Here is a 260,331-nt window from a genome sequence, read left to right as displayed (position 1 = left end):
ACGTGAAACAGAAACCCATTTCACGGTCGTATCTTTATCGCTCGCACTCTTGCCGTGTGCAGCTTGATCTGATATCCAAGACCACAGAAGGCAATCGGTTTATAAGCTTAAATTCTTCGCTTACCCCCTAAAAATTTTATTGTTTTCGTGAAAACACAACCGAAATCTAACTTCTTGTCGGTATACGCGCCGCATCTCCCACCGAATAGTATGTGGTACAATTCTCAAATAATAATTATAAGGTTACATAGCATAACGTCTTTTTTGCGTATGTTCGTGTTTAGAAAACTGATATGCGCCACATCAGCGTGTCATCGGCTCCGAAGCAACAGGTGCAAGGGTAGGAACGAAAAAATACTGGCTTTGTGATTGTTGCGTCGCAGCACTTATTCACGCGAATACAAACTGCAAAGGTAGAAATGGCAGATGTTAATCGCAGAAAGGACCAGGCTCTGAGATTAATCTAAGATGTTTCTAAGGCATGGGCGCTTCCTTGAATTCTCACACCCGTATTTCCCCCTTTATTTTCAGGACGTTCTAAAGAGAAATGTAGATCCGTTGATAAAATGTTTCTGATTTCAGCACGTTGGACAGTAACGATTGAAAGATGGAATGGAATTTTGTCGAGCGATTCCTTTAAGGGACAGCGTATTCGTTCGATGTAGTACAGTTTGCGGGTGCCCTTACTTCAAGAACGGCTGCTTTTCCTCGGCTTACTTGTTAGCATTAAATATTTAATTGTATTGACAATATACGTCACGGTATAACGAAAAGGAGCTTGTCAAGGCTCCTGAAAACAATATACAGGAGGGTGTTGTAATGGCCTTACGCAATACATTTTAATTTCCGTAATTGCGAAGGAGGTGGGGGAATCCCGACATAGTTGCGGTCACTAGATGCAGGTCCCCTCAACATACAGTGCAAAAAGAAATTGACATTGTTCTGGACTTAGTCGAAGGTCAGTGTATCGAACATTGTTAGATAAAATTACGATTGTTATAGACTGGTCTATAGGCAGTAGACTATCTATAGTGTACAGTCTATAGACGAAAGCAAATTGAGGTAGTTGTAGACTGTAGTCTGTAGAGAGTCTATAGACCGTCTATAGACGAAAGGAAATTGAAGCAGCTATAGACCGTAGTCTATAGAGAGTCTATAGACCGTCTATAGACGAAAGGAAATTGAAGCAGCTATAGACCGTAGTCTATAGAGAGTCTATAGACCGTCTATAGAGGAAAGTAAATTGTGACAGCTATAGACCTTAGTCTATAGACCGTCTACAGACGAAAGGAAATTGAAGCAGTTATAGACTTAAGTCTATAGACAGTCTATAGACAAAAGGAAATTGAGGCAGCTATAGACCTTAGTCTATAGCGAGTCTATAGACCGTCTATAGACGAAAGGAAATTGAAGCAGTTATAGACTTTAGTCTATAGACAGTCTATAGACAAAAGGAAATTGAGGCAGCTATACACCCTAGGCTATAGCGAGTCTATAGACCGTCTATAGACAAAAGTAAATAGAGGTAGTTATAGACTTCAGTCTATAGAGAGTCTATAGACCGTCCATAGACAAAAGGAAATTGAGTCAGCTATAGACTTTAGTCTATAAAGTGTCTATAGACAGTCTATAGACGAAAGGAAATTGAGGCAGCTATAGACCTTAGTCTATAGAGAGTCTATAGACGAAAGGAAATTCAGGCAGCTATAGACCTTAGTCTATAGAGGGTCTATAGACAGTCTATAGACGGAAGGAAATTGAGGCGGCTATAGACCTTAGTCTATAGAGGGTCTATAGACAGTCTATAGACGAAAGGAAATTGAGGCGGCTATAGACCTTAGTCTATAGAGAGTCTATAGACCGTCTATAGACAAAAGGAAATTGAAGCAGCTATAGTCTTTAGTCCATAGATTTTCTATAGACTGTCTATAGACAAAAGGAAAAGTCTATAGGATGGCTATAGAGTCTATAAAAAGTCTATAGAAAGTCTATAGACCATTTTTATAAGGGCCGTTTGAGTGTCAGCTTACGTACGCTCGGCCAAATCTTTAACTGGCTCAGGTGTTGCATCGCTAAATGCACCTTGTAAAAAGGTGCCTTTTGGCTACACTGCTGGCATATTCATGTTGTAATTTGACGCGTGAGATGGCATTTCATAGTTTCTTTTTGTTAATATAATGTTTGAGTGGAGTACGGGCATGTTTAGATCACAGTTATCAGAAATATTCATCGTCTGCCGCTATACGAAGAGCCGAAACAAGCGGAATACGAAGCAATGGTTCTGGTGGCGCATTTGCACTAATCTGGCTAAACGACTTGTCCGCCATGAAAGGAGTGGTACTTTACACAGAGAATGAGGCCATATGGACCAGATCCATTTCTGCGTATGCCGCTTGTTTCAGCTGTTCGTAGTGGCAGACGAATGTTTCTGATAACGTTGATCTAAACACGCAAGTACTGCACTCAAACATTATATGAACAAAAAGGAAGCACGAAATGACATTTCACTCGTTAAATTACAGCATGAATATGCCAGCAGTGTAGCCGAAAGGCACCTTTTTTACAAGGTGCATTTAGCGATACAACACCCGAGCCAGTTAAAAATTTGGCTGGGTGTACCAGGCTTCACGCAGGGTATTTTGAAGCGCTTCTTCTATAGCGGTTATAAGAATAAATGCTGCAATATTCTCCTTTTTGGATCCCTTTGTGAGGTGCACTGAATCTGTATATTATGGAGGTGGCATTCTTAACAGCTCCTTGCGAGTCAATGCAGATATGTGGCACAATTGTTCGAAGTCTTCTGTTACAAATAAAGTAAAAGGATTGCCATAAAGAGGTCAGTATTGGCTGTAACAGTATTGCCATACAGAAATCAGTATCAGTACTGGATTCAGAGTAGAGTGCTCCAGGGATTAGGGTTCTTTGTTACAATGTTTTATGACGACGCATATAATGTTTCGTGTATTTACTGATATGATTGAGCCGGCGTGATAGCTCAGTGGCTATCATGTTCGTATGGCGACCTGAAAGATGCAGGTTCGATTCCGGCCTAGGCGGTCGCATTTTAATAGAGGCAAAATGCTAAAGGCCTGTGTACTCTGCACAGGTGGCCGAAATTATTCCCCAGCCTTTCACTTCAGCGTCTCGTAGCCTGTGTCGCCTTGGGTTTTTCAACTCCATAAAACCAAACCAAAAGATCAAGATTGCCTTTCTAGAATGGCATAGCCAGGATATGCCTTGCATTGTAAAGCACATGTGTAGAGATGGAATGGGAATTTTTTTTTTCAGTTCCTCTTATATTATTTTTTCCTTTGTGCTGTACAGGTAAACGTGCCCGGACGATTTACTGCAGACAACAGGCCGCAAGAATGCTTCTGAGGAAACTAGCCGGACTGTTACTTTCAACTTTTATGTAACTGTGGTGCATTCTTATGGTGCATGTATTGCATATTCCCAGCCTGGATAGCTTGGAAATAAACTAAATTTGTAAGTATATTGATTGTTTCATGTGTGAACTCTGTCTGGTGACCTTTTTCAATGATTGTAGACAGTCTATATGCAGTCTATAGATAATGGTCTACTAACAGTTTAGTAGACAGAGGTCTATAGACTGTCTATAGACAAAGGTCTATAGCACTGCCAGGCCACACACCTATGGAATGTCTGTAGACAGTCTATAGACAGTCTATAGACATATGTCTACTGGACCAGTAGACTTTTGTCTGTAGACTGTCTATAGACGGTAATCTACAGGAAGTCTATGGCCATAAGTCTATAGGTCGTCTATAGTCCGTCTATAGACAAGTGTCTATAGACTGTCTATAGACACCTCTATAGGAAATGTATGACCATAAGTCTATAGATCGTCTATAGACTGTCTATAGACCTGTGTCTATAGACTTTCTATAGACCCATAGACTTTCAGTAGACATTTGTCTATAGACTGTCTATAGACAAAAGTCTACTAAAAGTGTATGGCCATAAATCTATAGACTGTCTATAGACCAGTCTAAAGGATTTGTCTATAGACAGTCTATAGACTTCATAGACTAAAGTCTATAGACAGTCTATGGACTGTCTATAGAAATTTTTATAAGGGCAGTCCATAAACGTACCGATGGAAAGCCACCGCAACATACTGAAGCATTTCTGGCAGTGACAAGGAGTCCTCCTTTGCCGAAGGAACTCCAATGAATGACCTCAAAGCAACATTATGTTTATTAATTTGAGGGGAGGGGGTGGCTGCGGCAGGGGCGCCGTTCACTTTTGGATTATCAGCTGAGTTCACGTGAGCTGCTAGCAGCACTAACTGTTGGAGTAATCGGAGCACTATAAGAACGCTACCTCAACGGATACTCTGCCTCTAAAGAATTAACCCCATGCACTCGAAACAGTGCGCACTAGCACCGGCTGGTGGAAAGGGTAACTGTAGGCTAAATACATGTGTCATTGGAATGCGGTTCAGGGTGAGAGCATAGGCGAGACCTTTCATCGGCCTTCCTTCATCCTGCGCCATTCCGGGCTGCAGGTGAGGTCGACTACGTGCAATTTTGGCGAGGTTAGTGAACAGGAGATTATTCCCTTGCGCCAGGACCGTATACTTGCGTCCTGCGTCAATCGGCAAGTCTTCGACTTAGGTCGCATGGTTCAGAGCCAACGGAAGATTCTTATGTTCCCTAGAATTGACAGATAAAGGTCTAAAAACCCATTGGCAAAGACGGTGAGCATTTCACGCGAAAGCATTAGAGCGAAGGAAGCGATGCAGTTGACAACCTCGTAATTTTAGTGACGTAAAACCGACATCCTTGTGGAATGTAGAGCACTAGCAAAGCTGCAAATGAAGTCATTCGATTTTGAATCGTAAACTAAAGTACTGCGCTGCTTCAGGTTCGCACAGAAACAACGCGGCGTGAAAAGGAAAGTAACAGGCAGACCACGACGCATCGGTTCAGTAAGGAGTTTAATCGCTCGAAAATACGAGCAGCCTGGGGGCTGGGGGCAGTCCGTACGAGGCTGCGTCCTTCGCCGTCTTCGTCACGACCACCGGAACGTTGACGCACACGACCACGAACACCACCGCTGCGACGTCCCAGACCATGCCCATCCTCCTTCCCATCCTAGATCGGTTCGTTGACCACGCCGTTGAAGATCTTGTTGACCATCTGGTTGACAACCCCGTTGACCCCTTTGACCCCGGCGACCACCCCGTTGACGCCGTTGACGCCATTGACCCCGTTGACTCCCCAGATCATCCCGTTGACCATCATGCTGGCTATCTGGACTTGGAGTCGGCGCTCGTACCTGCGTTCAACGACCAAGAATTGTAAAGAACACTCAGCGGTGGTTCAGTGGCTGCACGGAGTCAGGTTCTGGGTAGAAGGTCGAGAACTTCACCCCCGGTCACGGCAGCTGCATTTCTATGCAGGCGAAATGCGAGAACACTAGTTTAGCGAGAGTTTCTTTCGGGTTAAGGAACCTCACGAGGTCCAGAGTAAGAGGACATTCTGGAGAGCTTTGTCGGCGTTATCTTCTGAGTAAAATTGGATTATTTGGCTTTCTGTGGCCCTGCCTACGTTCTTTCGGCACCGAAATTCGTATTTATTGTTGAGAAATAGGGATTAAAAACATTGTGTGTTTTTTTTTCAGCTTTTAGTAACAGTAGCTTTCATTTTAAGAAAAGTGAATAAACCTGAGTTTTTTTTTTTCGCTTGTCTTAGCAATCTTTGTAAATCGGCCGTTGAGTGAGGGGCAAGCGAAGAGGTCATAGACGCTTAAGGGCTTTGAAGACGAGATCACGGGGCATGCGTTTTATTTTCTGTGCAGGGTTACTCTCTTCAGGTTTTCAACCTTCCGGAGTTTCAATGTCCTATGCAGTGAAGTTTTAGTTAAACTCCGGTGCTTCAAAGTTCTCAAGCATTTATGAGGGACATCCTCGCTTTCCTAACATTGCAGCGCGAGCGATGCTTAGGTTTATAGTAACAATTAGGGCAAATCGAACTATTGCTGGATTGATGAATTACCTCTTGTTAATGACATACTGTCTTCATAAAAAACGAAGCTCTTTCCAGCTAGAAAGGAATGGGAAATGAAATAAAACTGCTGCCATCACCGGCCGTTTCCGTACCAAAATGAAATATAGACATTGGAAACTAAGCGTAGAGAAACAGCGAAGCGCGACGTCATCGCCGACGTCACTTATTTCAGCCGGAGTGCTGTGGAAGAGTTTCTCAAATCTGCCTTCAAATTTCTCGGGACTGACTGCATTTTTTTTGTGCGACAGAACAAGGGTCATCAGAGAAAGAAGGTATTGAGGTATTAAATATCAACATTAACTTAAACGACGTGGAGTTGTCCTCGGTTTGCCTTGAAAAAATATTGGCACGCTCGATGGACAAAAATGGAGACGCAAGGTACTGTTTTTTTTTTGTCTGCACTCAGCGAACCCGCTGACATACACATAGAAAAATGAAGAAGCTTTTATCCACTAAACGCTCCAGCCGTATCCGGTAATTAAGATCACGTGATTTGGATCGAGTGCCACTGAAACTCACAGAAAAGACGCATTAAGATCGCAAGCATTCTATAAGGAAACACCGGTCGGCCTGCAGTTAACTGGAACCTTTATTGGGACACCACTCTTCGCCCCGCGAAATGCAGGAAAGCTAGCACTTTAGCTTGCCTCACTTTCGACACTTGCATTCAAGGTAGATTAGTTTGTAGTGAAGTTTAGGTTGGTTTGGTTTGTGGGGTTTAACGTCCCAAAGTGACTAAGGCTATGAGAGACGCCGTAGTGGAGGGCACCGGAAATTTCGACCACCTGGGGTTCTTTAACGTGCACTGACATCGCACAGTACACGGGCCTCGAATTTCTCCTCCAAAGAAATTCAGCCGCCGCGGCCGGGATCGAACCCGCGTCATTCGGGCCAGCAGCCGAGCACCATAGCCACTGAGCCACCGCGGCGGTGTGTAGTGAAGTTTAACACTTCTACGAACCCTAATTAAACGAGGGTGCACTGTTTTTTTACGATCGTTGTTTTCAGTTTTCGGCCTCATTCGGTTTTAAACCGCGGATGAAAGTTCGGGATTTTGTTTTCGATACACGTTTTCTTCGCAGCAAGTCTATAAAATATTCTGAGAGGGTCTGTATTTGTTTACATCAAGGTGAAACGAACTTGTATTTCTGAACTCTCATGGGGATATTTGCAGCGTCATTTTGATGCACTAAGGAAGTGATCCCAATAAATAAGTATTGAGTCTCTGATCTACGCTTTAAGACAGTTATCACTCCACGGGTCCTGCCGTATAATTCAGTCTTTGGTGACGTATATGGAGCCTGTTGCAGATATTTCAGTAGAAGTGCTAAGCTCAATCTTCTGCGAAGCAATGACATCCCCTCGGAAACTTACAGGAACTCGGTGAACCCATGTTAATATGAGGGCAATTTTTAAGTAAAAGTTGAGAGCAGGTTTTAAGTAAAAGTTGCGATCAAGTTTCAAGTAAAAGTTGAGAGAGGGTTAGAAGTAAATGTTGAGAGCTAGTTATAAGTAAAAATTGGGAGCAAGTTTTTAGTAAAAGTTGTGAGCAAGCTTTAACTAAAAGTTGAGAGCAAGTTATAAGCAAAATTTGAGAGCAAGTTGCAACTAAAAGTTGACAAGAAGTGTTAAGTAAAAGTTTAGTGCAAGTTTTGACGCGAAAGCGTTAAGGAAGCTTGTGAGGCGGAAAAGCCGGCGTCGTTGTCGCCGGCGTCGCCGAACTCTAAGCGATGCCGCGTCGTTCGTGGAGAAAAATACCAGGCGCGCCAGAGATAGAGGTCTTCCGCAGCTGCTCCTTGAATAAGAAAGCAAATTTCTCTTCTGTCATAAATGTTGCTTACTTACTACAGCTTTATTATTAATGGTCACTTATAGAAAGGCGCACTTCCACAATCGTCATCAACATTATCCTTTGCCAATCTGATCTCGCTGCTGGACAGAACCCTTTTCAATGATCTGCAAATATTCCCACGTTTTGTCAGCCACCGCCACGCTTTTTCAGAATATTTCTTGAGCTTTTTACTTGGACTGAACCTCAGGTGTCCCATATAAATTTGTACTTCGGTTCTTAGGCACTCTGATGCCCTATGAGCAACCGGTTCTTGTTAGTTCGGTGCGTGACACTCTTTCCTTGCCTGTGACCACTATGACTTCCGTTACTCCATTACCAAGAATTCTGGACAAACGCTTATAGTTCTCTGGCTGCTACAATCCGGCGCAAAACATTAAACATAAAAAAGAGTGCGTTGACATCTTCTGTGTCGTAAGAAAGAAAGAGAATGATCTGCCGGTAACAGTAGCTAGGATTGGCGGTACTGGCTGGACGCTGCCCAGAAATGATCGTAATGTTTCTTTCTGGGCTAAAATATCATCAACTCGCGTTCTCTTTCTGACCACCTCCGATTTCCTGTTTTTCTCTGACCTCAGGTTTATGTCTAGCCTTTTTGTTAACCTCCAAGTTGCTTTGCATCTATTGCCCTAAAATATCAACCACCGTATTTTTAAACCCGCCAGCCAAAGGGACACAAGACTTCTTAGTTCCGGCGCATTTGTCCTCTTGTCATTCTGGTACAGTTAAAGCGAAAAAAATCCATTTATTCACTCATTGCTGAAGATTTCTACGCTCTTTCACAAAATTTTGAACGTACAGTGAGAAAAACCACTGAGTCTCGTACTGATGTGCACTACATGCCTACCCACAATAAGTGCGAAAACAATAGGCTCGAAAAGAGTGGGCAGCTGCCGTTCTCACCTCAGACTTCTCTGTCTCCTCTGGGCTTGCTCGCGGATGCTGCGGAAGCGATGTGACTTCAGAAGGGTGGTTCCAGCGGCTTATAAGGAAGCTGTGCGGCGCGCCAAAACGAGAAAAAAGGATTATCGTTATCGTCGTGATACTAATTGCCCTCTGATATAAGACAATGCGCGAAGCGAAGCGCCGACAGCTGAAGCCCCTGTCTGGATGCCGGAGCCCTTTACGACAGGACCCGCGAATCGCAAGCCCTGGCTTCATGCACGGAGCTCACCTCAGCGGAAGTTGATGGAAAGATGTAATGAAAGAACCCTCCCAAAGCTTCGTTCTATTTTCGCAACGATATCTAATCCGCACCGCAGTGCTTTGTGGGTTGTTAGAAATTTTATCTTTATTATGCTGCTGGCCGCTAGGATTTGGTCCTAATTATTTTCTTGCCATTTGCAGCCTCATTCCCGTCTATATTGTTACACTTTTTTTTTAACCGAAGCTAGGTACTCGTGCCCATTCGGCCCCTGAAGTTTAAGAACCACACGAGTCGTGAGTTCAAACTTTCAACAATATCACTTTATTCGGTTCCAAACGCCTAGGAAATTGCTTTGGCGTAAGAACACTGCTACTCGCCCGTGCTTTTCGGGATGTGAACCAAGGCCGCGATCGCTATCGACAGCTATCGCTATCCTTGTCACTCCTTCATGCGTGGATAGAGCGAAGAATACAGGACTTCTTTTTTCTTGAATTCAAAGAAAAAAGTTACCAACTTCCCATCCATTATGCATCTTCGTTTTCTTATTCGCCTCCTTTTGGAGCGAAACGCTCTACATCTCGCATGCAAATCTGAAGGTGAAATGACGCTTGGATTTGACCTCAAACTGGAGGCTTGCCGAAGATGTGGCTGTGACGCCATACCACGTGACTTGTCGCAGTTGTTGCCGTTCATCCCGCCGCTTCGCCGACCATCACTCCGACCGCTCCTTCTCGCCACTTGTCTCACGTGACTGACCACGTGATTCACTCTTGCTGAATAAAGGGCAGCGCTCGCCGCCTAGACACGTCAGAGACATGGAGCCGGAACCGTTCACCAGGACGAGTTGCTCGACTGCGCATTGGAGGCGCCTGGCTGCTTCTAGCAATCCCTGCTGCAGAGAACATCACGAAGCCGCGTTGGCTGGCCATAAGTCGCGAAAGCGCGATCGTCTAGTTGATGAAACCGATGAAGGACGGGAGGTAGTACAACTGGAGAAGCAGCGGCGCAGGCAACAAGAGTATCTCAAGCGGAAAAAGGCAGCGGATGCTGCCAGCGTCGCCGCGTCGACATCGGCCACTGGTTCGGTTGCCTTTCGCTCCGTATAACCTGGCTCAGCCGAGTTGAGCCACAGCCATTTTTTACTATTATCAGGACTAATATGCCGTGAACATATCAGTATGCGTGCCCGAAAAACGGCATGGACTTTAAAAACCCACCCATATAAGAAGCACATATTTCTAGTTGAACGCCGCGGAGATACACGCTGGGCTATGAACGACTATAGCTGTCCCTATTACTCCCTCGCCCGGGGAGAGAGTGAAGAATTCAGGATTCCTTTCTTATTTTTTGATTTCAGAGCAGCAGAGTTAGTGATTTCGGATGCGTTAGGTGGATTCCATTTCTTGTTTGTGTTGTTTTTATTATCAAGATTCATCTACCTAAACACGCCAGTGTGTGTAGTACATCAAAAAGAGCACAGGCCGGCAAAATTCGCCGCAGCTGTGCTTGAGCAGACGAGGGAAGGGAAATGAGGGGCTTGTTACGACGTGGATATGACGGAAGACAACAGCCACCGAAACCTGGCAGTATTGGGGAGTGTGCCTTTTTTTAGAAATTTCTGGAGTTGATGATTTCAAATGCACTATTATTATTTATTACTCAAAGATAATTGATTTCAAAGAAGAAGGAAAAAGAACTGCGTGCCACGGTGGGATCCGACCCCACTACCTCCAAATTTCGCAGTCAGTGCTCTGGGCTCCGTTCGGACGCCCAATCCAAGGCCTCCGGTTCAAATCGCACCTGCGGCTGCCGCATTTCGTTGGAGGCTAAATGGAAGAAGACGTCCGTGTTCTCTGCGATATCAGTGCATGTTTATGAACCCCTGGTGGTCGAAATTCATCCACAGCTCTCGGTACGACGTCCTGCATATCCCGGGCTGCATCTTCGGGACGCTCAGCTAAACGTTACGTAACAGGCACATCTGTGTATTAAGGAAGCCGACAGTCACCGAAGCTGAGCAGCATTGGGGAATGTTTCTATCCTTTCTTTTTTCATATGTGGTGTTGATTAATGGGAAAATATGGTATCTGTATTTTATCACTGAATGATTATTGATAAAAACATTGCTCACTTGGTAGAGCACCGGGCGCGAAATTCGGATGCTGTAGGTGGCACCGTGGCACGTGGTTGTTTTTTCTTCTAATTGAAATCAATTATCTTTGAGTAATAGATAATCATTCTGCATTTGAATTTAATCAACTCCAAAAATTTCTAAAAAAAAAGGTACGAACACTCCCCAATGCTGCTTGGTTTCACTTACTGTTGTCTTCGTCATATGTATGTCGTAACGAGCCCCTCGTTTCCGTCTCCCTCGTCTGCTCAAGCACACCTGCAGAGAATTTTGCCGGCCCGTGCTCTTTATATACTACACACACTGGCGTGTTTAGGTAGATGAATCGTGATAATAAAAACGAGACAAACAACAAAAGAAATAAACATAACGCATCCGGAATCACTAACTCTACTGCTCTGAAATCAAAAAGAAAAAAGGAATCCTGAATCCTTCGCTCTTTCCCCAAACGAACAAATAACAGGGAAAGTGATAGTCGTTCATAGCCCAGTGTGCATCTCCGGGACGTTAAACTAGAAATATGTGCTTCTTATATGGGTGGGTTTTTCCAGTCTATGCCGTTTTTGGCGCACGCATACTGATACGTTCACAGCATATGAGTCCTTTTAGTCCTTAGAGCGTTTCGCTCCAAAAGGAGGCGAATAAGAAAACGAAGATGCATAACGGATCGGAAGTGCCTAACTTTTTTGTTTGAATTCAAGAAAAAAGAACTTCTGAACTGTTCGCTCTATCCACGCATGAAGGAGCGACATGGATAGCGATAGCTGTCGTGGCATCCGCAGAAAAAGAGCTACTTCCATCGCGCCCTCGGTTCGCATCCCGAAAAGCAAGGGCGAGCAACAGTGTTCTTACGGCAAAGCAATTTCGTAGGCGTTTGGAACCGAATAAAGTGATATTGTTGAAAGTTTTAACTCACGACTCGTGTGGTTCTGGAACTTCTGGGGCCGAATGGTCATGAGTACCTAGCTTCGGTTAAAAAAAGTATAACAAGATAGACGGCAATGACGCTGCAAATGGCAAGAAAATAATGAGGACCAAATCGTAGCGGCCAGCAGCATAATAAAGATAAAATTTCCAAAGACCCCCGAAGCACTGCGGTGCGGATTAGATAAGGTTGCGATAACAGAACTAAACTTTGGCAGGATTCTTCCATTACACCTTTCCACGAACTTCCGCTGAGGTCAGCTCCGTGCATGAAGCCAGGGCTTGCGATTCGCGGGTCCTCTCATAAAGGGCTTCGGCATGCAGACAGGGGCTTTGCCTGACGGCGCTTCGCTTCGCGCATTTTCTTCTATCGGAGGGCAATTAGTATCACGACGATAACGGTAATCCTCTTTCCTTCGTTTGGCGCGCCCCACAGCTTTATAAGCCGCTGGTAACCTCCTTCCGGAGTCACATCGCTTCCGCAGCATCCGCGAGCAAGCCCAGAGGAGACAGAGAAGCCTGAGGTGAGAACGGCAGCTGGCCACCCTTTTAGAGCTTATTATTTTCGCGCTTATTGTGCGTACCCATGCTGTGCACATCTCAATCACACTCAGTGGTTTTTCTCACTGGATGTTCAAAATTTTGTGAAAGCGCGTAGAAATCTTCAGCAATAAATGAATAAATGGATTTTTCGCTTTAACTGTACCAGAATGACTAGAGGACAAACGCGCCGGAACTAAGAAGTCTTGTGTTCATTTGGCTGGCAGGTTTAAAAATACGGTGGTTGATATTTTAGGGCATTAGATGCAAAGCGACTTGGAGGTTAACAAAGAGGCTAGACATAAACCTGAGGGCTGAGAAAAACAGGGAAGCGGTGGTGGTCGGGAAGTGAACGCGAGTTGATGATATTTTAGCCCAGAAAGAAACATTACGATGGTTTCGGGACAGCATCCAGCCAGTACCGCCAATCCTAGCTACTGATAGCAACATATCATTCTCTTTCTTACGACGCGGAAGATGTCAACGCACACTTTTGTTTTTGATGTTTAAAGTTGTGCGCCGCATTGTGGCAGCCAGAGAACTATAAGTGCTTGTCCACAATTCTTGGTAATGGAGTAATGGAAGACATAGTGGTCATGAACAATACCCGGTTGCTAAATAGGGCTTCAGAGTGCATAAGAACCGAAGTACAACTTTATATGGGACAGCTGAGATTCAGGTGAAGTAAAAAGCTCAACAAATATGCTGAAAAAACGTGGCGGTGGCTGGCAAAACGTGGGAATATTTGCAGGTGATTGAGAAGGGTTCTGTCCTGCAGCGAGATCAGATTGGCAAAGGATGATGTTGATGACGATTGTGGAAGTGCGCCTTTCTATACATGACCACTAATAATAAAGCAGTAGTAAGAAAGTGACATTTATGACACAAGAGAAACTTGCGATCTTACTCAAGGAGCACCTGCGGAAGACCTCTGTCTCTGGCGCGCCTCGTATTTTTCTCCACGAACGACGCGGCATCGCTTAGACTGCGGCTACGCGGGCGACAACGACAACGGCTTTTCCGCCTCACGAGCTTCCCCAACGCCTTCGCGTCAAAACTTCCTTTGAACTTTTACTTAAAACCTGCTCCCAACTTTTACTCAAAACTTGCTCTCAACTTTTACTAAACACCTGCTCTCAACTTTTACTTAAAACTTGCTCTCAACGTTTACTTAACACTTGCTCTCAACATTTACTTCAAACTTGCTCTCAAGTTTAACTTAAAACTTGCTCTCATATTAACTTGGGTTCACAGGGTTCCTGTAAGTTCCCGAGGGGATGTCAATGCTTCGCAGAAGATTTAGCTTATCTCGTCTTCTGAAATACCTGCAACAGACTCCATATACGTCCCCAAAGCCTGAATTATACGGCATAAAACGTGTAGTGATAACTGTCTGAAAGCGTAGATCAGAGACGCAATCATTATTTATTGGCATCACTTCCTTGGTGGATAAAAATGACGCTGCAAATATCCTTATGAGAGTTCAAAAATAGAACTGTGTTCCACCTTGATGTAAACAAATACAGACCCTCTCAGAATATTTATTCGACTTGCTGCGTAGAAAACGTGCATCGAAAACAAAATCTCCGAACTTTTTTCCGCGGTTTAAAACCGAATTAGGCCGAAAACTCAAAACAATGTTCGTAAAAAACAGTGCACACTCGTTTAATTAGGGTTCGTAGAAGTGCTAAACTTCACTATAAACTAATCTACCTCGAATGCAAGAGTCGAAACTGAGGCAAGCTAAAGTACTAGCTTTCCCGCATTTCGCAGGGCAGAGAGTGCTGTGCCAGTAAAGGTTTCACTTAACAGCAGGCGGACCGGTGTTTCCTTTTAGAAAACTTGCGATCTTAATGCGTCTTTTCTGTGAGTTTCGGTGGCATTCAATCCAAATCAACTGAGCTTAATTACCGGATACGGCTGGAGCATTTAGTGGATAAAAGCTTCTTCATTTTGCTATGTCATCGGGTTCGCTTAGTGCAGACAAAAAAAACAATACCTTGCTTTTCCATTATTGTCCGTCGACCGTGCCAATTTTTTTTAAGGCCTACCGGGGGAACTCCATCTCGTTTAAGTTAATGTTGATATTTAATATCTCAATACCTCCTTTTTCTGCGATGACCCTTGATCGGTCGCAAAAAAAAAATGCAGTCTGTGCCGAGAAATTTGAAGGCAGAATTGAGAAACTCTTTCACGGCACTCCGGCTGAAATAAGTAACGCTGGCGGTGACGTCACGCTTCGTTGTTTCTCTTCGCTTACTTTCCAATGTGTATTTTTCATTTTGGTACGGAAACGGCTGGCGATGGCGGCAGTTGTATTTCACTTCCTATTCCTTTCTGGCTGGAAAGAGCTTCGTTTTTTATGACGACAGTATGTCATTAACAAGAGGTAATTCATCAATCCAGGAGTAGTTCGATTTGCCCTAATTGTTACTGTAAACCTAAGCATCTCTCGCACTGCAATGTATGGAAAGCGAGAACGTCCCTCATAAATGCTTGAGAAGAAGCGCCATAGTTTAACTAAACTTCACTGCATAGGACATTGAAACTCCGGCAGGTTGAAAACCTTACGAGAGGACCCTACAAAGAAAATAAAAGGCATGCACCGTGATCTCGTCTTCAGAGTTCTTGGACTTCTATGACATCTTCGCTTGCCACTCACTCAACGCCCAATTTACAAAGATTGCTTAAGACAAGTGAAAAACCCTCACCTTTTATTTAGATTTTTTTAAATGAGAGCTACTGTTATTAAAAGCTGAGAAAAAACACAATGTTTCTAATCCCTATTTCTCAACAAAATAAATACGAATTTCGGTGCCGAAAGAATCCGATTTTACTCAAAAGATAATGCCGACTGAGCTGTACTGAGTGTTCCCTTAATCTGGATCTCGTGAGATTCTTTAACGTGACAGAAACTCTCGCTAAACTAGTGTTCCAGCATTTAGCTTGCATAGAAATGCAGCGGCCGTGACCGGGGGTCAACCTCGCGAAATTCAACCCAGAAACCAACCTCCGTGCAGCCACTGAACCACCGCTGAGTGTTCTTCAGAATTCTTGCTCGTTGAACGCAGGTACGAGTGTCGACTCCAAGTCCATAGTCAGCAGGATGGTCAACTGGATGATCTGGGGAGTCAACGGGGTCAATGGCGTCAACGGCGCCAACGGGGTGGTCGCCGGGGTCAAAGGGGTCAAGGGGGTTGTCAACCGGATGGTCAACAAGATAGTCAACGGCGTGGTCAACGAACCGATCTAGGATGGGAAGGAGGATGAGCATGGTCTGGGCCGTCGTAGCGGTGCTGTTCGTGGTACTGTGCGTCAACGTTGCGGTGGTCGTGGCGAAGACGACGAAGGACGCAGCCTCGTACGGACTACTCCAAGCCCCCAGGCTGCTCGTATTTTCGAGCGATTAAACTCCTTACTGAACTGATGCGTTGTGGTCTGCCTGTTACTTTCCTTTTCACACCCCGTTGTTTCTGTGCGAACCTTAAGCAGCGCAGTACTTTAGTTTCCCATTCAAAATCGAATAACGTCATTTTCAGCTTCTCTAGCACTCTACAATCCACAGGGATGTCGGTTATACGCCACTAAAATTACGAGGTTGTCAAGTGCATCGTTTCGTTCCCTGTAATGCTCACCGTCTTTCTCAATTTATTTTTCGACATTTTTTTGTCAATTCTAGGGAAGGTAAGAATCTTCTGTGGGCTCTGAACAATGCGACCTAAGTCGAAGACTTGCCGATTGACACAGGACGCAATTAGACGGTCGTAGCGCAACGGAATAATCTCCTGTTCACTAACCTCGCCATGGTTGCACGTGGTCGACCTCACCTGCGGCCCGGAATGGCGCAAGAGGAAGGAAGGCCGATGAAAAGTCCCGGCTGTGTTTTCACCCTCTACCGCATTCCAGTGACGTATGCATTTAGCCTACAGTTACCGTTTCCACCAGCCGGTGCTAGTGCGCGCTGTTTCGCGTGCATAGGCTTCATTCTTTAGAGACAGAGTACCCGTAGAGGTAGCGTTGTTATAGTGCTCCGATTACTCCAACAGTTAGTGCTGCTAGCAGCTCAGGTGAACTGAGCTGATAATCCAAAAGTGAATGGCGCCCCTGCCGCAGCCACCCCCCTACCCCCCCCCCCCCCCTTAAATTAATAAACATAATGCTGCTTTTAGATCATCCATTGGAGTCCCTTCGGCAAAGGAGGACTCCTTGTCACTGCCAGAAATGTTTCAGTGTCTTGCGGTGGTTTTCCATCGGTACTTTTATGAACTGATGTGCAAGTGTTTTCATTTTATGAATGGTTCACACGTGAGTAACTTTTGCAGCCCGAAATTTGTGTTGTTTTTGCTATATTTAACACAGGCCACAAGGCATTTGAAAGTAATGGGTAAACATTCTATTCAGATATAACTAAATGTCAAAACTGCAAAGAACACTCGTAGGACGCCCTCCAACCAGCTGCGTCGACCCATTGTCATGACGTCATGGTCAGACGTCTAACACCGGCAAGCGCCTGTAGCTGTACTACATCCCCCCCCCCCCCCCCCACCCCCCTTTCCATTACCAGCATAGTAAAAAAAAAGACATCCCCTTCCCAAAGCGAAGGTTTCGATTTGCCCACGCTGCAGTAGAGGAGGAGGAAGAGAAAACATTTATTGTTGCACTGTACAGAATTGGTAAAGGGAGGTGCGGATGGTCGTTGACCTGGGTGGCAGTCCCTATTCCGGGACGCCATTGGCTGCCGCCGCTGCCCGTGCTCTCTGGACCAGGGCCCGCTAGGCCTCCAGGTCCGAGCTGGACAGGGCCGCCTCCCAGCCCTGCCCAGTTGGCTGACTTATAACTGATATATTTGTATTTAACTGGCAGGCCCACACCATGTGGTATAGGTCAGGGGTGGTATTCTCCCGGTGTCGCCTTTTGCGACATGTCGCATTAGGGCGGGGCCTAAAAAAGTGCGTACAGTTGCTGGATTGCTCGAAGAAACGCAAAACGCCGCCGGCACTTTCGTCGGCGGTGCTTTCATTCACTCCGAGAAGCGACAATTTACCACTGCTGATTCACTAGCAGCAGTAGTTTCGTATTTTTGATAGTAAGAATATTTGCCATCACATGACGTCTAATGTTCAAAAAACATTTGCAAAATTAATATATACTCGCTTTACTTCATTTAAGTCTATAAAACACCGCGAAAAAGCTCTAAATCTACAGCAAAGCGGAAAGTTGGGCAAGTTGGATAACGTTCATGATGTAAAAAATAGCGCACAGGGAACACAAGGGACGGAAAGTAAACGACGCAGACAAGCGCTAACTCGCAACTGAGGTTTATTGCTGACGCGCGCAATATAAGTGCTACAGTTCTTAGACTTGTTCTTGTCCATGTGCAAGGATCACATTTGCTGGACTTACAGCCCCCGTTCTGCCAAGGCCCTTCTTAATTTTGCTTCGGGACACTCAAAAACCGTGAAGAATGGTATCGCGACGTCCTGCATTAAGGCAGCCATCACGAAATCTTGCATTCACTCCTTCCAAAAGAGCGTCTCTGCACAGGTGAACAGGCTCAAGGAATCAGGGTATCCCATGCATGTCATCTCGATGACGTGCGGCAAACTAGTGCGTTGGATTAAAAGGGCACACAAATCCCAAGACGTTGGAAGGGAGCGGCAGAAAGTCGGCGTGGTGCCCTACGTGCATAGAATGGCACATGGGTTAAAGAAGGTAGGGAGCCGCTACGGCGTCCAGGTGGTTTTTTCCGGGCCAAGCAAGCTGAGCAGTTTATGCTCTCAGATACGGAGCAGGCAGGAAGGTGTTGGTTTGCTTTTGGTTTTGTGGGGTTTAACGTCCCAAAGCGACTAAGGCTATGAGAGACGCCGTTGGGAAGGGCTCCGGAAATTTCGACCACCTCGGGTTCTTTAACGTGCACTGACATCGCACAGCACATGGGCCTCTAGAATTTCTCCTCCGAAGAAATTCTAGCCGCTGCGGCCGGGATCGAACCCGCGTCTTTTGGGCCAGCAGCCGAGCACCATAGCCACTGAGCCACCGCGGCGGCGAAGGTGTTGGAGATAAGCGAAAAAAGCGCGGATGCACCGTTAGGCACCGCGCCCCGTTTGTTCTATGCAGCTTGGGTGTAGTGTACAAACTACCGTTGTCTTGCGGAGCTATCTATGTAGGACAAACGGGGCGATGCCTCAACGTTAGGCTGGGTGAACACCGTAACTCCCTAAAAGATCATTATGGGAATCTTCCTGAGCATTGCCGGGAATGTAGCAAAAAAGAAGAGCAGAAGGGGAAAATTTGCAAACCGATTTTTTCTAGTACCGTCATACTTTTCAGACATCGTGATCAGCGTGTACGCGAGATAATGGAGGCATACCATATTAGGAAATGTCGGAATCCGTGTATCAGTGAGCCCTCTGTTAACTTGGCAGACTGTGAAATCGAGTTTTTAGCGCGTTGCATTGAATTCCTTTTTTGATAACGGTTTTTTAACTGATCTTCCACAGCGATGAGTGGCGCCTGATGCTTCAATTTCAATTTTTTCCTCTGACTTGGTCTTTCGAGGAGGGACTGTTTGTGGTTGTTTTTGTTTTATGTTTTTAAAGTGACTACCTTATATTGCGCGCGTCAGCAATAAACCTCAGTTGCGAGTTAGCGCTCGTCTGCGTCGTTTACTTTCCGTCCCTTGTGTTCCCTGTGCGCTATTTTTTACATCTCTAAATCTATTTTGTTTCGTTCCGGACGGTTGTGCTAGGTTTCGGCTGTGTTTCGGGCAGTTGCAGACGGTAGCAGTGTAGCTGGAGGTCCCATTAGGCTTGCGCGCTCCAGAATCCAGAGCGTATCTCAAAAACTAGGCTGAATTGCAGCTTAAACTTTATCGTCGAAGCAAGGTAAGTCATTGCGAAAAGCAACAACACCAGTAGTTGCCGGTAAACATGCCGACCGGAATCGCAAGGACTGCTGAATTGGCTGAAGCGGGCGGCTCTCGCTTGGAAGGACGCCGCCATGTTTTCACGCTCAGGGCGCGAAAGCCGCAACTGCCGATTGCATTCGTACGCTAACGCTATTTTCAAAAGCTCATCGGATATCTCTCAATCAATCATTAATTTAATGCCACCCGCCATGGTGGGCAGCATGGAGGAAAAAAAACTAGGAGAGAGTGCGCTTAGCCTCTGCAAGCCATCCTCCTCTGACGCCGCTGCCGAGGGCCCTTTTGCGCACTGACTCTTGGGAAATAGGCCCTCCACAGTTACCAGACTACCAACCAGCGGTGCTTTTTAGTGAACGCCCGTGCTCCGATGTAGCGCAGAAGCGCAGCGCCTGTGTTGCAGCGTTGGCGGAATGCGTACCGAGCTCGAAGTTGTCTGAAGGCTCCGCGCCTCAACACTTCTGTTGATTACACTCTCGAGTTTTTGGGTGCACTGTAGAAAACTGCAGGTAAACTTTTCATCAAAGGATGCGGCCGCGACCTCGTCACTGTTCAACTGTGGTTCATAAAGAGAATAGAGAGGAATTCCTTTCGTCGTTATAAACACATACGGAGCATTTATTTCAGCGCATGCTATAAGCGGAGAACTCGAGAGTAGGCGAAGAAAACGAGCCTCTAAAAAAGGGCGCAGTGGCTTCCAGAGCGCTCACAGCGCACGGACGTGCTTAACGAGCGCTCCAGTGCGCTGCGCAAGATTCTATTTCTCGGGCAGGCGGACTTCGGCCCGCCCATAGGCCCGGCGTTCTCCGCTATTCTCGAGCCAAAAGTCGCGCCGAGTACGCTCGCGCACATACGCAGTTCCGGCGTGAAATGCAGCAATGAAGTATTTCTCTCTCTCGCTGTCGAGAGAGAGTGCTGGCGGCTTTACGTTTGCCCCTGCGCGGGGTCTCCCGGCCACTGCGCACAATCACTTACAAAAAGAAGTAAACTGTATGTACTACGTAGCCGCGCGCACGCAGCGTCCTGTCTCGGACTAATCGCGTGCTCGGCACACTGCACTAGCGGCCGGGGTGGGGCGCCTAGCCGCGTATATCATCCGAGGTAGCACCCACGGAGCGTTCGTGTCACGCGTGCACTGGCTCACCATTGTACTGTCACGGGTGCGCGCACTGCCGCGCGGCCACAGGAGTGCTTCGAGACTGTCCGGTATGATTCCCAGCGCCCTTTAGGCCGCGGGCATCTCGCGACGCGGCACTGCAGAAGCGGCACAGCGAAGGAGCATGTGGTCTCTACTGCGCCGCAGTCATCGCACGTGTCGCTCGGGGGTGGTGGCCGCTGCGGCGAGAGAGCAGTTTGCGCTCACCACGGAGCCGTCAGTGAACACAAGTAGATGGTCGCGCAGTTAAGTTACAGCGAAACCGAAACCGAAATCCGGCTAAGAGCTACCGCTGCCTTGTCACGTGAGGGCCTATTTCCCATGATGCTTTCCATTATATTTTTTATGACTAGGCTTCAAGATTGTGACGTCGTGCTCCCTCCTAGTTTTTCTTCCTCCATGGTGGGCAGCGTGTGATGACGTCATAAAGTCACGTGACCTCTCTCGACCAATCAATGAATTTCGACTCGGACATCAGCGGGGTTTTGGTTTTACGAAAGCTGTAATACTGTCGCACTAAAAGTTATTTTTCTAGGTAAAGTTATTTTTCTAGGTCTGTGTTCCTCGCTCTCCATTTATCGGTAGTTGCCGGATCAGTGACAGAGACGATGATGATGATGCCCCAGGTGCGATTCGAACCGGAGGCCTCGGATTGAGCGTCCGAACGATTTAGCTTCTTACGCCATCGCGCAGAGGGGTTTACTCCAAAACTAACAGAGCATTCTGGGCAGCATACGCCTTTTTAGTCATTGAAAAATGAGCTTGCTTCCCCTGCGGCCTGATTTGGAACCCAGTACCCTTCGCGTAGGACATGGATGATCTTTCCGTATAATTCGTTTTGTTTTCGTTTGCATAACACATCATAAGCAAGCGCGAGCTGCTGGAAAATCAGCGCATCCGGCTTGCAACCAGTGCGAAAGACACTGCGAATGTTTTGCAGCTGAGGCTCATGCTACGCGGGAAGGGTACGGGTTTATCAAATGAAACTGTGAGCCCCCTCTTGTTTAAATTCGCGGTACAAACCTCAGGTGACGAAGAAAGTGTTGCCATCTGTGACGCCAAATGGAAAGGAGTAAAAATGGGAGTAATCGGTGAACTACAGGGCAGCTTACTCCCATATGTGTATTCGTGTCTAGAGTGTAGAGCATTGTGAATAATAGAAGTTTAAAACTTTAACGACCACATTATTAAGAAATGGAAGGAAAAATAATTGCCACATCATGCGAGCTTATATACCCGCTGTCAAAAGCTAATGTAAAAAAATGTTAATGCCGCTGAAATTTCAGGAATGAGTACGTCGAATTTGCGCAACAATGGAATTTGGTCCGTTTTGACTAATTAATCCCGTGTATTGAGCGAGATCAGCCGAGATGCCGGAATTTGTAGCAAAGATTTTGCAAACAGTTGTTCTTGCTTAAACAGCGGTGCAGATTGCGGTTACAGGAGAAATGCATCGGGTCGTATTAGATCAGTCGCTACTTTTTATTACTTGTCAATGTAACATTTCCGGGCCTGTCTGTGCACGTGAACCTCACATGCGTTCTTTTCCACTGTTAGTTTGTGTAACAAACTCAGAATCTCGTTGGGTTTTCCAACCGTTCTCTCCATAAGCACTGCACCTGTTACCCATATGCCTTTAACTATGCTGCAGCGCTGAGCCCATGTGTGGCTTTGTGACCATGTGTGACCTTTCGTCACACCAAAACCCCGCTGATGTCCGAGTCAAAACTCGCTGATTGGTCGAGAGAGGTCACGTGACCTTGTGACGTCATCACAAGCAGCCCAAAGCCCAGCAGCACTATGGCAGGTAGCATTAAATTAACGATTGTCGAGAGAGATCCGATGACGTTGTGACATCATCACAACGTGCTTACCGGGTTGTGAGCAAATCAAGTTTCCAGACATCAACCTAGGCAGAAAACTGAAATCAAGAATCAGTAAAAAAATGCGATATATGCTAGCATCGGCACCGTCACAGCATAGCGGATATTTACTGCTGTAGCTAGCGGTCCGAATGTGGCGGTCGATAGAACGACAATTGCAAAGAATCTGACGCAAACACATACAGAAGTGCAACAGATGCTGCTGCAGATGTGAAATCTATTGCTATCGCATACCACGTTTAGGATCCTCTTGCATGCACTGTTTCAGTTGCGGCATGTGTGCATCCTAAATGCACGCATAGATTTCGCACACAGCTGTGTACTGTCGACACAGCGAGGAACGAAGAACACGAAGGAAGAGAAGCAGAGTGTAGACGCTCTTCCTTCTCACTAGGAGAGGGAGACCGTGCATCATATTTTCAGCGCACGTATTCATAGCATCTATAAAGATGCCCAAGGATGAAGCGTAGAACCGTAGAGTGCTTCAAGCCAGGCTAACTTCGCCACCGAAGTTTAATCGAGAAACGGCCAACCTAGGTCGCCAGAAGACGCATGCGTATCAGACACACTAAACAAAACAAACAAATACATAAGTGGCAGATCACCGAGGAGTGGGTACACGTTCCAAAACTGGCAAACAACAAAATACAGATAATTTGCTCATCAATCTTGCACGCGCGCACTTCTGCTTAGAAAATTAACTTCCTTGCTAGTGAGATGCAAGGACGGTGCACTGACGCTTGTGTCCCTGCCTTGCAGCCTAATATGAAAGGCCTCAAGGATTTCCCTCTCCTCCCTGTTTTTTATCTTTCCGATTACTGAAATGTTGATAAAACCGGGATAGGATAGGATAGGAACACTTTTATTGTCCAACAGAAAGAGGGTAGCCAGAGGGCTACCCGCCTAGACGACGGCCGAAAGGTCTTGACTCTCGGCGGCGGCTTCGGCCAGTCGGACGAGTTGTAACTGAGTCGCCGGGTCGGAGCTCAGTAGCAAGGTCTCCCATTGATCTTTTGTGTTTATACCTCGTCCCTCCCGGGGAGCATGAGGACATTCCCATAGTATGTGGTCCAAGGTGGCCCTAAGTTCGCAGTTTGCGCATTTGTCTGAAAATTGCCCTGGGTATACATAAGACTCCAGAGGGCCGGGTTTGGAAAGGTGTAAGTTTGTAACCGGCGCCAGTTGATGGCTTGGTGTCTGGACAAGGATCTATCCGCTGGAGGAAGTCTAGCTCGTTGGAAACGATAGTGTTGTGTAATTTCTCTGTAGGTCACCATGCGATCCCTGGCTGTAAAGACCACCTCGCTCGGGTCCGCCCGGAAAGAAAAGCCTCGGGCGAACTCGTGGGCCGTCTCATTACCAGGCAGGGATGCATGTGCTGGTGTCCAGACTAGTGTAATTTTCCGGTCTATTACATGACGGCTTAGAATTGTGTTTGTTAGAGGGGAGACCCGGCCCCTGCCGAAATTTAGTATGGCGACTTTGGAGTCACTGATGATGTATCTCGCTTTTGTGCCTACACAGGCCAGCGCTATGGCAGCTTCCTCTGCAGTCTCTGGGTTACCCGAGATTATGGAGGCACTTATTTTGAGGAGTTGTTTATTATTGACGACCGCGACGGTCACCGTGTTCTTACCATACTCAGAGGCATCCACGTAGACCACGTCCTCGTCTTTGTAGGAGCAGAAGCGTTTCTCTAGCGCCTCTGCCCGCTTGGCCCGGCGCACTGAGTGATGAATAGGATGCATATTCCTGGGTAATGGGGGTACAACTATATTGTCTCGAATTTTTCCGAGCATGTCAACTTTGGCGGTTGTTCTGTTATCTCGGCTCAGATTGAGTTTTTCTAGAATGGCCCTGCCGGTTGTGGTCCCGGCTAAGCGTTCGATTTGGGACGTTCTCGCTGCTTCCGTAATTTCTTCCAGGGTATTATGCATTCCTAGCTCTAGGAGGCGGTGAGTGGATGTACGGATGGGCAATCCTAGAGCTTGTTTCGTGCATCGCCTGATAATTCCATTTATCTTTTCCTTTTCTGAAACTTTAAGATCAAGGAAGGGCGCAGCATACGAGATACGGCTTACTACGAATGCCTGTACCAGCCGTAGGAGATTCTGCTCTTTCATGCCGTGTTTTCTGTTGGCAATCCGCTGTATGAGCCGGATAGTTTGTTGCGCGCAGTTTTCCATCTTAGTTATTGCATCACAGTTATACCTGTTGCTTTGTATAATCATTCCTAAAATTCAGATTTTTTCAACATGAGGAATCTCCGCCCCTTGAGTTTGTAATTTGATGTTAGGGATGGTTCTAGTTTGTCTTTGATGCAGAGGTCGATAAAAAAGAAGTTCAGACTTCTGCGGCGAGCATTGCAAGCCCCTACGGCTGACATAGTTTTCGACCTCATTTATGGCCTTCTGTAGCGTACTTTCGATGTGCGCGGCGTGTCCACGGGTCATCCACATGGTGATATCGTCCGCATACATGCAGAAATTCAAGCCATCTATCCCCTCCAGTCTCTTCGGTAGCCGTATCATGGCCACGTTGAAGGACACAGTTTTTACAACTCCTGCAGTGACGTGGGAGAGTATGATCTGACGAATTTTTCAGGTAATTATTATGGTCGCGTGCCCGGTCATTAACGCATGTGCGAGTTTGGCCCGTGTACATCCTGCCAGATGACAGGGGTAACTTGTAAACGACACGAGTCGAACAAGCAACGAACTTGTTAGCATGCTTAACAGTGCAGCTCTTGGACTTCTTCCCCTCACTGTACATCTCATGTACATTTTGATGATAACTGTGCTTGTTAATTTGTTCTGCAGTTGTAGCATTAACCCGTCTGATTCTTTGAAGCCGACCAGTAGACCTTATTTAAGCGGAAGTGAATATATTTTTAATGTATTAAATATTTATTTTTAGTGTACTTCTAATGTAAGCTAATGTATTTAATGAATATTTTTGACATATTTTTAGTATATTTTTAATGCATTACAAATATGCTAAGCGGGCAAAAATGTACTTTTCACGTCATTTAAAGAACGTTCAAAATATTATTCCTAGCATACTTAGAAAGCATTCGTATTGCAGTTTAAGCATTGGGACAAAAAAGCGAAATAAATATGAAATTAGTACAATATGTTTGAAATGCATTTTAAGCACATCCCCTTTTTCGCTAAGGGATTCGTTTAACTAAGAATGCGTCATAAGACGCTGAACGTTTCCGAAGGCACAGAGGCGCGTAGTATAGTGCGTGAGTCATGCAGAGAGTACTCTGTTGGACTTGCGGCTGCAAAAGTTCTGTGTGCGTGTATGGGAAAAGCCAGATTTAAGGAGCATAGCTTTATTAACTCTGAGAAAGCTAACTCTCTCTGAGGTCTGAAGATATGCGCCGAGGATGTTCTGATCTAAGAGGTTTACCTGTACCTTTTCTTTGAGAACCATTGCGCGTTTCCGCTCTGTCTGGCATGGTAAATTTATCACGATTTTTTGCACATTTCCTAGAAAAATAAGTGCTGGGATAAAACCATCCGACATTAAGCGGGATTTGTCTTGAATGTCTTCTTCTCTGTATATTTCATAGTTCTGCCTTTCTGAGCATTCGTGATGTGTGGCAGCCACGTACGCTCAGAAGGGAAGAGAAAAAGAGTTGCGACCTTTTTTCTTTCCTTTATTTAAACAACGATTCAATTTTGGCTCGAAACCGGCTTGTAGAGCGGCTTCCGCTGCTTTAGTATACATCGTCTTCATGCGCCTTCATGTATGGGGTTAACGAATAGTTGAGTCACGAAGACTTAGCAGTCACTGCGCTCTTATACATGCAGTCTCGAGCGTTTGTCAAGTGGCATTTAAGCCTCGTTGACGACTTCGTCGGCGGGTTGCTGTACGTCCTCGACGGCCTGCCCAGCTTCGTCGGCCACTTCCTGTACTTCCTCTGCAGGCTGTTCGGCTTGGTCAGCGCAATCAGCATCGGTCTCCTGCTTGGCTTCCTCAGTGTCTTCAGCAGCGTCGGCTGGGGCGGGAGCAGTGGTGGCAAAAGCTGCGTAGAATGAATACACCGGTTTGTTGTATAGGCCTACAGCAGTGTAACAGCATCCAGCAAGGGCAAATCAAAACCTTCGCTTCGGGAAGGGAAGTGTTTTTTCTTTACTATACTCAGAATGAAAGGGGGGGGGGGGGGGGGGACATAGTACAGCTACAGGCGCTAGCCGGTGCAAGACATCTGACCGTGACGTCATGACAATGGGTCGACGCAGTTAATTGGAGGGCATCCTACGAGTGTTATTTGCAGTTTTGACATTGAGTTCTATCTGAGTAGAATGTTTACCCATTACTTTCAGATGCCTTGTTGGCTTGGCTCATTGTTACCGAAACAGCGCAATTTTCTCTTCCTGTCATGTCATGCCTGTCAACGCTGCCTGTCATGTAAGAGAAGTAGTGAGTGACTGCCTGCAAATTAACTAAACAAAGAAGTAAACACTGCTTTACCCAGCTAGGCATATTTAGACCGAAGATGTTTGTCTTGTAGTCCTGTTAGCAGCTATAGTAATAACCTAAACCCAGCTACACATGTTGCTGCACGAGTTCACGTACCAGGGTCGCATCCGGCCTTCTCTGGGGATGTGCAGGAGCCTTCGGCGGCGCTGAAGTGCTGTCCCAGGGGGCAGTCGAGCTTGAAGCCGAACATTGGCAGGCAGATGGAGTACTTGGTGCAGTCGTCGGGGTCGGCCACCTTAGCGGCGCCTCCGATACCCACCGCCACACCGTCGCAGTCCGAGCTGGGGGCTGGAGGCAGTCCGTACGAGGCTGGGCCCTTCGCCGTCTTCGCCACGACCACCGGAACGTTGACGCACACGACCACGAACACCACCGCTACGACGGCCCAGACCATGCTCATTCTCATTCCCATCCTCTGTACGTTGACCACGCCCTTGACGGTCTTGTTGACCTTCCTGTTGACAACCCCGTTGACCCCTTTGACCCCGGCGACCACCCCGTTGACGCCGTTGACGCCGTTGACTCCGGTAACCACCCCGTTCACCATCTTGCTGACTATCTGGACTTGGAGTCGGCACTCGTACCTGCGTTCAACGACCAGGAATTGTAAAGGACATTTAGCAGTGGTTAAGAGGCTGCACGGAGGTCAGCTTCTGAATGGAAGGTCGAGAACTTCACCCCCGGTCACGGCGACTGCATTTCTATGCAAGCGAAATGTCGGAACACTAGTTTAGCGAGATTTTCTGCCGCGTTAAAGAACCTCACGAGGTCCAGATTAAGTGAGCACTCAGGACAGCTCCGTCGGTGTTATCTTTTGAGAAAAACCGGATTATTTGGCTTTCTGTGGCTGTGCCGACGTTCTTTAGGCACCGAAATTCGCATTTAGTGTTGAGAAACTGGGATGAAAAAACATTTGTGTTCTTGCAGCTTTTAATAACAGTAGCCTTCATTTGAATAAACAAAAAAGAGAATAAAATCTGACTTTTTTTCTGCACTTGTATTGCGCAATCTTTGTAAATTGGGCGTTGAGTGAGTGGCAAGCGAAGAGGTTATAGAGGCCCAAGAGCTCTGAAGACGAGATCACGGTGCATGCGTTTCAGTTTCTGTGTAGGGTCCTCACTTGTTGGTTTTCTGTCCGCCGGGGTCTAAATGTGCTACGTAGCGAAGGTTTATTTAAACTCCAGCGCTTCAAATTTCTCAAGCATTTATGAGGGAAGTTCTTGCTTTCGAAAGATTGCAGTGCCAAGATGCTTTGTTTTACAGTAACAATCAGGGCAAATCGAACAATCCCTGGATAGATGATTACCTCTTCTTAATTACTGTGGGAATCCTGGCTTTCCGCCGTTGCCTTTGCGCGGCTGTGCCGGCTTCCTGCGTTGTTTCTCCTCTTTCCCTTGCTCCCGCCTCAGGCGGTGGAGAGGCGGCTAGGTGACTAATCACTGTCATTTGGCCACAGCTCCGCCCCGGCTCCCCAAGGGCCTTTGCCATTGGCGCCTTTTGGCGGGATTTTCGGGACCCGTTTGACCGGCCGCGCACCGCGCGACCGTCCGAGCTGGGCCCAGAGAGAGAGAACCCTCCGAGACAGCGTAAGGTGCGTACGTTACTGTTTGTCCGTGCCGGCCCTTGGCCGCTCGGACCAGTGCTTACTCGAGCTCGCCCGCACGTGTCCTCTGACCTGCAGCGGCTCGAGCCTGTCCAGCGGGGTCCAGCGACCTCCGACAGGCGCACCTTGCGTTGATTGCCCACTCTCTCTCGCAACCGGCCCAACGGTCGACACGAGAGAGAGATCACAGCACTGCCGCGGGGACATTCTCCTGCAGCGGCGTGCTAGCGGCGCGCATTGCTCGAGTCGCTTCGTGCGCGCAGCGGAGCCTTGCTCCTCGCGCGCCCCCGGGACGGGGTGACGATTGAGTGTGTGTGTACTGCTGAAGGACGACGTGAATAAACGTCTCCTTTGTGAACTTGGAGGCCTATTTCTTTGCGGCGAATCGCTCTCCTCCCAGCGGAGGTTGAGTGCGCCGCATCGGTGTCCCAGTGGTGTGTGGTGAAGGCTGATCGGGGCCCTTGGCTCGCGCGAAGCTCGAACCCGCGGTGGGTGGTGGCCTGTGTCCACTTAGAAACCCACATTACAAACTGCCTTGGTAAAAAACGAAGCTCTTTCCAGCTAGAAAAGAATGGGAAACTAAATACAGCTGCCGCCATCGCCGGCCGTTTTCATACCAAAAATGAAAGATACACATAGGAAACTAAGCGAAGAACCGGAGTGCCGTGAAAGAGTTTTTAAAATCTGCCTTAAAATGACTCAGCACTGACAGCATTTTTTTGCTACCGAACAAGCGTCATCAGAGTCAGAAGTGGTTGAGCTAGCAAATATCAACTTTAATTAAACAACATGGAGTTGTCCTCGGTATGCCTTAAAAAAATATTGGCATGCTCGATGGACAAAAATGGAGAAGCAAGGTACTGGTTTTTCGTTTGCACTAAGCGAACCCGGTGACATAGAAAAATGAAGAAGCTTTTGTCAACTAAACGCTCGAGTTGTATCCGGTAATTAAAGTGAATTGAATTGAATTGAACGCCACCGAAAGCTGCAGAAAAAGTGAATTAAGATTAAGATTTCTTTAAGGAAACACTGGTTGTCCTGGGGTTAACTGAAACATGCGGCAAAGCTAGTACTTTAGCTTACCTCACTTTCGACACTTGCATTCAAGGTAGATTAGTTTATAGCGAAATATGGCTCTTCTACGAACCTTAAATAAACGCAGGATGCACCGTTTTTCACTATCATGGTTTTGAGTTTTCAGCCTAATTTTCTTCAAAACGCGGACTAAAATACCGGAAAATGTTTTCGGTACACATTTTCTTCACATGAAGGCACAGCGGCCTTTTCGAGGGGATCCGCACTTTTTTACAGCAAGGCTGAGCAAGTGTTCTTTTCGATATTTTTTTGGGATATTTTCAACGTGATTTTATACGCCAAAAAAGCGATTCCACTAAGTAACTTCTGCCTCTCTGATTTACGCTTCTAGGAATTTCTCACTCCGCGAATCCTACCATATAACATGGAGGAAGAAAAACTAGGAGGGAGCATGACGTCACAATCTTGAAGCCTAGTCATAAAAAATATAATGGAAAGAATCATGGGAAATAGGCCCTCACGTGACAAGGCAGTGGTAGCTCTTAGCCGGATTTCGGTTTCGGTTTCGCTCTCTCGCTGTACGAGCAACTGCGCGACCATCTGCTTGTGTTAACTGACGGCTCCGTGGTGAGCGCAAACTGCTCGCTCGCCGCAGCGGCCACCGTCCCCGAGCGACGCGTGCGCTGACTGCGGCGCAGTGGAGATATTGGAGCACATGCTCCTTCGCTGTGCCGTTTCTGCAGTGCCGCGTCGCGAGATTCTCGCGGCCTGCAGGGCGCTGGGAATCATCCCGGACAGTCTCGAAGCGCTCCTGTGGCCGCGCGGCAGTGCGCGCACCCGTGACAGAACAATGGTGTGCCTCTGTGCGTTCATCGAGCAGGCGGGCTTGACTTCCCGCTTGCTCTTCGCCAGGTAGTGCACGCGTGACACGAACGCTCCGTGGGTGCTACCTCGGACGGTATACGCGGCCGGGCGCCCCACCCCGGCCGCTAGTGCAGTGTGCCGCGCGCGCGATTAGTCCGAGACAGGACGCTACGTACGCGCGGCTATGCACATACAGTTTACTTCTTTTTGTAAGTGATTGTGCGCAGTGGCCGGGAGACCCCGCGCAGGGGCAGACGTAAAGCCGCCGGCACTCTCTCTCGACAGCGAGAGAGAGAGAGAAATACTTCACTGCTGCATTTCACGTCGGAACCACGTATGTGCGCGAGCGTATTCGGCACGACTTGTGCCGGGCCCATGGGTGGGCCGAAGTCCGCCTGAGAAATAGAATCTTGCGCAGCGCGCCGGAGCGCTCGTTAAACACGTCCGTCCGCCGTGAGCGCTCTGAAAGCCGCTGCGCCCTTTTTTAGAGGCTCGTTTCTTCGTCTACTCTCGAGTTCTCCGCTTATAGCATGCGCTGAAATAAACGCTCCGTATGTGTGTATAACGACGAAAGGAATTCCTCTCCATTCTCTTTATGAACCACAGTTTAACAGTGACGAGGTCGCGGCCGCACCCTTTGATGAAAAGTTTACCTGCAGTTTTCTACAGTGCACCCAAAAACTCAAGAGTGTAATCAACAGAAGTGTTGAGACGCGGAGCCTTCAGACAACCTCGAGCTCGGTACGCATTCCGCCAAAGCTGCAACACAGGCGCTGCGCTTCTGCGCTACATCGGAGCACGGACGTTCATTAAAAAGCACCGCTGGTTGGCAGTCTGGTAACTGTGGAGGAGGGCCTATTTCCCATGAGTCAGTGCGCAAAAGGGCCCTCGGCAGCGGCGTCAGAGGAGGATGGCTTGCAGAGGCTGAGCGCACTCTCTCCTAGTTTTTTTTACCTCCATGCCATATAATTAATAAGGCTTTGCGAACGTCCATGGAACCTGTTGCAGATATCTCAGTAGACTTGCTGAGCCCAACAGACTTCGAAGCAATGACATCCTCTCGATACCTTACTCGAACCCAGTGAACCTAAGTTAATATTTATTTTGTAGCTGTAATGAGTCTTTAAAAGCAACGAGTGGTGTGGGTATCGTGGTGTGTCGTGACTGAAAACTACCGCTTACATTTGCTTACCAACGAGAATGTTTTCTGTATAGATCACGGGTCCCCACAGCGGCCTTTGAGGGCCACGTGGGCTAGGCATATATCGTTATCCACAGTTACCCATGGATATATGTGGTCTATGCCTACATGAGTTAGGCCTATACATCACGCAGCTATAGATGGAGCATAGATAGGTCAAGTGGGCTGATGCCTCTGATAGATAGGCCTAACAGCTGTAGTCCTAGGCCTAACTATGGAATATCCAGCCATGAATAGACCTAATTCATGTGGTCCGTAGGATGGGGGCTTTTTATAATAAGCGGGTAATTACTCATTGACATCCACCCAAGCGGAGCCATACGGCTGAGCTTTCTCAGAAGCGTCGTAGTCAAAGAAAAATTCGTCCTGGTCCGGGGGCTTTTGTAAAGCTTTTTGGGGGTGGGGACGGTAGGGCATGGTAACAATATCGTTATCAATGGTATTACCCCGAAGATTGAGAATAAGTTTCAAACTGTTTCCCTCTGTATGCCTGCTAGCATCCAACTTATCAGCGACTTAAGCCGGACGCATTCTTTTCAGAGCAAGAGCCGTCAAGGAGACTACGCTAGCGCGCCTGGACAATGAACGCATCAGTGCTGCCACCAAAAGGAGATCTTCTCGAGAGCTCTGTTAGACTTTTCCGGTTGGGTCGACATTTTGTGGTCACACCAAGGTTTCTGGAAATAAACTGATGTACTTTTACGTTTTTTTTTCTTAGTGATGTTAACCGTAATACCATTCCTTATGCTTTATAACAGAGGTGCCTTAGTAGCATAAGGGAGGTTTTGTTGACCTTTTTGACCTTAACAAAAGCGTTGCTCTATTATTTCAGCGCATCACTGCAGCGTAAATCTGCCTTGAGATGCCTTTCTGGACAAGTGCTTCTAGTTGCAATGGATTCTATGCAGCACGTGGCGCAGAGCTTTGAACATTCAAAAAGAGTGCGCTGACATCTTTCGTGGTGCAAGAAAGAACGTGTATCGGATGCTAGGATTAGCGTTTCGGAGGTAATATTTCTTTCTCAACTAAAATGTGCTCAACTCGCGTTCGCTGTCTGACCAGCACTGCTTTCTTTTTTTATTTTGTTTTGCTCTGCTCTCTGCCTTATGACTAGCCTTCTTGTTAACCTCCAAGTTGCTCCGCATCTAATGACCTAAATATCAACCGCCGTATTTTTAAATCTGCCGGCATAAAGAACATAAAACTTCTTTGTTCCCGCACGTTTCTCGTCTAGTCACTCTAGTGCAGTTAAACCGTAAAATTGGCTTCTTAATTCACCGGTGAAGATTTCTTCGCGTTTTTTTAAAAAAAATCCCCAACATACAGAGACAAAAACCACTGAGTGTCATTCTGATGGACACTACATGTCTACCCACAATAAGTGCGAAACGACTAAGCTCGAAAAGAGTGAACGGTTGCCGTTCTTACCTCAGGCTTCTCTATCTCCTCTGGGCTGGCTCGCGGATGCTGCCGAAGCGACGTGACTCCAGAAGGGTGGTACGCGCGGCTTATAAAGCAGCTGCGCGGAGCGCTTAAAAAGAAAAAAAAGAGAAAAGGATTATCTTTGTCGTCGCGATACTAATTACCCTCAGATAGAAGGAAATGCTCGAAGCGAAGCGCCCTCAGCCAAAACCCTTGTCTGCATGTGGGAGCCCTTTATGACACCGCATACGAATTGTCAGCTCTTGCTTGATGTACGGAGCTGACTTCAGCGGAAGTTGGTGGAAACATGTGATGAAAGAAACCTACCCAAGTTTCGTTTTATTTTCGCAGTCTTATCTAATCCGTATCGCAGTACTCCAGAGGTTGTTGGCAATTTCACCTTTATTATATACTGCTGGCTGCTGGAATTTGGTGTTGTTTTCTTGCCATTTCCTGCGTCATTGACGTCTATCTTGTTATACTTTATTTTTACCAAATCTAGGCACTCGGGCACATTCGGCGCCTGAAGTTTAAGGACCACGAAAGTCTTGAGATAAAGGTTTCATCAGTATCACTTTATTCGGTTTAAAACGCCTGGGAAATTGCTTTGGCGTAAGAACATTGGTCTTCGCCCGTACTTTTCGGGATGTGAACCGAGGGCGCGATGGAAGTAGCTCTTTTTCTGTGGATACCACGACAGCTATCGCTATCCATGTCGCTCTTTCATCCGCGGATAGAGCGAAGAGTTCAGGAGTCCTTTCAAATCCTTTCAAGGAGTTTTCTTTGATTTCAAACAACAAAGTTAGCCACTTCCGCTCCGCTATGCATCTTCGTTTTGTTATTCACCTCGAAGAGCTCGATTTCTCGCTTACAAATCTGAAGGTCGAATGACGCTTAGATTTGACCTTTAACTAGAGGCTCGCCGCAAATGTGGCTGCGACGGCATGCCTCGTGACTTGTCGCAGCTGTTACCGCTCGTTCCGCCAGTTGTGTCACGTGAACAACCACGTGATTCGCTCTTTCTGAATGAAGGCCAGCGCTCGCCTCCTAGACACCGCATAGACATGGGGCCAAAACTGTTCACCGGGACGAGTTCTTCGACAGGGCATTGGAGGCGCCGGGCAGCTTCTAGCGATCTCTGTGACAGACTGCGTCACGAAGCCGCGTTTGCAAGAGATAAGTCGCGAAAGCGGGCTCGTCAGGTTGATGAAGCCGATGAATAGCGAGAGGCACGTCTGGAAGAAGCAGCGGCACAGGCAACAAGAGTATCTCAAGAAGTAAAGGGCAGTGGATGCTGCCAACGTCTCCGCGTCGACATCGACTACTGATTCGGTTGCCTTGCGCTCCGTATAACCTGGCTCAGTCGAGTTGAGCCACAGCCATGCTTTACTATTATCAGGTCTAATCTACCTTCAACATATCAGTATGCGTGCGCCAAAAACGGCATAGACCGGGAAAACCCAATGCTATAAGAAGCACATATTTTGAGTTTACCGTCCCGGAGATAAACGCTGGGCTATGAACGACGTCGCAGTGAAGGGCTCTGTATTCCGGCCACCAGTGGTTCTTAAACGTCCACTTATATCGCGGGCGTCTTTTTGCATATCGCTTTCATGCCGCCGCCGCCGCTGCGATTCGAGCGCGTGACCTCGGGTTCAGCATTCGAACGCTTTAGCTCTTACGCCTCCGTTAGAGGGGAAAAACAGCATTTCGCCGTGGTACATCGGTGCACATCTTAAAGCGATAGTGTTAAAGGTCGGTTTGTTTATGGGATTTAACGTTTGAAAGCGACTCGGGCTATGAGAGAAGCTGTAGTGAAGGGCTCCGGAAATTTCGACCATCTCAGGTTCTTTAACGTACACTGACATCACACAGTACATGGGCCTCTAGAATTTCGCCTCCATCGAAATTCGATCACCGCGGCCGGGATCGAACCCACGTTTTTCGGGTAAGCAGCCGAATGTCATAACCACTGAGCCACCGCGGCGGCTTATAGCGTTAAAGACCCTGTTCCGTTCTCCCGAAAATCCGGTGTCAGTGTTGTGAGTGGAAAATCACGGCCATGTCTATGGCACGTGGTCCCCAGAGGGCAGCCTATGAGGCAGGTGGTCTACCAAGATCATGTTTGCGGCGTCATCAAAAGCTGCCCACCTTGGAGTGTCGCAGTTGAATTAATGAGTAGTCACTCGGGAATAGCGATCTGGGCCGCACCAGGTCCACCGCTAGGAGCACCTGCCATCGCAGGGCCGTGGCACGTCGCTTAACCGCTGTGCCACTGCGCCAAGAGGGGTATCAGGACTCCCAGGGATCTATGAATGTAAACAGAGATTGACCTTCTGCATATATAGGAATTAACCTATTACGCAATTGCGTCATGCCCTTAATGAGTGGCTTAAGTGTCCCCTCCAATTTAAAAGAAAATATATATAATCTTGATCCAGGAGGTGCCTGAATTCGAACCCAGTACCTGTGGGGAGGGATATGATGTGGACGATCTTTCTGTCATTTATTTGTTTACTTGTCTAACACATCATAACCGTCAAGCTGAAAGGCAGCAGAGCCAGCTTGTAGCCACTGGACTGTCGCTGCAGTCTCTGCCACAAAGCCAAGGCTATAGATAGGGTCTCGGTATAGAATATAAAGTGCCCTGAAGGATTGCTTCGCAATGACAGTAACGGATTAGCAGAGGGCGCTAGAATGTACAGCCAGAAGCTAACATTTAAGATGAAAAGGCTTCATTTTTCTTAATAAAGCTTCCAAAAAGCCTATGGTGACGGTGTTGAATTTCGACGGTTCAAGGGCAGTTCTGGCCAAACAGTGTCATGGCACAATGCATTTCCGTGTCCCCTCGATTGATCATGCAAAGGCGCCCGTGTGCTGTGCAATGTCAGTGCGCGTGAAAGATCTCCAGTTAGTCTAAATTACTCCGGTGCCCTCCACTACGGCGTTCCTCATAGCATCTTTGTTGCTACAAGACGTTAAACGCCACAATTTGCAGTGATCAACGCAATCAGCGAGCAGTGATCAGCGAGCCGACGACTCCGCAGCAAGCAACAGCTGTATTGTTTTGAGGTAGTTGTTCCAGCGTTCTGGTTTATAGGAGCTTTACGTCCCTAAGCGACTTCAACTATACGGTGTCCTTCACAGCCCATATGTCGCTTAAGGACGCTAAGCCCCACATACCATGCGTTACTATCACCACCACATTAAAAGACTGATGCATTTCTAAAACGCACATGCACCGTGAGTAATCATCATGTCTGCCCCTCGTGAAGCCATTACCGCTATTTCAAAAGGGAGGAGGATGGTCCTCGAAGCTGAAACTTCTACATTTGAGGCAACATCAATAACTTGAAGATGGGAGACAAGAGGGAGGTTTCAAGAAAAGATATTGTCATCGTGTGGGCAATATCCGCCATTGGTTTTAATTATATAGGCTCCTCCAACCGATGAAGAAAAGCGGATCCGCATAAGGGTGTGGGGAGGGTGCAGCAGCATAAGAGGGTGAAATGGTGGTGTACCGTGTTTTAAAGAGACACACAGAGAGATTGAAGAAATCGGAGATAGCCTGTACAGCAGGATAAGAGGGTGAAAGGGTGGTGTACCTTGTTTTAAAGAGACACGCAGAGATATTGAGGAAATTGGAGATAGCCTGTATCTATCTCTTACCGGGTTATAATAAAAAGCAGTCTAGTTACACCAGAGCCCCCAGCAGTGGTCTGTATTCACCGATTCCAAAGCAGCCTATCCATGCTCACAAGCCGCTCCACGCCGTGAAGCTCATGAACGACTGGTCGCGGAAATCCGACAACTACATCACTCTGCCATCAATAAAGGGCACGACTTTACCAATGGCTACCAGAACACAGCGGCATAGCAAGTCATCACCGCGCGGACGAGGTCGCGCGAACTGCTCACCATGACGGCGATTGCGTGTCAATCCCCATTTCGAGATCAGACGCAGCGGGCAGGCTTCACGCACTTCCGCTGGAGATCACGCTTGTCACGTGGAAGACCGGCCAATTTTCAAATTCCCGTTTATAATCCCTGGACCCTGCTCTGAAGATTAGGCTTCCACCCGGCCTACCACTACGTGAAGCAACTTTACTGTGTCGCCTGTGGTTTGGTGTAGCTTTCACCAACCATTACTCTTTCTTAATCGATGCAGCTGATAGCCCTGCATCTGCCATCTGCGGATGGGATGAGACGACAGACCACATTCATTGTGAATGTCCTGCATACAGTGCGGAAAAACAGTCAATTTATATTTCTTTGAACAGATACACCGTGGCTGAAATTCCCATTTTCGCGTCTTCGCGGCAATCCACTAATAAGCAAGCTTTTCACCCAGAACAAGCGTTTCACTAATCTGGTAACGACGCCGACAGTCGTCAAGGGTTCCGAGAGGGCAAATTTCGTATTCTTTGTGAAACAGCGCCGAGAAAATAAGGCAGTCGCGCATTCCCGAATACTTTTCATTCATACAGCTTCCACAAAGTAGTGCCAAATGCTTTCATAATACGGTTTGTTACTGATAAAGTATCAACATCAAAATTTGTATAAAAGCTGCATGGGGAAAAGAAAACACGGAGAAAATCCAGTATGTCGTGATTTCGCTACACTGGGCGGTAAAGGGCTAAAAGGACACCGAGGACAGCTGTATATAATATTTTTTAAAGACGTATTTATTTCTTAGACATGTGGACTAGAAAAATCTCGAATTTTCCCCTGGATAAAGCCGATTGAATTATGGACTCCGTGATGACTGGTGGGAAGTAGAGGGAGTCATAGTCAAGCCTCTGAGATCTGCGTTAAAAAGGAAAAGAATTTGCGTCATCGTATTTTGCACGTGAAAATGCCGTGTGCCGATGACAGCAGTATTGAATATTTTGCTAACTGTATAAAGGCTTCGTTTTCAATGAAGGCAGTCTCTTTAATTCTCGTTTGTGAAGGTACACGCAGTGAATGATGTCAGCATAGCTTTTTCTGCAGTCATCGCAGCAGCGTGGGGAGGTAGCTAGGCTCAGCTTGATGCCGCAACGACTGCGATAGGCGTGGGGCTTAGCACTGGAGGCAGGGTCAGCTGACTGCTGCGCCGCAGCAGACACGCAGTCGATAAGGACGCCGAAGCCTCCGCTCCTGAAGAGAAGTGAGAGAAAAAAGAAAAGGGCTGTAAAGCGGGTCCTTCCGTCGTGGCAATCCTTTCTTTTTCTTTTTGCAATGACGGGCGATATATAAGGCTTTCTGCAGGATAGACAGCGTGTGCGACGTAGCCTGTCTTGACACAAAATTCTCGCGTTCATCGTCTGCAATCTAGAACGATAGCTTAGAGGATTCAGAGGTGCGCAGAATGGCTAGAAGCAATGCATAATACGTGCACGGTGACCAGATGAAGGCCTTCTATAGCAACATTAACACTAAACCAAGTGAATTGAAAGGTAGTCATTTTACTCAATTGAACGCCGTACTATTATGGTTGCTTGCCATGTATAACGCCTTTCGAATGCGGAATTAAAGATGCAAGTAGCAGTTGAGCCCTTTCTAAAACAGACCACCTCGTAATTCACTCATGCACGTAAACGCACGCACACTCGCTTGGGCATGCTATCATGGTCAGAAACAACCGATCCAGCATACGGAATGTAAAAAAGTAATAGGTCACTGCGCTAATAGGGTGAGCGGTTGTGTCATTTGGTCGCTAAATACGCGCTTGTAAAAGTGGGAAAATGCAGAAACGTCCGAATGCAAAGGGTTACGTGCACGTTTAATCTCCGGTGGTCGAAATTACTTTTCTTTGCGTGTTGTCTCTACTCTGCCAATGTGATTTGCGAATTACTCATTTCTTCGGCCATTTTAGCACGAAATCAAATTCTGCTTTTGAATATGAAAAGGTCACGTCATGGTGGTAAGAGAATGTCCATTCCCAACATTCGCATTTAAGTCTACCTTTTGACATCTACTTTTCCAACTATATAGTAAACGGTGCACTACAGCCTTCGACGAATGTGCCATTATCGGAAAAGGGCAAGATAGAACCTCCGGATAGAAAGTCAAAGAAATGATCAGTGTGTCAGCGCGCTGTATATCAGTTTATCCAAGAAAGAGCTCGCGTTGTGAGTCCGGTCACTGGTCACTCGTAATGTCTTTTTGCCTTTAATTGCTCATACCATCATGCGTTAACAAAGCGTGTTACAAGCGTATAACTCTGGAACTAAACACGACAGGAGAAAACTAATTGCTGCTTCAGATAGAGGAGGAAAAAATGAACCTAGAGATAAGTTTGATGACTGTAGATTAATTAGTTAATTAATTATAGGCAAAAAGCACAGAGTTTCTTACTATTGCAAAAAGGTCGAAATTGCGTCGAAATAGCGCGGACGTCGATGTAGCCACGGGAACGGTGTGACGTTACATCCACCGGAAGTCGTCACGGCATAGTGAAAATGGTCACAGAATGGTCTGAAAAACGTAGGATTTGTGCCAAATTGATGAAAAATGTGTAATTAAGCGTAATTAACACTTAAGATCCCCGAAAGGTTGGGTATTTTGTTTTTTCTGATATTTTGTTGTTTCTGTTCCATTACTACCCCCCTACCCTCCCCCCCCCCCATTATGGCCCCGCTTTATTTATTCTTTCTGATTTTACTAGCTTGGGTGATTTTTTTCTGTGATGACCGTTTTAATCTTGAGGATTTTATTCCTTTCAACTTCATGTTTCATTTCTTTACATAACTACACGAAAATCTGGTGACTGCGCAAGATGTATCTCCTTTTTACCGACCGTATAAATGCTTGTGCTGTGAAATAAAATTCAGTTGGTAGTCGGCGCGCTCATGTGAATCTTCTGTGTTCTTATTGGTTCTTGTGCCTTGCGCAGTGTTTTCGCAATGGCTTCGTCACTTGGCGCTAGGAAAACTTCGAGGGACACTTAAGTTCACCTTGAGAGTGTTTACGTAATAGCGTCAGAGGTGACATTAATTAAATTAACATTAACTACGTTTTGCTGTACTGTAATCTATGTACAAGTGCTCCTTTAAACTAAGGTCTCCGTTTATCTTTCCGAACAAACATTTGTTGGGGATGTACAGTTGATGCAATATTCTACGTACATGGGCTATTTACAATGTCTTTAGCAAGCGTTATCAAAATTATCGCAAAGCCAAACGCTTCGAGGCCACAAATCGCTAGAAGTGAACCAAGGCTTAGCACGCCATCCAGAGGGAACGCCACTTTGGTTCGAAGTACATCTTGTTATACAGTGCTTGAAGATGAAAAATCATTTGGATGAAATGGAATTTCGTAGAAACAAGAGATTGGCAATGCCAGTTCATCATGCGTGTTTCCCATAGTCTGTGTAGTACAGTTAGAGAGAACATCTCAGGGAGTTATTACATATGGCAAAGCAGTAAGGTAGTTGAAGGCCGCGCGTCGTTTATTGCCTCATTAGTTGTGCTTGTTACTACGTTGAGAAACGAAATTCATTCGCTTCTTCAAGGACAGCTGTAGGATATCCCAAAGTAATATTTGCAACCAAAAAAAAACAGTGTTCATTTGTTGCTGGTAGTTGCAGAGACGGCAATTAACCGTCGTCACAAAAATCCTTTTTTTTTTTCTGTAGACTGTTGGGGCCCAGCTTGTAAAAATGAAGTCTTGGCGCACGCTGAAACTGACATTTCATGCATCCGTAAAAGCATACCATGTCCAGCCAATACACACTACACCCAATTGGGCTCTTAAACATCATTGGACATCCTTAGGACGTCCTTAGGCCGTCCCACACGTCCTTAGGACGTCCAAAGGAGCTTCAGTGCCCGTTGGGACCGTAAAGATGGAACGGTAAATTAGTAAAACAAAATTTGATTGGACACTGAAGCTCCGCCTTAAAGGGGTGGTGCGAACTCACAATGTGTTAATTTCCATATATGCAGAATTGGTCATTCTCTATTTTATAAATTCATAAATCCCTGGGAGTCCTCACACCCCTCCTGGCTCAGTGGTGCAGCGGCTAAATGATGCGCCACTGCCCCCTGCGATGGCAGGTGCTGCCACCGGGGGGCCTTGAGTGACCCAGGTTGCTCTTCCCGAGCGACAAATCATTAGTTTCAGGGTGCGCAGTTTGCTCACAATCCGGTGGGCAGGTTGTGATGACGCCACAACGCCACGTGACCTAGGTGTCCCACTTGCTACCTGCTACCTAGGTTGCTCTTCGGGGAATTTTCCGCGGATTTTTCTCTCAGGGCCAACTGCAACGATGCCGACGACTACGCCGGCTTTTCTGAAACACGGGATCCTTAAAGGGAAGCTGAAATGTTTTTTTGAGAATTCGAGGTTATTTAAGAATTTGAATCGATGAAGCTTCTAGGTTAAGCGTGCAAAGTATTTTTGCCCTAGCGCTTAAATTTGTCGAATAATCGTAGATTAAAATCGCGACGATGTTCACACTTCTCCTCATTGCGTTGGAGGATGCGGGAAAACTCATAGTGGCGTCATTATCGCCGAAATTTCAGATGTCCGCTACTTTCGCCTGCATCCTGCCGTGCGTCATTCGATGCCGCAAAACAATGCTTCGTGAGCTTCACCTTCGATGGCATTGATTTTCTTCCATGAAACCACTGTTTCTTCACTGGAAACGCAACACCGTCTTACGTGATGTCAATATCCGGGCCTCTGTCCGTCGTTGTGCACTGCAGAGAAGCCTGAACACTGAGGGCGCTTTATTCAGCGATTACGCCACCATTTCAAACCGTAGGGCCAAATGATTTCGTAGGTTTTACCTGTATGTTTCACACAATCGGCCATTTTAAACTCATCGAATTTTAAAACCACTTTAGTAGCCTTTTAATGCTTTCGCGTTAAAACGTGTTTCGTCTGCTAGTCCACAAGAAGCAAGCCAGGCATTCCTGAAGAGGACTGAGGATGGGGCAGAGGATTAGAGATGTTACTGAACATCGAGAGGACAGCAGAAGAGCCAGTGTGCAAGATCGGCACACACTTCAAGGCAGCTGGCACAGGAAGGGCTCAGAGTGGATAAAGCGGTGCAAAAAGGTCTTGCCGCTGTGATGATTGTGTTTGTCTAAATTTTACGAAGGGTATGAGCTTGCGAAAAAAGGAGAGGGGAGGGTGGGAGAGGGGCTGCGAGTTTGTTTTTGATCAAAAGGTTCTCGTCACAACCATCATTATCCATCGCCTACCATCGGTGAGAGTTGAGTGTCATCATGAAGCCAAGCTTGGTGAACGAGGAGGATGGCCTTCAGGTGTTCGAGGAGTATTTTAGCACACCCGATGTCGAAAATTTGTCATGTTGACGTCATGAAGATTCTATTTATTCATACTATTTAATAATGTGAAAGCATTAGGTGGGCCATCGACACGAAAACCCTCCGTCGCCAAAAGAGTGGCGGCGTTAGTAAATTCGCAATTGGTCGAAACGATGTGACGTCATCAAAGGCGGCAGAATACGAAATGTTAACCTGTAATAGCCAGTATTAGTACTTACAACTCCACCAATTACAAAGTAGTGTAATAGAATCAGAATAAAGTTGAATTAGAATCATAACAGCATTACACTGGAATTTGAACATAATTGGAATAATTACTCGCACGTAAGATCCTCAAGTGTTCCCGGTAATCTTTTTATACTGTTTCGCTCAATTATTTAAACATATTCTACGATGCGCTCGTGCGCCATGACACCACTGTGTCGTATTGTCATGCTTTAATAATGATGTAGTATACTTGGCCGTTAGTGACGCATTGTCTGCAGTACTTCTTCTCTTTCATCTGTTTTATGTTATTGTACGTCTATGTGCACCCATCTGCCATTGTCTTGTTTTTAAGGCCGCTGTGCAAATAAATAAATAAATAAATAAATAAAAAAAACCGAATCGTAAGTTCACATGATTAAATAAAATAGATAGGGAGGCCTGAAGACCACCTTAAAATAGTTTTGTTGTCGCGAAACTGTGTGAGATAGTATGAACTAAATGTTGCTCCGGAATAGAAGCTTAATCTAACTCGAGGAGCCTGCACCTGAATTTGAACCAAATCTAAAAAAAAAACTTTGCTTGGACAGGTGGAGCGTAGCTCCTGAGATCTGGTGGTCACAGCCGCAACAAGACTCTGCCTGTAGTGTAGCTCCAAAGCAGTAGATGGCAGCAGGCGCTCTGCAACGGCACTCGAAGGCAAATGAATAACCGGGGCCTCGACTAATTTTTGCAATTATAAGTGCACCGTTGCTATTCAGCGGTCTCGAGACGCAAAGAGCCTTCATGTGCTTGAGCAGCCTTTTACGATCATTCCAGAGCGCTTGTTACACCGTGATATCAGAATTTTTTTTAAAAAGAAGGTGTCTGCGCTTGCTGGCTCTGCTGCACCTGGTTGTTTCCGGTCGTGCACAGTTGTTTCATTGTTGTTGTTCGGTAACCTGTGTTGCTACAATTTAACTGACTAGCTTCGCTAGGTACACGTGTTCACGCCCGGTCTGAACGCAGACGACGACAGCTTGCAGAACGAAATAAAAAAAAAACGACTTACGGACATCAGGTCCTCGGCCGGACTAGGAACTGAACTGTTTGAAAGGTTGTCATTGACTTGAATTTGCATTTGTTCGTTGCGGTGAAGCCCGAGCGAGTGGCCGATACGTTTTCATATTAGCCGCGTTCGGAATCTGATCTTTCCAGTGAGCATAAAACGCACGCAAAGGCGGAGAGTAGACACCACGAACGCTGGACTTCAACTAGACTTTACTCCACAAAAAATAGGCCTTTATATTCAAAGGTCTAATTTATATAAAGGTCTACTTTTTATGAAGTAAAACTACTCTTCCTCTGTCCGTGAGTTGTATGTGCGCTGGCAAGATGAGTCCTTGTGTTACAAACCATCAACTAGCTCAGCTGTCTGCGCTTATTAGTACGCACAAAAGCTTTAAGCGCTCGCAAAATGCTTTGGAGAGGTTAGCGCGAGAGTACGCCGGCTTCAGCCGGGACGCATTTTCATGACGAAACAGGTGCGCTTGAAGACACCAACAGAACGAAGTAGACAACACAAGTTCTAACTTTCAACTGCTTTTAAGCACCAGATTAACTTTCAAAGCTGTGTAGCACGACTAGTCGTTTTAAATTGAAGAGACGTACAAAGCAAAGCACCAAAATAAACCTGTAGAATGTGTGGAAGGGTTATGTATTCCCTGCCATTGTAATGCGCCGAATTCTTTACGTCAGATCGGAAGGTGTTTTAATGAGAGGCTAAGAGAACATAATAAACGCACTGAACATAATTAAAGGAATTGTCACAGACTGTTTAGAGTGCAAGCCGGATGGGTGCCAGCCGGTTTTCAAGGAATGAAAAATTGTAAGCAGGAATGAAGGACAAGTAACGTGTACTATTGAGGAAGCCAGATAAACAAAATAAGCTGCAAGATAAGGGTGTGAGTGTTTCATCTCTATATATATGGCTGTCAAAGATAGAGATCGCATTTCTAGAAAATGGTAACAAAAATTAAACTGTTGTGAATGTTGTGGCGCCCTGTGATAACCTCCTGGAATTCAACTATGTTCATGCTACAGCAGGGTATAAAAAACCTGAACTTGCAATGAATGAAAATCAGTTGAAATTTAGCGCCTTGCATTCTTCATGCTGTCCATGTCTTCAAGCGCTACAAGTTTCTTCAAGACGAACCAACTCGCCGGGATTGCAATCGTGTTTTGATATTCATGCGAGTGCAACGGCTCGCATACTCTACCAGCCAATACGGAAATTTTCCAGGCGTGGACACATACCTCGTCTCAATGGGGTATGAGTGAAAAGATTGGTGCAGCGTTTGATAATGATTCAGACTTTACACATAAGAGGTGTACAGAATATGCGATATAAGGCAGAAACTCAGAAGACAATCCAGGGAATTCCAAGAGGCGCATCAGTTGCTGACTGCACAGCCGGTGGGTTCCGTATTTACGTTCCTAGGACCTTTGCATCGGGCGAGGGAGTTGTCGAAAAGCCTCCTCTCTGGTCTGTCGGAAACCGGTTCCGCCTCCGCTTCCACCGTGCTAGCGAGGGGTGCTCACGACAGTCCAGTGAACAATATGGCAGCGCCCAGGAAACCCTTACTGCAAAGGTCTTATAGACCTTTGCAGTAAGGGCTCCTTGCTCACTTCCGGACCGATATCCTGTCACCTTGTGCAATAACATCAGAAGTGTCACTTTCCAAAGTCTTGCGAGCATGTTCGGAGGGTTCTGAACGCGACACCTTTTAAGTGCCCTTCAGGTGTTTAGTCTGTTTGTTGCCTAGACATCATAACAAATGACGACACAGGTAGTATAAAGCAAATTCGAAGCAATATGCGAAAAGTTTCAATTTTGAGAATAATAAAGAGATTGACTTATTGGGCGCCACTTAAACATTATCTTAATCCTGTTTCAGCAATCCTTGCTGATTTGCTGAAATGTTGATGACGCGAATCGCGGAACTTGACCCTCTCGTCATACACGGAACTTGAGAACATACACGCTCAAAGATAACGGAATTGCTCCACATCGCGACACTCCTTTCAAGCAGCTTATCAGAAGATGACCGCGGTGTGTGCATTAGGAGGATGCAATCGTCTTCGTTTTCGTGACGTCTTCTTTGGACACTGGAGTCTTTTCAGTGTTTATTTGTCAGGCAGGCTCAGATTGTCATCTACAGCCCTTCAATGTGAAACTTTAAAGGGACGCTGATGATGACCCATCCAGTCATTGATGGCAGGAGACATTGATACCCTGGCCTTTGCTGGCTAGGACGGCATTTGTCCCGCAAAAAAAAAAAAACCGCATTACTCGCCAAGGAAACTGAATTTCCCAATCTTCCCGTTCAGTCGGTTCAGCTCAGGTTCAGTCGGTTCAGTTCATTGAGAGTGTCTCAATGAAAAGCGGTTTGCCACCATATTCAAAATAATCGCGGTGTATCGCAGCCTCCGAGATAAACGTCAGAAAATCAGTGTCTACGCATGAAGTTTACTTGCGAAATCGACCGGTGGTGGCGGCACATGTATTTTGTTTTTTTTTTGGTCATAGCTTATGAAGGCTGCGTTTTCGGAGAGAGCGGTCTCTTTGCTGTAAGAATGCCGTAGCCTTTCAAGATACAGGTCAAGTTCAATTTGCCCTCAGTGTTCCTAAAACATGGCAAAAAATATTGTTCTTGCTTTATTACTTGCTATAAAAAATTAACATGTACACGTTATGCGCTGCGGGAAACTGCCGCAGAAATGCAGCCTCAGGGGTCGTCCACAGAAACCTAGAGCGCGGTACTCGGGCTATATTTTTGCCCTTCATCAACTACTTCTTCCTTTTATTAATCTTCCCGAAGCTCACCTGAATAACACCGATAACAATAACCCATTACCTACGGTGCTATTAGTTCAGTGCACATTCGATGTGGCCTTATGCGCAGTGTACACGCCCAGACACAGGTGTTCTTCCTTGACATCCGGGTAACCTATGCAGTCTTGACGTGAAAGGGTGTAACAATCTGACGTGCAATCCATTGAATGCGATTCTTCTTTGAAAGAGACCTCCCGACTTTTCGTCCTTTCTTAGGGAGACGAAGTTGCCGTGGCAGCCTTAGCTGTGCTGCCTCTTATCGTCGCACGTAACTGCACTCATCTAGGTAACCTGATTACAGGTCGAACATTCTCAACATACCGGCGAACAGGATCTTTGTGTCAAAGGCATCACGTTTTCCTTGGCTAGAAGTAGAACGCGGATAGTTTTCGGTCAGTTGATTTTGGTCTGATACATATATAAAACTACCACAACTATTACACTAACTACACTTACTTCCTCTCCTACTGCTGCAACGACAGCTAATATTTATACTACTGCTACTAACTACGCACGATATGATTCTACTGCCACTACAACACGCCTGAATGGCGCAGTGACTTTGGCGTTCGGTTGCTGATACCAAGGTAGCAGTTTCGAATCCTGGCCGCTGCGGTCGCATTTAGATGGAGGTGAAACGCAGAAACTCCCGTGTGCATGCGTTGTCAGAGCAGGCTAAAGAACCTCAGGCGAGCTAAATTAATCAAGAGCCCAACACTCCGACGCCTTTCATTTTTCATGTGTCGCTTCGTGGCATTCAACCTCAAAACTTACAATTTTATACAACAACAACAACAACAACAACAACAACAACAACAACAACAACAACAACAACAACAACAACAACAACAACAACAACAACAACAACAACAACAACAACAACAACAACAACAACAACAACAACAACAACAGCAACAGCAACAACAACAACAACAACAGCAGCAACAACAACAACAACAACAACAACAACAACAACAACAACAACAACAACAACAACAACAACAACAACAACAACAACAACAGTGCCAAGGACTGCTACTGCTTTTCGACTACCTCTGATTCTACCAAGACAATGACGTTCTAGACATCAGCAAAAATAATGATAAACACCTGTCGTTGTGAAACAGAGGAAAGTAAAAAAAAAGCAGTATTATTTTATGAAGGCAGCTGTGGTCCAATTTTTTTTTAAATACATCCCACACATTTACATCAAGTTTGAATACCATGGCAAGGCCTGCAAACAACGAAGTGAGGGACGCACGAAAAGTGTTTTATTTACAAGAACTGTGATTAGTGACCTTTCTTTCAAGGCTACAAAAATTGATCGAAAAAGAGAACACAAATAAAAGGACCTTTTTTACCACTAAGTAGCCTGTGGACGAGTATGGGACTTAAGCTTGAATGCAGAATGACTTCGGAGGTTGCTTATGTGGAGACTGCAGCAATGTCTAAGCAGGGAGTCCCTCTAGCGGCCGTAAACGACGCTTCCTAATATTTAAATACGAACTGCGAGCAAGCCAAAGGAGCGGACAGAAACAAATGCAGCAGCGTCCCTGATGTAGAGAAGCCAATCCGAGTTTCATGTATTTGAAGTCCAGCTCATTACAATCATTGCGTAAATAGTTGTAAATTAACTGGTGCACAGTTGTCCCTCTTCGATATCGAGTGAAGTTCATTATATTTGACTTCGTTATAAGCATATAATACTTCCAAGCTCACTTGGATAATTTGCCCCGCCACCTACGTTGCCGTTAATGCAGTGTATAAGCTAGACGTGGTCATACATACGGTGTACGCTTATTACGTAGATCGGTGGCCTTTATAATTGGTGGTCTGTATTATTAGCCAGTTGTGCTCTGCAGTGCAGGCACAAGAGTGTTGCCGAGATTTGTGAACTGAGAATTGGGTTCTACTCATGTGTTGTAGGTGTTCAAGCTCTATAGTGCATCTCTGGGTTAGAAGAAAAGAAGAACGAAACTAGGATGGCTGAAAACGAAATTCGACGGTTACAGGACAACTGGGACGTTAGCGGAATTCTTCAGCCTAAAACCTATAGCATGTACCTACCGATGTGCATTCCAGGTGACCAAGAAAAATTGCACTTGATAGGCGGCTCCGAGACCTGTGGATGAGCTTGGGTGTCACAAAGAGTGTAAAGGATAACATAAGTGGCCGCGGAGCCCGCAGAATATTTTTAGCCTCGCTCATGCGTCGGCAACGTCACTGCTCCCTATTATGCTCGCGACAACTATGCATAGCGACCACTATACGTCGGCTGCTAAGGAAAACGGCAAAAAGTTCATTCGCGGAAAGCTCACTATCTGGCTGAAAGGGCTTGAACGCGTGACCTGCAGTCATAAAGCGCCATCTTGCAGCGTTTCGCAGGAATTCGGAATGCATTATCACCGGAAAGGCTCTCGGAATATCAGTTTTTTTTTTGTGTGTGCTAGCTTTATAGTGCTGCAGCGATACTGTAACTGCTCTACTAATAAAAGTACTACGCCGCGAACACAGCCATGAACTTCACACTTATGCCACTATGGCGCGCAATAGCTTATCTTTAAGTCTCATTCTGCTCTCACCAAAGGCAGCTAAATTTGTTTTTTTTTTCTCTTTTTTTTTAAAAGTAATATGGTAAGCTCCGGCTCTCCGTCATTTGCTTCGCTGATCGCGTGACGGAGGCATCCAGCCAGACAGCCAGCCATGTTTATGGCTTAACGATGGCGCCATTGCGTCTGTGTGAGCTTTCGTGCTCGCTACGTGTCTATGTATGAGAACTTGTGCGCAGTAGACCTGGATGGGCGTCATCGTCGCCTCGGAAGGCGTTATCTAGAACCGGAGATGGTCATAGGTGGCGGTCCAAGCGAAAACCACGAGCCAGTGGCGTTTGTCGTGGTAGCTCATAAAAACTGGGCTCAGGAGATCTGACCCAGTGGACGAGAACACGCCGTACCTCGAAGACGACCCAGAGCCTTCCCAGCACACTGCGTTCTGTTCATCACTGAAGGTAAGTGTGAGCTGTTTGTGACGCTTCCAAACATTCGTCTCTGTGAGTTGCAATAATTCATGTGATTTTGAGCGTGGTGAGTTTGATAGTGGGTTCAACCTAAGGAATATGGTTTAGGTGATGAGAATGATCTTTGAACTCGCCACTAATAACTGCGTTACGTTCATGGTTTTTAGGTTTAGACCGTTCTTTTTCCATAATCGTCAGAAAAACTTAAGTTCTTGGCAAGGCAGTCTTTCGGCGTCTGGGAAAGATGCCCCGAGACTAATTACAAACGAAGCGTATACTTATTATTTGCATTAAATATCTGCGCTCAGGCTTTTTCGCATTTAATGATAGGCTAGACTTTATATGAAGGAAATTTGGAGAAATTAAGGGTGAAGGTTTTGAATACTGACAAAAAGATGCATGCAAACCTTTGACCTGAAAGTGGGGTAATCATATTGCTGCCCTGGCTATCAGCCCCACGCCCTTGCTACTGCTCTGACATGGATAACTGAATCGCTTAAGTCTTAATTTTCTCCCTCAGAATGTCGGAGGAATCTCTGCTCATGTACTGTCTGACAACGAAAAAGCAAGCCAGGTGCTGTATAAGTCACTATACGTAGTGGAAAGAAAGTTTTATGTGAATCACTAGAAAGTTTGTTCTGTTAATGAGGATTTCGCGAGGTGTTAGGTCGATCTTGAGAGATTGGCAGTTTCACCAGGGAGTGCTCTCTGGCAGATTTATTACTCTGGCGAGAATAAATGGTTTACTGGGGAAGGATGCAGAACAAAAGGAAGTGCTCTATCGATATATCCCTGTAGACTCTCTCCGCACTTGTGAGTTTACCAACGACTAGCATAAATGGAGCCTGCAGTATACCGAAACTTTTCACAATTGCAATTTTCTGCGCTAAAGTTCTGTCGTCCTTTTTGATGATCGCAAAATCGAGACTCAAAGCATTTAGCTAACGAAGAACTGCTCGCCAAGGGTCGAAGAAGGCAGACATTGCGAAGCCTGTGACAGAAGCTAACCGCTAAATTATCATTCACCACAAGATAGGTGTGGTATGGCGTATGGGGTTTAATGTCTCAAAGCAACTCAGGCTATGAGAGACGCCGTAGTGGAGGGCTCCGGATTAATTTCGACCACCTGGGGTTCTTGAACATGTGCCGACATCGTAGAGTACATATGCACCTTGCGCTCCGGCTCCATCGAAACACAGCCGCTGCTGCTGGGATCGAACTCGCGTCCTCAGGCTCAGCACCTGAACACCATAACCACTTGGCCACCACGGCGGGGAGCCCCACATGATCGCTCTCCTGGCTAAGGTGTGTTAGCTTATAAATAGGTGATCCGTAGGCTGTGACCGCAGCCGTCATTTTTCCTCAGAACTCGCTGAAGCTAGCAGCTACAGAAAGAGGAATATGGAAACAAAGACCGTATTCACCCAGCTGTTTCTTCTTAAGCTCCTTTCGAGACTGGCCAATTCGCTCTCACTGACAAGTCACGAAGGACAGGAAGACGTTACCAAAGGCCATCGGTGTACTCTTCACAGCCGGCCACCGGTAGACAAGCTCTGCCGTGAGTCGAAAGAGAGAAACGCGTCTTCCTGGCGCGTTTGTGGGCCTCGCAGTGGAGGAAGGGACGGGGCCTGTGAGCTTTTTGTTGCAACCACTGCATTTGCCCCTAGCCGAGACCTGCATATAGCGCCTACAGTAACAGCGCTTTTAGGGGCGGACTCACTGTTCGGCGCGTGCAACAGCCAATGTAAACATACTTCTATTATTGCCCCTTTTTCTCTCCTTCCAGAGAAGGAGAGCATCATGATCTCCGCTGTCATCCTACTAGCGCTTGTCGCTACGTCAGCCGTCGCTGCTCCAGCTTCCGCCCCTGCCGGCCTCGGCAGCGGCTACGCTATTTCGCCGGTAGGGGCGCCCTTCTCGGCAGGCGCACCTCCGGGCGGAGCAGGAGCGGCGTTCGGCCCTCCTGGTGCGTTCGGCCCTCCTGGGGCGTTCGGTCCGGCGTTCCCTGGGTTTCCGGGCTCGGCGGGAGCAGCGCCGCCGGGAATGGCCATGCCTTCCGAGCCGACCTGCCCGCCGACCAACGGCATGGTTCCGCTGTACGTGCCCGACCCCGACGACTGCTCCAAGTATACGGTGTGCAGTGGAGGCTTCGGCATGAAGCTCGACTGCGCTCCCGGACTGCACTTCAACAAGCTGACCAACCACTGCGACTTCCCGCCGAACGCCCATTGCGAAGAAAGTGCGTGACTGATTTGAAGCGCCTTTTTTCTCTTGATCGTTTCTTACTCTCGCTTTTTTTCCTGCAGAAAGTGTTGTTAGTGGTATTTGTGCTAGATGATAAAAAATGGGGCGTAGATTTCATCAAATCTCTTGGTCAAGCACGTTAAAGAAGCACTGAGAAAACCCCCATCTAATTTTCGGTTTGAGTAGAGAGCAATTTTACGGATCTCTTTGGGTGTTTCGGTGATTTGTCAGGAAGCAAAATACACATTTTTTTTTGGTCGACAAAATTGTCCTAAAGTATTTTCCCGCCATCTGATTCAAAATCGGGACACCGAAACCACAAAGGAGTTCGTGATCAATGTTTCCAAGGGCTTGGCCATGCAACGTAGCTTTCGGGATTGGCGCTATAAAAACTGTGTCGACACATCACACTTGCAAACTCGGCCAGTGGTAGCGGCACCTGAATTTAATTTTGTGGCCTTTCCATACCTTATAAAAACTCCGTTTTCAGTGAAAGCAATGTCTTTTTCTTAAGAATACCGAACTCCTTAGAAACAGGCGAACTTCAATTTATCCTCAGTATCCCTTTAAGACAGACCATCTAGACGGCTTCACCGCAGAAGAATTAGAAGTTTTCTTCGCTTTTCGCCGCTTGAAATAAACTAGACTACGTTGCAAACGAAAGCTGTGCGCCCAAAAAGATCGGCAAAGGGGAGGGTGGTGGTGAAATTGTTTGTCTGTAAAGGAGCTCCAGAATGGTGGTGGTGGGGGGGGGGGGGGGGGGCTTGCTAAGGGCCTCTATGGCCTTCGCTGTTAGTTTGGCGGCCTGGTGCACCAAATGCTGCTAGTCTTCTCGGCAGGAGCTGGAATGAACTGCTTCCAACTGCTCAGGGTTTGGGTTGAGGATTACTGGGGCTGCTTTCACTTTTGGGCGAACACACGTGATGCAATATAGGGTGTGATGTGCGTCGCAGAGTGTGGGGATTTATGATGTGTTGGAGGCTAAGATGTGGGTGACCAAAGAAGGAGGGAATTTCAGGGTGAAGTTCGACTTATCCAACCTCAGCAATCCGCAGGGGCAGCTGAAGGAGTTTAATGTCTCCACCATTACAAATGCAATCTCCATTTTGAACATTCCATTCAACAAAGAAGGTGTTAAGAGTAGCTAGAGATTCTCTAGAGAAAGGTTAAAAATGGCTCGTTTCAAGTTCACCTGTAGACGGTGCGCCAGTAATCGACTGTCCACGCAGTGGGCACAAAACCTGATCACAAGTAGATAGAATAAATGCGGGTGGTTTCACGTTTTACAAACTGTAAGGAAGACAGAAGGCAACTTTTATGTTTGACAGAGCCTGGTGCTGGTCAAATACTAGTCAGCAGTGAAAGCATGAAGTAGTGCTATTTTCGCTCAAAAAATGTATTCATGCTATGTTCAGGCTTTGGCAGGCCTGAAAATGTATCCAGTTTTCATTATTGTCAATAAATATTATTACCATTATTATTATTAATTTATTTTTTGCAAATTTGGCGACCATGCATGGTTTAGGAGAAAACACAGGCATCTCCTTTTTGTGTAAATGTCTTCGTCAACGGAAGCCAACAGAACATTTGCACACGCTTACTGAGGGGGGGAAATAGTCCGAATCCACATTTCTCGTCCAAATTCTTGATCCAGCTGATTCGTCTCGCTTGTAACCTCTGCAGTCCCACCTGAAGACCCAACAACACTGACGGGTCCTCCTGGAATCAAGAAGGATGCGTACTTTGGTAAGAAACACTATTGGTTAATTTTCATTTAACTACATTTGTTGGTTTTCTTCTAAGCGATTACGTGATCTGGTTGTACGCGCTCGAGTTATAGACGCGTCATTGGAACGGACAATTATACAGGGCGTGACAGAGACGACCGAGGGGTGGAGAGCGATGCATTACAGCGATATTCACTCAAATTCCTCAAAATAATGAACGGGTAGTGTGAAGTTTGGTGCGAATATGGAATTTCGCCTGTCTCTACAATACTGTGCTGGATTTGGTTGTGCATAAAGCAGTAAGTATTGCGCAAAACTAAGCCACTGATTTGCGATCTTTTCTAAGAATGTAGAGGAGGGGTTTCGGTAGTAACGGAGCGAAATTGCGAACGTATAGACCTCCTTCACCCCGCGACGTCACGGAGATGCGGTGGCGCTGATGTCAGTAGCGACTTTCGCTTGGTAGGCAAAACAGGTTCCGCCTGCCCGTGCCTACCGCAGTTGCCGCAGCTACCGGCGGCTGCATCGTGGCTACGCACTGCAGAAGTAGCATGTACTGACCAGCTGTGTCGTTGTTTATCCACGTAGTATCATAAAACGGAAAATGAGATTAGCCTTAATAGGTTTCTCGCATATAAATACCGCATTAGGAAATGGGCCGCGGTAGTAAAAGCGCGAAGTCTGGGTGTCGACAGGCGCTGCCAGTCAACGTACTTCATAGCAGGGAAATTTTTGCACTCATCCAAATGAACAACAGCATGGTACGCTTAAAACTGCGCAAGGAAAAAAGAAAGCATGTAGCTGCGCACGTACTTATCACCCTGCGCTGGCGTGCACGGGCGCCGGCAAGGTCATTCACCATCAACGAGTGCGTTATTTCGTTCATAGCACATCATGTTTGGACGTGTGTAGAAGTTATACAGAAATATAATGGCGCGTTTTGGGGCATTTAATATATACTTGAAACTATTTCTTAACATGACCGACATGATCATTTGATTCTAGTAGAAAGCAGTCTGGTAAGTTGTGACAATCTTGCGCGGTCACGTTGGCATGCTTCGAACAGCGTACTTTAAGTGTGCTAAAAACCACATCCTTTTCATTGCAGCATGCATGTGTGATAAGTTGGTTCATGAAGTAGTACATGATCGCGAAGCCTGTTTGGAAAGAAGCAACGGCAGGCGGGCTGCCAAAAGAGCACGTAGCGAGATTTACAGGGGATGAGGCAAGGAAAAGTTTTTTTTCTTTATTGATGCATGATATATGTAACCAAATTTGGTGCAAATATGAAATTGCTCTGGTAATTTTAGTAATGCGTTTTATTTTCAGCTATTCCTGGTGCAGGTTTTCGGTAAATACAATTAACACCCTCGTGAAGTCACCCCGGGTCTTGAATAATTAAGTATATAGTGCGGAAAGTTTTTATGCTAGCATGTCCCCAAAGCCCTGTTCTCTATGATGGCGGTATTACTTCTTTCTTATTAGATTATCAGTACTTATGCTTGCATAGTCACATTAAAACAGTTGTTATAAAAATAACTAACATACTACTGCTCCTGTAGGAAAAAAATCGGGACATTTATTGCACTTCTCTACCTATCTGGAACCGTTAGCGACAAATAAAATCATTCTATTTCCATTATTTACAAATTTACGAAGGGGGGAGGGATGCTAATCACTGAAAATGTGGTAGATCCAAAAACAACCCTTTAAGTTCACTCCCTTGTTATGGCCTCTTCGCTTTCGCTTTGGTGAAAGAAATGCGGCACTGAAATCAACGAAACCTCTGATCCCTCTTCGTAGTGATGCTACCATTGTGGTACTCCGTCGTCGGAAGCCCGCAGAATTCGCGACGTGCAAGGACCATCAGAAACCGCATTACCTCACAATTTTTGACGACCAGAGATCTAAAAACCGTAATTTTATGAATTTCTACTGAATATTTTGCTATACTTTTTCGTCACAAAACCAAAGACCCAGGGCTAGGAAAGAATATCATTTCAGGAATTCAAACTTTGCACTAAATCGACCAGTTTAAGAAGGGGAGAAGTCGGCCTGGCTGGTGCCTGATCTGACGGCTAAAAACAGCGGTTACGCGAGACATATGAGATCGGGACACGATCGACGCTGTCCCCACTTTTCGTACTGCGCGACACGTGTGTCAACAGATGGTGAGCGCACGTCGGCTCTGCCGAAAAAACGCCAGTGCTTACCTCACTACTGTCCTGAGGTAAAATCATTCTGGCTAGTGCAGAGTGTCACTGTATCACAAGTGTCACAATACACTGTGGCGAAATACGCCGTACATGGCCAATGCGAGTCTGTGTACTTCGAGGAATACTAAGTTGAAAGCATCAACCATTGCTATGATTCTCAGAAACTCAAAACGCGCCTACAACCCTTGAAAACCGGCGCCGCGCCACCTCAACTCGACGCCACTCCCTGGCCTCTTGCCTACCGCGAGCCTGCTAGCGACTGCAGCGCCACCTCGCTTGTTTGCAAACATGGAGGAGGTCTATACACTCAGAACTAAGCGGTGACTTTAGAATGACAGTTCAGGATTCAGGAGGTCGCACTCGCTTAAGGAAAGAATTTATTGAGAGATATGGGAGAGGACTTTGCCCTGCAGTGGGCGTAGTCAGGATAACTCGCTTCAGAAAGGTCCGTTAGCTGTCAGCGGGCTCTTATTCAAGTGCGTGGAATAAACATGTACACTGGACAGGGCGAACATATCTAATGATTCTGGACAAGATTATTTTGGAACCGGAAAGAGTTTATGAACGCAATTTTTCACATATTTTAATATTTCACTGTAACAATCAATATAAGAACAGATCTCCCGCCGAGAGGCTTGAATTGTTTTTGCTACTGACGTTTTTGCTTTCGTCAAAAGCGTTCCCCATTGGTTTTCTATGATAGCCTTAACTGTTCGATGCGAGCGATGGAAACAACTTAAAAGAACGATTTTGCTACGCATCGAAAGAGTGGACTATTACCTTTGATATTTGCATAAGAGTACATTAGAGCTTTACAGTATTCAAAATTTGTTGCCCAAGAACATCGAACATGCAAAATATACTACAACGTCTAAGTGTGACAGTCACATGATATTGAAGCCCTACACTGTGGAGATCGAATATGACGCAGAACAATGTCATCAATCGTAATGCATCGTTAATAATAAACATGTCCACCTATAGACTTGCGAGGGGAGGTACACAGGAAAGTACAGTAAAGCACACATTTTTCGGTTATGTATCGTCAACTACATTTACACTTGTTTAGTGTCAATTGCAGCACAGCGCTTCTTAACAATGAGAACTACTCTATCTATCAATTAATTGACCGAAGAATTGCAGTGGGTCATATCTGGCTGCATGGATTAGCTGCTATATCACACAAGTACCGAACGAACGCCTGGCATACCGTTGACTCACGGCACGTCTTTTCAGACATGAGCCTGCTGAGCGGCCCAGGCTTCCCAATGATCTTCGGTCAACCAAACCCCGGAATCGGACAGCTGAAGAACCCGCCGGGCCAGCCGCCGAGCGCTCCTGCCGCCTAGGAGCTCTGGCAAGACTGGACTATGTCACTGCACACACCCCGCTGTGGCAACAAGGCAGCTAGTGAAGAAATCGCTGCCACGCTTGACGGCCGAGAGTTCGTTTTGCTTTTGCAGGACATCTCGGTCATCCTGCGGTGAGATTTCGCATCCGTACACGCGAAGAAAAAGTTGCACTGGTCATGGTGCGGGTACTCAGTCATCTTTTAAATAAAGCTCCTTCATTTGAACGTGGCCTCCGCTGTTTCGTCGATATGAAAGCAGCTACAACAACGGTGTTCAACTTCTGCTTTCGAATATATTTTGTGTTGCGAGCAGCCTAAATTTGAGACTGTTCACCAGCGCCGAGCTAACACCACATCAATCAAAGAAGATGAAAATACCGGGAATCGGGAGGTGGAGTGCTCCCCTGGGGAACTATCCGTGGAAAAAATGAGGAATAAGTATTGAAGCGTGCAAATATATGTTTAGGGCTAAAGATTTGCTTATGGCACGAGGCTCGTGTAGAATTTTCGGTGATGTGGTTCTCGGGTCGGATACCAATTGCCATATGTATGACGTGCCAAGTATAATGTGATTTACCGGGGAAGGTAGCAACTGTGAAAGAACAGTCTTATGCTACCTATGCCATAACGACTTCCAGAACTGTGACCTCTGTTAAGCTTTTTTGATCGGACAAGGGGCGGAAAATGCGCATTAAGAAAGCACCCAAGAATCACTGAAAGCCGGGCAAGTAAGATATGTTGGACAGCTGTTTCTTTGGGACAATCAATAATTCGCAAAGCAAGCATGAAATTTCTGCTAACAATTATTATCTACGGAACTGAAATCAATTTGACAAAAACCAACTGAACCACGTTGGTTAACGGTTAGATCAAGGTTGTCAACTCAATGTCAACCTTAACGACTGCATTTAATATATGCAGAATCACCAAAAACGCTTGTTTACTAAGATTTCAGCACACGTTACAGATCGGAGCTGACTGGTCGAATCTAATCCAGAGCTAACCACTGTGACGTGCTTCGATGCCAGCAGCGCTACTCTGACATATGCAGATCTATCAGTGAATCAAAACCAAGACGGTCAATGAAGTTCAAAGCAGCTGAGTTCAATCTACTGAACAGCAGAAGAAACGCCAGGCAGTTCAATGGAACCCAGCGCACACTTCACCTTTTATGGGCAAAGCTTGCACACATTCACTCCTGCAAACGTTTGCACAACGCCGTGTTGCGAATGTGCTTGCAGAACTCAAGGGTTGCGCTACACCTTTCAGCACCAGCACTCGCATTCGATTATGGGCTTTTCAAGACGTAAAGCTTGTTTCTGAGACAATTTGCAAGAGAACGCGTCACTCAGCAGCGCGCGTATCACGTGCCTTCGGATGTGTCCGCCTGGCCACGGATCGGCACTGCTTGCCGCTCCAGCCCTCCAGCGTGGGTGGAATTGAGAAAGCCACGACACACGTAGTCTACGTCGGCGGGTGATGTGTGCTCGTATATATGTTTGCATGCGCTCTTTAGTTCCGTGATTTTGGTTTGGTGCTCACAGGAGGCCAGAATTCGCTCTGGGGCTGTATTATAGAAGCTGTTCATTTTCCGCTTTCTTTTTCGTGTCCACTCGGTCCTCTGTCTGTGGTCACTCAGATATAACCGCGAGTTTCAAGCGTCCGTGGGAAGCGACCCGGGCAATAATTGGTTGACGACCGGACGTTACCAGTAGCTGCTAAGGTCCGGTCGCCTGCTGTTGACAGAGCAATGTGATGCACCTCACCGTTGGCTGCATGTTGCATTCAATTTCAGCCACTGGTAAGGTCCAGTCACCAACCACCGGACGGCCGGGTCGCTGCCCACAGACGCTTGAAAGCCGCGGTTATATCTGAGTCACCAATAGACGCGAAATGGACAAAGGAAAGTGGGCAGCTTAAAGAATGCGGCCCCTGACGTCCCCCACTACCTGCTCTACCGTGCCCCTGAAACCATAGTTATACACAAAAAGCCTGCTTTCGAATATTGCGAACATCCTTCGCTAACGCACCCTGTATGTTGTCAAAACAACAAGGAGAATGTGTCCGCCCTGTCGCCTCTTAGTGGGATGTAATGGAGAGCACATGCAGCCCAGAAAATGACCATTCGTAAGTCATCTTTAAATGACCCGTTAAACCACTTGCGCTACATTTGGCCACGATGAGGCTACTGCCGCACTCAAGTTTACAAGGTTTTGCATGGTTTTACAAGGCTGTTGAGACAGAGAGGTGGTCCCAAAAGATGGCGTCGCAGCTGCCGTCGTTTGGTAGCGAAGCGGCGACGGCATGCCCAACATACACTAGGAGAACTCTCCCCCCTAATCGTCTCCGACACGCCATTCGTACGCCATAACTGGCGAACCTCCATGGTCAGTCAGCTTCTCAGATTTACCTATCAAAATTGTGATGCAACGGCTCGTCGCAGAGCGTTACAGGTGATGGAATACGATTTCTCTTTGCACATAGCATATATTTGTTTGTCAAATTTGAGGCGAGCTTGAGATAGGGATTCCAGTTGAGTGCATATAAACTTACGAGGTACCTCCAATTATGTACCTTCCCCGACGTTCTTATCAAAATTGTGACGCAACAGTTCGCCATACAGCATTCAGTCCTATTGCCATACAATTTCTCTTTGCACATAGCATACGTCTCTTTGCCAAGTTGCAGGCTAACTCATGACAGGGACTCAAACCAATGACATGTAAATTCACGATGAGATAGTTAATCATGCTTTCGCCTACACAACACGTAAGCAGTCTTATGCGCCCTATGTATTTCTTTCTGAACAGCATTTACTTTAATGGGTAGCATGCACAGTGCGTAAGGTAATGCTTTGCCACCAGTTTATTACGTTGTAAAGAGTCTCAAATTTATTTGCTCGTGAAATGAGATGAAAACTTTTACAGCGCTCTTAACGTACGAGAAAAAAGACTTTTATATATTTTAATACCTCACGGTGCGCCTTGACCCAAGACTGTAGACAAAACTGTTGTGCTCCTTGGATTAACTTTTGTCTTAATATTCAAACTATTCAAGTTATGTACTGAAAAGGAAATGAAAAAAAGTTCTACTTCTTTCTTCGCTGGAATTTAAAGCATCCGCAAACACAAAGGAGTGTCACAAATCTTCCGCCCCATTCGTGCGGGCTGTCACATCTCGTGGAAAAAAGCAAGCACTCCAAGAGCGCTGCATACCCCGCACTAAATAGCATCTGTCTGCTTTGTGAAAAGGAGAATCAAGAAAAAGAGGAGGCACCCTTTCAGATGGGCTTCGCGGCGCTTTCTTTCTTTAGGCTTGTTTATTTCGACCATGCGTACCAAAGAAGTTCCGGCCATTTACATTCCAGGGCAGCTTGTAGCTCCATTCCTTCGCTTTGAAGCATTCCATGAAAAACAAAACACAAAACAAAAGCAAACACACCTATTCGGCTGCAGCTGTTTGAGAGTAAGCTATGTTCCGCCTTACACTAGCAGCTGCGCCTCACACGAAATAAAAAGAAAGAAAAGAAAGCTATTGTCGTCGCGAACTTCTTTGCGGTTTGCGTCAGCGTCTAGATACTATAGCAGGACCAAGCAAAAAGGCAAAAAAAATTCGCGCTTCATTAGTAAGGTATAGCCAAGAAGAAGACGGCTGCCGTATATGGCACGTCTGTCAACCCTCGCCTAGCAGAGTGAGGTGATCTCATTACCGCTTGTAAACCCTTTCGCTCGCTAATGTTCTGGGCTTGTAGGAACCTGTTTCGGAGCTGACTCATAGTGCACCCAGAAAAGAATGTGACTGCCGTGCAGTAAAGCTTGTTCAAAGACACACTGACGTGTTTCTCCGTCACTGCAATAATTATCCCGCAAAGTCGTACTCAGAAAAACAGCAGCTAGAACTGTAACGGTAGTAATACTAGAAGAATGAAAAAACGGTGCTCATTTGGCATGATTTGGCAAAATGCGAATCAGGCCAGCTAACAATTCGGTTCTCACTTCGGTTCCAGTGTTCAGATCCACTATTCAAGGATGGAAGTTTTTCGGATAGATGTAATGAGGTAATGTCCGTATTAGTCATCCTCTCCTTTACATTCACAAATCCCTGGGTGTCTTGATGGCACTCCTGGGGCAGTGATGCAGCGGTCAAGCGATGCGCCACTGCCCTTCTAAGGCAGGTGCTACCATCAGCGTGACTTGCGTTGGGTTGCGACCCGGGTTGCTCTTCCCGAGCAGCCTCTCGCAATTGAGCTCTCACCTTACACGGTGGGCAGATTACTAGAATATATACATGTCTGGGCAGGTTGCCCCCTACCCGTTGGGCAGGTGGCGAGCCTGGCACAAAGCAGGCTTGAGACAGACAGACAGACAGACAGACAGACAGACAGACAGACAGACAGACAGACAGACAGACAGACAGACAGACAGACAGACAGACAGACAGACAGACAGACAGACAGACAGACAGACAGACAGACAAGACAAGACAAGACAAGACAAGACAAGACAGACAGACAGACAGACAGACAGACAAGACAAGACAAGACAAGACAAACAGACAAACAGACAAACAGACAGAAAGACAAGACAAGACAAGACAAGACAGACAGACAGGCAGGCAGACAGACAGACAGACAGACAGACAGACAGACAGACAGACAGACAGACAGACGGACGGACGGACGGACGGACAACAGTTAAATGCAATGAATGCGCACTATAAGTTCTAGCGCACTAAAATTGGAGCGGGCACTTCAGCACCGCCTTAAGCGTATGAGGCGATAGCTTTAGTGGCTTAATATTCATATACACAGCAGGCAGTTCTCTACTTTACATTCATAAATCCCCCATGTCCCCTCCTGGCGCAATGGTGCAGCGGTTAAGCTATGCGCCACTGCACTGCGATGGTAGCTGCCATAGCCATTCTCGTGATTTCCCGCTCACAACGCCGACGCCTGGGCCTTTAACGCTATCGAGTTAAAAACTTCCTGTCAGCGCCACCGAGCCGGCCGGAAGCTCAAAACCGCCGCAGGCATGTGCATGCCCCTTTCGGCACGACCCTCCCATTTCTCTGCTTGCCCCACATTCAGCCGGCGTCTTTGGAGGAAGGAAATAATTCAGGAGAGGCCATTACGTCACATTTTTGAAGCCTGAGATGAAGGCTCCCCCTGCCTCCATCCTACTTGGCCGCCGTCTCAGCGCACTTGCGCATGCGCAGCAGACAGTTTAGCAGACGCCGTCGGCCAAGTACTCCCAGCAGTCGTTGCGAAAGCGCATGACTTCCGGAACACTTTTGTAGCGAAAGCTACACTATGCTAGCAGAAGGGCATTTCGTGGTGCCTGCCAAGGGCCACTACTGCGTATGAGCCGTTATCATGCCAACCAGTACCATGGCAACCATGGCGCCGCTGCCGCTGCCCCGCACTGCGCGTGCGCAGAGTCGCACCACGCAGCTGGGATATAAGTCGGAAGCGATGCGCTCGCATCCGAGATGCGCACCATGGAAGAAGGAGAGCGGCCGTCACGGCAGCAGTACAGGCTGCGTGAAATTGAGTCTTCCTATGCAGAAGTCGTCGCATGGTACAAGGCCGGCCGACAGCGTGAAAACTAGGCGAGAAAGGCTAACCGGGCAGCCGAGTTGCCCGAAAAACGACAGTGGAACGTCTCGCGAAGAGACGCCGCCAAGTTGCTGAAAGACAACTACCGCGTGTCGCCACCGAAATTTCAATAGACGAAACTGCTTTCGCTACGTATATCCTGGCCTAGCTGAGCTAAGCCACTGCCAATTTTTGTTTGTTTGTTTGTTTATTGGGATTTAACGTCCCAAAGTGACTGAGGCTATGAGAGACGCCGTAGTGAAGGGCTCCGGAAATTTCGACCACCTGGGGTTCTTTAACGTGCACTGACATCGCACAGTACACGGGCCTCTACAATTTCGCCTTCAAGAAATTCAGCCGCCGCGGCCTGGATCGAACCCGCGTCTTTCGGGCCAGCAGCCGAGCGCCGTAACCACTGAGCCACCGCGGCGGGCATTTTTTTTTTGGCGTACAGCTCGCATGGAGGAAAAAAAAAAACCCAGGAGCCTCCGCAACCAAGGGCTCATCAAGCCGCTCCCTCCCTAGTTTTTTGCACTAAGGGTCAGTCCTTAAAGTTTGGGCGTTGGTATGTTTTAGTGGGCGTGGCTGCGCGGGCCATGGCGTGCACGTCTACAGCAAGGAAGTTAATCGAAAGTATGTTTGCCGCACTGGTCCGCGAATGTGCGCGCTCAGCGGGGGATTGATATGACCGCACGCTATCACATGATGTGATCACGGGGTTGCCAACTGTTTCTTTTTAATTTTTATGACTATACTTCAAGGCTATCGCCGGACACTCTTTCCTGAGCTCTTTGTCCCTTCATTGCTAGCTCGGGTAGCAAGGGCCTCTCCTGAGCTTTTCTTCCTCCATGCCCGGCATCCATGTCACGCTAATGCTGCGCCCTTTGTTGCGAGCGGGCATTTCGGAAAGCGCAGACCGCTGCCCCGCTACATTGATATCGCAGAGCCTGCGGCGCAGCTGCTACCGTTATGTACACATATACAGGTATATGGTGTTTCAGCTAAGACTTTACACGATATTTAAAAAGTGGCTTTTTGAGTTGGAAGACCGCTTTTCTCGGCATAGCGTTGACAGCGGTCTAGTACATCCCAATACAGGTAATACATGCTAATAGCAGACTGGTTAACCAATATTGAAAACTTTTAACTATAACTGTTAGGATCCACAAATATTGAGAGGCGTGAAGCCCACGGTAAGTAATATCGATATCCGCCGCGGAGGTTTAGTGGTTATGGCGCTCGGCTGCCGTCCTCAAAGATAGCCACCCTACGAAAGACGCGGGTTCAATCACGGCCGCGGCGGTCGAATTTCGATGGAGGTGAAATTCTAGAGGCCCGTGTGCTTCGCGATGTCAGTGCAAGTTAACGAACACCAGGTGGTCGAAATTTCTGGAGCCCTCCACTACGGCGTCCCTCATAGCCTGAGTCGCTTTGGGACGTTAAACCCCCATAAACCAAATCAACCAACATGCCTTTAAAATTTTGAAAACGCGGTTACCCTCGGCACTGTGGCCCATCTAATTTTAGCTACATCGTGTCAAAATACATGCGCTTTCGATAAGCTTGCAGGCAAAGAAATCTCTCCAATGCACGTAACTCATGGAAATAGCCAAAATTTGTTGGTCCACAGAGCCGAGGATAACCGGATTTTCGAAATTGTGAAAACTGATATGGATATTACTTACGGTAGGTTGCTTCTCTCTCAATGACTGAGGAGCCTAACAGTAATAGTTAAAAAGTTAACTATTCAATATTAGTTAACCAACCAGCTTGTTAGACCATCTTAGCTCCATTGTGATGTACTACACCGCTGACAATGCTATGGCGAAAAAATCGATCTTCTACCGCAAAAAGCGCATTTTTAAAAATTCTGATGTCTTAGGCGAAACATCGTGTATTTTGCAGGGTGTCGAACCGGAACCGAACCCGAACCCTAAACCGGAACCGAACCCGAATTTTCGCCCGGAACCGGAACCGAACCGAACCCATAATTTTTTTGCCATCTTGGAACTGAACCCGAACCGGAACGATTCAAAGGAACCGTTCCGAACCGGTTCGATACCCGGTTCAGCCCCATTTTTTTTTTGCATCTCGGCATACTTCTTGTTTCTGGACAAAATGAGGTGATCTGGCGCATAGATTTAACCACCCGTAGCTGTCTGCGCTGGGAAGTGCGATAATGGTACCCATTATATGCGACAGCAAACTTACAGGAAGTCTGGGGCCTGGGAAGATGCCTAATTGACGCTTTTGTAATGTACTACCGCCAATTCTTTGTACTTCAGGTTTATGTGAAATCTTGAGCTATTATTCCTCCCCTTTTACATATTTGCGTAAATCTTTAATCAAGTTGTTAGCACTGCTCTAACTCAATGAAGGACTATAGACACCAAATTTTTGCTTGCGTGCTTTCTTCTTTCAAACGATGCGTTAGACATTGGTGTACACGGAGCACCGCGTGGTATTTCACCAACACATAATAAATAATTTATATTTGAATTTCTTCATGACCCTGTTTCGGTTTCACCAACATAACGATGGCTGTGACGTGTAGTGGAAATTAGGTCCCGTGAGGTGCAATAAAATGGCAATACAACTGCTGATACGTCGTTCGTTGTGATTATAGGTCTTGAAGCCAGCTGATTTAAGTGCTAGAGTCAGTCAAAACAACGCATCAGTGTTTGTATTAGTTTTCCCGTGCCTCACGTGACCTAATGTTGATTTATTTATTTATTTCAGAATACTGCAGGCCACTGCTTGGCCCAAGCAGGAGTGAACTTACATTGTTACGTAACCAAAAGAATAAAATTATTCAATATTAGCAGCACACGGATACCAAAAGAATAAAACCAAAAGAATAAACTGATACAATGTTAGGAGCGCACGGATACCAAAAGAATAAAGCCAAAAGAATAAACTTATACAATATTAGCAGCACACGGATACAAAACATACATACAAGCTATATTAGCAGGTAAGTAGACGATTTAACGCATCAGAAAAATTTTCCGACGAAAAAACAGATTCCGGTACCGAATTCCAATCTCGCACTGTTCTAGGGAAAAAACCGTAAATAAAACTGAGTTTTGGCGAAAAGGGGAGTAAGTGAATGTTCATGAACGTTCCGAGTCCTTCTCACTAGAGGACGCTTAATGCACTCCGTAAGCTTCAGTCTATTTTTACCTGTTAAACTATTAAACAAGAATACCAATCTATTAATCTTTCGGCGGATTTCTAGTGTAGGAATGTTATTTGACATCATTAACTGGGAGGGAGAGTCTTCCCTTTTGTATTTTCCGTATAAAAACCTAACCGCTTTCCTATTGACTTTTTCAAAGACCATTATGTCCTTTTCCTTGTACGGGTCACACACGACTGAAGCATATTCAAGTAAAGACCGCACACAAGTTTCGTAAGCCAATTTTTTCATGTGTGCAGGGGCAGATTTTAGCTTTCTTCGTATCACAGCCTTTCTTCACAGCCTTCGTATCACAGCCTTTCTTAGCTTTATTCACATCACAGCCATCATTCGGTTGATGAACCCGGGACAGCATAGAAGTAAAAATTAGTTTCTAAATTATTTAGTGGCAGTAGGCGAATACCACACGGTGATCCATGTGTTCTAATATCTATGGCGTCATTTGAAAGGAGAAACACGCAATAAAACTGGGTGTCTCCCGAGGCCCGCTAAGGGTCTCAGGAAATCAGAGGAATGTCACCTTCGCAGGCTGCAAATTTTGTCTTTCAATAACCCAGCTACGCTTCACGCCATTGAGCCCGAGTCCTTTTCGGCACAGTGCAAATTTTGTGGCCAGAAGGCAAACTTGTACCACATGGTATGGGCTTGTCAGAAAAATGACAGCATTGAGATCATAAATCAGCCAACGCGGGAGGGCTGGGAGGCGGCGCTCTCCAGCTCGGACCTCGAGGAACAACGAGCCCTCGTCGCCAGAGCACGGGCAGCGGCTTTTACCAACGGCGTCCCGGACTAGGGACCCGATCAGCCTTCCCTTCAACTAAGGCATTGTGGCTTTAATAAACGTTTTCATCATCATCATAGTAATTTAAGCACTGATTGAGAATGCCTTCCTTTTATTTTCGTCATTTCTCACGAATAGATGAAATATTAGCGCGAGGATCCAACAACGTTGTGATGGTGGTTTTTCCTGTCTCACTTCTTGATGGACACCTCAACCGTGCCGTAAGAGAGGGAGGAAGGTGGGAGTGAAAGAAAAAAGAGAAATAGGTGCAGTAGGGGAGGCCTCCGGAATAATTTCTACCAGCTGGGGATCCTTAATAGAGAGCAACTGCATAGGTTTTAGAAATCGACGATCGAATAAGGGCCGAATGTGTGAAATTTCCAGGTAAAGTATGCGAAGTCCTTTTGGCCTAGCATTTAAAACGCTGACGTAATCACCAATTAAAATTGGGACGGCCTTCAAGCTTCTCCGCAGCGTACAACGCTAAGTGGGGGACACATGGTGACGTCATCGAAGGTATCGGTACATTTCCACCGCATAAACGCCTGCTTTGAAGAAAAAAAACCAATGCCACCGAAGGCAAAGCCCGCCGAATGTTGTTTGGCCGCGTCCAACGAGGCACGGCAGGGAATGGCTGACGGCAGCGGTAATTCGAAATCATACCTTCCATTACGTCACACTAAACTTCCCCGCGCTCCTCCATTGTTTTGAAAAGTGCAAAATTTAATCGTCGATTACGTCCCTATTTTAAATGGTAGTGCAAAAAAACTTAGCATGTTATACCTACAGCCTATATAGATTTGAATCCTTGAGTATCTGGATATTCTCAAAAAGTGGAGCAGCCCATTACCGTGCACTGGCATCGCGCAGCACACGGTGCCTTTTGCGCTTCGCCTCCGTCGAAACGTGTCCCCGGGGGCCGGGTTCGAACCCGGATACACTGAATAAGTAACCGAGCGCCGTAACCGCTGAGCCACCGCAGTGGGTAGTGCAACATATACTTTTGTAGGCGCTCATTGTCTCAGACAGCAGGTTCTAAATAAAACCCCTCACGATGCAGGGCAACAAAGAAAAAAAAATGGCTCAATGACTGTGGAGCTCGGCTGCTGATTCTAAAAATACAAAAACCAGCGTGCTCTGTCGCACGCTGAAAATCCCCAGCTGATCTCCGTTAATTTGGAGCCCTAAACTACACCGTCTATCCTATAGCCTCAATATCTACTCGACACGTTAAACCTGCGATATTACTACTAGTATTACAAAAAGGAGGATGTATAAATTGGCGCAGCTTCTTTTTTTTTTTGGAATCCGCATATTCTTGTTCGCAGCGACGGAAATAAGCAACGCAAGGCGGGTTTTTGGCAACGGTGGAGATGCACTAATAAGACAAAAAAATTAAATACCGGATAATCAAAAGGGCAATGCGGAAATATATGCGCTCGCTGGCATGCGTTAGTCATCACGCCCAGAAAGCATAGCTGCCAGAAAGGGGTTGTTTGTTGTTTTGAAAATAAATGCGTGAAACAAATTTGTGGACAAATGGTGCACGCCAGATTAACCACACTTAATCACTCTATCAAGGGCTCAAAAAATTCTGTTGACGCAAAGGTTCCCTTTGATAGCGCCCCAGGAAAAGTCTCAAACATTCAATGTAGTGCAAGTATATCTCCTTCCTCGAACAATGCTGCACTTGCAAGAATGCTGCAGCTCAACGTCGCAACAAACATGTGGCCAATTTCTTTGGTTTGGTTTGGTTTATTGGATTTTAACGTCCAAAAGCGACTCAGGCTATGAGAGACGCCGTAGTGAAGGGCTGCGGGAATTTCGACCACCTGGGGTCCTTTAACGTGCACTGACATCGCACAGTACACAAGCCTCTAGAATTTCGCCTTCATCGAAATTCGTCCGCCGCGGCCGGGATCGAACCCACGTCTTTCGGGTCAGGAGCCGAGTGCCGTAACCACTGAGCCACCGCGGCGGGGCTGTTGACATTTTGTGTCCGTGCAAAAACGAAGCGTCCTCAACCCATCCAAGCGTGCGTATTTTATGATACTATTTTTATCAGAAGAGACAAGGTTAACGACATCATAATAAGTCAATGTCGTAATTTCTTACTGTACTATAGTGAGAAGCCACGATTAGCTGTGTTCTTGAAGATACTGAGCTATATGGGTTCGGGATATATAACGTGAGTCACAAAGGTGATGTCGAATAGGTGATTTAAATAAAATATGTTTGGTAAGTTCTGCAAGTTAGGGAGAGCCTGTGCTCCCACGAGACTCTCATTGGGCGGCAGATGGGCGGTGGAGGCATTCTCGCACATTTTCTTACCATTTAGTAAAGGAGGGGTGACTGGGAAGTCGGTTTCGGGGCGACGGAAAGGTGTCCGTCTGTATGTAGGTACCGATACATGGCAGTTTCTTTTCTCAGTAGTGCGCGGGAACGTAGAGGGCGCGTGCGTCGGCAATCCTGGGGCCCCGTAATTACACTGCGTACGAGAAAGTCCCAACTGACTCAAGCTTCAAAAGAGACCTATTACTCGCGCAACGGGGTCTCCCAAATTGCTCAAGCAGGAGGGTCTTGTAGATAGAAAACCCACCGGCTTTTCGGCTTACACCTCATAAGGTGGATTACAGCGTATACATAGCCGATTTTCATCAATTTTGAGTTCATTTCATTTTGCGGCTCTTGCCGTAAATTCGTCTTTGCTGCGGACAATAAGTAAAATGGGTAAAGTGAGAACATCTCGCATTAAACAATTTTTCATGCTTAATTAACGCAGTAAACACGACAAAAGAAAGACGGGAGACGACACGAGCGCTGACTAACAGCTGGTTATTTTATTCTGGGAAAAGTATATAAAGGCGCAGGGCTCAAGGAACAACCCTAAAAAGAGAAGAACAGAGGTTAAAACTTAAAAACCATACTGCGCATGCACACCACAGTTGAGTCATGACGTTTTTTTTCAACGAAATTCTAAGACTGTCTTCAATAATAGACAGCAATCCGCTATCTCCTGGACCTCACACGGTTGCCAAGAAAGCCTTACTCCTTATCCACCAAATTGATAGATGGTGAGGCAACACACTCATCAGCTTACTTCCTGGTCATATAGGCCTCGACCAACTCCCTACTTATGCAAACAGGGTTAATAACACGACACTTGTCTTATCTACGGGGTAAGCAATCGTTGCACTCGCTGGAATGCAAAGCCAAGTTGTACGACACCGCTACTTTTTCACCTATCTGTGATGTTCGAAAAAAAATGCTCATTGCTTACCCATTTAGAAAGACAAGTCTCCTGCTTATTCACCCAGATCGAATTTGTAGGGACATGGTGGAGGCCTTTATGATCAGGAAGGAAGCAGATGGGCGTGTTGCTTCACCATCCGTCAATATGTAGAGAAGGAATCAGGCTTTCTTGGCAACTGTGTGAGGTCCAGAAGATAGTGAATTGCTGTCTACTATGAAATATAGTCTTCGTATTTCGTTGAAAAAGATGTCATGACTCGACTATGCTGGGCATGCGCAGTATGTTTTTTTAGTTTTAATCTTTGTTCTTTTTTTGCATTGTTCACTGCGTCCTGCGCCTTCATACACTTTTCCTAGAATGTAACAACCAGTTGTTAGTCAGCGTCTGTGTCGTCTCCAGTCTTCTTTTGTCCTGTTTACTGCGCTGCTTAAGCATGAACTCTTACCAGCTAGCCCAGTTTTATGTTCTTGTAAACAAATCTTAGCATTTTTTATTATGTATACCGATGTGCCAGAAAAAATGAAAACGCATAGCAGGGTTGACAAACTCATCTGCGTTCAATTTTTTTTTGTCCTGAACCCGTTTGAACCCGTTTGAACCGGTTCGAACCGGTTCGGGACGGTCCGAACCGGTTCGAACCGGAACGAAATGGCCCTCTGGAGCCGAACCCGGAACTGAACCCGAAAGGCGTGAACCCGAACCCGAACCGAACCCGAAAAAATGCCGGTTCGACACCCTGGTATTTTGTAAATATATATTTGGAACAGCTGTCTTGGGACAGAGCCATTCAATATTGAAGCCTATATAGCGCTTTAATGGTTGAAGTCGCGTTTTGGGGCGTAGCTAATCAAAGAGATGGCGGAGTTGGATATTCCGGAAGATTTATCTTCTAGCTGATTTGTCACACGCGCCAAAGGCAGGTGCATCTCTATTCTTTGCCTAACATTTATTTCAAAACCATTTAAAGTTTAAACAATAGTTACTTTACAAAGTACAGGAAATTAGTGCCATTTCGGGTGACAAAAATATGTCGTTTGAAGAGTCTACTGCTTCAATTTCTTTTTTTCGAGATGCTTTACATAGAAAAGGGACTAGCTTTATACACTGTTAAATGCATGCTTGTCAAAAAAAAAAAGGAAATTGGCCAAAACTGAAATTTTCACAACACGGTCGCCCCATTTCAAGCTGCAGGGCTTTGGACAATGCCCGCACAGGCATGTCAACATTGCGCCTTCGCCAAGTGATCTATTCAACGCCGAATCAAAAGCAACTCAGATCAGACCATTCTTACTAGCGTGTAATTTTTTCCGAAAAAAAAAATACAGTCTTTAGTTTCTTCTGATACGCCACGTGGGAAAAACAATTGAACTAGACCACCGGCTCGAGTTCTTGGTAACGATGCGGCGTAAGTTCAGTTATTCCTCATTGAAATATAATTGGTGCACCTCCGCTGCAAAGTCGGACTGACCACCCCACGTTGCACCAAGTTACCACCCTGTTTATCACCCTTTCTGGAGTTTTCTTTGTCCACGCGCCAACCGGGCGCAATTATCAGCGCTTTTACGGCTTAACAACCTTGTCTCAGGACCTCTGCAACCGCATCCGGCCGAGACGCGTGTGCAACTGCACGTCAAGAAACGTGCAAGCATGGAAGGATATCGTCGACGTCACGGGCCTCTTATCATGGGTCACGGACTTCGAGAGCTGGTTGGACCCCCAAAAACCATGGCTGCAGGCGATAATAAGAGGACGTCGCGGCGAGGTAGCAGTCTGGGAATGTGTACACATGGAAAACAGGCGACAACGTCACAGTCCGCTTATCTGACACCTTCCTGGCGAGCTGGTTGGACCCACGAAAACTGGTGCCACTGATAAGGAGAGGACGTGGACAGTGGGGCAAGGTAGAAAAGGGGGAACGAGGGCCGTCACTTTTCACCTGAGCTTCGACAACTGCTGCCCAATCTACGTAAACGGTTCCAGTGCAACGGTTCCTGCAAGAAAAGGTGAGAACTCCTCTGCGTTCAGTTAGGTGTCGTCAAGAAACTTATTCTCACGGTCCATCGTCTTTGCTGTAAGCTGCAAGTCTGGTTAGAAATTCTGTTTAGAAGTGGTTAGAAATTAGAAAGTCGAGACTGTGGTCTCGCTGAACTGCCAAAAATGAACTGAAATTTGTCGGCAATGCTATGATTAAGGCCGTGGATAAGTATACTGAAGTTTACATCTGCAACGCCATGTATAAGGTAGTAGATTCGAGAAGGAACAAGGTAGTTTTTGCACTGGGGACTTGGGAACATTGCTACCACTATTTGGTGTTCTTCAGAGGAAGGACACGTGTGACGTCGCTTAAATACTCTTCTCTCATGGAAGATTAATGCAACCTTCGCAATGTAGTAAGGCGAGTGTAATTAGCGGTCATTAGAATATTTCTCTGCCTTGCAGAGTAGTCAGCTGGGCTTGTGATAATTATAGAGGCGATAAAGATCACCGTGAATGACTAAAGGAACCAAGCGCGCCTAAAAACGGGGCTTTTAATATTCGTCACTATGACCACCCATGTCAGAGGAGAATGCAGTTGAAGTAGCTACGGTGAAGGAATGTGTATGATCGAGGTAATTGCAAAATGTTTTCTTTCTCTGGCGATTTCTCATCATAGCTTTTATCGCCAGGTGCGAGGAAATATCGCCGGTGAACTGTGCTCTAATCTTAAGCCTGTAATTGTCAACTGAATATTTATAGTGAACGCAGGGCTACCAGCATCGTCTGTGCATAATTTCTGAATAGATTCTGCGCAATATTTTTCTTACTCTGTCGCTCTTAATTTTCTCTTCAGACTTACGATTTACAGTGCGCGTGGTCTGAAGGTTCCTCGGTGACCTATCACTCAGTTGGCTTTATTAGCGGCTTATGCACGCATACATGACATGAAGGTTCCACAAAAATGAATGTATATACCGCCATCATCCGTGCGGCGCTAAATCTTGAGAAAGTCGATATAAACATTTAAGGGGCCGTTTCTCTATGGAACGTGTTTCATTTCTCGACAGGGCAGACTTTTTGTAACGATAAGGGCTTTTCCCTGTATTAAAAAGAGAATGCTTCATGGCAGAATGCATCTCGCTGTCACTTGATAAAGAATCCCTAAATGCCCATCTAATTCGTGCTTGCAGCAATAAGCTCAATCGAGTGAAACGAGTAATACGTGTTAAAGGTGCACCGAAGAGGAATCTAAACTCGTCTTTTTGCCGCGGGAACTCGATCTACACGTTCCGGGCATTCTTAGAAACCTCGAATTATTGCCCTGTGCGGCCGATTTTCGTAATTTAAATCGCATTAACATCCGGCTCCCGCCTTTTTTTTCTTATTCCCCGCAGACGGTGGGAGGAGTCGACCAACGCATGGAGTGCCTTTTATTCAGGCAGTCTCGTGGCGGCTTTGCTTTCGCTTTTGTTTTGTTTTTTAGGTTTCTGTGAATAAATAGATGTAGTCAGAGACTACATAGCTGCAAATTAGGCCCACGGAAATATGAATACGCGTGGACTCTTTGCTTTCGCCGATCACTACGTATCACTTCGCCGATGGCAGAGCGGCAAGCCACCACGGGACTGGTTGAAAGGTTGGTCGACTCCTCCCGCCGTCTGCGAGGAAATGAAAAAAAAAATGGTGGGAGCCGGGACGTTTAATCAGACTTCAATTAGGGAAATCGACTGCACAGGGCAACTTCGAAGTTTCTAAGAACGCTCGGGACGTGTAGATCGAGTTCCCGCGGTAAAAAGACGACTTTAGGTTCCCCTCCAGTGCACCTTTAAGATGCAGCCCCAGATGAAGGCAGACGAGAAAAAAGAAACACAGGGAGAAAATCGAGGAAGAGATAAACACAGAAGAAACCTGAGGCCAGCTCAGAGGAAATCAGACCTGTAAAGAACGAGGTGTACGCAATGAAAGACAACGGCAGCAATGTCTCTGGCACTTTTAAAGGGATAGTTAAGTAGAAGAGAAAAACTATACGGATTTGCGCAGTAGCGAAAATAATCTTTGAACTAACATTTGAAATTGTGCCACCGAACGAGTAAACTTCTCTTGGTAATTAAGGTGGAAGTAAATAATCCTTTAGAAACGGTGCAGAGGAGTATGGTGTCAGGAAAGGTCCAAATGGTTGCACGTTTACTGAAGGGCGGCGAATGAAGTATGCTTGGAAGGTTTGTGACTGTACTTGCACAGTGCCTCGTCATGTGAACAGCACCAGAAGCACGGATGGCTGCTGAATTAATAATAGACAATTAAATGTTGTGTCAAAGGTTTGAACAGTTACAGACTGATGAACTTACTGTCGGTTGGTTGCAAGTTTTTACTAAGGTAATTGTTATTATCACCTGAACAACGCAGGACTGTGAACAAGCAAGGTAGCAGGCTGGTGTTCAGAAATGTTGTTTGACATTAGACAACATTGATGCGAATGTGATCAGGTTGTAGAGAGATGTACAAAATATAAAAATGTAAATATATATAGCCTGCATGCATATCGAACAAGTATTTAATAAAGCTGAAATTGCAACATTAAATCAAGCCTTGTGAGACCATAGCGTGAGAGAAGCGAATGCATATTCGCTCGAAAAAAGTCAGCTGGGCATGCCATTCGGAAAGAGTGGTAACGGGGAAATTCCATTTCTCCGCTGTTGTTCACTGCATGTTTACAGGAGGCATTCAGTCGGTTTGCTTAGTGTAAGAATTAGAGCATAAAATTTAATAAAGAACAATTTAATATTGTTATAGTTGCTCACGCCATCCCTCTGCTTAAGTACTTGTTAAGAAAGTAAAGCAACAGGCTTAGAAATTAACACGAAAGCAAGTAATTTTCAACTATCCGGGTCGTGGTGTAGTGGAAACACTAATGCGTTACATTTATTTAAGCGAAGTTGTCACCACATATCCGTACCATTGGAAAGACATCTCCATCGGGGTAACTGTGCGCTGGAGTGCATTTTAAGGCACCTATAAAAGTTAACAACAATAACTTACTGGTGTCCCTGATAAAGAGAAATGGATAATCGTTTCACCCCCTCATGTACTCACCCTTAGGGCTGAAACTTGGACGCCAACGAACGATTTCAAATTAGGGACAAAGCACCAGGAAATGGAAACAAAAATGGTAAGGTGACCCTAAGACAAAGAAAAATAGCATCACGGATAAAATAACTGGTTAGAGTTTATAGTATCCAAGTGGAATCCTGGGGTATGGTATCTTCGGGTAACGGATTACATTTCAAGGGAAAAGAAACGGTAACCGGAGTCGGGGGAGGGCCACAACCGAATACGAGAAAAGATAACCTCCTGTGATAAGGTGGGCGCGGTTGGCTTGGGCAGAGGACAATTAGAGATCATTGGGAGATGCTTCTTGGACCTATAAGTAATATGTCTGCGGCTGACGATTGTAAAATGAAGTACAAAGTTTCTCTTCCTACACCACGAAAAAAAAAAATCAAACCGCACTTACCGATCTGTTCCATCTATGTCCCCGCATGTCTTGAAGTCGTTGAATTCCTTCGGTTGATTCACACGTTTATGATACCAGTTTTAACCATCTCCTGCGGACGAACAAGTACAGAGGGCAAAACGTTTCTCTAGAACACGTTTTTGGCGTGTTTTGGTATAGGCACACATTATCTAGCGATAACTTTTGGTTCAGTATGGTCTGGATGTAAGCATTCGCAGTTAGGCTCCTAGAATTTCACTGTCATTTTTCGCCTTCCTGGTCATAGCGGCTTTGGGAGGTACGGAACAGACATTTCAGTAGTTCTAGGCATGTGTTTTGCCCTCTGTACTAATGAGCGTAAATTAATCCATCCATGCACTTCGAAGGTTAGGGTTACGGGTTAGAGGGTAGCCCACCGGTAAGTAGAGGTACTTCGGTGTGCTAAGTGTGCTTTGTTTTTTTTTTTTTTTCCAACAGCTCCGAAGAAACTTACAATGGCATACCCGAAGTTCTTGCTGGCTGTCTTCGTCATGACTTGCGCTGTAGCCGTGACGTCAGCGGCCACCTTTGCCGGATCTCCGGCCCTGGCGGCTGCACCGGCCAGCCCCGGTGAATACGTCGCATTCGGAAGTGCACCACCATCATCGTCAGGGGCAGGTGGTGTTCCTGCTGCTGGCCCCCCAGCCGAGGAGAGCTGCCCGGAGACCGACGGCATGGTCCCGCTATACGTGCCCGACCCCGACGACTGCTCCAAGTACACTGTGTGCAGCGGTGGTTTCGGCATGAAGCTCGACTGCGCTCCTGGACTGCACTTCAACAAGCTGACCAACCACTGCGACTTCCCGCCGATCGCCCAGTGCGAAGTGGGCGAGTAAACGCTCGCCGTGACAGCGGACTGCCAAAAGTAGTGTTACACAGTGCGGCAGCTACGCTGTGAATGGTGTCCACAGAGATGTCAAGACATACACATAGAAGCACAGCATACATAGTACAAATAAGCTGTGATATGGAAGTCTGTATAAACATTGTCCGATATATATAAAAATTGTCACAAAAGTGTTTCGCATATAAAAAGAGGACTGTTATTCTTAACACTATTCTTAACTGTTATTCTGTTATTCTTCTTAACACTTAACACTTACCACTATGTTATTCTTAACACTTAACACTGTCTCGTCTACCTTCGTCCCTGTCTTTGTAGCCGCTGGAATGTCTCACAATAGTACTACCAACCAACTAGCCCAACGTTCTACGCTTAATGTTATTCTTAAACTATAAAAGAGTGCACACGCATCGCAACATATGACCTTACCTGATAGAGCATCGAATGTACCGAGATGAGCTCGTCTCTGGAGAAGAAAAACAGATATAGGCTTGTTGGTTTATGGGGTTTAACGTCCCAAAGCGACTAAGGCTATGAGAGACGCCGTAGTGAAGGGCTCCGGAAATTTCGACCACCTGGGGTTCTTTAACGGGCTCTGACATCGCACAGTACACGGGCCTGTAGAATTTCTCCTCCAAAGAAATTCTAGCCGCCGCGGCCGGGATCGAACCCGCGTCTTTCGGGCCAGCAGCCGAGCACCATAACCGCTGAGCCACCGCGGCGGCGAAAAACAGATATACACATACTATATAAGTGTGCAGTATTACATTTTCATCATTTAAATATTTGTATATATTTTAGTCTGTTTTCAGTCTTTTGCGTCATTGAGATGTTGTTTCACGGCCACCTCTTCAGAATGAAAAATGAGAAAACTCCACGGCTAAATGGAGCTCTTCTTGGCACCGTCTACTTGAGGCATACTCATATGCGAAGGCCGTAAGGGAGTATTTCTCACATGGGACGTTTGTTAGGGCTTGACAGTTTAGTCATTTGCCACAATACAACATGCCAGAATAAGGCCTTCAATGTGCGTGTTAAGGATTATAAGCTTTCCAACACGCTAGCAGACTGGTATGAAAGTAAACAAAGCAACTGGGAGTTTGAGCACTTAATTCAAATTCTTATTTTAGTTGCCTTGTGCCTTTGAAAATTCAGGGGGGTACTTTGTTGACCTAAAGTGCGGTGAGGGGAAAGTCTTTAGCGCGGTGTTGCTGCTGGTGTCACTGATGTGTGGTTAAGATGTTAATTAAGTACACAATTGTTTGTGAATCTTAAATCCTGAAGACTCTGGAGGGCATTTGGGAGGCATCCGTCTGATTCGACGCCTTTCTGCAAACCCTCTCCAGCGTCCTAGACAAGGGGAATTACATATGCGTTGGCAGGAAGTAGCGTAGCCATAGCACGCTCGGCTGCCGAATGGAAGGATGGTGGTTCGAATCCCATCGTGCACAAAGATTTTTCCTGCTCTGAAAGAAAAGCGTGACACCTGTGCTGACAACCTTCTGTCGACAACTATGATGCATTAAAGGCTTTCGCCTTAAAAACTATTCACACAAAGACCGTCCAACGCCAAACACAGTAAAGTTTGCGCTCGACACTTCCCGACTCCTCTCAGGAAACTTAATGCTCTTTAATGTTGTGTCAAAACACTTGTGCAGGAATATTTGCAAAAAAGACAATATTGACTCATGTGACAGTACTTCAAATTTCTAAAACAGTCCAAAATTCTTTGCCGTTAAGAATTAAAATTTTTTTTCTTTCGTTCACGCTTCTCATCTTTTTCTCAGCAGTGCGTAAGATGTGCGCTTCCGTATTGGGCAAGAAAAAAACAGCAGTGCCCAATTTTCATGCATTCTTGGTTCATAAATTAAGTGCAATTTGAATCATTTTTTTCAATTTTTACAGTATCTAGACTTTATCCATGGCCACAAAAATTATTTTTTTGGTTGTCTGAGACGTGTACATTATAAAATTGCTTGAACCAGGATATACCAGACAACGTTTCAGACAAAAAAATAAAAGAAACGAATTTGCAAAAAAGTGCCTTCCGTCGTGTACTCGGCTGTAAATTTCACTCTTATTGGCTGCAAGTATATTTATCGCATGTCTTAATCATTTTGTTGGCTTCTAGATTTGTTTAGTGCATCGTGTAATACGTGGATTTAGCATGCTTTAATTTGTGCGTACGTGACCGCATATGCTTGTAAATAAATTAAGAATTCACTGAAAAACTTGGGGACTTGTAGATTTTAATAGTTTCAAATTTATACCAGAACCTCAGGGTGAAATTTACAGCCGAATACACGAAATACGCCGCTTCGTACTTCTTTGCCTGAAACAGTCTGTTACGTTCGGTTTGAAACATTTTCGAAATGGGCATATATAACGCAGTCGAAACAAAATTCCTCTAATTAAGGTTTCTGAGCCAAAATCTCAATAATATTTGCTGTGGAATAGTATGCTTAAAATATGTTTACTCGCAACACCTCCGGACGAGGTTTACTGGCTCCTATACGCGACAAAGCGCACTTTTCTCGACTACCTTTCAAGTATTCTAAAGATGTTGTACATGTCCCAGGAAGGGGAAAAAAAGATCTTTGTAGTGATCGTTAAAGATGATTATATAATAAAACAAAATTGGAAAAAAGGTGGAATTCTTGCTTATACAGTAAGTAAATGCTAACAATTGAGTCCTGTTTTTTCCCTAAGCCATACGAAAGTGCAATGCCTTTCATTGGTGAGAAAAATGCGAAATATAAAATAAAAAAACACTGGGTATTTTTTATCGAGGCCTATCTTTTGACTCATCTGAAGAATTCAAAGGGCTTTCAAATGACTCGATATTTTTTTCGGCAAAAATATTCCGGAAAAAGTCTTTTGACAGCCCAATAAAGAGCCGTAAATTTTTAGAAATCAATACAGGAGGATGGAGTCCCAACTCTGGCGCTTTTGGCGCTCAATGACGTATAAGTATTCCGAGCTGGGCCTTTGGAAGGTTCGTGTATAGCCTTTGTCCCCTCAGAACCGGCAATGGAAAATGTGTAATACATTGGACACGGAAACCGCAAGCTTGTCAGCCTCGGAAGCAGGCTTACAGCCGTAAAATGCTCCCTGTCAGCTGCACCTAGAAATTTTGCTGGTATCTAGCAAGTATGATCAAAACCCTGCCTTCTCCCTCCTCTTCATCAAAAAGGCGGGGAATCAGTTCGAGCACGTTATAAGACAGCGGTGAAAAGCACAAAAAACAATCGCACTCACGTGCATTTCATCAAGCGGCAAAGGACTCTCAAGCCCTTGTTGCTTGTTACAGTGCAACCGACACATTTTGGAGATGCTGAAAGTAGTAATGGATTGTCTATTTAGGGCAGGTAGTGACCGCTGATCCGGACCATGAGACGGAACTAACTAGAAGATTAAGAATGGAGTGGAGCGCATATGGCAGGTTCCCTCAGATCATGAATGGCAGTTTACCAATATCCCTCAAGAGAAAAGTAAAGTATACAACAGCTGTATCTTACCGGCACTCACCTATGGGGCAGAAACGTGGAGGCTAACGAAAACGGTTCAGCTTAAGTTAACGACAACGCAGCCAGCTATGGAGAGAAAAAATGATAGGCGTAACGTTAACTAAGAGATCGGAAGCAGGCAGAGTGGGTGCGAGAACAAACGCCGGTAATGCCATCCTAGGTCTAAATCAAGAGGAAGAAATGAGCTTGGGCAGGGCATGTAACGAGAAGGCAAGATAACGTAGTAAAACACGTTGTTGGGCTAGTTGGTGCATAACGTTGATCGAAAAACATCAGCCAAAAACAGACGAACACAGGAAAACGAGAAGTTAGGAAAGAGCGCATCGCGGTAGTTCAGTCTCTTTCCTAACTTCTTCTCGTTTTCCTGTGTTCGTCTGTTTTTTTTGGCTTTTGAGCAAGGTAATCGCGGGTCCCTAAGGGTAAGGGAGTGGATTCCAAGAGAAGGCAGGCGTAGCAGGGGGCGGCAGAAAGTTAGGTGGGCGGATGAGATTAAGAAGTTTGCAAGTTTCCGGGGATACGGTTGCCGCAACTGACAAACGAGAGGGTTAATAAGAGAGATATGGGAGAGGTCTTTGCATTACAGTGGGCGTAGTGAGGCTGATGATGACGATGATGAGCGGACACACATAGCACACATTTGAGCCAACATAAGGCCCTAATTTATTATTAGAGTGTACTGAGGAACAAGTGCTCTTGGCGGCGACAAGGCGAGATCAGGTAGGGAGCAGATTCTTTGTGGTCATGTGATGCAGAGGGGCCTAAACAATGCCGGCTTTGAGCAGGGTAACCTCAATTGTTAAGCGGATATACCGTATAACCGTAAAGCATGGTCAGAGGTGACATCGCAGCCAATAAAGCTTTCCAGCCTTGACTCGTCAAATGTAGCCTCCCAGATCTTAGCTATGGTGCGCGACAGCCGCCTTTTCTACGCTCGTGCGCCTTACGACGAAGCAAATTTGCGGAAAACTCCCGAAAGACGCGGGTTCTATCCCGGCCGCGGCGGCCGAATTTCGATGGAGGCGAAATTCTAGAGGCCCGTATGCTGTGCGATGTCAGTGCACGTTAAAGAACCCCAGGTGGTGGAAATTTCCGGAGCCCCTCACTACGGCGTCAGTCATAGCCTGAGTCGCTTTGGGACGTTAAACCCCCATAAACCAATAAACGATCAATATTAAGCACAGGCTTGTTTAGCCTGTGCTTATTTTTTATCTTTTCGAAAGTTTGCTAGGTCATAAGGCACTGGAGTTCAGAAAAGGCGGCTGTCGAGCACCCTAGCTTAAGGTTTGGCCGACTCCTTGTTTACGTATTATCGATCTATAAAATTTATAGCGTCATGAAAAGCGGAGGACTAGGTCCAAGCGCATTGTGCAGAAGTAGGCATCAAGGCTTCAAGTTCTTCTCTTCAGGTCTCCAGGCGAACGTGACATAGAAGGAGTTGAGTTGGTGAATCCAAGCGCTGTTGGCGTTAGCTGGGAAAACGCAAAGCTTTTCGTCGCACTCGTTCAAGCGCAAGAACGTGTGAGAGTGGCTCTGTTAGGTACCAAATATTGAAACTTGAGGAATTCCACATACACAAGGAAAATAAATAATAAACGAAAAACAGGCATGCTAAGGACAAGCAATACGCTATTTTTATGCCCAAGGAGTGAATGTTAGCTTTCCTCACAATGCGGATAGGAAGTCTTGATGTGTACACTTTTCTTTCGTTTACCTACGAGGAGACAGTCTCAACCACCATCCATGAGTGTCCGCTCGAACTTTCGCTGGCAATTCAGATATGGGTTGCAGGGCTCCCCACTGTTCAAATTTTGCGTCAACACTGCAGATTTCCCCTGGTCAAAAGTGGGCGTCTTAATTCCAGTAAATAAAAACCAAGGAGTCCCATGTTTTCGTAAATGAACATTGCATTCATGGCCGAATAGGTGGGAGAACAGCTAATCCAAGTTAGACGACGAAGAAACGAGACTTTCTAGTTGTTGTTTAAAATGTTTATTGAGCAAATTGAGCCTGAACTTCGTGGTTGCGGTTCCTATCTCAAGGTTCCATTTGTTGAAGCTACTAGGGCGGCCCTGTTTACGAGCATGCCTGACCCCCAGGGCCTGTGTTGAGCCGGGTGGCTTTCCGCTGGTTTGGGGTTGAGAAATCAACATTTAAATCTCGCTACAGAGGAGCGATTGGTGGCGCAATATTTGCAAGGTAAATCCCACCAGTGTGACAACCTCAACCTCATCAACCTCTCCTACCGGTTACGGGTAGGGAAGGGTTAGCGAATATAGCTTTGTTTTTATGGCAGGCCTATATTATGTGGTAGAGATCTGAAATTTCATCACAGCTGCGGCATTCTGGCCGGTAAAGTTCTGTGTACCAGGTATGAGCGATTTGAGGTTGTGAAAGATGTTCGTTTGTATCTTCCTTCATATTGATGCGATAGTATTTAAGCTGTCGTCGAGGCAAAACTCTGGCGTTCTCTTTCACGAAATTCAATGATTAGTCAAAAGATTTTGACTTCATCAAGACCACGTTGATATAAAGGAACCAATCACATGATGGCGCCAAATTTCAAAATACAACACACTGCAGGAGCTCGTAGGCTGCGGCATTATTGACATCTCTACCAGAGAGGGCAAGCGTAGGATGGGGTTTTTAGAATGTGAGAAGGCCAGAGGGTGTCTTAAATAAATTAAATCAAACACTTTACAGCTGCGAGTAGGTTTCGAACCCGCGGCGGGGCGAACAAATCAGCTTCGCTGGCCACTGCATTAGACCACTGCGTCATTGTCACGGCCGACAACACAAGTGTTTAAACTACCGGTCTCTCGCGCTGTGTTATTCTAGGAACTGTAGCGCTTAGCTTTAGGTGTCTTCTTCAAGTTTCATCATTTCACAGTGGATCCAGAACACACCGCTATCGCATTTCTCTCGCTTTCTTCGTCCTTAGTTCTTCAAGTGTCTGGAAATTCTGATCGTTCTATCCTCTCGTTCTGTAGGATTTCAGAGCAGGTGTAGAGTGACGTATCATAGATGTGATCATTCTGCGATGGTGCCCGGGGTAGTAATTTATGGGTGTGGTCATGGGCAAATTCGCTGCCCCGTACCTCCTATTGTCCTGGAGACCATATTATGAGTGATGTTTGAAAGCTTGTAACCTTGAAGATCCAAGTGGCCTGCTCAACTAGCCGGTGTCTGATGTTGTTTCCGCATGTGGTTTGAAGTCCGAGATCACGACTGCCTGAGGATGCGCGTGGATGGCAAGGGTTATGGCTACTTCTCCAGGAGTCGCAATCTGTCTAGTCTTGATCGACACGCAGCCTAGTAGTCTATCTCCTCGACCGGTAGCTGCCCTCAGTAAATACACCGACAACCGGTCCGGCTTTGTCTGTGCATATTGTTTCTGAGGATGTATTCTTTTTCTTTCTAGTGTATTTTCCTCTAGTTACTCTTGTTCCCTCGTTTTAAGTAGGATGCATATTCTTGGGGATGGAGTTAACATGACGTTTCTCTCTGATCTTTGGTTTTATATCAACTGACTCCATCGTACCCACGGGTAACGGTATTCCGAGTCTCATGAGAATCTTCCTTTCAGTTGCAGTGGATAACAGTCCGGGGGCTTGACTTCTCTGTGCCTCACTTAACTCCTCCACCATGTTGTGGATGTCGGGCCTCGATAGTCGGCCGTTTGAGGTGTGCATGGGGAGTCTCAGGGCTTGTTTCATGGCTTTCTTAATTATTGTATCCAGCTTCTCCACATCCCCCTTTCTGAGATAGAGATACGCCGTCACATGCGTTATTCCGGATAGAACGTGGTCTCGGCCTAGTCTTAATGCGCTGGTTTCTTTCATCCCGTGTTTTCCGTCCATAACGCTCTATAGATTATCATGGTGATTTGTTCCGAACTGTCCTTTAGCTTTTCTATGATGAAGCTGTTTTCTTTGTTCGCCTGGACGAGGTTCAGTGGGAGTGATGGCGATTATGATGCCGATCCAACGTCATCGTCGCCGGTATCAATGGGAGCTCCCGCACAAAGAAAAGACAGGAAAACGCGATTTTCTCTCACCGGTCACGAGCGCAGTCAATGCGAATGTGTACATTAGTGCAGCAGCTTGACTCGGTGTATCACTGTTGTACCTTCAATTTTTAGTGCGAAAGAACTACTCGCCTCCTAACCAGGAAAATGCCGGCGTGTGGTGACGCCTCTGAAGTTAGTCACGTGATGCGGGAAATGGCGAGAAATGAACAAGAATTTGAATGAAGGTGACCTTGACTAACCGGGAGAAACAAAATAAGTATCGCCGCGATTGGGTTTCGAGCACGCTGTGGCGCAAACAGATCAGGCTTGACGGCCCCTGCACGAGAGCACTAGGCTATCGCCGCAGCCGATCACGCCTTTTGTTAAACTGCAACGAACTCTTTCGCTGTGCATCACACGTCGCCGCCTTCATCAACTTCCATCTGTGCGCAAGTCACGTAAAGAAAGGAAACGCGCTTTGAATCGCGCTTTCAGGGACGTGGCGTTGGTGTCCACCTGCAAAAGCCTGCTGTCGCACAGTATTTTGTGGTTAGCAATGCTAATCCGCCAGCAATATTTATCTTTTTTTTTCCTGCCTCCAGCGAGCAGCGGCCAACCCGATGCCTTCCCCTGCCCCATTACCTCCACATCCTCGTACAAAAAAATAATAATAAATGGCATGCTTCGTTTGCAGGCACAGGCATATCCTTTTTCGTTGTTTTTACTTTACCTCAGAATGGAGGTCTTATTTTATATACGTCAACCTAAAATGCGTATTTCACCCTTCTGTTAGTCATGCCAATCAATCAAATTCCTTAACTAGCAGCTTTTGTGAATGAGACGTGTAGTGACTCAGATGTGAGAAATGGTTTTACCCGCAAGCTGCGGTTCAATACAACTTGCCGGTCCAGCCTGTTCATTTCGACGCAATGTTTCTGCTGTGCGGAAGGGACAGCGCTGCTTGTTGTTGTTGTTGTTGTAGCCTACGACAGAATGGCACATACCCACTCTGGGGGATCGGCCAAGAATCGGGTGGTAAAGGTTGGTATTCATCTGTACTGCGCTTGTGCGTGTTGTTGTTGTTGTAGCTTGTGCGTGTCGTAAGTGTTCCTTCTTCGTCTTCGTTGCATTCGCCCAGCGAAAACATTCAGCAAGAACGCCTCCCATGACACCGCTGAGGTGTATATGAATTATGCCTTGCAACGGCGATGTTTATATTTCTTGTTTACCTTATTGTGAGAGAGTCGTTATGCTGCGGAGAGTCACAATGCGAATTCGTTGGTAAGGCAGGCGAAAACGACAAAAAAGAAGCAAGAAAAACAGACGCGGCGTTTTCCTTCGCTGTCTAAGTCCACATCTATCAAATTGATGGCTGATACTTTCTCCTATTAGTTCTTTCACATTATCTCAAATGCATTTAATGAGTGTTGTACTGTTACAGCGCATGACAATAAATTTTCAGCCCCTACGAACCGATGAATGACTTCCAGCCTTTTAACTAATTTAATAAAAAAAAGATAATTTGCAAAGAAGTCATTCATTGATTTTATTTGTTCTTCACAACATGACGAACACATTGTGAAAGGGGCCGAGAAGAAAAGCCATTCCTTTGCGGCTTGAAAAAAATCTTGGTCCCCCTGGCATTGACGGCAACAAAGCAACACAATCCAAAAAGAAATGTACAGAACAACATGTACAGAAATATACAGAAACAAACAAAATTACAACTTGACATTTTTATGAGTGATATGGCGACAAGCTCATGTCACGGTCGGGGAATGAAGACAGTTATAATGAAACAGTGGCGAAATATCTCTACAAGGTGTTTTGTTTATGAAATGCGTAGTGTGTTTTAGGGACATGCAAATTAGTAAAACAACGCCTTCAGGTTCCGGAAATTTAGTTCTAAAATATCTGTTTCTGCTTTAATATGTTCATTTAGTAATCGAGGCAGGTTATTCCTAAGACTCTGAAGCGCATAGTTCGTACGGCACTTTGGCACTTTCCAAAGGTCTGTTGTCCTCGTATTATAGGCCGCGTTGCCTATTAATTCTAAGTTCGGTATGTCCAAAAACAGCCTTTGATTTTCCTTGATGCTGAGTTTATATTCGCGTAGGAGTTTATAATGATACATTTTAGTTATTGGAATGACCTTAAGATTTCTGAAGATAAGTTTACTTGAGTGAAACTTAGGCAAATTATTAATGATCCGAGAAACCTTTTTTTGTATCCTTAAAAGACTACTGAGGTTTTTGTCGGTTGCTGTGCCCCAGACTAAATGAGAATAGTTTATGTAGGAAGAAAATAAGGCGTAATAAATGGCTAATTTTGCAGACATTGGAAAGACATAACGGAAAGCAGTGCGGAAAGCAGCCATTTAACTTAAAAGTATAATGCGTTATTAGAACTATTAATATCTACTAGGTGTGTTCCTAAGAACGCATAGCGAAAAATCCCCGGAGAAGCAGTCAGGTGGGTCACCCAGGTCACGTGACCTTGTGACGTCATCACAACCTGCCGAGCGGATTGTGAGCAAACTGACCACAGGGGCAGGTGGCAGTTAAATTAATGATTGGTCACTCGAGAAGAGTAACCTGGGTCGCACAACCGCCACAGGTGGCAGCACCTTCCAATGCAGGGCAGTGGCGCATCGCTTAACCGCTGCACAGCTGCGCCAGGAGTAGTATGAGGACTCCAAGAGATCTGTGACCGCAAAGACAAGAGTGTCCAATTCCGCATATATAAGCAAGAATTGAGTGCCCCCTCCAATTTCTTTCCGTTCTCTGCGTTTCAAAATCCGTGAACTTTTAGTATAGATGATAGTTCAGTGAGATGATTGGGCTCGTTTTCTAGTTAAAAAGGCAAGTAGATGGCGAGCACAGAGCGCTCTAATAGAGCGCAGTGATTAATACGTGCGGTTATGGGCTTCATTGCGCTTGTAACTGTTAAAGTATTCCAAGGGTCACACGCTCTTTTTATCCCGAGTTTATTCGTGTATATAATAAAGAAGAGTTTAATTTAGGAAAAAAAAAGTGAGTTGCACTGCAACGTTGGGTTATCAGTAACCCGAAAACATTGCAAGGTCTAGAAAAAGAGAAATCACGCCCGCTTGAAATATACACTCCAGTTCTTTCACCACGTCTGAAGATTGTTTGCATGGCTTTGTTGTTCAACTGTTTTGCGCGCTGTTCTAAACTTCCTAAATCGCCGAACCACCTCCTTAAAAATTTTAGCGCGGCGCTGGTCTTTAAAGGCTGGGTAAAATTCGTTTTAGTGCGAATGTACTATTCTAATGGGCAAACTCCGTGCAAGACCTTGCGATGTTTGTCAGTTTGTGCCAAGTATCTTACGATGCTTGCAGGTTTGTGCCAAGTGAAATAAATAAATATTAATATATTAGATAAATAGTGCCGCAACTGGGATTCGAACCCGCGGCTGCTCGATCAGATTAGCTTCAATAGCCAGTGCTCGAGAGCATTAGACTATCACCGCTTTTTTTTTTGTTTTCTTTATTGCTTGTTGCGGAAGTACAGCCGAGCACGCCTCGTGTTAATCTGCAACAAAGTCTTGGTTGGTTGGCCTCAAGTAGAATGGCACATACCCACTACGGGGGAGTGGCCAAGACACAGGCGGTGAACTGTTGGAATGATTAGCAGTTTTAGAGGAAAAAGGAGTATTAATAGGGTATAGGCTGACAGACTGGACGTCGCAACGCGGCGCGAAGACGATGATGATGATGATGATGTCCTCGGGCTGAATGGCACATACCCACGGCGGGGGATTGGCCAGGGTGCATAGCGGATACAAACGCACTCATGCACAGGGAATGGAGTATAATTAAATCTAAAATTTGGGACGCAGAGCTAGAATTTGTACAATACAAAAAATACGGAGAAAGAAAAGTTGTGAATTCACATTCTAGCAGAGGAATCTACCAGATGAAATTATATAATCGTGAATAGAAGCCGCAGATACTTCTCTGTCTTCGTCGTCGTCGTTATAGAGACTAGCGCTCATGCAATTTTTTACTTTCGCGCGTTTATAGAATTCAAGGGAAAATTCTCCGTAATTTTTAAAAATAAAGTCTTCCTGTTCAATTTCACCCCATAAATGAAAATTCTTCTAAATCTCGCGCGTGCTCCTTACGATGGCGGGCACGGGTAAATTTCAAGAAAGAAAAGTCGCTATCGTTATCAACATCAGCCGATCCGCGCGCACTGCCGGACAAAAGCCTCCCCCTCTGATCTCCAGTTATAACATTGCTCTGGCCCAGCTGCGACCACCTTACTCCTGCAAACTTCCTTATCTCATCCGCCCACCTGACTGACGCCCCCAGGTCTGCTTGTCTTTTCTTGGAATCCACTCAGTTACATAAGAGAGCGATTAGTTATCTGCTCTTCTCATTGCATGCTCTGCCCATCCACATTTCCTCTTCTTGGTTTCAACAAGGATATTATTACCTCGCGTTTGTTCACTGAACCACTCTTCTCTGTTCCTAATTGCCAGAAATTCGCAACAACGCACAGCCAATTCGCTGAAGCGTAACGCCCTATCACGTTCTGTTCTGCAGCTGCTCAGTCATTTCTTTTCTTTCCGGCTTGTTACCCTTACAACATTTCTTTAGACAATCTGCAGACTCTCCATACAAACTGTAGACTCTCCATAGACATTTGTCTATAAAGTTTATAGATTTTCTGCAGCCAAATCTTATAGACTAGTCACTCGTATACAGACACTAAAAATCCTATAGAGAGTCGTAGACAATCTGTAGATTTATGGAAATACACTTTTAGTACCCTTTTGTCTATAGGCAGTCTGCAGAGTATGGATAGAAAAAAAGAAATGTCTATAGAAGGTAATAGAGTATATCATAAGTCTATCGTCTATAGACAAGTTTAATAAAGATTTCAGCGCATTATTTTTGAGTTCTCAAAGCCATGCGCCCCGTGATGGCAGCCATGGGAACTAGAAGCTCTGGTCCCGAATTCCTGGTAGGCCTAATGAAGTTACGCCCGTTTGCTTTCTCGTTGCTCATTGCGGTGATATCAGTTGAGTTTCAAGCCATCTTTTAGCTTCCACGTTGCTGACATATAGGGGAGCATTGGCGAGAAGAGAGCGAAGGTATGGTAGATGCGAACTTCAAAAGGGGCACCTCGAGCATGCCGTGACTGTAAGGGGTGAGGGGGGGTGACACGAAAGCGAGAACAGCGAAAGACGGAATTGCCCACGGCCTTGTGCGTGGGCAAATATCTCTTGCACAGTCACTCAGAGTGCGCAAGTTGAAACATGGTTTGTCCACTTCTTGGAGTGATATGAAACTGCCCTGGCGTCACGTGACAGCTGTAACGCCCAGTTTATTTGAATATAGCTATGCAAACTCTAGCCTTTCGTGCCTAGTATATAGCTATACGGGCGTGCATACTGGAGGGCGCTCAGCGCTGGTAGGTTTCCACTGAACGAGATAGCGAAGGCCTTAAAGGTGCAATAAAGAAAGCGTGGTGCAAGAAACGTGCAAGCAAACGGCGAATGCAGTGAATGAAGCGAGGACAGCTGTGGAGCTTCTTCTGTTTTATACAGCCGAGATCCGTCCTTGCGACTTGAAGGTGGTAAATCCTGAGTGAGTATACAATGTCACCCTACATTGCCCATAGACCTCATAGGGTATCGATACTGGACTGCTGTCAAGCACTTTACACGAAATGAACCGTTAAGATCAGTATATAGCAAATAAATATGTAGTTTCGTACCTATTTCAAGTGTTCAGATTGTGCAAATAGCTGCACCAATGCCAAATCGCGGCTGGCAGTTGCAGATAAAAGCAACATGTCGCCAATAGGAAAACATAGTGAATATGGTGAGCAGATTTCAGGCACTTGCGCCACTGTGCCCAAGAATGAATTTTTCTGGCAAGCAAAGATTGTGTCTCATAGTATTGCTCCCTTGTTGTGCGTATTGTCTGGACATATTAGCTAATGAACTCTTTCTTATTTTGTTTGAAAATCGTAGATCGGCCAGTATGATACCTTCTTTTTGCTTTTAATCAGTGAAAAAATCGATGCATGCTTGCGTGTTAATGCACGACATAATTCGAGTAAATGTCTATGCTTGGTATGTATTTACCCTTAGCACGTCCACTATTTCTCTGATGGGGACATTCAGTGCGTGCTGCAACGTTATCGACTGTCCACAAAGCAGTACAAGCTTTCGTCAAACTATAGCAGGGCTTTTGAGGGTGTCGAGGCTCTACAGGTCTCTATGAACTCACTGATTCACGCTCTACAGACGTCTTTGAACTCACCAAAGGACAGATTTGCTCGGACTCAGACTCAGCTTAGCTCAGCACTTACATAAGTGCACTCGCTTACTCCTACTCACCCAGGCTAAGCAAGATTCACATTAACGCCTCATTCAAGTTCACTCGTGACCACCTGGACTCACTGCAACGAATGAATGCCCTCACTAAGACTCACTCAGGCTCAGTTGAGCTAACTCCCACAAACCAAGTAAGTCCCTTGCACAGACGCAGTCGAACTCAGTTGGGCTTACTTGTTGGGCTTACTCAGTTGGGCTTATTAAGGCTGCTAAGGTTTGGTTCGGCTCTCTCACACAAACGAATTCCCTCACTAAGTCTCACTAAGACTCGAACTCACGTGGATTCAAACTCGCTCTGAACCTCTGCTGCTCGGGGTTTCATGAATTCAGCCACCTAGGCTTCCCTGGCCTCAGATTCAAGCGGGCTCCAACTCACTCAGTCTCTGACTCAGATGGACGCAGCTCAGTTCAGATCACCCTAATTAAGGCTCATAACTATCCCAGCTTTGAGCCCGAATGAGCGCGAGTGAGCGGACTTATGTTAAGCGACCTAATCTACGCCGCTGCGCTCGAGTCTTCACGACCTTATATAGAAAGAGCCTTCCTTAGCCGGAATTCATCGCAGCGGAGTCGTTAATTTGCGACCGGCGTACTCAGGCCCGCGCTCTCAGTCCCACCGACCTCACGTTCTCGACCGCGTGAAGAAGAAAATAGGCGAAAACAAGGAAAAAAAAACGCCTCACGATTCTCCGCGCAGCTGTCGACTCGCACGACTCTTTTGGAGCGAACGTCGAGATGCGTGCGCGCAGTTTGCCAGGAGGTGCGAGCGCGAGAGAGCTTCCGACTATTTTTCTTGTTTTTTTTTTAGCCCCCGAAAAGTGGCACAACCGGAACAGTCGTCGTGGTTGCATGCTAGCTGCCCCGTTAGTCCCCTACCCGCACACACAGTCTTGCTCGAGCGCTGCAAAACCCTCGTTAGCGGACAGGTGCCCCGTTCGAATCGTGGTCGGAAATCAGCCAGCGTGACGCTGCGTTGTTGTACTACCTAACCGGCACTTTCCACCGCCTGGGCGTACTGAAAGGGTTCGAGAAAGAAAATAGGAAGCTACGAAGAGGCCAGGTGCGGCGCGTTGCTCCGCCTCGAATAGCGCCGCTGCGGCCAACTGACACGAACGGCAGACACGAACGACAGAGTGTGTGTATTCAGCTGCGAGCGAAGAGGGCTTGTTGGTTGTCCGGATCGAAGGAGTGAAATTTGGTGCGTCTCCTGGTGTTTAGGGTGTATTGCAAGTTCGGCCATCACTGTGGTTATCACACCAGGAACAACCTGTGCGGATCCTCTTTTATCATGAGGCACATTAAAAGGGTGAGTAGGAATGGAATACGCTTTGTATATGTTTTTCGATTTGTCTTCGCTGCCCACTCGTTTTGATTGTGGAGACCTGCGATTGTGTAGCTGTTGTCCGGATTGACTACATGTGGGTGTTGCGAAGTGGTAAGCATACGCCGTAGCTGGGGTGTCAGAAGAGGAACTAATGCGTGTAGAAACGAGCAGTCACGGCTTTTCCTGGTCGCCTATCAGCGGGTATATATAGGTGCAGCATTTAGAAAGGAGACTTACTTGTGTAATGCAGGTATTGCTGGATCACTGCAAAAAAAAAAAAAAAAAATGTTTCGCGCTAGAAGTTGTATATCTGCTCATTTATTAATTTTATGTATTCATTTCCTTATTTACGATATAGTGCAGATCTTTAGGTACAAGGAGGGAGGACAAAAGCAAAATACAAAAAAGACAATGGCTACACCGCTATGTAAAAATTGCACCCTATAGAAATATTTTAAAACATTCATGTAAGAGAACACGCAGATATAAACATTTCTAATACAACTTCGGAGCCTCTAAAACGGTTACAAAATGTGAGTGGCAAAACTATTTCACAGTGGTTAAAAAATATTGCGAATGGCCTTTGGAAATTTCTTCACGCCGTAAGCTTCATTCACAGATTGCTTTAGGAAAAAAAATGTGAAATTGTGTACGAGGTCTGTTAGAAAAGTATCCGACTTTATTTTTTTTTTTTTGCGAACACCTGATGGATATGAAACAAGCGCGCTTGCATCAGGTGACCTTGAACCTTCGTGCGCATGCACGAATTTTTTCTCGCCTGCCGATAGCGTCAGTCGCTGGAACGCAGCATTTGAGTGAGGCAGTGCCCAGTGCTCTCGTCGGTTTTTTATTGCAAGGAAAATGGCGGAGTGACAGGAGCAGCGCTACTGCATCAAATTTTGCCATAAACTGGGCGACAGCCAAGTGGAAACCATTCGGAATATCCAGACGGCTTTCGGTGACGATGCTATGAGCAGCACACAGATTAAGCAGAAGTACAATTGATTTAAAGATGGCCGCACACCCGTGGAGAGCGAGCCACGCTCCAATCGGCCATCAACATGCCGAAATGACCAGGTCATTGCTGAATTGAACGCTGTGGTGATGCGGGACCGTCGCGTGACTATCCGAGAAATTGAGGGAGAGATGGGCATGAGCAATTTTTCCGCACATTCTATTATCACCGAAGATTTGGCCATGGAGAGAGTTGCGGCGAAATTCGTGCCGAAGCTGCTCACGGTGGAGCAAAAGCAGCTTCGTGTTGAAGTCTCACAGGGCGTGCTGGATTCCACAAACAGTGACCCCGACTTCATAAACATCATAATCACTGGTGACGAGTCTTGGGTGTACGGGTACGACTCGGAAACCAGATCCCAGTCGTCACAGTGGAAACATTCCACGTCACCAAGACCAAAGAAGGCCCGCCAAGTGCGCAGAAATGTGAAAGTGCTGCTGATTGCTTTTTTTGACTCCCTCTGTGTGGCAGACCACGAGTACGCACTCCACAGGGTCAAACAGTGACCAAAGAGTACTACAGGGATGTCCTACGTTGCCTACGTGATGCTGTGCGGCGCAAGAAACCGGAGTTGAGGTCAACAGGAAAGTGGCGCATCCATCACGACAATGCTCCTGCACATTCCTCGCACTTGATTCAGACTTTTTTGGCGAAAAACCAGACTCCTGTAGTTCAACAGACTCCTTACTCTCCTGATATGGCCCCTGCGATTTCTGGGTGGTTCCCAAAATCAAGAGGCCATTGAAAGGAGCGCGATTTCAGACGAGGAAGAACATTATGGCTGCAATGACAGCTGAGCTAAACTCCATTCCGAAAGGGGCCTTTTCGGAATACTTCCCACAATGGCAGCACCGCTGGCAGATGTATGTGGAGTCCCAAGTAGACTATTTTGAAGGTTACTAGGTTTGCAACGCTCCAGTTGTGCAAGTTTTTTTTCTACGGCCAAAGGTCGGATACTTTTCTAACAGACCTCGTATGTTCCTTCTCGCGAAGTGAGGAGTCAAGCTGCAGTTCTGTGTGTGTCGTGTTTTGCGAGTTACGTAACGAGGTTGCCGAGATGCTGAGCTTTCCATGTATCAAGAAACATTTGAGAACGCAAATGATGCATCGAATTTTAATACGTAATATTCCTCTGGCTGGCTGCTTCCTGTGTCTGAACTTACGTAACGTTTTAATTAGATTTTTTTTTCACCACCGCGCTTTCGTTTGCCTTATTGCCTTATGGTTACGCCTGATGATTTGGATTCAGCTATCAGAATCGTCTTGCATCTTTATTTCTAAGAGGAATCTTTCGCAAGCTGTTTACTCATCTTATGAAAGAGAAAAACTTTTCTGGGTCTTCCTCGTTTTCGCTAGCATTTTGCTCATTGATCTGCTTTTCGTTTGGCCACAAAAAGGACAAGAATGCGCTAATTTTTTGTATGGTTGCCAACTGCAAACGTGGTGGTTTGAGAATCAGATCTATTTTACAAGCTCCCTTTCTTACATAGTAAGAAGTCTTTGCATTGAATTAATCACTTTTGTAACCGCGGTGCTATTGCACCTGGCTGTCGGAACCTCTTGTGTTACCTGTTCGAGTGACTGAGTAAAGCAGGGGATCACACAGCTCCAAATTTGATAACCGCTGCTTTCTTACCTCTCAGCTAGCCGCCTGACGTCACCTCACTCACTCACACCGATCTTTCTACTACCGAGAAAAAACGATTCCTTTTTCTGAAACGTGATTCTGCCGTTCACCTCAAAATCAGTGGTATACCACCCCGCCATTCTTGTAAGTTCATGCGCCGCCAGAATCAAAATCCCGAGGAAACCCCTGATGCAGGTGATTACCCCAACAGGGCAAGCGATGCACAGAAAAAACATTCGTATGCCATCATAGGAATGTGGAACATAACTGCTGTTTAGAGACACCATCTTTGGAGACTTAACTTATGTTGCTTCCAAGTTCCTACTTTTGAAGGAGATAAGAATTTGGGTTGCTACTCGCTCTTTAAAAAGGCTGAAGGATGGAATGTAAGTTTACTTTAGAACAAGAAAAGCCGGATAAGAAACAAAGGTCCAGGAGAAAGTGTGCTTGTGTGGGAGGGGAGTAGGCGCGGTCATATACTCTGTAGAGCAGCGCATACTGCCAACAAGCATTACTCGTTATTCTAGAACCGGGAGAGCTGTTGCTTTTTCTTTCCTGAACATGGAATGTCAGAACCAAGCTCTCTCATGTCGCTGCGAATAGCATGTACAGTGACACTGGTGACGTTAGTATAACAGTGTTTAACTCAGCGCTGAGCTGCAATCAGCGCCAACATGTGACTTTAGGAGCTTCCCAAATTGTGCTTCTTGACGAGACTTTCACACTGTGAGCAATCACGCATCATCAAAGCGCTGTTCTAGTTTAAGGATTATGAGATCGCCTGCCGGCAGGCAGCCTTTGTTTTTTTGTTTTTTTCATGCTGTCAACGAAGTCATGGCCATATGTCGAGAATTGAGCTCACGGGTTCGAGGCCTGGCAGACCTCCTTCCAAGCGATGTTTGCCAAGCTGCAAGCTCGCACCAATAGAACGGATATATGACAGAGCATTGCACCGTACGAAATTAGAATAGACGCAGCTGGTAGCTCCGCCAGTGAGTGCTGTTTCAAGTTCCGCACGCTTTGTAGAAGTTGTGAGCCAGTAAACCGGTCAAATCGCAGCAGAGATAAGTGTTTCGCAGTCTGACGCGTTGGACTGATACTGATTAATATTTTTCCTGTGTCTTCACTTGAGTAGAGTGTGCACGTCTTAATTTACTTCCAGGTTTTAAGCATTTCTGTGTTTGGATATTACGGCCGGCGTTCATAGTTTTGATGGATGATCGATAGCTCCTATTTCGGCATAATGTGTGTTGTGTCGCGCACCGTACTTTTCGGAGCGCAGACGAGTAATACGGAGAAGAATGGCGTTATTTCATTCCTCTAGTTTTATTTTTAGAATATATATACACATGTATATCTTCGATTAACTTGTATAAAAGAAAGAGCTGCAAACATTTCCCATGCTCCTTGGTTTCGATGTCTGCTGGCTTCCTTCATATACAGGGCGTTTCACCCTAAGACTTTACATATTTTTTAAGTACAGGCTTTTTGAGTTAGAAGACCGCTTTCTTTTTTCAGCATCGCATTGTCAGCGGTATAGTACATCAGAATACAGCGAAGACGTGCTAACTAGGAGGTTGGGTAACTAATATTGGATAGCTAACTTTTTAACTACTTTAACATGCCGTTATCGAAAGATTTTATGACCTTACTACCAATGCGTCATGATTTTTTTTCTTCCTCTTCACCTTTCAAATGTACTCTGAACTTACGGTGTTGGCAGAACGTATCAGGAGCTTTCCCTAATATGTCATCGAGTTCGTGGCCAAAATAGCTCATTTCAACGAGAAATTACCGTGTGGAACCACTTCCTGGAAACTCAGATTGATGACCGTGGTCTTAGTGACTGTCATATGCAGCTAGGAGGAAAACGGGGAGATAGCGACGAACAAAAAAGAAACTAAAAAGCATGGCAGTGCCTTAGCCCTAAAAAACGTTCTGACATAGGGAACCACGAAGTTATGCAATCCTTGTTCACCTGCAGTTACCTCTAAAACGGCTCCCAAAGAATTGATTGATAGAAAAACATTTTATTCGCCAGAAAGAACTTGGTAAGAGGTCGCGTTAAGTGGTCGAGAGTACGCAGCCCTCGACGACTTTGTCAGCCCACTCCACTGCCAAAACTTGCGTTCTGGGGTCAGAGCTAGCCAGCACGGTCTCCCACCACTCGATAGGAGAAGCGGTAACTAGATCACCCGGAGGTGGCTCTATTTTGCAGTCCCACAGGGTGTGATCGTAGGTGGCTCGCTGGCCACAGTGTTTACAGTTTGGGTTGTAAAGATCTGGATAAATGTGCGCGAGGGGTTATGGGGTGCGTATCGATCTCGTCTGTAGACGACGCCACGTAACCTCTTGTTCTTTAGTCAGGCTTTTGTGAGGAGGGGGGAAAATAAAGGCACCTGTACGCACCTCTTCAAATCCACCGCCTCTGCTTTCTGTTGAATGCTTCAAAGCCAGTCCGATAGATGGCTGTTCCGTCTTTGATGCACTGGGCTTTCGCGATAACACAAAGGGCTCTATGAGAGGCGGGGAGGTTGGCTAAGAACAAAAAGAAAGTGTTGACATGGCAGGATGAGGCGTGTTGGGGTTGCGGAAAAGAGCCGGAAACGATGCGGTCTATTTTAACCGAGTGCGAAAGTATCCGACCGCTCCTCAAGGATGGGAAAGTCTAACTTCCTGACACAGTGGAGCTAAGAAAAATAAAGCGGCAAACAAAGTTAGCCTACCTCGAAAGCTAGAAACAGTGGACTGGAGTGTTACTAGAAAATAAGACGAGAGGCTGTGCATTCAACCGGGGGAGGATTCCAATTGAATTCGGATTGATGGATTGGTACAAAACTAAAACGAGAGCGTTGATGAGTCCTGAATGGTTAACGATAGCTATCCTCTGACTAGCAAGCAGGTAGAAACCATCGAAAAAAGTGACCCAGGAAAAGCGGCGTAGGCCACTCCCCCTCTTCAGAGGGGAAGTTTTTGTCTATCCATCCATTCACTGCCACACTCCTACAAATGCAGGAAGTTTGTTAACGTAAACAAGAGCGGGATCCGAAGCGGACCGCATAGCAAAGGACCGACTGTTTCTGTGAGGGCCAAAAAACTAAATATTGAAATGCGTTGCTTCACTTCGTGGAACAATACGCGTTTGCGTTCCCGCCTTTTCGATTTGCTCGTCTTTTTTTTCTCCCGTACTCTTCACAGGCGGAAAGCGTTGAAATTTCTGCATAAAATTATTCTTTGTCGTACCAGTATGTTTATTACTGACATTTCAATAGAGAATGCTTTGTATAAGCATGACGCCACGGAACGCTCTGATTGCAAAGGTGGGAAACACTAACGCACATAGGTCAGTGTTATAATCACCACCACCGCCACCACCACTACACCTACCACAATCATCAGCATCAGATGGAATGCTAATTAGCATTCCATATTTTGGGAGCCTAAAGTATCCAAAAGGTGGTAAGCGTTTTCTGTCATTGGCAGTAACATAATTATAATCGTCAGCGGTTAAACGTCATTAAGAGGCAATGAGACAAAGTCTGTTCTCGAACTGCATTTCTTTGTTTCCCTTTTGTCCCGTTCTGTTCTGATTCATAATTTGAACCTTCATGTGGTTCAAAGCTTACTTCTTGAGACGGCAATTACTGTGAGGTCGTTTCGCATAATCACGACTTTACGCAGCTTGCCGTTGTCATGACGTCAGATATGTCATGACTGTCATATGAATTGTCATGACGTCAGATGTGGCCTCATGTGTACGACTAAATCCGCGGCAACTTTCCTTAATGATACGATTTGTTCGAAAGCAAAACCTAAGTTGTCTTCCCAACCACTTCCCCCCTTTTATTTTCTTTCAGGGGGATTAATATAGCAGTGTGTGAAATGTTTTATCCTAAAGAATAGCGCAAAAATATAAAACAAAGAAAAAGAAAAAATAACGCTTGCTTTGCTGCGCTAGCAATAGCGGTACACTCACAGTGTTAAACCCCTTGCACCTATTTTACTCTCCCTCTCGTAATAATACTAAGCAACTACAGGCAAGCTTCGTGCCGCTGTCGCAAAAATATTCTCACCGCGAAAGCCACAATAAGAGGATGGGAGGACCGATAAACGTTCCTAGGTGGCTGCTCCAGTTTGCAGCGTAGCGTGCAACCCTGATGAGATGCAACAAATTCAGGGTGGTCGATTTGTTCAGTTACATAGTGATGAATCTGCGAGCAAGTACACATTAATGTAAACGCTTAAAGGCAAACAATCCACTTGGCCCACCTTCAGCACTTCAGACTTAAAGATTGAATGAAATGCGCATACTACAGCTGCGTCCAGCATTCTTGCCTAACAGGAGCACCATACCCAAATTTGTGTTTATTCAGAGGAATGATCGTTTCCACAGGTAATGCATGAACGGTTATTGCTGAACAGTTTAGTGAAGTTGCTTGTGGGACTCATTTGATACGGAAACCACATCACGAAGAGGGCAGCTCGTTGCATGCGGCCCGTCAGCATGCTGCACCCTTATATACGGGGTCCCGAGATATTCAGTTAATAGAACACACTGAATTCAACGCGACACCGAGCTGACTGAGTATAGGTGCCGTTCCAGAGCACGGCAGCTCTAGCAGATTTGCACGCATCCCGTCGAGTTATTTAACCCTGGCGAGGCGGGACACGACGGACCAGAAGAATCCCCATAGCTTTGAGCATTGTTTAACTATAAAAATACGCTTGTTTCTCCGGTGCACAATGCAAGACAGGAAGCGCGCGAAGACAGAGAAAGATATAATTGCAGAAGAAGCTTGCGGTGGGGGACTTTGGAACTTGCAGCAATGGGACTGAGGTGGTGCTTGTGCCGAGACAGAGAGCGGAAAACAAAGAACAGTGTCGACGCAGAGATGTGCAAAGCACACCCGAATGCTATGAAATTTGCAAATGTTCTACAGGTGCATATATTATCGACATAATTTTTTTTCTCGATATTCTTGATTTTTGTGAAGCCCGATCAAAAAGCATTTGCAGTGGCTTGACGGGGAATGTGGCTTCGAGATTTGGAACAAGATGGCGATCACTACAGACATAGCCGTTACGTTGCGGTTGAAGCTTACTGATGCATTGTTATAAAGGCACACAGGTACGTGCATTCACCGCAAGAAATGAACGTAAGAATTGGTGATAAAGTCTTTAAAGAAAGCGGCAGTAGATTCCTCCGGCACAGGTTAAAACTTCCCCATATAGTCGCACGCGAAGGCGACAAATAAATGTCGTCTGCTGACAACGCGGTGCAAATAACGTTTTACAACGGCAGGAGAAAAATATCGAAATAAATGGTGAATTTTTTTGGTCTTGAAGAGCTGACGCATACGCCAGATATTTAATCCCACGACTTAGCCGAACAGAGGCTGAAGCTATTATTGCGAACCGAATTCAACGTTCTCGTCATTGTGCTGATGTGATGATACCTTTTGTTCCGTGTATGTACTTGTTCAGGCAATGAATAAAAAAACTATGCTATCACAGCAACCGATAACGCCTCGTGCTAAACTGCAACACACTCCCGCGCTGTGCATTGCACGTCGTCGTCTCCATCAACTTCCATTCTTGCGCAGAAGCTTTCGCATGCCATATTCGCTTTAACTACGTTAAAACCCTGCCATTTTTTATGCTTAGTTTCATTCCTGCTTGCCATGCAACATACGTGTTGAACCTTGCATTCAGATAACATTGTAAATTCCACAACTTTAAATGTGATGGAGGTCGAAAATTTTGATCCCCTTATCCGTTAAATGAGTTAAGCTAAATGCATTTAAGGAGGCATGGTCCTTCGGTCGGTTAACGTGAAACAGCGTGAAACAGCGAGCACAAAAAAGGTGAAACGAAAAGGAAGGAAGCGCGCTTGATTGTTCCATTGTTTGCTACTTTTCGTCTTTTTGTGCGCGCGATTTCAGGATGCAAAAACGCACAAAAAGACGGAACGGAATAGGACAAACTGCTCCCTTGTTCGTCCCGTTCTTTCTTATGTGTTCCGCCGTTTCGTGTGCGATGAAAAATTGGTTTTTGAGAAAAGGACATGGCGAATTAACTTTCTCATATCGCGGTGGACAGCCGGACCGCGCAGCTCCCATCTATATTCGGGTCAAAGTGTTTGGCGATGGCAGGACAGAGAAGAGTTCCTGCCTACAGGCGCCGCAGAGTTCGCTAATCCGCCTTACTCAGCCCCATGGCAGTTGCCGGGTAGAGGCGGTGGCTGTCGCAGCAATGAATTAAGATTTTGCAGAACCGCAGAAGCGGTTTATGAGCTTCTGGGCCAGGAGAGCTAGGATGAGGAGCCCAGTGTGTGAGCGCTCGGGCGGCCGCACCAGCGGCCTCATTTCTTCGTAGACCCTGGTGGCCAGGAGCCCAGATTACGTTTGTGCGAGTTGGATCGATGGGAGCCCGTCTTAGAATTTGTGAGGCAAGAGGTAATATTTCCCCTGCAAGATAGTGTTCACATGCCCGGCGAGAGTCTGTGATAACCGTTCTCGATTTTGGATCGGCGGCAGCGAGAGCTATTGCAACTTCCTCCGCTCGCGTTGAAATTGGGGCCCGAAAAGCTAGCCCATCGACATTCATTCCCGGTGGACTACGCAGCCGTGTAGAATCCCGCGGGCGACAGCCCTGTGATGTCCACGTAGTTGACACTCTGTTTAGATCCATATTGCCTCTCAAGCGTGCGAACCCGCGCTTGTCGTCTGCCTTCATGTGAAGTCGTGTCCGTGTTACGTGGGAGCGGAGCGACCCAGAGCATATGGCACCACAGCACCGGGACGTTCTCCGTCCCCTCTGGTATACATGTGCGTTGGATGTGTAAGCTGTTTAGCAGGCGGCGCCCAGGAACCGTCTGCGAGAGCCGCTTATATTGGTTCACGAGGTGGGCCTCCCGCAACTCCTGATAGGAGTTCACCACCCCCAACGCCTTCAGTTTGGCGTTAGAGGTAGCTACCGGGAGGTCCAGTGCTCGCTTTGTTGCCTTCCTGATGATGGCATCAATTCGCTCGTCTTGTTGTTTGGTGGTGCGTAGGTATGGCACTGCGTAGCGGATCCGGCTGGTCACGAAGGCATGGGCAAGTCGTAGCGTGCCCCTGCCTCGCAGACCACCCCGCTTGTTGGAAACGCGGTTGATCATGCACTGTGGAGAGGTCTGCGATATCTTTCACATGGTGTGGGCATGTACTTAGAATCCTCACCTTCCCCTTTCCCCCACCGCCACCCGAGAGACATGGGAGACTGTGCTCAACTGCTCCACACTGGAGTCTCAAAGGGCTCTAGTAAAGCGGGCGCGAGACGGGGCTTCGTCGTACGGTGTCCCGGACTAAGGATACCGACCATGTAGCGGGGTCTTCTCGCCACTAAACTCTCTTTGAGTATTAAAAAAGTTTTTCACGACCACCACCGTACGCGGCGTAAGGAAAGGGAGGAAGGTGGGAGTGAAAGAAGAAAAGAAGAAATGGGTGCCGTAGTGGAGGGATACGGAGTAATTTCGACTGCATGGGGATTTTTTAACGTGCGTTGACACCGCACAGCAAGTTAAAGATCCCTAGTTGGTCGAAATTACTCAGGTGTCCGCCACAATACAAAACGGGGACATGGTGTTACCATATTCATGCCGTGAAGGTGCCGACGTCGAAGCATTATTTACGCATGGCCTATAGATGCCAGATTCCAAGAAACGCATATACAACCAGTTCTCGGAAGATCATGGCGTGCTAAGGTAGCATGCCGGGAGCTTTTGAAGTGTGAACAGCTGTCAGCCAGCAGCATTGGAAGGAAGGCGGCGATAAAGATTACGAGGAGCGAGAAAATGAGTACACAGTCGCAGAAAGGACATTTTAAAACTGGACAAAGCAGCAGTGTACTCCCATTGCCTGTCGTACTAACGTTGTCAACCAGCTGCGCCTTTCTGCAACCACTGCGCTGTTAGCTGTCCCAGCTTCGCTTTGTCAAAATAAGGATTGGGTTGGTGTATGGTTTATTGGGATTTAATGTCTCAAAGCGACTCAGGCTAAGAGGGAAATTTCGACCACCTGGGGTTCTTTAACGTGCACTGACATCAAAGAATTTCGCGTCCATCGAATTTCGACCGCCGCGGCCGGGATCGACGGGATCGAAAATAAAGATCTAAAAGGCGAGAACAGATGGCCGCCTCTAGAGTGGCGTTGGCAATTCTTTCGTTTTTACTTTTTTCTTCGTTTCTGGCAAATATCAAAGAAACCATTGTGGACTGGAACGACCTTTCCAGGGGCATTGTAGACATCATGTGCTCCGTGACCTTCACTGACAATCTTCATGCTCATTTGTCATCGTATTAACACTTGCCGCCTACGAATTTTGTACCCACCCCTTATGTTATGCCCCTCACCGGGCCTTTAAGGAAAATAAATGAAATGAAAATAAAGTAGTGTCAATTGTCTCCCCGCTGGGAAAAATTTTTGGAATGCGGCTATGGCTAAGAAATTTATTTTCTTTGCATTCAGTGCGCACTATTTAAGACTTAGTTGTGCGATGAGTAATTCGGACCTTCAGATTTAGGCTGCAGCTATTTACTCCAGCCTGTGTGCGAAGATAAGAATAAAATTACATTTTCCCCCTAATAATGTGTTCCACAAATTTTTACAGATGATCTGCATAGAGAATCTGCATGCAAATTAAGTTCTCCTCTTTCTTTTACCGAGGCTAGTTAGTTCGTAATTGAGTGCCGTATCGATGTTGCAAGCTGTGATAAGCAAGAGAAGAGTAGGTGTTCCCGCTGGTCTGGAGTCGTGGCTATGTCCGGTGATTAATGCAAGAAATGCAAATTCTCCCGTCTCTACTCTCGATGTATGCCACACGTTGTGCGTGAGTCTGGGTCTCGGAGTCGTCACGAGTGTTTGTGTGCCATTTTTTTGCTATGTACGTCGCCGCATTCAGCCCCCACTTAACAGTTCCTGGCAACGAAGTTTCACTGTTGAAAATGATGCATGACCTTTGATGATCGCAACTTCTTTCGAGCCGACTGTGAGAGGATTTCTATTTGTTATTTGGTTTGGTTTATGGAGTTAACATCCCAAAGCAACTCAGGATATGAGGGACGCCGTAGTGAAAGGCTCCGGATAATTTCGACCAACTGAGGTTTTATGCGAAGCATACTACTTTAGCTACCACTTCAGCCCTTCACCGTGGTTATGCGCCTCCAAATCCCGTGGTACATGACGTCACACCACGTGACACGATGACGTCACGACAGTAGAGAAACGGGGGCCCACCTCGCGCCGTCGCTGTGGTTGTGCGCCTCCAAATCACGTGATACATGACGTCACACCACGTGACACGATGGCGTCACGACAGTGGAGAAACGGGGGCCCACCTCGCTCTGTCGCTGTGGTTGTGCGCCTCCAAATCACGTGATACATGACGTCACACCACGTGACACGATGACGTCACGACAGTGGAGAAACGGGGGCCCACCTCGCGCCGTCGCTGTGGTTGTGCGCCTCCAAATTACGCGACACGATGATGCTTCGCATTCTCCAGGCTTAACCAAGTTAAGCCTCAGCCATTTTTATTTCACCTTGCACTGACATTTCACAGCACGCGAGCCTCTAGTATTTCGCCTCCATCGAAAGGCGACCGCCGCGGCCGGGGTCGAACCCGCGTCTATCGGTTCAGCAGCCGAGCACCATAACCACTGAGCAACAGTGGCGGCTAATTTCGGCTTTTGTTATCACAAAATGGCTTGCCTCGATGTTTCCAACTGGAATACTCGTGTAAATGCTTAGTGCGTGTACAGTTGTTTCTGGTTGAGACGGGAGCAGTGTTCCAATGGATAATTCAGCTAAGCGCAGCTCGCAGGATAATGTATAAGGTTAAAAATTGCATGTTTTCTTATTGGTGCCACGTCATAGCCCTTTCAGCCACGGATTATTATCTAGTTGCAGGAAATTTTTCATTTGCAGGAGAAGTTTTCAGGTTTTTATGAGTAACAGGCCAAATATATAGACAAAAATGTCCACCTTCTCTTTCCGTTAAGTTCAGAGACTCCGCCACGTCTTTAACACGCTCGCTGCGGCAAGCGATTTTTGGAGCTCTAATCCCTGTGCGTCGTTTTCCACAGGTGGGCCACCCTTAAATTTTCTTGGGTGTGGCGTGACCCACCGGTGAGCTATACTGGCGATGCCAGTTTCGTTGAACCGCGGCAACAGCGATCTGGCATGTGTGATTTTCGTGGGCCATGTGTAAAATTTCAGCTGTTCCATGACTTCATCGTACGACCCAGTTTTTGGGGGGCGCTCAGTATGAATAAATGATGTGAACCACTTGTAACCCACGAAGCAGTGAATGTGTTCACTATACACGTCGAGAGCCAACATTGCTTTCAGGGCCTCAATTATACTTGTTTTATTGCGAAAGCAATACTGTGCCAGGTTTCGAGCCTTCAGCGTAGCGTGGTCTGGTAGTTACGCTTTACACCACGTGACTACTGACGTCATACCAGCGTGAGAGCTGAGCTACCAAGTCGGCTCTTCAGCGCAGTATGGTACTCGTAGCCACGCCGGGTGTTTCGCGCTTCTCCCACTTGGTGCGCTGAGGTCTAACAGGTGGTGTGACGTCATAAGCGAGGCGAAAGATGGGCTACCTGGGCTACCAAGTCGGCTTTTCAGCGTAGCGTGGCTCGTAGCCATGCCGGGCGTTTCGCGCTTCTCCCACTAGGTGCGCTGTGGTCTAACAGGTGGTGTGACGTCATAAGCGAGGCGAAAGATGGGCTATCAAATCGCCTCTTCAGTATATTCTAGGCACTATACTTCAGCGTAGCGTGGCTCGTAGCCACGCCGGGCGTTTCGAGCTTTTCCCACTACGTGCGCTGTGGTCTAACAGGTGGTGTGACGTCATAAGCGAGGGGAAAGATAGGCTACCCAACCCGATTCGTCCTGTAGCATTTTTTTGCTCCGTGTCCTGTAGGCAGTAGACGCAGCGCACTGAGTTCCTTCTTTAGACGCGGCGCGCCGCGTTCCTTCCATTAGAGGCGATGCGCTCGCTTTCGCAACCTACCAGGCTTAACTAAAGCTAAGCCCCCGCCAATTTTTTCCTCCCTGCTGCCTTAAGAAGTCGTTGTGTCAGCAGATCAGCAGGTTTATGCCTTTTAAAGCGCTCTTGCCTGAATGGTTTGGTTTGGTTCATGCGGGTTTAACGTCCCAAAACGACTCAGGCTATGGGACACAGTAGTGAAGGGCTCCGGAAATTTCGACCACCTGGGGCTCTTTGACGTGTACTGACATCGCACAGTACACGGGCCTCTAGAATTTCGCCTCTATCGAAATTCGACCACCGCGGCCGGGATCGAACCCGCGTCTTTCGGGTCAGCAGCCGAGCACTATAACCACTGAGCCACCGCGGCGGGTGCTCTTGCCTGAATGAGCGCTGTGGTTTATTAGTGGGGATATTTCGGTTGCTATGGTCGAGCTGACTATGCTATGACGAGGAAACTGACTAAGCCCGTTACAGCTATTCTGGATTATCAGTGCGCCAGACTTGTTGCTGTACTGAATGTACTTCCTATTTCTCGCTCCCCACGTAGGCCGCATATCGGTGAAGGCGAAGTGGAAGGATGCCCGAGTAACAAGATTTCGCTGCATTCTAAGTTTCAGGAGGCCAATATGAACCCGGAGCGTTGCGGTTATGCTGCGTCCGTGACATCAGTTGGGCTAGCTACGTACCGCAAAATATAATCAGATAATTACTACGGCTCGACGACATTAATTTTCTACCTTTGTTTCGATAACTGATAGTTCTGAGCCGCAATCTATCCCCGTGGTATTGAAGTTCACCGCAACGCTATACAGTTGAAAAAACTTAGTGGGTCGCACTTGCCACTGAAGGAAAAGAAGTATGCTTGGCTTCTTGTATTTTTTCTAACGAGGTATGGATGATTAGTGAATTACAGTACATTATTAATTGCCATTTACAAGCAAAGAGACTGTCAAGTGCTCGCTCGCACCAACTCATACAACGACTAGAGAGCAGTTTAAGAGTAACTGCAAACTCTGCAGTGGCATGGAAAGAAAACCTGTTTCCACGAGCTGGTTTACTTGGTCGTTGTGGTTCACCGGTACCAACAAGTGAGAAAGAAATGTGATGCACAAATAAGAACATGGCGCTATTTATACTTGTTTTTCTGGGACGATGCACATTGATCTTGTTTCGCTGTCTCGAAAGAAACGGTAAAAGATACCTTGAATGTTTGCTAGTATCGATCGAAACAAGTGCTATCTTTAAGACGCGAAGACATTTTGAAAGAGCTTTCGTATTGTGCCGCCATCTGTTACTCATCGAGTTAAGGAACGGGCGAACTAAGCAGACAAGCGTATCTCAGTTATGACGTTTGCCAACCTGCCGCTTACTGCCGTCCACCCTCTTGAGTCGCCAAAGGTGCCAGTGTCGCCCTAATGAAGGTGTGCCGAGCCCGCGGTTGTGCGGTGAGACATTCTTCACACGCAAAAAAACAACGAGATAAAAAATCATAAAGGTAGCGTTGGTAAGACGCTTTTGGAGACGGAGGGGCCCTGGAGATGACTGATTCGTTCAGCCCCGCAGGTCCCGGCTCCAAAGGGCGGTGCCGAACTCCGTTATGGAGGAAACTGTACAGAAGGTTTATTTTACATATTTACAGTCGAGATTGGAGTCCTTCGGTCACAAAACTACATCCCATTAAATAGGCTTCGTATTCCCTAGATCAGTGACTGGGGAATAAAATTCGGAGAACGATGGCCAATCAGGTGGGCAGATGTGGACACTGGTGGCACCACCCACGACAGGGGGCGGTGCTGGGCGCTCTTGCTCTCTCGCAGCTCGGTCCATGGGAAGGGGAAGACAGAGTCATCAAACACTGATGTGCCACTCTGACCACTTCGGTAAGTCTTCTGCCCGTTGCCTCCGTGGGAACGGAATTTCCCGCAGTCTCCGAGCATGTGAACCAACGTCCTCGTACTCCACCGCCGGATGTCCAAGACACGAGACCTCTGTCGAGGACACAGCCGTTTTTCAATTAACAGCAACAGCTTGACCTTGCGCAACACCCCACCGTCGTCTGGCGACCCGAGGGTAGACTCGGCCACTTGACGCCGCTGCCATCGCCGCTGCTGCCGCTTCACAATGACTCTTGTCTGGATGTAATTCTTCCCAGGTCCGTGTTCTCCGATCTTAAAGGGCCACTGACCAGGGTCCGGACATTTTTGAAAAACAAGCCCACTGCATAGATGAGGCATCGAAGATAACCTACTAGAGCCACACTACTACTAGAGCCTACTAAAATACTAGAGCCACGCGCCCCGAAAATCAAATCAGATCAAATCAAATCAAATCAAAATTTATTTTCAACATTACAATGTTGATGGCTTCCGTGACAAAAAGCTGTGAGGACAGCTTGACTAGGTCAGGGAACCATTTTGGCAGCAGCGACTTCATATACACTTCAATAATTCAAATACAAATGAAATGTGCAACAGAATACATACATTGTCTTACTGAGTACAATAGTTAAAATGCAAGTGAATATTGTAATGGAATACACGGACTTCATTCATCAACTTAACTACGCCACAAAAGAACAATGTGCCCTACAATAAAACTACGCAACAAACGAATAAAAATTAGTACCATAAAGCGTTTTACCCATGAGATCCCGATGAGAAGGCAAACACACACACACTCACTCTGTATGCCCAATTTCACAATTACCACTCAAAATCATATAACAGTCTTAGAAAATTGCCCAGAAACAAACATGCTGCGCAATGCGGTGCGCGTTAGGGCAATGGAACCAGAAAATTGTGTTTTAATCTTGTTTAATAGAAATGGTACGTTGTACGTTAATGTTTGCAGAAGATAATTAGTGCGTGGCCGCGGTACATACCATTCCTCAGACGCTCTGGTTCGATATGTGCGAGTTTGCAAAGTAAGAGTACACAGCTCCTTCAGGAACTGCTGGTAAGATACACTTGAGAAGTACAGCAGGTATAGTAGACGGTAATCGTAAATCTGTTGTATACTGACCAACTTGAACTGAGTAAAGAGGTCATGAGTGTGGTGAAAGTATGAAACATTAGCAATGCAACGAACAGCTTTCTTTTCGAGCCTATGTAGTATAGTTATGTTTTTTTTAGTAGTCGTGGCCCAAATTAACGTGCAGCTGATAAAAGCTGATAAAATTCAAATCAAAGCCCGCTCGTTCTTTCCTTCAACAAAAACGTCCCCGCCCCACTACTCTGAACCCCCTTGACGTCATGGGGGTTACTTTCGCTAAAGGCACTCCATTGGTGCATCGTTCTCACTGACGGGAGAAGGTTGGGCGTAGCCTTGGCGTCGCGTCGTCTGCACAACGCTTTCCGCAGCGCCTTCTGTTTTGCCACATGCCTACAAACCTGCATGAAGGAACAACAACAGCAAAAAAAAAAAAAACTGCGGAGGGAGCGTACGGCGACAGCCTTGAACCATAGCCATTAAAACCAAAAAATAGTAAAACTGAGTGAGTTGGTTCCTGAGTGAGTGGAGATGTAGCAAAATCTTTCTTTTATACTGTTTTCTTCACTCGCGTCGAGCAGTTGAGACGGCGATAGAAAACCGATGGGGAACGGTATTGACAACAGCAAAAACGTGAATTGCAAAAAAGTTGAAACCTGTCGACGGGAGACTGGCGGATATATTGCTTGTTCTAGTCAAATCTTGCAATACGTGAAAAAATTGGGCTCGCAAACTCTTTTTCGTTATAAAATGCTTTTATCCGGAATTTTTAGGTATACAGGGTACTTTTTTTAACCGTTTACAGGTAAAAAAAAAAAAGCGCTGATAGTATCGTGAATGCCGCCTTCACGTAATATATATTCGGGTCGACGGACAGAAGATAACGACATAGCGGTCAAAGACATTTAATTAATGAACCAAATTTCATTAATTACCTTTTTAACTACACTTTCGGCTACATATTGCAATCTCAGTATTGAAGACTGTAAAGATTCAAAGCTAATACAATTGGCAGCATGTCCCAAAGTGCAACAGATATTGAGATATTCGCGATTGAATTTTGAGCCTTTTCGGATCCGATTCGGGAACTGAACGCTCAAAGTTCGCGGGAAATCCCGCCCATGATACTACGTCAGAGACTGAGGAAATGATGACGACCGCCGACAGCACCAAGGATAGCTCCCACTGCGGCAAGCAGGCGCTCGAGAAGAGCGCATAGTCACTGCTTCCGTGAGCAGCACATGCCCTTTTTTCGTCATTGGCATTGAACTCGGAGGCACGTTTCCTGCCGTCAGCGGCTTCGAAAAAGCAACACGGTGATAACGCGCAATACTTTCCTTTCTGCTCTGGCTCGGACAAGAAAGAATCGGTGGCTTATCGGCTTGCGATTTAATATTTTTCACCGGAATCTCCACTGGTCCGCTGCCAGCTGTCGATTCTGTTAGCAGAACGAACAAGGTTGCTGCAATGCTATACATATGAACTCTGAATGCGCGTTGGAATGACAGGGCAGCTGCAACCGCGATACTCGTTCACCGAGAAGGTGCAGATGGCTGTCGCTTGTGTAAAAACGAATGGCAACGCTAGCCTCACCTCAAGGCGCTACGCTTCCGAGAATCCTCGCCGCACGGTTCCGTCACATACGATGTTCGCTAAAATGCACAAACTGTTCCGGACCACAGGATCGGTGCTTCACTCAAGGAAGGCAAGGGGAGTTATCCTGAGTGAAAAATTCGAGATAACTGTTCTCGCCTACTTTCGTCCATTCCCCGAAACCAGCATCCGTCAAATCGACGAGGTCATTGGATCCTCCCGCTGTTTAGTCTGGAGAGTGCTCAAGAAGCATAGTTTTTATCCTTACCACATAGCGCTGCATCAGGATCTCAGTGAAGACGATTATAAAAAGCGGTATGAATTCAGCAACTGGGCGTTGATTAAATGTGACGAAGACTCAGAGTTTTTTAGGGAAGTTCTGTGGACGGACGAGGCCCACTTTGGCCGTAATGGGGAAATCAATGTACACAACGCCCACTACTGGTCTGATCAGAACCCGCACTGGCTCCGGGAACACTACCACCAAGTCCGGGGGTCAGTGAATGTCTGGTGTGGCACTTACTCAGATCTAGTAGTGGGGCCGTACTTTCTGGAAGAAAATCTTACAGCAAAGTCATTCACAGCGAACATTCTAAGTGGTGCTGTCAGCAATTTCATGTCCGAGATCCCGTTGAGCCAAGTCCACGGCTCGTGGCTTGAGCACGACGGGGCGCCTGCGCACTTATCGTCGCGTGCAAGGGATTGGCTCGACATCAACTTCCCCGGCCAGTGGATAGGGCGCGCTGGAATCATGTTCTGGTCACCTAAAGGGGTCACCCGACCTAACTTATTTACACCTCTTTCTTTGGGGTTACGTCAAAAATGAGGTCTACGCGTGCAAGGGATTGGCTCGAAATCAACTTCCCCGGTCAGTGGATAGGGTGCGGTGGAATCATGTTTTAGCCACCTATAGGGGTCACCCGACCTAACTACGCAACTGAACTGCCACCGCGGTGGCTCAGTGGTTATGGTGCTCGGCTGCTGACCCGAAAGACGTGGGTTCGATCCTGGCCGCGGCGGTTGAATTTCTTTGGAGGATGCATTCTGGAGGCCCGTGTACTGTGCGCAACGTCAGTCAGTCAGTACACGTTAACGAACCCCAGGTGGTCGAAATTTCCGGAGCCCTCCACTACGGCGTCTCTCATAGCCTTAGTCGCTTTGGGACGTTAAACCCCATAAACCAAACCAAACCAAACCAGCAACTGAACTCAAAGACGTGGCACACCTCAAACAAAAAATTATCAAATCATGTGCTAATATACCCCAACAGGTTGTAAAACGAGTGCTGCAGTCCATGAAGGAGAGATTCATGGCACGTGTGGCGGTTGAAGGCAAGCACTTTGAGCATTACTGATGCATCAAACCTAGCCACCGAGATACGACGGGGAAACAGTCATCAGTTCACATTTTTGAAATTACTTTGGATGAGAAGTAATAAATCGCAAGCCGATAAGCCACCCGTCCTTTCTTGTCCGAGCCAGAGCAGGAAGGGAAGTATTTCGCGTTATCACCGCGCTGGTTTTTCGAAGCCGCTGACGGCAGGAAACGTGCCACCGAGTTCAATGCCAATGAGGAAAAAAAGGGCGTGGGCTGCTCACGGAGGCAGTGACTATGCGCTCTTCGAGCGCCTGCCTGCCGTCGTCGGAGCTAGCCTTGGTTCCGTCGGAAATCATCATCATTTCGTCAGTCTCATACGTAGTATCATGAGCCGGATTTCCGGCGCACTCTGAGCGTTCAGTTCCCGAATCGGACCCGAAAAGACTTCAAATCCAATCGCGGATCTCTCAGTATCTGTTGCACTTAGGAACATGCTGCAAATTGTATTAGCTTTGAATCTTTACTGTCTTCAATATTGCGATTGCAGTATGCAACGTCAAGTGAAGAGTTAAAAAGATAATTAAATAAAATTGGCTATTTAATTGATTAATTTTGGCCGCTTTTTTTATCTTGTGTCCGCCGTGCCGAATGTATATTCCGTAAAGGCGACATTCACTATACTATCAGCGCCTTCTTTTTAAAAATCTGAGAACGGTTAAAAAAAAAAAAAACCCGCTATATACTACACTTCATGGCTATGGCCTACAGCGTCATAGAGCAAGTTATTTTTGTTCACATGAACCTAAGAGAGCCTGCTTTTCGCTTTTTTGAAACATTGCAGTTGCTCTCATTGTTTAACGATGCCCGATCATCTTTTAAAATGTTTTATAAAAAGACGTCATGCAACCTACGCCGCCTGAATACTTGCAGCGGCGCTGTCGGCAAAAGTGGTTGCTGGAAGGTGATAGATATAACATTTATTGTTTTGTAATAGTGTTTTTAAGATACATCTGTGTGCACTTAACTAAAGTTCTAATAAAAGATATGCTTCTGGATTAATGCCAGTCTAATTATTTCCATTGCATGCCGCCTAGGTGACGCTGCAGTCGTAGTGTCCAAAGAATTAGTCACTACTCATCACTGTACTCACTATGTTTCGTGTCCACGATGTCATGATTTGCATATGCCGTCTACCATAAGAAAGCGATACTAAAAATAGGTTTTAAATTGTTCTGCTGTATTTTTCAGTGCCTCTACCCAGTATCTGTTTATTTGGGAAGTGAGCTCTGCTGAAAACAATATTTAGGCGGTAATAGTCAGTAGGCTGTGCCTTTAAAAATTGAACGAAGGAAGTATTCTCACTGAGGGAAGGAACGTTCTGGAATTTGGTTTATGGTTCAGGGGGGTTAAAGTACCAAAGCGACTCCGGCTATGAGGGCCTCCGTAGTGAAGGGCTCCGGAAATTTCGACCACCTGGTGTTCTTTAACGTGCACTGACATCGCACAGTACATGGCTTCTAGAATCTCGCCTGCATTGAAATTCGACCGCCGTGGCCGGAATCGAACCTTGTCTTTCGGGTCAGCAGCCGAGCGCCATAAACACTGCGGCTGATGCTGCACGCTTATATATCTGAACAAGATGCCCATCTTCATTGTCTTCCGGAATAATGCGGGAAGAGTCTAAATAAGAAAACGAAAGCCGCACGATTCTAACAACGCAATGTAAAAAATTCGCAGGGACACCAAATTATCTTAGGTATCGCCAATGCGGTGGCGTTAGAAGATGTTGATGCCTTTACCAAAAGTTATGTCACTTCTGTCGTTATGGCGTCACTTCCTTTCAACCATTGGGCGAATTTTATGACACATGACGAACTGTTTTACTATGAAGCTTTTAGTGTTGCCGCATTAAAACCGTACCTTCAGAGCACAATGAGATCACAGCGCGCTCAGCTGTTTGCCTCGCTCAAGCTGAATACCAGAAACTTCGAATTCCTCGATTGCAACATGGACTTGACAGGCCGATCAAGCTAGCAGTCAGCTGGCCGACTTTGGAAACAGCTAGTGCTTTAAAGAGCAGAAGCATTCTTAGCATTCGTTCGGCACACCTGGCAGACAGGAGGGAGGCTACGATGGAAAATTTCTCCTGGAAACAACCAGACATTCCTTTCATCGACATTATTTTGACAGACACAGCGAGGCGTCATACCATGAGTGGCAGTCAAGTTCATTTTTCTTATTGTAGTTGTTTCTTTTGTGTGTGCAGTGATGTAGGTACGAACTATAAACTCCAGCCTTTGGCTACGAAGCAAGAAAAACATCGCCAAATAGTAAACATGAAAAAAAAAACGCGGCTTGCGCAATTAAATCTCGTCAGCTGTGCAGGGACATTGCGTTGGACAGCTTTTCGGGCGACCTCCGATTGTGACAGGCGCGCATGCGCAGCTGTGCCGCTGAAGTCATCAGAACAGATTAGCCGTCAGTCTGCTTCCCCTCTTGCAGTTCGACGCCCATTTTCCCGAGAGCTCACTGTTCGTACGCTTTGTGTCAGCCATCTTTTATTAATCTGTTGTCCGAAAATTAACACTTGTTCCAATAATAATACTCGTGGGCAAAGGTAACAGAACTTGTAGCGGTGTTTCACAGGGTTTCGTAGTGCGCGACGCTACGCAATCGTTCCTGTAATAGGAACGTGTCGTCGTTTTGCGCTTGCTGTTCCCGTCGTCTGCGGCGTGCGGCTACGCTACGTCTCATCCATTGCTGCTGCTGTCGCCGTTGCTGTTGCCGCTACAGCTGAAGATGAGGGACTTGAACTACGACTCGGTGAGTTGGCGATAATCGAGATCGCTTCTGTCGCTGATTATGTGCCTGCTGGTAATGACTGCTAACCTCGTGTTTCGGCTCATATCATCCGCCCTAAATAATGCCTTCCCGTGTGCGATAAAGGCAACGGAACAAGGTTTCTTATAGCTCTTCTCAAAATGTGCTTTCGAGTATGAATTGCCGCGACTGGAGGCGCTCAACAGCTGAAAGACGCTTCGCCATAACTCATTGAGTATCGGCTTTGCCGTACTTCTTGGGATGTAGCATTGTATATGGAAAAAAAATGAATGTTCACGACGTCAAATCTGAATCCGCTTGTCGTGCGGCCTCGTACCTATAGCTCATAAGTGCCCTGTGTTTATATTTTGTTGCTTGTTCACGTGTAACGGTGGCATGCTTTTCGGCTTGGCAAAAATTGAAAATTTCGTTGGTGCGATCAGTAGTCAAGGGATGCCTCTGGGCCAAAAGAAAAAAGAGAGAGAATACGGAAAAGAAATAGAATGTTACCTTCCCCACCTACGATTACGTAGTCAAGTTTGCAGTAGCTTTGTTGTACCGATTGATTCTAAGCAAGAAAATTTTTCGCTGAGATGTCTTGTTCATTAATAGGTATTTACGCTACAATGAGCTCGCCCCTGCACTCATTCGAGCGGGACACCAAGCTCACAAATAGAAAATTAGAGAACCAGAGAAGAAAAATTAAAGACCAAATTAGTGCAAAAAGCCTAACGTGTCATTACGTTGCCTGTTGATTGACAGCACGATTTAATAAATAACCGCTTTACTCCCGTTTTAAATTCCCATGTTTTCATGTCTCTCGTGCGGCGCACAAATGCATACAGTCGTCTGCACGCCTGCCTATAGCGCTCAAACGCCGCCCTGTTCCTCATAGGAAGCCGCCGCGGTGGCTCAGTGGCTGTGGTGCTCGGCTGCTGACCCAAAAGACGCGGGTTCGATCCCGGCCGCGGCGGCTAGAATTTCTTTGGAGGAGAAATTCTAGAGGCCCGTGTACTGTGCGATGTCAGTGCACGTTAAAGAACCCCAGGTGGTCGAAATTTCCGGAGCCCTTCACTACGGCGTCTCTCATAGCCTTAGTCGCTTTGGGACGTTAAACCCCACAAAACCAAACCACAAAACCAAACCTCATAGGAAGCGAAATTTTTACTGCTTTCGTCGTAGAAAGGCAACCAGGAGGAGCTCGCATATTTGATTCCTGTACCAACATGTTTTTTCTGTATAATTTTGTCGTATACTGTGTGGTTTTCTGAGACCTTTGTGTTATCTTTGGCAGGCATTAAGACGTAGATAGCGGGGGCATCGATATATTCGATGCTGCCTAGAAGAAGTAACGTGAAATATGCGAAACACGTCGCATGTAATTTTCGCACCATAAGAGGGCCAAGAATGCCCGTTATGCGTTATAATTTTGCGAGAAAGTTATTCTGTGACGATGAACGAGCAAAGACTGGCATATCAGATACGTTCGATCACATCACGATGTGCGCGTGAAACTAAGCGATTCGTCGGCTTCAACGTCTAGTAGGACAAATGAGACCAAGCACAATCGAGGTTTTCAGGCCTACCTTGCATGTATGGACGGGCCTGCACTACAAATAGGTTGGTTACAAATCCATCAGTGTGAAGCGATCGCTTCACTACGACATTGCAACCGATCGTGTACACGTTACAGAAAAATAAGCAACCGATGCCAAATTCAATTGCTTCATCTGAAATTGCATTGATTTCAGTGGTCAGAACAACCCCCCCCCCCCCCCCCCCCAAAAAAAAAAAAATGTAACTGAACAATTTCAAAACTGTAATCGATAACTGTTACAATATTTTCCTTTTCATTTTTCTTAGTATAAGACAAATATACACGCGCTGGTATGAGCGGGCACGGCCTAATTAATCGAATATCCGTTGGAGTTTATACGCTGTAATTTTTCCCAGAATTTCCATTTCGCATTCTCCGGCGCTGTTTTTTCTACGTTTCTTGGTGAAAGCATGCCGCGATGCTGCAGACTTTCTCGTTGTACGCGCTGGAGGGGAGACGGAGTAGTGACACACGAAGACTGCGCAGCATCTCGAATTTTCGTCACGATTCGTTGCTGTTCGCGTTCTGAGAAGAGAAAGCTCAAGGTCATTAAACATGAAGTTCTTCTGTGCCGTCCTGTACAAATGCGAAACGTGTAACACGCGCCTGGTCACGTGCCTGCTCATCGTCACGTGACTTCGCTGATCACCAATTATTCAAGAACGCAATGGCTAATGCTGCATAAATAGGCGCCTTTTTATTCACATTGTTCAACCTGTTTATCACGAACGTCACAGCTAACTTCGTGCATTTAGGTGCCATTTTCTTTGCATATATACTATTTTTACCTCAACTCCGTTTTTTTGAACTTACATGCTTTTTGCACCACTCCTCCCTATAATGCATTAATGGCCTTAAGTGTGTACTGAATAAATAAAATACTTTTTTTTTTCATTTAGATTAGACCTGTACCTTGAATTGGTTCCCTTATAGTGGGGCCTCCATTCCGGCATGTTCGACTTCTCAACGTAACCAAAACACTTGCACCAAGTCCTCCCGTGTCCAATCAATAGAAAATTTCCAGAGATTGTGGCGCGTACTCGGACGATGAGCCATTCAGACCACACATGTCAAGCGTCTGCCGCACACCTGCGCACGCACGCGTCGGTCCAAAGACACACGTGTGCCCCTAGCAAATCAACGGAGCTTGGCAGTCCGCGTAGCTGCCGCAGAAGCCGCGGGCAATTGGATCGCCGCTTAGTTCGCGACATGGTGACACGACGGGAAATCCTTGATTCGCGAGGACATGTGACGAAAAAAATAAACAGCGGCGCTTTACAGCACATGCTCAAGCTCGTCCCGTCCAGCGAGAAAAAAAGTAGAAATTAGTTGGCGTTCATATGCACGCGTGGTTAAAGCTGTTTCCAACTGCCAGTCGCTGTCAACTGTCCTTCGTAGCGGGAACAGCCGTTCCTTCCATTTTGTCATAGGCAGGGAACAAGTTCTTTGTCCGTACAGTTGGCCCGTGACAATTAGAGGAGGAATGCGAGAAATTAACTCAAGTTGGTTCGTATGACACGGACCGCCTGGTGACTAAGGAACGCGCAACCCGATACGTTATCCATTACGCTTCTCTTGATCACCAGCTGAATCTTTCTTCCTTTGTTTGGCGGCTGGAAAAACTGAAATCCGTTGCTCACGGTACGGCGTACACTATAATGGCGAAAATAGGTTTGCTCCGCAAACCACCGAAACACTTCTCGTCAATGTGCGACCACGAATGAGCAATGGGATAGTTGCCACTTCTGTGACATAAAATTAGATATCTCTGTAAAATCCTGGATACAACTGCCACGTGTACGCATTCGCAGTAATTGGTTCGGATTATCGCACATTACAGCTTCTTGTCCTTACAAGAACTCCCCCATACGCCCCCAAGAACTCCCCCATACGTTGTCTAGTCTGCCGAGGCTATCTTCTTCCTTCTTTTCTACTATACTCCTTTACCTCCATACCTACATTATACAGTCGGGGAGGAAAGTTTCTGGACAGCGTCATTCTCAAACGAAGCCGACAGCTCCATGGTTAGCCGCCGTTTGGTGACGACACTTGTGGAGATAAGTCAAAATCCTCTTCTTTCCCATGAAAAAGTACGGGCTCCAACCGGCGGCTCATAATTGGAGCAACCGGCTTCGTTTATGGATCTCCTGGTGTCCGGAGTACCTTTCTCCCCGATTTCTCGTGGTCATGTAGGCAATGAGCGTTTGCGAAGACGGGGATTTTTGTATTATTATTGATGTGGGCTTGGACCTGGTGCATTACCTAGCTGATTTCTGCTGGGCGCACGCTGAATTCCTAGGAGCCTGGAGCGCACATCTGGATTAAAAAAGCTGCAGGACATACCACCGCACAAGCTTACAAGCACGCATTCAGTCGAGAAGGTATAGGAGAGAAGATTGGCATGTTTTAAGTGAAGTGAGCGCTTTTCGCTAAACTTGGGAGGGTCTTCGTTGATTTAAAAGTGGTATTCAAGAATAAAGAAGAGGTTTGTACTTGGCTCCTAAAAATTTTTAGTTCGCTTACTAACCATGACCGGATAAAAAAAAAATTAATCACCGCAGTCCTGGCATAGGGGCTAAGACGCCCGTCTCGGCCGCGGGAGGTGGGGTGTTCGACTCCCACCGCCGGTCACTCGCTGGTTAAAAACTGAGTAGGATGACACTGCGATAACTTTAGCTCTTTTTAACTGAATTTCACTGCTTCTAACCTCCCGTCGTTTCGTGCGGCTTGCTGCATGCTCATCTGGTGGCGCGTCCACACGCATGGATGAAAGATGACGAAGACGAAGGGTTTCAAACCCCAGCGCGAGAGACTGGCAGTTTAACGCGTCTGAACGCTGGCAGTTGATAAAAACGACGACATACGCCAGCTTTCCGCTACAATGAGGCTGTTATGCTGTCACATAAAAAGAACGTGCAAAGGGGGCATCAGTTGCTCGCAGCGCCGTAATGCAGACTGGTGAGTGGAAGAGGAAGCTTTCGTCAGGACGCGCAGCGCTTTCAGTCTACTGGAGCATGTATTTCGGGCCTCTTCTGAAGCTACACGAAGCGTGACTATACGCCATGTCAGTGTAACTAAAACGAGGAACGTTATAGACTATTTACAGCCCCTCCCCCTCCCCATTAAGAAAAAATTGTCAAGCCGCCAAGCCGCATAAATTATAAGCGCAGTTTAATGTGCGACCTTTTTTTTTCCTACGCTCAGTGTTTTGGCCGCGATGAGGAAACTGAACACAGCAATAGTCGGACACAACTCAAGAACTAAGCGGCTTTTTCCACGTCAAAGGACCCCATTCCAGCCAGTGGCGTCGACCGATTGTCATGGCACTGCTAGCGTGACAGGTAGGGGTCTATCTCCTTTCATCTGCACGCCCTGCATTGTCACGCTCGCAGGCTCATGAGAATCAGCCGACGCCACTGGCTGGAATGGGGCCCTTTGACGGGGAAAAACGCCTTCGTTCTTGAGTTGTAACTGACTATAAAGTTTTCGCGCCACTTAGCAGTGTCCAAAATTAACAGCTTTAAGGGATCTGGCGTGTGATGACCCCACTGGATGCGCACATGTATTTTATCATCAGTTAAAGTTTTGTCTTCCAAGGGAAGACACTGCAAGTTGCTCAAAGGCGGACTGAAGTGGTTTGAACTCGGATGGGCACTGCCAAAAGTAAATTAAAATTGAGCTGTAGCATAACTATCGTAGATAGAGTCAACGGGAATCGGCTGAAGTTTGCAAAAATTTGCAAACGGAGAAATGTGGGTGGCAGAATTCTGGAAAGCGATTCCTTGTCAGACGATCATTTAATGGCTTCGCTAAAGCCGGCTTTCGAACGTGTGCTCCTAGCGAAGAGAGTAACAACCTGCCAACTATGCTCTGGTTGCGGACTGTATCCCAGAAATTGCGGTGTGTCTGTACTTGCCTTCCGTAAATTGCTGCTCCTTTGGTGAAGCTGGTAATCTCGCTTTGTGGCTGGATGCTTATCGTTATCAGGCTCTCCTCCGCTGACGACCTCTGCTTCCGGTCTCGCGCGCATCTGGTCCAAACTGGTTTTCGAAGCGTCTATAGCAAACAATGCGAAGGAACGGACTGCGCTCATGGTTGTTCGTCTCAGTTGAAACGAAACATCTTTCCATCGTATTGTTGTTACGTTGTTGTTGTTAGCGTTGTTACGGCTCGGGTAGCATGACCCTACCGCTGCCACCAGTTGTAACTCGAGTTAGCAGTATCCCACCGCGGCCACCGGTTATCATAAGTCGGGTAGCGTGACCAGTTGTTATAGCTCGGGTATCGTGACCAGTTGTTGCGTCTCCCTGGGGGCTCCTGCGAGATGAGGAAACGGTCTGAAGCTTCGAAGGTTGGGGATACGAAAACAAGCAGGTTTAATGGCACTTATTAAGACACTTATTTACAACTGTACAAAAGAGCAAAGAATCAAAAGTTAAGAGTTCATAGCGTCGAACGTCTGGATGGCCCTTTTCGGCAGGGCCCAGAGCGTTCGTTCTCACTTAGGGCGCTGGTTAAATACCCTAAGGCTCCACCGCTTCACCAGGTGGCAATTCAACACGACGCACAGATCGGCACAACACAACACAGCAAACGGAGGCACCTATTGCAGAGTCCACACGTGGGAATTTGGCGAGGAGGAAACGCAAGTCCGCAACTCCTTCGCACTGCGGTGCAACATCACTGCAAGCAGCACGTGTCTATCGAACACAGGTGTGGCGTAGGCATGCTGGCGCCGCGGTAGCACCTGCGCCGGCTTCCTCCGATTCGTTCCGGTTCTTCTCAGACGTGGTGAATCCCTTCTTCCCTGTCGTCTGGCCATCGACGGTCGCTTCTTGCGGGGTAGCAAAGGGAAGGTCGTTCACGCCGAGCCGAGTGTGGGAAGAGCTTCATCGGCCACTTCCCAGCCAGTCATCCTTTTCGGTGGGGTCATCGTGGGGTCAAACGACCTTTCGAAATTTCCGCTGTTGAATCCGCCACCGTGATCATCGCGGGTCTCAAGCTTAGTCGTGACCGCTTCCTCCCCCGCCAGACGAGTCTCGGCGGGTAGCAGCCACCGCTGCTGCACGAAGAGACGACTCAGGCTGCCAAACTCTTTGGGGCGTCTCTAAAACTGAAACCAAATGCCCAGGCAAGCACCAGTAAACCAGTTCAAACCCGAGTAAACCAGGTCAAAAGAGGGTGCTACAATCTCGTTATTATAGCCGTTGAGAAAAGCTCACATTGCAACTTCTCAGGACCCACGCAAGCTAAGAAAACCGAACCTGCTACTATACACTTTCACTTAAAAACGCACGAAAAAAAAACTTTAGTAGCAATTTTGATTCATGTAGAGCATCCCAAACTGCTTAAAAAGAACTGCTAAGTAAGTCCGCGTCCCTTCTTGCACGTACTTTAAAAAGGCAAACATCTTCAGAAGCTGAACAACTGAGCGAAAATCACGAAGTTTACAAAAACCACTCAGCACTCCCACTAAAACTTGGAACTTCGATTGTCTTCACTCCTGTCTCCCGTTTCTTTTCAGTTGAGTCAATGCAACCACAAAAAAAAAAGGCAAACACTTATTCTCGGAAATTGTCATTCTTCAGCCTTGCCCTGAGTGGTCGTGGTCGGACGGCCGGTCTACAAGCCGGTGCTTCAAGAAAACTGAGGGGTTGATTACTTCCGCCTCCGCGCGACTTGCTGCGGAAGGGGCGCCTCGTCCACTTTTGGGTCCCTGCTTGTCGGGGACCCCTCCGACTCACGCGCGCTCTGCGGTGCCCTTTTATGTGGCGGTCGCGCGCTATTCTCCATAGCGCGTAGCATGCGTCACGTGCCCAAGGACTACGCCGTCTGTGTTCCCTCAATGGAGAAGGGTGCTTTCGGCCCGCAAGGGCAGTCACCTTGGCTTTCATCGGGCGCATCCGCTTTCGGGAAAATTTCACTGTTGATTTTCCCTTTCCCTCAACAGCTATCGCGGTGCCGTCCCGAGTTAATCTGCCGGCCTTCGCATCAGCACCAACACCTGTCCAAGCATTTCTCAAACGCTTGTCGCGTTCGCGATTTTTCTTGCGGAGTGACTCTACTTGCGCTTTACTCTGTCCTAGGCGACGGCTCAACTGTCGAATCGTCCACTTTTGTGGTTCCGTCTGAGCACCAAATCGCATTTTCCTGCTTTCTCCCTATGGAAGCAGCAGCATCCTCATTTCGGGTTACGGAATCAACCTCATCTGTACGGCGCTTCTAGGCGAACGTTGCGCTCTTGCCTGGCGCTTCACTGTTGCCTTCAGGTGATTCCCGTTCACTCTTTGTGCCGCTTAGTACAGACTCAACTTCCTGACTGCTAGTGCTCGCCAGGTGCACTAGCGGTGTCCCTTCCCTGGCTCTGTCATTGTGTTTACACCGAACTTCACTGCATTCTTTCTGGCACGAGACCTCTGTTTTGTCTGCCAACGCGCCATCTGTCTCAGGTGTAACCGTAAGCGTGTCCCACCTTTCTTTTTGGTCGCGAAGGTTTCGCCTTTCCTGTTCTTTCTCCACGCGGACGCTTTTCTGCGAAATATTGAGAAGAGGTACCACTTGCTGGGGACAACCGCCCGACCTCTTTCTCAACTCCATTTCTAACTTACTGAGCTCAGCCTTTAGCTCCAGTAATTTTGCTTCACTCTCACGTGCACGCTCACGCCTCTTATCCTCTCTTTCCCGCTCTTTCTGCTGTCTGAGCTGCTCTTTTGCCTGCTCTTTTTGCTGTCATAGCTGCTCTTCCTTTTTTTGTTCGATGAGGCTCCACGCTTCACTGAGCTCCTCATCATCTGCGCCCAAATCTGTAATAGCCTGAATGATCACGGGTTCTCGTGCCAAACCCCTTGTATCAATCCCCAATTCCTCACACAAGAGCAACAGGTCCGGCTTCTGCAGTTTCTGTAGGTCCATGATAGTTCTGAGTCTGAGCTATTTACAAAACAACTATGCAAAAATACCAAACCTCTAGGATTTAAGCACAGGTGTCTACCAGTTCTAAATTTTAACCCTCTTTTAGAACCTGGTCCACATCAGAGAAAAAGCCAAGCACTCACCCACACATGTGATCATGTTCCAAGACAGCTGCACTCTCGCTGGCCGACCGTTGTTGTCGCTCGTAGCCTCAGATACCCATCGCCGATCGACAGTAGTTGGGTCTTCGGATCCCACCGCTGATCACCAGTTGTTATAGCTTGGGTAGCGTGACCAGTTGTTGCGTCTCCCTGGGGGCTCGTCCGGGATGAGGAAACGGTCTGAAGCTTCGAAGGTTGGGGATACGAAAACAAGCAGGTTTAATGGCACTTATTAAGACACTTATTTACAACTGTACAAAAGAGCAAAGAATCAAAAGTTAAGAGTTCATAGCGTCGAACGTCTGGATGGCCCTTTTCGGCAGGGCTCAGAGCGTTCGTTCTCACTTAGGGCGCTGGTTAAATACCTTAAGGCTCCACCCCTTCACCAGGTGGCAATTCAACACGACGCACAGATCGGCACAACACAACACAGCAAACGGAGGCACCTGTTGCAGAGTCCACACGTGGGAATTTGGCGAGGAGGAAACGCAAGTCCGCAACTCCTTCGCACTGCGGTGCAAGCAGCACGTGTCTATCGAACACAGGTGTGGCGTAGGCATGCTGGCGCCACGGTAGCACCTGCGCCGACTTCCTCCGATTCGTTCCGGTTCTTCTCAGACGTGGTGAATCCCTTCTTCCCTGTCGTCTGGCCATCGACGGTCGCTTCTTGCGGGGTAGCAAAGGGAAGGTCGTTCACGCCGAGCCGAGTGTGGGAAGAGCTTCATCGGCCACTTCCCAGCCAGTCATCCTTTTCGGTGGGGTCATCGTGGGGTCAAACGTCCTTTCGAAATTTCCGCTCTTTAATGCGCCACCGTGATCATCGCGGGTCTCAAGCTGAGTCGCGACAGCGTGCGGCATCATTCTTCAGGAGGATGTTTCAGACTAAAATTGAGCGCATAGAAAGTGTGTAAAACAGTCAGAGAAAAAGCTTTGTTGATATCTGCTATACGCGCAGGAATGTCGTAGACACCCAACTGGTCTTTTGTGAGTGGCGGTGTATCATTCAAACTTTTGTGAGAAAAAAGAAACGATCAACGGGAGGACTGAAAAGGGGGCATGCACCCACGACAGAGAGGCATGCCGTCTCTCCGACACAAAGAAGGGGCGATAATAACGTGTTAAGGTTTGTGCCACCATTGTTAGATTGCGACACGGTGCGCAAAGAAATGGGGCGGGGGGACGACAGAGGCACACAGCTGTTTGTGTGTATAGCCTCCCAGGTGTCCCAATTGTTTGCTCGCAGCTTGTGTTACGAATAACCAATAAGCCTAATTGTGTGCACTCGTGACAAAAACTTTTATTTCCGCCCAAACTAACGCAGGTCTGCACTACGGCATGAATGCATTGAATGGCCTGAGATGGCGAGTACGTTGACAACCTCTCCTTCCTCTCATACAAGCTCTCCTAGAAGTCCATTTTTTTTCTCATTCTTGTACCATAGCCACTGTACTTCACTGAGGCTGTATTTTTCTTCATCGTCTACTATTACTTGTTGCCAACCGACCTGGGTAACACTGCCTTCAGTTTTGTGCATCTGGCAGTTCATCTCCCTGCGCATTCCTGTCTCTACTTCTATTTCTCCACATTGTTTACTCTCCTTCCGTCACCTCTGCAGGCCGATCGAAGTTCAGGTGCTGGCACTAAGCTTCGCGCAGTTGCGGTGAGGGTGGCTTCTTTACTTTCTTCCCATAATGATCGCCAGCCCACTGGTGCGCTTGGACAGAAAACCATTCTCGTGACGTAATATCGCTACTCTTATATATATATATATATATATATATATATATATATATATATATATATATATATATATATATATATATATATATAGGGAAGCAGTTTCAGCGCTCCCAGACGACCGGCCAAGCAACGACACCCGCTTATGTTTGCAACGCTGTCCCGAACAGGGTTCGGCGTTTTGAGGTGGTGGCGAGATATATATTCAGCGCTCCCAGACGACCGGCCAAGCAAGTTCGGGACAGCGTTGCAAACATAAGCGGGTGTCGTTGCTTGGCCGGTCGTCTGGGAGCGCTGAAACTGCTTCCCTATCACGTGGTTCTTTTTGTCTTTCGCGGGCTTTCTTTTAAGTCAAATAAAAGAAGCTGTATCAGTGGTACTTGGCTGCAAACACGTCAAATGGTTATTTTGTTATGGGATCTACAACTCTTTCATTGACACTTTCCTCCTGTAGGCAATAATTAAAAAGATAGCTGATTAGTCTCTGCTAATTAATCACGTTTGCATAATAAAAAAATACCTCAGACTAGGACACGCGACTGTCAACAACCCTTAGTTGGTCTCACTGGGCTAGGGAACATCCTCTTTTTTACAAGCGTGGTTACTTTTAGCTGGGACACCCTGTATATATCCTCCTGAGACCCGAAGTGAATTTGAGTGCACAAAAACTTTGTAGGGTTTCAGAATAAGCTGGTAGGAGTACAAAGGTGGAAAGTGAGAGATATTTTCTCAACAGAACTAATAGTTTCAGCTCAGCACGATGTCCAATATATTGGACACTAGGACTCTAGCCGTATTTTCCCACCCAGTGGGCGTGCCACAAAATACTTCAGATAAAGCTGTGAAAGTTGTGCGAAAAAAATACTTTATTATGACAAAAGTCAAAGTAGCAAAATATTCGTCAACTGAATAAAAAAAGTTTCGCTGTGCTCACTTGCTGTGTGCCTTTTCGAAGCATCTTCTGTCTTTTGTTATGCAGAACTGCTGACATTTTGTGCAAAAAAACTTTGTTTTCATGGTGCACCCCTCAAACCTGCAGCGCGCAGCGTTAGCTGCGTCAGACAGCCTTGGGAAGCGGTAGGCACTTTTGTTGGTCTCTCCTCGTCGAGCTTGCTTTGATGGTGGGCTCCACTCAACTTCACTGTCACTCTCTGTTTCTTGTTTTTTTTTTTTCCTTGACGTTTCTTGCTTCTTGACGTTACTTGGGTTTCTTGCTGTTTTTGGATCGACAATAGTGTCGTCGTCGCTGTCCGATAGGTCAATGTCTGATGTGTTGGAGGCCGCCGCGGTGGCTCAGTGGTTAAGGTGCTCGGCTGCTGACCCAAAAGACGCGGGTTCGATCCCGGCCGCAGCGGCTGGAATTTATTTGGAGGAGAAATTCTAGAGGCCCGTGTACTGTGCGATGTCAGTGCACGTTAAAGAACCCCAGGTGGTCGACATTTCCGGAGCCCTTCACTACGGCGTCTCTCATAGCCTTAGTTGCTTTGGGACGTTAAACCCCATAAACCAACTAAACCAACCAACTGATGTGTTGGCTTGTGCAAATCTTTGTAAAACTGCTTCGGCCGTCTCATCAGGAACGCGAGGCCTGTCTCCTACAACAAAAAAGACGTTATTTCGTCCCCAGCCGTTAAATACCAGCGGTATTCGTTTACAGTTATTGCGAAAGCCATCTCAAAAGCGCGGTCAAAATAACCGGGCTGAGTCCCAGCGTCCAACGTATTGGACACGTGAAGTCAGATTGATAGCACAGAAAAGTTAGGTCATGTAGAGTTACAATTATGATATCTACATATTTTCAGTTCTATTTTTGTTGATATCCAACAAAATTTACTCGTTCAAAGTAGGTAAAATTGCAGAAACAACACTTACTTCTCCGGCAGGTGCCATAGAACGCCGCGCCGCTGAACGCCGCCGTTTTCAAAGTGTTTTGGCGGGAAAGTGAGCAGTTTAATTTCAAAAAAGGTGCACAGATGGCGCCACCAGTTGTCCAATGTATTGGACAAGTGGGTTTCATGAAGATGAATCTTTCGGCGCGGGAGTACTGGCTTAAAAGCTAATGTCCAATATATTGGACAAATTGCCATACACGGGTCTCAGGAGGATATATATGCACGCGTGCTATCTTATCACAATAAAGTAATCACTGCTTAATGTGCACCCTGATCGGAGTAGTCCACGCTCATAGCACTCCCTGCTCATTGCGCTCATTGTTTAATATGACTCACACTGTTACCATAACCAAAACATAAATAAAAATATTGAGGATTTTGATGAAATAGTTGCCGCTGGTATTTCTGCTGGGCAGTTGCACCGTAAACTCTCAACACGTGCATTAAGACTCTCTAGTTAGCGTGTTCCGCAGTGCTGTCTGATGAAGCTGGTAACCTTGGCCATTGCGGCCGCATTCTTGTGCAGAGCTGGTATACTAGCTTGTCCCGTCCACGTCTCCACTTTGTCTTTGTTTTTTTGCGCTCTAACTTCCTCATCATGAACTACCAACCGGCCCAAATTACTACTCTGCTGGTATACTCTAAGACAGCTGCTATGCGGTCATTTATTCAAACGCTCGCTGAGGAGGATACAGGGGAGCAGCTGTCCGCTGTGACGACTCTAGTGTCCCATGTTTCTTTCCGTGACGTCATGAGCTAGATGCAACTAGTTGTGTAGGATTCGTTAAAGGAGTTTCAGGCATTGGTAATGAATTTGGTATTTTTAAAGTTTTTTTAGAGACTGAACCATTTAATCGTATAGCTTTAATTGAGAGGGTCAACTGTATGACGCTGCGGTTATGATGAAAATAAGGGCTCGGAAACTGTCGATTTGGCTGGCACCTGAACTTCGTCGTGTCGGAAAAGATGAAAAAGATAAAAGGCCTAGGGAGTCAGATGAGCGTGCTGCATTGTCCTTGTTCTGTGTTGTTCGGAGTTTGACAGAGAGGAACGGTGGCTGGCTTGTAGTCTTCCACAAATCAAGTCTCATGAGCCGCTCCTGCGCAAAAGCACGATGTAAACATCCCGTAATATTGATTAGATTGGACACCTTACGCCCTTTGTTCAGCGCACGTGTAGATATATCGCGTGAGACGGCTAGGAATGTTGTGCGCTAGCAATGTTGTCAGCTTACAGAATGTTGGATTTCACCGTATCTTACAGACGCCATAGACAGCATAGCACGTGACAGATTCCGAAAATGTGTAACGCGCACCTGCGCGAGCCAAACCTGTATTTCAAGGAACGACGAGCAAACACCTAAGGTTCCTTTCTCACATTTATCAGTTGTAGAGCTTGCTTTCCTCTTTGCCGCTGCTACATCACGCCTCAAGTGATGGCTAAAAGGCCCCGATACCTAATGACCCCATTTTCACACTTTACAAATCACGTGAAGTACTTAGTAATGCATCCACAGCCAACTTCGGAAGTGCCTACCATCTCATACAGCCTACTGCCGGCGAGAAAAATTCACTCGTATACATGCAACTCCAGTATGTGTTTGCAATGCAATAGTATTAGCAACTGTTCATGCATTTACCTCAAGTGACGTCACCAGATTCTACATTCCCATAGGCGGGGAGGATGCGACGTGACCAGACGGGAACATTCCCATTGGATGTAGGGAAGTGGCACCACAGGACCGGAAGTGATGTCACTTCCGGTCCTGTGGTGCCACTTTCCTCCAGCCAATGGGAATGTTCCCGTCTGGTTATGTCACTTCCGGTCCGGTGGTGCAACTGCTCTCCAGCCAGTGGGAATGTTCTCGTCTGGTTACGTCACATCCTCCCCACCTATGGGAATGTACAAGTCTAGTGACGTCATTTGCCCCTGCCAGTGGGGATGCAACGGTTTGCTGACATCTGTTCCCTCCAGCCAAAATTTCAAATTTTATGGCAGATGGCCCATTTGGTCCTCATGGGGTTTTCCCTTCAAAAAGCAGAATATCGGTTAATATTTTGTTTTGTCCAGACATCCTCTCCTTATGTTGCATCGCCGTTCATGTAAATGGGAGTGTTCCAGTCTAAAGGGTTGGTACGTGCGCATCAGGGATAGAAGAAAATAAACTGCGCACCCTCTCCAAAACCTAGGTATTAATGCAACCGACTCACAATAAAGCGTTACCGAAGGACGACGACCCTGTTCCTGCTCTGCTCACATCAAGGCTTCGGGGACCAGACTCGTATACCAAATATTCTGCGCATGCTCACTAGCTACACTGCGCATGCGCAGATCTGATCGTTTCGTGCCGGATCCTCAATCTTGGTTTGCATTAACCCTTTGGGATTCAGCGCCATCCTGCTTGAGACACATCACGTGATATATGTATAGCGTTTGAAGCAGCCGCAAAGAAAGTAGTTAACAGCCGTTACAAAACAGTCAATAACAATTTTCATCAATATATATTGAGTCCTTTTCTGGTCGGCGAGAATGGATAAACATGCCGTTAAAAGTCGCGCTCTTCGGTTTTCCTGAGTGGAGGAGAGAGGGCCACCTGAGTGGGCGGCAGCAGTACTAGCAGGTCTTCAACGCAGCCGACCATGCACAGAGGCGGCCGCGTTGGTCCGTCGCTGACATGGCAATCGTGAGCGCTCGGCAGCGTTATCAGCGCCGCTGATCGTTTAATGGCCCCGAGCTGTACCAAACTGCCGTATATAAGAGCGTCCAGTAATCCGCCAGCGTTCCGTCGGAGTGGCGTTGACGCTTCTCCCAGATTCATTTTTCGGCGCTCCTCTTCGAAAACGCACACACTCGGAAGCAATGAGCGCTGCCGAGAAGAACGCGCTTTACTCTGCGGACGCCGAAGTCACCGAGGCACTTCTTAATGGATCCCTTCTGAGCGCCAAGAGCCGCGAACAACGCCAAGATGTGAGTCACGCTGCCGTTAGAAGGGCTGTGTACAGCAGTTGTAGATATGCTTATTGCGCCTTAGTCAATTTTTATCCCCCAGCAGAGCGATTACGGTGTAATCATTGTTGTTTAGGCGTGAACAACTTTGGTGAAGTTGGTCGTTTTCTCCGGTGATGCGATCATTATGCTGTTTATGCTCGGAATATTATGTCGAATGTCACCATGTTGCTCGAATGTAGGCGTACTAATGTGAAGATCAGGAGTTCGCGTAACTGGCTCAGGGATTCTGGTTTCGGGAAGCGCTGCGTGCGTTACAGCCTCGGCTGCTTGGTGTCGTGCAATAAATATCAGTGTGTAAGTTCTAACGGGAAGGGTGCACGAGACCAGTTTAGGAACGTGCAAGCGAGGGTTCATGATTTAGTTCCTTACAACGCAACTTACATACACCTTTAACGTGACAACATTAAGGGTTCCGTGTCGCAGAAAACCCTGTGTCGCTGGCCGTGAGCGAAAAATCCCCAGTGAAACAACCTAGGTGGCAGGGTGGTACCTACATCATGTGACTTTCTGACGTCATCATAACCTGCTCATCAGATTGTGAGCAAACTGCCCACCGTGGCAGGTGGCAGTTCAATCAATGATTGGTTGCGAGAGGTTGCGAGAGAAAAGCAACCTGCATCTCACAAGGCCCACCCGTGGCAGCACCTGCCATCGCAGGGCAGTGGCGCATCGCTTAACCGCCGCACCACTGAGCCAGGAGTGATATTACAATTGCCAGTGAGCTATGAATGTAAAGTAGAGGATGACCAATTCCGCATATATGGACCTTAACCCATTAATGCTCTCGCGTAGTACACACAAGGCGGAGCTTTATTGTGGTGCGAAGTGGTGCGATTTGCGTCGAAAGATAAATAGCAGCAATGAGTTTGGAACGAATGTTTTGTTTGCTACTGAACATCCACGGGCGGAGATCATGCTCTAGCGGAATGTTTACCACAAATGTTTCCAGCGCCTATTGGCACGTCACAACGGGAATCGAGACCGTAATGGGCGTTATCTTCGCCACGGCGCACTTCTTATCTCCTGTCGCCTTTTGTTTGAGAGGTGCCTGGTGCGCGCCGCGAATTTGTGTGCTTTTATATTAAGGGGCTGATCTGGTATCGGAAGGCTGCTTATAATATTATAATTATTTTTCTAACTTTTATTTGAACGTGGTTCTGCGAGAATTGGAGCGATTTATTTTTTTGGAAACGGGAACTATGCTTACGTGCATTAGGCTCAATGCGATGTGGCGTTCATCGAAGCCTGCGCATTTTTGACCCCGCCGACAGCATTAGTGGCATCCACAAAGCATCTGAAATGCAAATGTTAATGACCTAATAAAATGGCGACCTAATTTTATGCGGCAGTTTAATTTTGAGTGGAAGCGGGAGCAATATTTGGCTCCGACACCGTGTCATTCGTGATATACTGTACGGGAAGTTATTTTCGTTGAGGTGTAAAAATTCGAATTTGTAGAAAAAGTTCCGATAGCTTTGTCGATGGCATCGTTGCTGACTTCGCCGACGCGGTGGCTCAGTGTTTATATGAGGCTCGGCTACTGATCTGAAAGACGCGGGTTCTATCCAGTTTTCGGCGGCTTCATTTCGATGGAGGTGGAATGATGGAGGACCGCGTAATTTGCGATGTGCGAGAAGTCAAAGAACCTCGGTTGGTCCAAATCACACACAGCACTCCACTACGGTCTCCGTCATAAAATCATAAATCATCATTGCTTGTATACACTCGTGAGTAATATGAGATGGAACGAACCTTTTCCCCAAACTTTTTTGCTGACTGCTTGCCCACTTAATTTGGGAATGACTTTTGGATGCTACACGCAAAGAGTAAAACCAGTCGGAAAACCAAAAATAACAGACCTTTTCACATATAATTATGGAGAAATCAGTAAACGAATGTTCGAAGTTTGTTTCCTGTCACGCTGCTCCCGACTATACGTTAAACCCCCAAGTTAGTCTACATCTCATACGCTGCCCTGATTCTTCGCATTTACTTGTTCCTTTGAAAACTCTGTGATCGGGGTAAAATAAAATATCGGGCATATTAGACTACTGCGTTGAAAAGCTTGGCTAGCTCAGCGTAAATGCCCGGGAAGCACCGTTAAAGTCTCCCACTTTAGCTGCACCCTTGCGGACAACTGGCTGTGACTTTACATCTCAACAAACTGAAACAGAACCAGAACACAATAATGGCGCTTTAAAAAATAGGACAAGGACCGCAAAGTTGGATAAGCAGCCGATTAGCCTTCTCGAAGTCCTTCTGCCCCTTCACCACTTCTTCGTGAACTTCACGGGGGAGCGTGTCAAACGCATTGCCTGTCTTCGTCCCTAAAATCCTTGACGGTGGCTGGACGTGTATTTAGTCTGTAAACCAATATTCTCTTTCTGTTCTTTGTCCAATGCTGAGACAAAGCGGGGCAGCCACGGTACCAAAGTTGGGTGATTGCTAAGGGATTTCGTTTGAAAGCTGATGGAATGATGGAAATTTAACATCAAATTGGAAAAGGCTGCCGCCGTGATCAGCAGACAGCAGCCAACACCTTTAACGGTATCACAGCCAAGGCAGGCCTTTTAAATGGACAATAAATGAAGTATGAGATGAAGGAGGACTCAGCAAATCTAGTTAGGAAAATACTGGTCTCGTAGAATGCGCTACCTCACGTGTCAAGAGCAAAAATTGAAATGTCAGTTGCCATGCACGATTAAAGCAAGCAACAGAGGGCAGGAGAAAACGGAGTAGAAAAATGAACTCCACAGCATTCCTTATCGCCTGTGCAGGCAGCGTGGAATAGAAGACTACAGTGTGCACTTGAGTGGCCTTCAACACTTCCCTTTGTGAGCAACGAAGAAGTATAGCTTTTACAACGCGAATGTTGTGTCAGTAAAGCTGGGGTATATTTATACGTAAAAAAGAAAAGAAGCTTGAGCAGGAAATATGAACAGCGGATTTGAAAATTCAGTTGCTGTGATTCTCTAGCTGAGGTACTATGCGACTAGGGTTATTGTGCTCCTACTGCGGTACCGTGACTGTGGTACCATGACTATGGCACCACGTCTGGAGTACAATGTCTGGGGTACCATAGCTGCGGTACCATGGCCCTGCTACTCCAGGTCAGGCTCCGCAGGAGCTCTGGCTAAGGTACGGTAGAAATCCTGCTATTGCGCCTCGGCCGTTGCATGAGACACTATGGAGGTTTAGGTACAATAGCAGCGGTACTCTCGATTTGGCGGCTATGGTGCGGTGCTGCGATGTTCAGGTAGGGGTTTGTCATGGGTTATTCTTTGTATTTTTCAGGACTTTGCACGAATATTCTTATCTATGCTACTTCATAATGTAACTACAACTATACGCTGATATGACCATAGTGGTAGAGCAACAGAATCATACAAACTTTTGGCTGTAACCTGGCTTACACAAAGGGTTATGTAATAGTAAATAAAAAGAAATGGCACAGCCCCTTTCCTCCAAGGCACTTTTTTCCTTAAAATTCACAAAATGAACATATTTTACAGCGACAGCTGTTAAGCGTCCGTTCCTACGTCTCGCGTCGTAGTAGTATGTCGTAGTCGTTGGCGTAACCGGCATGTTCCTTATGGTAATTTCCGCACTTCTGCGTCATCGAACACTTTGCTCGTACAAAGCCTAGGTATGCCATGTTTTCTCACCAATTAACCTCAGCCGCATCTTATCGACTCCTCTAAAGTTATCTTGGTAGTCTAGTTAAAGGTACAGCGTCGTCATACATACATGACATGTCTTCGTTTATCGCGTCCTTATCACACTTAGACCTCGCGTGCGGGTAGTATCGTGCTCGTACACGAGGTACAAGGGGGCATAACACCGCGTAATCAAGGTGCCATTCGCTTGTTTCAATGCCATCTCGGAGAGATAGCCACTGTTGAGACACAGATAACACGCACCCCGTCTACGGGCTCCGGATGTCACACCAGCCAGCGTGCTGACGCTTGTGATAAGAGGCGAAGCGTACCATGCTCGTTTGCATGTAGTACGCGGGCATTCTGATGGTTGCTGACGCTTGTGATAAGAGGCGAAGCGTACCATGCTCGTTTGCATGTAGTACGCGGGCACTCTGATGGCTTTAGGTTGGAAAACTGCCCTAGCAGCATTGCTCGAGTGTTTCTCTTTAGTGAAGCAACGGCAGAGATAGATTACTTGGTGAATTACTACGGTCTGTTTGCTTGAGCCAACGAATTCGCTGCGTCACGGCCGCAAAAGAGGGCAAATAAAGGCTTCAGATGCACACCGCGGCACGTAGCACGTCTCAGCTTGCTGCTTTATCTACGGTGATTAGATAAGCACGCTACCATGGCTCAGTGATCAAGGCACTCAGCTGCCTAGTGCAAGGTCGTGGGTTAGATGCTCGGCTTGGCGCTGACCGCATTTCGGCAGAGGCGAGCGGTGAAAGTGCCAGTGTGTTGCTTCTGTGCGCTTGAAAAAACACCAGACATTCTAGATGAACGCGTGTCTCGCAGTCGGCAGTGTAGGCTTGACGCTAAATAAAATTATTCATTAATATGATTAGTTGGCCTAGTTGTGTTATTTCGCGTTTATAAGTCTTCTGCCGCTAGACGAGTATGATGTAAGCTGTGAATGTGAAAGTGCATTTGAAAATGTTGAGGATACCACACGTAGTCTTCTCCTTCGCTCATTATGAGTACCGGATCTAACCTAATGGGTGATAGATACCCCCCTGAGCACACAAATAAATTTGGCGTCGCAATTATTTGCCAAAAAACACTATAGATAAAAAGTGGAAGAAATGTAACAACGAACAGCGGGAGCATCTCCCAAGCCTGATGACCTTGTGCAACGTTAAACATAACCAGTTTTTCAGCTGATGCCTTTTCATGCATCAGCCTATCGCTGCCGCTGGCGGTAGTGTAGATTGTGCTGTACCAGTCATTTCTTAGAGGGCAACTAAACACTGCAATACGCGTCCATCTTTTGAGGGAGGTGGAGTACAGCTGTGCAGTACTTCAGAAGGAGCAACGTGTTAACTGGAAAGTAAAAGCATCACCGATTCGTCACAAGGTCGAATAAAATGCACCAACGAAAACTGCTATAATCTAGCTAACTTACTAGCTAACGGATCACTTACTTCTTGACGTCTGCCGTCAGAGATATCACTCGCCTTTTACTACGCCCTGTATATATTCATGCGGACCGAATAAGGAACGGCAGGCCTTCGACACAGTCCCTCACGTGAGTAACTCGATTAAAGTCTGCCCACGCTCGCAACCATAGAAAGGAGTTGGACGACCATGACGCCATAGTCCCCTCTGTATACATCGCGCCACTTGCATTCGTCACAGCCCCCGTCTCGGGACAATTAGACGATTGCATCGTGTTTCTCAACCCCGTGTTTATATTGGTCCCCTTCATGCAAGTCTCTCAAGGCCGGCAGAGGCGTCGGTGCTCCTAGCAGAACCCAAGATCTACGGCGCTCGGCAGCAGCCGGGGTGTTTGTACTCTCACCGTACCCGCGACCGCGGCGCGCAATCTCAATGCTTCCGCTGCCTGCCATTCATCAGGGGCATCTCATGACTGGCGTGGCGAATAAAGAGTGTTGCACATGGGTGAAGGAGCAACTGCGTAGACAGTGGAATGGGCCCCATTACTGACCTTGGAGCAAAGAAATGCAATAAGAGAAGTGAGGATGAAGCAAAAGGGGCTAGGGGGTTTGGGTTTGAGCAGAACAACTCGTGACCCACTACTACAGTTTAGCATCTAATTAAGAGGCAATCTTATGAAGGCATCCTGGGGGGCGAGGGAGGTACGACGGAAAATTTCTGAAGGCTGAAGTTGCGTCACTACAAAAAGAGGGGTCGGGAGTGCGAAAGACTGCGCTAACAAAGAAGTGTGATGGGAGCGGGGAATATCAATCAAAAGGGCGTCAGGAACACCACCCTTTCTGGAAACGCGGCGTACCTGTCTGACGGCTGGAGCTGACGGTGCGCGACAGGTTATTGCTTTTTGTTTAGTTTTTATTTTTTTCCTCTAGTCTTTTATACGCGCAGAGGTCGCGAGCTTTATAGACCTGTCACAAGGGACCACGGCACACGAAATGCTATATAGATAAGGATGAAATCGCTCTCTCGAAAGCCTGTGTCCTTCATAGTGGCTGACGCCGGTGCGAGATTGCCACTCGCCATATGGTGCACTCTATGGCTCTAGTTTCTTCCATTTTCAAATAAGGCGACGTAAACTCGCAGAATTAAGTTGTCGGAAAGAGGCCAATCATGGCCATTTGGAATATCTTGAATGCGGTCGTTGCTTGCACAGTTTGATAAGAGGTGTTGACGTGTGAGCCGCACAAAGTATGAGGTGGAAGAGGAAGATGGGGCCTTCGTGGCTCAAGGAAGGTAGAGGATTTACGCAGCCTCGCTTTGAGGAGAGATCTGTCGGGTTTCATGCCCGGGAGCAATTATTGGCGGGGAAGCATTCAGGTGTGACTACAGTTACAACAGGCACTCTCGCGCTTACGATGTTGCACGGATGAGACTAGAGACTGCTCCCTCTGGGGCACCATTATGGACCACTTCACATGACAGCGTGCCTTTCGACTGTTCGTCTCTGTACGGAAGCTCCTTTAGAAGGCGACGTTGTTGTTGTGGTTGCTGCTTTTAGAAAATGGCACATGCCCTCGGCGGAGCATTGCCAAGTGCTTGGTGCAGACCATAGAAATAGATGGACTACCCCCGCTCAGTTCGAACTGTACTGGATTAAAGTTTAGCAATATTATCGTAATTATGGCGTGTTGGGAATGGTAATTGTGTACAAATTAAATGTTGAAATTCTCAGGGGGAAAGACGATTCTTTTTTTGTAGCTAACAAGGGGAATCTCCCGATTTCGATTATGTAACTATGGAGTAAGCCGCACTGTGGCTTCAGGGCATGCCCTCTAAGAAAGCGGTAGTCATATGTGAGCGAGAGAAATATTGAAATAAATGCTCTGAGTAGCAAACCGCCGGCAGGGTAAGATAGTGTGGTATAGTGATTCAACTTCACCGCATGATTCGTTTAGGTTCCGCAGTTTGTAGTCGGAACTGCATAAAGATTTAGGTGTGGAATTCTGCTCAAGAACGTCATGGATACCTCGCGTTGCCGTGAATGGTATGAACGAACAATCTGGGGAATGTTATATGCTGATATTCCGCTGTAGCAAGGAAGTTCAGGCAGTGAAGAGCGATGTACTCTGTCGTGGATTTTTACTTCATGTTCCCTCATTCAAATTCACCTTGATAATAGGGACAACCGAAAGCTACATGGCCATTTATGCTTGCGAGCTTTTAGTAGTGTGTCATTGCATATTTAAAAGAAATAAAATAATTGATAGATTCAGTGACGTAAAAAAATCAAGATTGGATGTCTTAAATTAGGGTTCATGTCGTGCAACCTTTGTCAGAAACTTGCAGGCTACAGAGAATGCTGCATTGCCACTTGAGGGGTTCATGTACCAATACTCCGATTTCGAGAAGTGAGGGTGCCAATCTCTGCAAAAATTTGGAGCACTGGCCCTTCAAAACAAGCTATGCTGAACGGCCCAGAGGCTAAGTAAGTAGCCTGTATATATTTGACAAGGGCTGTAAATTAATCAAATCAAATCTTTATTCTGGACATGTGCATGTATACACAGAATGTGTCCACGGGGTCAGGCAAAAGAAAGCAGTACATACTTCCTTATGGGGCTTCCCCGGGTTACACATTCCTATCAATAAAGCACAAGTAAGCAGTAACAAAAATTGTACACATAATAGAGAGCAACAAACATGCAATTTGTCAAGAGCAAGCACATTAGGAAACTAATAGAAATACAATAGAGTACAATGGCCGTGAAGAGAAAATATTGGAAAGCTCGTCATACAAGAGTTTGTGAAAATGCGCCGTTAAAACAATCGCACTGCGCTCGAGAGACCAACGAAAAAAAAAAAGAGAAAATGTAATTTTCCTGTGCGTATTATCTTTTTTCTTCGCTCCTAAAACTGCCCAAGACCGGCTGCGCATGGTCTCGCCACTGAAGGCTGTCTTGCAGTTCTTCTGCACAGTCACTTCTAGTAGGCGTTTTCTATTGTTTGAGACGTGGTGTTCGTAATTAACAGCCTCACTCGCCAATTTTCTGCACGTGCTGTCCAAAAAGAAAAGACAATATAAACAATATAAACCGTAGAGCCCGTTTCTACGTGGTGCGGGGAGAAAGAGGGGTTAAGAAGGAGTTGGCAGGTTAGCGAGTGCCGTGATGGATCGTTGACAGCCGCAGTGACGGCTGAGTGGGTGTGTTTGAAGGTCAAAGCGCGCTTCCTTAACAAGGCGCACAATTTTGCTGTTTGAATATACAGCCGCCCTCTATGCTTTCCTCAGTGGGTTCTCCCTTTTCGGTGTTGCCTTTTCTTCTTCGTACCGTGTTAACTCGAATATAAGCACGCGCTATTGCATGTGCCATCCGTGCTTTGACGAGCATGTACCAGACGAAAAAAAAAAAAAGGACGAGCCAGATTGCGAGACTCACTTTATGTGGAAGCATTATTTTTCCCGCAAGAACGCGAGCCGAGAGTTTAATAACAAGAACAAATTCATTGCAAAAAGAAATCCACAGATTCACTGCTTATCGCCAAGATTTCCGAAAACGAAAACAGAACCGTCGTGCCAAGGTCCAAAGGGAGGCATCATCCCTCCTACCTCCTTTGCACGACATGTCGGCACACATAATGGAATGGTATGGTGTGGTTTCGAGCAGTTTGGTGTGCTTTGGTGTGGGGGCTTAACCCCCCAAAGCTGTGGGAGCCTCCGTAGTAGAATGCTCCGTATTAATTGGCATCCCACAGCACACGGAAGTTTTGGCATTTCGCTTCCATCGAAATCCGTTTGCCGCGGCCGGGATTTTCATACCGTGACCGTGTGCTGAGTAGTGAAAGAAAATTACCATTAAGCTACCGCGGCGGGTCGACACACGTTTTTTTTTATTACTCATTTACACTGTTGGCCGTGGGACCATTACAGTGGTGGGACATAACCCATGAGGAGTAACATATTCACTTGTTCACGTGGGACTTGTTTGTTCACGTGGGATCAGATGCCAAGAACTTTTATGCTCATCTGGTCACCCTTATTGGAAGAAGACTTTCAGGTCAATATCGTACATAAAAAAGAAACACGTTAACATCTTGGGGTTTGGATTTGGCAGCGGTCGCACAGTGGCGGTCGCATATAGCAGTGTTATGCATTAAGAATTTAAGACATATATGTAGAGCGAGGGTAGCGACTGGCTGCACGACCGTCTCACGCAGACACGAATTGCATGTCAGTTTAAACGTTCTTCGATTTGCTGCAGCGTAAAAAGTTGAGGACGTGCTCCAATGAAATTATCTCCCGGAATTATCTCTCCACTAGGACCAATACGTGGCAGGAACCGCTTAACTGCAAGTACACACCGCGCACGTGAGTGCGTCTACTGCCAACTTCAACTAACTTTTCCACTTTGCAGTGGTAGCGGTCTCAAGAGCGCCCATTTCCGGGCCGATATGTCCCTCGTTGTCCCACATGTCCCTTGTCCCGCACTTTCCTTATCGTACACTCCTGGTTGTACCGCAAATTCCGATTTATCACACATGCTCCCATTTTTCTTGCATGATCCCAATTCTCCCGCACGTTCCCAATTCTCCCACATGTTCCATTTGTTGCGCCATCCCCCGTATGTCGATTCCTTGTCCCATTTACTTCTTATCGCTCCATATGCCCTTTTGACGACCCGCATGTCCAAGCATTGTCCTGACCAGTTGGTAAACAAGGGACTATTCGGTCATGAAATCCCATGATGCTGACACCAGTTGCATGGAAGTAATTCTATCATCCAGCTACTGTTTACAAAAGAGGAGGACGAAGAAACCCCGAAAAATGTGCCAAAGTTCGCGTTAATACGGTACTTTCTCTCCACATCTCAGCCCTGGCACTCGTGCCAGACGACGGGACACTATCGGTTGGACCGCCCATGGTTCTCCAAGCGGTCGCGTCTTGCTTTCGCTGGCTCGTTCCTCTTTTCTTTATTCCTCGCGTTGTTTTTCCTGTTCGTGGGGTGCCGGCGTGTAGGAAGAAAGAGACGCCTCTCACCTGTCGCGACTTTAACTGGAAGGCGTCCAGAAAACTTGCCCAGCCTGCCTGCCTGTGGACTGACGCTTCCGAGCCTGGCACTGAACCTAATACAATGAGTCCATTTTTAATATGTCGTCTCTTACGAAGTTCGTAGAGTGAACTGATGTGGGATGTTGGAAAAGAGGTGCGATTTCTTTCAATTCATCTTTTTCCTTGTAGCACGCATTTCGGCAAAAGCAAATCACTTACGCTACGTTTCAACTACAGTCTCACCAGTAGTATGTTTTGTTTAACTTCCCGAAGCGGCACGTGGGCTATGAGAGGCTCCGTTGTGGAGGTGTGCGTTTAATTTTCACACGCGGGAGTTCTTTAAAGGGACGCTGAGGAGGTACAGAGGTTGGTCTGAATTGATAAGGTTCCACTGTCTACCACAAAAAGGTCACTCTCACAAAAAGAAGCGCTCTTGTAAGCTAGAAAAGATCCCAGAACTTCATACAGGTGTCACCGTCAGATGTCGATTTCGCAACTTAAATAAGTGCATAAACTTCGAGTTTTGGGTGTGGATCCCAGAAGCTAATCTACAGCGCCCCCACTTAAGAACGGTGGCAAACCGTCCTTTTAGATGATGACGTCACGAGTTTGAATCTACTGACGCGAAAATTTTTAAATTCTATTTTTTTTTGTGTGATAGATGCGCGCTTGGCGGCAGAAAAAACGCCATCAAAGCCAGAAAGAGCTGATGAATTATTTTTATTGAGAAGAATTTTTGCATTGAGTCGCACTCATAGTCCGTATAAGTTGAAGTTACAAAGCTCGGAACGTGGGAGTTTTTTTTATTTATTTAGTGCACATCGCAATGAGGCAGTCATGGCGGGGATCTGGCTCAGTTGTGCATACACACACACGTATGTGAAGTCACTACTCAGGAGGGTGATTCGTTTGGCTCGCTTGCTTATTTATTTCATTAACCGTGTCCCGCTAGATGAAGGCTTCTTTGTTGACTACATTGTCCCGTTTTAGGTATAGACCACGGAGTCTTGCAGTTCACTTCTATTTTTCTTTGTGATCATATTTTCGATTGCAGGCCTTATTTATTTTTTTGTATGGCCTAAGCGTCCAAAAGATAACATTGCCCGGAGTGGAGAATAAAGTAGAGGAGATTAAAATACGCAATAAATAAATAGGGCCAGATTTGTTGCGGGTGGCTCCAACGCCCCACGAGCCTCCGCAGCGAGACATTTTCCTTTGAGGAAAACCTTTGAAAACCCCATTTGTTTGAAGAGCTATGAAAAATACGTTCTGCAAATACAAGCTATTGTCCCCTCCTAGGTTTGCCCATTTTGCCCGTAAGTCCAGCACAATACATAACTTGGTATGTTTGTCTTCTTCGGGTCTTCGTTCGCACATCAGAAAAATACTCGAAATGTTATCTAATGCAGTCTCGCTAGCTGTCAAGTTCCGTTTCCATGTGGATTCTTACGGTTAAAAAAAAAAGATAGAATCCAGTTCCTGAGTTCTTCCGGAACAAGAACTGAGCGCTCAAGCGCGGCTGTGGCGGGATGACCGTCGCTGCCAGGCCGAGAGTCGTCGAAAGAGGCTGAGACAGTTTGACAGACCTTGAAGGAAATCTAGTTGGACAGCTCAAGGAGACTCGGCTCAAATTTCGCCGCAACTTCCGTGTACGGCCGGCGGCGGCAGAAAACAGTGCGCTGGCTTTCCAATCGTTTTGCTGGAATTGGGCCATTGCCTTCTGTGCTATTGCCTTTTGAGTGTGGGTCTCTCTGGTGTGCTCCACGTGTAGTCCGTATTCCCAATTTTATGCGAAACGGTGACCTTATTTATCGAGTGTATGTACAATGTTCTGAGAAAAAGAAACATTGAGATCACTGCGGCGATTCGCATTGTGGAAATCCGAAACCTTTGTTTTCTCTACTATGCTATATTAACGTCCGTGGCTGTTCTGACATCCATCTATTGTATCATTGTCCATGGCTATTTTGACGTGTAAGTGTATTTTGTAAGTGAATTTTGACGTGTAAGTGAATTGATTCACTAATTGCGCTTCATCAACCAAATCTTTCCCGCGGCAATACTTTATCACACACTGTCTATCACAATTACACTTTCACACATTTATCTTCAGAGAACGACGTAATCGTGCGTACAAGATTTGCTGACACGTTTTGCGGACACTTTTTGCTGACGCGACATATCCATATAATGCTTTCGCGCCGCCGCGGTGGCTCAGCGGTTATGGTGCTCGGCTGCTGACCCGAAAGACGCGGTTTCGATCCCGGCCGCGGTGGTAGAATTTCTATGAAGGCGAAATTCCAGAGGCCCGTGTACTGTACAATGTCAGTGCACGTTTAAGAACCCCAGGTGGTCGAAATTTCCGGAGCCCTTCACTACGGCGTCCCTCATAGCCTGAGTCGCTTTGGGACGCTGAACCCCATAAACCACGCCAATCAAATTTTTATCGGTTCTCTGCTCTCAAACCATTTCCGTTATACTTTTTTCTTCTATTTATCATTTAGAGCTTCCGGGTAAGGAAAAGGGCGCGAAAAAATCCAGACGCGCCTTGTTTGCAGCCGAAAGAGATGCTCCCTATCGTATCTGCCTATAGTTCAGTTCAGTTCAGTTTATTTACCTTAAAGGCCCCCTTTCGGGGGTATTACATAAGGGGTGGGATCTTAATAAAATGAGCAAACAAAACAGCGAATATTATTTAGCACTGAAGGTGATCGGTTACATGTTCTTGAAAAGTAGAGGATGAAGCGATGTTGACGATGTCACGGGGTAGGCCGTTCCAGTCCGTTGCTGCTCGAAAGAAAAATGAAGCAGAAAAGGTGGCAGTATGCGATGGTGGCCGGGCAACCTGTAGGGGATGACTGGTGCGGTGAGATATGCGTGCGGCAGCTGTGATATACGGTGACCGATTGAGGGAAGAATGGAATAATTTGTGATAAAGGGTGAGACTTGAAATGCGACGACGGAACGAAAGGGGCGGTAGTCCTGATAATGCTTTCAATGAAGAAATGCTGACGTCATATGAGTATGAAGAGTGGATGAATCGAGTGGCACGATTTTGGACAGCTTCTAATGCATTAATTAAATAAGTTTGGTGCGGGCTCCATATGGCAGATGCATATTCTAATTTTGGTCTGATGAGCGATTTATATGCGAGTAATTTTACGTGTTGAGGGGCAAGGCGGAGATGGCGCTTGAGAAAACCAAGCGTTTTATTCGATGCTGAAATGATGTTGCCAATATGGGTGCGCCAAGATAAATCACAAGACAAGGTGACTCCTAGATACTTATAAGATGGTACTGAATCAATCGAGGTGTTAGAAATGGAATATTGGAAGCGATGCGGGCTATGACGACGAGAGAAGGATAAGAGTTTGCATTTATTAGGATTTAGGGACATGAGCCAGTTGTTACACCAATTAAGTACGCTGTTAAGATCGGTTTGAAGACTAAGTTGATCACGAAAGTTATTAATAGTGCGGTAAATAACACAGTCGTCAGCGAACATTCGAATACTGCAGGAAACGTGGTCAGGTAAATCATTAATATATATTAAAAAGAGTAATGGACCGAGTACAGATCCTTGCGGAACGCCTGATGTAACCGGGAGGCTGTTAGACAGGTGGCCATTAGCAAATACTGATTGAGAACGATTAGTGAGAAACTGCTCAATCCACTGTAGTATGTTAGGATGTAAGTTCAGCTGTGCAAGTTTTACTAATAAACGACGGTGGGGAATTTTGTCAAAAGCTTTTGCAAAATCTAGAAATATGGCATCAGTCTGTATGTTACGGTCAAGATTAGTGTGCAAGTCGTGAAGGAACAACGCTAATTGGGTTTCACAAGAGAGGCCCTTACGAAACCCATGTTGTGAAGAATGGAAGAAATCGTTTGAGTCTAAGAAACTTATGATCTGAGAGTAGATGACATGTTCCATGATTTTGCAGGGTACGCTAGTTAATGAAATGGGGCGATAATTCATGGGGGAGTCTCTGTTACCTGATTTGTGGACTGGAACGACCTTCCCCGTTTTCCAGTCATCTGGAATGATCCCTGAAGAGAGCGATTGCGAAAAAATCAAAGATAAGTAGGCTGCACATGTTGATTTCACATTTTTAAGCAGTTTTGTATTAATCATGTCCATACCAGCTGATGATGAGAGTTTCATGTTATCAATTATGGAAGCGATACCATCAGCGAGGAATGTGATAGCTGGCATGATGGCTTCTGTGTTGAGCGATGGTAACTGTGAAGGCATGTCAAATTCACTCGTGAAAACAGATGCAAATGCGTTATTAAATATTTCTGCGCATTCATCGTTAGTAACCGCTTCGTGCAAGTCGTTAGTGAGTGTAATATCATGAGTGTGCTTAGGATTTAAAACCTGCCAGAATTGTCTAGGATTGCTGATTAGTAGCTTCGGTAAGTCAGTGTGATAAAATGAGCGCCTGGCGCTACGAACTGCAAGTAAGTATGATTTCTCAGATGCAAGGTATTTTTCCCAAGCGGCTTGATTATCAGTGTGTTTGGCTGAACGAAACAGGCGTTTCTTCTTGTTTTCTAGACGTTTTAGATGCTTAGTAAACCATGGCTTATTGCGGTTATTTTGGAAAGATACCCTGGGGATAAACATATTAGAGAGCATATTTAACTTATTTTTGAATATCAACCAGTTTTCGTGAACAGAGTGATTGTCGAATGTGGATTGGTACTCTGAAAAGAACATGTTAAGGTCTTCAGTTATTGCATCGTAATTCCCTTTATCGTACAGATTTATTGTTTTTCTGGATGGGTGCTTCTGAGCTGGGGTAAATGAAAATAGAGCATGTAAGATTTTATGGTCGCTGATTTCTGGAAGATAACTAATGGATGATAGGTACTCAGGGCTATTAGTTAGTATTAGGTCAAGGGTGTTTGCGGTTGCATGCGTGACACGAGTAGGTTCCGAGACTAACTGTGTGAGGTTAAAATTTAAACAGACATCAATGAAGTTCTTGGCTTCTGTATTGCATGTTAATGAGGAAGTGCCTAAACTCTGCCAATCAATGTCCGGATAATTGAAGTCCCCGAAAAGGAGAATGCGCGCATTTGGGTATTTAACAACAAGATGATTTATGGTATCATTCAGATGTCGACAGAAGTTTGGATTTGACTGCGGGGGCCTATAACAAACGCCAAGAAGTACTGTTACAGGGGGAGTGCGAATAATTAGCCATAATGATTCCATATCAGATGTGACGTGTGCAATAGAGCATGATAAACCTCGGTGAATTGCAACAAGAACACCGCCCCCCCGTGAGTCTTTCCGATCGTTTCGGTAGACGTTGAATTCCGGTAAGTCAGTTAAAACTTCAGCGTCGGACACGTTACTGTTTAACCAAGTTTCAGTTAGTATAAGTATATTGCTCCTGGATGACGAAATTACGTTGGATATGAGTTCACGCTTTGGGAGGAAGCTGCGGATGTTAGTGTATATCACGGAAAACGAGAGAACATTTGAGGAAATATTTGAGGGTGTCGCGCGCTGGCGTTTTATTGGTGTAGGGTGAAGGAACGATTGCTACGCGAGTTGCTTTACGGTGTTAGATGAAGTGTCAAAAATATAACGGTTCGAGCCGATGTGAAGTGTTTTAAATCGCAAGGAAAATTTGGCAGACCGGGCTTTAGCAAATGCAACTAGTTGTTTTCGCGCGTGACGAACGGCATGCGAGAAGTCCTCTCCAACACTATAAACCGTGTCTTTCAGATTCCGCCCATTTGATAGGAGGGATTCTTTAGTTTTGCTACTTGTGAATTTCACGATTATGGGACGATTTTTATCTTGTGAGTGACGACCGAGGCGATGAGCTCTTTCTATTTCGTGAGGTTCCACAGTTATTTGAAGGTTATTCCGGCAAACATCAATGATTAGTGTTTAGCAAGAGCTTTCATTGCGATCTGCTGGCTCAACTCCGCGCTTATCTGCCCTTATCTCATCAAGGTGAAAAACACGGGCGCTCCGCTTTCTGTAACACCGCCGTGGCTTTCTCGTCTGCTCCAGATATTCCTTGGCTTGTTTTTCTCTGGCTTTTTTTTTCACTATTTTTTCTCTGACGTAGCAGCTGGCAGAGAACAGGCCCGCGCTTTTCCCGTTTGTTGTCGATGCGTGGCCCCCGGGAAGCGTGACGGTCGTTGTTATTGTTATGACCCTGAGATGGGCCGAGTTCGGTGATAAGGCCAGACAGGGCGAGTCTGTTTGTGCGCTGGCGCGGAAGAAATGGCTCAGAATGTACTGCGTTGAGGGTTCGTGAGTGTTGTAAATGATCACGCGTGGAGCCCGAAATTTGGCAAGATGTGGGCACAAACATGCGTCTGTTTGTGTTTGTTTATGCGTACGTGCGTGCGGCTAATGTCTAGACTAGAAGTTGTAAAAAAAAAAGCAAACGCGTTCCAGCTTAGCGAATCTGTGCGTCAGGGAGTAGGAAGTATGGACGCTGCACACCAATTCAAGCTTTTCATTGGCGTTCTGCTCCATAATTTTGAATCTATGCATGGTTTTTTTTTTCTCAAAGCTTTCGCCCCGTATTTTTCGTATGTATTTGTTTGACATGTTTTGATTGTATTCTTTGTTTTCGGTGCTTTTATGCTCGAGCCATCTCTCTCGCGTCCATACTTTTGTTGCTGAATAAATGAATACCCGCCGCGGTGGCTTAGTGGTTACGGCACTCGGCCGCTGGCCCGAATGACGCGGGCTCGATCACGGCCGCGGCAGCTGAATTTCGACGGACGCGGAATTCTAGAGGCCCGTGTGCTGTGCGATGTCAGTGCACGTTAAAGAACCCCAGGTGGTCGCAATTTCCGGAGCCCTTCACTATGGCGTCCCTCATAGCTTGAGTCGTTTTGGGACGTTAAACTCCAATAAACCAATAAATGACAGGCAGAAAGAAAAACAAATTATTAACAAGTTTTTTTGTTATAAAGCTCTGAAGGCGATCTGGAAAGAACTGCCCTCAAGCACCTGTCCGGGTGTCAACAAAATAGGCCCTTCACTTTTACAAACATTTTATGATGAAATCTGATATGGTCTCAACAGTTGCGTAACTTTCAGGTACGGATGACCGCCTTGATTTTTATGTCGGGACCCTTTTGCCTCCACCATCCTACATTTTCTAGTCGAAGCAAACGCTGGCGATGGTCCACAAATTTTGCAGAAGTTTCTATACGATTGTTCCTATACGACTGTTCCGCCTGGAGATCGGTTTCCCTTTTTTCTTTTAGCATATAAACGAGGTCTATTGGGAAACGAGCGAGTGTTAAATGGAATTGGGCTTCAAAAAATTTCGGTTTATGCCATGCCTCAATAAAGAATCGGTAGAGAATCGACATCCTGTTCCAGAACTGCTTTCGTCACGGCCCTCGATCGCAAAGTCTGTAGTTCCGCCTGTAGCTTATCTTTTTACACCGTGGTTATAACCAGAGGGGGTGGCGACTAACTTCACGCTTGCCTACACTTGGCTGATGTCGCAATGCGGCTCTATGTGCGTCTCTTGACAGCAGCCTCTCGCGTCAGATCACCACGTCACCGTGCGTCTTTCTACGTCAACACTGTTGAAGGACGACACCTGTATCTTCGCATGAAACACGTGCAGTGACTACTACTTTTGCATACAACGCATCTGAATATCCTGTTCCGACCCAAAGAAAAAAAAAGTATTACTTTTTGTTTCTTAAACGCTTGTCACATGACATTTTTGGGGTGTTTAAAAACGTGATTGAAAAATTCTTGTTGCATTTCGACCTGGTTAATAGGAGTGGGCTCAGAAATGTTCAGTAAGAAAATTTTGAAATTGCAGATGCGAGTAAAAAAAAGTTGAGCCCCTTCTGCGTTCATATGTGTGCTTATAAACCTTCAGTGTACTGTTAAGAGAGCTAATAAGGGCTTAAAAGAACTTTACCGCCTGCTGAAATGCACAGGAACCCATTTGCTTTTCATGAGCACCACCGTAAAACTTGTTCACGCAATTTCTGCGAGTCCTGTAAAACAGGGAAACGTTTATGACACTGTTATATGACACTAAATGACGTAAATGACACTGTTAAATTTGCAAGAAAGCACCGCTTTGTCAATGGAAACACGGAGAGGACAGCTTACTCACTTTTCACTCCCATATATCCGCATCCGTGTTTACAGCGTATAGTGCTAATTTCTTACAAGTATTATTATTATTATTATTATTATTATTATTATTAAACCTGGGCAAGAAGCAACTCATGCTTGCAGTTTATTCCACCGAGTAAAAATGGGGAGTGGCCGAGGACATGCTGAACGCGTAAACGTATACGACAACTGCATATTTATAGTAAAAGTTCTTCGCTTTGGAGAGGAACCAGAGAACCAGAATTAAGTCATTGACAAACATGGTTATCGCGTTCAAAATAATCAAGTTGAGGCAAAGACTTGAACAAGTTGGTGTATATGTATTAGTAGTAGTAAGTGGTTTTAATGACATAATAAATGGAAGGAAAAAGATTTTTGCCTGCCCCGGCATCTGCTATCGCTGCGGGAAGCACCTGAGCTGGGGCAGCGGAAATAAAGGATAGCAGGCAGTGTGTGGAAGTGAAAAGAAAGGAGTGAGGGGATAGCAGGAAGGACAGGAGGAGAGGTACACTGGACAATAAATCTCTTTACGTATTGTCATATTAGCATATGCACAGGTCGCACGCGCGTGATGATCTAGTTAAGCACAGTACAAACATACGCGCACGGCACAAAGCACGGAACAGCTGTAGTGGGGCGTCCAGCTGGTCATCGTCCAAGGTAGCACACGCTCAGCGTTCGGTCACTGCACGTAACTCCCTGGCGGAGAACCAGCGGGACGTCAAGCCCGTCTGTTCGAGTAATGCACAGAGAGAGTCAAAAACAGCACAAGAGGCGGGACAAGAACTCGACGACACACGAAACACATAGCCAATCGAAATGCTGGCGGACCGTCACTCTCTCTGCGATGAAAAGCATGGACGGAGTTGGACTTGTGCAAGCTTTGAACGACGGCCAGTGCGGGCGCTGGCTATGAGTCAGCGCCCGCTCCGGCCCGTGGCTTCCAATGTAATATTGAGAAATTCAGCGCAATAAAGGGGCGACTAGAAAAGAAGAATATTCTTCCTTTGTACTCGTACCTTTGTTGCACTGAACTTTCCAAGATGCTTCCTCTCCAACTCGCCCAGCTCAGAAAAATCGTGCAGCCCCAATGTAATGGCGGCGGTCGTTAGCCGGGTTACCATGGAGAACGGCTTCGGTCACACCCTCGGTAAACGAGGCGCCGTTCCCGCGGACACAATTCGAATGAAAGCGGAAGGGAGATGATTCGGTTACAGGAAAATGCTCGAGTTAATAAATGCGCATGTAATTTCTCCCCTAGCGAGGCGCTTTTCGCGGTGACGTTACTGTGACTCCCTGCAGTCTGAAAGGACTGCAGGGTACGTGGTTCAAAGGAGAAGTTCAGAGCTCATTAATAAGCTATACCGCGCGGTTTGATTTTATCATTAGCATGAATCAGTATTCTGAGACTATACACCAACGACCACTATGGGGCCATCGTTTCCACCGCAGCTGCTATTTATTTGTTGCTGGGGACTGAAATACACTAGCTGCAATTGTTTGTGCACCCCATCAACCTTTCTTCAAATGCTCAGTACGAGAAGCGCATTTGGTTGGTTGGTTGGTTTATGGGGTTTAACGTCTCAAAGCGACTAAGGCTATGAGAGACGCCGTAGTGGAGGGCTCCGGAAATTTCGACCACCTGGGGTTCTTTAACGTGCACTGACATCGCACAGTACACATTTGTCGTTATGGGAAAACAGGGTGCATATATTACATGGAAAATGTGGGGAAATTAGTACGATTTCCGCATAACTTCAGCCCGATATGCGTGAATTTATACGGAATCCTTAAGCCTTCCGCTTTTCCACATGTGCGTTCGTACAGCGAAGCAGCTACTTAGGGTCCGTAGCGATTGCAGATCCGGACCACCACTGCTGAGTGGAATAGAAATAGGATGTAGTGAATTTGGCAGACACTCTGAAGTGATGAGTTATTTTAGGAAAGTATATGACAGCTGTATCTTGACGGTACCGACCTGTGAGGCAGAAACTGGTCCTGCAGCGAACCAGTTAAGGTGATAATTTTTTTCATTATTCGTACAGTATGTACAGTATGAATTATTCATCCGGAAAACATAGATACAAGACTCCAATACGGAATACGAAAAATGACCCAATGACCAGGTGTACCGAGATTGATTGTTGCGATACGTAATAAAGAAAAGTCATTGAAACATAGTCAAAAGCAAAGAAAAGTAGGGCAATGACTCACTTTCTTCAATATTCGCTCCTGTCTTGTTTTGCAACGACTGCGTGACAGTCTGAGTGAGGCTGTATACGTGTTACGAAGCCTCTCCTCTAGGAAAACGAAGAAATCCTGCCACGCCTATCGCTTCCCATGTGACAAAATATTCACAGCGATAACGGTATATCAACCCGTATGCATTCACACTCCTCCACCAACCTACCCACATCATTCACCTTAGCCGACAGGTGAACATCGATTTCTTGGTTTCAACATAACACCCCCATACCGTCACGGCTTATTCTCGACAGTATTTTGTACAGCTATCATTGCAAAGAAGAGAAAGTAATAAGTAATTTTATTTTACTTTTTTCAGCATGCTATTTACAGTCTTGAAATAAAACGCGATGAGCGGCTGTGCATCTTGAGGCCTTTGGTGCCCGCCAGTTACTGGTTTTCCAAGCAAGCTGAAGTGCGTCCAGACAGATTTGTTGCGTGGATCTCTGAGGCCATAAGCGACACCTCCATTAAACTGTGATCACGGAGTACTTTTCGGTCTTCACGTCACGAGTTTGAAACGAATAGCGGGAAAAATTTTTAAAACCGATTTTTCTAGCGTTCAATGCACCTTTTGCGGCCGGACAAACCCAAACAACAAGAAAAAACTGTAGAATCGATTTTTACTATTAGAACAAAGACTACACGGAGTCGTCGAGTGTTGTTTTAGTCTGTGTAAACGTGAACTGATAAATAGGCTACTGCCGAGCCATGCAAACAGTCGGCTGCGTCTGCAGTATACTCACTGATTGTTCCGACTGTGCTCTCGATTGTCCAAAGACCAAATATCTGCGTGCAATGATTGCAGGGCTTTCAGATGGCGAATTTGGTACGCCTCCTGAACTAAACGGCATGTTTGGGAGACGGTTTCGTTTTTGCCCAACACTGACCAGTTAATTTGCGCTCCCGACAAACAAAGCCAGCGTGATTGCGGTGAGCCTACTCTTCGTGGTCGCAACACAAAAGCCCCTCGCTTCGACATAAACTGCGGTGTTTATATCGTTCGTTTCCTTTATGACCTACAGCGCTGAAGGGCGTTCCAAGACATTTGCCTCAGCGAATGTGGGTTGACACTCGCACTACTTACGTGCAGCACGACGAGGTTGAAGTTCACACTCTTGCAGACTGTAGTGAAGCCCACCGCTGTGGAACGTCTGTGACGGCGTAGATGTGCTTCGTCTGCTACAAATTTGAGACCGATGAGACGTTGGGACTACAAACTTTGTCTATTGACTTACTTTTTAGAAAACGAGTTTTTGATAAGAGGAAAGTCCGGAGAAAAACCATAACTGTCCTGAAGAGTGCGCTCATACCGGTTCTTGTTGACTTTGCGATTCTTATTGAGCTCCGGCTTTAATAACGCTGCACCAAACTAGGAGGGGATTGCGGAAGTGGGTCCTTCCCGACCAGTGCCACTCAACGAAAACGGCTCATTCATGTTTACGCCCTGCACGGGCAGCCTTCCCTTGCTGCGTAGTGGTGGGCGCCTGTGGCGGATGGGATACAAAGGGATTTGTCCTTCCAATCTCGCGCTGAGATTAGAGTTAATACCCGCCGGAGCACGGCAGCAGGACCTGTTTCCCGACCTTGATTCCGGATAGAAAAGATGCGCACAGACTCGCCCTTGAATTCTTCCTGTTCTTAGACACAGCGTTCGTAGGAATGCGGATTGATTTGTTCTGAAATAAAGCAAATCACAGCGACGTCGAACGTACGCAGCATGTTAGATGCAACGACACCCTCCCCTTACAAAATTTTTTTTAGATAGTCTATAGACTGTCCACAGACTTTTGTCTATAAATCTAGAGACTCTCTTTAGACAAATCCTAGAGAACAGCCTATAGGCAATACAAGCCCTGTAAACAGTCTATAGACAATCTATATATTTGTGGCCGTACACTTTTAGAAGACTTTTTGTCTATAGACAGTCTATAGACTATGAACAGACGAAAGAAATATCGATATGAAGGCAACAGAGTCTATAAGAAGTCTATAGGCTGTCTATAGACCATTTTTATAAAGGTCAGCTGCTTCAGTTAGCCTCCTGATCGGCTCCATGGGCTTGCTGAAATTCGTGGTACGTCGTACGTCGTAAATCGGCATTATTAGATGTCTTCTATACGGATTACGAGAGTTTCCTTTCTAGCAGGCACAAGTACGGAATGTGTGCCGAAAGGGCAAAATAACGAGGGAACTAGGGGTGTTGCAACTCACTAATTACTTCGGTGCAAGGGCCCCAAGTTATCAGCCAGCAGCACCCGTTCGCCCGTGAAAAGCCTTTCTCAGGAAGTCACTCCCAACAGCTTTGCAACATGATAAGCTTACATAACCGGAGTTCCTTTCCTGTGACGGCCGGAAGCCTGGAATGCTCGTTTCCGTCATTTCTGCGCGTTGCGACGCATCTCTAGAAAATCGGGGGTGATGCAGAGGGGAGGCCCTTCTGACAGTCCTGCATCGCGAAACTGAAGAAATTTGGTTACCGCATTATTCGTCGCTATTACTGAAGGAAAATTGAAAGGCGGCACTTTAAAGTTCTGACTCTGTTCGCTGTGATTTTTATCAACTGGTCGCATTGTCTTCAGCGGTGCTGGGTGGGTGTCGGAAAAACTGGAACAAATAAATAAACCTAATTCCAAACATCGGGCCGAGGACAGGCACAAAGAAACTTCCTCAAACACATTAAACATGCAGTGGGAAGTTGAGTATTTATCAGGACGACTGGAAAATACTAATTTGAGTCATCCAACTCCCTCCTAAATCACCTTGTTGGCCTTCTGAACATTCAAACGAGAGCTCACAGAAAGGCATAAACAAGGAAGCAAACAGGGGCAGAAACAAGCAAGCAAACTAAGTGCAAACAAAAATGAGAGAACCCGCTTTCTGAGGAGCCAAAACGGAGACGAATCCAGGAAGCGAATTCACTCTCAGAAAACGATGCGTGAAAGGGAAAGGTAGATTCTGGCGGGGTAGGGGGCGTGACGGTGTTCCGCGCAACAATCATCCCCGGCGCCTGAAACGACTTCCCAAAACGACGCCACTCGTTTATCTGCCTGAGCCTCCCAGAATGCTAGCTTCCGAGCCAGTCCTCCCACCCCATCCACGGTATACTCCCACCTCCGCCTGCGCCAAACGAAAGCATTCACAACAACAGAAACAGTAAAGGTGCGTGCCTTTTGCACGAAACTGTGCGTCTTTGTGTCTTTTGCACGAAACTCTTGGCGCCTGTTCTCTTCCCTGTCTCCTGGGGAGCCCCTCTCGGTGCCACCCCCCCCCCCCCCCCCCCTCCCCCCTTGCCGCACCGCACGCGGCACTTCGAGCTGCCTGTGCTTCCTGGCCTGTCGGGGCTATCCAGAACCAGCAGCAGTAAGCAGCAGCGGGAGGCAGCACTGGCGGCGGCTCAAAGGAACAAATGAGAACAAAACAGGAAGGAGGAGAGTTGAGGGGAGGGAAACAGGAAAGGGAAGCTTGCAGCGGAAAGGAAGGAGGAAGTGAGAGAGAGGGCAGGCAGGAGGAGGGGCGGATCTGCTCTGCCTCTGGCATCAAGGGAGGTAGGATAGCGCTCGGCGGTGGGGGAGGAAAGCAATGAGAGAGCGAGGAGATGGGAATGGAACGGAGTTAGGCATGGGGAGTTCGCATATATGGGCAGAGTAAGGGTTCTCTAATAACGTCTCAATCGCGACACGGCTATTGTATAAGGGGTCTCCGATAAGAACGCTGTCACCACACTGCTATTTTATACCAGAAGCGAAATAACAGCAGCTTAAACCATAATCAGAACACGATGTTATGATCGAAATTGGAGTGCGTGGGTTGCAGGGGCGGATTTAAATGGGGAGAGCGGGGGGAGACCTCTCCGCCCCGCGAAATCAGCCGGTGAGGAATCTTCGCCAGGGAAAAAACCACATTGTCACCCGTCCGTTTTAGTGAACAAGCTCAAGAAATACATAGCGGATAGGACTATCCCTTTCAAGAGCTTGTTCAATTGACTGTTTGTACCCACCCCTTATGTAATACCCCCCTTGGGTCTTTAAGGTATTAAAATGAAATGAAACTGCGCCCTTGGTTTTTTTTTTTAATTGAAAGCTGGATCATGGAGCATACTGGGTCAGTAATCTAACAGAGAAACGCTCTTACACTGCCACAGAGTACATTTTAAATTTCTGACAGAGGTTGCCAATACACTTTGACCTTTAAGCATTTTCCGTACATTTGTTGCATAACTTTAGTACTTGGCACTATATCTGGAACAGAGAGCGCCGCAGGGACAATGATGAGCCCGTGAATTCAGTTGTTTGTTTAGCTTCCGTATTTAGTCGCTCGTCGGTGAAGTAAGTATGACCGATATAAATGGAGTTGGGACAAAACACTGCTTAAGGCGTTGTGGCACTTACCTAATGTCTTTTCATTCTGACAAGATGACGCTAGTTAGCTGTTGGGAATGCTTTTTCGAGTAGAATATCGATTCGGCAGCTTCGATGACTCAAAACTGAAACAGCAAAACTGAAATAGCCAGCGTTCCCGGAAGTGCGACCTGGTGCTTGCCTTTTTCTTGGTAGATGGCATTCACGTTGAAAAGTTGCTGATGTGCCAAGCAGCCCGCGATCAGGAACAAAATGGCTGAAGCCATCAAGCGTGCTGTGCTCTCTCCCCCAACTGTTGTCAATTTGTTCTACATATTTTGTTGGTAAACTGCGCGTGCTGTTCGGAGTGGCGGGAGAGGAAAGGTGAAAAGTGGGAGAGAGAGAGAGAGAACACAGGAAGCCCTGTGTTCATTGCTGGCGCGTGCCAACTCCAACCCCGGCTTGCACTGACAAGGGGACTTGCGTTACCGTACCCTGCCCTGTGAACGGAATGCAAATATTTTATTTACGCTGTCGATGGGAACCGCGCCAGACAAAATAATAAAAGCGAAAAGGAAAAAGAAGAAATCAATAACAGTGGTCCTTCCCAGCGAACGAATTCGCTGCTTGTTCTCTCGGCAGAATACAAGTAAAAGATAGTAAGAAAACGAAACAACGAAAAAGAAAGCGCGGGAGCCGTTCTCTTCCGCAACCCCTCCTATCCATTTCTATTTATCGTTTTCGCTCTTGCTCTGCTTGTGATGTGATGCTGATCTCCCCCTCCTCTTCCCCTCACGGCGCGGGCTGGGAACCGACCCCAAAATTAGAGGAGGACGCCGCAGGAGAACGAGGGCTTCTAGAAGGGAGAGGGAGAGAGACAGGAACATGCCCGCGTTCGCTCCTCACTGGGCGATACTGTACTGAGTGCGTGCGTTTTGTGCGTGTAAGCCGAGCAGCAGCATCACGCCGGCGCCGGTAGCGGGTTCGAGCTCGGGCGCGCGCGCGCGTGGGGTTGCGGGGTTCCCGTTGTTCCGACTCTGGCTTCTATCGCGCCAGGAGGTTTGTGACTATCGCTCGCGTCTCCCCGTCAGCGTGCACTGCCTCCGGTCCTCGTCCAAATCCCGAACCGAATTACCATCGTCGCTTCTTCGTCTCGGCGAAACCGCGGCGACGGTGTTGTTGCCGAAACCGGTTGGTGGTGTGGGCCAGGGAGTATTTTGCGCGAACTCGGCCGCCGGCGGCGGGCCACCGAAGCAGTGTCACGGATTCGGCGCCGACGAGTAGTGGCGTAGACTCCTCCCCCTCCACGCCGTCGCCGCCGCCACAGTTCGCGCGCGCCCGTTTGCCGGCCGCTTGGCTCTCGCTGCCACCCTCCCGCGGCTTTGCTGAGAAGCCTGCCGTGGTTTGTTGTTGTCGCCGCTGCCGCCGCCGTCTCCTCTGTTGTTGTTGTTGTCCTTCCGTGAGGGTCGCCGCGTCGTCGGAGTTCCTGCAAGACGAAGAAGACGGCGCCGGTGGTGGAGTTGCAGGTTCTACTGAAGCATTGGGCAACGAAACTGCATTCGCTCGAGCCTTCCATTCCACTGTCTACTCCGGCTCAGCAAACACTGCTGGGACGCACGCGTCAGTGTTGTTGTGGTTGCGTGGACGCCGGAAAGCGGCAGCTAGGACCGACGAACAAAACGACGCCGCCGTCAACGAGAAGAAGCAAGCACCGGCGGAACGGATCGTTCTCGTTGTTTTTGGAAGGAGGCGGCGGAGGAGAAGGAAAAGGTGGAAGGCGTGAGTATAGTTTAGTTATTCTCTGGCTTCTGCGCGTCTCTTTTTCTTGCTTTGTGTTTGTTTCTGGTCAGCGCTGCGGTTAGTTAACGTCGTTCACTGGGCGTCGTTGCGCAAGAAAGCCCGCAGGACGCGCGCCAGCCTTCGGGCGTGAAAAAGAACTGTGTTCTACACTGGGGTGACGCTCGATTACGTCACGGTTGAGCAATGTGAAGCGCAGTTGTTGCAGCGGGGCGAGTGAGCGTTTGTAACTTTGTAATGAGGAGCGTTTGTAACTTTCAACAATCCTTGTCATTGCTGAGAGGTGTGTTTGTACTTCGCTAAACTGTCATTAATAATGTAAGCGCCGACGATGCCGAAGAGTAGCGGGTGCTTACCGTAAACAGGGGTTTGCGGCAGCACTTCCCTTTCCCGAATGAGAGAAGTGTAATTCTGTTTGCGAAGGAAAGCGAAGCGATTTGATACGAGGGTGATCCCGAGTTATGAGGAGCAAGGACGGAGAAAGGCGACCATGGAAAGAGTGAAAGGTCGCTCTGGCGCTAGACATGTATGGGTTCTGGTTATGTTATTCCTTCTCCTCTACTGGTGTGGCGAACGCGAAAGATGCGCAAATCACTCTCTGCGTCACATTTCTCAACTCTCCCCCTCGATAAGATTTGGTGGTTTACACAGCGACAGGACACGTGGTCTTCAATCTATTTGCCGGTTTAGTTAGCCGATACACCAGAAGGAAGGAAATGAAGAATAATTTATGAGCACGCTGACAAACCGCCAAGAGGAAATTGATCATTAGTTCGAATCATAGTTTAGGGACTTAAGTGAAAATGTCTCAACGGCTGCTCTTCCGCCGATGTCGCAATTCAGGTTTAGTTAACGTGAAGAATAGAAAAGAGATGGCATGCGTTGCTTTTTTTTTTTCTTTGTGACTTCACTCGTACCGCAAAAGTATTATTCGGCAGGAACGTACACGGCATGTAAGCTTATAGCTGTCAACGTTAAAGGAAATGATGGCGATGGCTTGAGGTAATGAGCACTTCTAATTAATTAATTAATTAATTTCATGTGTGCAACATAGCTGACGAAATGAAGGAGAGGGACGTACATTAATTAGAACAGTATGGATTCTTTTTAACCACGCGACGATGGCGAGTGATAGTCAGCGTATGAAAACAGAGCACGGTCGGATGGTTCATTTTGTTTGCATTTCGCTTTGTGTTATTCACGATTACACAGGTAAATTTTTTAAAGAGCTCAAACGCATTCCCCTCTCCCTCTGTCTAAGTGGTTCGAAACCGGAGCGCGACGGTCTGCCGACTGCCGCCGCATATTGTGCAGGCCGACCTACTTCCTCTGGGAAGATAGGTTTTCGAGGTCGCGATGTCCCCGACCGTCTAACCGTTATAGTAAAAACTTGCTCCAGTGACCGGGTCGCGCGCATCGACTTTGCTCAACCTTTGATGATGCAGCCATGGCGGCTAAGGGCGACATCGCTTTGTGAGGAACACCGCTTGGCTGTCTTGCGTCGTGTCTTGTTCGCCGGCTCGCGGGGCGCCGCCTATTTTGGTGTCGTCGCGACTTTTACTCCGCCCTGGGCTCGCCGTCTCTCGTCGCCGCGTCTAGACTGCCGGGGCTGCTTGAGCGGACAAAAGACGAGGAGACGTGGTCGAGTTCTATTTCGGAGACGCGACTCGGGCCCTTTCTGGACTTTTTTTCGGTTTCGAGTTCCCATCCCCATACACCCTGCCATGCCCTGCCAGGTTCGGTTAAAATTGGCTGTTTACAATGGCTATACCCCTTCCGCCCCCTCGCCCTCACTTCCCTCCTTCCTCACTAGAGGGCACAGATTTGCTGCTGCGATGTTGCTTCCTGGACACTTTCTGTAGGGGGCTAGAAGTGCGAATGTGCCTTGGTCTCCTGCCAGAAGTTTTTTTTGCTTTATTCGTAATGGCGCCGAGACAGGGCTGCTTGAAGCACCGAGCTGGAACTCGTTCAGCAGACAGTGCGTTGGTATTTATTCTCCTCCTCCGTGCTCCGTGCCCTGGCATCGCCAGTGCCGCACCGGGCTCTGTGGCTCGGAGATTTATTTTGCGCTGGTTGTGATGATGATGATGATCCCTAGTGCGCTGACAGATTTAAAAGTGGTGTTTCTGGAAGAGGTGTCCCGCGGGATCAGATTACGTCAACTCGAAGGTGTCGGACGCGACACGCCGGGCTAAGCGTAGTGATAATAAATTGGATCGTATCTGGAGCTCCTGGCGAAGCAAGGGACGACACTTTGCAGGTTGCAATGGATTTTTGAAGAGGCAAATGGCTACTTTTCTTTATTCGCGTTGTTTCTTGTACGTGCTTTTAATATTCTGCTCTGAAGTGGAGCATCGTCCTTATTATACAACAGGGAAAAACTTTTATTTTTTCTCGCAGTCATCAGGACGGCGCGCATTTGTGAACGTCAACTTGTTTTTATCACCAGGTTCGCTTTGATTCCACTGAGTCTGCTCTAAGCGTTGGATGGAGAGTTTGAATTCTGTAAATGTGTAGAATAAATAAATTGTATTCTATGCAAACTGTATCCATCTGAAAGGTTCTGAGCCCTCGAAAGTAGTCCGGACGCTATTTGTAGCATATTTAAATTGCGTTATATGTGAACTGTATGAAGCAGTGCATCTTCTTCCGCTTTTTGAAGGTGTTGCTTATGGGGCGAATATTTTGTCGCACGCACCTCAATTCTCCATAGAAGAAGTAAAGTAGCTGAATTTTACATCCGGCTGCGAGAGTTTTTCTCAATTCTGCATCAAAGGGGTACAGATGAAAAATTGCGAACGCAATCATATATTATTTCTTTTATATGGACGTAAGGAGATGCCTTCTAGCAAGGCTCAGTTGCAGGCGTTGAGCGGAATATAATTTAATATTATTTTGAATGTTGTCCGAGGAGCCGTTCGGCATTTCCACCCATATCGAGCGACGTCAAGTTGAACTTGCCCGAATTACTTTGACGTCACCAAACCAAGATCTTGCCGGCAACGCCGACGTCAACACAAATACGCCTATATGTGAATAAAAAGAGCGCAAGCTGTCCTCCCTTTTTACTCTTTTCTGTTCGGAGTGTAGAACACGGTAATGTATCGATGTAGGCCGACGTCAGTTTTCCTTTGAATAATCACGGGGCACTATTCCGCAATATTTGACCGTTACGGGACGTCTACTGCAAGAGAATCGTCAACTTTGGTACAAATACTCAGGTAATACGTTATCCGCGACCATCCCTTTCTCCGTTCTGAAACAGCTGCTACCCATAAAGTGTAGTGTGTGCCGCGTTCATGCACACGGATATAAAAGGACAGTAAAGATAATTTCGTACATTTTTCGGACTGTTCAGGAAACTGGAGTTCGGTCTTTGTCCGCGTAAAGGCATTTCCTTCTGTGAAAAGTGTGTGCAATATGGCCGACTGCAATTCCTTTCTCGTAAAGCGTTTCATGATGCTATTTCCGACGTAGTTAGAGTTGTGATTGCAGGTTTCTGCTGGGGTTGGCTTCAGCATGTAGGCTTAGCTAAATGGAATGGGCCGCTGCTTAAACCAACGGACACAAGAAATAGTATTCAATGAAATTAAAAAATCATTGCATTGAAAAGTTGCTCCCACTTCGAATTTTAAATTAACTCAACTTCGCCCTGTTATCTGTTGGCCTCTCTAGTTAACTTAGTTTGCTTGACGTCTTCTTGCTGAGGCGACGGAAGTGTGCGTTTAAATGTATAGCGTTCACTATCACGGGCGGATTTTTCTCCAACTTAGAGAATTTGAGAAAGATATGCAGCTTTCCTTAGTTGTCACATGGCTGTGTTTATGTGGACGTTAAGCGTAATTATACACAGAAGCCAACACGACCGAAATGCCGTTTGTTTTATTATTATGTCTTGAGAATGTGGATTCACCAGGGGTATTCCCAACTGTCTCATTATAAATTTTGACGAGAGCTCTAAAGAGAGACCGAAAAGTCTGTCAGTGTACTTTTAACGCTTAATATCCGAACGGTCACAGACAGAAAGGACGAACAAATTACTGATCTTATAGCATATGTGAAGCTGTAAAATAATATTCACGTATCGCTTGAAGGTCATCGCTGATATGGCTGCAATAGTAGGTATTATTTCATAGCTTCACTTCTGCTACATGGTCAGTAATTTGGTTATACGTTGTGGCAACATAGGCCGCCATTGCAATTAAAAAGGTTAAGCTTACTGCACTAAACACAGCCACAATACCGACATTCGCTTTCGCGACCTTCTTACGTCCAAGGTACTTTGATCTACGCTGACTGTTAAGTTGCATATCATTTTACAACCCGAGCAGCTTGCACAGTTCAAGAGGAAGTCGGAAGGTCTAAAACAGAATATGCGTGCGTAGTAGTTTCCGAGCACATATGCTGCCGACCTTGGCTGCATGCCAGTACTTAGGCACTATTAAACCGGCACTGGCAAGAACGTTAACGAAGACTGGACCGATGTTGGTTGTACAGCCAAATATGGCTTTTCTTTTTCCCAACATGCATAATTCTCTTCTTTGCTATGTTCTTCCAATAGATAGGTGCATGACCACCTTTTCATTGCACTTTTGCTCATTCGCGTGAAAGGAACATTAAGGAGAATTAAGAACTGCCTTATATCGATTAATTACCACCGTTCAATAACAAAAGTGACTTTCGATTTTTACGTAGCTTTTGGTTAGGTGCTGTAAGGAAGAAAAAGTATAATTTACGAATTGCCAGCGCAGGCCATTTTCAATTGAACTGCGATGACGCCCGTTTCTTCGGATCTGTGGGGGCATATACTGTACCGAAATCCATTTCCATTCGGCGATCACAAAATTCATAATGCTATCGATGCCTTCCTAACTTAACCAGTTTGAGTCGGCTTGAGGGAAAAATTATTCCGTTTCCAACTCCGAATTTCACGACAATTTATGCGTATTCTGGCGCCGAACAGTCGTCAACAGATCTGCGGCTAACCATTTTTTTCTATAATGAACCTGGAGCCACACTGGGCAGAAAAAAATTTAAGCAGAGGCTCTGATATTGATTTTAGATATATTTCAGTCATCTGACTGGCTGTCGTTAAGGAGACTGCTGTTGTTGGGATTGTCGTCGCTGCACTCTGAACAGAAAGAAGTAAAAAGTGAGTAAGTTGTTCTCCAGCGGACTACCTTTTATAGAAGGGAGAGCGCCAGAGGACCGAAAGGTTTTACTCCCATCTAGGCGTATAAATAATAAGGCGACAGCCTTTAAGCGCTCAACTCGCGACCATGACTCTGTCCGTCCGTTACATCTGAAGTGAAAGTCTTAACTAGTCATTACTAGGCACTAGTCAGGACTAACTGGTCCTTAACCAGTCATGATTGGTTATTCATGACTAGTTAGTCATTAAACAGTCATCACTAGCTATGACTGGTTAGTGATCACTAGTTAGTCATTAACCACTCATGACTAGAGTCATGACTAGTTAGTCATTAACCACTCATGACTAGAGTCATGACTAGTTAGTCATTAACCAATCATGACTAGTCAGTCATCGACTAATTAGTCATGACTAGTCATTAACCAGTCGTCACCTGATCAGTCATGGCTAGTTAGTCATTAAGCGATCATGACCCGTTAGTCAATAACCAATCATGACTAGTTAGTCATGGGTCATGAATAATTAGTCATGACTAGCCAATCTAAGTTGCCCCATAGCCGCCTCGTTTGTGCCTATGGCTGTGGCGCCAAAGTTGCGTGGCAAGGCTTTCGCCTCGAGCACTTTCGATCGTTAAAATGCCCCCTGAATTTTTAGAGTGCGGGCCAGCTGGCGTGGTGTGGCACGGGCCAGGCTGGGGCTTCCTTGCGCCTGCGCTTCTCTCATCTTCTCCTGGTCATCCTCTCTGAGCTGCTAGGCGTGGGGACGCGTTGACGGAGGGCGATCTCGAACGAGGGCGAAGCCACAGGCTCTCCGGTCGGGGCGCAGCCCCGGGCTTGTGCCTTGCTCTCTTCGACCGTCTCGTCCGCTAGCTGCGGCCCCTCTTAACCGCTACCCTGCACGCTGCCCCCGTCGTCTCCCTCTTTTGAAAACTCCACTTCTTTGTCGCCTCTCCTTCTCGCCTGCCTCTGCTGCGTTCCCGATGGATTCTTAATGACAACGCTACTTAGGCCTCGCGCAAAAGAAGCCCTCGCTGGCTTCAAGTCTGCTAAGCGTTTCACGGGGCCACGACGCCTGGATGGCGCGGTCAGTAGCCGCCAGGAAATGGCACTGACCGATCCACGCGCACGAATGCTCAGAGAATCAAAGAACACCGCGAAATTGAATTTTAATAAGAGCAAAAATTGGATTTGGAGTGTACCTCGGTGTCCTTTGAAGAGCATTGCTCATAGCACCTCTTGCGTGTGCCTTTCGAGAGAAGGGTGCAGCAAAAGCGAAGAAAACATATCGCCGTACGCCGTCATGGTATGCACACTTGTTTTTTCTCATCTTACATGAGCGTGTCATCTGAGAAGAAAGCCGTTTTTGGGTCCGTGGAATCGAAGTGTTCTTCGGATTAGTGTCACTCGGTACGTTTATTAAATTCATCGATGCCCGCTCCACCGAATGCCCCCCCCCCCCCCCCCCCGTTCTTACTTTCTTCCTTGAAATCGACGACCACAGTGCGCGTTCGGTCCATTCATTTTCGACGCGAGTGTAGCGAACGTGCTTCGGGTCGAGTTCTGTTTCTTCATGTAGTTTTTGCTCAAGGTGAGAAAATCACGGGAAGTCGTACTGATCCGGTCTAAAATTATAGGCGTGGTTCTTTTTACAGAACAACAAAAAGTGTGGTTGGCGTGTTAAGGTTGAAAAGTCGCACCGTAGGAATTTGAGCCGTATTCTAAAAAAAAGAACACATTTCTGCCCAATTATTTTTTCGATCAACCGAAGCTCCGTTCGCAACAAAAAATCAGCTACAATGTCCTCAAGTAAAACATTCCACCGCGTGAGAGCAGAAAAAAGGTACAGCACCAGACAGGAGTGCCTAGGCGCACCGTAGAACTACGCGACGTCCATTTTTGTTTCTTGTTTATGAAAATCCATCCTTCTGTCTACGCACGAAATGACCCTACCATTATATCTAGCAGGGATTTGAAATCTTTCCAGAATCAGTTTCTTCGTTAAAACCAGGGTGTCGAACCGGCATTTTTTCGGGTTCGGTTCGGGTTCGGGTTCACGCCTTTCGGGTTCAGTTCCGGGTTTGGCTCCAGAGGGCCATTCCGTTCCGGTTCGAACCGGTTCGGACCGTCTCGAACCGGTTCAAACGGGTTCGAACGGGTTCCGCAAAAAAAAAAATCGAACGCAAATTGGTTTCAGTCAACCTTGTTATGCGTTTTCTTTTTTCTTGCACATCGGTATACAAAAGAATAAATGCAAAGATTTTTTTGCGATAACATAAAACTGGGCTAGTTGGTAAGGGTTCGTGCTTAAGCAGCGCAGTAAACAGGACAAAAGGAAGACTGGAGACGACACAGACGCTGACTAGCAACTGGTTATTACATTCTCGGAAAAGTATATGAAGGCGCAGGACACAGTGAACAATCCAAGAAACAGAACAAAAATCAAAACTGAAAATCCATACTGTGCATGCACATCATAAACGAGCCATGACATCTTTTTCAACGAAATTTGAAGACTATATTCCATGGTAGACGGCACTCCCTTATCTCATGGACCTCACACAGTTGCCAAGAAAGCCTCACCCCTTATCAACGAAACTGATGGATGGTGAGCAACACGCTCATCTGCTTCCTTCCTGATCATAAAGGCCTCCACCATCTCCCTTCAAATTCGATCAAGCCGATTAAACAGGAGACTTGTCTTTCTAAGTGGGTAAGCAATGAGCATTTGTTCAAGCATCGCAGGTGGGTGAAAAAAGTAGCGGTGTCGTACAACTTGGCTGTGCATTGCAGCGAGTGCAACGATTGCTTCCCCCAGTCGATAAGACAAGTGTCCTGTTTAATAACACTGTTTGCCTTTGTAGGGAGTTGTTCGAGGTCTATGTGATCAGGAAAGAAGCAGATGAGTGTGTTGTTTCACCATCCATCAATTTCGTTGATAAGGAGTCAGGCTTTCTTGGCAATTGTGTGAAGTCCAGGAGATAGGGGAGTGCCCTCTGCCAGGGAATATAGTCTTGAATTTCGTTGAAAAAGACGTCATGACTCGACTGTGGTGTGCATGCACAGAATGGTTTTTAAGTTTTAAGATTTGTTGTTCTGTTTTTGGGGGTTGTTCCCTGTGTTCTGCTACCTTTATATGCTTTTCCCAGAATAAAATAACCATTTGTTATTCAGAGCTCGTGTCGTCTCCCGTCTCCCTATTGTCGTGTTTACTACGTTACTTAAACATGAAAAAATTGTTTAATGCGAAATGTTCTCACTTAACAGATTTTATTTATTGTCCGCAGCAAAAAGACGAATTTACGGCAAGAGCCGCAAAATGAAATGAAGTCGAAATTAATGAAAATCAGCTATGTATACGCTAAAATCCAACTTATGAACTGTAAGGCGAAAAGCCGGTGGATTTTGCATTACAAGACCTTCCTGCTTGAGCAGTTTGGGAGACCCCGTCGCGCGAGTAGTAAGTCTCACTTGAAGCTTGAGTCAGTTGGGACTTTCTCGTACGCAGTGTACTTACGGGGCCCCAAAGTTGCCGCCGCACCCGCCCTCTATGTTCCCGCGCACTACTGAGGAACGAAACTGGCATCTATCGGCACCTACATACAGACATAGCCTTTCCATAGCCGGGAACCCCCCTCCGTCCTTTACAACAAGGTGAGAAAATGTGCGAGAATCCCTCCACCACCCATCCGCCGCCCAACGAGAGCCTCATGAGAGCACTGGCTCTCCCTAACATCCACAACTTACCAAACATATTTTATTTAAATCACTTATTCGACACCGCCTTTGTGACTCACGTTATATATCCGGAGCCCCTATGTATCTTCAAAAACAGAGCTAATCATGGCTTCTCACTACAGTACAGTAAGAAATCACGACATTGGCTTATTATTATGACGTCAACCTCTTTTATTCTGATAAAAAGAGTATGATAAAGAAACACGCTTGGATGGGTTGAGAACGCTTCGTTTTTGCGCGGACACAAATTGGCAACATCTTCGTTGTGACGTTGAGCTGCAACATTCTTGCAAGGGCAGCAGTGTGCGAGGAAGAAGATATACTTGCACTACATAGAATGTTTGTGACTTTTCCTGGGGCGCTATCAAAGGCAACCTTTGCGTCAACAGAATTTTTTGCGCCCTTGATAGAGTGAAAAAGAGTGGTTAATCTGTCATGCAGCATTTTTCCACCAACTTGTTTCAGGCATTTATTTTCAAAACTACAAAAAACGCCTTTTTGGCAGCTGTGATTAATAGGGGACTAAATGCTCGCCTGTATTTTCTGGACATGCTCGCGAGAAATTTTCGTGCTGATTCATTCGGTTTTCTCACTCTTCGCTTTTACTTAACTGTACGGCCTCTCCACAAGGCAGGTGACAAATGCTGTGATCGGTCATTACTTCCTCTACCTATACATCTACAGCCTTACCTTGACTTTCTTGATACCAGTGTATCAAGTGATCCATAACCGACTAGATGTTTCTTTCGGATAACTACGTTCCTGCAGACCACAAAATCGCAGAAGCGCCTGTTCTGACGAAGACGTTGAACACCAAGTGCGAGCCAAGAATCTCATTTATGTGGCCGACCTGCCACCAGTTGCCATGAACACTTCATCCATGATTAGTTATCATCAACATCACCAGCCTGACTACGCCCACTGCAGGGCAAAGACCTCTCCCATGTCTCTCCAATTAACCCTGTCCTTCGCCAGTTGTGGCCCCCGTATTCCTGCAATTTTCTTCATCTTATCCGCCCATCTAATTTTCTGCCACCCTCTGCTACGCTTGCCTTCTCTTGGAATCCACTCCGTTACCCTTAAGAACCAGCGGTTATCTTGCCTTCTCATTACCACCGTAGATAGCCTGGATAGAGCCGCGACAGGCTCTGCATTGCACAAGTAGGCACGCGTAACGCAGTTTTATAAAAAATAAACGCCACTTTTAGCGACCTTATTACTTTTGGCTGTTGTACGAAGAATCCACTTGCTACGAACATCAGATATAACGAACGGAACCCGCGTGACCGTCAGGTTCGTTATAAGTGGGCTTGACTGTAGTTTCAGTCGGCCACAAAAACCTTTTTCATGCTTCAGACATGGACCTTACATGTTAAGATGCACCATCGCTCCAAAGGGACGCTTGTGCCGTGGTCAGTGCATTTCTACTTGTGCGAGCAACGAGAAAAATATTGAGCAATAAAATGATATTTTTGTCGTGATGCTGTGTTCTTCCGGCCCATACTTATGCAGTCTCTTAAAAAACCCATTGACTGACATCATACATTCCATTATAACATTTATGTCTGCGATGAAAACCTCCGGAATTCCGTGCGAGCTCTTCGTGTTCATAGGACTGTTTAGCGTGTGGAAAACCCGCATGATGGATGAACACGAGAACCGCCGCGTTCAACGAGGGCCCAGTTCAGACAACACTGCACTTTAACGCAGGAAGAATATGCTGCGCAAGTTCAACCTCCTGACTCGTTCCCCTTTCTTGACCTGTGCACCGTCTGGAATTTTCATGTGCGGGCGAAGAAAGGGAGTTATGTTGGAATGAGGCCTTATGCCGAGATCGCTCAATTCGACGCGGTCAAGTAAGGCATGAGGAAGGTCAGAGAGGTTCCAAATATTCCATGCAACAACCATAAAAAAAAAGCCTAGAAGATAGCGGAGTACCGTAAAGCATCTGTAAACTCAGTTTTCTGTTGCGCCGCCATTGGTACGAATCCCACTCGGAGTCAGAGGTTACAGTATGCATACTCTTTTAGTTGTTATTTTTACTGCGTTAGCAGTATAGCCTGCTTTCCCGAAAATAACCGCGGTGTGTGTGTGTTGAGGGAGAGGGTGCATGCGTGCAGCCTCCATCCTTGATGAACACTCCGGCGGGCGCACATCCGGGCATTCACTGGTAAAAAAGCACCTTCAAAAACCTAACCCCCCCCCCCCCCCCCCCCCCCCCCCCCCACCTACGTTTACCCGATACAGTCGAGGCAGATTGTTGTGAAGTCTCAACGTATTCAGTCGCCCAAGCGTTTAAAAAAAAAGAAACGCCAACAACCATAAGCCTGTTGTGTAAGACACTAAAAACCGGAAGTATGACTGCGAGAAGTAGATATAAGTAACCAGACAGAGAATTCAAGATTGAGCAGTGCGAGAACAGCGGATGGAGCCGCGCGCTGGCGACTGACAGCAATTTTTTCTGAGAAGCAGAACGATTTCAGCGAATCGGCATAACGATATTACTTCATCGCAGTTACATTTCATCGCAGTAGCATCTTTCTGGGCGTAATGACTATCGCATGCCAGCGAGCGCATGTATTTCCGCATTGCCCTTTTTTGTAATCGGTATTTAATTTTTTTCTTATTAGTATATCTCCACCATTGCCAAGAACCCGCCTTTCGTTGCTTATTTCCGTCGCGTTCAGACAAGAATATGCAGATTCTAAAAAAAGAAATAGAAAAACAAGCTGCACCAATTTTCACATCCTTCTTTTGGTAATACTAATAGCCATATCTCGGATTTAACGTGTCGAGTAGACATTGGGGCTATAAAGTAGACGGTGTATTGGAGCGCTCAAGATTAACGGATACCAGCGGGGGATTTTCGACGTGCGGCAGGGCAGGCTGGTTTTTGTATTTTTGGAATCAGCAGCCGAGCTCCACAGCCATTGAGTCATTTTTTTTCTTTATTGCCTTAGAGACCCATCGTGAGGGGTTTTATTTAGAACCTGCTGTCTGAGACAACGAGTATCTACAAAAGCAAATGTTGCACTACCCACTGCGGTGGCTCAGTGGTTAGGGCGCTCGGTGACTTATTCGGTGTACCCGAGTTCGAACCCAGCCCCGGGGGCCACGTTTCGATAGAGGCGAAACGCAAAAGGCAGCGTGTGCTGCGCGATGTCAGTGCACGTTAAAGGGCAACTGCGCCACTTTTTGAGAACTTCGCGATACTCAAGGATACAAATCTATATAGGCTGCAGGTGAAGCATGCCAAGTTTTTTTGCATTACCATTTGAAATACTGCCGTAATCGACGATTAAATTTTGCACTTCGCAAAGCAACGGAGGAGCGCGGGGAAGTGCAGTGTGATGTCACGGATGGTATGATTTCAAATTACCGCTGCCGTCAGCCGCGTCCTGCCAATGCCTCGTTGGACATTGCCAAACAACGTTCGGCGGGCTTTGCCTTCGGCGGCGTTGGTTTTTTTCCTTCAAAACAGGCGTTTATGCTTTGGAAATGTACCGATACCTGCGATGACGTCATCATGCGTTCCCCACTTAGCGTTGTGCGCTGCGGAGAAGCTTGAAGGCAGTCGCAATTTTAATTGGTGATTGCGTCACCGTTTCAAATGCTAGGCCAAAAGGACTTCGCATACTTTACCTGGAAGTTTCACACATTCGACCCTTTTAAGCTCGTCGATTTCTAAAACATATGCAGTTCCACTTTGAGGATCCCTAGCTGGTAGAAATTATTCCGGAGCCCTCCCCTACTGTGCCTGTTTCTCTTTTTCACTCCCGCCTTCTTCCCTCTCTTACAGCGCGGTTCAGGTATCCATCAAGAAGTGAGACAGTTACAGCGCTATTTTTTTTCCTCAAAAACCACCATCACAACGTTTTTGGGTCTTGGCGCTAATATTTCATCTATTTGAGGGAAATGACGCAAAGAAAAGAAAGGCATTCTCAATACGTCCTAAAACGACTATAACACCCAGTTTTATTCCGTGTTTTCTCCTTTCAAATGACGCCATAGATATTAGAATACATGGATCACCGTGTGGTATTTGCGTACTGCCAATAAATAATTTACAAAATAATTTTTTCTCCCATGCTCTTTCGCTTTGATCAACCGAATAATGGTTGTGACATGAGTTCAACATTAGGTCACGTGAGATACGCGAAAACTAATACAAACGCTGATACGTTCTTTTGACTAACTATAGCACTTAAATCAGCCGGCTTCAAGAACTATAATTACAATGAACGACGTATCAGCAGTTATATTGCCGTTTTATTGCACCTCACGCGACCTAATTTCCACTACACGTCACAGCCATCGTTATGTTGATGAAACTGAAACAGTGCCAACTAGAAATTCTAATATAAATTATTTATTATGTGTTGGTGAATACCACGCGGTGCTCCATGTACACCACTGTCTTATGCGTCGTTTGAAAGAAGAAAGCACGCAAGCAAAAATTTGATGTCTGTAGTATTTTATTGAGTTAGAGCAGTCCTAACAATTTGGTTAAAGATTTATGCAAATATGTAAAAGCGGAAGAGTAATAACTCAAGATTTCCCATAAACCTGACGTACAAGTCTTTAGAATTGGCGGTAGTATATTACAGAAGCGTCAATTAGACTTCTTCCCAGGCACCAGACTTCCTGCAAGTTTGCTGTCATATACTGTGTACCATATTCGAACTTCCAAGCGCAGACAGCTACGGGTGGGTAAATCTATGCGCTAGATCATCTCATTTTGTCCGAAAACAAGACGTATGCTGGGATGCAAAAAAAGTGGGGCTGAACCGGGTCCCGAACCGGTTCGGAACGGTTCCTTTGAATCGCTCCGGTTCGGTTTCAGTTCCAAGATGGCGAAAAAAATATGGGTTCGGTTCAGTTCCGGTTCCGGGCAAAAATTCGGGTTCGGTTCCGGTTCAGGGTTCGGGTTCGGTTCCGGTTCGACACCCTGGTTAAAACAGCTCGAGACGGTTCGAAAAATTGGTTCGGTTTTGGGGGTGTTTAACGTCCTCCAAAGCGAATCAGGCTATGAGGGGCGCCGTAGTGAAAGGCTCAGGAATTTCAACCGCCTGGGGTTCTTTAACATGCGCTTACACCGCACAGAACACGGGCCTCTAGAATTTCACCTCTATCGAAATTCGACTGCAGCGGTCGGGATCGAACCCGCGTCTTTCGGGTCAGCAGCCGAGGGCCTTAACCACTGAGCCACCGCGGCGGCCGATTCGAAAAATTGTTCCCAAAGTGACGTGCACAATTGTAGATGCCATGCTGCAAAGGGTTAAATAGAAATAAACTGGTATACTTCACGTCAGCGACAAAGCAGTGGAATGAAAGGAACAGCCCGTATACCTTCAAAGCGTGGGAAAGGAAGCGGTGAGGTAAGCAATGTCGGTACGAGGGAGAAAAAACAACGCAAATAAGGCCTATGGCAAGAGCATCGCGTGGTACAAACGAGAGCGATCGTGTCACCAAGCCTTTTTCTCACCAACTACGCTGCTTTGGGCGGAAATGATGCCCGAGAAGGAGAACGAACAAGCAAAAGCAAGCATTCGCATTGTCCTGTGTGCGAGTCGGCTGTTTTTCGCACGGAATTCAGCCAGGCGAGAGCGCGTGATTCAGCGCACACATTCTTCTGTGGTTATGCGGTGAAAGCCACGAGCGCGAAGAAACGGCTTCCCCCTGTTTTACACCTTAACACCGCCGCACCTGGAATCCCACTGTCTCCGCAGAGCAGTACGGGGTGTAGCGGGAAAGCCGTAAGCTGACTGATTATAATGCTCGAAAACTTACGATTTCCGTCTTGCGCACACGCGAAGGGAAAAAGAGGTGCTCGATATGGCGTACATGACGGAAGCCAAGAGCCACCGAAACCAAGGAGCATAGGGCATGTCTTTCTTTTTTTTTAATCTCTAGTTTTCCATAGGTGGGAGATTAATAAAATGCAGGAGAGAAAACAACCACATGCCGCCGGTGGGACCCGAACCACGAGCTCCTAATTTCGCGGTTCGGGTTCGGTTTTGGGATCGGGTCCCACCGCCGGCATGTGGTTGTTTTTTCTTCTGCTTTTATTAATCTCCCACCGATGTAAAACTTGAGCTGTCTCCATCACCAAACTTTAAGATGCCTGCGCACATCACCCCGTTCATGAGACTGAACTGGCAAATCGCTGAACTCCACACTAGTCTGTTCCAGGCCGGCTTGGGCTACAAAGTTAGCGGCGTATACAGGAGTCACTTGAGCACATTCCATCTTCCGGATTGGACCCTTAAAAAATGAAGTTCGCGGAAGCTGTTCCTTCTCTCACTGCTCGGGAAGAGCGCCTGGACTCAAAAGCCACACCGGTGGCTCTGTTTTAAAACTAAGCTTGCGAGGACACCAGTGTATACTGTTCTCACGCAGTCCACCGAGCTGTAGGAGGCTGGGAGCCTAGCACCCATTGCCAGTAGCTGGCGCCTGGCATTCTCAGATTATACGGCACAGGCATATAATGTCCTCCGGAGAATCTATGGCGGCCGCATTGCGATTGAGGCGCTATGCAAAAGACTCCTTGTGCTCAGCTGATGGTGGTATGTAGGGGGCTTAACGTGCCAAATCTGTTCGAAATTTAAAGTTGACACCCTTTGTTATCACTAAATAGACTGTATAAACTCTCAAATTTTGCGGCTTGGGTAGTTTCTCGAGTTTTATCATCATCATCGTAATCATCATTATCAGCCTCACCACGCCCACTGGAGGGCAAAGGCCTCTCTCGTGTCTCTCCAATTAACGTTGTCCTTTGCTATAGCTCCGGCCACCGTACCCTCGCGAACCTCTTAATCTCATTCGATCACATAGCTTTCTGCCGCCCCCTGCTGCGCTTCCCTCCTCTTGGAATCCACTCCGTTACCCTTAAGGACCAGCGGTTGCCTTGCCTTCGCATTTCAAGCCCTGCCGAAACCCATTTCTTCTCGTGATTTTGACTACGATGCCATTAACCATTGTTTGTTCCCTCACCCACTCTGCCAGCTTCCAGTCTCTTAACGTTACAAACCCGCCGCGATGGCTCAGTGGTTATGGTGCTCGGCTGCTGACTCGAAAGACGCGGGTTCGATCCCGGCCGCGGCGGTTAAATTGCTATGGAGGCGAAATTCTAGAGGCCCGTGTACTGTGCGATGTCAGTGCACGTTAAAGAACCCAAGGTGGTCTAAATTTCCGGAGCCCTTCACTACGGCGTCTCTCATAGCCTTAGTCGCCTTGGGGCGTTAAACTCTATAAACCATAAATCATCTTAACGTTACACCCATCATTTTTGTTACCATAGCTCGCTTAGTTGTCCTTAGCTTAAGCTGAACCATTTTGGTTAGCCTCTATATTTCTGCCCCATAGGGAAATACCGGCAAGATAGAGCTGTTTTATAGTTTCCTCTTGAGGGGCACTGGTGAACTGCCATTCATGATCTGAGAGAACCCGCCTCATACGCGCAGCTCCATTCTTATTCTAGTTATTCCCCTCTCATGATCCGGATCAGCGGTCACTACCTGCCCTTAGTAGACGTATTCCCTTACCACTTCAAGGATCTGGCTACCAATTTTGAATAGCTGTTCCCTTGCGAGACTGTTGAAGATTACTTGTGGTCTTCTCTTATCGTTCTGCTCCACCTGTCTAACTCACTGATCAGGCTTTGCAACTCATTTCCCGGTCATTTGAGGTCTGAGGCCCGTTTCACATGCTATGAATTTCATCGCCCGACGCTGCGAAAATCAGTGCCGCCGCTGATGTCGCAGTGCAATTTTCGGTCAGTGCTTTAACATGCAAATCATTCCCTGCGAATTCGATTAGAACGGCACACAGGGTTACTTGATGTTTGCATATGCAATCCGTGATTAAACGCGGCAGTAAAGCAACACGGAATGTGTTTGGTGCTTTTACGATCGCGAGCACTTTTAGATGCGAGCTGATATTTCATGTTTTCATTAGAATGAACAGCGACCGCAACTGACGGGACGCCAGGATGCTCCAGATTGGTCAGTAGAAAACGCATAAGTCTGCGAATCAATTTCAACCGGACCGAAACCAATCGCAAGCCGTCTGCGGCTGCACTGACGTCCTTCTCCAGCCGCAGACCGACAGAATTCGCAGCTTCGGGCGGTGAAATTCGCAGCATGTGAAAGGGCATAAGGCGGTACAGCGGTGATTTTCAGGACGGGGTTGCGGCCGCGGTTTAGGAACCTTACTCCACCACAGTGCGCAGGGGTAGGCTAAATGAAGAAACACTGAGAATGTACTTGACCGGAGGGTGTTCAGATTGACCAGTAATGAATGGAGACCTGTCTGGGAATCCCAGGAACAACCGAGAAAGCAGGACTTCACGCGGCGGCCCAGCTCATCGCTCCTCGCCATCGCTTCCTTTGCTCTTCATGTGCAGTTCAGTCTTGCCTCATCCGAGAAGTGTGATTCCAGAAGTACCAGCCAGCTCCCGGGGGTGTCTCTCTGGTTAAACCCTCGAGGAACGAGACGTTGGCCAAGGCGTTTCTTCCTACCCTTTCCTCCTTTTGCGTTGCGGCGAAGACAACATCGTCTCCATCCTCCGACCAGTGCTTGCCACCAACACCGCGCGCTCTTACATACCTCGAGAGCGTCTAGACGAACCGGGAGTGCCGTATTTATAGCCATAGGTGACGGGAGGAAGACGCCACGCAACCTTTTTTTCTTTAGTTCCGGACCTTCCTCGGTCGGCGCGCCGGAGGGACAGCAAACTAGCGAGGACGTTGAACTTGCTGTTCGCCGTCTGTCGCCGTCGTCTCTCCTCCACAGCGGCTCCGTTGAGTCCGCTGTAAAAGTGTTCGCCGGTTGGCGCCTGCATACCGTGGCAGCAGGCGACGAGGTCTTCGGGGGAGAGCGCGTCTACTCGTTTTTGGATGAGCCGCAATGCCTGCGTGCCTGCATCTTTGGCTACCCGTAGCCGACCTCCATCCTTGACGCCCCCCTATCCGTTCCTCGTGTGTGGCCTTCCCGACTGCTTCCCTTTCTCCGCAGTGGTTTGGAGGATGAGGAAGGATTGGGGAAAGGAGGTGTGCGTCGGGTGTTCGGTTACTCCGTGGACTGTTGGAGGGGGGGGGGGGGGGGGGGGGGGTTTGTCACGATGCACAAATCGTATAGCGTTTCACTCTGGATCTGCATTATGTGATCGGTATTTTTGCAACCATAGGTGTAATGTGTAGATTTTGTGGATCTTAGGGCATCGTCGTAGTTTTTGCAGTCATCACGGTGCTGGCAAACTACGTTAGCTGTAAAAATATCGTCTCTAGAATAGAATCATGTGTCAATATCTTGACTGCTAATAATCCGAATGGTATGCGAGAGGTGCGGGGTTCTATCCCCAGTACCGCCAGGCACATACCGGTGACCCAATGGGTACAGTTTTTCCTTGGTCTGATGCTCAGCTTCTCTGGGGTGAAAATGTTTGGAAAATTGGTTTTCAACGCGATAGAATTGAATGTACCCAGAAAATCTGGCGTCGGCATTGTCGGCATTGCGAGTGGAAAAAAAGGGTGGCAGGGGGGTGGGGGTCTGGGGTAGCATCTTGCATCGCAGGGCAGTGGCGCTTCCCTTAACCGCTGCATCATTGCGGAAGGAGTGGCGTATTGACTCCCAGACACCCTCGAATGTAAAGTTCAGAATGACCAATTCTGCATATAAGGGCATTAACTATTAAAACTATCGCGTCATATTCCTCCAATTTTTGACCGCACCTTGTGTAAAAAAAAAATACCTAGCGCCACTGCGCCCGTTGACCATGTGAAAAATAGTCATCATCAACACATCTTGACGATTGAAAATGGAGATGCACTCTTGTATTCACTCCCTGGACAATGAACATGAGCCCTCTGGGGTCACGTTTGGTAGTGTGGGCGGGAGAAAAAAAAGTAAAATATAATAGAATAATATCTTGATCAGTTTTCTCGGACTGTAAAATATTTTCTTCTCTTGGTTCTTGTGATAGGAAGGATGAGAGGATGTTTGAGGAGCACGCTCTATAATACTGTCATTTAACCAATTGAGACGCCACACGTACATACTCGTCGCTTTTTCTTACGGCGTGTTCCGATCGGCGATCCAGAGCTAAATTGCTTGCTCCGGGAGTGCACAGAGTGTGGTTGAATCGACGACTTGGATTCAGATTCTGAGTTCCGATTGGACCACGACGATATGATCCCTAGGCATCTTGCTGATCTGGAGAGGTATTCCGGATCGCCGATTGCAATACGTGGTTGGGCGCTACGCCTGGCAATGATTTCTTTGTTTCATATGAATTGAGAACTCATTGGAACGCATCGTTGGTGCCCTCTGTTAGCTACAAAACACATTGAACATTGTTCGAAACAAGGGGTTTCTGAACATGTCGTCGACGAAGTCATGCAGATAGTAAGCAGAACGTTGGGCCAGTTGGTGTAGCGACATATTCAAGAAAACTTTGCGCAGAATAACACAAGACGGAGGGAGAAACACGTACACGTGCGTGCGCTCGTGTGTGTGTACGGGTTTCTCCCTCCTTCTTGTGTTATTCTACGCAAAGTTTTCTTGAACATGCAGATAGATTTCGACAACAATATAACTTCATTCTGGATTTCTAGAGCGACGTGCGTCTTCGAAAAAGAAAGCAAACAAATTTCATCCCACAACTTCCGCTTATTTGGCAGACCCTCAAACACTGATATTTTGACTCCACAGACTCAAAAATAGCAATGGTTTGCATATAATTTTGTACTATCCACCCGGAATGAAACGCAAATAGCGCTTATGTAAGAACAAAAATATTTTACTCTGCACTTCCAGCTGCAGTATCCAAGTGTGTTTTTGCGTAAAGGAACTAGCGAAGTGTGTATTGCTAAACCGACTGGAAAGGGACACCTTCGCAGTGGAGTGGGAAAGTGGGGTACAAGTGTGTAAGCTTTCCATTTCGACCCGATAGTGCACTCCTGCAGAAAATAGCAGATGACGTTTCCCTTTGCAAAGCTAAGTAACTGACTTTCTTGAGGTCGGCATAGACTACTAAGGCAATCAATTTTTGTTTTTAAATAGGAATGGTGAGCAACGTCTGAAAGCGTTGACGCTAGGACGATGCAGTTAAATTCGTGTGATGGGACGAAGGCTGGGCAAGAAAACTTTCAAGATGGTTACCACTGAGTAACACGTGATTCATTGATAGGTGTTGAAGTATTTTCATTTCGGAATAAATTGAGGTAAAGAATTTGAGTTTGACATGTATACATATAGATGCGCAGCAGTCTTTTGAGTTTTACGCATGTACTAGTTCTTTGACTAGCGCTCCTCTACATTCCGCCGCTCCAGGCGCACGGGGCCGCCGCCGTGGGACCTCTCCTTGGCTGGCGCGTTTTAGAGCAGCCGTTCCAGACGGAACCTGTCATATTTCTCCGCATTCGCCATGCCCTCTTCCATTCACGGTAACTTCCTTACGCGTGGTTACCGTCCTTCGATTACGCCGACTACCTACTACGACGCTAAACCCAGGCACTACTGTCGCTGCAAACTGTTCTCATGTACCACGGCTCACCAGAACTCTTTTACTCGAGATGCCAGCATGCGCCAACGGCTCGGTTTTCCTCCCGCCTTCCTCTCATTCTTTTTCACTTTTGATTAAACAATGTTCTCGTGCGCGCATGCCTCCGGACTGCACTTCACCTGCTCGAAGAACGGCTGCACAAGTTTAAATAAAAACGCGAAATTTATGCTTTTGGAATAAGTAGGTTCCACAGAGGGATAAAGGCAAAGGGAATTGAGGTAACCAACAGTGGCCAAATGATATCTTATTAACGAATACAAAAATGGCCAGTAAATATTCCTCGTAAACATTTCTCCCCTAAAATTTTGCCCTCATAAATATATTGTTAAAGACGAAGAAAGGCAAAAACTACAAGCTGTTATGCTACCAGCCATCTCACGCATATCCATCGGCTCCACTCGTTGGAACGAACTCAAGGTCGTTGAAAAAAATATTTTGCGGCTTTTTTGGTTTTTTGAAAGTTCCATTCCAATTTGTTTTGAACGGACACGTTTATACGTAAGGCTAGGGGCCAACTGAGGTAACCGTTTTTTTTTCTTTGCCGCTATCCGCCGCTAGAGTCGAGGATTTTTCCACGAACGAGGAGGAGGTGGGGTACGTGAGGCCTCGCAGCATCCCGTCGTGGCATCATCGCTTGCGGCGATTCTCGGCTCTTCCGTACATCGCGCCGCTCAATCACGTCCCATCAATTCAGCGTGGCCGTACCGCGGCTCCTGTCCAACAAGAAGAGGAAGCCCGACCCAGATCGCAACAAGGTCCGTCCTTGGCTCCGTGTCTCCCGACAGGAGACGATGTTGCAGTAGGCCTTGAGAGAGAGAAAGGAAGGGTACATAGTCTTCGACAACGCCTTCCAGACGTTGGGCTGACATGCACCGTGACAAGTAGCGGCCATTGGGAAAGACAGACACACGCGAACAAACAGACAAAAGGCAGAAGATGCAGCGGAGTTGAGGGATGGACAGTTGGCTCAGGCCTCGAGCGGACACGTCTTCCCGGTTTAGAAATCGCTGATTCTCTTTCGACGGCGAGCCGTCCGCCGCTTTGCTTTCAGCGAATGCCGCCCGGAATCCAAGGAACGGGACTTCCCTCTTAGCTTGCCCCTCTCGGAATAGACCAGCTGTCGCAACCAGATTGCGCATCAAGGTCGCCGCGCCCTCCGGTCGTTCGTATGCTAATTCCGCCATTGTGTAGACACTACGACGACGTTACCAGCCACTCCAGCTGCCTTCCTCGGGCAGGCTTTGAAGCGCGATGTCCCCTCTAGCTGAGCTGACTCGTCCTCTTAACTCTTGATTCCCTCTATCGTGGTCCTCCTCTGGTTTCGTCAGGTTGGCGGCGTGTCGTCGGATTCGTTTCTGTTTCGCTTAAGGCTGTTCCTTTTGCTCTATGCTTAGCGCTTTCGTTCCTGCAATGAAGAGGACGAGGGGAGCGTGGAAAGGGCGTAGAGAATCTACCCATATACGTCGTTGTGCACAGCACAGAGCAGGCTTTGATTCACCTTCTGTTGTTCGAAGTGGGAAAACTTGGCGACGATCGAGCATGTCCTGATCTTAGTCGCAGTCTGCCACGCTTTACTAAAATTTCTCCCATGGGTGACGAGTTTTAAATATCGAGAACGTTGTCAAGCTGCCGGCACTTCATGGAACAATTTATAACACTTGATAACAATTTCTATGGAAGAAAGAGTGCGCATCATTTATTTGTATACACATTGTAATGGGTTGCTTCGCTTCATCATGTGTTAAAGGCTGCCTTGTTTTTATTGCTTCTTCTGGCTTATTCGGGGGTAGGAAACTTCCATATGTGTCATTGTCCATCAGATGGAGCGTCGTATCGTTACCATGGTAACGCTATTCAGCAGAAGAAAAAGCTACATCCCCGAGCAGGACTCGAACCACCGTCACTGAAAGCAATGCCACATAGTTTCCTGCTGGTGCCTGAGACAATTCGGTCACTGCAGCAGTTTGCCGCGGTCAGCGCATGTCAGGGATTTATTCAATATTTAGCATCAGGTCTTCTTCAGTCACCAGGTGCGATGAAGTAGTTGAAACAGGAACTAACTAGAGTTCCCTACCCCTAGCTTAGTGGTAGTGACACTGACACGATGTGACAACAGCAACCTGTCAGGGTAGATTATTAGGCTAGAACGACAAAAAAATCGTAAAGTGGTGAACAGGCGCTGACGAATCAGGAGTGCTACATTCATATGCAATGCACAGAAATAAAAATTGTTTATGCTTCGGTTGAAGTCCCCGCGCAGGTCCGTCTTAGGCACATTTTCGAGCTCTTTGTGTTCCTGTCTCATCCATCGCATTGCTTTAAAATATTACTCGAATAAACTCTCTCCATGCGACAACTGTCGGTGTTACAGGCCGTTCCTTTTCACTTCACTTTCAGCTTTTCTCTTTCCGTAATAAACTCTGTCAACGCAATAAAGCTATGTACTCGTGTGAAGAAGAAATTAAAACTTTAATCGAGTTGAACGGCGTTGAACGAGTATGTATTTATTACATCCTCCTCGACCAATGCATTTCAGGACGGCACTCTTCCTGTGCAAGTTTAGTGTCAACGCACTGTGACGGAACAGGGATACAAACCTGTTTCGGATACTGTTTCAGCCTGTATACAGTTACGCCGAGGCCGCAGCCCATCGATTATTGTCCGTTAATAACAGCGGATGTGTTGCTGAACCTTTGACGATTTTGCCATTTGGCCTTTCAGTTGTATTCACTCGGCACGCAGACGGCCTTTATATTTAATTTCTGTGAAGTTGCGACGTGCTTTGCCGTGTATACACATAGGTGTTGTGTGTGTTGGCAGCATACAGTGGGTCGAGACATTGTCGCCTTAGTAGTTCAGAGCATATAAAGAAAACACAGATTTTATTTCCAGAAATAATATACTTCCATTGTCTACCTGAAAAATAAGCACTCATGTAAAAAGTATCTTTATTAGTGCAACACATGGTAGGCCAAGCATCTCTCAAGCAGTCACATGACGGACTCATTATCCTTTTCATACTCGGCGCGCCCATATCATGCAATGAATGAATGAATGAACGAATGCACTAATACACGGACTGGCGAATTCGCAAATGAATGAATTTCGCGCAGAATATCTTCACAATGGAGAAGCATGTACTCTACGGGATGCTTGACGCCGATAATAAATGAGGTGGCTAATTTCGAATTTCATGTGTACATATTTTCGCGACACGTTAATTACGACATTACATAATTCACAGACCGATACTTTAGCACCCGGCCCCGCCGCGGTGACTCAGTGGTTACGGTGCTCGGCTGCTGACCCGAAAGGCGGGGGTTCGATCCCGGCCGCGGTGGTCAAATTTCCATGGAGGCGAAATTCTAGGGCCCCATGTACTGTGCAATGTCTGTGCGCGTTCAGAACCCCCGGTGGTCGAAATTTCCAGAGCCCTTCGCTACGGCATCCCTCATAGCCTCAGCCGCTTGGGGCGTTAAACCCCCATAAACCCTAAACTTTACCAACCCTCTCCTTTTCCTATTCACTTCCACCATAATTTCTTTCGTTTTGTTTTTTCCCTTTGCTGCGGTATTTTCCTTTCTCCTTCTCCGATAGTTAGCAGAAACAGCCAAGAATTGAGTGAAAATGGAGGGAGTTCAACTAGCTACCAATGAAGTCTGTCTTATACATGGGCGAACAATTTCTCCACTCATTGCAGAAAGGAAATAAAAGGTTTGTAACGAAGATGGTCGCCAGTCGAGGTAACTCGACAATGAACGCCGGTCTATACTAGTGTGCACATTCACTAAGTTACAACAACTACATGAACATCATAGCGCGCACCTTCATCTTAGAGTAAAGAGCTGCGCCATTCTTTTTGCACAGACTGCGGCTATCTTGAGCAAGAAATGATCCGTGCGTGGGAGTAATTATGATGAAATTTTTGGTTTAAACATTTTATCGTGGTTTATGTTCAAACGACACCACGAAGAAGACATCGGTCAGCTTGTTACATTTCTTTTTTAAATATCCCAGTGGCGACACCATCTAACATGTCATCTCTGATTAAACACTTCAGTCCCGTATAACGGCTCTGAGACAAGCCAATTTACTGAGGACGTTCCTTTTATGAGTGAAGCCCGACGCGCTGACACGTTGCAGCTCGGCTGTTACGGCGCCATTTGAGGGAAAGCAGTAGGGAGTCGGCAGCTGTGCGGGAGAGGAAAATGGAGAGTGACAGTGAGAATGCACGCGCCGGAAACTCTCCATCAAGCACAACCACGTAGATGTGGTCGGGGTGTGAGATCCCAGGTTCTTCCTGCCACCTAGTTTCTTCGTCGGCAGAATGGTAAGCTTAGTCGCGCTGTAATCGCTGGAGCTCTGTTTTCGAACCTTGTTAACAAATCTGCAGGCTACACATGTTCCCGTCCTCTGCGAAGGCTGCCTCTTCCCGGCCTCTATCTTCCCTTCCTTTGTTTACTTGCCTCTGGAAAGAGGAGCTTTAAAATGAAGTTCCTTTCTAAATACGATTTTTTCTTTCTGAAGTTGACGTTCCTTTCTAAAGCATTTCGTCGACGGGAAGGCAGTAAAAATTTGGGAAATGCTCAGCGTAGAAGGGCGTACGTCACGCAATGTCGGACCTCTGTTGAGGATATATTCAGGCGAGCGACTTGCGCTTGGAAAACTGGAAAAAAGTGTCAAATAAAATACGTGCTTTTTGAGCTAGCATCAGCAGCTGTGGCCGTGGCTTAGTGAAAACGGCCTTCAGCTGCTGAACGCAAGTTTCACAGACTCGATCGCCGGCTGCGGCGGTCGCCGCGTTTCGCGTTCTATGCATTTCATTGGGCGTTTCATTTGACATTTTGTTGGCCACTTGGAACTTCATTTCCATTTCTTGAATCACTTCGCGTGTCTGAAACTTAAGCGTTTGCATTATTAGCATTCGCGGTTTTTTTCATAGCGTAGTACATAATGCTCATGTTGTGAACTTTCGGTGGGTGTGAAAGAAATGCAGGCGTGTCTCGTAACCCAAAACGGCTTCCTTGGTACGTAAAAACTGGTTAACCTAACGTAACCTAACGTAACCTAACGTAACCTAACGTAACGTAACCCAACCTAACCCAAACTAACCCAACCTAACCTAACCTAATCTAACCTAACCTGAGCTACTCAAAGTGACATTACATATAGTTAGCGCTGACCTCTGCTGTCGCTGGCTTTTTTTTTTTAACTTGCAGGTGCGAAGTTCTTAGGTTGTGAAAATTGATTTGCTCTGTCATTGAGTGCCTTTTTAGTGTCCGCGATGCATTTGTCAGTTTTTAACACTCAACTCAGTGACAACACATTCCGCTGAGGAATATTTATTTCTCAATAAGGTTCCCTCTTTCCGCAGTAAATGTTTTGGGACTAAAATGCACTGGCTTTTATGAGCTCGTTGATGAACATTCCGTTCAGTCATTAAAACTGTTGTCTAGATATCTGGAGTTGGACACTAAGCCACTGTCGCCGAATGTGATATGGGGTTTCAAATACTCTCTTGCATACAGTCCAGTACAGTTTAAAAGGGAATGAGCTGAACCGTAGCTTGCCTCACATTGCTCACACAATCGCTACGCTAGTACTAGGGGCACTCGTGTTGAGGCGCGGTGCAGATCACCCTTGACCTTGATGTTGCTACAGTACTGTACCAAGACACTGCTCGCGGTGTCTAGCTGAGTAGGTTGAAAGACAAATGCTTGTCTGTGCTGCGCGTCAGCCGTAGCCATGTGGTTCCAACTCATTGCCCAAGTTCGTCAACTCCAGATCGGTCTTCTCGTTAATGCTTTCCTTCTCTTGGTATACACTCGGACCAGCTGTTTTCAGTTCTGCACGCAACTTGTCTTACCAAGGTTCACTTTTTGTTCACACTATTCACAACGCAATTGTTGATATATCTTGTGTTTTAGCTTTTTAAGAGAAGCAGGTTGTCTCGAGAGACTATACATATTGATCCACTGCTTTGCTTTATTTTTTTATTCACCCCAGCCGCCTTCTCATTCCGGAGAAGAATGCCGAGATCTTTACTTAATTGCTTGAGAGCCTCGGGATCCTTGCCCAGCCAAGGATGGCCGCTGAGGTTACTCGACCTTCTTATAAAGGTTTTAATACTTGCCATTTCTAGCCGCCGCGGTGGCTCAGTGGTTATGGTGCTCGGCTGCTGACCCGAAAGACGCGGGCTCGATCCCGGCCGCGGCGGTCGGATTTTCATGGAGGCGAAATTCTAGAGGCCCGAGTACTGTGTGATGTCAGTCCACCTTAAAGAACCCCAGGTGGTCCAAATTTCTGCAGCCCTTTACTGCGGCGTCTATAATAGCCTCGGTCGCTTTGGGACGTTAAATCCCATAAACCAAACCAAACTGTTCATCATCAGTTCGTCGCTGTCATCGCCATGGAAACATCTGCTGCTTTGTTAGTGGCGCTTATGGCGCTTATGGGCCACTAAACCCGACACAACACAACACTTTTATTAATTTCTTCTAAAATATTCCACACTGACGTCTATTGTCTGTGAAAGCATATGCGTACGAAGTGGTAGGCAATATATCCGGGACAGAATTCAATATTTCATCCCACGTGCACGAGTGACATTCCGTCGTGCTCACACTTTTCCGCCATGGAGAGCGAGATGCAGGCAAAAGTTTATTCTAAATTCCGGGGGGAGATTGCTGAGCTCGCGTGCAAGAGAGCAGGAGCAGCAATAGCTCACTGCACAGTATACGCTGTCCTCGTAGCACAGCTTCAGAACTTGCAGCTGCGCGGTATTCGCGACGCAGTAAGCTGGGAGCTTTGCGGCCTGTGTTAACAGCGCAGTTCCCGGGGCTGCTCCATGACGTCGGTGCTTTCGGCTGTGCCCAAAGGGAAACGAAAACAAATGGGCGCTTCCGCTTTCCTTGTTCACTGTTTCGACAGATGCGAAGCGGCCTGTATTTTGGCATTGGAATCCTGGGAGTGGAAATAAACCCACGAACATGTTCGTGAATCGTGGATACTGAGGGGAAAAAAATCTGGACTTTGCCCCATATATTACACATTTTTTACTACTCAAGTTCACCTGGAAGTACTTTTGTTGTCTGATGCTGTTGCTTTGCGTGTGAACGAGAAGCATTCGTCCAGGCAGGCTCACACGGGATTGTGGTGACAACCATTCTGAAGCTCAATTTAGCGAGACTTCTTAATGATAAACTTCACCGTCGTAGTTAGATGGCGTAATTGAGGACGTCATTTACCGCACGAAAAGCCTCTCACACAGATATTGTTGTAACATTTTCCAGTACACGCGAGCAGTCTACACTAAGTTGCCGTTTTAGCCTGTTCTATCCTTCAACCCAGATACCGGACACCACAGAATAGGCGCAGTCGACAGGACCGCGAGGCCTTTTCATTCTAGAAAACAATTGTTGTCTGTGAGATTTCCTGCACGTATAGTTCCCTCATTAAATTTAAAAGCAATCAAGTTGTGAGCGCGTCCATATTGTCTTCAGACGAATAGCATTGCGCAATATTTGCTGGATTGGCTCAATTTCTGGGGCCACACGACACTGTTGTCGCAGTGCACATACCTCACATGTGTCCTTGCTGCTGAGATTTTTTTCTAATGCGATAGCATTAGAAGGGTCATGAAGGTGACAACTGTCCGGTGGCGGCGTCGGCCTCTCTGTGAAACCTCCACCTGATGAGTGTTCGGAGATGACGGGTGGTGCTCTAACGACAGGTGATTAGAAGTCATGAAGGCAAAAATTGTCCAGTGACGTCGGCGTCTGTGTGAGGCCTCCTCCTGCTAGGTGGTGTTTAGGGGAATTTGTCTCTCTCCATCTTCCACCTGTCAACTGTCCCCCTCTCCCTCTGCCCTTCTTCCGCTCCCGCTGTAGGAGAGAGGAGGGTGCGAGGTTGTAGAGGAGACCGTCGTCATTGTGCTCAATCGTCACGTGATTCCTGAACCGGTGCTAACTGGTTCATGCGACGTTTAATTGAAGTCGCGCAAAGCGGGAGTACCACTGTGGCACGCTGCGCGTGTTTGCTCAGTCTCTAGCAAAGCTGCCGAGGTGGGGGCGTGTTAGATAACAGCCCGCACTGGAGTCTTCTTCAGCGCCATTGCCCACTGTCAACCTTAGCCTCTGCCAGGAGGTCGCGTTGTGTCTTTATATAGTGTCACTTGCAGTACGCTAGTCCTTGAGACACGACTTCAGCAAGAATGTCAGAATGCCTGTTGCACACTTACAAGTCCTTCGCTGTCGGTTATCTGATCGCAGTATTACTGCAGTGCCCTAATCACTCCGGGTTGTTTCGCAACTGCTATCACGCCGCTGATAATGGAGGGGACTCCCATACTTTCACCGTTATTGTAGTGTGTTTGCGGCTTTATGTTGTTGCTGTTGTTAATTCAGGCTTTCCACCTCTGTCTTCCGCCCTTGATTTACTGGGAACCTTTTCAGGGCTTCCTGAGACTTCTCAAGACCTGCCTTTAGCCTCTTTGAAATATTAAGCCAGGGTTGCAGGCCGCTTTTTGTTACAACGCTGTTCATGAGTGAAATGGTGCATGCGTTGGCACTGTCTTCACGTGTCGTGGCCGTAAATTTGCTATTCTTTTGATCTACTAGGATGTCATCCAGGTGTCCTGAGTAGTGAGCTCAGTGCCCTACTCAGACATTGCATGTGATCGGCTCATAGAGATTTAGAAATATGATTTGCATGTGTTTGAAAAAATAGCCGGAAATTAGAATGTTCTCAGAGGGTTCCGTATGGTTTCCATATCCTTTCTGTGTAGGTTGCGCACGGATTTCCACTGGATGTACGTGATGTCATGCGAAGTCCGTCTGAATTTAGAATTTTTCGTAAGCATTGTTCGTAGAATTCGCATAGACTTTATATGCTCCTTACATTTCCTACATGAGCCATTCAGAAAACATATGTGATTGTGGGAAACTTCAAATGCAACATTTTACCTGGGTTATAATGGCTCCTGGGTGAAAATACCTGGCGCACCTTCCGTGGTTTCTCTTACGATGCAGGTAAGCATTATAGTAGGCGCTCTCATAGGGGTGGGGAGTTGCAGGGAGGAAGGACAGGGGGGGGGGGGGGGGGGACAGCTGTCGCTAACGCGGTATCACTTGTTCGGCTTAGGAAGGCGGTCGTTTGCTTGGAAGTGTTTTTTGTTGCGAAAGCAACACTACGCGAGTCGCGGAGCCATTTCGCGGAGACGAGGAAAGGCCATACTGCGCATGCGCGAGGAGCAATGGCGTTACACGGCGCACAGCTAGCGCGCCGTCGCTATGCGGGTGTTTTTTCGTTTACGTAGTAGTCTAGGCATTACCTCGACACACTGCTCAACGACTAAAAGTTGACTATTCTACTATTTCTGCAAGGATAACTTTATGATCGCCATACTTTTTACGGCACATCATACACGGAATAGGCTACGAGGCGTCTGCCTTCGGGAGTTATCAGGGAGAGGTGATATTTTCACTAGTTTCAGCAGTTAGTACAGGTGACCTGCAGTTAAGGTAACCCGCAGTTAAACTGAAAAGGGTGGCTGCATGACTAAAAATTCGCTTTCTTTGTGTGACGAAAGTAGGCATGCGTATTTTTCGCGCCCATTTAAGGGCATGGCGGAAAGTCTATACGCAACTTGAGAAACACAGCGCGAACAAGTCTACAGATAAAGCCGAGTGCAGCAGCTGTTGCAATGTGGCGCATGCCGTACTAATAAATCAAGCGTGTACTGCAACTTCTCTGGCCTTTCATGCCGGCCTCGTTGCCTACGCAGGGTGTCGTCGTTTGTTGCAGCGCTTGTGCGGTTTTGGAATTCGTGGGCTTACCTTCGTGCGGAAAAAAGCTTCCTTTGCTTAATCGTAAGCCCCTGACTTACCGCGCCGTATATTTACGCGGAGAATCTGAAATTTCATATATGCGTATGCGCTGCCGCTTTCTAGCCTTCGCCGAAAGTGATGCTATTTACGGGCCCCTCAACATAGTTGTGAGCAGCCTATGGCGTACACTTTCTTTAAGGTTTGGTTTCTAGCCTGGTTAGTAATAAGATTCCTGCCGACTTCATTTCACTAAAGACTAAACCGACCTTTCAGTTGCGGCTTCAAGTCACGCGTATCCGATTGCCGGAATTTTCCAGCCGTTTCTTGCAAGCCGAAAGAAGGGGGCGGCAGTCTTTGTTCTGCGAACATTCTGTATAATACGCCTGAGTTTTAGTTAAATAGTAATATCCCAGTCTTAGACGAAATGCAAATGACAGGCGAGTGACTTGACCCGGGTCTCCGTTCCTCATGCCTTTTTTTTCTTCACTTAGATTTACTTTTTTAAAATCCAGAGCGAAAAGACTTCTTCGATTTAATATAACGCCGTTCAACCGAACTTCCAATATGAGCGCGGCAGTATATCGATGTCCTGGTTCTCAGCGGCAATCTCACTCGTCAGTGAGCGAATTGTAGCGTGTTGCGCCACGCGTGAAAAGCGCACTTCTGAATATCTGGGGCATTAGGAGGTACGTCTTTCTCTTCCCCGCTTTTATTCGTTCTCTTTAAGAGCCCGCCCAGCCGAAATGGCTTCATTAAGTTCTGAAGGAGACCACGGACAAATAATGGCAAAAAACTCAACGCGGAAAGTTTCCATCTGACGAGACAAGATTGGCGCTTCGGTTGACGTCTTGTTTGAACTGATTCTCGTTGTATTACCTGCAGCTTCGTTCTTTTTGTTTTCCTTACAATAATAGCTACGTAGGGCAGTTTCTTCCAGGAAAGCAGCGTCACCGTCATAGTAGGTCGAAGTTAAAAACTTCTCATTTGACAAGATGGCCTTTGAGGATTTGCTCTAAAGGAGGCTATTAAAGAGCGGACGCTTTGAATGTGTCTTCAGTGATCATGTCTCTGTCATCATGTGCCCGCCTTGTGTGATCATGCATCTTGTGACGTCATGCAATTCGTATGATCCTGCAGTTTGTGTGATCATGCTCTTTTATGGGGTTTAACGTCCCAAAGCGGCTGAAGCTATGAGGGGTGCCGTAGTAGAGGGCTCCGGATGATTTCGACCACCTGGTGTTCTTTAACGTGCACTGATATCGCACAGTAGACGGGCCTCTGCCATATCGCCTATGTTGAAATGCGACTGCCGCATCCAGGATCGAATGGTCATCTTTCGGGTCAGAAACCGAAGACGATAGCCACTGAGCTACAGCAGCGGCTCTCGTGTGATGATTTATTTCGTGGGATCATGCCTTTCGAGGGATGATGCGTTTCGCGTGATCATGCATTCTGTGTGATCGTGCGACGTGTGTGATCGTGCGTTCTTTGTGAACGTAAGTCTTGTGTGATTGATCATCTTGCGTGTGATAGTGTCTCGTTAGTTCGAGACAGGGGGGGGGGGGAGGGGGGGGGGTCTAATTGTTGCGTTACAGTGATTTTTTCCCTCACAAGACGGCGAAAAGCCTGGGAGTATTTTTAAACCTCAACATTCCGTTCCTTCCGATGCTTATCGTTATCTGTCATGCTGTGGCCCTAGGTCCACCTGATGCACCCGTACCAATGCCCTGTGTTAATCGACCTTGATATAAGGACCGAGGTCACAGAAGAAAGCGGGAAGCGCGGAGAACCGAGTACACTGACCGCGAACGCGAGATTCTGAGAGACGTTGGAAACAGTGGTTAAAATTGCGCTCCTGTAATCAGCCTGTTTTGGTGCGCACGTGTCGAACCCAAAGGGACAGCTGAGCGGCGCGACGCCTGTGTTCCCGTAAAGAGCTCGAGGCGCTCGTTCACGTGTATGAAGAAGCGATCAGACCGCCATTGTCGCACCACAGCTGGCTTAATTTCTGCCGCAGCGCTCGGCTGTGCGGCTGGAGCCGAGTGCTTTGAAAGTCTGTCTCGTTTCCTCCCATGCGTAGTTGGCGCTTTCAGTTGCAACGCCAACCACCCAGGCAGGGAGAGAAAGAAAGGGAGACGTGTTCGAAAGTTCGAAGCTCACGGCAGCGTAGGCACACCTGCTAGCCTTCCTACAACTCTCTCTGCATTTAATTTTTTTTTCTCGGTTTTGAGGCAAACAGGGTGCAGTATTTGTCGGTCCTTGCTTCTCCACCGACCCTGAAAACAAAGCAAAGAAAAAAAGACAAAGGGCTTTTTGCACAGCTGTGTACAGAGTGCGACTGCTGTTGAATAGCATCCTGGCTGGAAACACCCTCGCAGTGGCACCCGCAGGGAATCGACTCTCTTTGATACTGGGAGTCCTCCACAGAGAAGGCGCAACAAAACGTCACTGTGCGTCGACTATAGTGCAAGTGTTGGAGTCTTTAGTCGACTTGCAGATCGCTACATCGACTTTCGTGAACCCTGCGCTGAGAACGAGGTAAATACACTAATACTGCTATTACACAGCGCTGGAAGTGAGGGCCTTAGATAGTCCATCGGTATTTTAGTTGGAAGCGAGTGCGAATGCAATACTGATCTGCATTAAGTGCCAACAGATTTCCTAATACAACGCGGATGAATTCTCTATTCGCCTGCTAACTGTTTGTTGGTAATTTGTATTAAAAAAAAAAGACATGCGGCCCTTCGTGGTTTCTTTACGTTCCTGTGTACTTGTTTCGCCTGCCTACGTGTGCAGCTTGTGGAGTTTAACGCCTCGAAGCAGCGCTGTTGGTGTGAGACAGGCTGTAGCGGATGGCTCCGGATTAGTTTCTTGCATACCTTGCGTTCCGTAACGTGCAAGAAACATCGCATAGAACATGAGCGTTTTTGCATTTCTCGAAATCGGCGTCGCGATATCGTGCTTTGCAGTAGGCCTCCTTAGCTTAGAGCGCCACTCCGGCGAATTGTTTCCTTGCGTTTAATTCGAACTTCGCGCAATAGCGAAAGTGCCATAAAGATCGTATGACGGAAATACCTCTCAGCAGAGACGGTGATAATCGCAAGTGACCGGGCTGTAGTGCAGAAGTGTTAGCGCCGGGATAGAGATTTACGAAGCTGTATATCTTGTTCTGCCATCGCAGCAGCCGTGTGAGCGCTTTCAGCGTCCTTTCTATTTAATTCAAAATCAAGCCTCTTGCCCATTAGCGCTTGTTTGTTTGCGTGTTTCTTCCCCTGTCTTAGTTTTTCGCGCTGTACATAATGTTGACCCATTAGAAGCAGCTTGCAACGAGCTCTACCGAGGAGCGGAGGTCGAAACCATAGCAAATTGACTCCCAAGCTCTGGTTTTAGGAACGCTTACATCTCGGCTGTTCTGGACGCTTCATATGTAAACAGTCAGGTGTCGACTACGAGGTTTGTGCTAACACAGATTACTATAGTTGCTCGACCAAAGTATTTTTTATAGAAAAAAATGCCCATTATATTCATTGCGGGGGGTACAGAATGAAAACGATTTTATATGTTCCATCGACAATGAATTATTACCAACTTGACCAGCTATTCATCCCTCTGCACTGTATAGCTTTGTCGAATTAGGCTTAGCTTGAAATGCGTTGTAGTAAAGGCGTAGCACATTTCAGGAAGGCTCATATAGTATAATAACACAGCAGCACTCACTTATCGGCCTCCACCCTGGGCTGCTGGTTGCGCCGTCACCTTTGTGTGCGGCTGCATTAAGCGGCCGTTGTCGACTCTGGCGAGTATGCCTATCTCTTGACTGAATTTTGGTTATACTGCACAGCTGTTGGGCAGCACTGCAGCCTCCGAGCATTTCGAAGCGTTAAACGAAAAGATCAAATGTGACGACGACAACGGCTACCATTTAGAGTAGCTTCTAGCAAGTCCTAAACCAATTAAAACAGAGCGCGAGACGCTACGCGGTATATACAGTGCCCGGTCTTATTGTGATTGTTATCTCGGTGCAATTTTTGCCAAAGTCAAGCAATAAATAAAAACTAGGATCGCCGAGTGGTCTGAGACGTCATGTAATGAAGCCGATATCTTTTGCACCCGCGTTAGTTCGAATCCCGCCCGGTGCGCTAAGATGTGAAAAGTTTTCTCGCTTTTCACTATTTGGACGGATTACTTTTCTGAACATTCAGGTTCCAGTTCACTTTCGGCTTGGGTTTCGATGCGCCTTCAGGACGGTGCTCGCCCGAGCTTTCAGAGGCTGGAGCTGAAAGGGCTTCCAGCTTAGAAACTTATTTTCAAAGAGTGCGTTCCTGGTAATGGACAGAGTGCCTTGTGAGCGCAGGCTGAATCTAGCTGTTTTAGAGGCTTAAAACATACCAGGAACTCGTAAATGCATCGATCCAGTTTTTTTTTTTTTTTTTGGAGCGATAATCGCAGTAAACTTGCTCACAGCACACTGACACAAAACAGTACTTCGAACTGATTTTGCTGACCTATACTCTGAGCCTTAACTCTACTTTTAACGCCTAGATTACACCTTGAATTAGCGAGTTTGAAGCGATTATAACCGGGATGGCTGATTGTTATAGTGAAAGGTGTCAAGAACGTCGCCGGAAGTGCGGTTAGCTCTACTTATATATTCGGTCTGCACCAATATGTAGTCACGGGAAAAAATGGCTAGCTTCTGGTAGTGTGAATTTGAACTTGGAAAAAAATAGCGCAACGAGAAATACATATGGTGGAAAACAGTTCAAGGCTAAACAAAATAAAAAGAGAGGCAATGTGGACCGAAAGGTGCGCGCTTTTATTTTTCTGGCGTCATGTTGTTTTGACAGCTGTTGTGAGGGTCGTTCTACAACACACAACCAGGGTGCTGCGGATGCGTCGAGCTCTGGAATGCGTATACTTTCAGGCGCGTTTTCAGACTGTACCATATATCCTACCAACAAGAAAAAAATTGAGTGAACACTGCTAATTAGCTAGAGTGTTGCTGTCTCAAAATTAATGCCCAAAGAAGGCGTGGAGAAAGGAAAGAACTCGGGAGAGGCGGTTACGTCACATTTTTTTGAGCCGCCGCGGTGGCTCAGTGGTTATGGTGCTCGGCTGCTGACCCGAAAGACGCGGGTTCGATCCCGGCCGCGGCAGTTGAATTTCTTTGGAGGAGGAATTCTAGAGGCCCGTGTACTGTGCGATGTCAGTGCACGTTAAAAAATCCCAGGTGGTCGAAATTTCCGGCGCCCTCCACTACGGCGTCTCTCATAGCCTGAGTCGCTTTGGGACGTTAAACCCCCATAAACCAAACCAAACATTTTTTTGAAGCTGCTCCCCCCCCCCCCCCCCCCCCCCCCCTTTACTTAGCCGCCGTCTCGGCGCGTTTGCGCATGCGCAGCTGACAGCGTAGCAGACGACAGCGCTGCATCCAGCGTTACCGTTGGCTGTGCCGTCGGCCGAGGACTCCCAGTAGTCCTTACGAAAGCACGTGACTTCCGGTACACTTTTTGGCGTGCAGCTCGGGTAGCGAGGGCCTCTCCCGAGCTTTCCGCCCTCCATGAAAGAAGGCGATTGCCCAAAAGAAACAACAACAACAAAAAGTAATGGGGATGGGGCGGTAGGGGCGAAGGGCAGATGGGGTTGAGGGAATGTTACTCTTCAGCTCACAAGGCTGTGACCGCCAGTATGGCATCGGCTTCGCACAAGGCTGTGATCGCTAGTATGGCAGCACTTCTAGCGGAGGCACAACGTGTAATGCTCGCACACTGGCGGCCGGTCACAAACGCCCTTCTGTTGCACTCCCGTATGTGTCGGAGGACGCCACGAGGCCGTGAGTGAAAATGTTTCCTAGGTCGGCGCCTCGAACGATTAGCGTGCGGTTGCCACGCTGCCGGATTCGACCTCAAACAGCGTGCACAAGACCGAGCGCTAGAGGGCGCTGTAAGCAGAGATGAGAAAGGAAGTTCGCGTGAGACTCGAAGGTTCTGCGCCGAGGTCTTAGCCTAGTTTTTTTTCTTTTTTTGCTTTGTCGCGTTGCTCTGCAGCAGTGATGAGAGCGGGTACATGCGACAGACATTTAAATAAGCGCTGAGGAGGGAGTTAATTAGGCGACATTAAAGGGGCGGCGTGGTTTTAACTTAGGGCTGTGTGTAACTAAGGGCACGTCGTTGGTGTCTGCGATTTGAAGTCCGCTTGCCTTTTGGTCCGGTATATGACAAAAAAAAAACAGTTAAAATATGGATTTGGGTTTAGGTTACTTCCACTGTAAACAAGAAAACAAGCACTGAGCTGTGTTCGAAATAATTCGCGACTTTGCGCTACGGCGGCGTCCGTTGATCGACGATTACGTTACGCTCATCGTGCAAATCTACGTCGCGCCAAAATACATGCGCTTTCGAGGAGCTTGCAGGCAGAACAACCTCTCCAGTGCACGCATCTCCTTGAAATAGGCAAATTTTGTTGGATTACAGTGCCGAGAGTAACTGTGTTTTCGAAATTCTAAAAAGTGATATGGATATTACTTCGGTTGGGCTGCACGTCTCCCAGTAACGGCGTGTTAGTTAAAAAGCTAATTATATAAATTAGTCAACCAGCTTGCTAGTTAGCACGTAATAGCCTAATTTACTACACCGCTGACAATGCCATGCCGAAAAAAGCGCTCTTCTAACTGAAAAAGTCTATTTTTAAAAATTGTGTAGTCTTAGGTGAAACACCCTTTATACCTCTTCAACCTTGCCTCATTATACCAACGTAAACGCATTAAGTTTATCATAAAACAGAAACTTTCAAACAACATCACTCCGTCCAGCTGGTGGTCTGAAAAACATCGGACGCGACTCCCATAATTTCAGACATAGACACAGTTAATGACTGCACCGCGCTTGTTTCTCATGATTAGCCAGCATGATTGGCAGGTGATCATGCTGCCCGCCCCTCACATGACGCCGTCACGAGAGGAATGTTTAGCGAATTCGACCCTTACTAAAGAAACCGCGAACAACAGTCCGGGGGCGGCTGCAACACGAACCCAAAGTTGGCACGTGGGCTCACAAGAACACACAACCCCACAAACAAAGTCCCCCGGACGGATAGACAACACACTCACGTGCGTTTGCGCGCGCGCGGTGGCCTCCGCATGCCCAGACACGAACGATGACTCCAACAAAAGGGTTAGCCGCAGTTCGGCTGCGGACAGCCAGCCGCGGTAGTGGTGGGGCCGTCGACAGCCGCTTAGACAGCGGCGTGCATACTTAGCACACACACGAACTGCACAAACTACACACAAAAACACACCGGTCGGCATTGGGTTTCGTGACGCTCATCTCTCGCTCAACGAAAGCTAGAGAGAAAAATAGCATTCCCTCTGTCGGCTCCGCTTAGTATCAAGTGTCACGGGCGCGGCGGCAAGGCGATGGCGTTTGCGCACGAAACGTGATGCGTCTCGCGGCAAAGGCGAGGCAGCGTACAGTCGCGGCGAGAACAGTACACTACACGCTTCGGGGAACAGACTCCCTTGACGCGTTCCCGAACGTTACTCAGCAAACAGTAAAGGGTGTTTTTGTTCCTTGTGCAAATAAATGCTGCTTGTGAGTTTGCGCGTAAGCCCAGAAACTCTTTCTGTTTCCTTTTACGAGCCCGACGAAAGAATTGGGACACCGAAGCGTGTTACTCTTGCCACGACAGTAAAACATGTTTGATGCTGGGCGCAAGTGTGCTTCCTCGCAAGACTTGTCCGTTCAGAGAAGAAGCCCGCTTGCACGAACTTTCGCGTTCATCGATGAACCTGTCCGGACGAGCGTTCTACCCTTTTGAATTTTCCTTTATAATCGAACTGAGATTCGAATTGGGGAAACATTAGCATGGCGCTGCGGGGACCTATGCTAGTATCAGTACTAGCAAAAATTGCATCGCGTCGCATGCACAGAGTTCCATCCTGGAACAGAAAGAGCAGTGGAAAAGCGTGAAAAATTGAAGAATGGGACTTTATTGTGTACCCGCTGACAATTTCGCACCTAAAACAAGCGCTCGGTGGAACATAGTTTGAAACAATGAACGTCAGCCGTTGTATCAGAGAAAGAAATTATGGCCGTTTGCATGAAAACTAACTAACTAACTAACTAACGCCGCTTATGAACGTGGGTGGCGCTAATGAACACTCTCAAGGTTAGGTTACTTGTAGACATAAATACCCCCCAAAGCAGAAGAATTGACAGCCGTCGCCGTAGCTCAGAGGTAGAGCACCGGACGCGTAATTCGGAGGTCGTGGGTTCGGATCCCACCGGCGGCAGGTGGTTGTTTTTTCTTCTGCTTTTCTAATCAGTTATCTGTAAACGATAACATATTCAGTAATATTCTAAATTGATCAATACCACAAAATAAATAACTTAAAAAAAATCCCCTGTGCCCCTTGGTTTCTGTGGCTGTTGGCTTCTGTCATGCCTCAGCCTAGAGTCATTCGTTCGCGGGTTTTATATTTCTGAAATTGAGAGCTGAAAAACGCGGCGTTATATTTTTAGCATATAATCGGGTACAAATTGTGTTATTCACCAAGGTTTTATGTAATTCGGGGTATTTTTTGGGCTTACATTAAAAAAAAATATTCACTATAAGAGCTCATTTTGTGAAGAGCTCATTTTGTGCGGGCGTAAAATCGCCCTTTTTTGTTCATTATTATTACTTGCTCGTTATTGCTCATAATTTTGTTCATTATAAAACACTACCAATTCATATATTTGTTTTAACGCTGTAGCGTTCAGGTTCCCATTCAGCGTGAAACCGTGTTTCGTCGTCGGCGGCAGCGTGAGCGGAAAATTACCAGAAAAGCAACCTTCGTGGCTGTCGGGACACATAGGTCACGTGACTTTATGGCGTCATATGGCAGAGGCAGTTAAATGAACTCGTTGCGAAACGTTGCTCGACAAGAGCACCCTGGATCGCGCATGTCACAGCGGTGGTTGCGTTTTAGCGAGCCACCTGTCATTGCTGGTGGAGCGAGGAATTAGTTGTTACGCAATGAAACCTAACATTGCGCATTCCCGACTCAGTTGCCTGTAGAAGTACGCTAACACTGTCTAAAAAATTCTGTACTCCGCAGGGTAGAGGGGTCGGGCAAAAGTGTACAAATATTCTGCTTTCTACAACTGCAGCTTCGCTGCTGAAGCAGCCAGCTTTCACCAGTGAATCTAGAAATTAAAAACAAAACGTAACAGGTGGAGGCTCCCGATACTGATCCGTCCGAAAGCTGTAAATTGAATTTCTTTCAGAAAAGCTGGAGAAAAAAGAGGATGAAAAAAAAAAAAACCCGCACGTATAACAACCCTGCAACGAAGGTCCCTACGATGAATAATGCTCCACGTGTACACTTCTTCGGCTCGTGTTCTCCACCAACGCGTGTATTCACGGGAAACGTCCCACAAAGCGGTCGTCGGCCTAAGGCAGAGCATCCGTAGCGGATGGTGTCTATAAGAGCGTCGGTGAAAGTTACCGGAAACTTGAACGCTGGCTGAGTCCATGCAAGCCACGTACCGAGAACGCGTCAGGTCGTGTCAAGCCTCTCTGGTGGTGGTGAAAATATTTTAATGAAATGGTTTAGGAGGTTGTAGCCGTGGTTGGAGCTCTCAGTCCGGAACCCCATTGGCGTAGGCTGCTGTCCGGGCTCTTTCGATGAGTTGCTTTTGACTCTTTCCGTCCGAGCTGGACAGAGCTGCCTCCCACCCCTCCTGCGTTGGCTGGTTATTAACAGTGATCGCCTGATTTCGTTGGCAGGCCCATACCATATGGTACAGGTCCGCCTTCTCCCCGCAGAATTTGCATTGTGAGTCAAATGACTCCGGGTCTATGGCATGCAGTCTTCGTGGGTTGTTGTAAGTGTTGGTTTGTAGCTTTCGGAGGTGTTGTTCCTCCCCTTTATCTAGTGTCTTAGCCGGCGGAGGGTAGACCCGACGGGATAATCTTAAGTGCTGAAGTATGTCATTGTAAGTTAGTAGTGGGGTAGGAGGTTCCACGGCATCCGCACTGGGTGCCCGGGGGAGAAATGCTCGGGCTGAGGCATGTGCGCTCTCGTTCCCTGGGATGCCCTGGTGACCTGGTACCCATATTAAGTGTTTGTGTGTGGGTTGGTAGCCACGGATGTAGCTATCTTGCAGGATTTTAGCTGCTAGCGGTGCGACCCTGCCCCTGAGGTAATTGCGATACGCTGTCTGTGAATCTGTGAGAATGTATATTGAGCTAGTGTGTGTTGCAGCTAGAGCAATCGCCACTTCTTCCGCAGCCAGTATGTCCTGGCTAGCCAGTACTAGTCCGTCGACTGTTGTATTTTGGTGCACTACCGCGACGGCCGTCATTCCCTGCTCAGGACCCGCAGCATCGACATAGAACACGCCCTCGCGCCCGCCGTAGTGTCTTTTCATGGCTTCGGCTCGTGCTTGTCGTCTTGACTGGTGAAAATCAGGGTGCATATTCCTGGGTAGTGGAGCTGCCTTGAGTTGTCCTCTCCATGAGGCTGGGATGTCGGTTTTGGTGTCTAGCTGTCGGGGGCAATTGATGTTTAAATCACTCAGGACTTGTCGGCCAGTTCGAGTTGTGGAGAGCCGTACCACCTGCGCCGTAAGGTGTGCCTCTATCAGCTCATCGATCGTGTTGTGCACACCCAGTCGCAAGAGCCGGTCCGTCGATGTCGCAAGAGGGAGTCCCAGGGCCTTCTTGTAGGCAGTTCTGATTATGATGTCGAGGTTTTTGATGTCACGCTTCTTAAGACGGAGGTAGGGCGCTACGTAGACGACGCGGCTTACAACGAAAGCCTGCACCAGTCGCAGAGTATCGTCTTCTCGCATCCCCGATTTGCGCGTCGTTATCCTGGCGATCATCCTGGCGACTTGCTCGCTCACGAGCCGTAGTTTCTGGAGGGCAAGAAGGTTGTTGCCGTTGTTATTTATGTACAGACCCAGTATCTTCATGGTCTGAACTTCCTTGATGGGTGAGTTGTCTACGCGGATATTGATGGTGTCTTGATTCTTGCGTTGACGGAAGACTATCAGTTCGGATTTTTCGGGTGAGCACGTTAGTCCACACGCCCGGGCATAATTTTGAACTGTTGTCGCCGCGGTTTGTAGTTGTTCTTCAATCATTCCCATACTTCCCGTGGTTGTCCAGATGGTTATATCATCAGCGTACAGGGCGTGGCGTATGCCCTGTACCTGATTGAGAAGAGGTGGGAGATTTAGGAGTGCAATGTTGAAGAGAAGTGGGGATAGTACTGCCCCTTGCGGAGTGCCTCTCGTGCCCATCTTCACTTGCGTTGTGTGTTTTGAGCCGGTGCTGATGCTGACGGTTCTGTCCGTAAGGAAATCGCAGATGTACGAGTAGGCTCGCTGTCCGCAGTTCATGCTGTGGAGGTTGTTGAGGATTGTGGAGTGTTTGACATTGTCAAACGCTCCCTTGAGGTCAAGTGTTAGAAGCGCTCGGTTACTGTTTGTGCGTGCGGGATCAATGACTTCACGTTTGATTTGCAGAAGCACATCATGGGTGGACAAGTGTGCCCGAAATCCAAACATCGTGTGTGGCAGTAGCTCATTGTCCTCAAGATAATTGGAGAGACGGGTGTGGACTGCCTTTTCCATGAGTTTGCCTGCACACGACGTGAGGGATATGGGGCGCAGGTTTTCAATGCTGATTTTCTTGCCGGGTTTGGGAATAAAGTGTACATTGGCTGTTTTCCATGCTTGTGGAATGGTGCCGGTACGCCAACATTCGTTTATGTAATCCGTGAGTTGCTGCAGAGCCTCCGTGCCGAGGTTGGCCAGAAGTCCGACAGTAATTTTGTCTTGTCCCGGGGCTGTGCCTCGGCGCATATCTGCTAGTGCTGCAATGATTTCCTCTGAAGTGAAATCTCTGTCTAGGTCTTCGTTCGGTTCCCCACGGTACTCCTTATTGTAGGGTTGTGGGTCTCGCGCGGTGCAGATATAGCGACGCTTGAGTTCATCCACGAGTTCATGATCCGTGCCTTGAAAGCTGTGTAGGGCTCGATGCAAATTTCTGTGTTGTTCACTCTTCGCTTTCGGAGGGTCAATTAGGCATCGCAGAAGGTTCCATGTAGCCTTGGTGTCTAGGCGGCCTTTGAGGGATTCGCACTTCGTTAGCCAATTGGTGCGAGCGAGGTCCCATGCGTATTGGTCTGCTTGAATAGTAAGCTTGGCTATTCGAAGTCTTAGTTTCCGATTGTGTCTTTGTTTTTTCCACCGTTTTATAAGACTACGTCTTGCTTCCCAAAGGTGTAGGAGGTGGTTGTCAACAGCTGGGTGGTCCTCCGTGGTGGCAAGAGACTTTGTGAGCTTTTCTTTAAGGTCGAGAATGGAAGCCGCCCAATCTTCGTAGCTGGTTATTTGTTCGGATGTGGTTAGTTTGGTGTCCTTTCTGAATGTCTCCCAGTCTGTAATTCTGGCTTGCCCTCGTGGTTTGCTGTGCTTGTTGCTTTCAAAGATGGTCTGCAGCACGTAGTGATCGCTGCCTAGGGTCTCTCCTGTATTGAGCCACTCATAGTTGCGGGCATTGCGGACGAGCGTGAGGTCGGGAGAAGTATCCCGCGTTACGCTGGTGCCGACTCGCGTCGGGTGCTGCGGGTCCGTGAGTAGGGTCAGGGCCATGTCAGCGATGGCGGATGCTAGTTTTCTGCCTTTCGTGTCTTCCCTGGGGTATCCCCATAGGGGGCTAGAAGCATTAAAGTCGCCAACTATAGCTAGGGGAGCTTTTTGGGCTTCTCTTAGGGCTTTAAGAAAGATCACGTCGAAGGCTACGCGGTTCTGTTTGGGGCGACTATATATATTGAGTATATAGGTGCCCTTGCTGTTTCTGTGCTGTGGCAGTATTTTTATGAAGGTATATTCAATGTCGCTGTCTAGATTAAGGTCTACAGTTATTGCCGTGCATGATTTGTGGACCAAGATGCATGTCGAGGGATTTGTTTGATGTGTTGAGTATCCTCTGATCTTAGCCTCCATATTCACTTCTTGCAGGGCTATTATTTGCGGCGTATCGGGATGACAGTCTATGTATTGCTGTAATGTTTCCGTCTTCCGTTTTAGTCCCCTGCAGTTCCACTGTAGGATAGTAAGTTTATGTCTACGTTGTGGAGCCATGCTGAACACTAGAAACTTGTGCCTCATCATGTGGTGCGCCCTCAGGTTGTAGATCTGGCTGAGTGCTTGGCAGACGACGAGTTCCCATTTTACCCTGCAGCTTTGTGCCTCTGTTGTGAGAACCATCTGATAATTCCTGAAGTTTGCGGTCAATTCTGATCTCCTGCGATTGCATCCTTATTAAAACTGGTTCGAGGTTTTCCATCATGGGTTTAATAACTGATTCGAACATACTTTTGATTGTCGTCTCGATCATAATTTGTAATTTATTTTCAATGAGGTCTTGAATTGTTTTTTCCAAGCGAGTGATGCGTTCCTGGGTTTGGGGGTGCTCTGTATATTGCTGCTTTAGTGCCTGCGATGGTGGTGCCTGCGGAGTTGGTGCCTGGTGGGGTGCGTCTGGTGTAGTTGCTTGCCTCTCGGGGGTGCTAGCATCTAACTGGTGTGGAGACGGAGGGTGTAGCTCTGCCCTATCTTCTTCCATCGGACATGCCTGTTGCGTCGATGGAGGTAATGTGTTGTTTGGATTGACTGCGATGACTAACTGCTGTTTCAATGTGCTATTTTCTGATTTTAGTTGTTCAATCTCTGCTTTAAGTCGTTTGTAAGCCAACGCTTCGGGGGAGGAGGCAGCTACATCTGCCCAGCTCACCTTGCTGCCGTTGCGCTGCTCCTTGTTATGGGGTCCTGTTGTCTTCTCGGCTGGACGACTGCCGTTGTTGTGCGACACATTATCGGTAGTCCCAGGTCCATTGCTTGAAGAGCGTGAGCCGGGTGGTGCTGAGTTGTTGCTGGACTGGTCCTGGTGGGTCAGTCGGTCCCCGCTGCTCGATGGACCTCTGCTGCCGGACCGGTTTCGAAGCCTGGATCTTGACCGGTGGTTGAATTCTCCTGTCTTGGGCTTGGTTTTTTGTGATGTTCGGTACTTGTACTTGCACTGATTCGACCCCATGGGATGTGGACCTTCGCAGACCGTGCACTTGGGTTGGCAGTCGTGGGATTCTGGAACATCTTGCTGACCGCACTGCGGACATCTTGACTTCGAAGGGCAAGGGCAAACATCCGCCCGGTGTCCAAGTTTCCCGCACAGTGCGCAGGCTGGCGTTGTTTTCTTGTATAGGCGTACTGGAACCGCTTCACCGTAGTAGAAGACGTGAAACGGAACCTTTCTTCCTTCAAACGTGATGGCCGCCACGTTGGAGGAACCTAATTTTCTCACGCTCACCACTGGTGCGTCCGGGGAGCGAAGCGCGTTCGTGATGTCTTCGTTGGAAACCCTCGGGTCCACTTGTATTACTCCTTTGCAAGTGTCGTCGGAGGGGCGGAGGTAGGCGTACACTGCCTGTGCCTTGTCCCCAAGCTGAATTTCGTGAATTGCCAGGATCTTTCTGATTATTTGGGCGTCTCGCACCCCGACGACGATGATGTTCTGTTCCCATATGGGCCAAACGCTGAGCTCGGCTGAGCCCTTGTCGACGCCAGCAGCAATGTGCAAGGCGTTTCCGACCGCGTTGCTTCCCCTGAATTTGCTGAGATCCAGCGTTCCTTTAGGTTTGATTATGATCACTGCATCTTGCTTGTCCAGACGCGGCTGCGGAGGAGGCTTCCAACGCTTGACTTGCGTGCGGGGCGTCTGCTGCAGCGGCGTATCCCCTGCCGCGGTGACGCGTCCATCTGGCGTTCGACCTTTTTGCCGTGCCGAGTGGTTGTCACGGGCTGATGCGCGTTCCCACTCTTCTATCTTGCGTTGGATAATCGCCTCCGTAACCTTGTCGAAAACTGGGGTTTTCGCCTGCGGCATGGTGACAATCTGCATCCCCTCCGGGTCGTATCCCATCAGGGTCGTCATGGTTTGCGGCAGAATTTGCCCGCGGAGCCGCGGCGGGCAGCTGAGTCGTGGCCTAACTGTTAGGCTTAGCAACTCGCGCGATCCGCTTGGTCTTCAAATTCTCGAAGGATTTGAGAAAACGGTCCCACCTGAACAAGGGTGGGTGGTCTCCTCGTTGTTCTGGAAGTGTAGCCAGATGGTGTCGCAGCGCTTCGGCAAATGCTTCGGGAAAGGATCATAAAATTCGGCGGAGCCGACGTGAGACACGTCCGCTCTTCCCGACTGCTGAGGCGCGTCTCCTCAAGCCTCTCTGTCTGCTGGAATAATATAGCTACGGTTCTTCGAATAATAAAGAAAAATGAGATTGGATCACAAGAGGGTATATTAACTGCGGAAAAAATGATTTAAAGAAACAATAATCCCTAAATCAGAAACACGCACAAGCACACAAGCATAGTAGATCACATCTGACGTATCTCTGCTTATCCAATTTTCGCCTCCTTATCACAGTCTCTATTTTGCGAGCTTTCTTTACCGAGCAGTGTGGCATGTTTATCGCTGCATATATTGAGTATGTGAGAAGGAGATTAGAATGTCATTCGCTGTGGGCTCCGTGGTTCGCATGTCAGCCAGTAGTGAGACAGACCTTTCGTTATGTGGTGTTCTCCATTCACCGCTGATAAAACGAGCAGAACGATATGGCTTTACAACCAAAATGTCCAAACCTGACACTATTTTCTTCGCGTGCCACCTATTTACCCATGAATCAGATGTCACGTTTCGTTTTCGTAGCTTCAAACTGTATGTTCGTTTTCTATTTTCTACCTTTGAATTTTGTATTTATCATTGCATACTTTCTGCTATTAATATTTCGCGCCCTAAGTATTTATCTGCTTGAAACTGTATGTTTAGTTCGTACTTTTTGCATTATATTGGTGTACACACACACATACACGCGCGCGCGCGCGCACTCGCTCGCTGGCTCTCTCGCTCACTCACTCGCTCGCTCGCTCGCTCACTCACTCACTCACTCACTCACTCACTCACTCACTGACTCACTCACTCACTCACTCACTCACTCACTCACTCACTCACTCACTCACTCACTCACTCACTCACTCACTCACTCACTCACTGACTGACTGACTGACTGACTGACTGACTGACTGACTGACTGACTGACTGACTGACTGACTGACTGACTGACTGACTGACTGACTGACTGACTGACTGACTGACTGACTGACTGACTGACTGACTGACTGACTGACTGACTGACTGACTGACTGACTGACTGACTGACTGACTGACTGACTGACTGACTGACTGACTGACTGACTGACTGACTGACTGACTGACTGACTGACTGACTGACTGACTGACTGACTGACTGACTGACTGACTGACTGACTGACTGACTGACTGACTGACTGACTGACTGACTGACTGACTGACTGACTGACTGACTGACTGACTGACTGACTGACTGACTGACTGACTGACTGACTGACTGACTGACTGACTGACTGACTGACTGACTGACTGACTGACTGACTGACTGACTGACTGACTGACTGACTGACTGACTGACTGACTGACTGACTGACTGACTGACTGACTGACTGACTGACTGACTGACTGACTGACTGACTGACTGACTGACTCACTCACTCACTCACTCACTCACTCACTCACTCACTCACTCACTCACTCACTCACTCACTCACTCACTCACTCACTCACTCACTCACTCACTCACTCACTCACTCACTCACTCACTCACTCACTCACTCACTCACTCACTCACTCACTCACTCACTCACTCACTCACTCACTCACTCACTCACTCACTCACTCACTCACTCACTCACTCACTCACTCACTCACTCACTCACTCACTCACTCACTCACTCACTCACTCACTCACTCACTCACTCACTCACTCACTCACTCACTCACTCACTCACTCACTCACTCACTCACTCACTCACTCACTCACTCACTCACTCACTCACTCACTCACTCACTCACTCACTCACTCACTCACTCACTCACTCACTCACTCACTCACTCACTCACTCACTCACTCACTCACTCACTCACTCACTCACTCACTCACTCACTCACTCACTCACTCACTCACTCACTCACTCACTCACTCACTCACTCACTCACTCACTCACTCACTCACTCACTCACTCACTCACTCACTCACTCACTCACTCACTCACTCACTCACTCACTCACTCACTCACTCACTCACTCACTCACTCACTCACTCACTCACTCACTCACTCACTCACTCACTCACTCACTCACTCACTCACTCACTCACTCACTCACTCACTCACTCACTCACTCACTCGTAATCACTCACTCACTCGTAATCACTCACTCACTCGTAATCACTCACTCACTCACTCACTCGTAATCACTCACTCACTCACTCACTCGTAATCACTCACTCACTCACTCACTCGTAATCACTCACTCACTCACTCACTCGTAATCACTCACTCACTCACTCACTCGTAATCACTCACTCACTCACTCACTCGTAATCACTCACTCACTCACTCACTCGTAATCACTCACTCACTCACTCGTAATCACTCACTCACTCACTCGTAATCACTCACTCACTCACTCGTAATCACTCACTCACTCACTCGTAATCACTCACTCACTCACTCGTAATCACTCACTCACTCACTCGTAATCACTCACTCACTCACTCGTAATCACTCACTCACTCACTCGTAATCACTCACTCACTCACTCGTAATCACTCACTCACTCACTCGTAATCACTCACTCACTCACTCGTAATCACTCACTCACTCACTCGTAATCACTCACTCACTCACTCGTAATCACTCACTCACTCACTCGTAATCACTCACTCACTCACTCGTAATCACTCACTCACTCACTCGTAATCACTCACTCACTCACTCGTAATCACTCACTCACTCACTCGTAATCACTCACTCACTCACTCGTAATCACTCACTCACTCACTCGTAATCACTCACTCACTCACTCGTAATCACTCACTCACTCACTCGTAATCACTCACTCACTCACTCGTAATCACTCACTCACTCACTCGTAATCACTCACTGCTGAAATTTCGATAAAGATACCGCTGCAAAAATAAACACAATTCAAAGCATTTTTTACGGCGGTACCTGGGTGTAGTTGTTTTCGAAATGAGGCCGTATAGTTGTCGACAGTGAGTGCGTTAAAGGGATTTTATACTATTCTTCAGGAGAGAAAAACTGTTCTAAAAGGGCTTCGTTAAAATTCTCGCTTTTCACTTTATATACAGGCCTTGTCACTTTCTCAACACATCCGGCACATCTTTCCATGCCAGATGCATAGCAGGATTTTCTATTCGCAGTCCGTACCGTCGATGCACCGTTTGTTCCCGCGTTGCAAATCTGCCTCGTTTCTTTATTTTCTTCTACTCTCTGCGGTTCCCTGCTGCTCGACATCCACGTGCATAGACACGCCCACAGCCCTCAATGGAAACGTTCCAAAACAACGCCAGACACGCTCTCGCGAAGCTTTCGCCCTCTCCACTCGGCTTCTGCTGGGAGAGTTGAAGCGCGACCTACAACGGCTTCGCTTTACGCGGCCGTGCGACCTCCCGTTCTTCGCTCCGTTCTCTTGTTTGTTGTGTTTGTCTTATTTTGCAGCTATATCCGCACTACATCTGGCCGTTAACGCACTGTCTCTGCATCGCGTCTCTGCATCGGCAGCGCCGTTCAGGACGCTTGCGTGCGAGCAGAGAAGGCGAATCATCGCGCGCATCCAAGCCAAGCCATTCAGATAAGACGAAGCCAGAGAGCCAGATAGGCGGGAGTTGTGTTGTTAGTCGAGAGTTAGCGTCGCCTTCGTAAGTCGTCCGGTACTAGTCTTGCCAGACGGTGTTTGACGGTCTCCTAAAGTGATTATCCTTCTCTCTTTTCTGTTCTGTTAGAAACTCTGTCGAACCTTCTTTGGAGGAAAGGAGATTGGGAGGGCGGGGGTGGGGGGGGGGGGGGGGGGGGGTGGGGGGGGTGGGGGGGGGGGGTTAACAGAGATAAGAGGTTGTTCTGTTCAATTGATTGATTTTGTAATTTCTGTATTTTCGTGCGTTCCGAAGGTTGCGAATCTTTTTCGTTCCACCTTTACCACTCTGTTGCTCGCGTTCGAACGTTGAGCCCTCTCGTGCAGCGCAGAACGGTCCCGCAGACATCACACACATCCGAGCCGCCGATACTCCTTTTGTTTTTTCCTTCCTTCTATTATTTTCTTCGTTCTTTCGTCACACGCTCGAAGTACGTAATCTCGTAGAGGTCCCGACCTCTACGAACTTCGCGCGGAACGAAGGAGGGAAAGAGGAGATAGGCTGGCTTTACTGTGAGGCCTTGTCTGGAGGTTGCCAGAAGTGTACGTGGGATACTGTAGCCTTTCTCTATTTTTTTCATTTCTCTTCCTCCCTCTTATTCCTTTCCCCTCCGTTCGAGGCGGTTCTTCCTGCGATATCGAAGCGAGGCAGCCTTGAAGGGGAGGCAGGACGCACTTTTGCTTCTTTGTTGGCATTTTTTTTCTTTCTTCTTTCCTTTTTGTGCGTGACTCTAACCTGCTAGCCTTAGACGCCCTCTGCTCTTTGTTTCTATTTACTCTTCTTTCTCCTGATAAGCTGCTTCCTTCTCTTTTCGACGCCTTGTGTTGCGTGTGCCTCGCGTTGTTGCGTCGCTGGCGGAATGTGATAGCGTTCGCTACGGTCCGCATGCACGTTCTAGAAACAGTTACGACTCGCTTCGCTTTATCCCGTTGTGAATTTGACGGACTCCTATTTGCCGACTTTTCTCTTGTTCTCTACTGATTTATTTCGCGTTGTAATCATTTGTGGTCCCTTGCTGTCTGCAGCATAACTTTCGTCACGAATCATTCGCTATGCGTTTCGTTGTTTATACAGGTTTTGTCTTTTCATTTCTTTATTGCCTTTATTGTAGAGAGGTTTTCAAAAGAAGACGACCAGATTAATGAGGTTATCTATGCCCGGTTATAACTGCCGTCCACTTTATTATTATCCTCTACTTTCTTCCAAGCCGCGCGTGGGGGCTCAATGGTTACGGTTCTCGGATGCTGACCCGAAAGACGCTGTTTCTATACCGGCCGCTGCGGTCTCGTTTCAATGGAGGCGAAACTAGCAGCTAGAGGCCCGTGTACTCTGCGATGTCAGTGCACGTTACAAACCACAGGTGGGCGAAATTTTCCGGAGCCCTCCACTACCGCGTGCCTCATAGCCTGAGCTAGTTATGGGTTTTTAAAATCGATAAACCAAACCATCTACTGTTCTTCCGCGGTGCCATGTGGTTTCTCAGTGAATGTGTGTTAATATCGGCTAATCATGTAATACAACCACATGTTATGAATGTTGCATATGTTTTGCTTTTTTTCGTATAGACACACGGAAAAATCCACAACCCCTATTTCTGGGGGCACGAGTGCTTATGTCATTTTGTTAGTCTTGTGTCATTGCATAGTTTATAATGTATGCTTCTGAAGGTGTCAAACAAGCGAAATGAAGGATGACGGCGGTTGCGAGTTGAGTTGAGATGCTTTAAACTACAGGTAGGGTTAGCCTGGCGGTTTCTGCGGCAGTTGCTCCACCTTAGCGACACCTACAATTACTAAATCACATAATCCTGCACCGAAGTCACAAACACAAATAACAGTCATTCTTGCTGTCACCATGTGGAGACTAGGTCCGTGTTCAGTAAGTACTTTAAAAGAAGGCGTGAAGCCTCCTTTCAACAAAATCGGTTCCCGCGCGGGAAAACAATGCCTTGAAGGGAGATGTGAGGGAGTCCTGCCTTCTTGAGAGAACTGAATCACATGCACCTTTGTGCGTTGTACAGAGTAAAGAAGATTAAGTAATGTCCTATATCACCGCACACACCACACATTTAACATAATGGAAACTATCCCGGGCCAGTCTTATACATCAACGGAGGAGTACGAGTACCGTCCGTGCGTATGCGGTACAGTAAAGTAGCTTGGGATCTTTGGAGACCCTTGGTAAAGAGACGCGCAACAACGGTCTCATTCTCGAAGGAAACCCACGTGAGGCAACGCCTGTAGGGAGTGAAAAATGGGGAAGAGGGAAAGCCGAAACCAGGGACGAAGGGCGGCTATAGCTTGTCTACATTTTGCGCAGCAGTCTGCGCGTAGTTTTACTTTTACTTGTTCTTCATACTCCTTCACATATTTTTTTCGGCCGCCATGTTTCTGGGTTTTTCTTCACTGAATTCCCATTGCTTTCTCTCACCGCTCTCCAGCGCTTGTTATCTGCTTTTGCGAGTTCCGTTGTTTGTGTTTCTCTATGCTTTTCGTTCTGATTGCGTACAGATTACTAGCTTCTTGAACTACTTCCGTTTATGTGATACTTTTTGCCGCATGTTTTGTTTCCTTCCATTCTTTTTGTCCGGAACAAGCAAGTCCGTTTTGAAATTTTCTTCGCTTTTTCAACTTTTCCTTTCAGCTGTTTGGATTTTTCTGTCTGGAAAAAAAAGTGCCGCCGCCCGTCGTAACTCTTTCACCACTTACTGCCCTGCCGCCTTTGTTTCACTGCGTTTTGGAGTGAGTTCAAGACGTGCGCTGTCACTTATTCAGCGATCGTTAAACGGTCGGGGCACGAACGGCGGGGCTTCCACGTGCTAGTTCTGTTGCTGTTGTTTTGCTTGCTGGCATGTTCCGGCAGTAGCTGAAAAACTTTGGAGCGAAGCCGAGGAACAAGGACCCCGAAGGGCGCGTTCGACGCCGGAAGGCCGCCGGTTGAAAGATCGGGAAGCGTGAGGGGGGAAAACAAGAGAGAGGAACAGTGTGTGTGTGGAGTTTGCGGGCCAGGTGGTAGAGAGGCGCGGTTCGTTTACGGCACCTCGACGTTCGGGGAAATTCCTCTCCTCAACTTCTCAAGTGTGTCAATTTCTTCGTTAGAAGAAACAAGTGTGTTTCGATGAACAAGCGTTGCTTTTTTAGTTTTTAAAATCTTGACAGGTACTTTCTTTATATATATTTTTCTCTTGCAACACAATTCGGCTGTCAGAAGTCCCGCGCCCAGGTGTATGGAGAAGATAACTACTGGTTGTCAAGCTTGGAGGCTAATTCCAGCTTGTACACGCACACTTCGGCCAGGGTAACAGTACTTTTGGTTTGCAAAAGAATCTTACATCTTGCACCGTTGCAGCAATTTATGATTCTAGTTTCCGTCAGCCCCCCCCCCCCCCCCTCCTTAACCACACCCTCTCCTCACCCCTTTCTTTCTTTTTTATTTGAGACAATTTGGTACAAATTGGCTCAGGAGGCAATAGCAAAAGACCCTGATGGGGCCTGACTAGGCTATGCCCCCCTGACGGCACAAGCATCACAAGTGTACATATGATTACACATCATAAGCAGACCAAAGTAAAACACATCAAAACAGAATACAGAAAGATACAGATACACACCGTCTTAGAAAAGGAAAATAACTTATTTGAACTGTAATAATACAAAAACATTTTCTTATGTACTGCATCAAGTTTATCAGTAAACAAAAATGTTTCACCAAACAAAAATTGATAATGTGAAATGCAATCTAGCGTAAAGTAATGGAATATGATCTATAGTGCACGATGGTAGTACAACATAATACAGATTAATAGTGCCAAGAGTTGTCTCAGGAGTTTAACCCATGCACCTCCTGCTCAGATAAAAATATTGCTTTAACTTGCTTTTTCAATTGAACAGGAGACACAACAGAACTTATTAAGTTTAATATTATTAAGTTTCTCCAGCCATTGTTCATATTGTCAGCAGTGATAAGTTATCATCAACAAGACCATCACCGCCACAGACAACAACACCACCACCATCACCAACATCTCCACCACCACTAGCACCACCACTATCACCGACAACACGACCATCAAAAACACCAGCAGCATAAGCAACAAAACACAATGATGAAGTGGGTCATAGTCGGTGGTACGAAGCATAATAAGGATGCAATAAATGTCTAGGTCACTACCGAAAAGAAAAGTTGTAGCCTAACTAGTTCAAAGAAATAGTACCTGGTAGGATATACCTGTGAATTACAACGGGGATTACCTTGCGTTTCGATCACCCCCTGTCATTCGTTGGCGTCGTGCTATCGACCCGTTGCGTTGATAGCGGCATCTGCTACTTCAAGCCCTTGCCATTTGTCCGTTCCTCTTCTTGGCGCAACAAATACTGTGCTATAAAAACCGAATAGAACGAAATACGTTAGTGTGTTGGCCGAACGCCGGTGTCAGATTCAAGAGGTCGATGCTCCAGAACACGTCTTGAAGAGCGATGCACAGTATTTTTGTTTCATTTTCTTTCGGCGGTAGGCTTCATATGTGTTGGAGCGGCCCTTCTGCATTAACTGCTGGGCGCTGCACAGCTTTAGACATTCTGTAGACTTTGCTAGAGTTCGTTTAGAGTGTTGTTTACTCTTGATATTTCATGCTTAAAGAATACAAAAAATGAAACAAATGACAAAACAACCTTATCTCGTCCGATATTATGAGTTTGCTCGAGAGCATGCTCGTATTTTATGGATCACTAGCAAAAAAGCCACTTTCCTGAATGGCGCGTACGTGTGTATTGCAGAGTTCAATGGTAAAAGCATATCGTAGAAACGGGAGAAATGAAAACCGGGTCCATGTTCGGGGAGTCATGAAAAATAGGGAGGATCTAATCTCCTGGAATCAATGTATATCAGAAACTAGGGTGGCAGCTTGCACCAGACGTCGACACACATTTTGTTGTGAAGAGCATGAACGAAGCGACAGACGGCAAAGAGACGGCAATACCTTCTCCCTTTCTGTCTCGTTCTTGCGCGCTGTTTTCAACAATGTAAATAAATCGTCTGCTGTACAGACACAACCGTGTGTTCACAACACACGTGAACTTTACGACGATAGACGGGCGATGAACGGCGCATGACGCTGTGCATTCACGTTTTAGGGCCTCGCAGAAGGCTGGAGGTCCTGTTTTCGAGGCGTTTTTATGCTCCCGATTGAAATAAAGTGCCGCCGCTTCCAAGCGTACGGCAGCAGAACACAAAGTAAAGTCGTTCATCGGCGGCCAGCTTTGGTAGTTATAATCGGTCGCTGACCTGAAACGGTGCCTCAGGCATCTCTTCTGTCTCTTCTGCTCGTTTACGGGCTTGATTAGCAGAAGCGGGATGACTTACACTGGTTAACAAAAAACAGTCATTGTTTGAAAATTGCTGTAGTGTTGCTTCGTGTATGGGAAGAGATAAAAAAAATGGTTTAGGTTTATGGGGTTTAACGTCCCAAAGCGACTCAGTCTATGAGGGACGCCGTAGGGAAGGGCTCCAGAAATTTCGACCACCTGGGGTTCTTTAACGCGCACCGACATGGCACAGCACACGAGCCTGATAAAATAATAAAAAAAATGTTGAAACATCACATTTTAAGTTCTCTCAAACTGTTCAATAACCCAAATAAGGAGCAATTACTCATTAGCATCCACTTGAATGTAGCCTAGATACGTTGGTCTAACAAAGTTCTCCCTTCATGTTGGTGATAAATTCGTCCTGTTGCTACGATCTGCTAGCTGTCCTGGTAAGCTTAGTTAGTAGTGCGAGTATCCCAGATAGGCGATAGTCCTGTGTTTGATCCCGGGACCATGGCGATCTTTTCTGAGCTAGTTTCTGAGAAAACTGCATAGTTTTCCTTTATAGCCGTATGGTTGCGCTTGTGGTAAGAATGATAATTACTCCGTAATTGAAATATACTGCACAGTTGAGGTTCCCCGTAAATACATTGGACTAACAGTGTTCCATAACCAATTCTGGCTCATTAAGACGTGATGCCACAGACGTATTGCAATAACAGATGCAATAAGCATTTGGGTTCAGGAAGTCTTAAATATCTGGGCAATACTGTACAATACTGCGTAAATATAATTGATCTTCTTTCTCGTTGAAGTGCTGTGGGCCTGAAAAGAGATTTTTTTGTACATGTATGGGATGTGCAGCGCTGGCAGCGGGCGGACACAGATGATAAAGGGCCACAGCAGAACCCAACCAACTAGCCTAGCAACGCGCCCGATTTTGTACGCGTAGTTCGCTTACATAAATCTTAACGTCGTTATAAGCAAGTAAAGTAAGCTTATTAGATTTCAGTAATCAATTCCAGGACCTCGAAACAGAGCACTATACATCCCTAAAGTTGCAATGTTACAACGAATTTGCAACAAAAGATTTCTTCCGCTTGTTTCTGTAGCTGTAGCGAAGTTTTTGCACCATTAGTCCGTAGAAAATTTATGCTACACCGATACTAAGAACTACACATTTGCGTTTGTTCCATTGAGCTAGAATGAAACATTATACATTATGTTGTAATTATTCCAGCCCTAAAGAAGTGTAGCTGCGCCAAAATTCAAGTGCAGATTACTGACTGCGTAGCTGCACGAACGGGAACAACTCCAATGTTCCGCCCGTGAAGGCTAACCTCACAAAAGCCTTGGAGGTGGAGTAAAGCTGAGTCGGAAAGATGTATTTTTCTGATAACGCGGAACTGCATATCTTGCAGTAATGTATGTCATACATTTCAATGACGTAATGGCCAAAAAGTGCCAGAGAAGTCGTGCTCAGAGGAACAAGGCGACCCTCCACCACTTTTTTCTTTTTTTTTTTACAGTTCGCTGCTAGCATATTTGCTGCTGACGACAGTTTGCGGAAACCGAGTTAAACGTTGCTCTACGCCGTGCTTCGTCTTAGCTGTGATGAACGCGAAGAAAGAAAGCTTCTGCTTGCAAGAACTATTTCTTTATTTATGCACGCTTGTGTCGTTCTTACTGGCTCTGTTGGCTTGTTGCTACACATTAGCTTGGTCAGCCCTGAGCGCTTGCCAACCACTGTTCCGGTTCGTCACGCTGCTGTACTTGCTCGACAGGTTCTGACTCTGCCGCACTCTTCTGCTTTCTTGACGTCATTGTTTCTTTCTTTATTCTTCTTTTCCTCTTATATCATTTTCCCCCTCTCCCTCAAAGCAGGGTAGCCAACCGCAACACCCTTTGGTTGACCTCCCTGCATTCGTTCAGCCACATTCTCGCTTTCTTTTGGCGAAACTGTTAATTTCTCGCGCGGTGTTAATTAGTAGCTGTTTTAAAAATTGCTTCATCGGTTAAAGGAGCTATATATTCGCACGTCTCTTATCGTTGCGACGTCCACCACTCAGCAGGAACCCGCGCTGGTTGAAGTTCAAGTGGTATTAATGCTCGATAATTTTCCTTCGCCAATGTTGCATGTTTATGCCACCATGCATCGCTATCGTAATGATCACGCTTACTAGGAAGTAGAAAGGCTTCTGGGATTGTGAGTGCAATGCCGAGATAATTTAGAAGCAGCGGAACCTTGCTATAGAAAATTAATACGGATAGAATTGTTGCTAATATTGGGAGTTTTGCTACTAAATGAGTCACTTTTGTAATAAATGTTGATTAGATGATTAACAAATGCCATGAGCACCAAAAGAGTGTCTCGTTGCATACTCTACGTTAAAGAAGGAGCTATTTTGTGTGCAAGCAGTCTATTGTTTCACTACGGGCCTTGCCCAGTCTTTTCGTGTTCACCACCCAACCGAATTGTAGCAACTATTCTTCATTATAGTAGTAGTGGTTTATGTAACTTGTCTTACAACGAGGCGGTTAAGGATTCATAGCAATCCTTTTGCGCCCGTTCATGATCTTGACTTACATGAGTTATGCAGTTTAACGGGTCCTTGACGCAAGTCAGTAAAAGATGGTGAAGCTCACGGCATGAAGGCCTACTTTCTCCTATTCCCTGGATCCACTGTGCGATGTTTTGATGACGCACACTTAGGTATGTGTGATAACGCTACGAGACGACCTTATCAGGTGCACTAAGGCCTGTATCTATGCATATCTACGATGAGGCGGGAAAACCGTGGCATTCTTGCTGAGTCTTTAATGCCGCCGTCGAAAATGCCCGCCATTACTTTTACTGCTCGGAAGTTCCCCTGCGCTGGAAGTAGATAAGTATATGCATAGGAGTTGAAGGTGTTTTCCGAGTGCAATACCACGCGGGCGGATGTCACGCATACTACTGTTGCTTTTTTTTTCCGGTGGCCATTAATGTGCCGTGCCAAGAATCTGGGCACAAACACATGACAAAGCTCGCCTTGTGATATCTTTCTGCGCACCGCTTATCTTTACTGCTCCAGGTTTTTCCGTTGAGGCGCGCGCGAAGTTACGAACGCTTGCGTTTGTGTACGCGCAAGACCCTTGCATTGCGCCGTTCTCGGTTTTGTCCCCAAGAAGCACAGGCAGTCGGCCCAATATTTGCCTTGCAGGACGGGCTCTTGCTAATACGTTTCCAACGTAATTAATAATGCAGGTTTTTGAAATGATGTTATGGAAATCGTGGAGCAGTAACTATGATTTTAAAAGATGCACTCACAGTTGCTTCGAATTACTGCCGCCTCTGTTTTTATTTTTATTCGAGGTGTTTGGCAAATTATGGGCTAAAGACTGCAACTTGTAATTTGTGCGAAAGCTTGGTGTTGTTCAGATATTGGTATCTCGTGTGTGCAGATTACTGCTGCGTAATCGAAAATTTGCAAGAGATGTTAAAAATCTAGTAATTTCAGGGATAAAAAATACATTTTGGGCAATAAACTGAATGCGTAAAGATGATCACCTTGAATGAGACTGTGCTACAGAAATGATTCGTTCGTTCCTGACATACCTTGAAGACTGGCAGTGTAACAGACCATTTCCTTTTGCAAGGCAAGAGTGCTTTTTGTTACTGTTAGCGGTTGTTGCCCAGATTAGGTTAAATATGTTAGGTTAGAAGCACAAAAAGCGAAATATATTTGCATCTGTACTCTCAAAGGTAGAAAGGCCCGACATACTGAGAAGACGCCATTTACTGCGGAAAGTTTTTTACGGGGAAAACATTAATATCCCAGTTTTAGTGAGAGGTGAAATAGACTCCAAGCATTTTGTGTTCATTTACGATTTGTATCTGCTCCCGTCCTAAGCTCAGGGTACTGGTCATTTGCATTCCCTTATTTCTGGCTCGAAAAATATCGTACCCTTTCATGCCATTGATCGGTTATCAGGAAATGAAAGGCGCGGTAACTGTCTCACTTCTTGGTGGACGCCTCAACCACGCCGTAAAATGAAGGAAGGAAGATGGGAGCGAAAAAAGAACGAGAGAAAGAGGTGCCGTAGTTGAGTGTTACGCAATAATTTATACCACCTGGGGATCTGTAAACTACATTCACTTCGCACAGCACACGGGCGCCTTTTGCGTTTCACCTCCATCGAAACACGGCCGCTGCGGTCGGGGTGGAATAGGATTTATTTTTATGCGGTTCATTTTTCAACAAGATAACACCTGCCGTACTTCATTATATTTTAAAAATACGTGAGCTACACTTGGACCAGATACGAGCAGTGTCGCTGTCAGACGCATTTATTTCTTTACAAGCCTCCCGTGGAATAATTCTATCAGAGATACGCTACGGCCTTCCGATGTAACACCTAATTTAAAAACTCCCAGGTCAGTGCGCCCATAGCCAGAGTGTGACCGTGCACTGGTGAAACTCTCCACCAGTTTGCGCTGTTGCTACCACTAACGCTCATGTAGCTATATCGGAGTTCCTCCTCAGCACTGTCAGTAGCAAAACAGCTGAGTGACGGCGATCATGGCGCCACTGTATGACCAAGCATGCATTAAGTGCACTGACGAGCTTCCTGGCCCGGAGAGATGGCAGCTGAGAGCTGTTTCGAGCGGTATTTTGTTTTTCCCGCATTTAAAGTATAAGTACAGGAATGCAGAAACCCTAACTTACGTATGCGCCGACATCAACCTTAAGTTACCGGCCTCGTGAAACACAGTTGCATTATTTTGCCGACACGTTCTCTCCATGTGTATCTCCATTTTTAACCTTGAAAAACAATACGCTAAGCTTCGAAGCCACCGAAACGTCAACCCCATCCGCCACTGGTTTTCCCATGAACACCGCACACAAACCTCTGACGAAATTTAATGCTTCACTAATGACAGTTCCTGTGGGAGTCGTACTCGATGAGGCAAGGCGCGTGGCTTGGCAGATGCACTGTTCATTTCTGTCATTCTTTCTGCTGTTGCTCGGTTCTTCCGTCCGATCGTCTCCGCTTCTCTGTTCTTTTATCTCGCCACACGCGCCCACCTCCTTCCTGCATCCAGCAGCTTGCCTCGGATCCTGCTGCGCCGCCTCTTTCCTCTAACTTCCCCGCTCGTAGCTATACCCCTTGCGGCTGCGTCAGCGTCTATATAGACTCAAGGGCGTTAGACGAGTGACAGGACTCGCACAGTAGAAGAGGGTCCGCAGTGACACCCGCTCCGTCTTGGGATGTTCTCTTCCCCCCTGTCTGGCCTACCGTTACGGCGGCTGCTCGAGCAGGAGCTTTCACCATTGCATAACTCGTCTCTGGGTCAGCCGTGCGTTTTTACAGCAGCAGGGCAGCAGACAGCGTTCCGCGTTGAGCTATACAAAGGCACCCCCGCGGCCCGCTGCGTTAGGTGCTATCAAAAAGTGTTGATCCACAGCAGGGTTTCGACGCTAGAGCCAATGCTCATGGAAGACGAGGACGCAGTGCTAAGAGAAAGGCAGGTGGGGATAGGGAAGGAAGAGGGCTAACGGGAGAGGAGGAGATGTGTGCATGTGCTTGGCAACGTGACGCTATGGGGAAGCGAGAAAGTGGTGGGACGGTGCGAAGGTTCGAGGGCGACGGCAAGAAGGGTGATCGTATCCCAGGCCGAGTTGTCGAGTCGACAATAACGTTATGTACCCTTCTTCTTTAGCGGCCGCTCCGTCGCTCGTTTCACTCGTACGAGCACGCGGCGGCGGAGGCGACGCGCGGCATGGTGCGACGTCGGCGAGCTGTATGGGAATGAATCGACCAATGAGCTTCCCGTCTCTCTCCTCCTCGGCGAGGGAACGCGCGGGTCTATACGAAGCGGCGCGTTCCGTTGAATCGCCGTGGCTCGCGCTCCGCGCATCTGTCAGCAGCGCGGATCACTCGCGATTCATCGCGCGCCACAGACGGGTCTCGGCTTTCTTTCAGCTCGCAAGCGCGGGAACTCGATCAGGGCAGCTCATCCTTTTTCCTCCGTCTAGCCGGGTCGCTTTTTCTGTAAAGTCACTACCTCAGTGGAGGTGGGCAGGTGGATAGGGGTAACCAGAAGCAGCAAGTTCCTTGGACCGATCTCTGTTTCTCTCTCGAATCACGGTTGTTTCTCGGGCAGTTTTTCTGTCTTGTCGCGTGTAGGAGTGCGCGGTCTTTTTTATTTGTGAAAGAATAGTGTTTTGAGACTGGTGTTACAAGCCTTTTGACCAAGATGAAGGTGAGTGTCTTGTGCTTCTCGGTGATCTTATTGGAAACGGAGTTTATCTCACGCTCACTAACCACATACGTTTTACAATCAAAATTTACTCTGCTCCGCTGCTGTTGCTTTCTAATACAATGCTTCATGATAATGCTTATCTATATCTCAATGCTTTCCAGTGAAGGAGTCGCAGTATACGCATTCTCCAGTGCTCATGGTTCAAACCTCTGTAGATTTTCTTGGAGGATAAGCAGCGCCTCTTCTGGGAACGGGAGGCGTTGTTTTTACGACTTAGATGCTTATCATAGCATGCGATTTGGTCTCTCTGTAGGGGGAGTGCTCTTGCGTTGTTGAACATATCCAGGTATAGATACCAAAGTTATGTTTTTGTTGCCGTTGACCTCAATGGGCACTGGCGACTGAATGTCACATTCTGGGTTTCTAGAACACGCGTGGACGTACTCGCATATCTAGGGTTCTCTTTCGTGCCTCTGCAATGCATCGGCGGAGCTCGTCAAAAGGGCGGCCGTACTTTTTACGACCGAATGCCAGCGTGCTTGGTTGTAAGGCGCTGCGTAGATAACCAGGCACCAACGACCCCTTGCTCTCTCCAAAGTATGCCGTGATTTCCGTTTCCTCCGCTATCTTGCCTCGCGCGCTCAGTGTGAAGCCACAGGCATAAGCTTCGTTGAAAAGAAAGGCGTTGAAAATGCATGAAAAAGTGCTCCATCTCACTGGAGCTTGCAATGGTGGATGGAAAAGGATGAGTAATATTGAGCGACATTTTGTTTTTTGATGAAGTTCGGACGGACTGCAGCCAATTTTTTCCCTGCGATCGCGGTTAGGAATTAATGACAATTTTGTCTCTTCCAGTGACAATAAGCTATGCCCGAACCAAGCGCAAAGATACTAATGCATTTGGCCAGTCAGACGCCTTCGCTAAACTCTCACGCTTTGGTACACGATGAGAACATTGATTGCGACAACGTATACAGTTTACAGAAAAAGGAAGTAAGAGTATTGATTGCTTTATTTTGAACTGAAATGAACTCGAAAGTGAACAAGACGCCGCTTCACTTCTTGAGGTTTTTTCATAAACGTTCAGCGCCTCCGATTCACATATATGTGCGTCTTCTCCGCAGGGGGGAGCCGGCAAGATGCTCTCGACTTTCTTGCACAAGCTTCGGCGGACCAAGGAGCCCGGCGCGGACCACATGCAGACGAGCCTCAAGCGATGCCTGACCACGTTCGACATCACGCTCCTGGGTATCGGCCACATGATGGGCTCCGGCATCTATGTTCTCACCCCGTCCGTAGCCAAGAACACGGCTGGACCGGCGCTCATCGTCTCCTACATCGTGGCCGGCATCGCCTCGCTGCTGGCCGCACTCGCGTACGCCGAGTTCGGCGTGCGGTTCCCCCGGGCCGGCTCGGCCTATTCGTACTCGTACTTCAGCGTCGGTGAGTTCTGGGCCTTCTTCGTCGGTTGGAACGTGGTGCTCGAGAACGTCATCGGCATATCGGCCGTGGCCCGGGCCTGCAGCGCGTACATAGACTCGCTCACGCACGGCGCTATCAAGGGCGCCATCACGAACGCCACGGGCGAGCTCCCGGGCCCGTACTTGTCCTCGTACCCCGACTTCTTGGCGCTCGGTATCATCGTCATCTACGTGGCGTTCATGTCCGTCGGCGTGCAGGCCACGTCGTGGCTCAACAACATCCTCTGCTGCGTCAACATCTTCGTCCTGTTCATCATCATCGGCGTGGGCGGCTACTACGCGGACTTCAGCAACTGGACCAACCCGGACACCGGCGGCTTCGCGCCCTTCGGCGTCCACGGGATCCTGGCCGCGTCGGCGGCCTGCTTCTTCGCCTACGTCGGCTTCGATGCCATCGCCGCGTCGGGCGAGGAGGCCAAGAACCCGCAGCGCTCTCTGCCCATCGCCACGTTCATCTCCATGACCGTGGTCACCGTGCTGTACGTGGCCGTGTCCGCGGTACTTACGCTCATGGTCAACTACAAGGACATCGTGCCGGACTCGGGCCTGCCGGATGCGCTGGAAGACAAGGGAGCGATATGGGCTAAGGTGAGTCCTGAAAAGGAAATGAACCGGAGTGATGAAACTTCGTGAAGAGACATCCACGTCTTTAGAACCGTTTGGATGTGTATAAAGTGGACCTAGATATCGGCACATCCTTTTCTTCATTAAAAGCTGTAAGGACTTTGACGTTTAAAACATAGCGCCCCTGTGAAAGCGAAGTATGAATGTCAGGGCGAGAAATCTGGTACTTCTTACTTTTACAGCGTTAAGGCCCTTTTGCTGGCAATGTTTTGCCAGAAACAGTGGATGGGGTGGGGCATCAGATGAAACAGGAGGTTAAAAAATATGTCCCTGCTGAGGGATTTGTTGATTTTTAGCAATGTTTTATATTCTTCCTGCTCAACTTCGTGTTCTGCTGCGGTCGCTTGAACGCGTAAGGTCGGTATTAAGCTGGCGAAATCACCTAGCATAGCGATATTCGCCTTGTTCCTTTGGGTCTTCCCTCCAGCGTTTCCTTGAACAGTGCGCACGTATTTCGAAAAACGGTGGCGGTCTCCCACCACCATCAAAAAACGCTATTAAATTATTCGGAATCAATAAAAGAAGTGGCCTCAGAGTATGTCAGCCTTTATCAAGCGTCCACCCTCCTTTTTATGTGTAGGCGCACCTCTACTGCCTCGTTAACGATGCTGCGCTGAAACAGAGAAGAAACAGGAAAATAAAAATTAGCAGACAGTTTAGGATGGCTAAGTGTGGAATATAGTGCAGTAGCATTAGTTACGATGGGCACTTAAAGTCCTTATTTGCTAAAGGCATTTCACCAAACGGCCTTTACCATAAAGGCCTGTACCCAGAAAGCATTTTCCATGAAGCCTTTCACCCTAATGGCCCTCATCTAAAAGCCTTTGGGCAAAGACCTAAGTAAAGGCCTTCAGCCAGGCGATGCCATGCCAGGTGTAAACATCTGGAAAGTCCCGGAAGGCATTTACCGTGAAGGCCTTCACCATAAAAACAGTCGCTGTAGAGGCCTTCACCATAAAGTTATTTAGCGTGAAAGCCTTCACCCTAAAGGCTTTTATCACAAGGTCTTTACCCTAAAGGCATTTGAGTAATGACCTGGGTAAAGACCTCCAGGTGTGCACGCCTGTAAGGTTGCCCACAACGTGGTGGGCGGCCTGCTAGAAAGCAGGCTTCAGGGACGTATACGTACGTAGGTATGCCTGAAATAGAAAAATTCGCCCTGTAACGCTACTGCAAACACAAAGCTAAGCCGCTAAAACGAAAGCAATTTGCCTGAGTACCAGAGCAGAGTTCGCTGGGGGGTGCGGTAGCCTCGAGCTTATGTCACATCATAAGTTAGATGGAATGCGGCCACGCTCTGTTATGCTCTCGCACTGCTCAGAAATAGCGGTTTTTCTCCCTCCCAGCAGAACAAAACGGCCTCCTATTCGTACTTGTTCAAGGACACATGCGGGAGTGATGCTGCCAAAACGGCGCCCAGAACTTGTATGTATATTCCTCTGTGTAATGCCCTGCTGGTCCTTTGGGGCATTCAAGATAAATAAATAAATAAATAAATAAATAAATAAATAAATAAATAGACGTGCCTGTGTGCTCCGCAATAGTTACGCTGCAAGATGATGCGAGCTGAGCCCAGTGCGAAAACTTGAGACGTCTTAAATGGCTGCACAGCTTCGTTTGGAATCATTCGCGTGCTTCGCGGATCCAGCCTTTGTTTCGGCAGAGCCTGGGAACGCTGATGTCTACAAAGCGCGCTCGTAGCGTGAGCTGCGCATTCCCCGTCGTGTTGCTCATCAGGAATGTTTTGCAGCTGCGTCATACAGTGATTGCGTCCGTGTCACTTCTGTTCGTGCATCGGCTGAACGCTATTGCATATGCTGGGCTGTCTCTCAGCCATGACTAAACTGTTTCGTTTTGATGCAATACGTGCACGAACTTTTTTTATCCTTGCGTTTGGTCCATCTGAAATTGCTCCTTGTGGGACACTGAGTGACGTCGTTTGTATATACAGGTGTTGAGTGCGTCCGACTGCATACCTGGCGTTGCTTTCCGTGGACGAATGACTCCGAGCGAGTCATCCAGAGCTAAAATAGCTTTACGTAATGAGAAAGCTGCTGTGGGCTGCAATGAGCACAGGCAGGCAGGCAGTTGCCGACACGAGCTTTCGCGTGTATGCCTCTATAGCTGTCCTGTGCTGTATAAGGTTCATATGAACTAAAGAAAACAAGCGCTGTAAAACCCTGAAGCTATCATTAAGCACGGCATATAGTGGTACAGCTCTTTGTCTTAACTTCTGCATAGACTGTCCGTGAGGTTCTCCCGCTCTACCTTCCTAGCGATCAAGAACAGCACAATGGCTCGTTGCCACCGAGGCTGTTAATGTCGGTGTGTTGGCCGCTGTTGACGTTGCATAACTGTTCGCGTTAAATAGTTAAATATTTTTTATATTCTCTGCGCCCAACAGTTTTTGAGTGGTATGAAACGTTTGGCAAAAGTTGAGCGGAAATAAACAACAAAAATATCGCTCCTTGAGGAAACTAGCTTTCTTAGATAGTATGAATTTGACAACCTACAAGCGTAACCCCCACCCAGCGAACACTTTTAAACTGTAGGTTCAGGTTTGTATCTTAGAAGCAGATGTGGGAACTGTACACTGCGCTCATATTATACCACCAAAATCAACTTTTTTCTGCGTCTTACTGAACCATGTGAAGGCTACCCGCATTGCTAATGTATTTCCGCTCCGACTCTCCCTTGCCCTCTTTCGCAGATTGTCGTCATCATCGGTGCCCTGTGCGGTATGTCCACGGTGCTCATCGGTACCCTGTACGCCCTCACCAGGATCGCGTACGCCATGGCTGACGACGGCCTCATCATGCACATGTTCGGCACCGTCAACAAGCGCACTAAGATCCCGCTCATCGCCATGTACGTGTTCTCGGCGCTGGCCGCGCTGCTGGCGGTCATTCTGGACATCGAGACCCTGGTGGAGATGATGTCCATCGGGACGCTGTTCGCCTACCTCGTCGTCAGCGGCGGCATCATCATCTTCAGATACAGGAAGCCCGCCAAGAAGGTGGGTGCGCGTTGCTCGTCCTCGATGTCGTCCTACCGTACCCCACTCGGCGGAACTAGCTTAATTATAGGTCACAAGTTAGGTGTTGCAGTTAGCTAACTCTGAGCTTTTCATGGCAGTGAGGTTAATGCTACAGGGGCGGAGCTTCTATAACGGTGTTATTCCGCCAAATAGTTCGGCCGCTCGACGGTTCGCCTGGCCGCTTGACGCGTTGCTGTTTGCGTAGTACCATCACCTCCACTTCATCGCTGGTGCAGTTAGCGCCATCCATGGAAGCTTCTGTAAGTAGACGCGCCTAGCTCTACGTCGTATCATTGGCTTGTTGCAAGTTTTGATCTGACGCTATGTTCATGTACCGCTTAAGCCGAGTCGCATAAATCCAGCGTGAAAGCTAAGATATTAGCATGCAGCACATGGTTTCTATTACGATTAGGTTATTAGGTTATATCATTAACCGAATTTTGTACCTCAGCATATAGATAGCTTCGAATAATCTCCCCCAAAATCATTTGTGGCAGTCGCCTGCTGCTTTCGCCGATATGCGACGAAACGCTTGAATGTAAGTTATGGCTTCTTTTAATGCTTGGAAAGCAACTTGCTGGGTTAGTAGGTACATCACATATAGTTACCATATCGCTGCGCTTGAGGCTTACAAAACACACGGGAGAAGGAAAAGATGTAGTAAAGAGAAGACAGCACATGAGGAGGGTCAGCATATATTACAGTACAGCCAATCATGCGAACAATGGGTTATGAATCGTCGCACCGCTTGGGAATAAGTATAGAATAGGTTTCGAAATTTAGCAAAACTAGTGGGCTGTCTAGAATCAGCTAATCAGAAAAAAACAAATGAACTGGTTGCGAAGTGAACTCAAAAAAGAGCCAATAGTAACTGAGTCAGAAAACAAAAGTGAGCTAAAGCTTTCTTAATGAAAAATTTGGATGGCTTAGGCATGTTGAAATTTAACTGAAAGAAATTACAAGGAGAAGCGACGGCACAGGCTTCGTGCCGAGTGGGACGAGTTCGCCTGTGGGTGAGGTCTTGAGGCACATGATGTTTAATACGTCGAGGAAAGGAGAACCAGCAAGTTCAATTAGAAGAGTATTGGACACGATTGGGGACAGTTTTATTCAGTCCTTTCAGTTTGTGCGTTCTCTTCTTTGCTGTGATTCTGTCTTCGCCTTATATTGGTATCATAGATTCCAGGCTACATGTTACAGTCAGATAGCGCTTCCATATTTGCCTTGTGGTGGGTGCTTATTATCAAGCAGTCATGTGCCGCCGTACAGCTGCAGGTTTTTTTTTATGACACAGACTTGCCTTGGGCGCCAGCTACCCACTATTCCCCTCTATTAAGAACGCAGCAACTACAAATGACAGTGAGTGTTCACGGTCGTGGGGACGAACCCACTTGTCGGCTGTCAGCTTTCTTTGACTGAAAGCTTGATTGAAAGCTGCTCACAATCGCTTGGCCAACACACGAGCTGTCCACCGCTGCATAACAGTGAAAAAAAAAAGGCGAGTTAGCCCACAATAAGCCCATTGTAAAGACGTGCTTTATAGCTTCTTGGATCATGGTTATATGTCACGATGGTCTGATTAAAAGTAGCATGCTGTCCGCGTTGAGAGGAGAATAAGTGTAACGCCAGGAACGACGGAGAGTTCAGCCGGAAAGCGTGTCTTTGGCTTACTACTGTTTGCGGGGAGAAAAGAGAAGGGAGAACAGAAAGAGGGAGAGAGTGAAGATCAGAGGGGATGATGTCATAATTAAATACGTTGCGTGAGGTGTCCAAGACATGTCCGCGCACAGATGTATTGCTGACATGCCTTGCGAATGCACCAACGCTCTTGTCTAGCAAGTGATCGAAACGCACACACGTTCGTTTTGAAGATGTTTGCACATGCAGATGCATGCTATGTGTGTGCATAACATTTGCACCAGTACCAACAGTATCATGAGACACTGAATAGGGTTCATCAATTCGTTTCCTTAACGGTTCTGCCCACTGGAACGAACTTTCTGCGCCTATTTTTGTGGTTTCTTCACAGGCAGCCTTCAAATAGTTCCCACGCTTGCGATTGCGTTGAGATAAGCTTTTTATTCTGGGCTCCTCATATAGGACATTGCATAGTGACATGACCACCTTCAGTCGTCACTCTCTTCTCAATGTAATCTTCCCTTTCCGTAGTGTGGCGTACGAGACCAGACAAACATCAGGTGTCATTGCGGTTTCCTCGCTGCAAAGGCATTTACTGGGCCTTTGTCTATCTCCATCAAGGACCACTTAGTACTACTGCTACTACTAATGCCAGACAAGCTTCACTGCCTGACCTCTACGCCTTAACGGGCATTAAGCCTTTATTTCGCTCTTTACGCGCTTCCTATTCACGTCTATAAACCGTGACTTTGAATCGTAACCTGATAATATATTGTTGTCCTTGTCTTGTTTTCCTGAAACAATCGCAGGACGTGGTCGAGATGGGAGCCATCAGCGAAAAGCAGGCCAACGGCTCTGGCAGCCCGGCTCCCGTCGCTTCCGCTGGCAGCGACTGCCGGATCCAGCCGCGCTTCAGCTTCATGACCTCCGTGCTGGGCGGCGTGTCCACGGATTTCGTCATCGCGGTTAGCGTGTTTGGCATTGTGGTCGACACGCTGGTGCTGGGCTTCTACGCGCAGAGTCTCTGGACCGAGATCTCGACCGGCGTCTGGTGGGCGGTGCTCGTCCTCATCGTGCTCTTGCTGGTCCTACTGACTCTGTGCTTCCTCATAGCCATCCACGAGCAGGCGGTCACCGAACAGCGATACAAGGTGGGCCCCCCCACGCTCATCCGTTCTCGCAGTTCCTGCTACGGGTAGCTTCAATGTGAGAGGGAAAGCTGTTTGCTCACAAGGACGTATTTTTATACTATTTCTAGGGTTCAGTTGGGAAGTGTTACTCGGCAGGAGGAAAACTTTAGAAAAGAAATAAAACAAACTGTAGGGGGCACTTAAGCTCCGCCTTTAGGGCATAACGCGATAGCGTAATGGGTTGATTCCCATACATGCAGAAGGCCATTCTGTACTTTACATCCATAGATCCCTGGTATTTCTCCTACGCCTCCTGGGGCAGTGGTGCAGCGGTTAAGCGGTGCGCCACAGCCCTGCGACGGCAGGTGCTCCCAGCGGTGGATCTTGTGCGGCCCAGGTTGCTCTTCCCGAGCGACCAATCATTAATTTAGCTGCCACCGGCCACTGTGGGCAGTTTGCTCACTCTCCGTTGGGCAGGCTGTGAAGACGCCGCAAGGTCACGGAACCTAGGTGGCCCACCTATTTCATTAGTTGCTCCCTGGTGACCATCTGCCTCCTAGGTTGTTCTCTGGGGACCTCATTCCAGAGCCATGCTCGTAATTTTTCGCTCTCAACGCCGACACCGGATTTTCTGGTGAACAGGTCCCTTACCGCTATCGCGTTTAAGTCTTCTTACCACTGACGCCATTAGAGTGCGAAAACTAACGCGCCTGCCAGGTCCGGGTAGTTAGTTCAGGTAGGTTGTTTGCACCTAGAGCTCGAAGCGGTATGGCGGTAACTCATCGCGTGGGTGGTGTGGGTCAACGAAAATGACCAAAGTGTTGGGCAGAGGGCAGCAGGATGAGCGGCCCAGCTCTTGCAGGAATGCATGCATACAGGGTAGTAATTGCTTGGATGTTAGTAATTTGTTCTTTTTTATTTACTGCCGGTACCTGTTAACCGGTTCACAGTTTTAACCACGCTAATGTTTAGCATGGTGCTTCGTAGAAGAAACTTGAAACAAACGCAATCGTAAAATCTTAATACCAGTAACAGCGCAGAAGACAAAAATACATAGCATTGACCTCGAGCAGTGTTTGTTTTCTAAATACTGTGCGTCAGTTTCTTCTATCGCCTGTGAGAAAAATAGATTGAATTCAAGTCAAGTCAAGCATTCTTTATTTCAACATCGCAGAGATGCTAGCGGAGCAGCCAAAAAGCCTATTACAGGCTTGACGAGAGGCTGCGCTCCCGTACAAAAACTTGGTAACTTCGGCGCAAGAGTTAGCTATACAATGAAATATATTTTTAACAGAAACAACAGGGCGAAATTTCAGATTCCCAAATTCACTAACCAGCTATGCATGTAAGAGCTGAAGAAGATATTGTCGTATTGGGGTCGATCGCTTTTTGTGTGTTGTTATTGAAATATGTTCTAGATATCGGCGTAAGTTTGCGCGGGGTATTGGAAAGTAAGCTCAACTTCAAGTCACCGGTGTGTCTTTCCTTAGATGCGCTGCAATTTTTCTTCGTATTCACCAGAATTTGTTTCAAAAATCGTGTCAACTATGCGCTAGCAGACCGCTCTGAAAATTCCCGTTTCTTTCCTCCATGCAACGAGCGGGCTTCAGTGTTGCTTCCTTCTACTCTACTCCGCAGATGCCGTTCGTTCCTTTTCTGCCCATCCTGAGCATCGTGGTGAACACAATTCTTCTGACGACCCTGCACGGGTTGACCTGGCTTCGTCTACTCGTCTGGGTCGCAATAGGTGAGTTTAATAACTGATAATTTTTACGGTATAGTGCTCAAGCCTTCACGGTGGTAATTCTTTATGCGAAAATAATTGTTTCCAGTATATATGGTATGTGCCTAATACAGCGCGTTCTCAACCTTGAGGCTTAAGTACTCTAGCTGGTGAACAGAGGCCCGTGTCATCATCTTCCTCAGCCTGACTATGCCCACTGCAGGACAAAGGCCTCTCCCATGTCTCTCCAATTAACCCTCTCCTTTGCCAGCTGCAGCCACCGTATCCCCGCAAACTTCTTAATCTCATTCGCCCACCTACATTTCTGGCGCCCCCTGCGATGTCAGTGCAGCGTCATCTGAAAAAAGACTTACCGTGTCGAAATTTAGTAAAGCCTCTGAATTGAGTCAAACTGAGAACATGTTTAAAGCGTCATAAAGCAATGTCTCGAAGCATAACCCACAATTAGAATTGGGCCGTATTGCTCTTAAGCGTTCATCGTACTAAACAAGTTTCAGAGTGCGCGGTTTATATCGGTTGTGAACAAAAAAATGGCTGTGGCTTAGCTTGGTTAAGCCCTGTAATTGCGAAAGCAATATCCATAGCTACGCCATGGTTCAGCTGGTAGTGTAGCTGGTGGTGGTGCTAGTGGTTAGACTTGTGGTGATGCATCGGTTATACAATCCAATCTAATACAATGCATGCAATATAATCTAATCTAATGTAATCTAATCTAATCCAATCCAATCCGCACGCGGCGGGCGCACGAGTTAGGCAGCAGCCATCCGCGCGGCCTCGCCTCGCGACGGCACAAGTTGGAGCCCTGCTCTTGCAGCTGTGACGTCACACCGCTAGGCGCGCCGCTCAAGGTCAATGGTAGCTACCGCGGCCTCGACACGCGAGGAGCTGAAAGTGTAAGTAGTATTGCTTCGCAATAAAACAGTCAGCTGCAGCCCATGCATAAAAAGTCAGCTCCAGCCCATGCATAACGCGACGCACTGCTCAAGCACGCATACTATGGCACATGACTTCAGTCGGGAGTGCCCACAGAAGGGCCGTAACAATCCTGTGGTGTGACGAACTATGACGCACACAAAATGAAGCGTTGCGCGAACGCCGGCCCGAGCTCTTTTGAAAGCCTCCAACTCTGCTTAAGTGTTTGCCTTCGATTCCCCTCTGTGCAGGACTCACGGGCTACTTCATCTATGGAACTCAACACAGCAAGCTGAACAACAAGCCGCAGGAGCCGAGTCACAACCACGCCGTTGATGGCGGCCCCGCTACCAACGGGAAATCGCAGCCACAACCTTCTGGCAACAGCCACCTTTGAGGGAGGGCTCATTCGGCCCCCCTCCTACTCCGACGTGGCACGGTTTGAGGCTGGTGACGCTGCAGTGGATAGCGTGTCTACGATACGGCGCTCGTTGGCATCAAAACCAGTGAAAGCCAGCTTCGTACGTGCTTTCAAGTTGGACAGACGGGTGACGAACCACCTTGTTAAGTACGCGTGAGTGCATAGAGACGAGCAGGCAGTGAGGTGCCTGTGCTCGCGAGAGCAACGACAACCTCCACGTGCCTCAACCATACTGTGGCACCACTGTCATCTGTACATAGACTCTCTACACGCAGTTTTGTTCGAACAGCTCTGAACGGCGCATCTAGCATGTGTGTGCGAGGCAGGACGGAGGCATCCCGTGGATGGCGTTCGCCCTGGAACGGTTTCCGACACACCGCAACATATGTGGATGGAGTCCTCCGTTCCTCATTGCTAACGTGTGCTCGCGGAAGATCTCGTGTCATCGACGAAGGCAGCTGAACTTGCCACTGGAATGATCACCTTCACATTTTCACATAGTTTCTTCTTATTTTTTTGTGTTATCGTCCCGCTTCAACGCGTCATATGGGACGAGATGTGATGACCAAAGCAGAACGCTTTTTCAATTTCCTTTCTTTTTGTAATTTAGAGGATGTAGCCTTCTTTACTTCAGCCCAAGCGAATTGTACAACAATATTCACCCTACTTCTTGCTGTTTACAACTCATCTCGAGCCGAATGATCAAACTGTATTTGTCAAAGCAGCGTCGGTTTTGAATCACCCATCTTTAAGTCACGCTGTTTTTGCGACCGACCCAGTTGTCACTGTAGAGAAATGTCAAGGATTTGTTGATTTTAATGATTTTGAAACGTACGCTTTTACACTTAGGAAGTGCCATTTTTAGCTGAAAATCTTCCCTCTCCCAGACGCATTACTTCGGGGCAAGGAAAAAAAAGTGGGCAAATATGTCTTAAAGAATTGCGTATTTCATCGCTATAAATAAGTCACGTTTTTTTTCTGTACCTGAGTTCTGCTCTACAGTTTGTACATTGTATTTTTTTTTTGCTTTTTGGCTTCGTGTTCTCCGATCTATCTTCGCTTAGATATTTGCATGGCTTCCTTTTTTTTAATTAATATATCTCACCGCTGTTTTGGTGCGCTTTGTAAATAATTTGCAGACATAACTATTTATACGTCTTAGCTTTCTTACGGGAGCGTTTTCAACATGTTGTTCTTACATCTTTTTAACATAGGTGCGAAGTTTTTCGCACCATCTCTACACCGCTTAAACGAGTAAAACTTTTCGCCGACATTCTCAGGAACTTGTCGGTATCGACTAATAACCGTAATAGAACAAGGTTTTTAAGTGGGCATGCAGTTGCAAGCAAAAAATAATTTCAAGCGCTCGCAGGCAGTACTTTAGTGACATTACTTTTAACTTCTTAATACTTATTACTTGCCTTTAGGGGTATTTATACCGGCTCTAAACCTATAGATATGTACATAAATAAAGGTAGCATGTACCTATAGTTGTGCATCGAAGCGCCAGTGCACATATAAATACGTGTACCATATGTGTACATAGTAGCTTTGCTATGTAAGGTAGCTCTGAGAGCGAACCACACGTAAGGTTTGTCATTTTCGTTTGCCAGTATGTTTTTTTTTTCTAATGGTATAGCCAGCGTAATGCGCATTTTAGGGAAAGAAAATTTGAAAAATGAACAAGTTCGTTTACGTACAAGTCACATATTATTCTTTCTCTTCAAGAAACGCTGCCGGGTGCAGTTCCTGATTTTATAAAAAAAAAAAAAAAAAGAGGGGTGGTTGAAATGAAGTTATTGCCGTCTTTTCATGCATGTAAGCGACAGTTGTCACCTTCGCTTTCAAACTTTGTCAACCTCGAATGCTGTTTTTTTTTGGTAGACGGCAGTAGAGTAAACTACAGTGGTGCTAATGTTTTTTGTCAAGGTAATAAAAAAAGCTCCATAAACGGAGACTGTTGCCGAACTGTCTTTCAGTCTTCTCATTTCCACAAACCCGTTCGCCCCTGCATGCTACAAATGTATGCGGAAAAATGCCATGTCCTCACAGCAACCAAATCGAAGCAGACAAGTGAACTAAGCGGGCTCATCTGTACAACCAACACTCTGGATATATTGCTTAGACAACCATATGTACCTCGTATTTCGGTGTGTCGTCGTTACTACTATGCCCATGCGCTTATTTTGTCATGTATTGTTGGGCGACTCGGACATTTACTGGTACAAAATTGGTGTGAATTACCGAATTTTACCGGGTGTCATTAGCATGTTCACTGCGGCAGCGCTTTCGGAGCCCTAACTCACATACGTCGTGACTCACCGGTCATCACCTTCATCTGACTACGCCTACTGAAGGGTTTGTCCCTGTCCATTGCCAGTTGCGGCCACCGTATCCCCGCAAACTTCTTAGTGTCATCCGCCCAGCTAACTTTCTGTCGCCCTTGCTATGCTTGCCTTCTCTTGGAATCTACTCCGTTACCCTTAAGGACCAGCGGTTATCTTGCCTTCACATTACGTGCCCTGCCCAAGCCCATTTCTTCCTCTTGATTGTGACTAGGATGCCATTAACCTGCGTTTGTTCCCTCACCCACTCCGCTCGCTTCCGGTCTCTTAGCGTTACACCTATAATTTTTCCTTAACTTAAGTTGAACCCTCTTTGTTAGCCTCCACGTTTCTGCCTCATAGGTGAGCACCGGCAAGATACAGCTGTTTTATACTTTTCTCTTGAGGGATACTGGTAAACTGCCATTAATGGCCCACCGGTGCCCCACCATTAATTTTCATGGATGTGGCGTAACCTACCAGCCAGCCACTGGCGAAGCTAGCATCTTTGAGCCGCCGAGAGAGACCAGTACAGCGGTCTGGCAAGCGTGCTTTCCACGGGCTCTCTGAAAAATCTGAGCTGTGCCACGCCTTCATCCCGTGATTTCACTATTCTGGTCGTACAGCATGGATACGCAACTCGACCAAGTCGTGACCCACCACGCAGTGAACGTGTTAAGTAACAATAAAAGGCTAAGCACAAAATTCATAGGTGCGTACGACGATATACCCAGCTTGCGAAGATTGCTAAAGGCTAAGTCGGCGGAAATATTTTACTAAGCACACAAAAGCGAGAACAAGAAAATTGAAGCACGAACTGGAAACTAATACGTTGAACAGTAAAATGAAAGTGAAAGACCAGTACAGCCCAAATTTATTTTACATCGAAGGCAAAAAGGCTGTGCTTTGGGATTGTTAGTCAGTCGCATCTTTATTTTGTCTCGAGGGCCTAATATAAGTGTTTTTGTGTCATCGCGGGACTGGGTTTCGGACCCGCGGCGGCGCGACAGATCAGCTTCGCTGTCCACTGCACGAAAGCACTATGTTATCGCCGCACTTTTTTTCGGCATGGTATCATAGCACGCGCTTATATGCAGGAAAGAGCTATATATAGATTATTCGCGTAGTAATCAGCCGGTAGTCGAGCAAGTTCAATGGAAACGCAACACCGCCGCCGCGTTGGCTCAGCGGTTATGGTGCTCGGCTGCTGTCCCGAAAGAGGCGGGTTCAATCCCGGCCGCGGCGGCTAGAATTTCTTTGGAGGAGAAATTCTAGAGGCCCGTGTACTGTGCGATGTCAGTGCACGTTAAAGAACCCCAGGTGGTCGAAATTTCCGGAGCCCTCCACTACGGCGTCTCTGATAGCCTTAGTCGCTTTGGGACGTTAAACCCCATAAACTAAACCAAACCAAACGCAACACCACACAACTAACACACACATACACGTCTGAAGTTGTTCATACACGTGTGCTATCGCCGCACCCGACCACACTCGTGTTAAACTGCAACACACACTCGCGCTGTGCATTGCACATCGTCGTTTTCGTAAAATAATACTGCTGTCGAACTAATGACGTCGCCAGACGTGCAGACTATTTAACAAAGCAAAACCATGAGCTAACCAGGCTACACACATGCTTTTGCACTTCCACTCGGTTTAAGGTAAAACTAGGACTGCACGAATGGGACCGGACAAGTGAAAGAGGAACGAAAACGACAACACAGGCAATTGCGCCAGTGTTGTCGTTTTCGTTCCTCTTTCAGCTGTCCTGTCCAATTCGCGCAGTCCTACCTTTTATCTGGTTTGGTTTGGTTTATGGGTTTGGTTTGGTTTATGGGGTTTAACGTCCCAAAGCGACTAAGGCTATGAGAGACGCCGTAGTGGAGGGCTCCGGAAATTTCGACCGCCTGGGGTTCTTTAACGTGCACTGACATCGCACAGTACACGGGCCTCTAGAATTTCTCCTCCAAAGAAATTCTAGCCGCCGCGGCCGGGATCGAACCCGCGTCTTTTGGGTCAGCAGCCGAGCACCATAGCCGCTGAGCCACCGCGGCGGCTACCTTTTATCTGGAATGAACCAACTAGCCAGCGAGAACGTTCTACTCGGTTTAACCACGTTAAAACCCTACCTCTTTTTTAACTCTGTTCTGGAAGTACTGTAGACTGACAGTTTGCGAAAGGTTTCGATAGTTCTCAATAAGCGCGAATAACGCAGGCCTAAAAAATTGGCAGTGTCTTAGCTCGGCTATGCCAGGACATACGTACCGAAAGTGGAGGCGAGCGCAATGAATAGGCAAGCGGTGTGACGTCATACCAAACGGCAGCGGTGGCTCTGCGGCGAGGCGCGCGGTGGGACGTCATGCCAGATGGCGCGGCGCGCGCGCGGCGTTCGCCAGCTGCGGCGGTTGCTAAGCAACGGCTCAAGGCCGGTCTCAAGGTCTCTCAAGGTCGGTCCACAGCGAAATCGCAAATTAGTGGCCAATGTAGCTTTCGTTACAAAAGACAAAAACGGGAGACGAGGCTACACGAGGCAACACGACTGCGCGTGTCCTGCACGTCAAATCTCATAAGACGAGAAGGATTAGAGTTAGAGCCGGGAACTCCGGCGTACGGCATGGAAGTTGGGCTTGCTACCTGGCTGAACGCTGTCATGCCGCCCCCTCTTTAAGGTCAAAGGTGTGAGCATTATGACTGCCGACACATGAAAGGCGCTCGTCGTGGCGCTGAACCGTCTTTCACGAACAGGCCGATCGGGGAAGCATGCTCTGTGGCGTCGGAGTGGACATTGTATTTGACGCAGTCATAAAAAAAAAACTACACCGGGACCTATTCCAACATCGTGCTCATTATTTCAAGACTATTCGAAAACTTAAGAAGGGGCTGGATTCGTTTCCAATAATTTTGAACATGCGCTATATGAGGACATAAAATGATATATAAGGATATTCGATTCGCTATCCGAAAATTTTGAAAGTCGCACATCTTTTTTGAAGAAACCAGTTTGAAGAATTACAGAGCCGAGATCATAATAATGCAGTACACGAAAAAGGGGGGAAAGGAAGATAGCAACAATATTCTTCGTTTCAGTGTCACACCCTGCGCTAATGGGAGAATCCTATTCGATGCCATTCCTTACTCCTCGCGCCTTTGACGAGGGCAGTGGTGCCTTCGGCAAGCTTGAAATTATCGTGTGACCCACGAGTGAGGTAGCCCAAGGTTATGCGATAATGGAAAGGGATGCTAGGGATACTGGGGAGATCAGTATGCATAGATATATGCACAGTATGTACGGGTGTAGTGGGGAGGTATATATTTTCTAACAGTGTGTTCTCTCGGCAGGATAAGTAAATGGACTACGCAAAGGAATTAAAAATTTTGCCCCTTGAAACCTGATGCAGTAGTAACGGGTTACTCTGGCGTATACTGCCATGTGTGGTAGACCGCGCATGTTGAGCTCTTCGTTTTCTGACCGCCGTGCTAAGCTGACCTAGATGTAATAAAATTTGAACGTTACTTTCGTGGTTCACTTATTTTCTCGCCGGTAGTATATTTCTTCTCGCATTTTAAAGTATCCAAAGAGGCAGACTGCGGACGCCCAAATTAAACACATAACGAGTGCGTGGACCTGACAGGAGTCGTGATCACATCTAGGGAAGGGATAACAACAACCGCTGAGTGGAAACTTGTGAGGCAAAGTTGTTAAGAGATGACCGAAAAAAAGTTTAGGCGGCACTTTGGCTCTCTAAGGTGCTGCAAGGCGAAAGCCTTTCCTGGTGCATTGACTGAGACACTGTTTGTGCTGCACTAGTGGTTTATCTGACTACACATTACAACTAAACACTTTTACTGCCGACTTTGACTGCTTCTTTAGCACGACTGTCTCTCTCTGCTTCGATGAGTTCGGTTGTATCCATGGCTCTGTTCGCAGTAATGAGGTATGTAAAGTGGTCGGTCACCCACGGACGCCTTACGTCCCCTGTCGGAGCGAACGACAACTATTTTATTAGCTGTCGCGTGCTCTAAAAGGGGGCGTCAGGCATCCGCGGGTGACCTCATTACTTCGAATCCGCGAACTCTGACGTCATAACCATTTCGACCAACCGAAAAGCGTGACACCTCTGCTGACAACTTTCTGTCGACAACGACGAGGCATTCAAGGCTTTCGCCTTAAAATGGGAGGAAATAGGCAGAATACAGCAGACAGCTTATTTAATGAATCTGGCGGGAAAAAGCCGTGTCATCGTCAGGCTACTATTTCATTTTTCTTCATCGTAGCCGGGCGCAGTAATTAATTCCCAGAAAGTCTGGCTAACGCACTTTCATGCGAACACTGCCGGCGAATGAAGTAACATTTGAATGAATACAACTCATATTTTCAGCCTGTTTTCTTTTCTTTATGAAACTGTGCGTCACGTGCACGGTGTAGTCACGTGCCAGCCGACACTGTTCGTCGACTGAAATGTCGTGCTTTGCTCCGCTGACTGGCGTTTGCGCCTCTTTCTGGCTCTATTGAAAAAAAAAAATGAAGAAAAATGAAATAGTAGCCTGACGGTGACACAGCTTTTGCCCGCCAGATTCATTAAATAAGCTGTCTGCTGTATTCTGCCTATTTCCTTTTCTGGCTCTGTTCTTTCTGATATCTGATAGCGCAGAAACAGCGGACAGCTGTGCGTCCCATTACGCCGCATACTGCGCGGCTTACTTATTCCGGCGCCTGCGCGAGCGCGGTGGTGAGGAATGATGGGTTTGCAACGGCGCGCACCGTGACCTGGGTAAGCGCACTGTAGACGCCATATTCTGGAGAAGGAAATGCGATTATCGTTTTATATGCTGTCTTTACAGAATATGGCAGCTTGCGACTGTATGCTAATGAGCATGTGTGTGATTAAAGCGACGTAATTGAGGGAGTAGTGGCTAAGCGAGTAGCAAAGTACATGTCGGTGAGGGATGATTATACGCGAAGGACTGTATACTTGTTACGTGGCATTGTTGTGTCATGTGACGTGGTAATATTAGTAGAGAACGTGATCGGGTAATATGTTAATGAGATCAAGCGCGGAGTCGCTAACGGGACCCATAATGTTATCGCATCATACCTTTGTAGGCGGAGCTTAAGTGACCGCCGAACTGTTTCTTGATGGAGCCATCGTGTCTAGAAAGCGAAGTTAGGTGCTAGTGATAAATGGCTCACACCGCTGCCATTTTCAGAGTAAGAACTGCTTTTCGAAAGTAATAGGGTGTTCACCAGCTTACATCTTGTTTATAAACACTGCTTGCGTCCTTTCGGTAGCACTGTCTGGCAAACAACACTCCGCTCAACAATGCGGTCCGCCGCTACTTCCGTAATGACCGTCTTATCTCAACATTCCTTCACGCCTCCTTATATGGACCATGCACAGTCACGCGCTTGAATATCTGCGGAATGTACTTTCGTTCCTCAGTATGCTTCGCGAGCTTTTAAGGCAGCATCAACTAACCTTCCTGAAGCCGAACGCTTCTCTAGAGATTTGTGCCCAATGATCATATTTTACATTGAGAAGAAACGTTTTTCAACCAAGAGACTGTTTCCGGAGGCTTAATCAGTCTGTCTAAGCTGAGAGGGCCTTACAAGGTGGTCGCTGGCAAAATTCTGGCGAGAAAGCACAACTTCACGAGGCCTCACCGGCTCACCGAGTTTGTGTGAGGCTTGACCCTTAGGGTGACCTCGGCTAAAGCAGAACATAAATAAATAGGGCCGAGACTGGGATTCGAACCTGTGGCCGTGCGAACAAGACACCTTCGCTGGTCGTTGCACTAGAGCACTATTCTATCGCCGTAACCAACCACGCCTCGTGTTAAACTACAACCAACTGTGCATTCCACATCGTCTTCTTCAAATAATACTACTATTTAACTCATATACATACTCTCGCGCTATTCATTTCACGTTGTCGTGTTCTTAAACTAATACTACTACGAAACTAATATACAAACCCTCGCTATGCACCAACTAATACTACTATCGAACTAATATCGTCGCCAGACGTGGCGACGACCCAGAAAAGCAAAACCATGAGCTAATCAGGCTAAACACATGCTTTTGTACGTCAACTCGGTTTAAATACGTTGAAAACCTACAACCTTTTAGACCGAGAGCTCTACTCCTCGGGATACAACTTCAGATTTCGATGTTGATGAGGCAATGACCTTCAAGGCATCACAAGGTCAAAGCGATCTTAACTGCGTGGTGGTATGGTCCAAGCTATGGTAGTGTGACCACGTGATCATATCACTACGACCACTGGGGTACCTGACCGGGGCCTTTGACCCTGACATTTGATTTGAGACAGTGGACACCACATAGACAATGACCTTCAGTGCCTCACAAGGTCATACCGAACTTAACTGCGTGCTGGTATGGCCCTTGCTATAGTAGTATGACCACGTGATCATATGGTTACGACAATAAGGTACCTGACCGTGACCTTTGACCCTTACATTTGGTTTGAGACAGTGGACACCACATCGACAATGACCTTCAATGCCTCACAAGGTCAAACCGAACTTAACTGCGTGGTGGTATGGCCCTAGCTATGGTAGTATGACCACGTCATCAGATGAGTATGACCAAAGGGTACATGACCTTGACCTTTGGTCTTGACCTTTCATCTTGATATTTGATTTGAGACAGTGACGACCATGCTTAACAGAGCTCTCGCTCGTATAACTAGGTTCAAGCCACGTTCAACCCCAACCATTTTATTTGCATACCTGTGTCCATGGACCTTTTTTACCAGAAATTTTTCAGATCCATCCAATACAGCGTGCTTAATAGTCTACGGCCATATGCGCGATGTTAAATCCACCATACCATATAGCGATTCTTTCCTGCGTCTAGTTCCGTCCCTCCTCTGGTCCCCCCTTCCGTCTTTCATGTGAAGACCGTTAAGATCACTTTCTTACTTTCACCTAGTCCGAACTCCTCAATGATTTCTTGGTGCGAACGCCTAACGGACCCATTTGAAGCCGGCCAGCAATGGCTGGCTGCGCGGACGGTGAATGTGAACTTGTTCAGGTCCCTATATTTAGGGCTCCACTAAAGGGATGGGTTGGTAGTGAGGAAAGGCTTCTTTATATTATTTATTTATTAGCACCCTAAAAGTCCCACTCAAAGGGTATTACATGAGGGGTGGAATATTCAGCAGTACATTTCTTCGATGGACGATCCGAATGACGATGAGTCGATCTGATCCATGATGGCGTTTGGCAGGTCATTCCAGTCCCTGATATGCTGATAAGATTTCATTATTATTATCACTCTTGCCCCTCGCCTTAAAACACGGCGCACACTTGTCTTCAAGTCTACAGAGATGTAAGTGGTTTTTTTCATCAGCAAACATTTCCTCTTACCAGCTCCCCGTCGTCGTCCCTCTTTTTCATTCGCGGTTCACTTTGTGCAATCCCCGACAAACGCACAGGAAAACACGTGCTTCCGCTGCCGGCTCTTCCGATGTCGAAGCGCATGGTCGCGGTTCAGAAGGGAGGGAGGCCTGGAGTGCTGGAGGCCAGGACACGTGTCAGCGAGCGTGCACAGCCAGGCGCCGCTCGAGACAGACACTCCCGGTCCAGACAGGCAAACAAAAACCCCGCTCCTGCTGCTGCTGCTGCCTCTGCGGCGGCTGACTCATGACGCACGCGCACTGTGGGCCAGCCCGGGGGTTCAGGCGGCATGCTTCGCCGGCGGAGTTTATTGATCGCGCGAGGGGGACCCCGACGAACGGACCCAGGACGCCTCTGTCGGCTGCGCCCACGCCAGACGCCCCGCATGTGATTCGCTCGTCCAAGGGGGAGCGGCCATTGCGTGCAACGTACACACACGCGCACACACGGAGCACTGCTTCTGACTGACCAGCTGGGCTGCTGCAGCGGGTCATAAGCCCATTTGCACGAGGGCAGTCGATCGGGCCGTGGAACAACATGTTGACGACGCCGGCAGGAGATCCCTCGCAGCGACAGTGACTGCACGACTCCTGCTCAGTGGAAAGGGAGGTGAGCTCTTAGTCGATGGATCCCCGGCGTTAGCAATTGGGGAATACTTGAGCAAGTGCCCGATAATAGAAAAATACACCGCGTAGTTTGCACGAATAGTAACCGGTTCATTAGCGCTATTGTATCTTTTAATTAACGACTGTCAGCTGTTCTTGCCAGCGGCGCTTTGGAGTCCCGGCGTTTACACATATGTTCGCTCACGGAAAGCCTTTGTTGCATTTCATCGGTTGCTGTAGTTTCGCGGAGTCGATTGCGTGTGGGGTCTATACGCCGTCTGTGAGAGGAATTTGTTTTTACGAATGACGCTTTTAAGCAGTGCAAATGCGTATTGCCTTCTAAGCTAGAGCGAGGTCTCAAACGATTCTTGCAGCGAAGCACATATGGTTGCTTTGAACGCCGCGCCTTCGGTTGCCGTTCGCTGTTGGTTAAGTGCGAACTTTGCTACTTGTTGCGAAGGATCTGGCGCTATGTGCGAATAACTTAGTAACATATCTTGGTTGCACGCAATAGGTAATTTGCTGGGAACGTAAGAGAAAGCATACTAAAATGCCGCATGCCATATGTCAATGGGAGTTGTGTGTTTTCCGACCTTTGTACACTGGCTGTAGTGAATGCATGACTGCCTCCTTTTTTTCATCAACTCAGTATTTGCTTCCAGTCGCAGACAGTTCTGGGCTTTTCTGTACATCCGATAGTTTTTTTTTTTTTTTTACAGTCACCGCGCTCGATAAGGAACACAAGACATTTCTTAAAAAGTGTTGGTAAAGCGAATGTGCGATTTCAGGTGCTTTTACATCCTCTGATCTATATTCATAGAGATCAAAAGCAATTACCAAGAAGCAAAAAGAGTGAGGATGCTAATGTAGAGAAATCAAAGTGAAATTTCCCTATACGTACGAGAGCAATCCTTGATCCATGAAAGCAATAGTTTTCATTTGCTTTAAATGTCAGGATACTCTTCGCCACAACGGTTGCATGCGTTTGAAAGCAGAGCTGTAGATTTTATTTTATCGAGTACATTCTTGCAGGACCACGTGACTGTCAGCACCCTTGTCTGCCTTGCATTTCGATATAATAAAGCACCATTTGGCATTCGCAGCGACGTGAGTAGAGCAAAAAAGAAAGCTGGAATTTACCAAGCAGACAATTCGACATCACTCAAAGCCACGACAGCGAACTGGCGTCATTTCCTTTTCTCCGAGTTCAACAGCATGAAAAGCTGCTGCACGTTTCTCGCAAACGTGCTCTGTTGCTCACTAATGTCTTATTCGGTGCGTTTGCTGGGTTTGCAAGTGCCAGGAATCCAAAAATGATCCGTGAGTTTTTGAAGTCTCCTTACTTACCCCCAACGCTAAAGGTGTTAAGCTTGCTGCTATATGCTCCGCTCATTACTGTTACCGAAGGATCTGAAGGCTTTCTGGACATATAACTAAGATTTCGGTTTACATACCAGTCATAAACGATGATGCCCAATGTTGGCTTGTATTCCATTGTAAGGCTTTCGAAAAACAGAGTGTGACAACAGTGACGTTCGTGTGCTAGCTAATCAACGAGTGGGAAGATTCTGCAGTTGCACAATGCTGAAGCTTTTTTTCGTTGCTCTTCAGCAGCAACTCTTCCAGGTTGCTGCCCTCAAACGTTTACCGGAAACGTTCGTACTCCTGCCTAGTCTCCCAATACACTCCTCGCCACCATGGAATCGGGCTTCAAGTCGTTCCTCCGCAAGCTCCGGAGAACCAAACCGTTGGGAACTGACCTGCTCGAGACGTCCCTGAAACGATGCCTGTCCACCTTCGACATCACCCTCCTCGGCATCGGCCACATGATGGGCTCCGGCATCTACGTCCTCACAGCCACCGTCGCCAAATCAGTGGCCGGTCCGGCCGTGGTCCTGTCCTTCCTGATCAGCGGCGTGGCATCCCTGCTGGCCGCCTTCAGCTACGCCGAGTTCGGCGTTCGTTTTCCCAAGGCCGGCTCCGCCTACTCGTACACGTACCTAGCCGTCGGTGAGTTCTGGGCGTTCCTCGTCGGCTGGAACGTGGTCCTGGAGAACGTCATTGGACTAGCCGCCGTGGCGAGGGCCTGCAGTGCCTATGTAGACTCGCTGCTAGGAAACGTCATCAAGGCGTGGACGGCGGAGCACGTGGGCAAGATACATGCAACGTTCCTCTCGGAGGAACCGGACCTGTTCGCGTTCGTCTTCATCGTGGTCTTCGTTATCGTCATGTCCCTGGGCGTCCGGGCTTCGTCGCACATAAACAACATCTTCTCGATCGTGAACATCGGCATCGCCCTGCTCATCATTGGCGTGGGATCGTACTTCGCCAAGACCGAGAACTGGACCAATCCGGCTACGGGAGGATTCATGCCTTACGGGTGGCACGGTGTGTTGGCTGCCTCAGCGTCCTGCTTCTACGCGTACATAGGGTTCGATTCCATCGCCACGTCTGGAGAGGAGGCTAGCGACCCGCAGCGATCATTGCCTCTCGCGACGTTCATCTCGATGAGCATCGTAACTGTCATCTACATCTCAATTTCGGCGGTGCTGACACTCATGGTGAACTATACCGACATAACGAGTGAGTCCGGTCTCCCGGACGCTCTGGCTGCCAATGGGGCCACGTGGGCAAAGGTAAGGTATTCACATTTATTCCAGCCATTTTATGTTGCGAATGGAATCTGGCTTTACAAGGAGTTTAGATGCAGAATGCATGTAATGGGGAGAACCCTTTGGTTAGTCGATTATTACATCGGAGTTGTTTTCTACGTGAGCTGCTCCTAGCTTACAGTCGATAATAGAGGAGTATTTTATAATGGGGCGTTTCGGGCAGAGATGGATGGCAGTTCTTCCCCGCTTTTGTTTTGCTCCGGGAACCTGTAAAATGTCGCGTACGTAGTTCTGTTTCTGGTAAATAAATAGAGAAATTTCTCGCTTTAGCACTTTCTTGTCGACGACTTAGTCTTGGAGTAACAGTGTACAGGCACAACATTGAAAACGTGACAAATTCTTTCCCGTTGATCAGCAGTAAAGCTTGTCTTTGCTCACTGTGCCTCAGGCAGAATATTGAAAACCATCGTACTGTTCCAGAAGAGGGCAAATACGGGCTGGTTGGTGCATGTTTTACGAATCGAAAAAAAAAAACAGGGCAGTGAAAGACAACACAAGAGAAGGGCACACAGCGCTAGTGTTTTGTCCTTCTCTTGAGTCGTCTTTCATTGCGCTGTTTTTCCAATTCGTAAAACATCGTACTGTAACCTTTTTCTCAACATAACCACAAGATGCATCATAAAATGCACATTTTTACCGCAAAACAAGTGCAGCACGCCCAGTAAACTAAGGGCGCCTTCTCAGCAATATTACAAAGGCCGTGGGTACACTATCACGGAGTAGCGTGGTGTATCTTGTTATCATTATTTGCATAATTTGCATGTTTGCACGCAGTTTAGCGGAAGCGGTGGTAAAAGATTAAATGCAGACCCATGAAATGCAATTATGTACAACATTCCACGACACTGGAAGCACACGAAGCACACAGTCTAGGGTAAGGATGGCAGGAACATATCGAACGCAGGTATGTCAAAAGTGACACGTGTCGCAGTTTGCACGACAGCATACGACGCATTCTCGAGATCTCCTATGCAAGGACCCAGACGCCCCTTTAGACGCATTGGCACCTATAGACAAGTGGTCTTTAATTTTAGCAGTCGCGAAAAGCTAAATAAATCCCGCGTGTCAGAAACTGACGCCTGGGTGCTCAAAACTAGAAGGAATTACCAGACTGCCCTAACACCTGTGGCTTTCAAACCTCTCACTGTAGCTCAAAACACGAAGAAAATGAAGCAACAAATATTTGGCTTTCCAGATGGTGGGAGCCGCCACCATTTAATAACCTCAGATAAGTGGCCACGGGGAATACCGTAATTTTCGGTATACAGTCTACACCTGATGCATAGTGTGCAGGGCTCGATTTTGTCTCAAAAATATTTATTTTTCGAAAATGTCGGCACTACCCTATAATGTCCGAAGGGGCAGGCAAGAATTCCGCAGATAGTTATGCATGTGCAAGCTCAGATTAGTATTTATTTGTTTAATTTATTTACAACACACCGCTAGCTTCATTTGAGGCTGTGGCAGGTTTGGGACATAGTATAGCACAAAATGGACGAGTTCAAAATGGTGAAAAAATCGAAATAAAAATTTTCAAGAACATAACTGTTAATCAAGACATTGCACAGTGGTTTGAAAGTGGTCAACGAACAAAAGAAACAAAACGAAAATAGACACTATCGCACAAAATTGAGTTCAAGCAGTTTATGAACAAATCAATTGAAGAACACAGCGACTACACGAATATTATTAAAGTCACTAAGAGTCAAACTATAGTACTCAACTAACGGAGAAACGAAGAAAGCAAGTGGTGTTAACAGCATCAGGCATGGTATTCCAATCTCTCACCACTCGGGGAAAAAACGAATATATGAATGAGTAAGTATTAAGCCTATACTGATTTGAATGTTTAGAAAGTTTGTTCCTTGTATTGCGTGTAGTTGTTAAAGACAAATGTTGACTTGCATTCATTTTTAGACCACTATTTGAAAGGAGGGAGACAAATTTGAGGCGCATGAACTTGACGGAAGCACTTATTTTTGGAAAGTCGGCTCGTTGAAAAATTTCATTCGGAGAATCATCAGGTGTGTATCGGTTATTAAGCAAATCCTATTGCTTTGCGTTGGACGCTCTCTAACTTTTCTGTACAAAGTTTTGTACGTGGGAACCAGGCTATGATGCTGTAGAAAGTTTGTTCCTTGTATTGCGTGTAGTTGTTAAAGACAAATGTTGACTTGCATTCATTTTTAGACCACTATTTGAAAGGAGACGAATTCGTGAAGTATCAGATAGTATTTTTTCATCTTGTGAAGAAGATCGGGTTGCCTGCGTTAACAAATAGAGAGCAGAGAGAGCATTTGCGTTTTGCAAAAAAGCATGCTTCTCTCATTTCAGATCGTTTGAAATTATGACTCTAGGTACTTGTAAGCATCCACTTGCTTTACTGCCGTGTACTGTCGTCTGTAAGAGAAGGCAAGTGGGCTTTGCTTTCTGGTTATTTTCATGAACACAGATTTTCCAGGCTAATTTTCATTTGCCAGTTCTGATATCAATTGCCAATCAACGTAAGTGCATTCTGCAGTGCAACCTGGTCATCATGATTATTAATTTCTTTGTATATGGTACAATTAGCACCAAACATCCGAATAGTTGCGTCAAGGCTGCGAGTTACCTCATTAATATACAGGAGGAAGAGGATCGGTGCGAGAACTATACATTGTGGTACTCCGGATAGTAGATCGACTAGATTTCAAGAATGTTCTCCGTAGTTTTCAAACTGGCGACGGCCTGAGAGATACGCTTTCAACCGTTTTATGATGTAGCAGTTGCCGAGATATCTGTTCATTTTGTCAATCAGCTTGGTGTGGGGCAAGCAGTCAAAAACTTTCTATAAATCAAGAAATATCAAATAAATCTCACCATGTTTGTCACTTGTGAAGGCTAGGCATGTATGGTTTCGATTAAACGTGTTGTCGTTGATGGGTATTTTCTGTATCCCTGTTAGTCTGGGCTGAGGATATTGTTTGGTTCGACAAAAGATACGTGCTTAGGGATGATATGTTCAAATATCTTACAAACGGTGCAGGCGAGGGGTTTGAAAGTTTCTAACTATGGCTTGATCTGAAAATCGGGATGACTAGCTTTTTGGCATTCCTTAGGCACCTCGCAATTTTTGAGGGACTTATTATAAATCAATAGTAAGTACTTCGAAATCAACTGCGTATCGTTTGAGGAATCTCGTTTGCACCGTGCGATTCATTTTCATCAATCGTTAGTAGTAGTGCAAAAATACCGGCTGCGTTAAAGTTAAATCTTCGAATTCATCACCATGACATGACCAGTGTACGACAATTGTGGCGTGGTACCGTTATCAAGAATGAAAGCCGATGTTAAATAATAGTTAAATTCATTTGCCCTATCTAAAGCATCACTGGGTGGTAAATTGCTCTTCCTATGCGTCCTAGAAGCTAAATAATCTGAAAACTTATCAGGAGAATTCTTAATGAAGTCACTCAGAGTAATTTTATGATACTTACTTTCTGATTTGTTATTAATTCTCTAAGAGTTTTGTACGTATCTCGAATTCTGTCACTATAGCGAGATAGTGGGGCCTTAGTTCTAAGCTTCCTTGTTCTTGAAAGCATACACGGCTTGTCCGAACAAAAAAAAACTTATGGTATCCTCAGACATCTTAACAAAACACATTGCATGACTAGTTGGTGGTGTATTTCTTTAAAGAAAGTAATTCAAAGCTACACTTTTTTCACACGAGCACACAAACAGGCATGACAGCACGGGCGCTGGTACGTCTACCTATGTGCTTCTCTGAAACAAGTGCAGCGCTGAATTAACTGTCTAGAAAAAAATTCATCACCAGCTGTCCCCGCAACTTGCTAAAGCGTCCGTCGTGTCACGCCTGTCTTTGTGCTAATTTGAAACAAGTGCAGCGCTGAATTACACTTCTAGTTCAGACATTTGATGCGACAGTCCTGCGAAAGAAGTTGGGTCTGTCCTCGATGATTACTTTTATGCTGTGACTCTACTGAATGGTCTTACACTGTGCCGAGGCTTAGAGCTCTGACCTCGGCTTAGAGAGCTCTCACCTATACGAGGTTATCCTTGGGTAGCCAGTGAACGGGGCACTTTTTGATTAAGACATGCTATGTTTTTTCGGCGTCATTCACGCCGGGGTCCGCAGCACTTGCTCAGTGGTTATTACGTTTACTTGCTGCTCCCAAGGTCGCGGAGTCGAAACCAACCCGCGAAGGCTGCATTTCGGTGGAGGCGGACTGCAAACACGCCAGTGTGCTGAGCGACATCGGCGCACGCTAAAGAACCCTCGGTGGTATAAACTATTATGGAGCCCTTCATAGAGCCCAGGTACAGCTTCTGGACGTTGACTTCACATACCACTTTTAACACGAACGTCGGAACAAGTCTGCGGTACATCTAGAACTGTAAAGTATTCTCAGAGAAGGAAATGTACACAACCTACAGCACTAACTAAACAGCTCCTCTCAGCAAGAGTGACTGAGTCTTTCAGCAGGAGACACAAACACTATGAGGGATTATCCCCCCCCCCCCTCCCCTGTTCCAGGTGATCGTGATCATTGGCGCCGTGTGCGGCATGGTGACGGTGCTGATGGGCAATGTGTTCGCGCTCACTCGCATCGTGTACGCCATGGCCGAGGATGGCCTCCTGTTCGCCTGGTTCTCGCGCGTGCACCAGCGCACTCAGCTGCCGCTCACGGCCATGTATTCCTTCTCGGTGCTGTCCGCCTTCCTGGCCGTCTTTCTGGACATCCACACCCTGGTCGAGATGATGTCCATTGGCACGCTGCTCGCCTACCTCGTGGTCAGCGCCTCGCTCATCATCGTGCGGTACATGCCTGTCTCTAGGCTCATGGTGAGACACCCACGCTTTTCTCGCGCTCATTTAAAGTGCTTGCTTGTGGCAAACACGCATGCTGGCAAAGCGGTGTTTTCTTCCACGCACCTAGATTTAACTCTCACTGGCATCAAACTGTAGCGAGTAAAGCGGCTCTGCAGACTGGTCGCTTGCCAAGTCACTCGTTTTCCCTGCTACCAAGCTGCGCACGCTGACAAAAAAAATCGATTCCATCAGTCGTGTGGCTTTGCTAAGCATTAACGCTTCTAGGCCTGTCTGTCCGTTCATGTGATCTGTGAAACGATGGCCATGGCTGGCTTATAAGTGAAGTTAATCTCCTCTTCATTTCCTTACACCTTTGGCACAGAAATTTCCACAAAGAAACAGTTTGATGTCCTTGAGATTTAGCTGTCAGTTAAGGCAGAAACTAACAAATTTCGTGGCGCACGTAAACGACCCCTTGTCAGCAGGCTCTCTTCACAGCAAAAAAGTAAAGTTGATGATTTACCAATGCTGATTGAGAAGGCCGAGTACTGATCTAGAAAATGTGGCACTTTTGTAGACAGAAACTCTTGGCTTGCGTGTTTTATGAAAAATCAGACTTGTCCGCAGAGTTGTTTTACAGTGATAACGTACTGGTTAGTTTCTTTCGCATCTCGATATCATACCTTTCTGAGGCGTCACCGTTTCATGCCTCACAAAGTGCCCCAACCTGCTGATGCAGTGGCTTAAGCCATCGTTCCTCAGTGGCTATTTGTAGAATATTTGAGTGCATCGAGGTCCATGTATTATTTTGGGTCGTTCCTTCGCCTCCCTTCCCCCCATTTCGTCCCTCTATTTCGTTTTCTTGTAGCACACGGCAACGACCAGTCATACGAGTATGTCTGTTTGACCTCCCTGTCTTTATACTTCTGCACCTTTCTCGCTGTCTTTCTCAAGGTACCATTTCAGTTTTCAACATCTTACAAAGGTTTTCACGGCTGAAAATTCGCGCAGGGTGAAGACAACCAGGATCCTCCCGACATGACCAAACCTTCGTTGCCCGAAGACGAAGGCGTCTTCGACGGAGTTGGCGACGTGGCCGGTCGGCTACGGGCCACGTTCGCCTTCTTGCACCGGCTCTACCCGTTCAACCAGCCGCCGGGGATCGTGGTCTCGTACTGCATCACGGCACTCACCCTGGACGTCTTCCTGCTGAGCTTCCTGACGCAGTTGCTCATGGGACCCATTGCCAGCGGTAGCTTCTGGGCCATCCTCCTCGTGGTGCTGCTCTCCCTGGTGGCACTCTTCTGCTTTGTGGTCATCCTCATGCACCAGCAGTCGACCACGTTGCTGCACTATAAGGTAAACGGTAGCGCCTCTGAGCGAATGTTGGACACGAAAAAATGCTGCCGTTTGCCCCCAGAGTACGACGAGGGATGAGCGCTAGTAATGTTTCGAAGTGATTGCCGCAATGATGACACCACGCAGAACTGTCGCGGTCTCTGAACTCCTGTGGCCCGACCCCTGAGCTGCCGTTGATAGAACACAAATAGCTACACACCCGAAGGATGATTGGGCGGATTCGTGGCTGACGGGAAGCGCTTAAGTTCCCTTTTTCTTTTTCTTTTTTGGGACTAATAAAGCCTTTCCACGCTCCCTACAGAGCAAACTGTATTAGCTTAGTTCCCCCGGTATCCCGTTGTCGGTGTCTCGTCCCGTCCGCACGCCTCATTCCACTTTTAGAAAGACCGGCTATACAAATATGTACAAAGGTGCATATGGCCGTGCCCCCGAGGGGGACACGGCCACTTAACCTTGGTTTCCATCGTCCTGCCAAAGCCATCTTGGACAAGCAGATTCTAATCAGGGACCTTCACCCGTACTGGGATTTAGAGTATTGTTGTAAAGATTCAAAGAAAGTGAAAAAACCTAAACAAAAAGCAACAATGGACATCAGTCTGATTTGAAAAGGGCAGGGTTGAGAATTCTAACAATGCTTGCGGACAGCACGTAGAGCTTTTGACGCCAGAGAGCAGTTGTGTTCGGTTCCAGCCTAAGAGCTTTAGAAATGGCCTCAAAGTTTGCGAACTAAAGTACGTGACTCTTGACTCAGCATGACGAATTTAGGCGTCCCAGGAGCGGTATAGGGACACACCTGTCTAGGCATCAGAAATATATGCGGGTGAGTGCGACATGGCTTGCCCACTTTGATACAGCTATTGCTTGTCGAAAGAAAGCGGGAGGAGCCACGAGAGAAGTAATACGTTAAATATCACGAGTACAAGAGGGTCTATTACAATATAATCGTCATAGTCCAGAACATATGACTCACGAGCACAACGTTTCTTGTAGAGCTAAGCGGAAAACTAATGAATGTAAATTTACTTCCTCTTTAATTCGCTCGACGTTAACGAGAAGAGAGCTAACCCTAATTTTTCTGTTGTGAAAAGCTGCAGAAAACTACCTTCGCTGATTTTTCTGATGCCCACGTCTTCAAGGTTGACTGCTTTGAGTACTCTCCGTACTTTTCTCTGCACTCTGTGCCATGAAGCTGCTCTTTTCATTTGTCTGTGCCTTCACTTATCTATGCACGTGACTTCCCTTCATTTTCAGATGCCACTGGTGCCGTTGCTGCCCACATTAAGCATCATCATCAACGCAACGCTGATGACGACGTTGCAGCCACTTACGTGGGCTCGACTGCTGATATGGGTGGCTGTTGGTAAGATGGACCTCAAATGCTATCATCATAACTTGAATCGCCATAGACAAAAATGGTAGGTGTATAGTCTGGGGACCGGAGGAGGGCAGAGTGGGTGAGGAAACAAACGCGGCCATCCTAGTCGAAATCAAGAGGAAGAAATGGGCTTGGGCAGGGCATGTAATGCGAAGGCAAGATAACCGCTGGTCCTTAAGGGTAGCGGAGTGGATTCCGAGAGAAAGCAAACGTAGCAGGGGGCGGCAGAAAGTTAGGAGGGCGGATGAGATTAAGAAGTTTTCGGGTATACGGTGGCCTCAGCTGGCAAAGCAGTGAATTAATGGGGAAACATGGGAGAGGCCTTTGCCCTGCAATGGGCGTAGTCAGGCTGATGACGATGGCGATCATGCTGAATGAGGACCAAATGTTCCGCTCAATTTTATCTCACTGGATTGTTCCGTTCCCTTATCCGCTCCCTCACGCAGGCTCAGCTCGTAAACATACGCCATAAACTGACTGTATCCCAGCTATATTAATCGGAGCGCAGTATGCAGCGAGGACTTCACTGGTGCGTGACGTATTACGGCTCGGAAAGGAAGCAACCAGGAATAGTTGGTGCCAGCCACCGCTGTTTGTTCCATGGAACGCGGATGCGTCGCTTGTTCGGCAGCTCTCGCAGCAGCTGTGTTTATATACTTCCAGTTCGGCGTGCGAACTGCGCTTTCGTCTTTGCCTCTTGCCTCGATAGTTGCCTGCATCTAAACGGCAGCTGCAGCTTTGCAGCCCACCCGCCCTCACCAATAGACGCATGGGCATCTCTAGGTGTTGCTAGAGTTTTCGTTTGAATCTCACCATCCATTTCACGACAGTAACGTAGTAGGTAAGTAGTTAGCTGGACAGCACTCACAGTAATGAGTAAAATAGCGATCGATGCCTTGAATTGTTGTTTCTAGTATGGCTGCATTGTATAGCTTAGACATACTGTAGTGCATCTGGTTTGCCTATTACTGCGCGGCTTTCTCTACACTGAACGGAACTAGTAATATGCAACACGTTCCCATATTTATGAGCCTTATGCATGCCATGGCAATGCGAAGCTGCTCGCCAATGGTTGGCTGGGCGGTGGCAGAGAGGATATGTCAGGACTTGGGGCTCGTCCGAGATGTCATCATTCATGTATGTCGGCGGAAAGTGCGCGTTGTTGTAGTGGGGTTAAGATAGGGAAGCAGGAAGAGGGACGGATAGAGGCTTAACGAAGCGCAACTAGGGAATGTTTATTTCCGCGCAGGAAGCAAAAACGGGGCAATAACATCCAAACGACCGCGTCTGCGTTCATGCATTATCAGCGAACGAGTACGTGTGCTGAATAGTGGTGTCGGTGATGGCATTTGCACACTCAGTAAGCTTAACACGAGCATATATGCTTGAGGGACTTATTCGCATATTGAGGTAAGCAGCCTGTCATGGAGACGAAAACAGCAAAGTTTTCGCAAAGCTGTTTAGAAAGTCTCATATGGTATTAGGTTTCCATATGCCGCGTATACTTTTGTGCAATTTACTGTACACTCTAAATTAAAAGGAGTGAAAAGGTGGTAAGCTGTCCTCTAGCGCAGTCCCTTTGATAAAATTTAGTGTGCTACAGGGCAGCTTACTCTCTCTTTACTCCCCTATATGCCTATTTGTGTTTAGAGTGTTACATCCATGCCAGTGGCATGTTGCGAACTCGCACCTGGCTGGTTCCGGCGTCGCAAATATATTGCGGGTAACGCTTGTTTGCTGTTTTGCACTGTTGGCAAACGCCCACCTACCTCTTATTGCATGGACAGCTTGTAGTGGATCTGATGGCAGATATTCTCATCTCAGCTTCATTCAACTCAACATAATGTATTTCAAATATGGTGCCTAGGAATGGGAGGAAATTAAGAAATGATTGATGCTGTTTTTGACCTGTCTTCAATTTCTTTCAACTTCTAATCTTGTTGCTTTAAGTATGAACATTATATGTAAATTATATGTAAATGCAAATTATACGGGACAATTGTCCACTAACTACTCCTTCCTGGCGCAACGTGCGGCCGGGTTTCTAAGCGAACTTCCTCAACTCATCACTCTGACTATCTTCAGCTCGCACCATCGTTCGCCTTCTTTTGGCTTTCACACTAATCAGCCTCAAATCTCAGGGACGATTTCAATTGGTTTTTTGAGCTGATGAAATCTTCTTGTTGTTCCTCATTCCCCAACTTAAGAACTCTCCTAAAAGAACGTGTCCCCGTGAGCTTAATATCTCACCTTTTCAAATACGAACAGGCGCATATTTTGAACGCAGGTTCCTTCTGGACACTATTTGGCACTTCAACTCTTGCACCATTCGTTCGTCCCCCGCCGCGGTGGCTCAGTGGTTATGGCGCTCGGCTGCTGACCCGAAAGACGTAGGTTCGACCCCGGCCGCAGCTGCGCAATTTCGACGAAGGCGAAATTTTAAAGGCCCGTGTACTGTACAATGTCAGTGCACGTTAAAGAACCCCAGGCGGTCGAAATTTCCGAACCCTTCACTACGGCGTCTCTCATAGCCTGAGTTGCTTTAGTACGTTAAACCCCCATAAACCAAACCAAACCAAACCATTCGTTCGCTTCCCTGCACAGCAATTGCGTATGCCATTTGATAAGGGACAAGTCTTTTCTTTTTTTAGTATCCCGCTTTTTATCTTGTAACAAATCCACTACAATGGGGACACTGCTTTCGATGCGGCGTTTGATATTGCGTGAGAACTCGTCCTTCCTCAATGATGCGCAGGGCTCCTGGTGTACTTCACATACGGCATCAAACACAGCAAGCTGAACCCGGACAGCGTCATCTCTCCCCAGACTTCGCTGCTGGCCATGGAGTCTCGAGATCAGCCCCGCAAATGGGGCGCCATGGACAAGGAAGTGTCGGCCACGGGACTGGCCGAAGCTGGCGACATCACCGACGACAAGGAGCCACTCGTGTCGTCGTCTTCGCCACCTCCGAAATCCTCGTCCTAGGTGTACATGACATTCTTTTTTGTTTCTTGTTTGGATGTTGCATTGCACGAGTATGTATTTATTGTCATTCATAACAGTTGGAAGCTTGGGGCTGAGGTGCGCGGAATCGATGAGCGCCACCCTTCTACATCTATGTTGTGCAGCTAAGCTGTCGTCCACAAGACATTACTGCCTGTAGATGTGTCGCTGGAATGTAAACCCGGATTTGTCAGTTGCATTCTACTTACTATCTAGTCCGAGATGATATAGGGCGAATGATTCGGTGGCGTCAACACTGACGTGTTCACTGCGGCCATTACACGCAGTCATAATCGCGCGAGAATGGTCTTGCAAGACAGGAGTTGGTGCCCGACTGTGAGGAAGGGTCAATGCCCTTTGCTGTCCTGACGAAATGCCCAAAGATACGGAGGCTGGTTCCTCTTTTGTTTTTTCCTCAGCATACTTTTGCAGCAATGCCCTCGTGCAATCTGGAATGACCTGAGGTTTTAGCATTCTTGGGCAATATATATTTCAAGGAAACCATGACTGCTACTAAAACAACCATCCGGAGTCCTCGAAATTTCTATGTCGCAAGTACGTTCCCTTCCTTTATTCGTGGACAGGCAACAAACATTTACAAAACACACGTTTACTACCAGCGGTAAGAAATAAGCCATATATTTGGGACGCGTTTCGGCAAGCTTGCGCGGTTTATGTTTGCCAACTCTCAGCTCTTTTTTTAGGCTAACGCAGCTGTCTAAGAGTCTGCTTCTTTCCTTCAACCGAAAATTCAGAATTATGAATAATGTGTATTCGAGATAGAGAATACGCAGAACAATGGAAAGGCAGGAGGTTAATTATGTATCTGGTGTCGATTAAAGGGACGTTTTGTGAGCACTGCTACAGATAATAGAAACCGTATTTTTTCATTGTCGAGACGCGCGTGGTCATACGTCCATTCCTTTATTTGCTAGGGAAATGTCACTGCGTCTAAATCGTGTACATTTCCTACGACGTCTAAACTGTGAGCGTGAAAAAAAAATTGAGAAAGCACGAAGTGAATATTTGGCACCGGATGGAGTTATCTGTCCGCGTCAGCTGGGACGCGCAAAGCAGAGCCAATGAAAAACGTTGCTGCCTGAGACAGTCTATGTACATGTAGTCAACTAAATTGCCTTGTAACTATAACGACAAGATCGAATTAATGCGTACCTGGAGAATCTGCAGAATAATCTACAAGTAGTCCGCGCATACAAGCTGATGGTACTCCGAAAACTTCATTTATTTAAGCAGACAGCTCAGCTTTAAGAGCCCATACTGGTTATAGGACATCCCAGTTTCATCATGTGTTCCTCATTTTCAAAAGTTGTCAGGTCACGAGGCTTCTTTCTTTTTTTTTTCTTTTTACACAAGGCTACCAGCTGCACTATGCAGTACAGCTCGTACAGTAACACAACGTTCCCAACGCTCCAAATCTCAGGATCATGATGATAACTTACATTTTCACTCCTTCTGAAGGAGCTCGACTATAGCTTCGCTACACCTCTCAACTCCGAATATGGCAGTCAGCAAACTGTTAGGACTAATGTTACGCTGTTCCGAAACTGAAACGGTTGGCGTCCCACCACCTAAAAACTGCGAAATGAGCATTTGCCTTTACTGCCACAGCTAGTGCTAGAAATTACCCGTAAATATATATAGTTCAGTCTATAAAGGACAGACGGCAGCTCTACTGATTTTATTCGCTCTCATTTCTTTCATTTCTTTCATCATCCTCCTTAGCTCCCTGTCACGGTGTAAGATAGACCGGGGGTCTGACGACGGCCTAAAACGCTACCATACAATATTTGCCTCGATAAGGTGGACAGGGGGCCTTTCGAAAAGCGATGTGCAGAAGTTTCCTGCTCGAATAGGTGACTAGTAGCAGCGATTATTCGCAGAACAATCTAACGTGACGTCGCCGTGGCTGCATTCGTCGTTTAGGCCAGCGACTGCAGTGAGTAATGGCCGAATTAACGAAACAAGCCACCTGTATTTGTCATGTAGGTAATGCCGTATTGTATAACCGTTCAAATTTGGCGCGCGGTACGGCCTAAATGGGTGCTGCCACTTGGCGGCAGCAAATATTCTTTGACCGTAGCCAACGTTGGTTTTGTTGTCGAACCATATGGTTTTTCACGGCTTGTTTCCCACCTACTGCAATCTCAAGTCAGAAAGGTATAAATAAGTTCATAATGCTAAAGTGCGAAGAAGCAAAAAGAGCAAAAACAAAAGAAAGAAAAAAAAAACAAGTAGCAGGAGAACGGTAGTTACTGTACTATAACTAACGGAAAAGTAACGGGAATTAAAGTCTTTAACGGGAATGAGATTTTTGCGCCATCTAGGAGCTGTGGAGCGAAACTGAAGGCGTCTTGCTCGCAGCCGCCGCCCGTTGCGCTCAAGTTGTTGAGGGCGCTATGGTTTTCGCATCGATCCATCAGGGGGAGACACTGACGGCGTGAAAGAGCCGTTGCGCGCGACAGCAGAATGGCGCCAAAAGTCGAATGCATTGCTAGCATTGCTGTGTAGGCATTTTAAAGGGTTTTAACGGTTGCTTTCAGCTGTTTAGTAGATTTCATTTAACGCCTGCCATACTTCGCGTGAATACCCTCCCTTTCTTATCGCGTCAGGCTACTCAAACGCCACCACCGGCAGCCTCCTAATATGCTCCTAATGCTCCGTACATGAGAGGGAGGGAGCGTTCACGAATATGAGGTTAAGAGGTAATAGTTGAAAAAAAGAAGCGCCAGCATGACGTAAACTCGCACTTCCTCTCAAGTATCGAGCTATATGCACACGTCCAACTTGGAGCCTTTTGTCGAAAGGTGAGGACCATTCGGGCGTTTCCCGCCCCCCGCATCCCCCTGCAGTGTCACCGGTCATGTGGCCGCAAATGACTGATTCTCATTAGTCCGTGGGTTAACACGGCTTTGACCCATTCCCTTTGGTAACAAAGATGTTCCGTGATTCCGAATTGATGACGTCACTGAAAACAAGCCTGATGGAATAGCTGTCAATGCTGAAAGCCGCGACATGGTGTCGTGCGATTAGTCGAGCATCGGGAGCTTGCGGATCAAGCCTGTCATTGTACTTTTCAAAATGCCCGCGATCCGGGCAACTAAAGGGGGGGGGGGGGTCTCAGAAACAGAGAAGCTGCAGATTCGACGAAGCCGACGGACCCCTTGGCGCTGGTTGTCGCTGTAGCCTCATTAGTATTGAAAGTGATGACCTCCAAGAAACGACCGCTTAAAACATGACGGAAGGACCAATGCGCGATTTCTCCTTTGGGAAGATTGCTGCTTCGTAGGTGTTTATTTCCTACCCTGGCAAGTTATTGGCATAGGTGCTCTCATGTGGTCCGTTTATTAGTGGAGTTGCCAGCTATTAAAGTGGCCACAGAGAATATAGAAAAGATAAGTAATTTTAAGGCGTTTCTTGTTTTGTATCTTGTGGAACCAAACGAGTGTTTCCTGGTCAGGTGCCGCCCAGGGTGCATCGTCAGGAAGTGGTGGCAGTATTTTTGCGCACTTTATCATACTTTACTTTGACCAAAGCGGGGTACGTGTTTCTCTCAGGGTTGAGCAATTTCGTGCAACGAACATTGCCTTTGACGCCCAGAAAAATCAATCAGATGTATGTGCGTGTACCGTGTGCATTGTTTTCCTTTAGCGTTGTGCAGTTATTAAAATGTTACATTTATTATCTATGAACAAAGTAGAGGCACTAAGGGAGCAGCAAACATTACACTTAGTGCGCAAGATTCAGTCTTGGGCATAAGATTACCTTGAGGTGAGAAAAAGAGTGTTTTAGCACAGCGGGATGCACGTAAAGCAGTTCGTTGCCGTTGCTGGTCCACTGCCCTTAAAGGCCAGGGGGGGGGGGGGGGGGGGGCACTGCCATTGAACATGCGCAGTGGGCCCGCGGGTGAACAGGCATGCGTCCTTGCTAGAGCGGCTGCACTATGCTAGAACTCTCAGATAACACCTCTTTCAAAACTGCCTGAGCAATGTTGACCGTGGAAGCTCTGGTGAAACCGAGCAATCAATTAAGAACCACCATGTCTTTCATCTGAGTCTACAATAAAAGAAGCAATGATATCAAGAGTACGCACCATTTATTTTGAAAACGCTACTTAACATTTAAAAAGCATGCCATGGTGCGTTAAATGTTTACAGTTGTGAACGCGTGTAAAGCACATTCCTGTGATCTTAGGTGAGGCGGCGTTAGTTTAGCAGTTATTTAACTTTGTTTGCGCGTGACTTATCGTTGATGTGTGTGAAAAGGCAAATTGTTTTTTTTTCTTGTACTGAAGTATGCTATGACCAATGTTTCGAGATGTTGTGAATACTATTTAGAGGCACTGTTGAGGTGCCTTTAATAAAGAAAATATATGTTTGTTGCTAAAGTGGTCTCGTTTTTTTGTTATTTGTAGTGGTTTTGATTCATCACAATAGCTCCGAGGAATGTTTGTCCTGAGGCTTCACAGGTAATGACGAATACAGTACGTCACCACAGTGATTCCTTCAGCTTGAAACGTTCCATGTACATACACTTAAGACGAAATGTCTCCTTAATCCTTAATTTTATCTTCTCGTTGTCATCTCGTCCTCCGTCACTTCTTTGTGGTTTAGGTGTAGAAAGTGCGGATGCAGGAATGCCCTTTATTGAATTTATTTTTTTCGATTCTATTTGAGGCATGTAATAATCCATTTGTGCACACACATGCGCACTTAAATACAACTGCGTGCACGCGAGTGCACATACTGTATTCTTTCAGACATTTTCTTGACCAAGCTTCCACAGCCGTGCCAGATCCATAGCGTTAGCCCATGTGGCTGGAATGTGCATTGACCGCTTGTGAAATCCGTTGTTTATGGGCAACCTTTATGCGCACCCTTGGCCTCACCTGCCGAACTGAACATCAAGGAGTAAATATACGGTGAACAATGACAATGCAAGAAATGACTTCGTCAGCTTCGTTTTGAACATTTTCTAGTCGAAAACCACTCCACTCTTCATGACGCCGAAAGTCTTTGTGTTACTAACGTATTGCTAGCATTGACTTCATTTCGACGAAGTTCTTCTGCATTAAGAAGTAATGAATAACAGCCGGTGTCATTAATTTCCGATTCTTTTGTATATTGTAATGCATTTATAACGTTCCTTACTGACCACAAGTTTATGCCATGTGGCAACTTTAGCTTAACAAACAAACAATCAATAAACAAACAAATAATAAACAAATAAAGACATAAATAAGTAAATAAACAAACAAATAATGCATTTTACTTTATGTGGTGCTCCTATTACAGGCATTGAGCGGCGTGAACATGTCCACTTGTGCAGTTACCGTCTGTACTTCTCGCTATCCTCTCACTATCTCCTTTATTTCAGGCGGCCGCAGGTCGGGTGCTTTAGATATTTGCAAATTTCACGGCCAGAAAGACTTTTTCTTCTGTTTTCTGTTTCCTTTAATTTTTTTTTTTTGGGGGGGGGCAATAAACTGCAAAGAGATGCACAATAAATAAATAAAATAAAAATTTGGCACAGACACTGTTTAAGCCAGCTTACATGAGGGAATGCGAAAGCTTTAGACTGCTGAGTCATGCTACGTTGCAGAATTACTATTAGCCATGACTGTGAATACGCGGCATGACTACGCATAACTACACACACACATACGTTGCCTGTGAAGTTTTGAGTCAAGATACGTTGCAGAACTACTATGAGTCATGTGTCATGACTTTTATAGGTCATAGTAAGTTACGTTTCATCATTCCTGACTATGCATGTTGCTTACTTGTGTTGTAACATTGTACACCGGCTTACTGCATCATACGAACTTGCCATATGCACGGCGGCGGAAGGGGTTTGTGCTAATGGGACATATAATGGCTTCGAATAAATAAATAAATAAATTAATATAATTAATTAATTAATATTGAACGGTGCTGGGAGGTCCGTCACGATTGTAAACAGCTGATGACGATGATAACGACGGTCGTCCATTTATCGGCATCATCGCCGTCCTCACACGCACACTCCGCCGCCGTGCACCTGCCTCGGGCACCCCAGCACGCAGACGAGCACAACTATACACAAACCTGCTGATCATGTAATCAGACATCCTGCAAGTCTGCAGACTAGGCAGAAGGGAATACGCGCCACCAGATGAGGTACTAGACAGGGAACAAGAGATACCGCTGAGAAGGAGTAAAACATAGAAGGCTATGAGCCACAATGCGCGCACTGTGGCATAGAGGCGGACCTGGGGTGGTATTCTCCCGGTGTCGCCTTTTGCGACATGTCGCATTCGCTCTTCGCTGATTGGCTCGAGCCGCGGTGACGGCGGCGTGACAACACGGACCCGCCTTCCTGCTACGTCATCGTGACGTTGCCCCAATTTACTACGCTTAGTCGAACAACGGAATGCGCTGAAGCGATTCGCGCGGGCGACGGGCATAGAGTTTCTTGCTATTACCTAGAGGGAAAGCTGGCAGCCCGTCTATGGGAGTTTGCATGGCGACCCCTCGAGACCACTTCAGCCACCATGGGCGCTCAAAGCATCATGGGGCGGTGAGCTACTTGTTGCGGAACTGCAACTTTTGGTCAAAAAATAATTGAAAAATAAAGCTGTTTGATAACTACAAACGTCCTAACATTCAATATCTTGTCTAATGATTGCAACAAACGAGCAGAAAAGCATTTAAGTGCAAAGTTTGCCCAAAATAAGAGACGACTCGCTCTCCTATTGGCCGAGTGTTGAACACTATAAAAACTAATATTTCGTAATTAACAGGCGCACTTTTAAAAGTAAATATGTTTTCAAAAAAATGTTGTTGCTTAAACACTATAAAAGGGTTTTTAATGGCATTTCGAAAAAGTGAAACCTTTTATTGGCGTCGTGTGCTATTGCGGTTTCTTTACTATGGTTTTTGCACACTGCGTTCACGCCAAAGTCGTCTGCGCACACACGAACAGCGTTTTTAGAATGAAACATCTTAGTAATGACACTCTGTGTTCCTGAAAAACTACGACTGTCTCGCAACAAGTAGCTCACCGCCCCATGATGCTTTGAGCGTCCATGGTGGCTGAAGTGCAGCGCCGCCAGCTTTCCCTCTAGGTCATAGAGTTTCTTACTATTACCTAGAGGGAAAGCTGGCAAGCCATCTATGGGAGTTTGCATGGAGACCCCACGTGACCACCGCAGCCACCATGGGCGCTCAAAGCATCATGGGGCGGTGAGCTACTTGTTGCGGAACTGCAACTTTTGGCCAAAAAATAATCAAGAAATAAAGCTGTTTGATAACTACAAACGTCCTAACATTGAAAATCTTGTCTAACGATTGCAACAAACGAGCAGAAAAGCATTTAAGTGCAAAATTTGCCCAAAATAAGAGACGACTCGCTCTCCTATTGGCCAAGTAATGAACACTATAAAAACTAATATTTTGTAATTAACAAGCGCACTTTTAAAAGTAAATATGTTTTAAAAAAAATGTTGTTGCTTAGACATTTTAAGAGGTTTTTTAATGGCATTTCGGAAGAGTAAAACCTTTTATTGGCGTCGTGTGTCGTCGCGTTTTCACTACTATGGCTTTTGCACACTGCGGTCGCGCGAAAGTCGTCTGCGCACACACGAACAAAGTTTTTGAAATGAAACGTCTGAGTAGTACCACTCTGTGTTCCCGAAAAACTACGACTGTCCCGCAACAAGTAGCTCACCGCCCCATGATGCTTTGGGCGTCCATGGTGGCTGAAGTGCAGCGCCGCCAGCTTTCCCTCTAGGTAATAGTAAGAAACTCTATGCTCTAGGTAATAGTAAGAAACTCTATGGCGACGGGCTACCGTTAGCGTACGAACGCAATCGGCAGTTGCGGCTTTTGCGCCCTTGGCGTGAAAAAATGGCGACGTCCTTTCAAGCGAGAGCCGCCCGCTTCAGCCAATTCAGCAGTCCTTGCGATTACGGTCGGCATGTTTACCGGCAACTACTGGTGTTGTTACTTTTCGCTATGACTTACCTTGCTTCGACGATAAAGTTTAAGCTGCAATTCAGCCTAGTTTTTTAGATACACTCTCGATTCTGGAGCGCGCAAGCCTAATGGGACCTCCAGCTACACTGCTACCGTCTGCAACTGCCCGAAACGCAGCCGAAACCTAGCACAACCGTCCGGAACGAAAAAAAAATAGATTTGGAGCTTTTTCGCGGTGTTTTATAGACTTAAATGAAGTAAAGCGAGTTTATATTAAATTTTCAAATGTTTTTTTGAACATTAGACGTCATGTGATGGCAAATATTCTTGCTATAAAAGATACGAAACTACTGCTGCTAGTGAATCAGCAATGGTAAATTGTCGCTTCTCGGAGTGAATGAATGCACCGCAGACGAAAGTGCCGGCGGCTTTTTCCGTTTCTTCGAGCATCTGTAAGCACTTTTTTAGGCCCCGCCCATATGCGACATGTCGGAAAAGGCGACACCGGCAGAATACCACCCCTGTACCACATGGTGTGGACCTGCCAAGACAACACGGGAATATAAAGGATAAACGAAGCAATGATTCAGCGGTAGGAAGATGTGCTGACCAGCTCATACCTGAAAGTTCAGCTTAGCTGACCGAAAGGGCAAGAGCGGCTGCAAGATCCAACGGACTCCCAGAATATGGGGGCTGACTTCCAATTTTAGGTTTAATTAATGTGTTTGTTTTCACCGTCATGAACTTGTTTGACTCCATTCTCTTTCTCAGTGCCTGCTAACCAACCAGACCTTCTATGAGAGAAGCCAACAGCCACAGAAACCAAGGAGCACAGGGGATTTTTTAATTAATTTATTTTTTTTTGCGGTGTTGATCAAGTAAGAATATTACTGAATATGTTCTCGCTTAAAGCTAATTGTTTAGAAAAGCAGAAGAAAAAACAACCACATGCCGCCGGTGGGATCCGAACCCACGACCTCCGAATTACGCGTCCGGTGCTCTACCTCTGAGCTACGGCGACGGCTGTCAAACCTTCTGCTTTCGGGGGTATTTATGTTTACAAATAACCTAACCTTGAGAGTGTTCATCAGCGCCACCCACGTTCGCAAGCGGCGGACGTGGAACGTCCTGAGTTACCGCTGGTGTGACGTAGAACGCCATCGAACGGCGAGGGTGGAAGCTGTGTGAGAACCCTCTTAAGGTTAACTGTTTTTGCTTGCAGCATTCGCTTTTTCCGC

At 46.8% G+C, this 260,331-nt stretch overlaps 5 protein-coding genes and 1 long non-coding RNA gene across 9 annotated transcripts; 4 read left to right on the top strand and 2 right to left on the bottom strand.

The window, feature by feature from the left end:
* Positions 1-4,943: 4,943 nt before the first annotated feature.
* On the bottom strand, positions 4,944-8,868 carry LOC149363652 (uncharacterized). The gene is made up of 2 exons (XR_016288579.1): positions 8,785-8,868; positions 4,944-5,301 (listed from the first exon to the last, which is right to left on the bottom strand). It is a non-coding gene; the product is annotated as an uncharacterized LOC149363652 (long non-coding RNA).
* Positions 8,869-26,232: 17,364 nt separating this feature from the next.
* On the bottom strand, positions 26,233-134,490 carry LOC149363649 (uncharacterized). Of its 2 annotated transcripts, none has more exons than XM_089573624.1 (4): positions 134,343-134,490; positions 33,207-33,309; positions 27,172-27,659; positions 26,233-26,617 (listed from the first exon to the last, which is right to left on the bottom strand). In XM_089573624.1, exons 3-4 carry the CDS (start codon positions 27,620-27,622, stop codon positions 26,427-26,429), a joined length of 642 nt encoding a protein of 213 aa, XP_089429750.1. In that variant the 5' UTR covers positions 27,623-27,659; positions 33,207-33,309; positions 134,343-134,490; the 3' UTR covers positions 26,233-26,426. The 2 variants fall into 2 exon arrangements, with proteins under 2 accessions (XP_089429750.1, XP_089429751.1); XM_089573625.1 differs by lacking the exon at positions 134,343-134,490 and adding an exon at positions 60,387-60,445.
* On the top strand, positions 49,384-57,335 carry LOC149363651 (uncharacterized). The gene is made up of 4 exons (XM_089573620.1): positions 49,384-49,563; positions 51,359-51,811; positions 53,500-53,562; positions 56,996-57,335. The coding sequence occupies exons 2-4, from the start codon at positions 51,373-51,375 to the stop codon at positions 57,106-57,108; spliced, it is 615 nt and encodes a 204-aa protein (XP_089429746.1). The 5' UTR covers positions 49,384-49,563; positions 51,359-51,372; the 3' UTR covers positions 57,109-57,335.
* On the top strand, positions 71,747-76,503 carry LOC149363650 (uncharacterized). Its single transcript, XM_089573619.1, has 2 exons — positions 71,747-71,939; positions 75,884-76,503. Exon 2 carries the CDS (start codon positions 75,901-75,903, stop codon positions 76,279-76,281), a length of 381 nt encoding a protein of 126 aa, XP_089429745.1. The 5' UTR covers positions 71,747-71,939; positions 75,884-75,900; the 3' UTR covers positions 76,282-76,503.
* On the top strand, positions 128,865-229,523 carry LOC149363648 (cationic amino acid transporter 4-like). 3 transcript variants are annotated; one of them, XM_089573621.1, is made up of 6 exons: positions 128,865-129,181; positions 217,688-218,632; positions 221,379-221,684; positions 224,153-224,494; positions 226,112-226,220; positions 227,381-229,523. In XM_089573621.1, exons 1-6 carry the CDS (start codon positions 129,074-129,076, stop codon positions 227,524-227,526), a joined length of 1,956 nt encoding a protein of 651 aa, XP_089429747.1. In that variant the 5' UTR covers positions 128,865-129,073; the 3' UTR covers positions 227,527-229,523. The 3 variants fall into 3 exon arrangements, with proteins under 3 accessions (XP_089429747.1, XP_089429749.1, XP_089429748.1); XM_089573623.1 differs by lacking the exon at positions 128,865-129,181 and adding an exon at positions 155,265-155,857; XM_089573622.1 differs by lacking the exon at positions 128,865-129,181 and adding an exon at positions 215,975-216,563.
* A 5,692-nt stretch (positions 229,524-235,215) lies between these two features.
* Positions 235,216-251,216, top strand: LOC149363647 (cationic amino acid transporter 4-like). Its single transcript, XM_089573618.1, has 6 exons — positions 235,216-237,902; positions 239,525-240,534; positions 245,108-245,416; positions 246,395-246,742; positions 247,994-248,102; positions 250,873-251,216. Exons 2-6 carry the CDS (start codon positions 239,596-239,598, stop codon positions 251,100-251,102), a joined length of 1,935 nt encoding a protein of 644 aa, XP_089429744.1. The 5' UTR covers positions 235,216-237,902; positions 239,525-239,595; the 3' UTR covers positions 251,103-251,216.
* The last annotated feature ends 9,115 nt before the right edge of the window (positions 251,217-260,331 follow it).

Source organism: Amblyomma mixtum, chromosome 2 (assembly GCF_055824585.1).
Source record: "Amblyomma mixtum isolate Tamu chromosome 2, ASM5582458v1, whole genome shotgun sequence".
Classification (NCBI taxonomy): Eukaryota; Metazoa; Arthropoda; class Arachnida; order Ixodida; family Ixodidae; genus Amblyomma; species Amblyomma mixtum.
Note: the sequence above shows the minus strand (reverse complement) of the source record. Positions and strands in the feature narration are given on the sequence as shown.

What these genes read in the sequence shown, in the direction of transcription:
- LOC149363647 (XM_089573618.1), top strand. Translation starts at nt 239,596, where the DNA reads ATGGAATCGGGCTTCAAGTCGTTCCTCCGCAAGCTCCGGAGAACCAAA. An exon ending in ATGGGGCCACGTGGGCAAAG is followed by an intron (nt 240,535 to 245,107) that starts GTAAGGTATTCA and finishes CCCCTGTTCCAG; the next exon opens with GTGATCGTGATCATTGGCGC. An exon ending in CCACGTTGCTGCACTATAAG is followed by an intron (nt 246,743 to 247,993) that starts GTAAACGGTAGC and finishes CTTCATTTTCAG; the next exon opens with ATGCCACTGGTGCCGTTGCT.
- LOC149363649 (XM_089573624.1), bottom strand. Translation starts at nt 27,622, where the DNA reads ATGGTGAACGGGGTGGTTACCGGAGTCAACGGCGTCAACGGCGTCAAC. An exon ending in GAAGGCCGGATGCGACCCTG is followed by an intron (nt 26,618 to 27,171) that starts GTACGTGAACTC and finishes CATTCTACGCAG; the next exon opens with CTTTTGCCACCACTGCTCCC.
- LOC149363648 (XM_089573621.1), top strand. Translation starts at nt 129,074, where the DNA reads ATGAGCGCTGCCGAGAAGAACGCGCTTTACTCTGCGGACGCCGAAGTC. An exon ending in ACAGGAAGCCCGCCAAGAAG is followed by an intron (nt 221,685 to 224,152) that starts GTGGGTGCGCGT and finishes AAACAATCGCAG; the next exon opens with GACGTGGTCGAGATGGGAGC. An exon ending in TCACCGAACAGCGATACAAG is followed by an intron (nt 224,495 to 226,111) that starts GTGGGCCCCCCC and finishes TCTACTCCGCAG; the next exon opens with ATGCCGTTCGTTCCTTTTCT.
- LOC149363650 (XM_089573619.1), top strand. Translation starts at nt 75,901, where the DNA reads ATGGCATACCCGAAGTTCTTGCTGGCTGTCTTCGTCATGACTTGCGCT.
- LOC149363651 (XM_089573620.1), top strand. Translation starts at nt 51,373, where the DNA reads ATGATCTCCGCTGTCATCCTACTAGCGCTTGTCGCTACGTCAGCCGTC. An exon ending in GAACGCCCATTGCGAAGAAA is followed by an intron (nt 51,812 to 53,499) that starts GTGCGTGACTGA and finishes TAACCTCTGCAG; the next exon opens with TCCCACCTGAAGACCCAACA. An exon ending in CAAGAAGGATGCGTACTTTG is followed by an intron (nt 53,563 to 56,995) that starts GTAAGAAACACT and finishes ACGTCTTTTCAG; the next exon opens with ACATGAGCCTGCTGAGCGGC.